Source organism: Mercenaria mercenaria, chromosome 10, assembly GCF_021730395.1.
Source record: "Mercenaria mercenaria strain notata chromosome 10, MADL_Memer_1, whole genome shotgun sequence".
In the NCBI taxonomy this organism is placed as follows: domain Eukaryota; kingdom Metazoa; phylum Mollusca; class Bivalvia; order Venerida; family Veneridae; genus Mercenaria; species Mercenaria mercenaria.
Window position 1 is genome coordinate 43,740,061 of NC_069370.1, and position 243,793 is coordinate 43,983,853.

The 243,793-nt window shown below is 35.3% G+C and overlaps 4 protein-coding genes and 3 long non-coding RNA genes across 10 annotated transcripts; 5 read left to right on the forward strand and 2 right to left on the reverse strand.

Annotated features, from left to right (window-relative positions):
* Nucleotides 1–108,155: 108,155 nt before the first annotated feature.
* Nucleotides 108,156–179,004, forward strand: LOC123560779 (DNA topoisomerase 2-binding protein 1-A-like). Its single transcript, XM_053516894.1, has 42 exons — nucleotides 108,156–108,306; nucleotides 112,254–112,335; nucleotides 113,481–113,623; nucleotides 113,955–114,000; nucleotides 114,805–114,891; nucleotides 115,388–115,495; nucleotides 116,285–116,358; nucleotides 117,456–117,583; nucleotides 117,897–117,962; nucleotides 119,705–119,878; nucleotides 121,974–122,018; nucleotides 123,013–123,164; nucleotides 128,939–129,012; nucleotides 129,562–129,651; nucleotides 131,433–131,555; nucleotides 132,036–132,166; nucleotides 132,779–132,859; nucleotides 133,115–133,213; nucleotides 133,555–133,664; nucleotides 134,007–134,119; nucleotides 135,188–135,247; nucleotides 135,854–135,982; nucleotides 136,397–137,109; nucleotides 137,800–137,859; nucleotides 138,230–138,310; nucleotides 138,615–138,674; nucleotides 141,513–141,640; nucleotides 142,535–142,630; nucleotides 143,576–143,647; nucleotides 146,057–146,197; nucleotides 146,927–147,073; nucleotides 147,882–147,965; nucleotides 148,674–148,742; nucleotides 149,942–150,139; nucleotides 165,711–165,884; nucleotides 169,249–169,324; nucleotides 169,858–169,988; nucleotides 172,642–172,735; nucleotides 173,851–173,957; nucleotides 175,256–175,378; nucleotides 175,683–176,005; nucleotides 176,592–179,004. Exons 2-42 carry the CDS (start codon nucleotides 112,258–112,260, stop codon nucleotides 176,674–176,676), a joined length of 5,073 nt encoding a protein of 1,690 aa, XP_053372869.1. The 5' UTR covers nucleotides 108,156–108,306; nucleotides 112,254–112,257; the 3' UTR covers nucleotides 176,677–179,004.
* Nucleotides 179,005–184,278: 5,274 nt separating this feature from the next.
* LOC123560362 (uncharacterized) lies at nucleotides 184,279–191,616 on the reverse strand. The gene is made up of 4 exons (XR_006688204.2): nucleotides 191,462–191,616; nucleotides 190,832–190,962; nucleotides 188,111–188,208; nucleotides 184,279–187,617 (listed from the first exon to the last, which is right to left on the reverse strand). It is a non-coding gene; the product is annotated as an uncharacterized LOC123560362 (long non-coding RNA).
* Nucleotides 191,617–194,256: 2,640 nt separating this feature from the next.
* LOC123560363 (sushi, von Willebrand factor type A, EGF and pentraxin domain-containing protein 1-like) lies at nucleotides 194,257–202,502 on the forward strand. Its single transcript, XM_045352561.2, has 2 exons — nucleotides 194,257–195,438; nucleotides 200,721–202,502. The coding sequence occupies exons 1-2, from the start codon at nucleotides 194,293–194,295 to the stop codon at nucleotides 201,045–201,047; spliced, it is 1,473 nt and encodes a 490-aa protein (XP_045208496.2). The 5' UTR covers nucleotides 194,257–194,292; the 3' UTR covers nucleotides 201,048–202,502.
* Nucleotides 202,503–207,035: 4,533 nt separating this feature from the next.
* Nucleotides 207,036–219,337, forward strand: LOC123560780 (sushi, von Willebrand factor type A, EGF and pentraxin domain-containing protein 1-like). The gene is made up of 3 exons (XM_045352939.2): nucleotides 207,036–208,106; nucleotides 209,773–210,085; nucleotides 219,090–219,337. Exons 1-3 carry the CDS (start codon nucleotides 207,036–207,038, stop codon nucleotides 219,335–219,337), a joined length of 1,632 nt encoding a protein of 543 aa, XP_045208874.2.
* Nucleotides 219,338–225,790: 6,453 nt separating this feature from the next.
* Nucleotides 225,791–226,696, forward strand: LOC128546404 (sushi, von Willebrand factor type A, EGF and pentraxin domain-containing protein 1-like). The gene has a single exon (XM_053516895.1). It carries the CDS (start codon nucleotides 225,791–225,793, stop codon nucleotides 226,694–226,696), a length of 906 nt encoding a protein of 301 aa, XP_053372870.1.
* A 3,784-nt stretch (nucleotides 226,697–230,480) lies between these two features.
* On the reverse strand, nucleotides 230,481–243,483 carry LOC128559898 (uncharacterized). 4 transcript variants are annotated; one of them, XR_008372725.1, is made up of 5 exons: nucleotides 243,410–243,483; nucleotides 235,149–235,212; nucleotides 234,512–234,812; nucleotides 233,786–233,922; nucleotides 230,481–233,069 (listed from the first exon to the last, which is right to left on the reverse strand). It is a non-coding gene; the product is annotated as an uncharacterized LOC128559898 (long non-coding RNA). The 4 variants fall into 4 exon arrangements; XR_008372728.1 differs by lacking the exon at nucleotides 243,410–243,483 and adding an exon at nucleotides 235,686–235,936; XR_008372726.1 differs by lacking the exon at nucleotides 243,410–243,483 and adding an exon at nucleotides 235,637–235,936.
* Nucleotides 237,034–239,053, forward strand: LOC123542862 (uncharacterized). The gene is made up of 3 exons (XR_006684848.2): nucleotides 237,034–237,174; nucleotides 237,402–237,507; nucleotides 238,043–239,053. It is a non-coding gene; the product is annotated as an uncharacterized LOC123542862 (long non-coding RNA).
* Nucleotides 243,484–243,793: the final 310 nt, after the last annotated feature.

Genomic DNA, 243,793 nt, shown 5'->3' on the forward strand with positions numbered 1-243,793 from the left:
TTCTACAAGAAGATTTTCAAAATTTTCCCTATATAAGTCTATATAAACCATGTGACCACCGGGGCGGGGCCACATTTGACCCTAGGGGGATATTTTGAACAATTTTGGTAGAGGACCACTAGATGATGCTACACACCAGATATCAAAGCCCTAGGCCCTGTGGTTTTGGACAAGAAGATTTTTAAAGTTTTTCCTTTCGGTTGCCATAGCAACCACAGTTCTGCATGGAATTCAATTCTTTGAACAATTTTGAAAGGGGGCCACCCAAGGATCATTCCTGTGAAGTTTGGTGTAATTCTGCCCAGTGAAGATTTTTTTAGAAATTGTTGACGGACGACGCACTACGCACGACTGACATCAAGCTGTCACAATAGCTCACCTTGTCACTTCGTGACAGGTGAGCTAAAAAGCCATTTAAAGGTTTTCTATTTTTAGGTGTGGTAGCCCCTTAAAACTGCCAGGCTCAAACATTTGAACAAGCTTGATAGAAGACAAGGAGGCTACTGAGCAAGTTTGGTGCATTTCAGTCCAGTAGTTTCAGATGAGAATGTCATCCGAAGTATGAGCAGACTAAAGGATGCTTGATGGTGAGCAATCACTATAGCTCACCCTCAGCACTGTGTATTCAGGAGTGCTAATAAAACTGCAGTTACAAAATATGTAAGATGCTCACATCAGGCTGTTGTTGTTGTTCCTCAGTATCACTGTATACAACCAACAGTTCCATCATTAATTAGTTCTTTGCATCACATTTCTTTATCGCAAGATCCTTCTCCTGTTACTTTACATTCTGAAATATATATTGTAGCATTTACAATTAATTATCTAAAACATAATTCTTCATATAATCAAAAATCCATAGTTAACAGGGCTTCAGAAATTTGCCAGTTTCTTCGTTTTAGACCAATTTTTAACTTTTAAGACAATTTTATAAAATGAACAAGAGTGCCAGGCTGTAACAAAATATGCTCGTCATTGAACTTGGCCTAATTCAAGAGTTATAACCCAAGAGTGTCTGCGGCGATTTGGCTGGTTATCGAACCTGGCCAAGATATTATGGCCACAAACATTGCCAGCAAGTCTGGTGATGATCGAATGAAAACTGTTCGACTTAGAGAGCAAACAAGGCTAAATTCGCAGGTTTTTAGTAATTCAAGGGCCATAATCCAGTGTGCCTAGAGTGATTTGGCTGGTTATCAAATCTGGCCGAGATATTATGCCCACAAACATTGTCAGCAAGTTTGGTGAAGATCGGATGGAAACTATTTGACTTAGAGAGCAACAGGTGTTCACATAATACATCCCACTCTTTCAGAAACGGGGCGTATAGAAAGTGGGGAAAAAGCAGTCTATGAAAACAAGAGCTGTCGGAGGACAGCAACGCTCGACTATTCAACAGCCTTATCCATTGAATGGTAACAATAGTCGAAAAAGTGGGGAAAATTTAGTAACAAGAGGGCCATAATGGCCCTATATAGCTCACCTGTTATCATTGCACTTAAGGACAAGAAGCTATTTATAGTAACATAAAAGGGAAGTAATTAAAAAAAATTATTGTAAGTGAACAAAAGAAGGATCTGCCAAATAAAAACAAGAGCATTGCAATGCAACGCAAATGCAGAGCAATATACACACAAAACAAAGCCATATGACCTTTGACCCCCAAGTGTGACCTTGACCTTGAAGTGAGACATTCGAAACATGCGCTCTGCACGTCGTTTTGATGAGGTGAACATTTGTGTCAGGTTTCTTGGAAATCCTTCAAGGGGTTCAAGAGTTACAGAGCAGAAGGAAAATTGCTAACCAACAGACAGACAGACAGACGGACACCGAGGCTGTAACATAATATGTCCCTTTTGGCATATAAATAGGAATCAAGAACTTATGGTGATAAAAATTGTGTGCAAGTTTGGTTAAAATCAAATCATAAACTAGAAAATGCTTTTGTAAAAAAGCGCATGTCTCCCCCAATGCAAAGTCCTATAGGCAAGAAGTCAATAGGGGTCAGGAGCAAAAGTCAAAGAGACACTGATGGTTGGCTGCAATAGGGATTATCTACTTGGCATGTCCAGTCATCCCGCTAAATTTCAACACTCTTGGCCTAGCGGTTCTCAAGTCACTGTTCAGGCTCCTGTGACCTTGACCTTTGATCAAGTGACCTCAAAATAAATAGGGGTCATCTACTCTGCATGTCCAATCATCCTATTAAGTTTCAACATTGTAGGTCAAGTGGTTCTCAAGTTATTTCCAAAAAATGACTTTACATGAACAGGCCACTGTGACCTTGACCTTTAATAGACTGACCCCAAAATCAATAGGGGTCATCTACTCTGCATGTTCAATCATCCTATGAAGTTTCAACATTCTGGGTCAAGTGGTTCTCAAGTTACTGATCGGAACTGGTTATCAATGTTCAGGCCTCTGTGACCTTGACCTTAAACGGAGTGACCCGAAAAACAATAGTGGTCATTTACTCTGCATGAACAATCATCCTATGAAGTTTCAACATTCTGGGTCGAGAGGTTCTCAAGTTATTTATTGGAAATGGTTTTCCATGTTCAGGCCCCTGTGGCCCTGACCTTTAACAGAGTGACCCTAAAATCGTTAGGGGTCATCTACTCTGCATGACCAATCATCCTATGAAGTTTCATCATTCTGGGTCAAGTGGGTCTCAAGTTACTGACCGGAAATGTTTTTCAATGTTCAGGCCCCTGTGACCTTGACCTTTCACAGAGTGACCCCAAAATCGTTAGGGGTCATCTACTCTGCATGACCAATCATCCTATTAAGTTTCAACATTCTGGGTCAAGTGGTTCTCAAGTTACTGACCGGAAATGTTTTTCAATGTTCAGGCCCCTGTGACCTTGACCTTTAATGGAGTGACCCCAAAATCGATATGGGTCATCTACTTTGCATGTACAATCATCCTATGAAGTTTCAACATTCTGGGTCAAGTGGTTCTCTAGTTATTGATCGGAAATGGTTTTCCATGTTCAGGCCCCTGTGACCTTGACCTTTGACGGAGTAACCCCAAAATCAATAGGGGTCATCTACTCTGCATGACCAATCATCGTATGAAGTTTCAACATTCTGGGTCAAGTGGTTCTCTAGTTATTGATCGGAAATGGTTTTCAATGTTCAGGCCACTGTGACCTTGACCTTTGATGGAGTGACCCCAAAATCAATAGGGGTCATCTACTCTTCATGGCCAATCATCCTATGAAGTTTCAACATTCTGGGTCAAGTGGTTATCTAGCTATTGATCGGAAATGGTTTTCAATGTTCAGACCCCTGTGACCTTGACCTTTGACGGAGTGACCCCAAAATCAATAGGGGTCATCTACTCTTCATGGCCAATCATCCTATGAAGTTTCAACATTCTGGGTCAAGTGGTTATCTAGTTATTGATCGGAAATGGTTTTCAATGTTCAGACCCCTGTGACCTTGACCTTTGACGGAGTGACCCCAAAATCAATAGGGGTCATCTACTCTTCATGGCCAATCATCCTATGAAGTTTCAACATTCTGGGTCAAGTGGTTATCTAGTTATTGATCGGAAATGGTTTCAATGTTCAGGCCCCTGTGACCTTGACCTTTGACGGAGTGACCCCAAAAACAATAGGGGTCGTCTACTCCAGCAGCCCTACAACCCTATGAAGTTTGAAGGTTCTAGGTCAAATGGTTCTCCAGTTATTGCTCGGAAATGAAGTGCGACGTACGGACGGACGGACAGGGCAAAAACAGTATTTCTCCTGGGGGAGACATAATAAAGCTGCAATTGTGCAGACAAGGTCAAAATAGCTATTTCTGGCCATTTCAGGGGCCATAACTCTGGGATCAATAATGGAATCTGGCCAGTTCCAGAAAGGAATCGAGATCTTATGGTGATACAAGTTGTTTGCAAGTTTGGTAAAAATCAAATCATAAATAAAGCTGCTATTGTGCAGACAAGGTTAAAATAGCTAATTTTGGCCCTTTCAGGGGCCATAACTCTAGAACCAATAATGGAATCTGGCCAGTTCAAGAAAGGAACCGAGATCTTATGATGATACAAGTTGTGTGCAAGTTTGGTTAAAGGGTCAAAATTTGTGTGCGTGCGTGCATGCGTCAACAATTTCTTGTCTGCACGATAGTGGTTTCATTTATGATTTTACTTTAACCAAACTTGCACACAACTTGTATCATCATAAGATCTCAGTTCCTTTCTTGTACTGGCCAGATTCCGTTAATGGTTCCAGAGTTATGGCCCCTGAAAGGGCCAAAATTAGTTATTTTGACCTTGTCTGCACAATAGCAGCTTTATTATCCCCCGACGAAAGTCGGAGGGATATAGTTTTGGCGTTGTCCGTCCGTCCGTCCGTCCGGAGCCATATCTAGGAAATTGTTGGGAATATTTATTTAAAACTTCATATACATGTTCACCACAATGAGTTCTTGCGGCCCGTCAAGTTTCAGTCAGATTGCCCAAGTAACACCAGAGTTATGGCCCTTAGAAGTTTCTAGTGTTAACTATATAGGGTACTATAAATATGGCAATTTCTGCATCATAACTTTTGATATATTTGACCTAGAACTATGAAACTTAAACAGAATTTAGATCACCATAATGTGGTTGTGTACACACAATTTCATTTGGATTTATTTGTAAATTAAGAGTTATTGCCCTTTAATTGTATAAAAATCCACATATTTGTACATAACAAACTTACCATTTTGTAGAATTTCATTAAACTTTCATTCTTTTCCATGAACATTTATTGTAAACATGTGAAGTTGTGTACCCACACCTGGTCGCCCCCTTACCTTGATCACACACCTCCCCCCCCCTATCCCCCGACACCCCCCCCCCCTCCCCCAAAAAAAAAAGAAAAAAAAAAAAATCATTCCTTATTTTAGATTTTTTTCAAACAAACTTCATATACATGTTCACCACTATGAGGTTATGGGGCCCATCAAGTTTCAGACAAATTGCCCAAGTAACACCAGGGTTATGGCCCTTAGAAGTTTCTAGTGTTAACTATATAGGGTACTAAAGATCTATAGATATGCCAATTTCTGCATCATAATTTTGATATATTTGACCTAGAACTATGAAACTTTAACAGAATTTAGAGCACTATAATGTGGTTGTGCTAAGACAATTTTGTACGGATTTCTTTTTGTAACTACAGAGTTATTGCCCTTTAATTGTCTAAAAATCCACATATTTGTACATAACAAACTTACCATTTGGCAGAATTTCATTAAATTTCTTTCATTCTTTTCTGTGAACATTTATTATAAACATGTGAAGTTGCGCACCCACACCTGGTCACCCACTTGCCTTGGTCACACCCCCTCCCCCTCTCAACCCCACTCCCCCCCCCCCCTCCCAAATTTTTTTTTTTTTTTTCATTTATTTTAGATTTTTTTCAAACCTTCCAAGTTGTACTATTCCCCCACCTCACTTCTCCACCCAGTCATGTCCACCACTGATCATGCATCCTCTGCCACCCCCCCCTCCCCAACTCCAACTTCACCCGTTTTACCTTTTTTTTTTTTTTTTTTTCATTTTTAATTTTCAATCAATATTTATAATCAGCATGTGAAATTTTGTTTCCTCTCCCGTTCCCCTGCACCCCCACCCCCTAAAAAAATAAATATATACAATATATCTATATATAGATATATATATTTCCATCCTTTTTTTTTTTTTTTTTTTAAATGTTCAAACCTTCAACATGTTAAGTTGTGACTGCACAAACCTTGCCCTCAGCCATGTTCAAGATATCTTATCTGTGTTCTCTTAAGGACATCTGATCTTTTAAGTTCAAATGTACATGTAAAACAGCAACACCTGGTGCCAAACCACTCAAAGACAATATTTCATTCCTGTTAAACTTCAAGCTCACATTTCAATTAACTGCATTTAATTTTAAAAGCTTAGCTTATTACAGTAAGCATATCCCATTCAAAATAAATTCTTTAGTCCGTATCAAAGTATCATACATTTATTGTGTACTCTTTAATTAAACATTTGTTTTCTGTTAAATTGATTTTGACTAATGAAATTATTTGCTTCTTATTAACATCCTTAACTTTTTGCCGGATATATCTTTTTGCCATTCCTCACCACAAACCCTTTCGGCGGGGGATACCAATTCATTGAATTTGCTTGTTTATTATTTGATTTTTACCAAACTTGCACACAACTTAAGATCTCGGTTCCTTTCTTGAACTGGCCAGATTCAGGGCTTCAGAAATTTGCCGGTTTGTCGGTTTTGGACTGATTTTTGACTTTTCAGACCGATTCGTGAAGTGAAAAAACGAAAAAAATCGGTCCCATAAAAATAGAGAAAAGTATAAATTTCGGTCTGAAATCTCAATACACAATCACCTGCCAAGCAGGAAATTGTTGGTCACACCCTCAGATAATCAATAAACGTGTCAAACGGTCTGATTGTCACCTTGATAATCGGTCCGTAATTAGCACGTGACGGAATCAGTACTCGCACGGCACATCCTTTACCACAATGTTTGCAGACAGCCAACTGCAATGTATTAAACATTTTTGACTTGTTTCCAAATGTTTCTGACTGGATCCAAATAATTTCGACGGGGATACACTTCTCTTATTTAGAATCCGACGGATGGTTTATTTCAAACGGCTATGTTTGATCACGGATAAAAAACAAATGGTCACTGAATTTAATGAGGCATCACACGGGAAACCGATAAAAATAATTTTTATAATTACTTGATTTGTAAAAATTACATGATTCATTTGTTGGGGCTCCAGTTGAAACAAGTGCAGAAAATCGTCTTTGCAACCCGACTGTACAAATAAAAAGAAAAAGAATGGACTGGCAAACAGGAATGATAAAGAAAACCGGAGTGGCGCAGTTTATCAAATCGGTCTTTTAAAAAACGTTTCAAATTGAAATTTTGTTTACATCAGAAGAGAACATATAACTTAATAAAATGTAGTTGCTTACTGAAGTACAACGCCAGTAAAATGAAATATCCATGGCCAACCCGCGTGACCTTTTGCATGCGGGAAATTCAATCTCAGCTTTCACATAACGTACACATTCGGTCAGTGGCAGAGTATTTTTAAATTACTGAGGCTGTTTAGCAGAGAATATGTGTCGTGTAATTCACTTTGACGCATTATATTTTGTAAAATTCCGTCAAAGAATGAGGAAACATCACAAAGTATATGCGGTGTATACGGTACCGAAGTCACGTCCTTGGCTTTTAGACTAGTTACGTACACGGTGTCAATGCCTCGGCAATTTTATCCTTGCAAGTATTTTCTCGGAAAACATTGAAATTTAAACAAAGAAACGATCATATATAACACTGAATGTCTTCATTGTATAGTAACTCACGGTGACCGGTAACTCAGTTTTAATGCATGACATGCTTATTTCTTTACTCTATCACGTTTTACAAAATATGGTATATTGGTAATGCGGTGGGTGGGGTAGCGCCGATGTCAGGATTTCGTTTCGGACCGATTGAGTTATCAAAATTTCCGGAGCCCTGGCCAGATTCCATTATGGGTTCCAGAGTTATGGCCCCTAAAATGGCCAGAATTAGCTATTTTGACCATGTCTGCACAATAGCAGCTTCAATTATGATTTGATTTTAACCAAACTTGCACACAACTTGTATCACCATTAGATCTTGATTCCTTTTGTTGAACTGGCCAGATCCCATTATAGGTTCCAGAGTGATGGCCCCTGAAATGGCCAGAATTAGCTATTTTGACTTAGTCTGCACAATAGCAGCTTCATTTATGATTTTACTTTAAGGGACAATAACTCTAGAACCCATGATGGGATCTGGCCAGTTTTCGAAAGGAACTGAGATATCATGCCAATACAAGTTTTGTACAAGTTTGATCAAAATTGCTTGCAAAATGTGGTCTCTATCGTGTTCACAAGAAATTGTGGATGGATGGACGAACCGACGAAGGGCGATCACAAAAGCTCACCCTGTCACTATGTGACAGGTGAGCTGAAAATGCAAAACAGGATTATGGAACCTGCATAGTGCTTATCAGCTCATGACAGTGGACAAGTGTGTGAAGTTTCAATCCGTTCCCATTAGTGGGTACTGAGATAACAGCTAACATATAAGAATTTAACCAAAAACTGCTAGGTCGAAAAAGGGGCATAATTTTGAAAGAAACAAAACAAAGTAGAGTTATGGAACCTGCTTTGTGCATGTCGGATCATGACAGTGAACAAGTGTGTGAAGCTTCAATCCATTCTCATTAGTTTTGTTTGTTTTGGGTTTAACGCCGTTTTTTAACAGTATTTCAGTCATGTAACGGCAGGCAGTTAACCTAACCAGTGTTCCTGGATTCTGTACCAGTACAAACCTGTTCTCCACAAGTAACTGCCAACTTCCCCACATGAATCAGAGGTGGAGGACTAATGATTTCAGACACAATGTCGTTTATCAAATAGTCACGGAGAACATACGCCCCGCCCAAGGATCGAACTCACGACCCTGCGATCCGTAGACCAACGCTCTTACCTACTGAGCTAAGCGGGTGGGCCCATTCCCATTAGTGGTTACTGAGATACCAGGTTACATACAAAACCTTAACCAAAAATTTCTTATTCGAAAAAGGGGCATAATTTTGTAAAAAAGCAAAATAGAGTTATGGAACCTGTGCAATGTAAGTCAGTTTATCACAGTACATAAGTGTGCGAAGTTTCAATCCATTCCCACAAGTGGTTACTAAGATACCAGCTTACATACAAAACCTTAACCAAAAATTTCTAAGTTGAAAAAGGGGCATAATTTTGTAAAACAAGAGGACCATGATGGTCCTGAATCGCTCACCTGTCCCCACATGACCCAGTTTTGAACTGAGTATGACGTTGTTTTTTTCTATTATTTAACACAGTGACCTAGTTAGTTTTTGAGCTCATGTGACCCAGTTTTTAACCTGACTTAGATATCATCAAGATAAAAATTCTGACCAATTTTCATGAAGATCCATTCAAAAATATGGCCTCTAGAGAGGTCAAAAGGTTTTTTATTATTTGACCTACTGACCTAGTTATTGAAGACACGTGACCCAGTTTCGAACTAGGCCTAGATATCATCAAGGTAAACATTCTGACCAATTTTCATGAAGATCCATTCAAAAATATGGCCTCTAGAGAGGTCACAAGGTTTTTCTATTTTTAGACCTACTGACCTAGTTTTTGACCGCAGTTAACCCAGTTTCAAACTTGACCTTGATATTATCAAGATGAACATTCAGACCAACTTTCATACAGATCCCATGAAAAATATGGCCTCTAGAGAGGTCACAAGGTTCTTTTATAATTTGATCTACTGACCTAGTTATTGATGGCACATGACCCAGTTTCGAACTTGACATAGATATCATCCAGGTCAACATTCTGACTAATTTTCATGAAGATCCATTCAAAAGTATGGCCTCTAGAGAGGTCACAAGGTTTTTCTATTTTTAGACCTACTGGCCTAGTTTTTGACCACAGTTGACCCAGTTTCAAACTTGATTTAGATATCATCAAGATGAACATTCAAACCAACTTTCATACAGATCCCATGAAAAATATGGCCTTTAGAGAGGTCACAAGTTTTTTTATTATTTGACTTACTGACCTAGTTATTTAAGGCACGTGACCCAGTTTTAAACTTGACCTAGATATCAACAAGGTGAACATTCTGACCAATTTTCATGAAGATCCATTCACAAGTATGGCTTCTAGAGAGGTCACAAGGTTTTTCTATTTTTAGACCTACTGACCTAGTTTTTGACCGCAGTTGACCCAGTTTCAAACTTGACTTAGATATCATCAAGATAAACATTCAGACCAATATTCATACAGATCCCATGAAAAATATGGCCTCTAGAAAGGTCACAAGGTTTTTTTTATTATTTGACCTACTGACCTAGTTTTTGATGGCACATGACCCAGTTTCAAACTTGACCTAGATATCATCAAGGTGAACATTCTGACCAACTTTCATGAAGATCCATTGAAAAGTATGGCCTCTAGAGAGGTCACAAGGTTTTTCTATTTTTAGACCTACTGACCTAGTTTTGGACCGCAGTTGACCCAGTTTCAAACTTGACCTAGATATCATCAAGATGAACATTCTGACCAATTTTCATAAAGATCCCATGAAAAATGTGACCTCTAGAGTGGTCACAAGCAAAAGTTTACGGACGGACGGACGACGGAGGCTGCACGATCACAAAAGCTCACCTTGTCACAAAGTGACATGTGAGCTAAAAAAAAATATATAGTTATGAAACCTGTGCAATGTAAGTCAATTTATCACAGTGAATAAGTGTGTGAAGTTTCAATCCATTCCAGCAAGTGGTTATTGAGATACCAGTTTACATACAAAACCTTAACCAAATAGTGATGCGGACGCAGATGCACAGGCGAATCCAATCATATAATAGTAGAGCTAAAAATGTAGAAAAACTATAAAATCAGAGCCCAAAAGGAGCCATAATTCTTGCAAAAAGCAGGATGGAGTTATGTTTCTTGCTGTACAGAGTCAGCTTTTGATGGTTAACAAGTGTTGCAAGTTTTAAAGCAATAACTTTGATAGTTTAGGAGAAAAGTCGACCTAAACACAAAACTTTACCAAGAAATCTGATTTACTAAGTCCAAAAGGGGCCATAATCCTTGCAAAAAGCAATGTAGAGTTACAGTACTTGCTGTGGAGTCAGCTTTTAACGGCAAATAACTGCTCTAAGTTTTAAAGCAATATCTTTGACTGATCAGGAGAAAAGTTGACCTAAATGCAAAACTTAACCAAATTTAAACAAAGTAGCAATCAAATATAACACTGGAAGGTTTTTGTCATTCTTTGATTACTCAAGCTGACCTATATATCATTTTAATGCAAACACACTTATTTCTTTACTGTTTGGAAAAATATGTGGGACGAGTAGACCTTACTGAAGTGTAGCAGGATGTGATTTTGTTTTTGACCAATTGAATTTTCGAAATTTCAAAAATCCTGAATACAATTATGTTGCACTTTTACCTAGGACAAATTTGCACAAAATATACATAAAAAAATCTAACAAAAATTAAATAATGTCAAAAATCTGATTTTACAGTATTCTTCAAAACCTTTAAACTGCACAACAGCAATTTCTGCTTCTGCTTCACTTGATAAATCCCCTTACCTTATCATCAAGAAAGAATTAATACTTCTGGTTGTTCAAAACAACAGCAAGAATCTTCTCTGACTTGCCTTCTGCATTCCTCCAGCCAGCCATCCCCTTGTGAAGCAAAACTCTATTGTTAGCAAGGTTATTTGATTTCTGTGGCAAGTTCAATACTTCAGTTAATCTTTTTATAACAACAATGGCATCACAGAAAAATATTTCAAAAACAAGAATGATGTCAAAGTTGTATGACGAAAGAACTCTCAAACATTGGCAAGTGATGAAGATGCAAGCAAGTAAGTAGAATACCTAGACTATTTTTTAATGGTCGAATTCAAATGGGGCATAATTTATGAAAAATTGGTGCCATAGTATGAGACCTTATGTAATATAGCAGATGCGGAACAATTACTCTGAATCAAACTGATTCAGTAATAACCCAGACAGAGTGAAGTGCATCAAAACTTTAACCTGAAATTCTAAGTAAAAGGGGGATAATTCATGACATACTGGTGCAAGAGTTAATATCTTTGTGCCACATGATGTTGCTAATGTTGAGGAATAACTATTTTTAAGTTTGAAGTAAATGCAACCAGTAACAAGAGTGTCAAAATGTCACAATATACGCCCGTCACAGCAAATTTCTTTACTCTAGCACCTGTATTTGCAAATGGAATTTTAATTTTGTGGTTGTTTAGTAATCATTGTAAGTCTTTTGTTTTTCTAAGTCCACAAAAAAACTCTTACCAGGTAGAGATACCTTAAAATACACCTAAAATTTGAAAGTAACATCTATGTTGTAACACAGAAAAGTGGTCTTGTTTTTTCCCTACGGTCAATTATAAAAAAGTTACAATATAAGTTATTTATAGTAACAACTAAGGGAAGGTAATCTTTAAAAAAAAAAAAAAAAAAAAAAAAAAAAAATCCAAAAAAAAAATTGTAAGTCCACACAAAAATCTTTACCAGGTAGAGATTGGTCAAAATACACCTCATAATTGGATGTAGCATGCATGTTGTACTACAGAAAAGTGGTCTCGATTTTTCTCTACAACTAGTAATGAAAAAGTTACAATACAAGCTATTTATAGTAACAACAAAGGGAAGTAATTCTAAAAAGGGAACTGTGCATGACACTTCGTCTCATGATAGTGTATAATTGTGCCAAGTTACATCAAAATCCCTCCATGCATGAAGAAGAAATGCTTCGGACAAAGTCATTCTTGTATCTGACCTTTGGCCTCTGAGTGTGACCTTGACCTTAGACCTAGGGACCTGGTTCTTGCGCATGACACTCCGTCTCGTGGTGGTGAACATTTGTGCCAAGTTATATCAAAATCCCTCTATGCATGAAGAAGAAATTCTGCGGACAAGGTTTTCATTCTTGTATCATTTGACCTCTAAGTGTGACCTTGACCTTAGACCTAGGGACCTGGTTCTTGCGCATGACACTCCGCCTCGTGGTGGTGAACATTTGTGCCAAGTTATATCAAAATCCCTCCATGCATGAAGAAGATATGCTCCGGACCAAGTTTTCTTTCTTGTGTCCTTTGACCTCTAAGTGTGACCTTGACCTTAGACCTAGGGACCTGGTTCTTGCGCATGACACTCCGTCTCATGATGATGAACAACTGTGCCAACTTTCATCAAAATCCCTCCAGGCATGAAGAAGATATGCTCCGGACAAAGTCATTCTTGAATTTGACCTTTGACCTCTAAGTGTGACCTTGACCATAGATCTAGGGACCTGGTTCTTGCGCATGACACTCCGTCTCATGATGGTGAACAACTGTGCCAAGTTTCATCAAAATCCCTCCATGCATGTAGAAGATATGCTCCGGACAAAGTCTGTGGACGCCGCCCGCCCGCCAGGGGCGTTCCCATAATCTGTCCCGTTTTTCAAACGGGCGTATAATTACAGAGATTCAGAGAATGTACATCAAAACTTTAACCAGCAAGGTGCGGGCAAGGAAGGATGCAAATGCATGGAGTAGGATAGCTCTTCATATACTTTATACAGTCAAGCTAAAAGTGCCTTCCGACCCACCATACAATTAATTCTGACACTGCCCTAAGATAATCATATTTAGCAGATCAAACTATAATTCAGTTTTTAGCAATGATTATTCCATTTGAAAAATTCACTTCCCTTTCCAAGCTTATAATGTAAAATTACAAATTAATCATAAACCTACCTTTATCACTTTTAATGACAGCAATGAGGACTGGATACTTTGTGGGTCACTAAGTAGTAGCAAAATATCAGGAATCTCTCATTTACTACAAAGGGAATGGTGTGTTCTGATCTGAAAACAAAATATTTTTGAATAACAGTCATATATATTATTTAAACAAACAAGATGGTCCTATATTGCTCACCTGAGTGATACTTGTGTCAGTGGAAGTATATCATATGACATACATATAAACAAGTGAATGAAGTATTGCCATGCAATAGAAAGTCCCCTACGGGAAGGCTCCTAATTTTCTCTATTGTTATTTATAGTAACAACAAAGGGAAGGTAGTCCTTAAGAAAAATCTACATAATATTAGACCACACATTACTCGTTACCAGTTAGTCAAAATACACCTAAAAATTAGATATAACATGCATGTTGTACCACAGAAAAGTGGTCTTGATTTTTCCCTACAGCCAGTAATAAAAAAGTTACAATATAAGCTATTTATAGCAATAACAATGAGAAGTAATTCTAAGAACAAGGGCGCCTCAGGGTGGTGAATATTTGTGCCAAGATACATCAAAGTCCCTCCATGCATGAAGAAGAAATGTTCCGAACATGTCATTCTTGACTTTCAACCTTTGACCTCTAATTATGACCTTGACCTTAGACCTAGAGACCTGGTTCTTACATATGACACTCTATCTCATGGTGGTTAACATTTGTGCCAAGTAATATTAAAATCCCTTAAAGGATTGTTGAGTTACAGGCTGGACAGGAAAAAAAGCCCTTTTGGCCTTTGACTTCCAAGTGTGACCTTGACCTATCAGCTATGGGCCCAGGTTTTACGCATGACACGTCTCATCCAGGGAAATACTTGTGTCAACTGATATCTAAATTTTATTTTGCATGACAAAGTTATAGACTAGACAAAAAAAACTCCTATTGACATGTATTTTCCAAGTGTGACCTTGACCTTAAAGCTAGTGTTCTGGGTGTTGCACATGACAGGTCATCTCATCATGGGGAACATTTAAGCAAAGTAATATTGTAATCCCTTGATGGATGGCAGAGTTATGGACTGGACAGGAAAAAAAACAACCTGTTGACTTTTGACCTCCAATTGTGACCTTGACCTTTCAGCCATGGGGCCAAGTTATGTGCATGACACATTGTCTCATCATGGGAAATATTTGCACTAAGTAATATTAAAATCCCTTAATGAATGACAAGAGTTATGGACCTGACACAAAACAGACCCTGTTAATGCCATGCAAAAATCTGACTGCCAAGTGTGACAAGGGGTCTGAAAATTGTGCACAACACATTGTCTTAATACGAGGTATATTTGTGCCAGTAATATTCCAAGTAAAATCCCTACAAGGATGGCAAAGTTATGGACCGGACAGGAAAAAAGCCCTCTTGACTTTTGACCTCCAATTGTGACCTTGACCTTTGATCCATGGGTTCGGGTTAAAATGTTAAAATCCTTTCATGAATGACAGAGTTATTGACCAGACACAAAATTGCAGACGGATGGATAGAAAGACTGACAGAATGGCGGATGGAAAAGTGCATTCCCATAGTCCCTGAAACTGGTTTTCAACCAGTACAGGACTAACAAACAGACAGGTGGAGACATATATGTCCATTCAAATTAAAATAAAAGGAGATTACTTGTCAAACATCTACCCTGACTGTATGGGTCCACTTGATCACAAAAATAAAATTTGAAACCAATCATGCAAGTAGTTACCAAAATATGTTCATTTTAATTAAAGACAAAGGGAGGTAATTTTAAATAAATCAGTCCAGAGTTATCTGCCCTGATAATCTGAGACCACCTGACGACATTATTCTTGAACTTTCAAACCAATCACATACACATGATTAGAACTGGTGAAGAAAGAAAATTCAAAACAATGTGAAATATAGCAATTTTTATAAATCAAGAGCCTACTAAACTGATGTAGCTCTTGAAACTCCAAGATCTTTTAATCATACACATTCTGTGTAAATATTATTTGGATTGGTGAAGAAAAGAATCTGCTCGAGTTTAAAGAAGGGAAAATAGAGCAATTTCTGTAAAATCAAGGGCGAGTAACTCTAGTAATAATAGTCAGATTTCATTCATAATAAAACTCATCTGAGATCTTATGCTCATACACACTCTGTATAAATATGATTTGGATTGATGAAGGAATGAGTGTTGTAGTGTAAACAAGATAAAATATAGGGATTTTTGCAAAATCAAGGGCCCGTAACTCTGGTCCTACTTGACCGATATTGTTCAAAATTGAAGTCATCCAAGATCTTATGGCAATACATAAACTATGTAAATATGTTTTGGACTGGTGAAGAAATGAAGGTGCTAGAGTAAATCAAGGAAATATAACTCTGGTCCTACCAGCCCAATTTTGCTCAAAGTCGAATTCATCCAAGATCTCGAGGTCATGCACATTCTATGTAAATATGATTAGGATTGGTGAAGAAATTAAGATGCTAGAGTGTAAACAAAGTGAAATATAGCAAATTTTGTCACTCAACGGCACATTACTCTGGACATACTGATCCGATCAAGCCCATAAAATCAAACTCATCTGAGGTCTTGTGACCTAAAACATTGTTTGATTAAGATTACTTCAAAATTCTGGATATTAGAGTATAAATAAATTAAATGTGAACGGACGGACAATGGATGGACAACAGACATTCATGGATCCTAATAGCTCACCATTAGCCCCTGGCTCAGGTGAGCAAAAAATACTCTTAAAAAGAATTGCAAGACAGACTGACAAAACAAAGACTAATATATGCTTCACCTTTTCAGGGAAAATCACATATAATAATGTTGAAATCACAACATTTGTACAAACAAGAATATGACAAATGGAACAGTTATTTCAAACCTAAAATGTGAATCAATCAAGATATAACTGATATACCTATAAAAAGTCTTTCACATATATACACTGATATGTACTAACTAGAGCTGTATCTGAAGGCGATTAATACCACCAAACACAATTTAGATACTGGGATGATAAGTGCCGTGCATTTTATTTTGATGTGGTTAACAAATAAATAATGCACACGTGAAAAAATGCTGGACCTTCTTACAGTCAAGTTTGACTACAATGAAGTCCCTATATATGAAATCATCGAGTGTAATAAAAAGTCTTTGTTCCCATGAATGGACCTTCAAACACTTACTCAATATGATTATATATCCAGTCACCTGCAGTTGAGTCCCTGGAACAACTAAGGTACCCATGCAATCATCAGGGCCTTTCAGTCTTTGGCCTCCTCCCTTGTCTTCTTCCAGTATGGACTCCTGTGTGGCCCGATGCATTTCCTGATGTACAATAGCATCACTCGTAGTCTTCCACAATCTGCAACATATAAACTATAATTTCAGTTTCAACTCTTCTTAAATTTCTGTTGTATTTGTTTGTTTGCTTTGGGTTTAACGTCGTTTTTTTAACATTATTTCAGTCATGTAACGGCAGGCTGTTAACCTAACCAGTATTCCTGGATTCTGTACCAGTACAAACCTGTTCTCCGCAAGTAACTGCCAACTTCCCTACATCAATCAGAGGTGGAGGGCTAATGATTTCAGACACAATGCAGTTTATCAAATAGTCACGGAGAACATATGCCCCGCCCGATGATCGAACTCGCGACCCCGCGATCTGTAGACCAACGCTCTTACCTACTAAGCTAAGCAGGCGGGCTCAATAACTGTTGTAATCAAATACAAGAGCTGTCACAGGAGACAGTGTGCTCCACTATTTCGATGCTGGATAGTGAAACTGGACACATTTGTTGAAGCTGGAGCTGTCACTGGAGTGTTTAATGACTCCAACATGGATGAAATATTAGATAATAGCTCAAGTGTGTCAAAAGTATTAAGTAATAAGAGAGATAAGGATCAAGTATATCAAAACATTAAATATTTCGTATAATTCTTAACAATAAGGGGGCCTAATTCATGAAATATTGGTGCAACATTTTGAAATAACTTCAGATATAGTCAAAATGCATCAAAATTAACCTTTAATTCTAAGTAAAAGGGGGGATTATTCATGAAATAATGGCACAAGAGTTATGGCCCTTGTGTCATATGATGTGAGTGATGATGTTGAACAACTATTTTAAGTTTGAATCAAATCCATTTAGTAACAAGAGCTCATCAAACATGAAATGCCCCCCTTGATGCATTCAGTAATTGCACAAGGAACAGAAATGATTTGCTCACTGTAAACAAAAGTTCTACTGTTCTGGTTCAATGTGACATTGACCTTTGACCTATTGACCTCAAAATCAACAGGAGTCATCTCCTGGTCATGATCAACCTCCCTATCAAGTTTAGTGATCCTAGGCCCAAGCGTTCTCAATGTATCGTCTGGAAAGGGTTTAACTGTTCTGGGTCAATGTGACCTTGATCTTTAGCCTAAAGATCTCAAAATCTATAGGGGTCATCTACAGGTCATGACCAACCTCCATATCAAGTTTCTTGATCCTAGGCCCAAGCATTCTCAAGTTATTGTCTGGAAACAGTTTAAATGTTTCGGGTCACTGTAACCATGACCTTTGACCTACTGACCCTAAAATCAATAGGGGTCATCTGCTGGTCATGATGAACCTCACTATCATCTTTCATGACCCTTGGCCCAAGCGTTCTCAAGTTATCGTCCAGAAACTGTTTCAACTGTTCCTGACTGATCTGACCTTGAACTTTGACATACTGACCTCAAAATCAATAGGGGTCATCTGCAGGTCATGATCAATCTCCCTACCAATTTTCCTGATCAAGCATTCTTGAGTTATCGCCTGGAAACCGTTTTACTGTTCCTGGTCACTGTGACCTTGAACATTGACCTACTGACCTAAAAATCTATAGGGGTCATCTGCTGGTCATGACCAACCTCCCTATCAACTTTCACGATCCTAGGCCCAATCAATCTTGAGTTATCATCCGGAAACCGTTTAACTGTTCCAGGTCACTGTGACCTTGAACTTTGACATACTGACCTCAAAATCAATAGGGGTCATTTGCTGGTCATGACCAACCTCCCTATAAACTTTCATGATCCTAGGCCCAAGCGTTCTTGAGTTATCATCCGGAAACCTTTTAACTGTTCAGAGTCACTGTGACCTTGACCTTTGACATACAGATCTCAAAATCAATAGGGGTCATCTGCAGGTGATGACCAACCTTCCTATTAACTTTCATGATCCTAGGCCCAAGCGTTCTCGAGTTATAATCCGGAAATGGATTGGTCTACATACAGACCAACTGAACGACCGACGGACAGACAGACCGACTGAACGACCGACATCTGCAAAACAATATACCCCTCCTTTGAAGTGGGGCATAATAACTGAGATAAAGTGAAAATGCACCAAAACTTTAATCTGAAATTCTAAGTAAAAAGGGGGGATAACTCATAAAATACTGGTGCAAGAGTTATGGCCCTTGTGTCATATGATGTGAGTGATGATGTTGAACAACTATTTTAAGTCTGAATCAAATCCACTTTGTTATAATTGAGATAAAGTGAAAGTGCACCAAAACTTTAACCTTAAATTATAAGTAAAATGGGGTGATAATTCATGAAATATTGGTAACAGAGTTATGACCCTTGTGCCATATGATGTGGGTGATGATGTTTAACAACTATTTTAAGTACCCGGCAGTCAACCTGTACAGATCTTTGGCTCCTTAAGAAATGGCTTTTGGAGTTTGGCTGGAGGTTATCTTCAACCTACCAAGATCTATGACACGTATAATACTGTCTTAAAAAATGCCAAGGATTTTTAATACCACAAAACATACCACAGATTTTGAACAGCAGTCAAAATAACATGGTTATTATAGCCCAAGGAACAAAGCAAAAAAAAAAATGATCTCAATTACAATTCATAACACCAACTTAAAGTATTGAACTTACAGAAGAAGAGGGAAGGGGATATTGAACAAATATTAAGTTAATGAACGTAGATCTTATCCTATATACTGGGACCAACTCTTTTAGTATAGAAATGCATGCGAGTCTTGTATTGCAGATGAAATTTTGGTAGACATTCTAAGGGGGACAACTTTTTACGGAAAAGTTAACAAGACTTTAGTGTACTAAATTATTAAGTACAATATCAAACTATTATCAGTTAATGGATTAAGGGGGTGTACTTCTATGAATTTACAGCAGTATTCAACATATTCCAGCAAAACTGACCTGTTGAAGTGCCATTATTTTCAAACTCTTAAAATGCTAACAGACCCTAGCATACTCAATTTCTAAATATGGGTGTACCCCCTCCCCCTGTGGAATCTCAGCACATTTAGATTCAGGTGTTAAATTTACCTGTTCTGGCTTGTTTAATTTTTTACCAAATTCTAGCAGAAAAGATACAGGCGTGTAAGCTTTAGAACCTTCTGACAGCGGACTTGAGTTTTAAAACAGAATTTTACAAAGATAAAGACATTTACCCTTTTGATAAAATGTTTAAGGAACATCTGGTACTAACCATGTGTATAAAACATTACCTTGGGCATGCTACAGCCATTAGTTACCACATTTTATGAGTATACTTCTTCAATATACAGCAATTGGTACTGTTAGAACAGCATATGCAAAATTTCAAACTACAATATTGGCTATTATCCTCATAGCATTTCGGGCTTTATCTTCGAAATTTCTATGAACACTTGGGTCAGTATCCATCGACTACTATATATGCTTATATATTTGTCAAAATGGGTTATTTGATCTAAAATAAAAACTTTTGAACATGTTCATATCATTGTTTATATAATAACTGAAAAACACAAAATAATATTTCATTACTGAAAGTCCATTAAATGAGGTTGACAACGCTTTGAATCGACAAACTTATTCTCAAAAGCAAAATGTACACATTGTTTTGGGCTCTCCATACTGAACAATATGTCCCATATTCAAATTGTTTAGTGTAAATGGTACAGCTTCTAAACCATGTTGAATCAGTTATAATACTTTAAACAATCAGAATGAGTAATAAGAAAATATTGACCAAAACAATGTCCATACCAAGTATGACATTTACTCCTGTTTGTAGCATTTTGGAATTATCATATCATTTCGTATTATCCGGATAACAAGTGTGCTATATAGCAGTTAATATTTCTACAATGTTCTATTGAAATCCTTCCAACCATGTCTGAGATATGACTCTGGATGGACAGAAAATTGCATAAAATACTATGTATACAATTACAAAGATCTAAAAATCTTGTCTTACTCAAACTATCTGTTCCCAACTTACAGGATGGCATTTCCTTACAGCAGTGAAAATTTCCACCATTTTTTTTTTAAATGTCATAGATAATTATTTGTTTGTTATGTTGGATTTAACGTCGCACAGACACATGATAGGTCATATGGCGACTTTCCAGCTTTAATGGTGGAGGAAGACCCCAGGTGCCCCTCTGTGCATTATTTCATCACGAGCGGGCACCTGGGTAGAACCACTGACCTTCCGTAAGCCAGCTGGATGGCTTCCTCACATGAAGAATTCAACGCCCCAAGTGAGGCTCGAACCCACATCGATGAGGGGCAAGTGATTTGAAGTCAGCGACCTTAACCACTCGGCCACGGAGGCCCCCCATAGATAATTATGGTTTCACATGAACAGACTACACAAAAACTGTATCCCTCTGCCATAAGCAGGGCTTACATTCTGATACACCTCACAATGACTTGATAAGGTAAAACCATTCAACACAATGCCACAAAAACATATTTTTTCTATCGTCTGCTGTGTGGTCTTAAATAGCCTTATTAAAATAGTGCTTAAAACATTTTACTGAAAACACTAAACCGTAAAATGAAGTTCCAGCTGTGTTAGCATATAAACACAAATTGTCAGGCTACTCAGAGCATGTATTTCTATTTCCTCCTTTTTGAAATCATATAATTAAAGAATGCTTGGCATATATTTTCAAGTCATTAATGCAACAAATGACACAGTGTACTTAAGCCTTACAATTATGGCCTATGTATTTATGAACATTTTCAAATTTACTTTAATTTGAAAAACTAAAACTATATATTATCGTTTGCTACCAGAATGTTTATCCACTATAAGGAATTTATTTTTTTTATTATTAAAATATTTCTTTTGTTCAAAACAGGTCACTGAATATTGCTGAAATTGCAGATTATTTAGAAAACTGGGCATTTTTACCATATTTATGTCACATGTCTTTAGTAGTGAGCGCACTCAAGGACCACAAAAATATTTTGACTATAGGTCCAGGTTCTTTCACAGAATTTATGGTCATTTTTTTATTGCTGTTGACAGCTGTGCTCGTAGTGAAAATATCAGATTTGTTTAGAAATTCTGTTAAAAACTGAAGGTTTCCCATACCCATAATGTTAAATGTATTTTCAGTTACGTCAGATACTTTCTTCTATAATGAATATATTGTAAAACAATACTTCTTGATGAAAGAAAATGTATTCTTTACTCCAGTTAGAAACTTCTGGTTTTTAGGCCATGTTGGGGCAAAAGTGAACCTTCTCCTTTTGCATATCACTTACTAAACAATGCATTTGAAACAGTTTCAAATGATTTTAATGAAAAACTAGAGATGCTTTTGAGAAAAGCGCATGTCTCCGACAACTGCCTAATCACCTGAACACTTATGTATCTGAGTCAACCATGCATCAATACATGTATCACTGGCATCTATGTACGGAATGATTTTCGTTAATTCAAGGGCAATAATTCTGAAATGCCTTGGCCGATTTGGCTAGATATTCAACTTGGCAAAGGTCTTATTGGCAAACAAATTAAAAAACTGTTCACGTTTGGTATAGATCTGATGAGAACTGTTCAAGTTAGGGCGCAGACAAGAGTAACAAGAGGGCCATGATGGCCCTATATCGCTCACCTGTTATCATTGCACTTGAGGACAAGAAGGTCCTCAGAAAAAATAAGTCCAAAGGACAGGAACAACAAAGGAAAGAAATTTAACCAAAAAGAAAAAAAAATTCTTACAAGGTACAGATATGTCAAAATACACCTAAAAATTGGAGGTACCATCCATGTTGTACCGTAAAAAAAGTGGTCTCGGTTTTTCCCTAATTGTAAGTGAACAAAAGAAGGATCTGCCATATAATTCTGTTGACATAAATGAAATTTCAGATCAGTATCTTCATTAGTTACGGAGATATACCCATTTTAATTTGAAATAAAGGGAGGTAATTTGACATAAAATCAGTCCAAAGTTATCTACCCTGATTGGCTCAGTCCAACTAATGACAATAATGAAATTTCAAATATGTCCTATAAGTACTTGTTGATATAAATCCATTTTGACTACAATCAGGGGAGGTAATCAGATATTAAATAACTCTGGAACCTACGATTGGATCTGATTTGTCATGGAATCCAAGATTTATTGTTGTTGAAGATATTTTGGAAGTTTGTATCAAATAAGACCATAAATGAAGTCTCTATATGACTGCAAAAGCCAAAATAGCCAATTTTGGACATTTAAGGGGCCATAACTCTGGAACCCATGACAGAATCTGGCCAGTTCAAGAAAGGAACCAAGATCTTGTGGTGATACAAATGAAGTTGCTAATGTGCAGACAAGGTCAAAATAGCTAATTTTGGCCCTTTCAGTGGCCATAACTCTGGAACCCATTAAGGGATCTGGCCGGTTCAACAAAGGAACTGAGATCTTATGGAAACACAAGTTTTGGGCAAGTTTGATTAAATTCAAATTATAAATGAAGCTGATATTGTGCAGACAAGGTCAAAATAGCTAATTCTGGCCCTTTCAGGGGCCATAACTCTAGAACCCATAACGGAATCTTTCTTCTGGATCCTAATTTTTTACTCTCTGGTTTATCATAAAATTTTTTTTCACGGGATATGATAATAGAATCACACCACTAGAAAGCATGAAACACCAGGAGAAAAAGTATCACCCTAAAATATATGATGTGGTAACTGGTTATATAAACTATTATTAATAAGCATTTACAGCTGGTGACCTGAAAATTCATGAAATAGTTGTTCCAGAGTTCTGGACATATGATGAGGAAAGTGATGTTGAAGAACATTATTAAATTATACCAGATTTATATAGCGCCCTTTTCATGATCATCAAGTTCAAAGGCACTTTATATATGGCAAACGCAGCCAAACAGGGCACGAAATTCATCCTCTACTAGTACAGACACAGAGCGATCTGACCAGTGGGACAAAGTGAGATAAAGCCCCCAGAACAAACAGAGAGAAATCCATTTTAGATACATGCCTGTCCGGCTAATTTAGCCTAGCTCTTTGGGAATAGACAGTCTGGTTCTTTAACATGCCCGGTGTATAGCACCGATACACACTAAGCCGTCTTTCCTGGGAAGAACCAGTGCAGGCCTCTTAGTTAGGTGGGAGGCACTCTAGAGCATCTCAGAAATTTCCAATCCCTGGACCAGGATTTGAACCCCAGACCTCTGGATTGACAGTCAAGCGTGTTACCACTAGACCATCAGCCCAGAACATTTTTAAGCTTGAATCAAATCCACTGTTATGACTGATTGTATCTGACACCATAATAGCTTTAAGTGTATGTTACTCTGATATGGCTGTGAGTGTAATGACTGCAACTGTATCTGACACCAGAACAGTTGTAATTATATGTGATACCATAATGGCTGTGAGTGTATCCGACACAGTGATGGCTTTGTGTGACTATATCTGACATTATCCCAGGTGCCTCTCTGTGCATTACTTCATCACAAGTAGGAACCTGAGTAGAACCACCGACCTTTCGTATGCCAGCTGGATGGCTTCCTCACATGGAGAATTCAATGCTCGGAGTGAGGCTCAAACCAACATCGATGAGGGGCAAGTGATTTGAAGTCAGCAACCTTAACCACTCAGCTATGGAGGCCCCCACAAACAATTGTCACTGTAATCAACAACTTACTTAGGTCAGTGGTTTCCCGGTCAATAGTGGTAAATACTGCTACCCCAAACACTTCTGTTGGTCTGAAGTTGCCACCAGGAAATATATCCAGCAATGTCTTTATATATGCCACTTCCTGTAAAGGAGACAGAAGATAATAAATTATGGCAATAATTTGAATAAACAAACAAGAGGACCATGATGGTCCTGAATCGCTCACCTCTTCCCACATGACCCAGTTTTGAGTATGATGTCGTTTTTACTATTATTTGACATAGTGACCTAGTTCTTGAGCTCATGTGACCCAGTTTTGAACTTGACCTAGATATTATCAAGATAAAAATTCTGACCAATTTTCATGAAGATCCATTGAAAAATATGGTCTCTAGAGAGGTCACAAGGTTTTTCTATTATCTGACCTACTGACCTAGTTTTCAAAGGTATGTGACCCTGTTTTGAACTTTACCTAGATATCATCAAGGTGAACATTCTCACTAATTTTCATGAAGATCTCATGAAAAATATGGCCTCTAGAGAGGTCACAAGGTTTTTCTATTTTTATATCTACTGGCCTAGTTTTTGATTGCACGTGACCCAGTTTCGAAACTGACCTAGATATCATCAAGGTGAACACTCAGATCAATTTTCATGAAGATCCATTGAAAAATATGGCCTCTAGAGAGGTCAAAAGATTTTAATAATTTTATACCCACTGACCTAGTTTTTGAACACAGTTGACCCAGTTTCAAACTTGACCTAGATATCATCAAGATGAACATTCAGACCAACTTTCATACAGATCCCATGAAAAGTATGGCCTCTAGAGATGTCACAAGGTTTTTTTATTATTTGACCTACTGACCTACTTTTTTACTGCACGTGACCCAGTTTCAAATTTGACCTAGATATCATGAAGGTGAACATTCTGACCAATTTTTATGAAGATCCATTCACAAGTATGGCCTCTAGAGAGGTCACAAGGTTTTTCTATTTTTAGACCTACTGACCTAGATTTTGACCGCACATGACCCTGTTTCAAACTTGACCTAGATATCATCAAGATAAACATTCAGACCAATTTTCATACAGATCCCATGAAAAATATGGCCTTTAGAGAGGTCACAAGGTTTTTCTATTATTTGACCTATTGACCTAGTTTATGAAGGCACGTGACCCACTTTCAAACTTGACCTAGATATCATCAAGATGAACATTCAGACCAACTTTCATACAGGTCCCATGAAAAATATGGCGGTTTTGAGAAATTGTCATTTTTGTGAATTTTCAAACAAAAGGGTCATTGACTCTGAAGCACTCACCAGTGTAAAAGGTTCAAGTGTGCCCAAAACTGAACACTGTTGGTGAATGACCTCATAATGATGCTAAAAATCAAGTCTGATGAAGATCAATCAAATGGTTCATCAGAAGGAGTCATTTAAAGGCATTTGTAATTTTAGCTCTGGTAGTCCCTAAAAGGGGCCAATCATCTCCATTTGAACACATTAGGAGAAGACCTTATAATAGTGTTACAATCCATCCAGTTCATCAGAAGTTATTTAAAGGTATATGCAACTTAATCTCTAGTGACCCTAAAAGGGACCCAATATGTATAAATTTGGCAGAGGACTTTATAACAATGCTGCAGACAAAGTCTGATGAAGAATTGAAGATCCTTTGGGCTGTTCCTGAGAAGAAGTCTTTTAAAGGTTTTTTTTCTATTTTAGCTCTAGTGGCTTAATCTGAACAAACCTAGGAGAGGACATTATAATGATGTTACAGACCAAGTTTGATGAAAATCTATCAAGCAGTTTATAAGAATCAATATTTTGCTTCTTTTATGTAGTTATATTGAAATATTATGCGGAATGTAAGAAAATGGATTATGGTATTAAACCAATGTTATTTGGAATATTGTTGGGTGAAAGGTTACTTGTTACGGCCATTTTCAAATAAAAACTAGAGATGCTTTTGAGGAAAGCGCATGTCTCCCACAACTGCCCCTATGAAAAATGTTAGTTTCTCCAGATGGTTTAGACGAGTGGATCCAATTAGATGGTCTGGATGAGTGGATCCAATCAGTAATTCAAGGGCCATAAATCCAAAATGCCTTGACCGATTTGGCTAGTTATTGAACTTGGTCAAGGTCTCATGGTAAAACACATTTGTTCAAGTTTTGTGAAGATTGGATGAGAAATGTTCGACTTAGAGTGCGGACAAGAGTAAAAAGGCCAATTTTTCGATAATTCAAGGGCCGTAACTCCAAAATGCCTGGACCGATTTGGCTAGTTATCAAACTTGGCCGTGGTCTCATGGTCAAACACATTTTGTTTAAGTTTGGTGAAGATTGGATGAGAAATATACGAATTAGAGTGCGGACAAGAGTAAAAAGGCCGATTTTTGGTAATTCAAGGGCCATAACTCCAAGACGCCTGGACAGATTTGGCTAGTTATCGAACTTGGCCGAGGTCTTATGGTCAAACACATTTTGTTTAAGTTTGGTGAAAATCGGATGAGAAATGTTCGACTTAGAGTGCGGACAAGCTTTGTGACAGACAGACAGACACACAGACTGGAGTAAATCAATATGTCTCCCACACCACTGTGTGGCGGGAGACATAACTAGCAGTTTGATTTGTAATACCTATTTTTCAGTTTTCGTTGATAATTCATTACTTATATACTAAAACTAAGCTCTAAAATTGTTCAAATTTCAGTAGAAAACTGTGGTTTCTTGAATTGAATTGATATTACCATGGAAACGAAGCCCGTGACCTATAAATCTAAAGGTAAAATTCAAAAGCGTTGACACTGGTCTATTCAAGGAACACAGCTTTGGCTTTTTATTTTCATTTCAACAATATCCATGGGAATAATAGCAGCATCCTGAACGATTTTTCCATGAAAAATGCCAGACGAAGGGTACTGCTGTAAATATTTTAAGCTGTGAAATTTTTTTGAATAAATGCAAATAAGACGAAAATATAACTTACGTTAGAAATAATATGTTTTAAAGCTACATTAACAAGAAAGATAATTTTATTCAATATTTTTTATAAGAAATTAAGATAAAAGGCAAGATATAAGCTATTTTAAACATCTCTGTTGCCATGGTTACTTTAAACTTTAAGAAAAATAGGGTACCATGTAAAGTGCTTGGTATTTTGCTAATAATATTACACAAATATTCCATGTTGGTTATTAACATAATGGCGCTGAAGCCGTCGAATTTCCCGTTTTTATACATAGTTGTTTAAAATATGAGAGAAAATGTGTTACCATGGAAACACGAGCCCCGCGACATATACATTTTAAGCTTATATTAGAAAGCTTACGTGCATACTAGTAAACATATCAATAAGTCTTTAAGAGGTATTTCTAATTTTGGCATTAGCAGCCCTTGTTCACAGGGGCCAAGTGCCCCTATTCGCAAGGGCGTACCCAGGGCGATATGAATTATACAAAGGGGGTGGGTGTTGGAGACGGTGAGCATCCCACTGGTGGGAGAAAATTTTTGAAATACTGAGTTTATTTGGTGCAGTCTGCAGGGTTTTCCTTGACGCACATTTTTGTGCATTTTAGCACACTGATTTTAAAAATGACCCTAAAAATAATTCTGAACGCGTCATTGTTGATGCAACTCAACTACCGGCCGAAATTACTACGACACGAATTTTCTTACCCAATATTGTAAGTAAGTATCGATTCACGTGTAGGTACAAAGTAGTAAAGGTAGACTGCATTCTAGGTTTAATTATCGGCTCGATATCGACGTCTCTTTATATGGTAAACCATTCAACAAATTGGTGCATCAACAAAAGATTACGTTTTTCTTGTCATCTGCACGGAGGAAACCCCTGTTGAAAGGTCCTCGACCGAAAATGTAAACATTCATATATATCATATGTCATCACTTCGAAATGAAATGCTGGCCATGTATCAAAGATTCAAAACAATCCTTTCGTATGGGCTGCGAAAAATTTTGCAACACTACACTTAACCATGTTAAGTTAGGCAAAAATTCTTCACGAAACTTGTAGAGATAGTACCTAAGTTTTTCAAATCATAGGTTTGAAGTTAAAAAGCTTTGAAATGAAGACAAATGTCCATATATTTCTCAAAAACAGAAATATAGACAATATTTTAACCAGAAGTGCGGAGTTATGAGCATTTAATATTTTCATGATAACGAAAATTTTGTGATCAAGGACATGTAACTCTTCTTGAACATGGAGAGCATAAACATTAAAGGGACATAATATAGTCAATATTTTCTAATTGGGTGCATTTGATTTAACATTCAACTTTGATCTGGATTGCTAAATACTGATCCATGATACTGTATGCTAAAAATTTAGAACATCTGGAACAGTCTATTAACAGAAAAACTATGCTTTAGCAGAATCTAAATAGTTAAGCTCTAACTGGGACTCGAACCCAGGACCTCTCACACCTAAGGCAGACACTCTACCACTTCCCTATAACAGCAGTAGCTAATAGCTATGCAGTTTAATTGCTGGATTACATTGCGTGAACTGGAACAATAATCGGTGAACTCCGGATTATCGGCGTATTCGCTTTGTTACCTAACGGCATTTTTTCTGTAAAGAAAAAATATAATCTAATGCTGCCAACGTCATAATTGGTCAAATCTGCCCAAATTTCTCTGACGTGTTGTTCAGAGTATGAACTTACTAACTGGCAGTACCAGTGAAATATTACTTACACTGAATATTTTATATTTGCCCTTTTTGCAGCTGCCGAACGGCAAAGACGATAAGATTTGTCCAAATATAAATAATTATTTTACCAGTTTTGAGAGAATTTCAATTAATGGGAAATTACAGTTACAAACTAAATACCTTTCTGCAACACATGGAGTCATTAGCATTCACTGTCAATCAGTATTATGACTAAGATCGACTGTCATTCATTCATTTCAAAGTTTCATAGACAGAGTCCGTTGTTTACATTTTTTATCGTAACCGGTGCACTTGTAAAAATCACTTTAGTTTGAAAAATCAAAGTATGCGAAGAGCTATGGTACGGTGTCTAAAACTTGTTGAAAGATCCCTCCGTCACGCAGATGCACTCAAAAGGTTGCAATTACTGTCAGATTTCAAAAAAGTGTAAAAAAATTAATTTGTTGATGACTACTAGTATTTCTTTTTGTTCTTTAGTAATCTTTACAGTACATTGCAAGTTAATTTATGATAAACACACCGTTTTCTTTTGGATTTTTTATACAGATTTCAAAACCATTTTATTCAATTTTTTTAACTTAAAAAAATGACCCCTTGAAATTGAAAATGACCCCGAAAGTCAAACATGAAAGGGTCATAATGACCCCCTGTCAAAATTTCCGAAGGAAAACCCTGAGTCTGGCTGCTTTTTAGGGTGGTACTTTGACAAAATATTATACACACATGCATACAATGTGTAACAATATTAACATCCTTGATTTTAACAAATTTGGGGGAGGACCTTATAACGATACTACAGACCAAGTTTAATGAAGATCCATCAAGCGGTTCATGAGAAGAAGGTCTTTAAAGTTTTTTTTTTCATTTTTAACTCTGGAAGCCCCTGAAAGTGGCCAAGGTAAACCGTTTGAACAAAAATGAAAGAAGTCCATGCAAGAATGCTATTGACCAAGCTTGGTGTAATTTTGAATAGAAGTTTCAGAGGTTAAGATGAAGTAAAAATGTTGACACAGGAGGCAGGACAATGGACGACATATGCTAGCGTATCCACCTTTACTGACAGCTCACACTGAACAAAGTTCATGGGAGCTAAAACAAGAGCTGTCAGTGGACAGGGCACTCAACTATTCTCAGTGCTCGACAGTATAATATAAGCTATGAGTAAAACTTTAACATTACAATAAGCATATTCTAAGTTGAAAAGGGGCCATAATTCAGTCAAAATGCTTGACAGAGTTTCCTCCTCCTTTTTACAGACTGGGGTCATGATGGTAAACAAGTATGCAAAATATCAAAGCAATATCTCAGTGGACTCTGAAAATATTTGGGTTGGTACGCAAACTTTAACATTTGTGTGACTCTCACGCTTAGGATAGCTCCCCTATTCTTCGAATAGTCGAGCTAAAAAACCATTCTGACCATTTTCCAGGAAGATATTTTAAAAGAAGAAAATTTGGCCTTTTTTATTTTCTACTATTTGAGCCTGCGACCTTGACCTTGTTGTTTTTCAAATATCTAAGTGTCAAACTTGACCTACTTTTCTGACAGTTATAAGAACATCAGGTTAAAAACGTGGCCTCTGGAACCCTTCTTAGATTTCCCTTCGTGACCTACATTTTGACTCCTGACAGCCAAATATCAAACCAATCTAAGGTCAATTGTGACCATGTTTTTGCAAGATTCGACAATAAATTATATATGATTTTGATGGTCTATAAATCAAGTTGCTGACCAAGCACTATTGACTACAAACACAGGTGGATCACAACAGCTCGCCTGGACTAGAAATTAAAAGACACTGAATTTTATAAAACTTTCTGATATTGCTACGGATATGAAATATAAGTAAAGAAACTCAGTTTGTTCATAAATTGGGTATCTCTGTTAAGTTAAAGGCAATGACTTTGTGAGTCTTAAGTCTATTTCAGGAACACTATACTTACTTAATTGGGAGTACATGTAGTTAATTCATGCTGACTGTTAGACAAAACTGCACTATTACATGCTCACATTCATCAAAATTAAACCTGAAGTTATAAATAACAACAAAAACAGAAAGCAACCAAAATACTGATTAAGACATGAATAAGTTAACTTGCATAAAATATGACATGTTAAAGCAACATAAAAAAGCCACAGAATAAACAAGAGCACCGCCTTGCGGGTGCTGACGCTCATCTGATTTTTTTTGTGTAATGGAAATATTGTCCTACCCATGATTTTCTAAGTCTAAAAAGGGCCATCATTCTTGCAAAAAGCAGGATAGAGTTATGTTTCTTGATGTACAGTGTCCACTTATGATGGTGAAAAACTGTTGCAAGTTTTAAAGCAATAGCTTTGATAGTTTATGAGAAAAGTTGACTTAAACATAATACTCAACCAAGAAAATGATTTTCTAAGTCCAAAAGGGGCAATAATTATTGCAAAAATCAGGATGGAGTTACGCTGCTTGCTGTACAGGGTCAGCTTACGATGGTGAACAAGTGTTGCAAGTTTCAAAGCAACAGCTTTGATAGTTTAAGAGAAAAAGTTGACCTAAACATAAAACTTAACCAACAAAATCTGATATTTTCTAAGTCCAAAAGGGGCCATAAATCTTGCAAAAAGCAGGATGGAGTTATGTTTCTTGCTGTACAGGGTCAACTTATGATGGTGAACAAGTGTTGCAAGTTTTAAAGCAATAGCTTTGATAGCTTAGGATAAAAGCTGACCTAAACATAAAACTTAACCAAGAAAACTGATTTTCTAAGTCCAAAAGGGGCAATAAATCTTGCAAAAAGCAAGATGGAGTTATGTTTCTTGCTGTACAGGGTCAGCTTATGATGGTGAACAAGTATTCCAAGTTTCAAAGCAATAGCTTTGACAGTTTGGGAGAAAAGTTGACCTAAACATAAAACTTAACCAAGAAATCTGATATTTTCTAAGTACAAAAGGGGCCATAAATCTTGCAAAAAGCAAGATGGAGTTATGTTTCTTGCTATACAGGGTCAGCTTATGATGGTGAACAAGTATTCCAAGTTTCAAAGCAATAGCTTTGATAGTTTAGGAGAAAAGCTGACCTAAACATAAAACTTAACCAGGCAACGCCGACGCCGACGCCGACGCCGACGCCGACAACCGCTCAAGTGATGACAATAACTCATCATTTTTTTTCAAAAAATCAGATGAGCTAAAAATAATTTTTAGAAGCAGCTACCTGCAAACAATACAAAAGCATACATGAAGGCAATGCTTACACACATATAAAACAACAACAAAATAAACAGGCATAATTATTATGAACGAAGCACATATAAAAGAAAGCATTAGAGCATAAAGCAACCAAGTACACAGAAAACAAGCAAAACAGCATAAAGCAGCAAATCAGTAGCTAGAACAGGCAGTGCATGTGCAGCCCTCTCTGCTCCCGACATTGACCAAACTTTTGAACTGGTTAAATTGTTTTTTTCCCTGAAATGTTGTGGCAGAGACTTCCAACAAAAATTGGTCACCATGAAACGAACAGCTGCTGCCATAGCTAGAGGTTCTTACCCTTGGAATGTCTGCTGTGTCTGTGTACCTAAAATAGTAATAAATATATTTAATTTAAGTATGATGGGCCTTGTTTTAACGACGTTAAAAGCTTCCAAGGCAATAGATCTTAGTCTTCTGACCTGGTATTACCATCGGTAAGGAATTTGGGAGGTTTAAATCAACTGGTATTATCATGGGAAAGGAATGTGTGAGGTTTCATTCAGCTGGTATTATCATGGGAAAGAAATGTGTTTCAGTTAGTATTATCATGGGTAAAGAATTTGGGAGGTTTAAATCAGTTGGTATTATCACGTGAAAGGAATGTGCAGGGTTTCAATCAGCTGGTATTATTTATATGGGAAAGGAATGTGTGAGGTTTCATTCAGCTGGTATTATCTTGGGAAAGGAATGTGCAGGGTTTCATTCAGCTAGTATTATCTTGGGAAAGGAATGTGTGTGCTTTCATTCAGCTGGTATTATCATGGGAAAGGAATGTGTAAGGTTTCATTCAGCTGGTATTATCCTGAAAAAGGAATGTGCAGTGCTTCATTCAGCTGGTATTATCATGGGAAAGGAATGTGTGTGCTTTCATTCAGCTGGTATTATCATGGGAAAGGAATGTGTGTGCTTTCATTCAGCTAGTATTATCTTGGGAAAGGAATGTGTGTGCTTTCATTCAGCTGGTATTATCATGGGAAAGGAATGTGTAAGGTTTCATTCAGCTGGTATTATCCTGAAAAAGGAATGTGCAGTGCTTCATTCAGCTGGTATTATCATGGGAAAGGAATGTGTGTGCTTTCATTCAGCTGGTATTATCATGGGAAAGGAATGTGAGGCTTCATTCAGCTGGTATTATCCTGAAAAAGGAATGTGCAGTGCTTCATTCAGCTGGTATTATCATGGGAAAGGAATGTGTGTGCTTTCATTCAGCTGGTATTATCATGGGAAAGGAATGTGAGGTTTCATTCAGCTGGTATTATCCTGAAAAAGGAATGTGCAGTGCTTCATTCAGCTGGTATTATCATGGAAAAGGAATGTGTGTGCTTTCATTCAGCTGGTATTATCCTGGGAAAGGAATGTGCAGTGTTTCATTCAGCTGGTATTATCATGGGAAAGGAATGTGTGAGGTTTCATTCAGCTGGTATTATCATGGGAAAGGAATGTGTGAGGTTTCATTGAGGTTTCATTCAGCTGGTATTATTGTGGGAAAGGAATGTGTGAGGTTTCATTCAGCTGGTATTATCATGGGAAAGAAGAGTGCAGGGTTTCAATCAGTTGGTATTGTGGAGAAGAAAAGAGAGAAATTTCATTCTATTGGTATCATCACAGAGAAAGAGTGTGTGAGCTAAATATCTGACTTAGAAACCTTGCCACTTTGTGATACAGATTAAACCTTGCTACTTTGTGTTACAAACTTACTCATACGAAATACTTTGCCACTTTGTGTTACAGATTAAACCTTGCTATTGTGAGTTACAGTTAGTCACATGAAGACTAGATGCCCACGGGCAACATGTCGAGCCTGCCAGCTGTCAGAAGAACTGGGAGTTGCACATTTATGCCAAATAAAAAAAGAGATTGCAAAAAGTTACAATATAAGTTATTTAAAGTAACAACTAAGGGGCGTAAATCTTAAAAAAAATAAAAAAATTATAAGTCCACACATAAATCCTCACCAGCAGAGATAGGTCAAAATTCACCTCAAAACTGGATGCAACATGCATGTTGTACTACAGAAAAGTGGTCTTGATTTTCCCTACGACCAGTAATAAAAAAGTTACGGATATACACTATTTATAGTAACAACAAAGGGAAGTAATTCTAGGACCTTGCGCATGACACTCCATCTCATGATGATGAACAACTGTGCCAAGTTACATCAAAATCCATCTATGCATCAAAAAGAAACGCTCCAAAAATTTATTTGAAGAACTTGCCGCTTCATGTTATAAATCAAATCTTGCTACTGTGTGTTACAAAGTTACTCATTTAAATATCATACCAAAGACCTTGCCACTTTGTTTATGTTACACATTAAACCTTGTCATTGTGTGTTACAAAGTTCTTCATTTAAATATCATATCAAAGACCTTGCCACTTTGTTTATAAATGTTACACATTAAACCTTGTCATTGTGTGTTACAAAGTTATTCATTTAAATATCATATCAAGGACCGTTCCACTTTGTTTTATGTTACACATTAATCTTTGCCACTGTGTGTTACAATGTTACTGATACAAAAAATCTCACTGAAATACTTTGCCACTTCATGTTACACATTAAACCTACAAAGTTAATATATAAAAATCATGATTAAAGACCTTGCCACTTTGATTACCTTACATATTAAACCTTGCCATAGTGTGTTACAAAGTTTAACTCATATAAAAAATCTAATTGAAAAACCTTGCCACTTCATGTCAAAAATGAAACCTTGTCACTGTGTGTTACAAAGTTACCAATTTTAAGAAATAATCTGACCACTGTTTTACAAAATTACTAATATTACAGTCCTGTCATTGTGTTTAAAAACAGTTCATTTTAACTGATATTTCAAAAATGGCAAATAAATTCATACAGTGAAGTACAACTGATTGCTAATTACATATTCATTCACTCTGTTTTACAAAATAATTCATCTAACATTCATTCACTCTGCTTTACAATAATCATACTCATTTCACATCCATTCAGTGTTTTACAAAATTTATTTAAAGATACATTTGCTGTGTTTTACAAACAATTCATTAATGTACAGTTGTTGTACAAATTGCCATTTAAACAAAAATCAATGGCTGACCCCTTATTTTACTCTACCATATCATCCTTATTACTTGAAATTTTGTTCAAAAATACATGAGAGGCTATCCTTAAGAAATTGTTTGTTTGCTGTGCTCCTAGGCGGGTCAGTAAGTTATTCTTACTTGTGTTTTTTATTCAGTCAAAACTTTAGCATAATTATAATCATGAGCTAAACAGAATGATAAGGACTGAAATTTGAAATTTATACAAAACAAAATTCTGTCACTTTCATTATGTCCAAAACAATATTGAGGGTAGTGACAAAAGGATGGGTTAACTGGAGCACAGAAAAGAAAAAATTGTTTTAAGGATAGCCATGCCAAAACTGTCCTTAAAATATGGTGATGTGGCAATTCTGAAACCTGTAGCCATTTTGCTTATCTTACCACATCACTCTTTTAAATCTGCAAGTGGTAGATTAACTTCAGTTTTAACCATCAGCCAGTTCTAAGAACTGACCTACATTACCACAGTCCTAACAACAAATATATATGAAAAAAGTACAAAGATCTGAACCTATACCTTATGTGCAGAAGAATGTCATAACCAACACAGTACAGATTACAGGACTAAAAATTTTGGTTTCACATCTCATTTACATAAAAATAAAAACATGAGATATTAAATCAAAACTTTTATACCTACTGGAATCAAAGAGTTACAGCAAAACCAAGTATTCAGACCCTCTTACAGTCATGCAAGGGTAAGACAGTGGTTCCAATTCTTTTCATACATAGAGCGTTCCAGAACCACATGGGGCGGCTACACTAGAGACTGAAATATGATATGGTAGTTATCTTTAAACTGTCAAGTTTGACAGTCGTGCTGGAGAATTTCAAACACTAGGTTTTACATGATGAATTACTAATAATTCATTAATATTCAATTACTAGTGCTTTACAAGATATTTCATACAAGTCTTACAAGACAAATTCTGACCTATTGCTTTAGAAGTGAAAAAGAATTAACATAAATTTCATTCACATTACAAATCTTTTAGATATAAATTGACACAAAGTGCCATTTTAAAAAATGATTAATGACTGACACTTTATTTTATTCCACCATATCCACCTTATCTCTTGAAATTTAGTCCAAAAATACATACAGCCATCCTTCAAAAATCGTTAAACTCTCTGTGCTCCTATGCGTATCAGTAAGTAATTCTTACTTGTTTGTTTTTTAAACTTTCCAAACTAAAACTGGATGTATCAACTAAAGGGACTGAAATTTGTACAAGAAAATATATTTTGTCAGTTTCATTATCATGTCAAATGAAAAACTTGGATAGTGACAAATTGATGTGTTGGCTGGCGCACAGAATAAGAAAATTGTACAATGGATGACCTGGCCAAAACTGTCCTTAAAATGTGGTAACATGGTAGTTCTGAAACCTGTAGCCACTTTGCTTATCCTACCATGTCACTCTTTTAAATCTGCAAGAACTGGTAGTTTAACTTCCATTCAAACCATCAGCCAGTTCTAAATTAACTGACCTACACCACTACAGTCCTAACAACTTATATAATTTTATGAAAAAACTACAATGATTTGGACCTTTACCTTATATGCAAAAGAATATCATAACCACAAGTAAATTTGTTTTCCATTAAACTTCTGAGCTGAGGATTTTCTCCAAACTTGAATGGCTCAATTGGCTACACTGTAGACTGAAAATAGGATATGGTGGTATCTTTGAACAGTCAAGTTTGACAGTTGGGCTTAAACAGATATCTTGAAGCCCTCAATGGTACAGTCAATGTCAAACCCTCCACCAAGTTCCTCTTTCACAGCAGCATCCTCTTCTCTGCAGGTAGGAATTCACTCATCCAATCTCATTCACACATAAAAAAATGTAGGAAGAGCCAAACATATTATATCTTAATGTAGGAACTCTACCAATATGTTCAAATGTAATAAATAATGGCATCCCATAAATCTATATACAGGTACCAACCTGTAGACCACTGATAAACACCATTATTGGTACAAACCCAATAATCAGACAAAATGTTATATATCTTTAAGATTTTCAATTTGTTTTACAGTAAAAAAAAATTATTAATGACAAGGGTGTCATAGTCTCAAAATACACCAATAGAGAGAGCTTATTAGAAGAAAAGTTTTTGTTACAGAACTGCACATACCATTCAAATATCATGACAGTAGCTTGACATTTGACCTATTGACCTTGACCTAAAATAAGTGTCATGGGTGACCTGGATATAAGGTAGAAGCATTCATCAACCCACTAAAAGGCCATACACAAAAATTTCATTCCCATACGTGACCATGACCTTGGACCTAGAGCCCTGGTTCTTGCACATGACACTTTGTCTCATGATGGTGAACAATTGTGCCAAGACACATTAAAATCTCTCCTTGCATGAAGAAGAAATCCTCTGAACAAAGTTGTCATTAACTGAGGCATCTTCCTAACAAATCTACCATATCATGTTGAAATTTTGTCCAAAAATATATGAATGAGGCCGAAACTGCCCTTAAGATGTGGTGATATGGTAGCTTTTATAAAACCAGTAGCCAGGATTAAAACATTTGCCTTATTCTACCATATCCCTAACAAAAGAAGCAAATTTATATCCCCCACCAAATGGGTTGTTTTGTGAATGACAGGACTATACTTTGAAATATAAAACAATTCAATATTGTAGAAATCCTGACCAAATCTGTGTATGCACCACCACCTTATCAGTGATCCATATAGTATTAAATTTCATGAAGATCCAACAATGATGACTGTGTTACTCTCTTTTGTGCGAATTTCAAAACAATTAAAGGACAATAACTCTGCATTTACTTTACAAAAGATGTTTATGCACAACTACCCTATAGTGTATTAAATTTGATAAAGATCCACCAATGGATTACTTTGTTACGTGGGAATTAACTGACTGTACTACAAGTAAGGGGCAATCACTCTGAAGTTACTGAAGTCATCTTAATGTAAGTTGTGCATGTACCCTGCCATATCATAAACTACACTAATGTGTAAAATTTCATGAAAAATATCAATAGGTTACTCAGTCAAAATTAAATCCCTATCTTTTACCAAATTAAGGGGAAAATCTCTGCATTTCACTGGGTGAATAGGGATAATACTATTATTAGCTGATCAGTAACTATTTGAGGTTTTGTTGATTCTGGCTAAATTAAAAATACTAATTGAACTTCGGAGGCACACACACAAGGACAGCCGGATGAATGAACATATAGCCGGACAGACAACACCAAGTCTATATTCATCCACCTTCAATAGGGGATAATAAATGCAGCAAATGAATAGTTCAATTTCAATCTTAACCTGTAGCCAATTACCATATTTAAATAATTGGCTTTAATTACTAGTAACATAACCCTAGCAACAATATTGTTCTCCCCAGGTTCCTAAATTTAATGGAATAACCAACCTGGTAGCAATATATATTATTATATACCTAGAATTAAATTTTCTGATAGTAGTATGGTCTGAAGATTCATAAAGTCTTTGTTTATGATCTATCTGAACATATTATATCAAAATACAGTAATTTCTTGTTAAATCCCATTTTTGATCATTGTTTTTCTCAAATATTGGCCAAATGTTCACTGATTAACAAATTTATAACATAAACTTTTATTAAAATCACCATTTTTGAATGCAATCATATTATTGGAAAGCTGCCCAAGTAATCTGTTTTTAACATAAAATTTAAACTATTATGGAACTTCAGCAGTTATATTCCTATAAATATGTTGTCTTTGACAGACACAACACCTGTTTACTATAACCTCTCTGCCAGTAACACTGCTGACCAAAATTATTTATAAATGATCAAATATCTTCCAAGGTAATAGTCACCTAATGTAGCACACACCATCTGCATGATATTCTGGGGAGAACCACTGGCACCAGATCATAAAGAAAATGCCTCCGTACGTGTTATACCCTACCCCTAGGTATTCTATAAGAACCATGGTCATGAACGGGAAAGTGCACTAACCCGTTTCAATCGTACATTTCTCAACTTAAACGCGCAGTTCGGTGCATAGGTACCTAGTATATTGAACAAGCGATAATTTATCTTCCATCGTGCACCAGTCACATTGTCTCAATATTCCATATTTCTGAGATTATCAACATATTTTTTGCTTTCGTCAACGTTACAGAAAAAACTTGCTTGAACTTCCCTAATGAACATCCGGTCTAGAGGTCACGGCAGTGCGCACATGTTTGGCGAAACGTAAACAAACAAAAACAGATTTTTAAAAAATCACAATTTTACACTAAAACTCGAAATGATGAATGAAATTCATCTTGTATATGATCTTTAATTTGAAATCGTACTTTGGTCTGCATCTGTTCTGTATATTTTATTCATTTTGCACATTTTGCTGCATTTTCACATTTTAGCGAACACGTGTAGTAAAATGACGATTGACATACATTTTCACAACAGCCAATCAGATTGGTTTTGTAATCTAGAACGGAACTTCACCAGGGAAGTTCAAGCAAGTTTTTTGTGTAATGTTGAAATTACTATAAACTACGCGTTGTTTTTCTTAGATAAGATGTATTGAAAAAATGTGACCGGTACACAATGGAAGATAAATTACCACTTGTTTGATATCCATAGTACACATTTACCGCACTGCGTGTTTTAGGTATGAAATGCGCGATTGAAACGGGTTAGTATATTTTCCCGTTCACGACCATGGCTCTTATAGAATACCTAGGGGTAGGGTATAACACGTACGGAGGAATTTTCTTTCTGATCTGGTGCCAGTGGGGAGAACCCTGATATTTTGTCAAAAATCAATGACTGAAAACCATCTAATCTTCTAAATGATGTAACCAATTGCAACCCTCAATTTTTTTATGTTAGCGTTTAAGTAAACGGCCTGGCTACAGTAGTTGATCACATTAAATGATATGGTAGTACTTAAAGACATCTTGTTTTGAGGGTTGACTGTTTAAAAACACTATCACACAGTACACTTTCACACACTAACAGTGGCAGAAAAATCCTATCTTACCCTACCTTATCATCCCTATCCAAATTAAATTTAGTCCAAAAATACATGAGCCCCTTGGCCGAAACTGCCCTTAAAATGCGGTGATACGGTAGTTTTCTGAAACCTTCAGCCAGTACTTCTTTGCCTTATCCTACCATATCCCTAACAGACGAGATATTTTCTAAATGCAAGAAATAACAACCAACTTTTAACCTGGGATCAGTTGTCAGATACATTAACTGACCAACTGCAGATTTTGTTTAAATCGGATTTTGCTTAAACCGCCTGGCTGCAAGAGTTGACCAAATAAATGATAAGGTAGTACCTGTACTTTGTTATTCAGAGGCAAAACCTTACTGGCAGACACCTTTCTTAAAACAAATGTATTATATACTTGGTGCCCACACTTCTACAGATGAGTTTGGGAAAAACTCTTATCATCCCTAGCTGTGTAGTAAATATGGAATTTTAGTTTCTGTCAAGTATTTCCTTTAAACATTATGGTGATTAAGGTGTATTAGCATTGACTGACACTTCCTTATAATGCATCAGTGGCTGACTCATTCCTTAAAGTGTGATAACAGTGGCTTATACCTTCTTTAAAATGATATTGCAGCGGCTTACTGTTACACCATCATTAAAGTATGACTGCAGTGGCACCTTCCTTAAAATGTGACTGCAGTGGCTTACACCTTCCTTAAAATGCTATTGCAGTTGCACCATCCTTAAAATGCTATTGCAGTGGCACCTTCCTTAAAATGTGACTGCAGTGGCACATTCCTTAAAATACTTCCTCATATTGATTACTGCTGTACAATTTGGGGAGCTTGCAGTCAAAGTTTGCTTGATAAAATACTTAAATTTCAAAAACGTGCTGCACGTATTATCCTGGATCAACCATTCGATGCACCATCAGAAGAACTTTTCAAGGAGCTCAACTGGATGAAATTCCATGACTGAATTGACTACAAAAAAGCAATCTTGATGTATAAATCTTTAAATGGGTTGAGCCCTGATTATCTAAAAGTAAAGTTTACATACTCTCAAAATAAGTCATTACTACCCTTTAACAATAAACTCTTAAATATTCGAAAACCTAACCTGGAATTCTTCAGGAAATCCTTATCTTATTCAGGACCCAAAATCTGGAATGAAATTCCCCTTCAAATTCGAACTGCAGAATCAATAACTTCCTTTAAGAAACTCTACCTGTCCTGGAAGTTTGCTGGTGGATGTTGAATTCCTTATAAATTCTATGTTTGTGTTTACTTAAAATAATTGCATGTTTTTTTTTGTTTTTGTTTTTTTTTGTTTGTAACGTTTTGTTTTTTGTCATTCATGTAGTAGAATATTTTATGATATGCACTTGTAAATACAATGTATTATAATATTGTTAAATGTCAGGAGGCCCACATGGAAGATTGGGCACACCCAAATGTGTAGCCTCTCAAAATGAAGTCGTTATTATTATTATTATAAAATGCTATTGCAGTGGCACCTTCCTTAAAATGCTATTGCAGTGGCTTACTTTTACACCATCATTAAAGTGTGATTGCAGTAGCAACTTCCTTACAATACTATTGCATGGACTTACATCTTCCTTAAAATGCTATTACAGTGGCTTACATATTCCTTAAAATGCTATTGCAGGGGATTAAACCTTTCTTAATATGCTACAGCAGGGGCTTATACCTTCCATACAATTCTATTGCAGTGGCTTACACATTCCTTAAAATGCTATTTCTGTGGTTTATACCATCCTTAAAATTCTATTGCAGTGGCTTACACATTCCTTAAAATACTATTTCTGTGGCTTATACCTTTCTTAAAATGCTATTGCAGGGGCTTACACATTCCTTAAAATGCTATTTCTGTGGCTTATACCTTTCTTAAAATGCTATTGCAGTGGCTTACACCTTTCTTAAAATGCTATTACAGGGGCTTACACATTCCTTAAAATGCTACTGCAGTGGCTTACACATTCCTTAAAATGCTACTGCTGTGGCTTATACCTTTCTTAAAATGCTATTACAGAGGCTTATACCTTTCTTAAAATGCTATTACAGTGGCTTAAACCTTTCTTAAAACGCTATTGCAGGGGCTTACATCTTCCTTAAAATGCTACTGCAGTGGCTTACACATTCCTTAAAATGCTATTGCAGGGGCTTTAAAACCTTCCTTACAATGCTATTGCAGGGGCTTACACCTTTCCTTAAAATGTTATTTTTGTGGCTTATACCGTTCTTAAAATGCTATTGCAGCGGCTTAGACCTTTCCTTAAAATGTTATTGCTGCGGTTTATAACTTTCTTAAAATGCTATTGCAGGGGCTTACACCTTTTCTTAAAATGTTACTGCTGTGGCTTATACCTTTCTTAAAATGCTATTGCAGTGGCTTAGACCTTTCCTTAAAATGTTATTGCTTTGGCTTACATCTTCCATAAAATGCTATTGCAGGGGCTTACACCTTTCCTTAAAATGTTATTGCAGTGGCTTACATCTTCGTTAAAATGCTATTTCAGAGGCTTACACCTTCCTTAAAATGCTATTGTATGGACTTCCATCTTCCTTAAAATGCTATTTCAGGGGCTTACACCTTCCCTCAAATGCTAATGCAGGGGCTTACACCTTCCTTAAAATGTTATTGCAGGGGCTTACACCTTTCCTTAAAATGCTATTGCAGGGGCTTACACCTTTCCTTAAAATGCTATTGCAGGGGCTTACACCTTTCCTTAAAATGCTATTTCAGAGGCTTACACCTTTCTTAAAATGCTATTGTAAGGACTTACATCTTCCTTAAAATGCTATTTCATGGGCTTACACCTTCCCTCAAATGCTAATGCAGGGGCTTACACCTTCCTTAAAATGCTATTGCAGGGGCTTACACCTATCTTAAAATGCTATTGCAGGGACTTATACCTTTCCTTCAAATGTTATTGCAGTGGCTTACACCTTTCCTTAAAATGTTATTGCAGTGGCTTACACCAGTACTATCAAGTTTCGTGTATCTATATCAAATACTTTTTGAGATATGTGCAAGATAACTTCTGTGCCTTTATATGCACATTTTTACTAAGTCATGGGCAATAACTGGCCTGATTGGATGATTATATCTCAAACAAAACCCTAGATGCACAATTTCAAATGCTGAATAATGTTCCTGTAATGTTTCCTAATATCGGGTCAAATACTTCTTGAGATTCAGGAGACACAAGCTTAGGCCCTTAATATGCATAATTTTTACTTATTCAAGGGCCATAACTATGTTACAGCTCAGTGACTGTCTGATCCAAAATAAAATTGTTGGTGCACAATTTCCAATGCTATAACAATCCTTAGCGGTTGCACTATTTGATGACATGTTCAAATGTTTTTTGTGATATCAACAACACAAAGTTGGATGGACAGACAAGTGCAATTTTGAGTGCCCCAAAAAAATTTTGTGACACAAAAAGTGCAGAAGAAAGAAGATCACTCTTTTTCCAATTACTGAGCAGAAACTGTTTACAGATAGATCAAGTTGTTCTTAATCTTTGAACTTAATGACTTCCAAATGTGTCTGTGTTCAGTATTTTAGCATCTTTTCAACAATTTAGCAGTCATGTAAATGATGGTGTTGACATGTAGCAATGAGCACAAACCTCAATTTTACTATGATATCTAACAAGAATATCAAATTATACTGCCACTGGGTCCAGCCAGTACGCTATTTATTTATTTTGTAATGGGTTTAATGTCACACCGACACAACTATAGGTCATATGGCGACATACCAGCTTTGACGGCGGAGGAAGACCCCAGGTGCCCCCCGTGCATTATTTCACGAGCAGGCACCTGGGTAGAAGCATTGACCTTCCGTAAGCCAGCTGGATGACATCCTCACATAAAGAATTCGAAGACCCATGTGAGACTCGATCCCAATCGATGAGGGGCAAGTGATTTGAAGTCAGGGACCTTAACCACTTGGCCATGGAGGCCCCTCCAATAAGCTAAAAGGACCATATACATGTATTAAGTCTTAAGGTACTGGTATGATGCGGCCAGGGAGTGAACCCACAACCTCCCACACTCAAAGTGAGCACTATAAAACTAGGCTACAAGACAGTCAAAACAATAGTGACTGAGGGGACATATATAAAATACATGCATGTACAAATTTTGAGGACGTTTGCTATGATGTATAATGGGCTGGTCATTGCTGTGTGCATGGGTGGAGGCTGGTGGGGTGGACAGGGGTACAGGCTGACTGTTGTGTTGCAGGATGTTGGATGCATGAGTGGAGAAGAGGTTAGATGAGCCTAGACAAGAGGGTGCTCATATATTGAAGAGATATATATAGAGATTTTTTGCCAGCTAGCAAAGTGAGGGTAAACGAGTTTTTAAATGCGCATTCACGACCATTCTCTTGTTTCTACCTAAGGCTTAAGTACAAAGTTGGATCATTTATATAATGATTTTAAGTGTGTAGATGCTTATGTAATAAAAAAAGTTTATGTCAAGCCCACAACAACAAGTGCATTAAACTTGACATTGATCTTTATGGAAAACAATTCTTTGGCTCATGGCTGATTACAGAACTTGGCCAAGGACTAATGGCAGAGGACTTAAATGGTCAAACACATTTTGTTCAAGTTTGGGGAAGATCGTATGAGAAATGTTCGACTCGACTGCGGACAAGATTTGTGACATACAGACACACACACAGACAGGTGTAAATCAATGTCTCCCACACATAAAAAACTTAAACACTCCACACCTGGCATGCTGCAGACTTGGGAAGCTTTCTGGAACTGAACCCTCTTTTGTACCTAGTAATAATCAAACTTACAGATCCGGATCTACTCAAAATTATATCATCATCAGATCATACAAACCTGGCGGGAAAACCTAATAAAAAACATAGTCTATACAAACATAGTAACATTACACTCATAAATGCCGGTTATACATGCCAAGCCGAAAATTCGATATGTAGACTCTAGAGCATTAAAAATGAAACTCGAAGTTTCAACAGTAATTGTCACCTGCCTTCTCCATTACACATAAGCAATGATCACGTGTTCACACATTTACTGTTACTGTTACACATCCACCCTTGGTAACTGCTGTACACAAGAATCGCTAAACATTGAGTTTGGTTCGTTAAAATCCATGTAAAATTTTTACTCTCAACACTAAGTCTTATTTACATCAGGCTGTCAATAGAACCAACTCTGGTCAGTGGCATGCATGCAATATATTTAAGCCACGCCTACTGGTATATGGTTGGTTATAGAGATATTACACTGAAAATAATGTGAAAGCTGTTATTCAAAGCTCTTACTTCTGGACTCCTATGATAAAAAATGCTCGAGGTTCCACATTTTTCAAAACCGCATTTCTAGAAAAGGCTAACAGCATTTTCCATTGTTTTTAAAATACGTAAAAAGGTACGTATTTCAGCCTGGACCAAGAATCATATGCATTGTTCGCTTGTCTTGTTGCAATGGTGTTGTACATGTCATTCTGATAGACCACATTATAATTTGTCACATGCAAACCGTAGGCCCTAACATTTTCACGTAGCAGGTCCCCAGGAGTGAATAGCCACAAACACCTCCGTGCAAAAAGGTACACATAACGGTACCAGTAGGCTATGTTCACTGACGTTTTGGAGGGTCGGAATGGGGTTTCGTCATACTTTTGCACCCCTTTTGCACAGCGAGACAACGCTGGCATATTATCTAAAAAAAAGCTCGTGCCTGTGTTCTTTTTTACACGAAACATGGATTTTGACGTTCAGCGACATGAAAGGCCCTTTCACCTGAGGTGTTGTAAATGAAGCTATTTTGGAGAAATAAGATATTTTTATTCAACTTTTACATTGTTTTAATATATAAGAATAATTTAAACGACAAAATCTCTCTGTATTGCAGATAGATCTACTTTACAAGAAACGAAGAACCGCAAATAACTCAGCCTCTAGATTGATAACCCCACTTACTCCCAATTATAAAAAAAAACCCCACCTGATCATTGAATATTAACATTCACTATATAGTTATTTATATAGTTAGTGATAAGAGAAAAATAAAGAAAACTGAAAGAAAATCCATAGGCCTAAAACAGCTAAGCAAAATAGAAGCAGACTATTCATGAGAAGTAGCCTAATGAAAAATGCAACCATTCCTCGCGCCCCTTTCCTGTCACTTTCCGCATACTATAACAGAATCTGCTGATGCGAGGTTTAATACAATTAATACATTTATAAGAATATACTTTGGAAGCTTAGAACGTAACTTCCGAAGGATCCAAAATAATAACAGAAAATCCAAACTTAAACAGGGAGTCTTTCGCGCCATTTAAAGATTTGTTGTTGCCATAGTGACTAAGATTTATAAAGTTCAGTTTCATCTAACCGAAACTGTGTACGTGACATTTAAATCTAAATAGAACACAAGATACTATGTGTTCTCGTCTGCATCGTATATCAAAGCAGATGTTTGGAATGTCATGAATACAAAACAGAACATATACTTTATTGGCTTGTACATGATACATTCATATAAATACAAAAATATAAATACAATGTAGTCTCGTGATTACATATACAACAGACAGGTTAATGACACGGAAAATTCTTAAGCTGTTAATTAAAACTCTGGAAGCCACAGTTGAAATGCTTGAACGCCTAGATGATAATGTCGTTAGAAGAAACGATGTAGCTGAAAAAAGGGTGTTTTTTTAATCTTATGCAACATGTTTCTGGAGAAATGCTCACACTTGTTATAGATGAGTCAGCACAGATCAAAGCATAAATACCGACACAATTATAGGTCATAAGGCGACTTTCCAGCTTTGATGGTGGATGAAGACCCCTGGTGCCCCTCCGTGCATTATTTCATCACGGACGGGCGCATTGGTTCCGTAAGCCAGCTGGATGGCTTCCTCACATGGAGAATTCAACATCCCAAGTGAGACTCAAACCCACATCTGTGAGTGGAAAGTTACTCGCGATCAAAGTCCGTGACCTTAACCCCTCGGCCACAGAGCCCCCATGTTTTTCCTTTGTGAAGGACTTTTGATGATCTGTACAGGAATATACATTACTTGACACTTAAATTAAAAATTTGTACACGTCTTTTAATTATTGAAAGCACAATGCCAAAATTAAACATACTTCAAGAACTCATGAAAATCGAAGTTTCACTGTTTGAACTTCCTGTAAAATCAAATTTCATTATTTGGAAACTATAATATACAACGAACCATGCATATACCTAAGAACCTTACACCAAATTAGTGAGTTACCGTATTTTTGTAAAAATTAAATATCTATGTCACTATTTCCTCATAAATGGTCTTCAATGTATTTAGAAAAGATCACTGTGGTAACAAAAAAAAATGACTGCATTATTAGATTTGATTGTAATTTTATTATGTGATTGACAAGAATATGCATGTAGGCCTAGTTCTTTTTAAAGGTATTCCAAACAAGTTTTATAATATTCCCTATGGCACTCGTTCACTCCGTGTTGTGCATGCACAATAGAAGGATTAGTGGCTATTGCGTTCAACACACCTGATCTACATGTGTAGAGAAAATCACCTTTAAAATCATCCACATACTATTATCTGCTACGTGAGTTACAGTATGATCCGTGTCTACACTCAATATAAATACAAATCCAAATTACCCTATCCCTCTCTCTCTCTCTCTCTCTCTCTCTCTCTCTCTCCGTCTGTTCAGTCATTATCGCCCGATGGTGAAGTGGTAACACGCTTGACTGTCAATTCAGAGATCCGGTATTCGAAAGGTCCGAGGTTCGAATCCCGGTACAAAAACTGGAAATTTCTGAGATGCTCTTGAGTGTCTTCCACCCAACTAAGAGGCCAATACTGGTTCTTCCAGGAAGGACGAAATTGCGTGTATCGGTGCTTCACACCGGGCACGTTATAGAACCAACCGGACAGGCCTGTATCTAAAAGGATTTGTCTCTCTCTTTCGGTTCTGTGGGCCTTGTCTGATTCTGTCCCTGTGGCCAGATCGCTCTGTGTTTGTACTGGTAGAAGATGAATTCGGCATCCTGTATGGCTTTCTTTGCGCTATATAAAGCGCCTTTGAACGTGTTTATCATGAAAAGGAAGCTATATAAATCTGGTATAACAAAACATATATTATATGTAACTCGTCTGTTTCTTTCGTTACACCTGTCTTTTTTATCATTATACAGGTATATCTTTTGATCGACCGTATCCCGTCAGTGTTCCTGGATTCTATACCAGTGTTAACCTGTTCTCCACAAGTAACTGTCAACTTTTCTACATGAGTAAGACGTAGAAGACGAACTGTTTCAGAAATAATTGTCTTTCATCAAGTCATCATAGTGTACAAACGCCTCACCTATAAATCGAGCTCACGACCCGGCTTATAAATTGGACCGCGGGACCGTCAGTTCTATTATGTTGATAAAAGACTTTATGTCTGGAACCATACGTCTTCCACGCATGTGCCTTCATTATAACCAGTTTGTTCAATAATTCATATCCTGTTCGTTTATTAATCATAATCGTTTGTTCCATCATATATCTGCCGCATGAATTCCATCATTTCACCCATATGTATATGAGAGCATTATTTTGACGGGCAGAAAAGTTCTGTTTGTTGTAGCTCTTCGCGACTGCAATAATTAAGTTTATGCCAAGACCCGCAATCGAAAAATGGTCAGCATAAACTGGGTGAAGTCCGTACATATAAGAATTTAAAATCCAGTTGTAAGCTATGTTGCGCTTCTTAATACCAGTTGAGAATTTTTGTTCCATTTTTCTTTAAGGAGGGCCAAGGACTAACTTAGGGAAGTTTGATTTTTAGCCATGGAATTCCATATCGGCCAATGTAGTAATACTCTTTCAAAACTAGTCATAACAAAATTCTGAGTTGTGGTGCAGAAAAATGAACAGTGTTCAAGAAAATAAATTGTATTCCATATGGCATATATGTATCACTGTATCGGTCGAATTGTTATCGTAGTGTAGCAGGTAACGGCCAGTGAAAGTGTAGTCTATAGCTAACCAAAGTGCGAATCACGTGACATATGTTGGGAGTGAACTCGTGTTCATTCAGTAGGCAGTCAGTAAAGCACGAGGAAGGACGCAAAGCGAAGCATCGAAGAAGGACACAAAGCGGGGAAGAAAGGTAAATATATTAAAAAAGGAATGTTTAATTACAGTTTCGCTTCTTCTTCTTCCAATAATATGCTGGGCGCTCTCTAAAGCATCATCGCATATGTGACTGTAGACATTTGAAGCTTACTGTCGCTGAGTGGCTGCTTTTTTATTTCTGACTTGCACTAAGTTGCAGTAGTGGTGGATGACTGCCATCAGGTTTCTGCGGAGAAAGCCTAGGGTGTTGTTGGCCTTTCTTGTCTTGTCTTCTGTGTGGGCAATATCTCGTTAGACTTCTATTTGATATGCAGGTTATTTTATTTTTTTTTAGCTCATCTGATTTTTTGAAAAAAAATGATGAGTTATTGTCATCACTTGAGCGGTTGTCGGCGTCTGCGTCGGCGTTGCCTGGTTAAGTTCTATGTTTAGGTCAGCTTTTCTCCTAAACTATCAAAGCTATTGCTTTGAAACTTGGAATACTTGTTCACCATCATAAGCTGACCCTGTATAGCAAGAAACATAATTCCATCTTGCTTTTTGCAAGATTTATAGCCCCTTTTGTACTTAGAAAATATCAGATTTCTTGGTTAAGTTTTATGTTTAGGTCAACTTTTCTCCTAAACTATCAAAGCTATTGCTTTGAAACTTGGAATACTTGTTCACCATCATAAGCAGACCCTGTACATCAAGAAACATAACTCCATCTTGCTTTTTGCAAGAGTTATTGCCCCTTTTGGACTTAGAAAATCAGTTTTCTTGGTTAAGTTTTATGTTTAGGTCAGCTTTTATCCTAAACTATCAAAGCTATTGCTTTAAAACTTGCAACACTTGTTCACCATCATAAGCTGACCCGTTACAGCAAGAAACATAACTCCATCCTGCTTTTTGCAAGATTTATGGCCCCTTTTGGACTTAGAAAATATCAGATTTCTTGGTTAAGTTTTATGTTTAGGTCAACTTTTTCTCTTAAACTATCAAAGCTATTGCTTTGAAACTTGCAACACTTGTTCACCATCATAAGCTGACCCTGTACAGCAAGCAACATAACTCCATCCTGCTTTTTGCAATAATTATTGCCCCTTTTGGACTTAGAAAATCATTTTCTTGGTTGAGTATTATGTTTAAGTCAACTTTTCTCATAAACTATCAAAGCTATTGCTTTAAAACTACAACAGTTTTTCACCATCATAAGTGTACACCGTACATCAAGAAACATAACTCTATCCTGCTTTTTGCAAGAATGATGGCCCTTTTTAGACTTAGAAAATCATGGGTAGGACAATATTTCTATTATACAAAAAAAATCAGATGAGCGTCAGCACCCGCAAGGTGGTGCTCTTGTTTAAATATGCATCTCTCTAGAGTGATATGGCGGGAAGAATTTTTTTCTGATGATGTGTTAGGCTTGAACCAGTTACATGAGCAGGTCTAGGAAAGTGGAATATTTACAGATTATCAGATTTTTCGATCAATGAATTTACAGATCAAATGTTTGAAAACTGCAAAAATCATACTTTGACTCAAAATCGCAGCTTGAAATTAATTGATTTACTTATGGTACATATATATAAAAGTCAATTGTAACTTTAAGCCATTTCGGTTGACTGATTTTTTTTAAAATGCCAAAAACTGTCAATAAAAATGGCTGAAACTCACAAATGACACTATAAATAGACCAATTAATTTCAAGCTGCAGATTTGGGAATAAATGTAATTTCATCAGTTTTCATACACACAATCTGTAAATTTACAGATAGAAAAATCTGTAAATTTATAATTTACAGATAATCTGTAAATATACCACTTTCCTAGACCTGATGAGGTGGGGGTTGATGGTGGCGAAAGTGGTTTTGGGAGAGAATATTTTAGCAAAGTGTTTCATCAAATTTTTTATAAGCTTTATAAACTTTATTTGTGCTGGAGTGACGCAAGGCAGTTCTCAAAGTGTGATGAAATAATTTTAAAGTGTTTTATGGCAAACTTTTAGCTTTACTTTTATCAAAAAGAGTTGGCGTGACCGCGTTGAAATAGCGGCGGCGTCTTGAATTTTTCTTATAAAATAAATTTTAATTAGTCACACATTTGTTCTCCTTGGATAATATTATCCTTGTTGAACCTTGGCCCTTCTACCATTTTGTCTCAGTATTACTGTAATTCAGCAGTGGTTTAGTATACGAAATTAGTTCCTTTGTTTTCTTCTGTTTTACAGTATTTACAGCTTTTGACCTGCTAGGGTCAATTGATATACTCGTGATTATGTAGATAGCCTATTATCATGATTATTTTGAGTTTTTGATTTATATAAATCTCAAATTTTGAGAAATACAGGTCTGAAATTTGTAACTGACTGTCAGCTCATTTGGAGCACTTTTTTTGTGTTTTTCTGTGGCCAAGGACAATATTGTCCTCCAGCTTGCAGATACCAGTCCATTTTCCTAATCTCAAATTTTGAGAAATACAGGTCTGAAATTTGTAACTGACTGTCAGCTCATTTGAAGCACTTTTTTGTGTTTTTCTGTGGCCAAGGACAATATTGTCCTCCAGCTTGCAGATACTAGTCCATTTTCCTAATCTCAAATTTTGAGAAATACTTTTGAGAAATACAGGTCTGAAATTTGTAACTGACTGTCGCTCATTTGAAGCACTTTTTTGTGTTTTTCTGTGGCCAAGGACAATATTGTCCTCCAGCTTGCAGATACTAGTCCATTTTCCTTATTCCACTTATCTTCCGTGCGTTTGGTACTTCTGAGCCGAATTAGCTTTGCCTAATATTATGCTAGCATATGTGTGCATTGTGTGTAACTCATCAGTTAGCAGGTGGTAAAACATTTGTCTAGTGTCTCAGCACCTCTATGTAAATGAAAAGGGGTCCTCGGTGTACTTGTGAATTTAGTTCCTTCTTATTTCCATAAAATCAGTATTCTGTAAATGTTTCAGTACTTTGTTACACCCTGATATGCCTAGTGCAATTGCATAGTGTTTGTTCTTGTTATAGTGTACTACTGAATTTAATAATTTACTTTCACAATTTTTGTAGTTTGAAAATATATACATATAGCAAAGAAAAATGAAAAGATAAGGGAAAAAAACAGGAGAGAAAAGGGAAAGAAGGAAGAAAAAAAATGACATGCATGAGCAATCGTTCTTATATTTGCCAGAGAGCACAAGCTCTAGGCTCGTAATTGGAAGAATATGGTCAGATTTTGGGGATCAAAGGGAATACAGCATGTCCAAACTGTAACATTGACATGCATGGAGCAGCCTTCATATTATTTCGCATAAATACTTACTGAAAGTCAAGGTCACATTTAGGAGTCAAAAGTAACGAAAGATATTGTCAGGGGCATAACTTTTACAGGTATAGAGCATTTTTAGCTTGTCAATGACTTTGCAAAGAAGAAGTAGAGCTATTGCACTCGCCCAGGTGTTGGCATGGGCATCGCCGTTGGTTAAAGTTTTTGATAAAGTCAAATATCTCTGTTACTATCAAAGATACTGACTTGAAACTTTAATTAGTTATTTACTATCGAAGTCTACACCAGGAGAAACAATCCCCATAACACTGATTTGAATTTTGACAGAGTTATGCCCCTTTTAACTTAGAATTTTCGGTTAAAGTTTTTGATTAAGTCAATATCTCCGATACTATAGAAGTTATTGACTTGAAACTTGAAAGAGTTATTTTCTATCAAAGTCTACACCAAGAGAAACAATACCCATAACTCTGATTTGAATTTTGACAGAGTTATATATGCCCCTTTTAACGTAGAATTTTCGGTTAAAGATTTTGATAAGGTCAAATATCTGTGGTAATATCAAAGCTGTTTACTTGAAACTTGGAATAGTTACCTACTATCAAAGTGTGCACCAGGAGAAACATTCGCCATAACTCTTATATAAATTTTGACAGGGTTATGCCCCTTTTGAACTTAAAATTTTCGGTTAAAAGTTTTTGATAAAGTCAAGTCTCTGTTACTATCAAAGCTATTGACTTGAAACTTGAAATAGTTAAAGGTCCATTACTAAGGGAAAGTGAGTTGGCAATTTTTTTCATAGCCAGTGCATAGACTTCTGCAAGACACTAAATAATGAAGATTGGCAGGTCAAAATTTACAGAAGGTCTTTGGAACTCAAAGAAATGTATGTGTATTATGTTGAAATTTCAATGAATCGACAGAATGACCCCCCAGGTCTTTTTAACTTTCTTCATACTTCATAGAAAAATAATTGTACATATACTGCGATTTATTTCGAATTTCTACATACCAACTTTCATTTTCCAATAAAATGAAATAGTTTCTGTGCTTTTTAAAAGAAATTAAAATGTTCACTTTCCTTAGTATTGGACCTTTAACTGCTATCAAAGTCTTCACCAGTGGAAACAATGCCCACAACTCTGATTTGAATTTTGATGGAGTTATGTCCCTTTTTGACTTAATTTATTTTTAGCTCGACTATTCGAAGAATAAGTAGAGCTATCCTACTCACGTCGACGTCGGTGTCGGCGTCGGCGTCACACCTTGGTAAAGTTTTTCGTACCAGTCCACATTTTGACAAAGTCTTTTGAGATAAAGCTTTGAAACTTTCAACACTTGTTTACCATCATCATGGCCAGTTATAGGCAAGAGCACATAACTCCATCAAGGATTTTGGCTGAATTATGGCCCCTTTTGACTTAGAAATCATGGTTAAGTTTTCCGTATCAGTTCATATTTTGACAAAGTCTTTTAAGATAAAGCTTTGAAACTTTCAACACTTGTTTACCATCACCATGGCCAGTTATAGGCAAGAGTACATAACTCCATCAGGGATTTTGGCTGAATTATGGCCCCATTCGACATTGAAATCTTGGTTAAGTTTTTCGTACCAGTTCATATTTATACAAAGTCTTTTGAGATAAAGCTTTGAAACTTTCAACACTTGTTTACCATCACCTTGTCCAGTTATAGGCAAGAGCACATAACTCCATCAAGGATTTTGGCTGAGTTATGGCCCTTTTTGACTTAGAAATCTGTGTTAATATTTTGTACCAGTTCATATTTTGACAAAGTCTTTTGAGATAAAGCTTTGAAACTTTCAACACCTGTTTACCATCACCATGTCCAGTTATAGGCAAGAGTACATAACTCCATCAAGGATTTTGGCAAAATTATGGCCCCTTTTGATTTAGAAATCTTGGTTAAGTTTTTCGTACCAGTTCATATTTTTTGTAAAGTGTTTGACATATGGCTTTGAAACTTTTATCACTTGTTTAGTGTAATAGTCTCTATCTGTAGGAAAGAGAACATATTAACTCTGTCATCTTATTTTGGCTGAATTATGGCCCTTTTTGGACTTTGAAATTGGTCCTGTTTTCATACAAGTCCATGTTTTGTCAAAACTATTTGACATATGGCTTTTAAACTTTGAACACTTGCTTATCATTATGATTTACATCTGTAGGCAAGAGTACATAACTATTTTGACTGAATTATTGCCCTTTTTGGACTTTGAAATTGGCTCATATATTGCCATTTAGTGCAAGATTTATCGAAATCAAAGTAATACAGGAACATTGTTTGTCTAATCTATTTATTTCTTTTGTCTGAATATCTGTGGAAATATTTTGACCCCATTCTTCAATAAATTCTTCGAATAGTCGAGCGCGCTGTCATCAGACAGCTCTTGTTTGTTAAAGCTATTGACTTGAAACTTAGTATAGTTAATAAATAGTTATTAACTATCAACAGTGTACACTTGAAGAAACTAGACCCATGATTTTGTATGCTTTTCTAGAGATGGTAGATCTATGTAAAAAAGTCGAATGTCTTTACAATTTTTTTTTTCAGTCTAAAATGATAGCTAAGTTTAAACAATCTAAATGCACCAATTTCCTAGATATATTTGTTTTTCTTTACAAACATGACAGCCCCTGTATTTGTACAATAGTACTAAATAGGTAATCAAGCAGCAGTTTCAGGCTGGTTGGATATAGCGGAAGGAGAATCCTTAATTTATAGCTCAGCTATAGGGAGAATAAGGAGAGCTGTCCTACTCACCATGGTGTCAGTGTCGGCGTTGGCATTTTTCCACATCCCGGGGTGACCTTGGTTAAAGTTTCTTTTACAATTTCTCTTTTTTCACCTTATCTCTCCAATTACTTGATGGATTTGCTTTAAATTTAAAATAGTTATTTCTCACCAACACCCACGTCATCTGGCATAAGGGCCATAACACACCAATATTTCATGATTTATCCCCCTTTTCTATTAGCTCGACTATTCGAAGAATAGGGGAGCTATCCTACTCGCCCCGGTGTGAGTGTGAGCGTGAGCGTCACACAAATGTATAAGTTTGCGTACCACCCCAAATATTTTCAAAGTCCATTGAGATATTGCTTTCATATTTTGCATACTTGTTTACCATCATGACCCCAGTCTGTAAAAAGGAGGAGGCAACTCTATCAAGCATTTTGACTGAATTATGACCCCTTTTCGACTTAGAATAAATGTTAAAGTTTGCGTACCACCACAAATATTTTTAAAGTTTATTGAGATATTGCTTTTATATTTTGCATACTTGTTTACCATCATGACCCCAGTCTGTAAAAGGGAGGAGGCAAATTTATCAAGCATTTTGACTGATTATGGCCCCTTTTCGACTTAGAATAAATGTAAAGTACCACCCGAAATCTGTTCAAAGTCCATTTTGAGATATTGCTTTCATATTTTGCATACTTGTTTACCATCATGACCCCTGTCTGTAAAAAGGAGGAGGCAACTCTATCAAGTATTTTGACTGAATTATGGCCCCTTTTCGACTAAGAAAGTATGCTTATTTAAAGTTAAAGTTTTACTCATTGCTTATATTATACTATCAAGCACTGAGAATTATAAGTCGAGCGCGCTGTCCACTGACAGCTCTTGTTTAGAATTTCAGGTTAAAGTTTTGGTGCACTTTCACTTTCAACCACATCATATGACACAAGGTGCAAAACTCTGGCACCAATTTTTCATGAATTATGCTCCTTTTTTAAATGAAATTTTGGATTAAAAGTTTTGCTGCACTCTCACTCTATCTCAGTTATGACTAAATAGATTTGATTCAGACTTGAAATATTTCTTCCACATCATCACCCAACTCATATGACTCAAGGTTCATAACTTTTTGACCTGTCACATACAGTGTAAGCTTTTGTGATTGCCCGTCGTCCATCTGTCTATTCACAATTTCTTGTGAAAACTATAGAGACCACATTTTGCAAGCAATTTTGATCAAACTTGTACAAAACATGTATTGGCATGATATCTCAATTCCTTTTGAAAACTGGCTAGATCCCATCATGGGTTCTAGAGCTATTGCCCCTTAAAGGACCAGAATTTGCGTGCATGCATGCGTCAACAATTTCTTGTCTGCACATTAGTGGTTTCATTTATGATTTTAATTTAACCAAACTTGCACACAACTTGTATCACCAGAAAGGTTCCAGAGTTATGGCCCCTGAAAGGGCCAGAATTAGCTATTTTGACCCTGTCTTCACAAAAGCAGCTTCATTTATTATTTTACTAGTCCCCTACTGGTCGGGGATTATAGGAATGTGCTTTTCGGTCATTCTGTCATTCCGTCCGTCCGCAATTTCGTGTCCGGTCCATAACTCTTTTATCCATGAAGGGATTTTAATATTACTTGGCACAAATGTTCCCTGTGATAAGACAACATGTCATGTGCAAAACCGGGACCCCTAGCTTAAAGGTCAAGGTCACAATTGGAGGTCAAATGTCAACATGGCTTTTTTGTCTGTCAGGTCCATAACTCTTCCCATCCATGAAGGGAGTTTAATATCACTTGGCACAGTTGTACCTCATAATAAGACGATGTGTCATGCAGAACTTTCAGACCCCTAGCTCAAAGTTCAAGGTCTCCCTTAGCAGTCAAATGTTAACATGGCATAAACGGGGTCCGTTTCCTGTTGGGTCCATAACTCTTAATATCCATGAAGGGATTTTAATATTACTTGGCACAAATGTACCCCTTGATGAGACAATTTGTCATGCGTAAAACCCGCACCCCTAGCTTAAAGGTCAGGGTCACAATTGGAGGTCAAATATCAACAGGGCTGTTTTTCCTGTCCAGTCCATAACTCTCCCATCCATGAAGGGAATTTTATATCAATTGGCACAATTGTACCTCATAATAAGATGATATGTCATGCACAACTTTCAGGCCTTTAGCTCAAAGGTCAAGGTCACGCTTTGAGATCAAAGGTCAAACCATTTTTCCTGTTCGGTCTATAACTTTGTTATGCAAAACAGGATTTATATATCAGTTGGCACAAACATTCCCCTGGATGAGACAACGTGTTGTGCGCAAAGCCCTGGCCCTAGGTCTAAGGTCAAGGTCATAGTTAGAGGTCAAAGGTAAAATTCAAGAATGACTTTTTCTGGGGCATTTCTCCTTTATGCATGGAGGGATTTAAATGTAACTTGGCACAAATGTTCACCACCGTGAGACGAATTGTTATGTGCCAGAACCAGGTCCCTAGGTCTAAAGTCAAGGTCATACTTATAGGTCAAAGGTCAAATTCAAGAATGACTTTTTCTGGAGCATTTCTTCTTCATGCATGGAGGGATTTTTTTTATGTAACTTGGCACAAATGTTCACCATCATGTGGCACACTTGTGGTACAACATGCATGGTACATCCAATTTTTAGGTGTATAGTGATCTATCTCTACCTTGTCTGCACAAAGCTGCTTCATTTGTGATTTGGTTTTGACCAAACTTGCACACAACTTGTGTCACCATAAGATCTTGATTCTTTCTTGCACGCCCAAAGGGACGTAGTATGTTATCGCCTCTTTGTCCGTCTGTCTGGTCTATCTGTTGGTTAGCAATTTAGCTTCCACTCTGTAACTCTTGAACCCCTTGAAGGATTTCAAAGAAACCAGACAAAAATGTTCACCTCATTGAAACAACATGCAGAGTGCATGTTTTGGATAGCTCACTAAAATTTTTTTCTTAGGTCAAGGTCACACTTAGTTGTTAAAGGTCATATGACATTGTTTTGTGTGTATATTGCTCTGCATTGCAGTGCTCTTGTTTTATTTTTAACGACTTCCCTTTTATGTCACTATAAATAGCTTATTTAGCAGCTTTTATTATTATTGGTGGTAGGGAAAGCCGAGCCCCTTTTTCTATGGTACAACATGGATGGTACCTCCAATTTTTAGGTATATTTTGACATTATTGTACCATGTAAGATTTTTTTCTTTTTGGTTAAATTTTTCCCTTTGTTGTTCCTGTCCTTTGGACTTAGATATTTTTTCGGAGGACTTAGATTTATTAGCTCGACTATACGAAGTATAAGGAGAGCTATCCTACTCGCCCCAGCGTCGGCGTCGGCGTCTTTCCGCGTCCCAACCTTGGTTAAAGTTTTGGTGCACTTTCTCTTTTTTCAACTTTTCTCTGTAATTACTGGATGGATTTGATTCAAACTTGAAATACTTATTCCTCATCATCATCCACATCATCTGACATAAAGGCCGTAACTCTGGCACCAATATTTCATGAATTATCCCCCCTTTTCACTTAGATTTTCAGGTTAAAGTTTTGATGCACTTTCACTCTATCTCTGTTATTACTGAATGGATTTGATTCAAACTTAAAATAGTTGTTCAACATCATCACCCACATCATATGACACAAGGTGCATAACTCTGGCACCATTTTTTCATGAATTATTCCCCCTTTTTACTTAGAATTTCAGGTTAAAGTTTTGGTGCACTTTCACTCTACCTCTGTTATTACTGAATGGATTTGATTCAAACTTAAAATAGTTGTTCAGCATCATCACCCACATCATATGACACAAGATGCATAACTCTGGCACAATTTTTCATGAATTATTCCCCTTTATACTTACAATTTCAGGTTAAAGTTTTATGCACTTTCACTCTATCTCTGTTATTACTGAATGGATCTGATTCAAACTTAAACAATTGTTCAACATCATTACCCTTATCATATGACACAAGGTGCATAACTCTGGGACCAATTTTTCATGAATTACTTCCCTTTTTACTTAGAATTTTAGGTTAAAGTTTTGGTGCACTTTCACTCTGTCTCTGTTATTACTGAATGGATGTGATTCAAATTTAAAATAGTTGTTCAACATCATCACCCACACCATATGACGCAAGGTGCATAACTCTGGCACCAGTTTTTCATTAATTATTCCCCCTTTTTCACTTAGAATTTTAGGTTGAAGTTTTGATGCACTTTCACGCTGTCCCTGTTATTACTGAATGGATTTGATTCAAACTTAAAACAGTTGTTCAACATCATCACCCACACTATATGACACAAGCTGCATAACTCTGGCAATGTTTAATGAATTATGCCCCTTTTTGCTTAGGATATACTTATACAGTGTTTTGATACATTTTATCTTTACCTCTCTTATTACTTTAAGTTGATATTTTTGACATAGACTCAGGCTATTGTGCAATATCTTCATCCACAATTGGAGTCATTAAACACTCCAGTGACATCTCTAGTTTCCTCAGATGTGCCCAGTTTCACTATCCAGCATCGTAATAGTCGAGCGCGCTGTCTCCTGTCTTGTTTTTAATTTCTTCCCTTTGTTATGAAATTTTTATCTGGATCATGTGGGGTCAGAAACTAGGTCTTCAGGTCAAATCAAAGAGCAAGGAGGGAGCACATTTTTTATTTTATCTTCATAAATTTTGGTCAGTGTTTGTTATCATGAAGTTTTGGACAAGATCTTATCTAAGTCACATGGGGTAAAAAATAGGTCAATAGGTCAAATCAAAGAAAATGCTTGTTTACACTCAAGAGGCCACGTTTTTTTGTCCAATCTTACTGAAAATTGGTCATAATATTTGTCTCCGTGTAATCACTAGGTAAAAGATGTTTATACTGTTATGACACCAGGAACAATCCCCATTACTTTGATTTGAATTTTGACAGATTTATGTCTCTTTTAACTTGGAATTTTTTTTTTACTGGCAAAGCTCTAATTCAGAGTCAAGCACTGAGAAAAAGTCGAGCGCGCTGTCTTACGGATAGCTCTTGTTGACTTTTGTATTCATTCAATTGACAAGGCTGTTGAATATTGGAGCATTGCTGCCTGCCAACAGCTCTTGTTAATGAATTATGTCCCCTTTTACTTCGAATTAAGGTTAATTTTGATGCATTTTCACTATATTATAGTTATTACTAAATGGATTTGATTAAAACTTGAAGTAGTTGTTCCACAACATCACCCACACCATACGGCACAAGGTGCGTAATTCTTGAACCAATATTTTATGAATTAATGACTGTTACAGCTCTCAGAAGATTGCTAATTTTGTATAGAAAAAAATTTTGAAAATTTTTTTTATTTACTGTAAAACCTTTTTTTCTACATTTAAACCATTATGCAAAATGTGATGCTTGTTGAGAGTGCTGTTCTTTTTCAGCGGGATTTTGGGTTTAAAAGGACCAAAAAACAAAACACAAAGAAGGAAGGAAGGTAAAAAAAATTTTTAAAAAGAATGTTTAATTGAGTTTTGCTTTTTTAACTTGTATTTGTTGTTCGGGATTGTTTTTTTCTAATTTTCTTAAAGAGTGATTTGGCAATAAGAAATTTTTTTTTCTGAAAAAGCACAGTGGCTGTTGTGTTATGCTTAAACCATTTTCAAAAATCCATGGTTTTTTGCTGGGTTTTTATGTCTATTTTAAATTTTCATGTGGGTGATAGCTTTGACATGCATGAGCAGTATTTTTTTAATTTGACAGATTTATTTCCCTTTTTGGAGCACAAGAAAGCAGTTTCCACATTAAAAGGTTAGGGTTACATTTAAAGGGGTTATCGGGGAAAATTAAACGGGCCTTTTTCCCAACGCAACATTGAAAATGAGGATCAGTCTTCATATTTTTTCTTGAAGGTCAAGGTCACATTTGGGGGTTAAAATTTCCCATGTAGGGCCCTTGCCAGGCTATAACTGTTTGCCAGATTTGAAACGGTTTTTTGGGGTTAAATTAGGTTTCTTTCTCAAAGGAAAAGGGTTTTTTTTTAAAATGAGGTAAAAGGTCATTTTGGGATCTTCTCTGAGCTGAAAACTTTGACATCCCAAAGGAGCGGGTTTTTTTTTTAAATTTGTGTAATTTTTTTGCCCTCAAAAAAATAAATATTGTCCCCTTTTTGGCTTGAAAATTCTATTTTCCCATCCTAATACCATACATATTAAAAAAAATTGAAATTTTTTCCCAATAAGAGTTCTTTAAAATAAAAGGGGAAAGAAGATAATTTTGTAAAAAATTAATTCAAAAGTTTTGGTTCTTGAATTTTGTTTTCCCTTTCATTGCCATCTGTCAATATATTCTTAAAATTTAAAGTTCTGTTTATTTACTTTAAAAAAAGGGCCAATAAACAAAAAGGGGAGATGAAACTGTACATACCCAAAAATTTTCGTTTTTGTTTAAAGGGGTTCTTTGTACTATGGCCCAAACTTTCCCATTTGTCACAAAAAAAAAGGGTTTTAAAATCATTGTTTTGTATGGTTTTACTGTTTTAATTTTTTAAATTTTGGGAAAATTAGTAGTTTTTAAGGCTATATTTTTTTGAAGTTTGTCAATAAATTAAATACATGAAAGGGTTTTGGTTTGCTATTAATATTGAACTTTTTTGGATGGGGTTTAACCAAAAAAAGGGCCATAATTCAAATATTTTTACATAGCACATGAAATAGCTGATTATATGCTCAAGTTTTTGGGGTTTTAAATAATTTTTAAATTTGTTTTGGGTCAGGTTTTTTCAAAAACTATAAAAGGGGTTTTTGGAAAGCAAATTGAAAAATTTTAATTTGGGCCAGAAAAATAAAACCAGAAACCCCCAAATTAAATTAAGGGGGGAAAAATTACCCGTGTTTTTAAAACCAGTTACTCTAAAATATTCCTTGTCTTAAATTTGCAATGATCTGAACCATGTACTCTGAAATATTAATTGGGGAAAAAAACTTTTTGAATGTTGTGAACAAAAAATTTTAATATTTTTTAAGAGTTTTTTTTAAATTTGCACAAGATCGGAACAGTACCTCCAAAATTTAATTTGGGGAAAAACCACTCAGGTCTAAACATTACTCTCTCAGTAATAAATTTAATTTTAAAATTAGTTTTGGGAACCATTATCCAAAAAAATTTAAATTTTGGGGGAAAACCATGGCGGTTTTAAAACCACTTTTCCCTGTCAGTCAACTTGGTTTACAATAGTTGAACAGTAATAAAATTTAAATTTGGGGAAAAACCTTTCAGGCATAAAAATGTCCAATTCCTCCCCAAAAACTAAAGGGAGGGTTTAAAAATATATTTGAACCAAAACCCCCTAAAATTTAAAATTGGGGAAAACCCATGCCCGGGTCTCACCACTATTCTCTTATTAGGAATTTGGGTTTTACAAAAAAGATTTAAACCTTATTTTTTAAAACTTTAAATTTGGGGGGAAACCCAAAGTCGGGCCTTAAACCCAATGCCCTCTAAATTGTCAAGTTGGTTTACACTAATTTCCCTAATTTAAAATTGGGAAAAGTTTTCGGGGGCTTGGGGGCCAAACCCAATATCACTTTTGAAATCATTTATTTTGCTTGGTGGGGCCTGAAAGGTTAATTTCCTTTGAAAAAACATTGTCTTAACTGGGAACTTTTTTTTGGGGGTTCCCCAAAATCTAAAAAGCCTTTGTCATAATTTGAAAAGAATTGAGGGGCTCTCTGAAACCCAAGTTTTCCTTTTTTTGGGCTTTTAAACTTTCTGTTTTTAAATCTAAAAAAATTTAATTTTTGCAATTTGGTTACACTTTATAGCACATTTAAGCCAAAAATTTAAAATTTGTTTTTTTTTCCGGGTTTAAGCTTAAAAAAAAATAATTTTTTGAAAAAATTCCCAAAAAATTAGTAAAAAGGGGGCAGGTTTTTTGGAAAAATGTAATCTGCTTTTAACTTATCTTTTATGGTTTAAAAAATTTTTCTAAGTTAAAATTATACAAAAAATTTTTAAACTGGGATTTTATGTTTTTCCCTTTCCCCTTTGAAATCCTTCCCCTTCCCACTGTTCTCCTGCTTTGTTAAAAGCATCCCACATGCACCTAAAATTAGTTTCCCCTTTCCCTCATAAAGTTCCAAGTCAAATTAGTAAAAAGAACCATCAAATTTAAATTTTTCATGTTCTATAAAATTTCGCACGGGTTAGTAATCAAAAAAAACATCAAGTGAAATTTAAAAATGAAATTTCAGCATAAATTTTTATGTTATGGAAAAACAGTCAGTCTGAGGTCAGTACTTTAAAAGTCGGGTCCCCTTTTAACTTTTAAAAAGGACTGTAATACTTATTTTGTGTCTCAGCTATTTTTAAAAATTTGAAAAACTTTTTCAGGGGAAATTCCCAATGAAACTTTTCCCAAAAAGTTGACATAATGAAAGCTATTTTGGAGAGTCAATTCTGTCCCTCAAAGATTAGGCCAGAAAATTTGGCATTTTTCCCCTCCAGGTTGTTCATTCAGAAAAAATTTTTTTAAGTTTTCAAGGGATAAAAGGAATCTTTATGACTGGCCCCAATTTTGAAAATTCCAGGTTTTCCCAATTTTTGGGCTGACAAGCGGTAAAATCGGGGTTGTAGTTAAAATTGTATTTTTTTCCAAAAACTTAGTTTGGGCCTAGCTTGGGATTGAAATTAGGCATTTGGGGGGTCACGGGAATACATTTTTTCTGCCAGGTTGGTAATTAAATTTTTGGTTAAACAGTGGGGCTGGGTTTTTTTAATTTGCATCAAAGGGGGTTTTTTCAGGTCAAAAAATTTAGTTGTCCCCAAAATGGTGTTAAAAAAGGTTTAAAAATTAATGGATTGGGAAAATGAAATTTGAAACTTGATAAAACCCTTTTTGAGGGGGAAAAGGTTTAAAAATGGGGGGTTTATAAGTTTATACATTTGTTTTAAAAGGTTTCTCGGGGTCGGGTCACTGGTACAAAGGAAAAAAAAACCCATTTCCTGGTCAATAATTACCCAAGAAAAAAACCTGGCAAAGAGGAAAGGTTACAGGTCTATGCAAAAAACCAAAGGTCAGAATAAATTTACTTTTGGCTACAAGTTACAAGAAATTTTTAAAAAGGGACTGGATTCTTCTTTAATAACATAAAAGGGGGCCTGGGTGGTTTCGGGAAATTAAAATATTTTTTGCAAATTTCTTACTTTTACAAAATTACATTTTCCATCGTGGGGGGGAAGCATTTTCGTTTTGGGTTTAATTGAAATTTTAGTGACAAAAACATTCATTTCGGGGGCTTCGATTTTTTCCCAACTGCTTTTATAGCGGGTTAGGGGGAAAATTGTAAAAAAACCCAGGGTGTTTGTTAGAAAATGTATTTTTTGTTTTTCAATATTAGATGTTTTGAAAAAGAATAAATAACTTATAACCAAAGTACTACCAGTCTTTCAAAACACGGGAAAAAAAATTTGGGACAAGGGAAATGGTGGGAAGGGCCCTGCGGGGTTCATGTAACTGCTTTTAAAAGGGACCCCAAATTTTTTCCCTTTTCAAAAAGTGAACGTTTAAGGAAATTTTTTTCAGCTGTGACCACTTTTTAAAAAAATTTCAATTTCTCCTAAATTTGGGAATCAAACTTTCTTTGGTGTTAAATCTTTTTTCAAAAAATTGCGCGGGTTTAAAAAATAGCTTTGTTTTGGGAAATTTTTAGGGTCAAAAATTTTGATGTAAAGCTTAGCTTTTTGGGAAAAGACGGGGGAAATGGGTTAAAAAAAAGGGGCTACTGTCAGCCCCTAAAAAATTGAACAACTTTTTTTCAGGGTTTTAGAGAGGGGTCTGTTTACCATTGGCCTGCCCCCCCTATTTCCCAAAAAACAAATATTAAAGATAGTTTAAAACAAGTTTAAAAATTTTTTTTGTCCAATCTCCCTTTAAATTTGTTTTTATTAGATTTTTCGGAAGAAATTATTTTAAAATTTTGGGAAATGTAACATTTTTTACGAAAAGGGGGAGGGAAAAGGGGGAAAAAGGGGCAAAATTTTTTTTAAAAGCTTCCCTTTTAAGAAACTTTTTTTGAAGGGTTTTAATTTATTTCACAAAATTTTGCATGTTTTCTTAAAATTTTTGGGTTCTGAAAATTTTTCTTTAAAAATTACTTTTTGAAAAATTTTTAATAGAAAAAAAAATTTAAATTGAACAATTACATCTTTTTTCTGATTTTTTTTTTAAATAAAAATTCCCAAACCCATAAATTATAGAAATTGAAAGCATAAATTTGAAAAGGAAAGATTCCTGGTGGGCAAAAAAACTAAAAGGTTTTTTTGATAGGCTTTTCTGTCTTTGCGTGTAAGTGTTTGTTTGAAAAAATTTTTGAAAAAAATTTAAAAACTTAACATCTTTTGGAAAAAATGAAAAAAGCCCGGGGCAAAATTTTAGTGAAAATCCAGCATGACATAAGCAAAGAAAGGTTTTAGGGCTTCACTTCCCCCCATTTTTAAACTTAGTCTGCTAAATTCGGGGTTTTTCATTTAATGGGTTTTTAAATTTTTACTATGAAAAAAAAACAAAAGTTTTTAATAATTTGTTTCTTGTAAACTTAAGCAAAAAAAAAAAGGGGTGACAGGATTTGGGTTTTTCATAAACTTTTGTCATAAAGGTTGGGGGGAAAGTTTTTTTAAATCCCATCAATTCAAGGGCAAGGTCCCCTACATGTGGTTAAAGGGAGATCAAAGGCCCCAAAAGGCACCATTTTATTGAAATGTTTTTTTTTTTAACCCATTTTTAAAAATTTTCAAAAAGTTGGCACATGGTTTAAAAAAGTTTAAAAAAACTTGCCCAAAACCCCATTTTTTTTCAGTCAAGTTGGTCCAGTTCAAGGTATATAGTGAGATCAAAGGTCAAATTTTGGGGGGTTTTCATGTGTATTTGATATCTTTATATAAACTTTTTGCAAAATTGTTTGCGTTCCCGCACCATCAAGGGTTTTAAAAATTTTTTGGGGGCAAGTTTACACTTTGAAAGGTTCAAGGTTAAAAGGGCATAAGGCAGTAATTTTTAGGTTTTGTTTGTAGTTTTATGGAAATATTTTCAAAAATTGGGGGACATGAAATTTCATAAGTTACAGAAATTTTCTCTTCAATTTAATGAAAAAACTTAGTGTATATGGTGAAAAATCACAAAAAAAAAGGATTTAATTTACCTTAAAAAATTATAGGTTTTCTTGATAAAGATAATATTAAAGATTTGAAAATAACCATTTTAGTGCGATTTGAAATACTTTAAACATAAAAAAAAAATACATGAGAGGTCAATTTTGTAAACAAACTGTACAGCTTAAGTCTTTAAAAAAGAATATCTTTAAAAAATTTGGAAAAAAATGTATTAAAAAAATTCGTGGAAACTTCTAGCATACTTGGTATGTATTTAATAATTTTGAGAGGAAATGAAAAAATGGGTATACCCCTCCCTGGCCCCTTAGCATAAGCTTAACACTGGGTTCTGTTTAAATAGTTTTTCATAAATTTTGTTGAATTTGAGTGAAAGGGCTATTGATCACATGAATTATTGTTGGGACTATTTTGAAAAAAGCCGCATTTAAAGGGCTGAAAGAAAGATCAATTTTTTTTATTCAAATATTTTTGTTTTCTAATTTAATGCAGCTTTGTTTTTTGCTGTGCTTTTATCTGCATTTTTGCTAAAAAATTTCCCCTTAACCCTTTTTTTCCCCTTTATATTTCCCTATGTATCCAACTAATAGCTAGCTATTTCCCCTGGGTTCCCCCATGTGCACTAGGGTTATTTTCATCCTGCTTTAAATACATATCCACCTTTCTCAGCCAGCTATCCCATGGTGCTGCCCCAAGATGCTATAGGGTATATTTCTTCAAGCTAAAAAATAATAACTCTAGCCCTTTCCCCCTGGGGTCATCCATGATGCAAAATGGTATATAATTTTTTCCTTGTAACTACCATTAAAGGGCCCCTTTTTAGTCCTTTCTAGCTCTCACATGTGCTCCGGTTTTTTATATTTCATCCCCCAAGCTAGCTGAAGCTGCTACCGGGGAAAAGTGCTGCATACTGCCAGCCAACCCATGTTTCTTTAGGGAGGGATTTACCTTCCTTTTTTTTCTTTTAAAACCTATCCCATATATTCCCAAAAGCTCATCTATCCTATAGGGGCTTATTGGTAAATAAAATTTCGTTTTTTGGGCATACATTAAAAACTAACCCAACTCTCCTGTGTGCTACCGGCTGTATTTTTCATCCATCAGGTAGCCAAAGCTGCCCAACTTGCATGGGGTTTTATACAGCAGGCGCTTTCCCTTTTTTTTTACAGGCTGTATAACTTCCGTTTCTACCTGTCTTTTTATTTTTTAGAAAAATTCGATTGCATAAAATTTTTTAACTTGAAGAGATAAGTTAATTTATTATGGAAATATGGGACCTATCAATTAATATTAAAGTAACACTTTTCAAATTTTAAACCTACCACAGAAAGTAATTCAAAAAAAATTAAGCTTGAAAATTTTTCCATGTTTTAAAGGATCCCTTTTTTTGTTAAAAGAAAAAAAAGCAAAAATTTAAGCTTTTTAAAAACTGACATAATGGTTTTTTTCTAAAACTTTTTTATGGAGCTTTTTTTTCAGTTACTTTTAAAAATGAAACTTTACAAATGGTTTTAAAAAAAAAGGTTTTTAAAAAAAAGATGATAGCATCAAATCCCCTAACCGGGAAAAAATTTTAGCCAAAATTTCCTCCCCCCCCCCCCCCCACCCCCCCCCCCCCCCCCCTTTTTGGAATAAGTAAAAACCCGGTTAAAAAGGGTTTGGGATTCATCTCTGTAGGTATTTTAAAAACTTGGGTAATATTCCCGATTCAAATAGTAGAAAAAATTTTGTCCTTTGGGACATCTCCCGTTCTTTTATCTCGTTTCATGCTGGATATTTCCCAGGGCATTTCTGATAATTTTTTTAGTCAGGGGCCAGTTTTTTAGTTTTAAATTTCCCTTTTAATAAATCAAAATTTTCCAAAAATTTTAAAACTAATTTTGGGAAAAGGGGATTATAAAAAAAAAAAATTAATTTGAAGGGGATTTATTCTTTACACTCTTTGGATCTCTGGCATTGTTTGACAATTCACTTAAGTGAAAATTTGGTTGTTTTCTTTTATTTTTCCTAATCTCATGGTGATTTTTTAAAGCAAGCAAGGATGAACTTCCCGTTCTTCAGTTTGGTTAAAGGGGGCAAATTTTATTTTAAAAAGGGTTTTATTAAAAACTGATAGGTTCCAAAGGGTTTCAAAGGGCAAAAAAATTTAAAATAGAAAGTTTTCCCGTTTCCAAAGGGTTTAAAATTGGGAATTTTTTTTTTCCTTTATGAATCAAATTTACTGAAATGAATTATGTTTTTTAAATTTATTGCCCAAAGTTTTTGGGAATTTAAATTTTTTTAAAATTAAAAATTGGGAAAAAACTAAAGTTTATATAATAAGGGAATTTAATAGCAAAAAGGGGAATGGATGAAAGGATGCAAAAAGGGGGGGTCTTTAAATTTTTTTCAAAATTAAAAACCCAAGGGGGAACATTTTGTAAAGCCAATCAAAAATTTTTCCTAAAGATATTTTTTAATTAGATTAAAATTAAAAAATTTTGTTTTAAATTTAGTAAATAACAAAAAATTTTTTCAAAAAACTCACCAAGGTTACATTTTACCTATCCTTTTAAAATTTTTTTGATAAGGGTTTTTGGCAAGGGTCATTTTTTTTAAAACCAAATTTTGGCCTTTAACAAAATTTTTTTGAACCTAATACAGAGTACAAATTGTTGCAAGACAAAAAATTGGCAAATTGATCCAAAAAAACCCCCTTTGTCCCTTGGCTCTTGAGTAATGTCTTTATAAATGTTAAAAACTATTGTTTTTCCCGTCCTATTAATTTTGGGAACCAAAACAAATTTTTTATTTTTTAAAAAACAATTTCAGAGTTTCAAAGTATTACTTGACCAGCTAAAACAAGGCCAATCATTTAAAAATCCATGTTAACACCAATTTCTACAAAAATTTCAGAAAGCCTGTCGAAAAGAAGTAATTACAAGCTTGGTTTTTTAGGGAAAAAAAAAAAAACTTTAAAAATTTGGAAATTTGGGAAAAAAATCCCATGTAAACGCAATTGTAGGATATTTTTTACCCGTCAAAAAATCAAAAAAGGGAAAAAAGGTTTTTTTTTGAATTTCATTAAATTTTTGTTCAACTTTGGGCTTTTTGTGTTTAAAGCACCAGGTATTATGGGAAAGTTTGGGAAAGGTTTTAGTTGGAAATAAACCCTTTGAGGTCAAAAAACTAAAATCACAAAAAAAAACTGGTTACACCTAGTTTAAAAAACCTTTTTTAAAAGTGAACATTGGGCAGGCAACTAGCCTAAATTTTGACCCACTTTGGTTTTGTAAATTTAATCAGGGTTTTAAAGCAATTTTGGTTTTTAAGTTTTTAGTTGGGAAAAATTTTTAATTGATGTTTTCATTTGTTTTGGTTTTTATAGGGTAATTTTTTTTACTTTCAAGATTGGGAGGAGTGAGCTTTTTTTTTTTCTTTTATTTTTTGCCAAACTTCCAGACTGCTGAGGAGATGCTGCTTCAAAAGATTGGCAGAGTTGCATTTTGTTACAGCTGCCAAGGCCTGACAGATCCCTTTACTATTGATCAAGACATACTATCGACTGCCATCGAGGATAATCTGGTGTCTATATATCCGTAAGATGCAGACGTGTGGTAGTAACTTGTCTACAATTCTGAGCCAGCAGTGTTTAGATGAAGGTTATTCCTGTGTTTTGAGAGATGGGAATCAGGGATTGTGAGGATTTTCATTTCTTTCAGGTACACAGCCTGCCAATGACAACTGACTGTATGTCCCGTCCATACATACAGTCGGCAGGATTTTTTTTCAGCGTCAAGACCTGCCTAGGACAACCTTTATGAGGTGGGCAGGATTTCATCTTTTCCAGGTCCAAGGACTGCCTAAGACTGCAGAAGATACAGAAGCAGCAGAATATTTCTTTCAGGTTTCAAGGCCTTGCAGGTCCCTTAACTGTTGATCAAGACTGCTATCGTGACTATCGAGGACCCGGTGCCTACATGTCCGCAAGATATAAGCGTGTGGGGGTGACTGATCTGCAATCCTTGCCGGCGGGTTGCTAGATGATAGTTGTTCCTTTGTTGAGTGAGACGGAAATCGGGGATTGCAAGGATTTCTTATTCATTTCAGGTCCATACCCTGCCTATGTCTTCTAATGCATGTTTTACTTGGACGGAACATACATTGGGCAGGTTTTGTATTTTTTTCAGGTTCAAGGCCTGCCAGGACCGGGCAGGATTTTCTCTCTTTCAGATTCTATGAATGTTTGCCTTTCTCTACCAGGACAGGCCAGTCTGTCGGAATTGTTTTCATGTAGCTCACTTCTGCAATATTGAATTCTTTCCTTATTTAAGCAAACTTAACATAAAATAATTTTGCTTTTTTTTTTCCTGTTTCGGCTTATTTAATTTCAGGCTTGAGAGTAGAAACTTTCATTATTTCCATGCATGGAAACTGAAATGATGATGGTCCTTGTGTAGATATCTAGACACTTTGTTCCCAAGGTGATGTGAAATGGTGCGAAGTGCTGTGTATGTCTTCTGCCTTCACTCTACTAAACCACTACTGCATGGATCTTCAGTATCTTCAATTAGTACTGGTAAGTATATCTTCTTTAAATTTACTGTATTCAACAATTTTCTAAAATGGATTCGTCCATCATTCAGTTTAGGCAATACCATTTATTAGTCCCCAAAACCAGTTGGGGACTACAGGAATGCGCTTTTCCGTCCGTCATCCCGTCCATCCGCAATTTCGTGTCCAGTCCATAACTCTGTTATCCATGAAGGGATTTTAATATTACTTGCCACAAATGTTCCTCATGATGAGACAACCTGTATGCCCAAATGCCGGACCCTTAGCTTAAAGGTCAAGGTCACAATTGGAGGTCAAAGGTCAACAGGACTTTTTTCTTGTCCAGTCCATAACTCTGCCATCCATGAAGGGATTTCAATATTATTTGGCACCACTATACCTCATAATAACAATATCTGTCATGTGTTTACAAATTGAATAGAAATATCCGTCCGGAGGGCACTTGCGCATTGGACGGTAATGAGGCTTGACGAATTACCTCCCATGTGCAGGTGGCCGAGGGACGGATATTTCCATCCAATTCGTAAACACATGACTGATATTTTTTCTTGCATATCGTCTATATGTTAGCATTTTATTCTGGCAGATTATTTTTCTTGCACACCGTATTTTACAAATAACAGGTAGAAATATTTTCTTTGTAGCACTCTTTCTTATAGTAGAGTGTGGGAAATTAACGTCCGTAAAGCAGAAGTGACGTCATGTTGTTTTGCGTTACGCACAACAACAACGTTCCACTTAAGTTTTATCGTTTGTAGCGTAATGTTATGTTCTTGGTAAACTAATGTATTTTGAATCAAGAAATATATATAAGGAATGGACAGAAACTTCAAGGTTTACTGCTTTTTTCGTATTTTTACATAAGATATTATCAGTGCATGAACCATAGTTGTATTAACAGCACGAGAGTCATCTGGTATGTGGGGTGCCAGATGGGTTTTGCTGGCATGGGTAAAATCACTGGAAATGCCAGTCCGGTGTGCAAGAATAAGATGATGTGTCATGCACAACTTTCAGACCCCTAGCTCAAAGGTCAAGGTCACACTTGGCAGTCAGATGTTAACATGGCATGAATAGGGTCCGTTTCGTGTCTGGTCCATAACTCTGTCATTCATTAAGGGATTTTAATATCACTTGGCACAAATGTTTCCCATGATGAGACAATGTGTCATGCGGAAATCCCCAGACCCCTGGAGGTCAAGGTCACAATTGGAGGTCAAAGGTCAGCAGGGCTTTTTTCCTGTCCTGTGTATAACTTTGTCATGTCAAACAGGATTTGAATATTACTTAGCATAAATGTTCACCACTATGAGACGGGATGTCTTGCGCCAGAACCTGATCCCTAGGTCGAAGGTCAAGGTCACACATAGAGGCCAAAGTTCAGTTACAAGAATGACTTTGTCTGGAATATTCATTCTTTTTCATGGAGGGATTTTGATGTAACTAGGCAAAAATGTTTCATAACTGAGACGGATTTTTTGTGCGCAAGATTCAGGTCAAAGGGTCTTATGGTTTAAGGTCACACTTAGAGGTCAATGCCAATTTTAAGAATGTTTTGTTCAGAGCATTTTTCTTCATGCATGGAGGATTTTGATGTAACTTGGCACAATTGTACACCATCATCACCTTTGGGAAAAATCGAGACCACTTTTCTGTAGTGTACAACATGTATGTTACATCCAATTTTGAGGTGTATTTTGACCTATCTCTACCTCAGGTAAGGATTTTTATGTGGACTTTTTTTTTTTAAGATTAACTTTTTAGTTGTTATATAAATAATTTAAATTTTTGTAATTTTTTTTTAATTGACCATGGGGGGAAAAAACCAAAGATCACTTTTCTGTGGTACAATTTAAATGTTTTTCAGTTTAAGGATTTTTTAAAGGTATTTTCTGCCTGGTAATTTTTTTTTGGGGGATCGGGGAAAAAAAAAAGGGAATTACGTATTTTTTACAAAACCACAAAATTTTAAAATTTCCATTTAAAAATAGGGTGCTTGTGTAAAAAAATTTTTTCCCTATGACAGGCGTAATTGTGACATTCTGGCACTCTTTGTTTTTTTTTTTTTTTTTTTTTTTTTTACAAAAAAAAGATTTTAAAAGATCCCTTTTTGAAATGGGCCCAAACTTTTGGGGTTTTTTTATACAAAAAAATTTTAAACCCAAAGGTTTTTTTTTAAAACCCAATTTGAAATAATAGTAAAATATTTTTTTTTACAAAATTGACAGTTATCGTTAATTATGTCATACTGCAGTAGAAAAAAATTTAAGGGTTTCATTTGGGGGATTTTGTTTTGGGAATGGGAAAATTACTTATTCATTTGTTTACCCAAAGGGGATGTTAACTGAAAATTTACGGGACTGAATAGTTGAACATTTGCAGACCTTGATCACCCTGCAAGGATTTTTTGGGCTGATTTGGGGTCTGCACTATTGCAAAGGCACTATCCTTGCTGCCGCAGGCAAAAGGTTTTAAGGTTAATATGTGTTTTTTGTTGGGTTTGACTTTGAAATTAGATAATTTTATTTAAAATTAAATTCTTTTATTTTTTTCTGGGGTTTTTAAATGATTTTTTTTGGGGGTTTAATTTTTATCTTGTAGGAAAACTGTGAAAACACTGAGGAAATATTCTACAATTTCAAAAGGGTTACGATTAAATTGTGTTTTCCCACATATTTAAATTTCTTTTCCATTTTTTGATAAAGTCGTTTATCTTGTTACTATCAAGCTATTGACTTGAAACGGGAGGAAATTTTACAATCTTCACCGGGGTTACGATTAAAATTGTGTTTCCCCACATAGAATTGCTGTAAGTGTAATGCCGCTGTATGTTTTTCTAAAAAAGGGGACTGGGGTCAAGGGGAACTTGCTTTTGGCAGGAAAGGGGTTTTTTTTTTTGAATATTGATTTTTGGCTTGTTTTTTTAGCTGATTTTTTTGGAAGAAAATGTAAAAATATTGCACTCGCCCCGGCTTCGGCTTTGGTTAAAGTTTTTGATAAAGCCCGGGTATCTCTTTTACTATCAAAGCGATTGACTTCAAACTTAAAATATGTATTTACTATAAAAATTCTACCCCGGGAGAAATAACCCCCAAATAACTTGTTTGAATTTTGACTCCCAATAATCCCCCTTTTTTTTAATAGTTGTAAAATTTTTAAGCAGCCTTTAGGAATTTTTGGCCAACTTCCAGAAAAATCTTAAGAAAAAAGTATAGTTTTTTGGAAAAATTTTAAACAAAGTCCTGCCTTATTATCACATAGAAATTTTAGTGAAAGTTTTATAGGGGACTTTGAAGCAGGTTTGTAACTTTCAGCTTTTTATTGTTTTAAAAGACATGTTTTTTTTAAAATTAAAAGGGGAAAGGAGTCAGTAAAAGAATAGGTTTGTTTTTTTTTGGTTTATGGAAATTTAACCCCGATAGGATTCTCTGTAAAATGAAAGGATTTTCGAGTTATGCCCTTGTTTTCAAAAAAGGGGTTTCAGAAATTGTATTTTCACTTAATAAAATTTTTGTATATTTTTTTTTGAAAATTGGGTTTATTTTCTGAAAAAATGTAGGCCCAAGATTGATAAAAAAGCCAGTTTAGGAATTTTACTTCAGAGTTAGCCCAGATCTTAAGGGGTTACTGCATTTATCAGCAGTGTTGATGAATTAATACAAAGAAGGTTTGTTTTAAAAAGCCCAAATTTAAGTGCTTTTGTAGTGTTTGGCATTTGTTACTAAATTTTCTTTTTATGATCGGGTTAGGTTTTGAGAATATTATCATGGGAATTCCATTTGGAAAACTCCAGAAAGGTCGATATTTTCTTTTTACCAAGTATTTTGAATCAAGCTTGCTTTGCTTAATCAAAAAAATTTTTTTTTTGAGCTTTTTTTTAAATAAATGCTTTAAAAAATTTTTTGGAGTCATTTATTTTTAAACCTTTGACAAGGAACATTCGCTGAGAAGGTGGCTTTGCTTTCCCCCCTTTGCATGTACACCTCCCTTTTTGCACTGCACTTTGGGGGGCATTTTTTGTGTTTTTCCGTAGAAATTTCAAGTTGAAGTGTTGGAGAAATATGTTGCCAAAATTTTTGGGGGGAAGATTTGTTTGGTTTCTTTTAATTTTTTAAATTAAGAAAACAAGCGAGTTTTAGTATGGGGGTGTTTTAAATTTCCATTATCTGCTATCGGGAAAGGTTTTATGTGTCACTGGGCTTAACCAGTAGCCCTTGGGGAAGCGTGCAAACTTACCCCTTTTGGGGTTCACTGGGTTTCTTCATCCACCATTCTTTTTCATTTAAGTTCTTTCATGAAAAGAAATTTTTACTTTTCTTATTTAATGTTGAACAGACAAAATGGAAAATTTCCAAAAAATTATATATTTAATGCTCAAAATCCCATTAAAATTTTTGGGGTTACTGGTTATTTGAAATTTATAATGACGAAAAAGGGAAAAGGGAGAAAATTAAACCGACCCCTCTTTCATTGAAAAATCCCCAAAATCAGTGAAAAGTAAATGTATGACTGCATTAAAAAAGTAAAGTTTAAAAAATTTCCTAGCCATTGTGTTAAAAATTTGGGAAAATAGGGAAATTTATAAAATTGTCTAAAAAGGGTTTTTTTTCCCTTATTTTTTTGGCAATTTTTAAAATGGCTCTGTTTTAAAGATGTTTAAATTTCATTATTAGGCATTTTTTTTTTGAATCATTTAAAAAAATTTAAACTTGACCCAAAAGTTTTAACTGGCTGCTTTTTTTTTCAAATATTTAAATGATTAAAGGTATGGGCTATTCTTTATTTTTTAAAAGGTTTTTATGCTGATTAAAGGCAGAAAAAGGGTTTTGTGGGAAAATATTTTTTTAAATTAAGCATCCCTTTATTTTTAGGAACTTTGTCATTAGGTACTAGCTGTTTTTTTAGTCAACTATTATAGAATGGGTAAAGCTATTGAAACTCGCCCATGGTGGGGCCGGCCCCGGCTCCGCGGCCCGCGCCGGCCCCGTTTTTGGTTAAGGTTTTGTAGGAAACCCTTGGTATCTCAGTAACCACTTGGGGGGAATGGTTTTGAAACTTCACAACTTTTCATTTGTGAAAAACTGATTTACATTCCCAACAGGTTCCATAAATTATTTTGCTTTTTTACAAAATTATCCCCCTTTTTGTTTTAAAATTTTTTTTGGGTTAAAGGGTTTTTTGTATGTAAGCTGGAAAATCGTAACCCTTGTGGGAATGGATTGAAACTTCCCCCTTTATTCACTGTGAAAAAATGTTTACATTGCAAAGGTTCAAAACTTTTTTTTGCTTTTTTTAAACCAAAATTATCCCCCTTTTTCGACTTAAAAATTTTTTGGGTTTAAAGGGTTTTGTTTGTAAGTGGTATCTCGTACTTACTAAGGGGAAATTGGATTGAACTTCACATACTTGTTCACTATCATGATTTTGACATGCACAAGCAAGCCCATAAACTCTACCTTTTTTTTTTAAAAAATTTTTGCCCCTTTTTGACTTAGCATTTTTTGGTTTTTAAATTTTTGTAGGGAATCTATATCTCGTTTACAATTGGAAGGATTGAAATTTTAAACCACTTTTTCCCATGTCATGATCTAACTTTGCACTGTGAAGGCCCCAATACTTACTTGGCTTTTTACAAAATTATGCCCCTTTGACTTGCAGTTTTTTTTTTAAGGGTTTTTATATGAAAAGTGGTTATTCAGTATCCAAAAATTTGGGAAAAAGGTTTTTAAAACTTCACACCCCTTGTTCACTGTCTTTGATATGACTTTCCCAGTACGGGTTCAATCCCTCTACTTTGCTTTTTCCCAAATTTTTCCCCCTTTTTAAAACTTTTGTATTTTCAGTTGACAAGGCTTTTTGAATAGTCGGCTTTGGGCTGTCCCCCGACAGCTCTTTTTTTGGTAAGTTTTAAACTTGATGGTCACCTTTTATTTAACAAACTTTTGTCTTTAAATACGGGGCAAATTTTTTTTATAATTTAATTTAACTTGTTGGTTACCTTTTATTTTTTACAAGCTTTGCCCTTAAAGGGTACTGGCTACATTTATAATTTTTAAACTTGTTTGGTTACCCTTTATTTTTTAAAAAATTTTTTAAAAAGGGTTTACTGGTTTTTCATTTTGTAAGTATTAACTTGATGGTCCCCTTTTTTTTGGAAACCCAACTTTGTCATTAATTTATGGCTCATTTTTAAGTTTTAATTGGGGGTTCCCCTTTTTTGTTAAAAAACTTTTTTCAAAAGGTACTGGTTAGTCATTTTGTAAGTTATCAACTTGATGGTCACCTTTTTTTGAAAAAAATTTTTGTCATTAATTTACTGGCTACTTTTCCCGTGTTTATAGGGACTAAAAAAAATTTTTAAAAAAGGACTTTTTAAACCCCGAAACACACACAAGGCTCCCTTTTTTATAAGAAAAAATTTAAAATTATTATTGCAGAAATGTTTGGTTTTACTGAACTGTATTATAGTATTTTGAGGTTGAGTTTTGTCAATTTCATGATGTAAATTTATTTTAAACCCAATGGATTTATTATTTTGGAAATTGTTTTTTCATTTCATTAGTTAATCTTTGGGCCCAAATTTTAAAAAAAAGGGAAATTTATTTTAAAAAAAAGTTACAACCACTGTAATGTTTTTAGCAAGTAAATTCATATTTTTGAAGTGTCATACTGTTAGGGGGAAAGTTGCCAGTTTTGCTTTTGGGAAGGTCAAAATTAGTCACTGTAAAAATTTTTAAACTATGGGTTGTTATATAAATATACCCAAAATTTTAAAGAGTGGTTGGGTTGAAAAAAGCATAAAATTGTTTATTAAATGCGGGCATTGTTTAATGTTTTAGATTAAATGCATTTAAATCACGTTTGTTTTAGGTTTTTTTGCCTCCCAATATGCTTTATCCCCCCAAATTTTACTTTTTAAGTTTATACCTTTCATTTACTTGGTAAATTTTTATAGTAGCCAGGACGGTTTAAAAAAAAAAAAAAAAAATTTAAAGCGGAGGCCAGGTAATTTTAACTGACTACAATTAAGATGAAAATTTTCAATTTTCTCCCTTTAAAAAAATAATTGATAGGAATTTGGTAGGAAAAGAAAAAAAGCAAAACTGGCTACAGGTTTTTAGAAAAAAACCATATCACTGCTTCTTAAGGGTTTTTTTTTTGGGAAAAAATTTCACGGGGTTAGGGATGAAAAGGGGTAGAAAAATGGTGTTTTCTGCCATTTTTTAGTAGGGAAAAAGGTACTTTTCGTTTAGCTTTTTAAGCCCAGCCCTAAAAAATAACAAGTTTTAATTAGTAATGGGTTACTCCCCATATCATCAATGTGTGCATTAGTTGTCCCAGGCCATTTACGGGTTTTATTTAAAAAATCCACACTTCAAAATTCTGGGGGGTTGCTGGTTAATAAATTTTTTTTTGCATTTTTTAGGACATTTTTTTTTTTTTTTTTTTTTTTTCCAACCCCAAATTTTTATTTGTATATTTTTTTAGGTTCTCCCTGAACATTCGTTTAAATCAAAACTCACTAATCTTTGGTTTTTTTTGGGAAATTTTTTAAATTTTTTTGGGGGTTTTATTGGGTTTAATTCAAAAGTAAAAGGTTTTTTATAATTTTATTTTCTGATCAGCAGAAAATTATATCAATGGGATTCTTTAAAAATTTGGTCCTAAATTAAGAATCATACATCAGAGAATTCAGGGGGGAAACCATGAATTTCGGTGTTTGGATTTTGGAAAGGGTTTGTTTAAAAGCCAAAAAAAAAACTGGTTTTTGGTTAAAATTTTTTCTAACTATTTTGCAAAATTTGTTAATTTTTTAATGATTAAATCCTGCAGTGTTGGGGGATATGGTTAGAATAAGGAAAAAGTTAAATTTTTGGGTTTTGGGGTTTTGGTATGAAAACTGCCTTTATAAAAACACATTGAAAGGGAAAGGAAAAAATTTTGGTTTTCTTTACCTTTTTTGGGGACAAAATTTCAGGGAATAGGGAAGATATGGTAGAATGTAGGAAGATAAACCAGCCATTCATTTCTTTCTGAAGCTGTATGAAATAAATATCGGCATTGCAAAAATAAATAATAAAACACATTTTTTTTCATAAATTTTTAACCCCCATCCCCAAAATGGCTTTACCTATACTTTTAAAATTAAAAGATGGGGGGCCCTTTTCTAAGATTGATAAAGGGCCCAATTTAAACCCTTAAAAAATTCTAAAAGGGTCGACGAGTATTTCAACGTATTTACTGGGTACAGAAATTAGGAAATTAAATAATGGCTGGTTTCGGGGTTTTCTCTTCTAAAATATTCTTTTGAGAAAAATAGGGGTTTCAAAAATTGCCATTTTTTCATTTTTAAAGGGTTTTTATTTTGATTATTATTTTTTTATTTGTTTGGAGTAATTCTCCCTTTTAAAGGGAAAATTCTGAACATTCTCTTTTGAATTAGGTTTTATAACTGATTCATTGATTTTAAATTTTTTAAAGGGAACTGTGGGGGGGAAATTTTGAAGTCTTTTTTACATAGAAAAAAGGTTTTTCTTAGGGGAAAAAAGTCAAAGTTCTTTCTACTTACATGTTTTTACGGTCCTCATGGCTTTTTGCTCAAAAGCGTTGGGGGTTTCTTTTGTCGGGGTTTGGTTTTAACCATGGTAGCTGCCCCGTACTTCTCCCAAAATAGTGCCCAAATTTCTTCTAGAGTGGAAATTAAAGCCAGTTGGCTGTGGCCAAAATGGGGCCTTTTTAAAATTTCAACCAAGTCAGCTCTCTCCAGCTGCGGAGGTTTGGTTATTCCAAAAGCCGGGAAAAACCTCCAAAACCCCTGCCCTTTATTGTCAAAAAAAGCCCTATATTTTGTCCAAATAGCTTTTGGGGACAACTTCGAAGGAGGAATTCTCCCAAGCCAGCGGTCCCATCCAGCTATTGCGGGAGGATTTTCCACCAAGCCCCCTAATGCCCTATACTTTTTCCAAATTAGCTTTTTGAGACAACTTCAAAAGGTGGAATTTTTACCAAGCCGCTGCCCCAAATCCAGCTTTTGCAGGGGAAATTTTCCCACCAAACTGCCTGATAATGTCCTAAAATTTTATGTCAAAATTAGTTGTCAAGCCCGTTTCAGAAGGGGTTTTCTCCCAAAAAGCCAGCTTGTCCTATCCATTCAGTTGTTGCAGGAAGAATTCCACCAACCCCACTTGCCCAACCTGTTTATTGGTGGGGAAAGTTTCTAACCCAGTTTCTTCTGGCCAGCTGCCCCAACGTTTTGTTTTGGAAAAAAATTCCCCACCAAGCCATCTAATGCCCTAACTTACGGCAAGTAGGTTGTCAAAAACAGCTTTTAAAGGCCCCAACCAACTTTTGAGGAGGAATTCCCCAAAACCCAAATTGTAAAAACCCACCTATTGTGGGAGAAGAGCAACCAGTACTGTAAAAACTTTTTGGAAAGGATTCTGAAATCCGTTGTCCGGGGACAGCTATTGAGGGGGAATTCCACCAAGTCAAAATTGCCTTTTACTGTTGCCATGAGGATGATAAACAGTGGTTTGATGGGGAAAAATATTTTGCTCAAATTGTGTTTTTAAATTTTATTTCTTTAGGAATATCAAAGGGGCAATTTAGCAAGGAATTTATTTTTGGTTTTTTAAGCTTGAATTGTTAAAAGGAAAATTTAAAAAAAATTACTGTTACTTTAAAAAAAGGTTTAAAAATTTCCCCCTTTTGAGTCAGTTTGTCAATACACTAAATTACTGTCCCGTGTTGAAACATAAATAGGAAAAACATTTTTCATCGCATTTCTGTTTAGTACATATTTGTTTGCATATTGATGGCATAAAAACTTCATTTACAACAAATGTTTTGGGGTAAATTTGTTTTTGTAAAGGGACCAAGTCATCATTTCATTGTAACAGAAAAAATTGGGTGGGTTTTTTTGTTTTTATAAGGCATCCAGCAACCCGTTGTAAATGTTTAAATTTTTTTAAAATCCTTGGACCTGTAACATTTCCATCATTTTAACAAGTGTATAAATTTTATCAAAAAATTAAAAATTACTTGTACTTTGGGCTTCAGTTTTAATATATACAATAAGCTTTTTTTCTGTTCAAAATTCCCTTTATTTGCTAGACACTCTGCTTCAAAGAATTTTCCCCCAATTCTGCCCGAATCTGTTTAGGGGAAAGGGTTTCATTTTTGGGAATGGGTTTTAGTTTTCCATTTTCAAAGGACAATTTTTTTTTACTTAAGTTTGTTTGATTTTCATTTTGAGTTGAAAGGGTAAGTGATATATGTTCGGGTTTTTGGGGCTTTCCCACAGACATTTTTTATTCATTATTTCTGGGTGTTTGGCTGAAAGATTGTGTTGCTTTAAACTTCTGATGTGAGGAGTAATTCTGTGAGGTTTACTTATCTCCCGGATGTATGCTGACTGTTTTCTGTGGACTGTTTTTTGGACTGTACTGCCGATGTACTGTTTTATAGGGCCCCTGTCAACTTGACAGTCCAAAGACGCTTTGAGTACCATATCTTTTATTATTGCTCAATACGTAACTGTAGCCAGTTCAGAGAAAATCCTAAACTAATAAGGTTAATTGAATGCGTTTAGTTCTTTTCAATTAAATTTTTGTGGGTTTTTTGGACAGTTTCAAATTTTTTAAATTATATAATTTTAAAATTGTGTATTTTTGGAAATAAATTTCAAGAATTTGGGATGGTAGGTACAAAAAAAGAAAATATTAGCTTAAGAAAGTTTTTGTTTTAAAACCCGAAATCTTTTGAAATAAAAATATTTATAAAGAAGTGAAAGTTTTTAAAAGAAAATAGTTACTAGAATAATGTTTTGCAATGTTAAGGGTTTTGTGAAATTTAATTTACTGTCAAAGAATTTTCATTGTATAATGCAGTGGAAAAAAAGTGCAGTGAATGAATTTTTTAAATGGGAAATTTTATTGTAAAATTGTGCGGTGAATATCAAAAACAAAATTTTTTAAGTAAATTGTATTTTTTAAAAAAAAAATGACCAGACAGTAGAACTAATGATTTTTGTAAAGCAGTGGGAGAGGTTTGGTTATTTTGTTAAAAAGACAGTGGGGTTGGATAATTTGGGAATTTTTTTTTTTTGTAAAGTGGTAAGAATATTTGAGTTTTTTTATTTTTTTAAAAAAACATTTGGGAAGGTTTAAGTTGATTTAATTTTTTTTTCACTCTGGCCCAAAATATTTTTTTAAATGGATTTAATTTTTTAATTGGTTTTCAAGTTTCAGTGGGGGAAAAAGCACAAACTCGGGGGTTTTGTTTGCATTTTTATCTTTCAATAAAAAAGCTACTCAAAGGTAAAAGGGGTTTAAACCCCTTTTTATTATTCAAGTAATTTATTGCAAAATATCTTGTATTCCTTTCAGTATAGAATGGTTTTACAGTAGCCCTTTTTTTTTTGCGTTTAAGTGAAAGTTTGGTTTCTCGTTGAGCTGTTTTTAAGTCATCACATAATCTTTCCCCCCTTTTTTTTTTTTTCAAAGTAAAATTTTTTTTTTGAGATACAGTTTTAAAACTTAGGAAAAATACATTTTGAAATAAATTACATGTTTGGGCCGTATCCCAAATTTAGGATTTATCTTTCAAAAAGTTAATTTTTCAAAATATTGGTTTAAAATAGCAAATTTGGGTGGGGGATTCAGTAAAAATATATTGGTTTTGTATCTGGTGAAGCTTGGGGTATCTTTTTATTTTTGCTAAGTTTTTTTTAATTGTCTCTTTTTCGTCTTTGTTCAGGTGAAGGTTAAAAAATGGAAATGAAAATATAGCCCGTGATGATGTTTGTGCCAGGGAGATTTAAGATAGTCTTTGGGTTTTCTAAACCCTTTGGGGATTTTTTATGCATTCAATTTTGTTATGGTCTTTTAGATTTAGCGGGAAATTTTTATTGTTAACTTGGGGGCTGTTTTTTGGCTATGGGCCAAAATTTTTTTTCTCCTTTTTTTTATCATGTCGGGGGCCGGAAAAGATCCCCCTTTTTTTTTGATCCCCACAGGGGATCGATGCCATTTAGGATCCCGGGGGGACAATTTTATCCCCGCGTGGGGCGTGTTGGGGTTTCTTTGTCTACAATTTGGGCCGGCGTTTTTTAGATGATGGTTTCTCCAGTGTTTTAGAGAGAGGGAATTGGAATTGTCAGGTTCTTTTCGCCTTCCTTTTCAAACATTTGTTTCTTTTTCCCCATTTTAAGGTTTTGTTCGTCTGTGATAATTCTTTGATCCTTTTGACTGCCAATTTAAGACTACTAACGGAACCCTTAAGGGTCCTGGTGGGCAAAAAAAATCCGCAAAAGTGGAGTCGGTTTTGGGGCAAAAAAGTCTTTCATTTTTGGGGCCGCGGTTTGCTAGACGGGGCTGTTGTTCTTTTGTTGGAGAGGGGAATTAAGGATTTTTAAGATTTGTCTCTGTTTCTAGGTCTTCATTTGCCCCGAGTCGCTGATATCAGTTTAAATTGTTTGCAAAATACACTGGCCCGAATTTTTTTTTCAAGGGACTTTCCAAAAGGTATTTTTCCTTACCACAGTAGGCAAAATATGACAGAATAGTTTTGTAAGCCATTTGAAATTTTTTCCAATACGTCTAATATTTTTTTTTAATTTTTTTTTTTTATTCAAAATTTAAATTTTTTTTAAGAAAATTTTTATTAAAATAAGCACTTTTAAGTTTATTGGACATGATAAGGCCTTGGTGTAGCCCGCTCACGCAGAACAAGTTCACATTTCACTTTATTTTGTATAAAAATACTATGGCTAGGGGTTTAAATTTTGTTATACTCTCCCCTTTTTAAAAATTTTAAATTTTTTTACCGACACGACATTAGGTCAAATTGTTTTGATCAAAGAAATGGTTTAAAATTGTGTAGTTAATTGTTTCGTTCAATTTAAATAAAAGAAATTTTCTTTTTAAGTAGCCAAATTTCACAGTAGAAATTTTTTTAAACTTTTGTTCCTTTTTTAAAAAAGCCAGGGGTCTCCATTTTCCCCAAATTTTGTGAAATCTGGTATTTTCTTTTATTTAAATATAAAACTTTTTGGGGTACCCCTGGGTAAATTATATTACTAGCTTCGAGTATTTTTAAACCATGTTTTTTTTCCCTTCTTTTTGGGAGCTTTTTTTTCTTTTTTAAAAAATAATTTCAGGATGGGGAGTGGTTGGATGGCAATGGCTGTAAGCATTTAAAATTTAAACCCGGCCTTTTGCGGGGGGGGGCATATATGAACGACCAAAACCCGATGGGATACCCCTTTAATTTTTAAAATGAGTATTTTTTTTTCAGAAAAATTTTGTAGACAGGGTTTTTGCTAAGTCAAAACGGGCTGAATTTCCCGGACATTTGGGTGTCACCCTTTTTTTCTGTTAAAAAATGTTAAAAATGAAACTGTTGTGTTTCTGTAAGAAAAATCACTGTTGTTTGGCACTTTTGATAGCTTTCCTTTGCATAGGGTTTTGATACGGTTTAGGCCAAAAATCCAGTGTTGCCCTTTCACTGTTGAAGGGATTTAAAACCCAAATAGAGAAACTTTTGGGAAAAGAAAATATTCCCCCAATGCCCTTTTCCTTTTTGATTCCAAAAACGGGTGGGCGGTTTGGGGGTGAATGGTTCTGGGTTCCCGTAATATATTGGGAGGTTGGTTTGGTTTTTATCAAGGACCGTCGAAGCAAATTTTTAGGGAGTGGGGGGGGGGGGGGGGGCACCCCACTATGAAAAATTTATTATTTTATACTTGAGGTTGGTGCAACCCAAAATTTTGGGTTTTAATAGGAAAAACTACTGTAAAAGTATTCCCTGGCATGTCTTAATTCTTTTAAATTAACCTTTTTGGGGCTACTGGTGGGTTTTTAAATTTGGGGACCCCGCAGACCAGTGAATCGCTATTCAGTTTAGTTTAAAATTTTAAATGAAAAATTTTTAAGGTTTTAAAATTTTTTGGGAACCCTTTTTTTTTCTGTCGTATCTTTGTTAAAATGCTTATATCTTACTGTAACCACATAAACAATGAAGTATGCAAACCCAAAATAGTGTAGGGGCTGAGCCCCAAAATACCCAAAAGGGCAAGGTCCAAAGGGGGTTATTTTTTCTTTTTGGGTTTTTTTTGAGGTTAAGTTTTTTTTTCAACTTTGTTTTTTTTTTTCATAACTTTGTTACTTTTGCTTATATTTACTCTTTGGGTTTTCTTTAAAAATTGTCCCGCATACAAGCATAGTATATGCAGGGGGTGGGCCCCCTTTAAAAAAAGGTTTAAAAGGTTTACAAAAAGTTTACTTGGAATTATTTTTTATGTTTTTAAATTTTTTTGAAAACTTTATTTAAAAGAATTTCTTTGCTACTTTAAAAGTTAAAGACTTGAAATTAAAAATTATTTATTTATAAACATCCTTGCATGTGTGGTTGGGATACCCCATTACTCTAATTGTATTTGTTTACAGAAATTGCCCCCCTTTTTTTCTTAAAAATTTTTTTTGCTTTTTGCTTTCTGGATATTACTTTAATGCAGTTTTAAGATAAAAGACCTGAAATTAAAAATGTATCTTTTTCACCTTCATTTTTTTTCATGTGAAATTTAAAAATCCCCCTAAATCTGATTTGTATTTTTTACCAAAGTTTTCCCCTTTTTTTACTTAAACTTTTTTTCAAACTTGTTTTTTTGGACATAAAACTTTTGGGACTGTATAAAATAAAGACTTGAAACAAAAATATATCTTTATCACTTTATCGCATGTTGTAACAAAACCTAATAACTCTAAATTTTTTTTTGATGGAATTTTTGCCCTTGGGTTTTATCTTCCCTTTTTTAGTAGTGGTCTCTTTTTTTCAGGGCTTTTTTTTCATTTTATTTTAAAAAACTCCGAAAAAGTGTAGTGCATGTATTTCGGGGCATATCTTGTTGCCATGCCCGCTTTTCAGTCAGCTCAATTTTTGTCACCACTTTTTAGTGTTGGCAGGTTTTTTCCCTTTTTTCCCTCAAATTTTTTCCGGCGGGGCCGTGGAAAATGCCCTGGGACAAAACTTGTTTATATTTGGCATTTAATGTTCCCCCCAATGGAGATGTGTGTTTTCCCCCAAAAAACCCCTGGGTTTCCCATCTAAAGGGTTTTTGTTACAGTTTGGGGGGTCAAAAGTCAAATTGGAGTTTGTTTTTGGGGCTCTTTTTCTTGATGGGGGGAATTTTTATGTAACTTGGCAAGAATGTTAACCCCTTATGAAATTTGGGGATTTATGTGCAAGAAACAGGGGGCCTAGGTCCAAGGTCAAGGTTACACTTGACAAACCAGGGGGCCGCCCTTTGCCCATGGTTGCATATTTGTAGAAATTTTTGGGGAGGGTAGATGTTTAAGCACAGTATCAAAAAGAAGTGTAGGGAAACTTGGGAAACATTGGGATGCTAACACAACCAGAAACCCCACAAAAGTAAAAACAGTTATTTTTCAAGTTAGGAGGGTTAAAAAAGGGAAAACCCCAGTTTTTCATTTGTAGGTTAGTCCTTATTAGAAATTTATGTTTCATAACATTTTTAGCTTGACTATTCTACTCACCTTTGGATCGGCGTCGGCGTCACACCGGTTAAGTTTTTGCATGCAAGTACTTTCAGTTTTCATTAAAGGCATATAGCTTTGAAAATTATTTATTCTTTTTTCTATCAATTTCCAACCCCCAATGGGTCAAGGGCCATAACTCTGAATGTTTTTTTTTTAGAAATATGCCTCTTTTTTTGGGCTTTTGAAAATTCTGGTTAAAGTTTTACATGCAAGTTACTATCTCCCAAAAATAATGCAGATATTTTAATTGAAACTTAAATGTTTTTTTGGCGGAGGTTTTTAAAACTAGTTGATAGCATCAAGTCCCTAAACCCCCAAAATTGCTTTTAGCCCAAAATTTTGCCCCTTTGGCTTGGAAATTCTGGTTAGTTTTCGTGCAAGTACATACAGGGGTAATTTCTTTAAGGCATATAGATTTCAAACTTATTTTTTTATTTTGTAGATCAAATTTCCAAAACCACTGGGTCAAATCCTAACTGTAACTGTATTTTTTGGAAAATTTTTTTCTCCCTTTTTGGGGGCTTAAAAAAATTCTGGTTTAAAATTTTTCATGCAAGTCACTATTCCAAAAAAATAATGCAGATATGGAATTTTAAATTTTAAAATGTTTTTTTCAGGATTATAAAACTAGTTGTTTGCATCAAGTCCCATAACTCTGATATGCATTTTTGGGAAATTATGCCCCCTTTTGGGAATTTTTTAAAAATCTTTGATATTTAAAAATTTTGGGTAATATTTTTTTGCTTCTTGACAATATTTTGAATAGTCAAGCTTTTGTGATTTTTCCCGTTAATATGAAAGTATTCAAAAAAATGGACTATTGCTTTTGATTTAAATGTAATATCTAAATTTACCAAAAAAATATGAAGCACAAAATGTAAAAAATTTTAACAAACTTAAATTAAGGCAAGTTTTTTTTAAAAAGTAAAATAGCTTTTGGAAATTTATTTATTTCCAATTTTTTCCTGATTTTTGCACAAAGAAATTTAAAGAAAGGGAAAGGGAACTTTAAAAAAATTTTTCCAAAACCTTTTTTTTTTTCTTTAGCCTTGGATAGATATATTTTTTTTAAATTTTAAAGTAAAAATTTGACAAAAAAAAACCCGGGAATACATAATTTTTCCCTATTCATGTGAGGGTTTTTTTTACTTTAAAATTTATGAACAGCTGAATTAATTTTCCTGGTTTCTAGGATAGGAAAAGAAAAATTTTTAAAAAAGGGAGTCTGAAAAAAAGCTAAATCCCCTCACCCGTTGTGGATAGTTAAAGGGTAAACTTTTTTACCCTTGGGCATTTTAGCAGAAAAAAAACGTTAAACCCGAACACAACCCCACACACACACAAAATAAATTTTGCAACCCTCGTTTGATGAGGTGATTATTTGGGCCCAAAAAATTTTATGAATAAACCTTTAGGGATTTTTGGAGATACAGAGAATCAAACCTTTGAGGTTTTGACCTTGAGCTTGAGTTGACATGGCTGACATGGTTTTGATGAAGGGGGATTTATTTGACCCGTTTGGGTGAAAATGCTTCAAATGGTTTAGGAGATCAGGGGGACACAAAAATGGGAAAGGGTCAAACCTTTGACCCTAAATTGTGGGGCCTTACCCTTTAGCCCGGGATGGCTGACCAAATTTGTTCTTACCCTTGTCTTGTTTAGGGTTTTCATTCGAAAATAAAGTTAAAAAAACCTTAAAAATTTCCTTTAAAGGGGTTTAGGAGGGTACAAAGCGGACAAAAAAATTGAAGGCTTAAACCTTTTTTCCTTTAGTTGTGACCCTTTACCCGGGGGTTTTGCACATCGTTTTTGGATAGGTGATCATTTGATCCAAGTTTCATATGAACCTTCCCAAAAAATGAATGGTTCGAAAAAAAAAAAATTTTAAAAAAAATGAAATTTTAAAATCAAAAGGGGCCAAGTTTAGCCAAAATCCCTTTATGGAGTTAAGTGCTTTGGCCCATAAAATGGCCCTGATGAGGGGAAAAAAATGTTGAAAGTTTCAAAGCTTTATCTCAAAAGTCACTCCTATGACAAATCTAGTTTTTGCTATAAAGCTAAAGGGTTTAATGTATGGAAATGCTGGTTTACATGTCTGTACCTCAAAAAATCGACACGTCTGCTCTGCTTAGTAGGGAAAGTGGAGATCTACGGGTCACGGGGAATGTCAGTTTGATCCTCGGGCGAGGCCCTTGTTCTGTGACAAGTTGATTAAAAACATAGTGTCTGAAATAATTTGTCCTCTACCTCTGATTCATGTTGGGAGGTTGGTAGTTACTTGTGGAGGTTAGGTTTGTACTGGTAAAGAATCCAGGAACACTGTTTAGGTTAAATTGCCCACAGCTACATAACGAAATAATGTTGAAAAACAGCATTAAACCCAAAACAAACAAATCCTCCCAACAATCTGCCACCTGCCCACTTCCAAACCTCCATTCACCCAGAAGCAAATAATTTCCTCCTTTATTACTTTAGGTCTAGAAACTGTTCTGGGATCCAATCATAGCAATCCCCTCTTCAGATCTATATCTTCCTAACCACTCGGAAGATTTTCACAAAACTAACATCAGTTTTTTACCTCATTAAATATAAGACAAGGTGCAGAGTGCATAACCCATTTCACATGTCAAAGGTCAAGGTCACAGTTTAAGGTAAAAGGTCAAGTAGCTTAAAACTCATGTCTGCTCCTTATCTTCTAAACTGTTGGCAAGATTTTCATAAAAGTAGAATCAGTTACTTGCCTCATCAAGATACCTTGCAGAGCACAGAGCACACAACCAAGGTTACTTGTTCCAAGGTCAAGGTCACATAGCTCAAAAGATCATATATCTTAAACTTGTGTCCAGTCAGTATTTTCAAACCACTAGAATAAACTTCATAAAGGTAGCATCAATTGTTGACATCATGCAAAGGCTTAGGCCATAATCCAGGTTACTAGGTGAAGATCTCATTTGAAGGTCAAAGGTCATGATTTCACTTTCTGTAGCTATGTCTGAGTGTTTAAAATTCCTTTAGTGATAGCTTCAGTTTGAAATCTACTTGTCAGTATAGAAACTTAACACTTGAAATGCTGTTTTTTTTTTTCAGATAAAGAAGTATTTTGGATGTACTGCTCATTCCAGTGATAGCTCTAAACATCCTATACATATGTATTATTCACTGTCGAGCGAAGAGCTGTTGTTTCTCGTACTGATTAATATTGTTGCATTATTTCAGTTGCATCTTAGCTAAGAAGTTAACTTGGATCTGCTTCACAGGGAGTCATTGATGATCAACTAAGTAGTAGGATACAGTTTTCTGATTAGATGAAATTGCTTTATCTTATCTGGCTGGAATTTAAAGAGCTGAGACTACCATCAGGAAAATCTATCATGTAATAAAACACTAACCCAGAACATTGCTACTGAGTCTACCACACAGTAATGCTGACTAGGCAATGGCTATTGAGTCTACCACACAGTAATGCTGACTATGAAATGGCTATTGAGTCTACCACACAGTAATGCTGACTAGGAAATGGCTATTGAGTCTACCACACAGTAATGCTGACTAGGAAATGGCTATTGAGTCTACCACACAGTAATGCTGACTAGGAAATGGCTATTGAGTCTACCACACAGTAACACGAACCCAGAGCATTGCTACTATGTCCTCTGTACAGTAACACAATTCAGAACATTGCTACTGAGTCTACCACACAAAGGACATAGCTATTATGAGTTTCCATGCAGTAACACTGACTTTGAGTAGTCCACACAGGAAAAACACACAGTAACATTGACTTAGGATGTTGCTACCAAGTATTCCACACTGTAATACTGACCCCAAAGTGTAGCTTTTCTATGGAAAATTCAGACAGATAACTGAAGTTACCTGTCAACAGGTGCAATAAAATTTTTATTATCTGTTTATGTTAACACTCCTGATACTGAAGGCTGGACTCTGCTGAACACTGGAAAAAAAGCGGAGATAAACATGCAACGTGCAACTCGCTGTGGCTGTGTGTGACATTAGTGCAAAAATATTTTAAATGTGACCATGATATATAGACATTAAAATTATTTTAAGTAACATTCAAGTAATGGTCAAAGTTGGTAGTGAAAACTCGCTGAATGTGACATCAAAGTTTAGATGACTGAGAAAGAAAAACCGTTACACCTACTTGTAAAAATCTATAAGATTAGCTATTTCAATAATGTTTACAAGTGACAGTCGGTACAGTAAAATTTGAATAATATGTGTTTTGATTGATAATGTCAAGTAATAAAGTGTAACTCATTGTTCCAGTGTATATATATCATTTCGTTGAAACAGTTATCTAAAGAAACAAACAGGACCAACTGTTTTGATCATTTTGGATTGGTTAGTAGTTGCATAATTTTACCACAAGAGACCAGAAAATCTCTGCAATCTCCCAGAGTCACATTCACATGTATACTGTACAATATGCTCCATCTACAGAATGTTTAAGCTTGAATAAGAAGAGTTATCATACTCGCCATGGAGTCGGCTTCACACTTTGATTAAGTTTTTCATACCACATTGATTCTACCTTAACTCGTTAAATTCGGAGGTAAAAACACAAATCTTCAAACGGTTTTTGAGCATTTTTATTTGATGGAACAATGTTTCAACAGTCAACATTCTCAAGTCACTAGTGGACCAAAACAAATCATAAATGAAGCTGCTATTGTGCAGACAAGGTCAAAATAGCTAATTTTGGCCCTTTCAGGGGCCATAACTCTGGAACCCATAATGGAATCTGGCCAGTTCAAGAAAGGAACCAAGACCTTATGGTAACATAAGTTTTGTGCAAGTTTGATTAAATTCAAATCATAAATGAAGCTGATATTGTGCAGACAAGGTCAAAATAGCTAATTCTGGCCCTGTCAGGGGCCATAACTCTGGAACCCATAATGGAATCTGGCCAGTTGAAGAAAGGAACCAAGATCTTGTGGTGATACAAGTTGTGTGCAAGTTTGGTTAAAATCGAATCATCAGTGAAGCTGCTATTGTGCAGACAAGGTCAAAAAAGCTAATTTTGGCCCTTTAAGGGGCCATAACTCTGGAACCCATTAAGGGATCTGGTTGGTTCAACAAAGGAACCGAGATTTTATGGTGACACAAGTTTTGTGCAAGTTTCATTAAATTCAAATCATAAATGAAGCTGCTATTGTGCAGACAAGGTCAAAATAGCTAATTCTGGCCCTTTCAGGGGCCATAACTCTGGAACCCATAATGGAATCTGGCAAGTTCAAGAAAGGAACCAAGATCTTATGGTGATACAAGTTGTGTGCAAGTTTGGTTAAATTCAAATCATAAATGAAGCTGCTATTGTGCAGACAAGGTCAAAATAGCTAATTCTGGCCCTTTAAGGGGCCTTAACTCTGGAACCCATTATGGAATCTGGCCAGTTCAAGAAAGGAACCAAGATCTTATGGTGGTACAAGTTGTGTGCAAGTTTGGTAAAAAGCAAATCATAAATAAAGCTGCTTTTGTGCAGACAAGGTCAAAATAGCTCATTTTGGCCCTTTAGGGGCCATAACTCTGGAACCCATAATAGGATCTGGCCAGTTCAAGAAAGGAACCGAGATCTTATGGTGATACAAGTTGTGTGCAAGTTTGGTTAAAATAAAATCATAAATGAAACCACTATCTTGCAGACACGAAATTGTTGATGCACAAAAATAGCAAATTCTGGCCCTTTAAGGGGTAATAACTCTAGAACCCATGATGGGATCTGGCCAGTTTTGAAAGGAACTAAGATACCATGCCAATACAAGTTTTGTACAAGTTTGATAAAAATTGCTTGCAAAATGTCTCTATCTTGTTCACAAGAAATTGTGGATGGACGGACGGACGGACGAAGGGTGATCACAAAAGCTCACCCTGTCACTATGTGACAGGTGAGCTAAAAAAAGGATTCCAACACATATTTGAAAATAATAACTTTTCTTTTTACACCTTTTTGTAACATTTTCAGTTAAAACAAATCTATACAGACATTTAAAACGAGAGTTACACTATGTGTCACAAATTAAATCTACTTAAAGACCCTGCCAGTGTGTCACAAATCAAATCCACTTAAAGACCCAGCCAGAGTGTTACAAATTAAATCCATGCCATCGAGTCCACTTAAAAACCTTGCCACTAAATCGGTGTTTTTAAAGTAATTCATTCAACAAAACAATTTAACCATGCTACTGTTTTGCAATATAACTGAGTTAAGAGTCCATCCACTGTGTTTCATAACATTCTTTTTACAAAGTACTTCATTTAACATTAATTTACTGTGTTTAAACCTTCATCCACTATGTTAATTTTTTATTTAAACATTCTAATGAAATATTTTTCATTTGAAGAGAGATTTTCATTTGAAGAGAATAATCAGTTAAAATTTATATCAGAATAAAACTTTTAGATATAAATCTCAAAATTCATGTTTCCATTATAGTAAAAATATTCAATAGCTGACCTTTAATCTACCATTTCATCCTTTTTTCTGGAAATCTAATCCAGAAATACATGCAAGTGTATCCTTTTTTTTCAGTAATTTTTCCTTCAATGTTTTTATTCTTCTTTCAGTAGTTATGATTGAAAGAAGTGGTAATATGATTTTTAACTTTGGCACAAAAACAAAATGTCATTAAATTTCCTGTTTCATACATAAACCATGTTCGAGAAGTCCGATAATTTTGATAGGCTGGTCAAAGCACAGAAAACATAAAGCTGTTTTAATTAAAGCATGGCCTGGCCAAAACTGCCAAAAGAATGTTTTCTGAAACCAGCTGTCAGTATTTCTTTCTTATCTTACCATATCCCTAACATATGATTATTTCATGTAAAAATGCAAGAAGTGGTAGTTTAAAATTTCAATCTTGACTTTAATGATTTTTTTTCTTCCATTTTTCCTGGTCCTAAAAGGAGTAATGGGTAACTATCTGAACGTACTTGAGATTGGGCCCAACCAAGAATGCTACAGAATAAATTGATAAATTTGGTGAAGATCCATCAATCATCAAAGGTATTTCAATTCTGTTTTTAAAGGTGGTATAATCAGATTTTGATCAACACAGTCATGTATGGATTTGTTTCAAAACTTTTAACAATTAATCATATACACTTATAATATGTGTTCAATGAGATCTTGTTTCATATTAGATTTTCTTTGGAAATATTTTTAAAATTTGATTTTTCTATCCTGGTTGCCCAACCAAAATAGCATTATTTTAGCATAAGTATAAATTGAATAAATATATTTTGCCTAGGGAATGATATCAATATAAGCACTTTTGTATTAGAATTGTCAAAGATCTGCATCAAAAAGTATGTATTTTGCCAAAATTCATTAGAAATCCAAGTTTATAAAATCATTATTACGTCCCTTTACCTATCCTGGCTGAGCAGCCAAGACAAATTGAAAAGTAGATGAATTCCTAAGCTACATGCTGTTTTAAAAATTGCATTTTGTTTCAGGTTGTTGAAATATCCCAATATTTATCAAATGCAAATATAAAACTAGAAGTTAGTGCAATCTACAGAAATAGCCCACTTTTTAAATAGTTTTATATTACAGGGAGGTTATTACAAAATTTTAATAAAAGTAATAAAATGTACATTTCCAGTAGTGATCTAACTCTATGTAATGGGTCTTTTTGCTCCTTAAATTAATCTCTAACTAACAGAATGTACGAAAACTGAAAAGTGTCATAATTAAAGTCCAAACTGAATTGACTACCTTTTTGTTCTGGCAGTCCCTAAAATGGGTTATGCGAGATAAATTGAAGTAAGACGATCCATCGAGAGAGAGACTATACAAGAATGCTACAGACCAAGTTTTCTGAAGATCCATCAAGTGTTTTGTTTAAGGCTTTAAATTAGCTGACCTATTTGAACAAATTAGAGAGGGCTCAAAAGCCTTCATATAAAAGATGCTTTGTTGAAGTCATCAGATTACTGTTTTATATACGTTGATCTACTGACTTCCAAAATAATAGGGGTAATCTCCTGACCTCTAAGGGGCCAGAGTGCACAACATAAATCTTGAAATAAATAGTTCAATCTTTTTAAATTTTTATTTATTTTTTTTTTTTGGTGGGGGGTTGGCACAAAATATCTTCATCAGCTAGAGGATACCAGCTCCCACACTCCCCCCTCCCTTCTGCAACAGGTAGGTATACCTTTTAACAGCCTGTGTACATCCATGAGTAAGATTAGGTCCTTTATAAACAGACAGCTTAGCTCAGCTTGATGCAGAAATGTTTACATGTACTGGTATATTAATTTTGCAGTGTGCTGTTCTTTGGACAGTCTGGTATAATAGTGTACGTCATAATTAACATATAGGGGCCTCTTTGGCCAAGTGGTAAAGGTCGCCGACATCAAATCACTTGCCCCTCAGCGATATAGTTCAAGCCTCAACAGGGTATTGAATTCTTTCATGTAAGGAAGCCATCCAGCTGGCTTACGGAAGGTTAGTGGTTCTACCTAGGTGCCCACTTCCTCCAACATCAAAAGCTGGAAAGTCACCATGTCCAATAATTGTGTCAGTATGACCTGAAACCCAACAAAGTTATTTATAATAACAACTAAGGGAAGTTCATCTTTAAAAAACAAAAAAAATGTAAATCCACATAAAAATCCTTATTAGGTAGAGATAGGTCAGATTACACCTCAAAATTGGAAGTAACATGCATGTTGTACTACAGAAAAGTTGTCTCGATTTTTCCCTACGACTAGTAATGAAAAAGTTACAATATAAGCTATTTATAGTAACAACAAAGGGAAGTAATTCTAAAAAAGGGACCTGCGCATAACATTCCGTCTCATGATGGTGTACAATTGTGCCAAGTTACATAAAAATCTCTTCATGCATGAAGAAATGCTCTGGACAAAGTCATTCTTGTATATGAACTTGGGCTTCCAAGTGTGACCTTGACCTTAGACCTAGGGACCTGATTCTTGCACATGACAAACCGTCTCGTGGTGCTGAACATTTGTGCCAATTTATATCGAAATCTCTCCGTGCATGAAAAAGCAATGCTCCGGACAAAGTCATTCTTGTATTTGACCTTTGACCTCTAAGTGTGACCTTGACCTTAGACCTAGTTTTCATTCTTGTATCTTTAGCCTCTAAGTGTGACCTTGACCTTAGAAGTGAAGAAGGTGTAATTCAGCGACGTCTGGCGGAACGCCAAACATTACGCTTCATTACGTTCTATAAAGCTGTTGGAAACAAAATGGCGTTGAGCGATGCAGGAGGGAGATACACCGGACGTTTTTTTTTTCATTCTCGGCTGGATAATCTTGGTGGTTGAAGGTGCCAAATAAAGACAAATAAAACAAGAAATATCTTTAAAAAAAAAGATGGTCGGCGAATTGTAATAAGGAAAGAAGTTTATGAAATTTTCATCTAACATTCATCTTTCATCTAACATTTTTCAAATTGCAAAACTAAACACCGCACTGTAACAATTTAAATGGTTCTCTTTTAATTTTTCACAAAGGTTTCGTAGGGTTGCAATTTTGTTTCGTTGATCCTTAGACGAATAATTACAGTAGTAGTTTGATTAAGATTCATCAAGCGGTTCATGAGAAGAGGTCATTAAAAAAAAAAAATATTTTTAGCTAAATTGGTCCCTAACCCCATTTGTAACAAAATAGCAGAACAGAACAGAACAGAACAGAACAGAGAATTTATTAGTCGAATGCATAATACAGCATATAGACATAAACAATGGTAAATACTAGCAATGCATGGTAACAAATAGTACAAGTATGAAATAACCTTTACAAATAAACACAATAATAGCAATATTTAACGAGAGTGTCTATTTCATTCACAATTCAGTAAGTCATTTCTCTTTTGAAAAGCTTTTAATAAGTATAGAGCAATGTTATGGAGTAAACGTTTATTGTCCGTTTTCATTAAATCCACGAATTTGAACATACTTGGCCTCTGTCTATAATAGCGAGGTATGTAGCTAATACGCAAGTCTTTAAAGGCATCACACTCCAACACAAAATGAAACTCGTCTTCAATGGTTAGTTTATCACACAGTTCACACAGTCTGTTATGCCTCTCTATGTTCCTATGCCTTCCATATTCAATGTTCAAACAGTGCGAAGACATTCTTATCTTTGACAGTATTTGTCTATGTTTAAAATTATTAATTTTCATGAGATACAGCGCAAGCTCAAATCCATTTTTAAGCTCTCTAAACAGTGTTAAACTAGGACTGCTGTCTATCTTTATTCTACATTCAGTGATGAAATTGTCAACACATCTTGTTTTAAATACATGCAGAAATACACTGACGTTAACAGATGCAGGAAATAACCATACATATGCAAAACCTAACTCATGTAACAACATTTTAACATTATACAACCAGTTCTTTTTACCATTTTCACAGTCAGTTAACAATGACTTATACACATTTTTTATAATACAATTTTCACTCATTACTATCTTCAACCAATATTTCACCGTACGAAACTTCCAGTTTACACATAATGGAAACCTGCCTGTTTCAACATATACAGCAGCATTACATGTTGACATTTTCACATTTAACATTCTCTTAAGAAACTTTCTATGTAGTCTTTCAAGTTTATCTCCATTAGTAAAACCCCATATCTCACATGAGTAACACAATATGGATGAAACATAGGAATCAAATAGATTCAGTCTAATATTAACAGGTATTTCCATACCTCTAGTTAACATCTGTAGAGAGTTCATAGCTTTCAAAGCCTTGCCAGCCAAAGTTTCGATACCGTGCTTGAATGAGCCATTACTTGAAACAACAAAGCCTAGATAATTGAATTGATCAACAATTTCAATATCTTCTCCTGCATACTTCCATTTTCCATTTACAGTTAATCGTCCTCTCTTTTATATAATAGCAGGAGACCTTACGATATTGTTACACACCAAGTTTGATGAAAATCCATTACATTTTAGTGCTTAATGCGTAGAAAGGCATATCTACTTTAAGCTATAGTGGTCCCTAATAGGGCCCAAGTTCCTGTATAAATAAATTTAGAAGAGGACCTTATAATGATGCTCCAGACCAAGTATGACAAAGATCCATCAAGTTGTTCATGAGACGCTATCTAAAGGCATTTCTAGCTCTAGCAGCCCCTAAAAGGGGTCAAATGTCCCATCGAACAAAGTTGGCTGCTGGCCTAATAAAGATGCTACAAATCAAGTTTGATGAGAATACAAGAGAAAAAATCAAAGGATTTTTTTATTTTTAGCTTTAGCGGCCCCAAAAATAGACCAATTGACCCCGCTTTCGTTCTGTTTCATAAGCAAAGTTTGACCGTAGTCATATCATGTAGATAAACTGTATGCAGCATACCTTCATTTCAATGTTACAGTAATGAGATTCAGTCATTATATAGCATACATAATAAAACAGATTTCAACTGAGTTCAATATTTGCATACCATACTAAAGAAAAATAATCATATATAATAAATCAGTTAAATAATTTATAACAAATATATCAAAGCAAACAAGTACTCATTTTAATATGCAATCAGAATAAGTCACAAAAGCAAGAAACCTTTTCATATACAGACGACAATTGTAACAAGGAAAATCACTTCTCTACATAGAAGACTCTTATCACACCCTTATTCGTGTGATACGCAGACCGTATTCAGCTCTTTCTTTAATTTCAATATGTTGGTATTTGAACAGGTTTTTATCATATTTATTAAACTTACTTATCATTTTGAGATATATTGATATTCTTGCTAAATATACTGAGCGAAAGTTAGCTTTAAAACTGTGAACAGCGTCGTTTAGGATAAACGCTTTGTCTACATTTCACTCAGCGTAGCACAATCAGCAGAGTGAAACAAATTGACAATGTGTGTTGCATAAATCTTTCATTTTGATAAATTATCTATAATGCGTTATCAAGTAGTTCATGTAGTTTGATTTGCAAACTGAAGTCAGGTGGCATGGTCACGAATTCGTTCTTATAACGGCATTCGCCGAAAAACATAAATCTTTAAAAAAAAGACTATACATTTTGAAATATACTACCAAACATTACGATAGCCGTGCAATATTCCCTTGAAGTCAAAACATGTGCAGAGAAACGAATGATTTTTTTTTTTTTGTATTTTATTTGACTGACATGGGTGGTCATTTTGTCTTACTTTCGTGTTTATCGCTTTTCCGTAATCGGGGATCGCCTGATTTTAATATTAATTCAAACGAATATCCGTTTTTAGACCACGATAATCCGTAAATAGCCAATCGCAAAGCAGACTTGTACCCGTCTATATTTCATATACAACAGTAGCGTTGTATATATATCGGAGGAAACTTGGGCTAAAAACGCGTGAATTTCGTGCCAATTTACCATCTAACAATACAGGCTAACGCCGGAGTTAAATGACCTTGCAATTCAAAATACGAATCAACACAATAGCAAGCGAGAAATACCGGACTACTTTTTCTTACTCAAAATGGAATGACAATTACCGCCAGGAATTTAGAGATAGTATCGCTCAAGATATTGATATATTAAATGAAATTTTAATGCAAATGGAGAGCAATGAATTGTCATTGAATGACACAGTGGAACAGTTTAGTGATTACTTAGTAACGCGGGCAGATAGATTTTTCAAAAAGACAGTGACTGTTTATGATAAATTTGCGTTTACTGATGCACGACATAACAGAAGCAAATTGTGGTATAACGACCAATGCAAAGAAAAGAAAAAATTGTATCAAAATGCATTACAAGAGTATATTTGTAATAGAACTGCAAAAAACAGATTGATACTAATACAGCGTAAAAAAGATTATAAATATTGTGTAAGAAAAACGAAACAAGTGTTTAATATTAAAAGATGTTCTGAAATGAATGAATATAGGAACAAAAAGCCTAAGGAATTCTGGAAAATGTTCAAAGGTAAAAGTAAGTCCGATAACAACGATGTATCACTTCAGCAATTTTACGAATATTTTAAAACATTATCGGCGGAATCAGTTTCGAATGACGACGGAGAGGGCTACAGCTGGTATTACATCCTCCCAAGAAAATTCCCAATCAGAAACATATTGCACTACTTTCGACGAGCTGGATCGTCCCGTAACCCAAGAAGAAATACGACTGGCCGCACGAAAAATAAATGGGAATTAAAGCACCTGGAATTGATGGATTATTGTCAGAATATTTCGTTGAAACATTAGATATAATTATCTATCATGTGAAAAGTTGTTTTTAAAAACATATTACAAACAGGTTCGTTCCCGGAACTATGGTGCAAAGGTATTATTATTCCAGTTCATAAGAAAGGGCCAACAGACGACCCCGGAAACTATAGGGGTATAAAAACTTTGTAGTTGTTTTGAAAATTTTTTTTGTCCGTTATAAATATAGACTTAAAAATGGTGGGCAAAAAGATTAATCTCCGATGCGCGTTTGGTTTTTAATCAATTATGGTAAAAACTGACGCGTTTTTTTGTGCTAAATGAGGTGATTAAACAACATCTGCAAAATAAAAAAGATTTTTTATTGCTTGTTTCTAGTTTAAAAAAAAGGCATATGTTCCATTGTCGTTCATCTTTTGGTTGAAATCATTAAAAAGGAATAGATGGAAAAGTTTTAAAAATCTGCTTTCGCTTTCGTGAGTTAAATCCTGTGTGGGCGCTAAACCTCTTTCAATTTTTTTGAATTGATGTGGTTTATTTCAAGGCAAAATATGCTCCCCGATCTGTTTTCATTTAAAAAATGATTTAGAGTTTGAATACAGTCGAATTAAAGGGCATATAAACCTTGCCCAGCTGTCTCTGATTGATTTGTTCGCCATGACGCCGTTATTTTTCCGACACTATCAAAGGATTAAAATCATCGATAAATAGCTTGAAGAAATTGCGAAAAAGGGGAAATTTTAAACTGTTAATGCCCAAAAAAAAAAAAGTTATGGTTTTTAGAAAGGGTGGACCGACAGCACGGATAAAAAAATGGGTTTACGGAGATGAAAGATCAAAGGGGTTTAAAATAGTTTTAATATTTATGTTTGATTTTTACGTCCGGAGGATCGTTTGAACAGCAAAAATGACATGGCGGGAAAGGGTTAAACAGTAGGGTACATTTTCGTTAGAGTAAATCTAGTCCCAAAAAATATTATTTTTTAATCTTTTGACTCATTTTGACTTCAATATTTCATACTCAAGCAAAAATTTGGGGGGTTGAAAAGTGCTGAGTGTATTAAACGGATTCATGGGAAATTATAAAAGGGCCCATAAAGCCAAATATGGCACGAAAAATAACGGTATTGGGAATCGGGTCGGTACCCCCTTAATTTTAGACCGTAAAATTAGAATACTTAAATTTTTCTTAAATCCATACGAAGGACAATTGTATCCTGAAAAGTTTGTGGGTAACATGTTATTATTAAAAAGAACAAGAAATCGTTAAATGGACTTGCAAATGGAAAATTTTTTGAAATCAGAGGTTTTGGTGAGTTTGGGATTCCCCACATTGTGAAAAGGGTTTAAATTTTTTTATGTTCTTAAACAGGGCTAAAAGACATGTTAATCGGAATGGCGAGATTTTATGAATGTATACCCATTCTTTATTTGTACAAAGAATCCAAGACTTTGAATTCCCCAATATTATTGATTAAATAATTTAAAATTTCGGCGGGAATAGAAAAATTTGTTAGGAGCACGTTTACTGATGGAAATCCAGATTGGCAACGAGCAGGCCAAGAGAACAAAGGAATGTGTCCTTGTGCCTCAATGCCCTTGAGCGAATTTCTTTTTTCATAAAATGAAATTTACAGCGATTAAGGAGGATTTATATTTTACTTATATATAGAAATCCGGTGTTATGAAAATTATTGAAAATTCTAACTCAAAAATAAAGTGTCCCTTTTTAAATTTTTGTGTTTACATTAAGGTTTTTAATTGAGACGTTTCAGTTTTTGAGGAATGTCAGTAACTTCACCTTTACCCGTTTATTTGTGGTTTTTGTTTTTTGCTTTTTGTGTTGTTGTGCTTTTGGGGTTTTTTTTATTTTTGTAGTTTATGTTTTGTTTTTAATTCCATGAAAAAAGTATGGGGTTTGTCTTGTATTACGCATGCCTGCACTTTTAATTGTTTCGTATATGTCGATAAGTGTTATATGTTAAGACTAAAAAATACTGTTTGTTCAAAAAAAAATATTCTCCCTTTTAAGGGAAAAAAATAAGATGACTTGGAGGGAAATTTTAGTTTAAAAAGCTAAATTTAAAATTGTAAAATGGGGCCCCCTGTTATTAGATACAATAAAAATGAAAAACAAAAAAATTTTTTTGTTGTAGAACCAGCTGGGTTTTAAAAGAATTTCGATTCATTTAAACGTTTTCCAACAGTTGTAATTTTTTTGTTCACTTGTTATAAAAAAAAAACATGTCAGCACGATCCTTACATTTGCAATCAACTGGATCCAGTTGTTCGAAACTTTAACAGGCGATTGAGTTAACGGTCGATTGACTTTATCAGTAGATTTCGACAGTTTAGAAAACTTAGAAAATCAAATGCACTTGTTAAGGATTATAAACACTAAACCATCTTTACAGTAAAATTAAAACATCATACTAGTGTTTCCCACCCACCAAGACTAGTATCATAAATAGAAATTTAATAGGCGGTTAGTTTAACAGCTTAATGCAGTGGTCGTGGGTTCGAGCATCATTGGGGTCACGACCATGACTTCTCATATGACCCCAGTACTAGTTTTCATAGGAAACGGACTCGAGAGTGGTTACAATAAGCTTAAACAGTTAAAGCTTTCATCACAATCGAGCTAAAACAAATTAGTATAAACTAAACTAAATTACAGTCCGTTAAAGTTTCGAACAACTTGGCCCAGTTGGAAAGTAAAACAACTACTTCATTCTTACAAGAAGAGCACGATATAGTAAAAGGTATTCCTAGGCCTACGAGCATCTACGCACTAACTATATCCTGATAAACAAAGTAAACAAATAAAAAAATAACTAACTAACTAAATAAATAAATAAATAAATAAATAAATAAATAACCTGGCTATCAACGAATCAACGTATCTGTCATCGTGTTTCGCCAACATGCAAACTCCTCACAAAGACTAATTGTTCAGCATGCAGTCCAATTTTGAGTATTTTTGAGAAATCCATATTTAACTGTTTAGCATTAATTTTGTGACTGCAAATGACTCAAAGTGTTAATGAACGTTAAATCTTAGTAAATCCGGTATTTGAGTAAAACTGAATTTATACAAATAACCTGCATTCTTTCATATGTCCTACTGACAATTAAGCGCTAACGGTACAAAGATGATATTACTCTTATAAAAACACGTTAATCCTAATTTCTATAGAACGCGTGGGAGAGTTTTCAATAATTGCAGTTTTTATGTCACGTGGTCTAAGTCGGATAGACAACTCGTGCCGTTGTCTACGGGATATATACAACTCGCTTTGCTCGTTGTATATATCCCGTAGACAACGGCACTCGTTGTCTATCCTATACAAAGACACACCACAAAATAACTGCATTCTTTTGTATTTCCGTGATGGTAATTATACACGATTTGCATGAAAAATATGAGATATACAAGATTTTAGTTTCAAATTGACAGTGACATATATTAGGCCAAGACAATGTGTTTAATGTCTAAAATTTTACTTAATTAATGTAGCAATATGTACATAAATCAGTGTATTTAGGTAAATTTCAATCACATTTTGTTTCTACAGTGTAAGATACATGTAGTTATTCATCTATATTCTTAAAACTATGCACCATAGCAGTTATCAAGCGTATTGTCATAAAAAAATGAAAAATTATGAAAATCTTTTGATGTTTGTGTTCTGTTTTGAATTGTATGTAGTAGTAATATACTGACAATTAAACTGTCATTGTTTGCGAACTCTCTAACGGTATTAACTTGCTCAACATTTGTTACTGACGACATCTGAACAAGTAACAAAAGCGGACACATCCATTTGTCCGATGTTCAAAAACGAAAACTTTAGTCTGACTGGTTGAATCTTTCTATACAACTGTCAGAGTTTGTTTAGATGCAGTAGTTCCAAAAGACAAATTATAGCAAAAACAAGTTTTTGGCGGTCGCTCAACCCCGAATATGTTACAACTTCACATGCTGCATATTATTCCTACATGGTTTCATGTCTCTATTATTTTTAAGATATATGCAATACAAATCTTGAAGCACTTAATGAGATACATGCGACACAAACTTTTATGTATATTTTCGACTACGTCATGGGCCATAACACTGGTCTGACTGTTTGAGATCAAATTAAAACATTATATACTCAAATGGAAATACTGATAACAATCCTGTGAGGTTTGATGACTCTGGGTCAATACTTTCTGAGATAATTATGACCGACACTAATTCGGACTGACGGACGGACGGATGGGCGGGCGAGGGGAACACTAATTACCCTGGGCACCAAAACATAACTTAGATGGGGGCGCATAAAAAGAAATATTTCATATTGCTACATTCTCTATGCAAAAGAAATCATTTACCGCCAGTTGCACCTTAAATTATACTAAATAACACATCTTCTTGAAATATGTCCCAATATTTCATGCGAAAAAAATATACGCGGGATGCAATGGCAATTCAGATTATTTCCGACTGAATATTTGTAGTTATCACATGTATAATCTAAGTAGGTAACTTGAAAATTACCACATATATTCACGTGATAAAGACAACTATGAAATATAATGATTTGGAAATACAAGAATGAAAGTATGTTTCAGAAAGTATTAGATTTTTTAAAACGGAATGGCTAAATATCTATTTGCAAACAGCATACGCCGTTCTAGTAATAAGACGTTTGCGTAACGTCAGAAAAAAGCGGGAAAATACACAAAGTCAAACGCCGCCCATAGCGCCATTTGAGACTTTATCATTTTTTGCGACTTCGTAGCTCGAAAACGAAGTGGTAGTCAAGTACTTTTTTTTCGTTATTTTGCTGAGAAATGCCTTTAAAGTAATTGTGTAAATTTTTAAAAAAATCTATGGACCAGTAAATGCATGCTCCCAATTTATACAAGAAACGTCACTTCCGTAGAGGTCAGATTTTGGAACAACACATGCTAAGATTTATGGCTACAACTTAATTAATCGGAAAGGGTCAGTCTCAAACTTAGCACTTAACAAACTCGCATGTAGTCAATGTCGCTGTGGGCTAACATTTATCTGGTAGAAATATATTTCATTGATTTATCAAATGATTTTCTTATGTTTTTTTATGTCAGAAAAATGCACGAGAGAATGGGGGTAGGGGAAAATTTATGACAATACTGCGAAAACGAAGTCGGTGACTCCCGATTTTTGTTTGCTCATTTTACAGTAAAATAAATTTATAAGGTAATATTAGTTTTTTTAAAAAAATCTATGGACCAGTTTTTGCACACTACTTAGTCATTCCGCACGAAAACAATAATTTCATAGAAAGATTTTGGCATGATTTTTGCATAAAATCGACCATCAACTTTATAGGGACCAATGTGCTACCATGAATAAACTCCTAATTCAGGCCCGAACCGACTACTTCTCTGATAAGGTGAAGTCGTGTGGCACTGACCACAAAAGTTTGGCCGAGATAACCAAAAATCTACTAGGAGACAGCCAATATGCTTCCCGTCCCTCTAACACATCATCAAAGGAACTTGCGCAGAAGTTTAGTGACTTTTTCATCGAGAAAATTGAGAACATTAGGAATGATATTATTTCGCATAGCCAAACTGATCGTGATTCAGTAGACTTGCATTGTTCAGAACACCAAGAAGTAGCAAACTGTCTCATTGATTTGACTCCTACAACGATAGAAGAGGTAGAACAAACTATAAAAAAAATCTTCAAACAAATCCTGCGAACTTGACCCTTTACCAACATGGCTTCTGAAGAAATGTCTCGATGAGCTCTTGCCGCTGATAACAAACATCATAAATACATCAATGGAATTAGGTTATGTACCAAGAGTTTAAAAGTGCTAGGATAAGACCCCTGCTTAAGAAACCAGGTCTTGAACCAAACATTTTCAAAAACTACAGGCCTGTATCTAACCTCCCTTTCATTTCAAAAATCTTAGAAAAGGTAGTAGATGCGCGTCTTGAGTGGCACTTGAGTGAAAATGAGCTACATGAGGGACTGCAGTCTTCTTACAGAAAGTTTCATTCAACCGAGTCGGCTTTGATAAAGGTACAGAATGACATCCTCACATCTCTCGATCAAAATTCTGTAACAGTCCTCGTGCTACTCGATCTTTCTGCGGCTTCCGACACGATTGATCACCAAACACTGTTACACCGGCTCGAACATCATTTTGGAGTCACAGACAAAGCACTTGCATGGATGTCATCATATCTTAGTGACCGCTATCAAACTGTATGCGTTGATGGTAAGTTGTCGACGCCTACGTTGATGAAATACAGTGTGCCCCAGGGATCAGTGCTTGGTCAAAAGAACTATATCATGTACACTAAACCCGCGGGTGCCATATGCAGACGTCATGGACTTCTTCATCATTTCTACGCTGATGACTCTCAATTATACCTATGAGCGATAGAGGCTGTGGCCAGAAGTGAAGCTTTGCGCCGCATTGAGAGCTGTCTGGCTGAAATTGTCTCGTGGATGAATTCCAACATGCTGAAGCTCAATGCTGATAAAACTGAGGTAATGCTATTGACATCAAAGCGTAACTCCAAGTACATTGATGACGTTTCTGTGAAGGTCGGTGATTCTGTGATAAAATCCACGAAACGTGTTAGGAATCTTGGAGCAGTATTTGACAGCGGTATGGATATGGAACAACAAGTCAACTCGGTGTGCCGAGCTGGATATGCACAACTTCGCAGAATAGGTCACATCAGACGGTATCTTACCATTGATGCCACAAAAACCCTTATAAACAGCCTGGTTACTTCACGGTTAGACTACTGTAATGCCTTGTTAAGTGGTATACCAAACAGCACACTTAACAAGATGCAACATGTCCAGAACACTGCAGCTCGCGTAATCACTAAGACGCTCCGTCGCAATCATATAACACCGGTTCTGAAGGAGCTTCACTGGTTGCCAGTGAAATACAGGGTGCAGTACAAGGTTCTGACCCACACCTTTAAGGCTTTACACAATCAGTCCCCTGCCTATATTAGGGGTATGCTAGAAGTGTATAAACCGGTCAGGACCCTAAGATCACAAGACACGCTGTCACTGGTTATGCCAAAATCTAAAACCATGATGTATGGCAATCGCAGCTTTTCGTGCACTGCTCCAAAGCTTTGGAACTCCCTTCCTGTCAAGATCAGGGAAGCTGACACGCTAGCTGCTTTCAAAAGCCTGCTCAAAACCCACTTTTTTGTACAATATTTTGTTAACTGACCGATACATTTATGTCTTTATCTTGTTTTAAATTATACTTGTTTTCACTCATGATTTTTGTTAATGTGGAATGCATTATCTTTGTATAGGTATTTGTTTGTATTTTTGCAATTTATTCTGTAAAGCACTTTTGAACGTGTACAAGTGCATGAAAAGAGTGCTATAATTATAAATGTGGTATAATAATAATAATAATAATAATAATAATGGGCCTAATAAAGTAAGCATTCCTTCAGCGAATAGTGGGAGTATATATTTGAAAATTACATCATCGTATAGGTTTCGACTGGCATATTATATAAAATGGGAAAAAAACTTTTCAAATAAAATGAACGCCCCGAGACTAAATAAATCGCCATGAAAACGGCAACGTCAGAATTATTTCCGACTAGGCTAAAAGGTGAAATTTTGACGTCATTTGCGTAAAAAGTGTGCATTTGACCGTTTCAATAAGTGTACATCGGGTGAAGATCAACCTTTGCTGTTATTTACGTTTGTTATCAAAGATGCAACTTGTTTTTGAAAATCCTGCTCATTACACCTTTTTCATCTTAAAGGGTTATTAAGTATCAGAGATATGCAGAAACGTAACTTAGGCCTATGTCTTGACATCCAGTTTTAGAGAACTGGCATCGATTCCGCATACTAGCAATGTGCTACGCTTAGGATCTGAATGTGAGCCGGTACCAATACGTTTTCCTACGTCTACTTAACAATTTATTCAAGCCAAAGAGCTATAAAAATAAATACTTCTTTGTTCAAGCAGATGATAACGATGGATCCTTGTAAAAGTTTTAGTCCAAAATTTAAGGAGCTAGAAGATTGTTTTCGCTGGTACAACAACAAAATTGCACTTACACGGACAGATGTGCCTATAAATCATTAGTAAATATAATTTAATGGAAAAAAAGCTACCTCGTTCTTTAATGAATTTTAGTGCTTCTTTACAGATTCCGTAACTGTACCGAAACGCACGAATTCAAACATAAGGACTGGCGCGGAAAAACTGTTTTCTGCTGTCAAAATCAGTACTTTTGTCTCTCTTTACCTATGAATCAAATTGATTAAAGGTGAACTACAACCATAAACCTCATTCAAATATAATGGTAAAGCTAAATCGACTTTGAGTTACAGTTAAAACACAGTTCGTTTATTTTCAAGTGAACAGAATTCGGATGGTACCTAAGGAATGCTAGACGTTTCGACCCCAAGACATTTCAACCCTAAAATTCAATTTCCTTGGACAATTCGACCCCAGAGACATTTCGACCCCTCAGAAATATTTGTATGTTCTGATTTTGTATTACTCCGACTTCGTTTATGACAATAATTATGACTTTAAAAATACGATTTTTTAATTACTTTTTACATCTACATCTTTCACCCAACCGTCGATTTCTGACTACCACTGGGTGGCAAATTATTGGGGGCTGTTAAAACTTTGTCTGACCAAGCCTTGAATCACCCTTAAAAAGATGAAAAGATCAATATAATTTTGTTTTCATAATTAATTTCCAAATGTGTAAATAAATCCTGTCATCATTAATAGTAATTACCATAATGCAATTAATGTTAGTACAGATTTTCAAATAAATCAAGTTCTTTTAATCTTTAATTGTTTTATTCAATTACTACCCTTTTCAAGCAGCGTTATTATGACGGCATTCTTTGATGTTTTCAGGCATATCATGGAATGAGGTCGACATGTCCAAAGAGTTGGGGTTGAAATGTCCTGGGGTTGAATTTTCTCTTGGGGTCGAAATGTTTTACTAGCGTACCGAACTATTAGATAAAATTGTTCTTCGGATTATTTAGCCCATATGTGGTTGTTATTTATTACATGACATCCTGTAAAGATGTCTTAAGGATTTTGGTGTTTAGCATACATTTGTCTGCTAAGTAAATTTAGCGATGTGTTGTCCGCCTATGGATCACGAGGTCCGGGGTTCAAGCCTCAGTAGGGTCCTGGGACAGTGGTATTTTCTCTCCCAGGGTTTACTTTAGTGCAGATATAAGATTCAGTGTTTTTCTTCACCAGTTCACCATATGTCGTGGGTATCCAAGTAGTAATAACCAGGAGTCTTTTATTCAGTTTGTTCAATCCATATTAGCCTGCAGGAACCACGGGCACTTGGTGTGTGGCCTGGACATCTCCGGCCCAAGCTCCTCCTGTGCTTTCCTGGTTCCAAAACTGCACACTGTTTAAAATCTTTTGTTTATATTGCATAGTTACACAGGATGAAATGATTTTTAACCAAATAGATTGCCAAATATAATTAATATTGGTGCTGAGACAACCTGGACCAGAAAATCAAGATTATATTTGCGACAACCAGGACCACATTTCAGAACTACAAGGACCTTGTTTCTGAAAGTTCTCTACCGCTATTTTTTATCAAATATTTGTTATTTTGATGTTTTAGAATTTCAAGCACAGCCAAAGATGAAGATTGATCATTTTCAGATAAATGTTATGGACAACCCATACCATATTATGGAAGACCCGGCCCATATTATGGACAACCCAGATGAAGTTTTGGTGTTGACCGTCTACAGAAGCATGGCTTGAAAGTCTATACTAATAAAACACACTTTACCTGTCTTAGTCTTACATATGCTGTGATGCAATTTTGCGCATACTTGACAAGCAGCTGCCTGCTGCTGAGAGCGTACTATTTTATCGCAACAGATAGAATTGTCTGCTATAATTTTCACAATACCTACAGACACAAATTACAAAGTACAAAATGCAAGCACAGTTTAATACATCCGCTTTAAAATAATACACTTAGTAATTAACTTCCAGTTAAAATTATAACACACAGGGCCTGCTCTGGGTCAGATTTTCTTTGAGCCAATTGGATGTCGCGGTTGTGGGGCGGGGCGCGGGGCTGTTTGCGGGATGAAAACTTTTTTGACTGAAGTGCAACATACATACATGTAGTTATAGCTAACACATTTACTTTGTTAAAAAAAACATCATAACTTTAAATTTGGTCTTTTAAACAAGAGACTTCCAACTTGAGCAATTGTAACTACATGTACAAAACTCTTAATAAACTATTAACAATACCTTTGCTTGTAGCACAAGAGCCTGAAATTCTATCTATAATGCTCCAAAATGGCTAAATATAAAAATGACCCCTCCTATATATATAAAAATATAGGAGGGGTCATTTTTATATTTAGCCATTTTGGAGCATTATAGATAGAATTTCAGGCTCCTGTGCTTGTAGCATGCTTGTAGCATGCTTGGTAACAGCATCTTTCTTCATGACTGGGCACCCAGAAGTGAATGTATTTGATTTACTGTGCTTCTTACAAAGGTTGCAGTACATGCATTTAGTTTCAGAATCAAACGTTAACCAAGCATTGCCAGATTTCCAACTATCCAAAAAAGATCTTTCTGTTTTTGATTTTTTAGCAGGGGGATAAATGCCAGAGTCAATTTTACGTTTTGATGCCATGTTTTTCAATTTCAAGCAGAAATGAAATAAGTAAGGAACATCAGTATATATAACTTCAATAATTTACTCGACAATGCTCACCAATAAATTACCGATTATCATTATGACAAATAAAGTCAATTACCGAAATTATTTAGAGACAACCACCAAAGGTTCCTTTGATTTTGTTTACCGACCCTGTACAAATCAAACTACTTGATAATCACTTGAAAGGCGCCGCCTGTGATCTTCATTACATTCGACCGCTGTTTGTTTAACGATTATCCGCAATCATAGTCAATTGACGAAGGTGTCATCCTTTTAATTGCCACACAGCTGACAAACTGCGACCATGACCCGCTTCTAAAAATACACAATCAAGTAGACTGTGCCCAACAATTATCTCTCGCTGGAGCGCCTTCGGCAATGTATTGGAAAATCAGTCACGCGATATTTCAAAGCGAGGTCGAAAACTACCAATTTGGTCTATTTTTAGTACGTAGGTTTTCCCCAAAAGTCAAAAGTCATACTTTTTGACGATTTTCGCCAATCGGAATTTTCTTGAGCCAATTTTCGTTTTCTTGAGCCAATGGCTCAATTGGCGAATGCCAGCGCGAGCCCTGACACACTGAACAATAGTCAGAGAAGTTGCAATGAATCTGGTTAATCTATAACTCTGCTAGTCATTCTAAAACATCAAAATAATATATATTTGTGTCTCCCACACCACTGATGTCTCCCTTATCTCTGTGTGGTGGGAGACATACTAATTTACTCCTGTCTGTCTATGTGTTCGTCCATCCGTCTGTCACAAATTTTGTCCGCACTCTTAAGTCGAACATTTCTCATCCGATCTTCACCAAACTTGAACAAAATATGTTTGCCAATAAGTCCTCGGCCAAGTTCGATAACTAGCTAAATCGGCACAGGCACTTCGGAATTATGGCCCTTGAGTTACCGAAAATCGCTCAGGTCTTGGGGGCATAAAGGATCCATATACTACTAATGTGAATAGTAGTATATGGGTCATTTATGTCCCAAGATTTAATCATGTCAGATGATTAGGCAGTTGAGGTCTTGGTGCATGGTTGACTCATATACTTCTATTCAGATGATTTGGCAGTTGTGGGAGACATGCCCTTTTGTTAAAAGCAGCTCTAGTTTGAAATCAGTTATCTAGAACTTTTCAGAAACATGGTATGGGTCTTCCTAAAAAGTGGTCCGGGTTGTCTCAGTTGTCTCTGATTCCACATATCAAGTCAGCAAGTTGCTATTGATATATCAATATCTGGGAACATCATTTAGGTGAAAATGATCATTTCTTAGAAGTGAATTTAAAAAAATTAAAAACTAACAAAATGGATAGTTAATTACATTAGAAAAGGTTAGAGCTTTGCAAGTGACTGATAAGAGAAAACAGCCATTCAGCAGTTTACTACACAAGATATTACTATATGTATTTAACAAATGTGTAAATATTCTAAGCTGTGTTGGCAGCAGGATGCCAGCCGCAGCTGCTGCAATTATAGATTAATTGAAATTTGTTTGTTTGTTCCTGTCAGTGAATGCAGATGTTAAAAAAAGTTTTGTTTCTTTGTTTATTTCAGTAATATGGGTGATTTTAAAGTGCGTTGTGTGAAGGTGTTTGGCCATCAGGATACACAGAAATTGATTGAAGAGGCTTTCCAGGTAATTTTATTTTTGAAGGGTGTAGAGATGTCACTGTCTGCAGTTTTTTGAGCTGGGTAACCTTACAATAAAAATGGAAGGCAAGCATTGCCATACCAATTTTCTCAGTATACCTTCACAAGGTTATTGCAGTTGTCCCTTTATATGAGATGTACTCTCAAAGCAATGGGCACGCTCTCATGACATGACAGTGGACATGAACACGTCTAGTGAAAGGGGTTAGTAAACACTTGGAGAAATGGCCTTGCATTCCAGAGCCGAAGGGGTTAAATTAGATTTTGGGAATGGTAATTTGCCTGGTAAAATAGAAAAAAAAATGTAATTTAAATAATTGATTAGGAAAACTGAAGGAAACAGAAGCTAATGCACTGTAATTACTTCCAAGCAGATATGACTGTGGGCAGCAGTTGTAGACTAGGTATTGATAGAGCTGATGTTTTGTAAATAAATTTGAAAGAATTTATTTTTTGAAGAAATCTCCACATTGGGGCACCAGAGGCAGACAGAATTTAGATCCCTGTGGGATTTTGTGGACAAATCATGTATAAACTGTTATTTGACTCAGTTGGCATGTCAGTTATTAACATACACAATTTCAGTAATACCAATAGATCTATGTATTTGCATTATCCATATCCTAACTAAATATTTGTATCCATGAACTAGTTCACAGCAAGTTTACAAATTGTAGAGTTCTTTTGTAACGTAAACAGGTAGATTTTATTGCATTAGTGTGCACTCAAGGTGCTTCCTGGTGCAAGAAATATTCGGTAGCTTTGGAATATGTTTTAATAAAGATTAAGCATAATATTTATAAACCGTATAATTGAAATAAAGAAACAGAAATCTTGATTTGGTGTGGTGTTTGAACTTCAAAATCAAATTGATGTCCGTGGTAGGCGTGGTTGATGCTTGCGACTCTCCTTAGCTTTCAACATTGCTGTTTTCATTCTAAAACATTCCAACTAGTGTGGCTATTCACATGAAACCCAACAAAGTATGCATGTAATCATTTGATAAACAAAAATAACAGAAAATGTTCCAAGTAATAAATAATAACTTGTAATCGTATTTAAAATGTACGGTAATGTGATTATTCCAGATTTAGAGTCTGAGTGAAATTGATTCTCATTTTCCTCTTTCAGTGTTTAAAAGATCAGAAATTGTCACCAGTTTGGTTCAGCGAAGATGAGTGTTTTACTGTTAAAGAGAAGAAGAAAACTGAAGTGTATATATTTGATGTGTTCGCTGGTGATGCTTTTGAACACATAAGTGGTCTCGGATCAAGGTACGCTCACTTCTAGTTAGAACTAAGTGTGTGTGTTGTAACATTGATGTAATTGAAATAGTTGTTCCAGATTGTCACCTGCATCATATGAAAGTATGAACCCTATGTTCAGAACTTACTCTCATTGTGTCTTGTCACATTTCCACCACCCTTTTACACCTCCATCTCCCCCATGCACACATGAAGATAAATCTGTACAATTTTTGTATTACATTCACAGTCTTCTTTCATTTTCACTTCTCTGTAGAAAAACAGTTTTCAAGTAGTTGAGATTGCTCTCCTTTCAACAGCTCTTGTTTAAGTTATCTTTAAGTTATCTTTTATATTTCAGAATTCTTGGACCAATGTGTGTTATTACCTCCCTTGCATGTAAAAAGGTAGGTTGTTAATATGCATCAAATTATTACAATGTTTTTCAGTGTATTATCAAAATATTACAGTGAAATAGATCTGGTATTTTTACAGCGAAAAATATCAAATATATTTTTCACTGGCAGGAAACTATAAAATAGGTAAATTTAGTCAAAACATGAAATAAAAAGAAATTTTGTTTTACATGTAAGATCAAAATATCTTTCACTCATGAACACCATATCTTACATTTTCACTGATGACTATGCAAGTCGTGAAAATTTTGCATCTGGTGACTCATAGAAGATGTTTTAATCATACACTGAAACAAATAAATATCCTCTATGTTTTGGTTTCTACTGAGTGGCTTCGAAATATTACGCATTAGCAAACTTGAAAGCAAGTCTCTCTTGGCTTAAAGTGTGTGAAAACTATATTTTGGGACCTCTGAGTGGTTAAGACTGCTGACATTTAGTTTGCCCCTCACTGTTTCATAATTAACCTTTACCCTGCTAAATTTCTATAATGAACTTGTCCATTTTCAATTAGGACAGTACCATTAACTGTTAAAAGGGGTGTTTACCAAAAAGATACTGATTGAATGGCGAACAGTGCAGACCATGATCAGACGGCACGGTTGTGCAGGCTGATCTTGGTCTGCACTGGTCACAAAGGCAGAATCACTTGCCGCCAGCAGGCTAAGGGTTAAACTGATGCAAGCAAGACAACATTGTAATTTTTAAAAGATAGATTTCCGTTTTCTTCAGTTTTGATTCTTTTAGAATTCAGGTATGCTATATTGTTAAATGTACATTATCTTATACTTACAGGACATACCCCGTAGAACAAAACCAATATACAATCTTGCCATGAAGGACATTACTGTATGTTGCACAAATATTGACAAAGAAATTAGGGTAAGCTGTGAACCACGTGTTTTTTGTGTGTTATTCTGTTTGGAAGGCATATATAGGGTGGTTAGTAAGTTCTTGGAGTTGGAACATTTCAGACACTATTTTTGTTTGAAGACTGTTGCAGTATTAGGGAAACTATGACAACATGTAACAAGTTTTGAACTGTAACAAATTGTTATGAACAATATGCATGTAAAGAAACGAGAAATAGAACTAATTATCAAGCCTGGTGGGTTAACAGCATTTCCTTGTGGTAAAGACGGGCTTTTTTTTGGTAAACTTTAGAACTAACTTAAAAGGATGTACCACCAGTCCTATAGTCCAGAGCTTGCTAGCTTTCCCATGATGAGCCATTACATATCCGAAGTTGTCGATTATTTCTGATACAAGTTGTAACTTGTAAGTAATCAGTCAGGTTAACATACTCATTTACCTCAGCTAAAATCTGAAGTATTGTCAAAACAACCCATTTAAAACTTAATGTCAATTCGGTTTTCAGGATGGACTCCATGGAAAGGTTGAGTTTATGGGTGGAAATGTTACAAGGGACCTTACTGACGAGGTGACACACCTTGTTGCTGGCACAGTTGGCAGTCCAAAATACCATGTGAGTTAAATGATGAATTGAGACAATCTGTGGAATTTCTTGAGATGTAACCACAGTTATGCATGCCAGTTGCATTACTTTATTTAAATTTGTTACTCTTAAACTTGACCTACTTTAGACATTGGTTGTCCCAGTATTATTTTTCTATTTGTTTTCAAGCATGCAATGAGCCTGGATGTTCAGTAAAACAGATTTTCTTTATAAATAATTGAGGTATTGCTTGAAAGTTTCTATTTTGAACACTGTGGCTGTTAAAATGTATAAAATAAAATTTGGATGTGACAAGGGTTTATTATTGTCAGACAGTGAAATCTAAATGCAAATGATTCATTATACCTCAAGACAGTTGTGAGGAAAACAAACAGGAATGATTACATCAGTATCAGTAGTTATGCCTGATGATCTGATACTGGGACCATGCTGCAACATTTTCTTGTTGAGAGTATATATACATAAATTATTTTCATTTAAAGATTTTTGGCAGAACTTTTATTAATGAAATAACTTATTAAATTAAAAGTTGCTGTGCAATTGATGGTTGTATTTTGTCAAGGTTCAGGCCAAGTGTTGACTTTCAGGCTTTAGTCAAATTAGTGGTAGAAAAAGACACCTGAAGCCATTTCAAGTATGGGGGCAGGTGGGTAGAACCATCAACCTTCAGTTAGCCAGCTGGATGGCAACCTTGCAGGAGGACCCTTGTAGGGCTCGAACCTACAGCTTGCACAGATAAAGATATTATTTATTGAGTATAAAAATTGTGTAAAATATAAAATATACCTTGTCTTACAGGTTGCTGGCTCACACAACAAACAAATTATGCTACCTAAATGGGTAGATGAGGTCTGGAAAAAGTCAAAACTTGAGTAAGTATAAATATTATATATGTGTATTATGCCCATGTAAAATGCATATTCTTGATTATTAGTCCATTTTTGTTTTCTGTAAAATAAAACAAAGTAGCATGTTTTGTTATTGAGATTTTGGTACGAATAAAATTAAATAAAAAATAGATTTTGGTATTATATTTGTAATACCTTTATATTATGTTAAATTAAACTTTGTCAAAAATACTTAAAACTGTTCCATAAATTTGCTGCAGATTACATAAACAGGTAGGAAATCATTGGTTCTGAAAGAGAGTTATTTAATTTGTTTATTCTTAATATGTTATATTAAAAGAAAAATATGCGTAACAGGAAAGAAATTTTTTCTTGTTGAAACGACAGAAATTTGCAGATTATGAATATAATCTACTGCAGATGTCAGTGTCAAGATTCAAATTTAGCTAGATTTCTACTTGTATGTCTTTGCAAGAAAATTATTTTTTTACTTTTTAAATGAAAAAGAAATAACATTTTCGACTCTCATTGGGTAATTTGCAATGTCTAGGGAATCAAAAATCCTAGTTAAATAGTCTAGCAGTTTGTACTTGTAGGATCATAAATAGTTACTAATTATAGAATACAAAAAGAATAGCATTTGCAATAATTATAGAATTACAAAAAGAATAGCATTTGCAGTTAATGTGATAATTATTGCTGCGAATAGTTGTCTGTTATTATTTGACTTGGGTGCAAGGCATGTATCAAATGTAAACATCTGTTAGAAAAGGACAGAATAAACTGACCATGACTTGTCAGAAGGTGGAGATGCTGATCATTTAGCCCAGACTTTTCACTTGCAGAAACTGCAAGTTCATGAAAACATGACTTACAGTTTGAAACTTTGTTCTGCATTTCGCAAGGATACAAGCTTAAATTCAAACTCTGATTGTATTTGTTTCTACTGTGTAATAAGAAGGCCTTAGGGTCTGTTAAAACAAGTAATGTGTGATTGTCAGTTAGCTCACTAGAGAGAGCTGAAGTGTAGCGATACAATACTTGGTGTGTGAACTAACTGAACTTGTTACATAACTGGAATATGGTTGAAAGTTGGTTCAAATGCATACCCTTAATTACAGAGCTGTACATGGCAGTGACGAGCAATTCCAAGACTATAAATGCCCAATATTCAAGGGTCAAGTGATCACAGTATCAGGTTTGAGCTCTTCAGAGAGAACTGAAGCCAAGAAGCTCATAGAAAAAGAAGGTGGGTGGACAGTCAATATTTAGATCTCCAAATACAGAAACGTTCAGTTTTCATTACTTTTAAATATAGAAATGTTCAAAATTTGCAGAACTTCAAAATAAACAAAAATATTCAGTTTGCAGTATTTCTAAATACAGATGTGTTGACTGCAGTCTACCAGATACAGAAATGTTGAACTTTCAATATCACTGAATACAGAAATGTTCACTGACATTAGGGTACAATTTATTTGTAAGTTTTACAGTTAATTACTTGTTACATGTCAATTTTTAAAACAGGCTATTTATAACAATTTAATCTCTTTGTTTTACAGGAGGAGTGTACTCTGGAGAAATGAAGGCGAAGGAATGCACACATCTCATCACAAATGATCCAAAAGGTGAGAGTGAAATTACTTCATTGTAAAATGAGCCGTGCCATGAGAAAACCAACATAGTGGGTTTGCGACCAGCATGGATCCAGACAAGCCTGCGCATCCACGCAGTCTGGTCAGGATCCATGCTGTTCGCTTTCAAAGCCTATTGCAGTTATAGACACCGTTAGCGAACAGCATGGATCCTGACCAGACTGCGCGGATGCGCAGGCTGGTCTGGATCCATGCTGGTCGCAAACCCACTGTTGGTTTTCTCATGACGTGGCTCAAATATATTTTGAATATTACGTCCCACTTTACTTTGTAAGGTTACATTTGCTCCTATTCACAGACAGTTTGAAGAAATCTTGGAAGTTTAGCAGTGAAACTAATATTTGTGCGGGACACATTTTCTTGGAATTATCTGTTAAGTCATTCCATTAAATTAAATCCTAACAATGAAGTAAATTTTCCAACCATTTTATGTTCCAAAATTGAAATCCATTAACTCATATCCCTGTAAACTAGCCATTTTGGCCATGAGAAATTTAGATGAGTCAGCGTTGTAGATAATTTTTTGACCATGTGGGTAAATACCCCCACTTTTCAGAGCATGGGAGTAAATAGTCTAATGTGTTTGACTAGGTGGGTAAATTATACCCCCAGTTTTCACAGCACGAAGGTAAAAAGTCAAATTACCCATTGACTGTGCCCCCTCATTATCAAAATATAGGTTGTGCCCCCTCAATCCCAAAATGCTTCCTATGCACATGAATTGGTCCAGTTTTGTTAATTTATAAACAAGTAGCAACAGAGAATGTATTTTATTGTCTTGAAATAACTCTTCAGCCAGAATATTTCGGGCTTCATTTTAAATATATTACAGGTTTGTATACCATAAAATAACGTACCTGTCAATAGCAGACATCTGGATATTTTGGGCACCTCCCAAAGCCCAAACATTCCCAGTGTTAAATTTTGTGCAAGGGCTGCACTTAAGACGAACATCATCATTTCTTTCCACAACCTCAAGTCAGGGAAAACTTGTCTTCCAGCTATCGAGCATAGTCTGATTCACTGAAACATGTGCTTTATTTCTTTTAAAAATGCCAGTCATCAATTCATTAATAATAAGCACCACTATTGCTCTACTCGAAACACGTTCTGGTCCAAAGAAAGTGTCGAGTTTCAGTTGTTTTGAACAAGCCATAATTTATTATGCATACGACATCACACATGATCGCTTGACCTTCTTCATAAAACCAATAGACCAAATTGTGCGGTGCATCCAGATAACATAGATTAATCCTAGGCTGGCGTACAAGTTTTAGAAATGGGATGGCTAATGAAGGCCGCATTTATCAATAACCGATCAGTTCATTTAACGGAAGTTCGAATCAGCTTTCATCACGCAAAGAAATTTTGGTGTTGGCGTACCATAAGTTCTCGAGTTTGCGTAAAATGTACGCAAGAAAATCAGTGTATCCCGTTATTTTTTAAGGGTAAAATACACATTTACGCACGCTATCTACAACGCTGGACGAGTTTTCAGTATTTGATTCTTTCCTTAGACAGACAAGTTCTTGTTGTTGAACAAGAACGTAAACATCTGACCCTAGTAAGATTATTACTCACAGTGTAAAGTGTGATTTGTCAGGCACATTTTTCACTGTTGTCTTTGCCAAACACAGATGATCAGAACATAGTATAAACTATTGTTCATACTGATACGACTTTTGAATCTGAATCATAAATACTTGGTATTTTAGGCCAGAAGTATAATTTTGCATTGAAATGGGAGATTCATGTGGTACGTTCAGAGTGGTTGTATGAGTCGATAGAGAAGGGGTACTGTCAGGATGAGAAGAATTACCCTGTGGACAATTCAGACAATGATAGACGACATATGAAAACTTCAACTCCAGAAAGGCGAAGTGTATTAGGTACATTTGTAATTTCCCATAGAATATACATTTGAGCCGCTCCATGAGAAAACCAACATAGTGCATTTGCAACCAACATGGATCCAGACCAGCCTGCGCATCCACACTATGTTGGTTTTTTCATGGTGCGACTCATTTATCTTAGTAAATGCAAGATTCTTTTTGTCCCTCTTTGCATTAAGTCAGGCATAGGTAGAACAGCTGACATGTAAGTCTGTTTGACAACTTCCTCACTTGAAAAAAATACAGCTCTAGCTAGACTGGAACCAGTTATTTCGCGCTCAGGTGAGTACCTTGGTAGAACCATCGACCTACCACAAGTCAGCTGGATGGCTTCCTCGCATGAAAAAATTCTACACCTCAAGTGAGGTTTTGAATCAACAGCAGTGAAGAACCAGCAGCCTAAACTGCTTTACACAGTGTTTTTTCTAATATTTTTTAGTTAAGGAATTGTATTAGATGAAAATTAAAATCTGTGAAGCTGTATATAGGATATTTGGGCTGTTCCATGAGAAAAACTGTATTAGTGACATGATAAAGATATTGTATAATATTAAGTAATTTAAAATACTTGAAAATCATTGTTATTCTTATGTTCATGCTGAAACTAGAAACAATTATATTGTAATACAGTTATGTATGGGAAACAAATTCTAATATATTTTACAAATAAATGTTATTTGTGTTGTCTTGGCAATGGAAATCCCAAAGCACCATGTATCATGAAAATATAGGGGCATGTAGATAAAAGGCCCGTGATGAAACCAAAAATATATAGTTAAGTTATTTTTCAGTAAAATTATTTTAAACTGTTACTAAATATTCAAACTTATGGTGTTTAGTAAGTGATATGCAAAGTGTGTTGCATTAATGACTTGAAAAATACACACTCTGCTCTGCAACATTATACTGCTTTCATGGCGTTCTTAACGTCGCGTCTAAAAATGCCCTTACTTTAAATCATCATAATTCTTGAAATAGAGAAGATAATTACTTCAAATTCTAAGATTTGAAAGGTAAAAGAATGTTTTTTATGAATATTTTGTTATCTCTTATTTTGATTTTTATGCCCCCAAAAGGTAGGCATATTAAAATTGCACTGTCCGTCTGTCCATGCGTGCATCCTGCGTCCGTGTAAATTCTTGTGCGGGCTGTAACTCTGCCATCCATGAAGGGATTTTGAAATAACTAGGCAATGTTCACCATAATGAGACGACGTGTCATGCACAAGATTCAGACCCCTAGCTCCAAGGTTAAGGTCACACTTAGAGGTCAAAGGTTAACAGGGTCTGTTTTGTGTCTGGTCTATAACTCTGCCATCCATGAAGGGATTTTGAAATAACTTGGCATAAATGTTTACCATAATGAGACAATATGTCATGCGCAAGACCTAGACCCCAAGGTCAAGGTCACACTTAGAGGTTAAAGGTTAACATGGTCTGTTTCTTCTCCAGTCCATAACTCTGCCATCGATGATGGGATTTTAAAATTACTTGACATAATCCCTATAATGAGATGACGTCATGCGCAAGACCCAGACCCCTAGCTCCAAGGTCAAGGTCAAGGTGGCTTACGGAAGGTTGGTGGTTCTACCCAGGTGCCCACTTGTGATGAAATAATGCATGGAGGGGCACCTGGGGTCTTCCTCCACCATTAAAGCTGGAAAGTCGCCATATGACCTATCATGTGTCGGTGCGACGTTAAATCCTTCCAAGGTCAAGGTCACTCTTAGAAGTCAAAGGTTAAACATGGTCTGTTTCTTGTCTGGTCCATAACTCTGCCATTTATCAAGGGATTAAGAAGGTGTGTCGCACTTATGACCCAGGTCTCTCAGGTCAGTGTCAAGGTCACAAAATGATACATACCTAAACTATTCTGGCATGTTTTGCACAGACAACTGTAGCATTCCTGGGCACGCTTCGGGGGCATTTGTCACTGATAGTGACAGCTCTTGTTTGAGGGAAAGTTTTGTCAAAAATGGTTGTGTGGGGTGGGGGGGTGTGGGTAAGGTAGGAAACATACATTTTTGAGAGTGCAGTTGAGCTGAATTTTAGTCCCCATCCAAAGAAGCATCAGATTTCTAACACAATTTCAGGGATGTCAGTGTTAAAGTATTCAAATTTCCGCTTAATGGTAGTAGGTAAGAAATATGTTACAAAATGGTTCATATTCATTCAAAGTTTCTATGTTTTGACAGCATTAAATTTTGTGTTCTTATTTGTTCCTTGGGATTTGGTTTTAAAATTCAAGTTTTGTTAGCTCGACTATTTGAAGAATAGTCTATCTATTCTACTTACCCTGGCATCGGCATCACACCTTGTTGAAGTTTTGTATGCAAGTACATAATTATGGCTATCATTTAAAGGCATATAGCTTTGAAACTTATTTTTTGTGCCCTCTAAGGTGGGCATATTAAAATCGCACTGTCCATTTGTGTGTGTGTGTGTGTGTGTGTGCGTGCGTGCGTGCGTGTAAATTCTTGTTCAGGCTGTAACTCTGCCATCCATTAAGGGATTTTGAAATAACTTGGCAGAAATGTTCACCATAATGAGATGATGTGCCATGTGCAAGACCCAGACCCCTAGCTCTAAGGTCAAGGTCACACTTACAGGTGGTCTCTTTCTTGTCTGGTCTATAACTCACTTAGAAGTCAAAGGTTAACATTGTCTGGTCCATAACTCTGCCATTTATAAAGTGATTTAAAAATTACTTGGCACAAATGTTCCCCATAATGAGTTAATTTATCATGTGCAAGACTCAGACCCCTAGCTCCAGGGTCAAGGTCACATTTGGACATTTTTATTATGCCCCCGACTGTCCGTCGGTGTGTGTGTGTCCATGTAAATTTTGTCCGGGCCGTAACTTTAACATTCATAGGGGGATTTGAAAATAATTTGACACAAATGTTAACCATATAACCATATTGAGGTGTGTCTCGCTTATGTCCCGGGTCTCTCAGATCAAGATCAAGATCACAAATTGGTTCATACCTAAACTATTTTGGCATATTTTGCACAGACAACTGTAGCATTCTTGGGCACACTTCGGGGGAATTTGTCATTAATAGTGACAGCTCTTGTTTGTCACTTAATACAGGTTTTCTCATGGAATGGCCCATTTATTAAACATTTCAGCAAGCGATATGACAGATATTAACAACATCTCGATGATTTCTATGGCACAAGTGAATGAAACGGCTTGCACAACATTTACCCGACTAGAGGATCCTACATTAAATCTAGACGTAACAAGGGCCCCAGAGGACTTGTTCCTAGATGGCTGCAAGGTACAATTTTCATTTGTTGAAGTAAATATGTAACTTCAAGAAAATTCAGATTATATACCCTGCTGAAACATTTTCATCCGATTGGCAGTTGGTGCTGCACACATGGGATAAAACCAGTTATAAGAAAATACTGATCCTATCTTATTATCTTTCTCTCTTTTCTTTATAGCATCTATGATATGTAATATAACTATTAGAAGCTTATGTTTTGGTCAATATATAGTTGTGTTGGCCCACCTGAAAGTAATATCCACAAAGGACTTATAATTGTATTTAATATAATTGAGCCGTGCCATGGGAAAACCAACATAGTGGGTTTGCGACCAGCATGGATCCAGACCAGCCTGCGCATCCGCGCAGTCTGGTCAGGCTCCATGCTGTTCGCTTTTAAAGCTTATTGGAATTGGAGAAACTGTTAGCGAACAGCATGGATCCTGACCAGACTGCGCGGATGCGCAGGCTGGTCTGGATCCATGCTGGTCGCAAACCCACTATGTTGGTTTTCTCATGGCGCGGCTCATATGCAAAATATGCTCTCTTTTATTTATGAACATTTGTTAAATGTGTAGGCTTGTCAGGTGATAGTTAAATATGGAAAGCACAGTACTGCACTAAATATAAACTTTTTGTTTTGAGACAAACCTTAAAATGCAGACAGGCTGTTGAGCAATATGTAGATTTATCTGAAGAACTAACAGTCAGATGCTGCAGTTTTGAAGTAATTTTCAGACTCATATTTATGGCTCTTTAACCTAATGTTTAATGAGGATGTACAGTTGTGGCCCTTGAATGGTTAGAATCTGTGACTTAGACTACAACTTAATAAACATGTCAGATGAATGCAAAGCCAGAGGGGAGCAGGGGTCTTTTGAGGAGAGCAGTAGTCTAGTGGTAAAGGTGTTGACTGCTCAACCAGGAGATTGTGGGTTCAAACCCCACTGCAGTCATGACCATGCCTTCTCATATGACACTAATGCTGGTTTATCCAGGAAGCAGAAATGAGAGAGATTCAATATGCTTTAAACTATTTTTCTCAATTGAGCTTTAATTAAGGATGTAGGAGCGAATTTTTTCTAATGTAAAGAGTTTTTTCATACTCTGTGAGCTTGAAGAACATTTGTTTCCAAGACAAACAAGAGAAAAAAAAAACAGGTCACTGAACTCATTTTGATTTTATAGGGCATTTTCTTCACCCACTGCTTAAGCATTTCTGAAATTTTGTAAAATTAGAAAAATGGTGGTACTTTATAAAACATATAATATCCCACTTAGTGTTATAGGGATTCCGGGTGTTATAGGTTAATATGAATACAAGGTGATGCCAGTATTATATAAGCATAAATGTCACTAACAATTCTCTTTCATTTTCACATATTGACATAATTACCCCACCCACTTTATTATCAGTGGAAAAAAACGTATTTAGATCTACAAAAAAAAATTCTGACGTTAAGATTTTTAAAATATTTTGCAGCTTTAATGACCCACAAAAATGGTTCAAAATGGAAAGAAAAAAAGTTGGGGTCACCATGCATCTAAGAGATTTATTAAGAAAAAACTGTTAAAAATTGGTGAATTTTGATATTTTTTGTTCTTTTTGTTAGCTCATCTGATTTTTTGAAAAAAAATGATGAGTTATTGTCATCACTTGAGCGGTTGTCGGCGTCGGCGTCGGCGTCTGCGTCGGCGTTGCCTGGTTAAGTTTTATGTTTAGGTCAGCTTTTCTCCTAAACTATCAAAGCTATTGCTTTGAAACTTGGAATACTTGTCCACCATCATAAGCTGACCCTGTATAGCAAGAAACATAACTCCATCTTGCTTTTTGCAAGATTTATGGCCCCTTTTGTACTTAGAAAATATCAGATTTCTTGGTTAAGTTTTATGTTTAGGTCAACTTTTCTCCTAAACTATCAAAGCTATTGCTTTGAAACTTGGAATACTTGTTCACCATCATAAGCAGACCCTGTACATCAAGAAACATAACTCCATCTTGCTTTTTGCAAGAATTATTGCCCCTTTTGGACTTAGAAAATCAGTTTTCTTGGTTAAGTTTTATGTTTAGGTCAGCTTTTATCCTAAACTATCAAAGCTATTCCTTTAAATCTTGCAACACTTGTTCAACATCATAAGCTGACCCTGTACAGCAAGAAACATAACTCCATCCTGCTTTTTGCAAGATTTATGGCCCCTTTTGGACTTAGAAAATATCAGATTTCTTGGTTAAGTTTTATGTTTAGGTCAACTTTTTCTCTTAAAATATCGAAGCTATTGCTTTAAAACTTGCAACTCTTGTTCACCATCATAAGCTGACCCTGTACAGCAAGCAACATAACTCCATCCTGCTTTTTGCAATAATTATTGCCCTTTTTGGACTTAGAAAAATCATTTTCTTGGTTGAATATTATGTTTAAGTCAACTTTTCTCATAAACTATCAAAGCTATTGCTTTAAAACTTGCAACAGTTTTTCACCATCATAAGTGGACACTGTACATCAAGAAACATAACTCTATCCTGCTTTTTGCAAGAGTGATGGCCCTTTTTAGACTTAGAAAATCATGGGTAGGACAATATTTTTTGGCATTACCTACCCCTACCCCATTGAAAATCTTACGTCAATTTAAGGCAAATTCCAGCCAAAAATAAGGGTGAAAAATTTTTTTTCGCAAAAAGTAGAATCTATTTGCTTAAATTGTACATTATTAGCTATATTTTAATTATCTATCATTAATTTTTGGCAAAACTTTTATTACAAAGCACTTTTCGGAGAAACATTTTTATACGCCCGTTTGAAAAACGGGACGTATTATGGGAACGCCCCTGGCGGGCGGATGGGCGGTTGGGCGGGCGGGCGGGCGGGCGGGCGGGCGGGCGGCGTCCAAAGACCTTGTCCGGAGCATATCTTCTACATGCATGGAGGGATTTTGATGAAACTTGGCACAGTTGTTCACCATCATGAGACGGAGTGTCATGCGCAAGAACCAGGTCCCTAGGTCTAAGGTCAAGGTCACACTTAGAGGTCAAAGGTCAAATTCAAGAATGACTTTGTCCGGAGCATATCTTCTTCATGTATGGAGGGATTTTGATGAAAGTTGGCACAATTGTTCATCATCATGAGACGGAGTGTCATGCGCAAAAACCAGGTCCCTAGGTCTAAGGTCAAGGTCACACTTAGAGGTCAAAGGATACAAGAATGAAAAATTCAAGAATGACTTTGTCCGGAGCATATCTTCTTCATGCATGGAATGATTTTGATGTAGCTTGGCACAGTTGTTCACCATAATGAGAGGGAGTGTCATGCGCAAGAACCAGGTTCCTAGGTCTAAGGTCAAGGTCACACTTAGAGGTCAAAGGATACAAGAATGAAAACTTTGTCCGGAGCATATCTTCTTCATGCATGAAAGGACTTTGATGTAGCTTGGCAAAATTGTTCACCATCATGAGACGGAGTGTCATGCGCAAGAACCAGGTCCCTAGGGGTAAGGTCAAGGTCACACTTAGAGGTCAAAGGATACAAGAATGAAAACTTTGTCCGGAGCATTTCTTCTTCATGCATTGAGGGATTTTGATACAACTTGGCACAAATGTTCACAAGCATGAGACGGAGTGTCATGCGCAAGAACCAGGTCCCTTGGTCTAAGGTCAAGGTCACACTTAAAGGTCAAAGGTCAGATACAAGAATGACTTTGTCCAGAGCATTTCTTCTTCATGCATGGAGGGATTTTGATGTAACTTGGCACAATTGTACACCATCATGAGACGGAGTGTCATGCACTGGTCCCTTCTTTTGAATTACTTCCCTTTGCTGTTACTATAAATAGCTTATATTGTAACTTTTTCATTACAAGTCGTAGGGAAAAATCGAGACCACTTTTCTGTAGTACAACATGCATGTTACATCCAATTCTGAGGTGTATTTTGAGCTATCTCTACCTGGTAAGGATTTTTGTGTGGACTTGTAATTTTTTTTTTTTCGATTTTTTTTTTTTTTTTTTTTTTTTTTCTCTTTAAAGATTAACTTCCCTTAGTTGTTACTATAAATAACTTACATTGTAACTTTTTATACGCCCGTTTGAAAAACGGGACGTATTATGGGAACGCCCCTGGCGGGCGGATGGGCGGATGGGCGGTTGGGCGGGCGGGCGGGCGGCGTCCACAGACCTTGTCCGGAGCATATCTTCTACATGCATGGAGGGATTTTGATGAAACTTGGCACAGTTGTTCACCATCATGAGACGGAGTGTCATGCGCAAGAACCAGGTCCCTAGGTCTAAGGTCAAGGTCACACTTAGAGGTCAAAGGTCAAATTCAAGAATGACTTTGTCCGGAGCATATCTTCTTCATGTATGGAGGGATTTTGATGAAAGTTGGCACAATTGTTCATCATCATGAGACGGAGTGTCATGCGCAAAAACCAGGTCCCTAGGTCTAAGGTCAAGGTCACACTTAGAGGTCAAAGGATACAAGAATGAAAAATTCAAGAATGACTTTGTCCGGAGCATATCTTCTTCATGCATGGAATGATTTTGATGTAGCTTGGCACAGTTGTTCACCATAATGAGAGGGAGTGTCGTGCGCAAGAACCAGGTTCCTAGGTCTAAGGTCAAGGTCACACTTAGAGGTCAAAGGATACAGAATGAAAACTTTGTCCGGAGCATATCTTCTTCATGCATGAAAGGACTTTGATGTAGCTTGGCAAAATTGTTCACCATCATGAGACGGAGTGTCATGCGCAAGAACCAGGTCCCTAGGGGTAAGGTCAAGGTCACACTTAGAGGTCAAAGGATACAAGAATGAAAACTTTGTCCGGAGCATTTCTTCTTCATGCATTGAGGGATTTTGATACAACTTGGCACAAATGTTCACAAGCATGAGACGGAGTGTCATGCGCAGAACCAGGTCCCTTGGTCTAAGGTCAAGGTCACACTTAAAGGTCAAAGGTCAGATACAAGAATGACTTTGTCTGGAGCATTTCTTCTTCATGCATGTAGGGATTTTGATGTAACTTGGCACAATTGTACACCATCATGAGACGGAGTGTCATGCACTGGTCCCTTCTTTTGAATTACTTCCCTTTGCTGTTACTATAAATAGCTTATATTGTAACTTTTTCATTACAAGTCGTAGGGAAAAATCGAGACCACTTTTCTGTAGTACAACATGCATGTTACATCCAATTCTGAGGTGTATTTTGAGCTATCTCTACCTGGTAAGGATTTTTGTGTGGACTTGTAATTTTTTTTTTTTGATTTTTTTTTTTTTTTTTTTTTTTTTTTTTTTTTCTCTTTAAAGATTAACTTCCCTTAGTTGTTACTATAAATAACTTACGTTGTAACTTTTTTATAATTGACTGTAGGGAAAAACCAAGACCACTTTTCTGTGGTACAACATTGATATTACTTTCAAATTTTGGGTGTATTTTAAGGTATCTCTACCTGGTAAGGATTTTTTTTGTGGACTTAGAAAAATAAAAGAATTACAATAATTTCTAAAAAAAACAACATTGTAAACAACTAGAAAATTAAAATTCCATTTGCAAATACAGGTGCTATTGTAAACAAATTTGCTGTGACGGGCGTATATTGTGACATTCTGCACCCTTGTTCAAAATGGCGGATATCCTGAAAAAAACGCTCGTACATCCTTAAGTAGTATAAAGTAATGCAAAGCCAACCTTTAAACATGATTTGGTTTTAGAATGTGATGTATATAAATTGCTATCTGGAAACCTGATATTGCTGAATTCATGCAGCTTGTGGATGATATTCTATTACAGATTTACTTGAGTGGTTTTAGAGGAGCTACCCTAGAAAAACTTCGGAAAATCATCAACAGTGGAGGTGGAACTAGGTAAAGAATTTGGATGATAAATTTTTTGTAGAACTCATTGGATCCTTAGTGGCTGTGTACTTAAAAGTTGCTGATATTGAATCGCTTGCCCCTCTTTTTCTGTGGTTTCAAGCCCTTGCCATTTTCTAGTTATTTCGTGTTTGGTAGCTATGGAGTTTACCAAGTTGGATAATTCTTGCCTGCTTGGATTTGTCAACAGTCTCAAATAAAAGTTTGTACTTTTGTGAAAGTATGTTCAAATAGCCAAGCCTGTTTTCTTATTGACAGCTCTTGTTCAGTTTAATAGTTACGAAATGTATACGGCTATAGGTGTGGAGGAAGCCGTTAGTTTTAGGTATTTTTTCTTGAAATTTTTAAAAAAAAGTTTCTTAAACTGTGATGAGGGAAAATTGATTTAGTCAGGGAAAAGGCAGGGAAATTTGTTGAAGATGGGGAGTGGCAACCTTGAATAGCTGAGAGGTATTTTATGATAGATTCTATTGATAAAAGAACCAGGAAAACAGGAATAATTGAGAGAATATTATGTCTTAAATTGTTGTTTCATTTCAGGTTTAATCAGATAACAGATAATTTAACTCATGTAGTGATTGGGGAGAGGATAAGTAATGATATCGACATGGTGAAATCCTTAACTAACAGGTAAGACATAAAACTTCAGTGTTTTCATTAAGGAGGTAGGTTACCTTGTTACAAGGGTAAATTCAGATTAGCTGAACCGCAGCATTTTTTTGTATTTCGTGTAATATGAAGTTTTAACTGCTACAATCTCAATTTTGTTTGTCTCTGTCCTTTCAAGTTCAATTTTTATCCAGGTTTGAAGAACATGACCCTCCAAAGGTATTTCATATTGAAAGAAGAAGGAAAATACAGATATTTAACACTTTTCAGTGTATTTTAGTTTCATTGATATCCATAGAAGTCTGCATAATTGATAATTTTACTAATATGCACGTTAGCTTTCTAATATAAGCTTAAGATGTATATGTCGCGGGGCTCGTGTTTCCATGGTAACGCATTTTCTCTATTTTTAAACAACTATGTATAAAAATAGGGGTTTTTGACGGCTACAGTGCCATTCTGTTAATGACCAACATGGAATATTTGGGTAATAATATTAGCAAAATACCAATCACTTTACATGGTACCCTATTTTTCTTAAAGTTTAAAGTAACCATGGCAACAGAGAAGTTTAAAATGGCTTATATCTTGCTTTTTGTCGTAATTTCTTACAAAAAGTATTGAATAAGATCATTTTCCTAGTTGATGTAGCTTTAAAACATATTATTTCTAACGTAAGTTATATTTTCGTGTTATTTGCATTTATTCAAACAGATTTCACTGCTTAGAATACTTACAGCCGTACCCCTCGCCTGGAATTTTTCATGGAAAAATCGTTCAGCATCCTGCTATTATTCTCATGGATATTGTTGAAATGAAAATAAAAAGTCGAAGCTGTGTTTCTTAAACAGAGCAGTGTCAACGCTTTTAAATTTTACATTTAGATACATAGGTCATGGGCTTCGTTTCCATGGTAACATCAATTCAATTCAAGAAACCACAATTTTCTACTGACATTTGAACAATTTTAGATCTTAGTTTTAGTACATAAGTAATAAATTATCAACGGAACTGGAAAAACAGGTATTACAAATGAAACTGCTAGATTTTTTATTTGAAAATGTCCGTAACAAGTAACCTTTCACCCATCTATATTCCAAATAACATTGCTTATCATCATCTATTTTCTTACATTCCCCATAAAATTTCAATATAACTACATAAAAGAAGCAAAATTTCGATTATTATTCAGAGCAAAAGTCTCATAATAAATATTTCAGCAAATAATGGTTATTTAAAAATAGTTAAAATAAAGAAAATGCACAGAATTACGTACTTTCAAGATAAAAGCTATTAACTTTGCGCGGTAACTGACACGTAATGTCATGAAGTCAATGACGTCATTTTAAGGCAACATTGTTTTGAAGCGTTTCTGCGGCAATTTATTTATTATTTCTGCATTATTAAACCATAAAGCATCAGATCGAAGACAGGTTCATGATTTGTTTTCAGAAGAATGAGTATACAAACACATTTAGTTTGTCGTAAACGTCGTCGTAAATCGGCACGTTAGCTTCCGGTTGGACATGCGCACATACAAATATGAAGGTAACCTACCTCCTTAAGATAGGTATGGTACAAAGGTCTTCACATAGCTGAACATGACAGTCCACCATTGAAAATCACCATACAAGATAAAATTAACATTTTAAAAATTTGTGCATTTTGGGTATACACAATCATCAGATATAATTGGAAATTAAAGACTAAATTTTTTTACCTTTTTAGGGTATAACTTCTATAGACAAATTAAATAGGCAAGTTGAAAATACACTATATAATATGTATAAGCTATATTTTAGACCACATACAGTGACATCCCAGTGGTTGGTAGAGTGTTTCAAACAAGAGAAATTGTTGGATGAGACACCATACTATAGTCCTGAAATTGCTCAGCCCACACCAAAAACACCAGAAATAAAAGGGTAAGCTCTAAACAAGTGATTTTGATACTGAAAAGGAATTATGATTTTCAGAGACAAAAAAGTGTCTATTAGCATTGTAGGCTAGACAGCTAACTGAATATTTTTCTTCACATTGCTGTATTACTGAGTCATGTTTAAGATAAAAAGCAAATTATTACATGCTTCCATGTGAAAATCGCTTGTGCTATTGGCTAGTCTTAAGCTCATTACAGGTTTTTTGGGCTGAAGTCCGACATTGAGGAGAAAAAAATATGTTTGAAATTAATTCTTATGTTGTGATTAAAACACTTGCTGAATGGCTTGCCGGACAGTAGGTAAAACTATTAGCCTTTGGACCTCGGGCAAGTAGTTTTTACTTGACTGGCAGACCATTTGATAAATGTATGCAATTGAATGTTGTAGACATAATTCCCTCATTGTTGATAAACGATGTTAGAAAGTTACATCCATTGAAACACAGTATATTTATTGTCTTGTCAGTGTACGCAAGAAGTCACGTGTACCACAGGAAGAAATGAAACAAAACACATCCAAGGGAGATAACAAAGAGGAGGAGGATATGCATGATATAATGAGCCAGTATCTGGACAACCAGCAGCCCGATCCTCCAGGTAATATATCATACAGTATCATGTAAAACGGGTGAGGAAAATCAAAAACAAGCATACAATTGCAGCATGTTTTGATTTGTACAAAAGTCTTCTTTCAAAATTTACTTGTAAAAAAACGTAAGTTTGAACTGCTGTGAAGTCCAAAAACTAGGAAAAGTGTTGATGGTATATGAGTAAATTTTGATAAACTGAAGGGAAAAAAACAAAGAATAAACGATTGGATGGTTGTTTGATACAGGTTTATTTCCGTTGTTCCTGAATAAGGTTGAAGTACAAATTTGTTTTCTAGAAGTAAATGGGAACTTCCTCAGACTCTGCCAAAGCATTATGGAGAACATTTGCCCCACCAAAGTTCTTGCTGCAACACCAGACTCCAGCACCTCTGTTCACCCCAGCTCTCCCCAAACCCTCACCCTAGTGTTCTCACCCAAATACTTCACCCAGGCACCTCACCCCAGTGTACCTTAAAGTACTTCAACAGTGAATTAACATGCTTCAGTCACTGAAGTAACCAGACAGGCTAGTGGCTGAATGTACAGCTCATTTTCAGATATGATGTAGAGAACAATGTTTTAAAAAGGTTTAGTTGAATTGGTTTTTGTTCTTTTATAGATGTAACTAGGTCCAATGAAACAACTATAGCTCCACAGGAAAGAGACGATGATCTGACACAGGACCCAAACAGCACTGCAGGTATAGTGTATAGTTAAAAAAATTATACCAAGGTGCATAATGTAATTCTTTCAGTCTCTAAAATTTTGACCTAGTACAAAATTTTTTGAAACATTCTTAAAAAATAACTGAAAGCAAGCGGTTAATAGACTTTTTAGCGTGATATTTGCTCTTAGGAATTGCCAGCAACAGAACTGTTTTATGTAAAATATTGCTCCCCTTTAAGACATGATGGTTTTTATCATGGCATTTCTTACATTTTATTGTTTATTTCAGTAAGTGAAGGTGGAATATTTTTGGGGAAAAGCTTTGTGTTTTATGGTTTCAATGAAGATAGCATTCCAGTACTGTCCTCTTTCATCAAAGAAAATGGAGGTAAGTATCACCATAGTTCCATCTCTGATAATAAGTATACGCGGCTTCTTGAGATAACTGTATTAGTAACATAAGATTTTTGTGGAAACATAAATTGTTTTTCCCATCCCATTTAATCCATTTGTGTAAACTGAGGCTAGTTCTAGCTCAGTTGTCAAGAAATGGAAAAGTCACTTTCCGTAGTTAAAGTCCGACAAGGCTTTTGATTTTGCATGTGTAGATGATTTACAGAAATTAGGGGGAAAGCATACATTCTATGGCTGGAATAATTACGCCCTATATGGGAAATGAAGACCTAGATAGCTTTCTTTATTAATGGTTATCATTTGTATGTTTTGTAGGGACTGTGTTGCAGAGTAATGCACGTAGAATACCTGACTATGCCATTGTGCCAATCGATGGTTTCCCAGTAGATAGAACGGTTAAAGATATTGTAACTAATGCCTGGCTGGTAAGAGAAATTAATATGAAATTAGTCTTTGCTGATCTTGCAGGATAACTTACGAAAATAGCCACATAAATATGAATATTTGGGTGTCAGTATCATAATTATCCTGGTGTTGTAAATTTGCAACTCTCAACAGACGTGGAATATACTGATGAAACCCATTTATGTGTCTTGAGTTTTTCAATTTTAATTTGCTGTACAATTTTTAAAGCTACAATTATTCAATAAATCTGCCTCATTTTGCTTGAATAAAGATTGTGTTTGGATATGATATTGTAGGCCATTCACAATTAAGTGTATGTTAACATAAAATTGTGGTTTATTAAGAAGAAACTTAAATTTCAGCAAATGTGTATAGAGCAGAATGTTCTACTGGATGTACACAAAAACCCATTATTTGCGCCTATTGAGCTCAATGTGGAAACCCTACCTCTCAAAGACTGTGTTTTATCTGTCAGGTAAGAATATGTTAATTGAGCCGCGCCATGAGAAAACCAGCATAGTGTGTTTGCGACCAGCATGGATCCAGACCAGCCTGCGCATCAGCGCAGTCTTGTCAGGATCCATGCTGTTCGCTTTCAAAGCCTATTGCAATTATAGAAACTGTTAGCGAACAGCATGGATCCTGATCTGCGCAGTCTGGTCTGGATCCATGCTGGTCGCAAACCCACTATGTTGGTTTTCTCATGGCACGGCTCAATTTATTATTCCAATAATCTGTTTTGCTACATTCATTATATAGTCTCAGTTTTGTATAAGGCCAGTCCAAATAATAGGTATTTTCTACTTTCAAAGATACTACATTATTCTCCCATTTAAAAATACACAGCGCATGTTTGCATTGTTTTGAGAAACACCTGCTAACATGAGCTATATTAAGTAAATTTGTATATCATTTCATGGTGGTCGTCTTGATTCTTACATCATATTGGTACTCTTAAATTTAAAATAAAAGAAACACGGGAAAATTGTTTATATACAAAGCAACAGAATCTTGTAAACTATTGTTGTCTGTCAATTCATTTGTGAAGGGCTCAAGTAATATAAGATTGAATGCATATCTATTCATCAGCACTATATTTGTTTAGGTCATATTAAATTTTTTTTTTCAACATTGAATGGTTGTCTTTGCAAGATTTTTATATTTAGCTAGGGCTACAGTGATCAGTTCTGTGAGTTAAAATTTTGATCAAGAGAGAACTTAATAAAATTGCTTTTATTTGAAAACATATAATGTAAAAAGTTCAAGAATTTTAAAAGAGCACATAGGTAGTGAGTCTGTGTCAGATTTTTGTAGCTTACACTGTCGAACAGGTCCATTTAATCTTTAGCATGCTAAATTTATAAAATGGACTGGTCTTGGTCTGCACTGGTTGCAAAGGCAGAATCACTTGCTGCCAGCAGGCTAATCTTGGTCTGCACTGGTCGCAAAGGCAGAATCACTTGCCGCCAGCAGGCTAAAGGTTAACACTGAGTTCATTCACTTTAAAGTAACATAACATGCCACATGTTTTCATACCTTTCAGTGGTTATCTGGGAACAGAGAGAGATTGTCTAGTCAGTATAGCGGATGTGCTTGGTGCGAAGTAAGTTTTATCATTGTAAATGTTTTCAGCATGATAGTACTAGGACAGCTTGGGAGGTATTTGATTTCCAAAGGTGCCTTGATTTGTTTCTGAAATAAAAAAAAAATTTTCAGAATACCTCTGCTAATGACATCTTTAGATAAAATGCCCCACTACAAAACACTGAATCTGTTTCTTAACAAATTTACCTCTAGAAAAAAGGTCTGTAAAGGACTTGCTCCAGAAAGTTGAGTAATCAAAATCTGAGTTTTGTGAGTGTTAATGTTTACTTAATGAACAAAAGTGCAAAATCGGAAAAACAAACAAATACTCTGATTCAGCTGCAACTGTGCATATATAGGAGAAATTGAAAACACCATGACCATTATCCAGTCTACACTGTAATTATTATAATATACAAATCCAAGAGCAGATCTTTACAATATGTCAATACTCATAAAAGTATATTTTAAAGAGTCACATTATCTGTGATTATTGTATTAAAGGCTATTAATAGTATCTTATACAGAGATACATTCTGATTTGTTAAGCATCATTTGTTTTGAAGTTTTAAATTTTTGTGACAAATTGACAAATTGAAAGTCAGCCTTTGTCATTACATTTCAGGACACAAGATTACTTTGTTCGTCAAGCCAAGAATGATTTATTACCAAGCACTCACCTAGTCGTTAATGCTCCAGAGGGGTCCAAATATCAAGCTGCCAAAAAATGGGGTATACCAGCTGTTTCAAAACTGTAAGTTACATACAACAGGTGTAGAATATGAAGAAAGTGTAATAAGTAAAGAGATAAATGTGTTATGTATCAGAACATGTGTCCTGGACTCACATATATATTATCTATCTTCTTCTGTTTAAGGTCAAGGTCAGGAGAGATCAGAAGATCTCAAATATTGCAATTTTTTTTAGCCATTCCCTTTGTTATGCTTACTCCGATTTTATTTGAACTTGGATAAAAATATTCATGATATCATTGTTGAGATCAATATTCATCCTCATTTTCACGGTCAAGGTTGAGAAGTGTCAACAGTTCATGGATGGTTGGGCCATTAGTGTTGTACCAACATTTTGATTTAACTGACACTTGGCGAAAGTGTTAATCATAACATTGTGTTGTGCTATTCATAGTAGCAGTACGTCTTTATTTCAGATGGATTCTTGCATGTGCAAAGTCGGGAAGAAAAGAAAAAGAAGAAATATTTCTAATAGATAACTTAGCAGATGATAATGTAAATATCAGTTCTTTGACAGTGAAACCATCTACTGATAAAAATATAAACCAGTCTTTGCAAAAAGACAACCAGTCTAGAAAATCATTAAAAGAGAACCAGTCTGAGTCTTCCAAGTCCAGAAGAAGTGGAAATCTGAATGAAAATGGTGCTAATATTAATGATAATGATAAAAAGATTGCTCAAACTAAATTTGATGAAGCAGAAAATGATCTGAATAGCCAAACCAAAAGACAAAATGCAGGAATTGAAACCAGTCAAAGAGACTTCTCCACTATGGGAGATACAGAAGCTATTCTAGCAGGATTAAATACTCAAGGAGAACTGGACACAGTCTGTGATAAAAGCAAAACCTTAAATATACAACCTGATGTAACTGTCAGTACTGAAAATAATGTTTCAGACAGAGGTGAAAACATTACTATACATACAGAAAAAAATGTGTTAACTACTGAAAGAGAGGTTTTAGAAATTGAAAAGGAAGATAATATTATTGATGAACATGAAGATCAAGATGCTGCTTCCGATCATGATGATGATGATGATGATGATGATGAAGTTGTATTTGTAAATAAAAACCTTGAAAGTGCTAAAAATGAAACAAAGAAAGCAGAAACCCCACCTCTAACAAGATGTAAGTATTGTTTTGGTGTAAATAATCAGCTATATTTTTTGTTTATTATCAGGTTATGCTTATTTTACCAGGTCCTCTTCCATTTTCCATGATCATGATTTTTTGTTTGCTTTGCCATTTGCCTGAATTTCGGAACATTGATAAGTAGAAATGTATTATTTTTCAAATGAAGGTCTTTTTATGTTAGTGTAGTAATGCAAGAAATAGGACCATTTGGTTATCATTTCTGTGAGCCTTTATATACAATACATGTGTATACTTGGTACCAGGGCCTCCATGGCCAGGTGGTTAAGGTTGATGACTTCAAATCACTTGCACCTCACTGATGTGGGTTTGAGCCTCACTTGGGTGTTGAATTCTGCATGTGAGATAGCCATCAAGCTGGCTTATGGAAGGTTGGTGGTTCTACTTAGGTGCCCACTCAAGATGAAATTATGCCTGGAGGCTCTCCTTGTGTCTTCCTCCACCATCAAAGCTGGAAAGTCACCATTTTATGATCTATAATTGTGTTGGTGTGACGTTAAATCCAACAAAAAAAACAAAAACAAATTGTTGGTACCATTTGTTTTCTTTATATTTTGCGGCATAGATATCACTTACTTTGATATGTATCATAGTTATAATAGGTCGTGTTTACAATTGAATTAACAGATTATAAACTCTAAATGTATAATATTATGTACATTCCAGTTAAGAGGAAGCTAGAGAAAAATCCAGCTAGAATAGGAACACCAGCATTAACCAAAGAAAGTAGGTCCTTTCCTGATCCTTTGTAGGGATTCTTCCATTCTGAACATTATTGTAAATAGATCAGAAAGAGCTTTTCTTTTATATACATTTTGTTTATAGATGTGTATAGATATTTTAATTTCATTTCTGAAAAATTGGCAGTAAGTGGGAATGGGTTGGGTTGGTACTGTTTTTGCCTAAAACTGTATTCTTTGCTATATTACAGTCTGTGAATTTAACTTTTCTTGCAAACTGCATAACTATTTATCAAAATTGGGTAATCTGCATTGGAGGTTCTAAATCTGCAGTTTTGCAATTGATTAAAGTTATGAATCTGAACTGAATAACACAAATTGCCCATTACAAGTGAAAATTGTTTTGACTTTTTCAGGTGCACGTGATAAGTTGTTGGGTGGGGTGAAGTTGAATACAGAATATAATGTTTCCATGGATACACCACCTTTAACAAGATGTAAGAATTGGGATTTTACTAGCATTTGCATTTTGAATAACTTCTTAATATTTCTGAGTAGTAATGGTTATCAGCAAGAGAAAACGATAAGCATTGTTATGTTTGAGTCAGTTTCCATATTTTGTTAGCATAAAATTGTCTGTTACTGCTTAAGGTATTAGTCTAGCTCTGAAAAAATGTCTGCCGAGAGACACCTAGGGTTTTCCTACACTATTTTAAGTGGAAGGTTGCCATGCCCAATAAATTTTGTCAATTTGTTATACAGTTCCAACAAAAAAAAATTGTATTTTGCTTTATATTACAGTCATGAGGAAGTTGGAAAAGGAGCCAGCAAAACTAGGAACTCCGTCACTGGCAGAGATGAGTAAGTTTAGTTGATGGGGATCTACAAGGGTTAGGCTGGTCAATTTTACATATCTGACCATTCATGAAAGCCTGAGTGACCATCCATTCTTAAAATACTGCTTTGGAATTTCAAAGTCAATCTTTGGTTTGTTTCGATTATCAGCAAGGGCAAAAACAATCGGATAGACACATTAGGTCTTATTAATGAGAATGTCCATTTTTTCAAATCTAGATTCTTTACCTGGTTAATAATTTCATGAATGTTGAAATGTGGAATTGTTTCTGTTGTGTATTTTTGAAGGTTTTAAAAAAATTCAGTAAGATCATATTAACTAAGATAATATTTCTCTGGTACACAGAGTGCAACATCTCTAGAGCTATCACTAGTGGAGAAGGTAAAATGCATTATGACTATGAAAAAAGGGGTCATGAGTGAGCACCTGATCCTCCAAGAATCACTAGTATTAGTATAAGAGACATGTATGGGTGCTTTACACCTGGCACGCTTAAGAATCATGGAAGCTTCTGTAATTGGAGCATTTTCTTTATCTTGCATTATCCGCCCACTAGAAGTTACTAACAGTTTTTAGCTCACCTGTCACAAAGTGACAAGGTGAGCTTTTGTGATCGTGCTGCGTCTGTCGTCCGTGCGTGTGCGTCCGTAAACTTTTGCTTGTGACCACTCTAGAGGTCACATTTTTAATGGGATCTTTATGAAAGTTGGTCAGAATGTTCACCTTGATGATATCTAGGTCAAGTTCGAAACTGGGTCACGTGCCTTCAAAAACTAGGTCAGTAGGTCAAATAATAGAAAATCCTTGTGACCTCTCTGGAGGTCATATTTTTCATTGGATCTCATGAAAATTGGTCAGAATGTTCATCTTGATGATATCTAGGTCAAGCTCGAAACTGGGTCACGTCCGGTCCAAAACTAGGTCAGTAGGTCAAATAATAGAAAAACCTTGTGACCTCTGTAGAGGCCGTATTTTTCATTGGATCTGCATGAAAATTGGTGAGAATGTATATCTTGATGATATCTAGGTCAAGTTCGAAATTGGGTCACGTGCCATCAAAAACTAGGTCAGTAGGTCTAAAAATAGCCAAACCTTGTGACCTCTTTAGAGGCCATATTTTTCACAAGATCTTCATGAAAATTGATCAGAATGTTCATCTTGATGATATCTAGGTCAAGTTTGAAACTGGGTCAACTGCGGTCAAAAACTAGGTCAGTAGGTCAAATAATAGAAAATCCTTGTGACCTCTCTAGAGGTAATATTTTTCATGGGATCTGCATGAAGAGTGATAAGAATGTTCATCTTGATGATATTTAGGTCAAGTTCGAAACTGGGTCATGTCCGATCCAAAACTAGGTCAGTAGGTCAAATAATAGAAAAACCTTGTGACCTCTGTAGAGGCCATATTTTTCATGGGATCTGCATGAAGATTGGTCAGAATGTTCATCTTGATGATATCTAGGTCAAGTTTGAAATTGGGTCAACTGCGGTCCAAAACTAGGTCAGTAGGTCTTCAACTGCGGTCCAAAACTAGGTCAGTAGGTCTAAAAATAGAAAATTCTTGTGACCTCCCTTGGGGCCATATTTTTCATGGGATCTTCATGAAAATTGGTCAGAATGTTCACCTTGATGATATCTAAGTCAAGTTTGAAACTGGGTCACGTGCGGTCGAAAACTAGTTCATTAGGTCAAATAATAGAAAAACCTTGTGACCTCTCTGGAGGTCATATTTTTCATGGGATCTATATAAAATTGGTCAGAATGTTCATCTTGATGATATGTACGTCAAGTTCGAAACTGGGTTATGTGCGGTCAAAAACTAGGTCAGTAAGTCATATAATAGAAAAACCTTGTGACCTCTGTAGAGGCCATATTTTTCATGCGATCTGTATGAAAATTGGTCAGAATGTTCATCTTGATAATATCTAGGTCAAGTTTGAAACTGGGTCACATGCGGTCAAAAACTAGGTCAGTAGGTCAAATAATAGAAAAACATTGTGACCACTCTAGAGGCCATAGTTTTCATGGGATCTGTATGAAAGTTGGTCTGAATGTTCATCTTGATGATATCTAGGTCAAGTTTGAAACTGGGTCAACTGCAGTCAAAAACAAGGTCTCAACATAGAAAGACCTTTTGACCTCTCTAGAGGCCATATTTTTCAATGGATCTTCATGAAAATTGGTGAGAATGTTCACCTTTATGATATCTAGGTCAAGTTCAAAACTGGGTCACATGCAGTCAGAACTAGGTCAGTACATCTAAAAATAGAAAAACCTTGTGAACTCTCTGGAGGCCATATTTTTCATGAGATCTTCATGAAAATTGGTGAGAATGTTCACCTTGATGATATCTAGGTCAAGTACAAAACTGGGTCACATGCCTTCAAAAACTAGGTTATTATGTCAAATAATAGAAAAACCTTGTGACCTCTCTAGAGGCCATATTTTTCAATGGATCTTCATGAAAATTGGTCAGAATTTTTATCTTGATGATATCTAGGTCAAGTTCAGAAGTAGGTCACATGAGCTCAAAAACTAGGTCACTATGTCAAATAATAGAAAAAACGACGTCATACTCAGTTCATGTGGGGGCAGGGGAGCGATTCAGGACCATCATGGTCCTCTTGTTTGGAGGAGTCGCCCAAATGGGTTACTGTTGGCACTATACATATTAAAGCTTAAACATGTTGGCTGCGAATTTTAATTTTTTTTATCTGTTGAGAATGGAAGTATTTGCCTTTGTAGCGAGATATTACCTCTATAGAGTGGGGTTATCAGAGGTTAGACATGAATTTACTTTGGTAAAAAGTACATTAAAGTATTAGTGTTGCTGTATTTTCTAGATGCTAGGGAAAAACTGATGGGAAAAGGTTATCAGAGTGTTCGGACAATCGAGAGAAAGAAGAAACAGGACGAGCAGAGCCAGAGCCAGAAAGAAAACATGGAAACACCCGTACAGAGCAGAGTTAAGGTAATTTTTCTGTAAGGTTTTGTGAACTTATGCTGCCTGTTTGAATGTAAAAAATTACTTTGAATCACTCTTGAGTCTGCTTCTTGGAAAAACAGTTGCTTTTGTCATATGTGGTGTATTTATGACCCAGTGGGGCTTCAACAAATGACCTTAGTCTAGAGCGGCCAACAGCTTAACCTGTAGACCACCTACCTCTTTTAAAGGGGCACACCTACAGACTGATCTTTTTATCACAAATATTGAAACAATTTTGAGTATGATACAAAGCATGATTAGATTTTTTCTAGGTAAGTGTCAGCTAGTGTGAAATAATTCAGTTTTATGAGCATGAAATTTTGTGGTTTTGGCCAGAACGAGGGGTCTCTGTGGCTGAGTGGTCGCTGGTTTTGAATCACTGGCTCTTCCCAATGAGGGGCCGAACCTCACGGGGGAGTAGGGGTTGAATTCTTCACGTGAGGAAGCCATTCAGCTGGCTTATGGAAGATTGGTGCCCGCCTGTGATGAAGTAATGCAAGGAGGGGCATCTAGGCTAGGGTCTTTCTCCACCATCAAAGATGGAAAGTGCCATAAGACCTATGATTGTGTTGGTGCAACATTAAACTCAACAATAAAAAATTAGCCAAAGTGGCTATTTTGCTTGGATATTAATTTGGGAATTTTGACCTTTAAACATAATATGTAAGGAAATGACACTATATCCTTGGAACTAAAATATGTTGATTGACCAGACCACGAATTCATGAAAATCAATGATTTTGCAGTATGCTGCTTAGTATTGACTAAATGATAAAACTGTAGAAGTGGTTTTCCACTTAAGATATGTCACATGTCAGAGAAAAAGTTATACTAATGTTTGAATTATTTTACTGAATTTCTTTTGATTTATATAAACAGGAACTACAGAGCAAGGCGGGAGTTTCAGTAGACAAAGATACACCAAGTAAATTTCTGAACCCAAATGTGAGATACTTACCAAAATTTGACACAGAGGTAAGTAGCAATTTTACATATATTTGAGGGATTTGTGATAGCTTCTTTATGTATTACTGTACAAGTTTTTCAATGTTTGATTGCTGAAGGTGTTGAACAGTATCCATAATTATAGTTATAGGGCATCAGTGCTGAGTGGTTATGATTGCTCACTTTGAATCAAGGGGTGCATCCATGGCCAAGAGGTTAAGGTCACTGGCTTTGACTTACCTGCCCCTCTGTGGGGCCACCGTAGCCGAGTGGTTATGGTTGATGACTTTTAAATCACTTGCCATTCACTGATGTGGATTTCAGCTTCACTAGGGGCGTTGAATTCTTCATGTGAGGAATCCATTCAGCAGGCTTACGGAAGGTTGGCGGTCCTACCCAGGTCATCGCCAGTGATGAAATAATGCACTGAGGAGCACCTCTGGTATTCTCCACCATCAAAGCAGGAAAGTTGCCATATGACCTATAGTTGTGTCAGTGTGAGGTTAAACCCAGCCAAAATCACTTGCCCCTCATTGATGTGGGTTCGAGCCTCACTCGGGGCGTTGAATTCTTCATGTGAGGAAGCAATCCAGCTGGCTTACGGAAGGTCGGTGGTTCTACCCAGTGCCCGCTCATGATGAAATAATGCACGGAGGGGCACCTGGGGTCTTCCTCCACCATTAAAGCTGGAAAGTCGCCATATGACCTATCGTGTCGGTGCGACGTTAAATCCAAAAAAAATAAAAAAATAAACCCAACCAAAAAAATACATTTTAATCACTTGCCCTAGCAGAAGCCTTACATGTGGGAAGCCATTTAGCTGGCTTATAGAAGTTGAGAGGAAAAGAAAAGAGATTCACTTGTTCCATTATTAGTGTAGAGGCCTTTATTTCCTGATATTGTTGTACCATATTATCATATGACTGTAAAAATAATTAGTGTTTTAGCAAGTGAATTGAAGTATTAAAATTTCAGGAATTACTGAAGTCTTTTGAAACCCCAGAAGCAGAGAGAGCTGCCAGAGGCAGGAAAAGAAAGGATAGCCTTGTATGTACTTTCTAGTTCGACTATTCGAAGAATAGAGGAGCTATCCTACTCACCCCGGCCTCGGCGTGAGCGTGAGCCTCACACAAATGTTAAAGTTTGCGTACCACCCTAAATATTTAAAGTCCATTGAGATATTGCTTTGATATTTTGCGTACTTGTTTACCATCATGACCCCAGTCTGTAGAAAGGAGGAGGCAACTCTATCAAGCATTTTGACTGAATTATGGCCCCTTTTCGACTTAGAATATGCTTATTGTAATGTTAAAGTTTGCGTACCACCCCAAATATTTTCAAAGTCCACTAAGATATTGCTTTGATATTTTGCATACTTGGTTACCATCATGACCCCAGTCTGTAAAAAGGAGGAGGCAACTCTATCGAGCATTTTGACTGAATTATGGCCCCTTTTCGACTTGGAATATGCTTATTGTAATGTTAAAGTTTGCGTACCACCCCAAATATTTTCAAAGTGCATTGAGATATTGCTTTGATATTTTGCATACTTGTTTACCATCATGACCCCAGTCTGTAAAAAGAAGGAGGCAACTCTATCAAGCATTTTGACTGAATTATGGCCCTTTTCGACTTAGAATATGCTTATTGTAATGTTAAAGTTAGCGTACCACCCCAAATATTTTCAAAGTCCATTGAGATATTGCTTTGATATTTTGCGTGCTTGTTTACCATCATGACCCCAGTCTGTAAAAAGGAGGAGGCAGCTCTATCAAGCATTTTGACTGAATTATGGCCCCTTTTCGACTTAGAATATGCTTATTGTAATGTTAAAGTTTTACTCATAGCTTATACACTCGAAACCCGTTATAACGCTACTCGATATACCGCGGTATTCGTTATAACGCGGTAGGTTCTTGGCTCCGGAATTTTTTTGGGTTAAAAAAAAAAAAAAAAAAATTTTTTTTTTTTTTTACCCCAGAAAATTCCGAGTCCGCGGATGTTTTTGATCATAACCAGCGTTAAAACTACATGTACCTGTACATTGTACTTTAACACCTTTGCCATGACAACTGTGTCAAAAATCAATAATTGTTTGCTGGCTTACTTGTTTGCGTATCGGCTTTGTTAAAAGTTTGAATACATGAAGACATGTGACAATTAGGCAATCAGTACCGTGTCAAAAATAGATTGTTTGCATAACAAGCGTGTAAAATTGGTCAGTCAACTATCAAACCGATTAAGTTTGCACCAATTAAGCGGATGACATGAACACTTGAGTGAATAAAAAATCGAACAACATGCCCAGTTTTGTAATAAAATGCAGCCGTTCACCATTCTCAGTTCATTGGAATTTGCGAAGATTCGACGCTTTGAAAGCCATATTGAGAATGTTCTCCCTTTTTAATATCGTATATATACGACGGCGATTTAACAATTTTCTATCTTATTTATCGATTTTCTTCATGTATTCAAAATTAAATTTTTTAAGACTGTCCGTGGTTTATTCTCTTTTAGTTACATAAACCCCAAGTGCAATTGCATTGCGTATGTAATTCTCATGACCGCGCAGTCCTCACACAGCGTTATACATGTTTACTTCCGGGATAAACAATACTAACTTTCTTTTAGAATCACGACAAAATGAGAAGATGACACAGCGTTATAATTCTTTTAATGTATTTTTCAGTAGCATTTAAGGTAAATAAATGTCCCGTTTATACGATTCTTATTTCTTATTAACATAAAACAGCGTCCAAAATACATTACCGGTGGGTGGGGTATTGCATTTACCGCTGATACGATTAACCCGCGTTATAAATTTAACCCCGCTAGGTCGGCGGGTCTCGAACCTTGGACCCCGATGATAGCGTTATAACGGGGTCCCAGTGTATTATACTATCAAGCACTGAGAATAGTCGAGTGCGCTGTCCACTGACAGCTCTTGTTTATCTCCGTGTTATAGAGCAGGACTTCTTTAAACTCTTCCACATTTAACTTACATCAGTAGTACCATGTGCCAGAAATACTGGTGTCAGTAAAAAGTGTTTGGTTTTGACCGAGACAACTATTGTTACAGTATTGGAATATAAATTTGTAGATTTCAGCATTTGCATACTTTAGTTTGTTGGATTTTTATTTTGTGGATACACACAATCATGAATTCTAGGAAAATTAGTCCTCCAAGAGCATTATTGGATTTATATACCGTAAAAGCATATATTTTTACTGGGTCAAAATTTTGCATATGTTCGTGAGGTTTAATATTTGCGAAATTGTAAAAATGATGTCCGACTTGAATTTGAATTATACTAATGGTATTTACGTAAGGATAAATTTTCGCGAGATATAGGGCCTCACGAAAATAGCGAAAATAAAGCCCTTGCGAAAATTTCTGCTTTTACAGTATATGTATATATCTTTCTTTACTGATTTCACCATCAATAAATTGCGTAGGATGATGACGAGCTACATGAGCTTGCTGTGAGTAAAGCTACAAAAAAACTTGCAGATTTGAGGGAAGCTCGACTTCAGGGAAACTTTCCAGCATCACAGGCTGCTACTGATGACCCCAGTGAGATGCACGAGTTAAATGAGGTAAGTGAGGATTTCTTTGATATTAACTCAATTAATTTCATATATGAGCCACGCCATGAGAAAACCAGCATAGTGGCTTTGTGACCTGCATGGATCCAGACCAGCCTGCACATCTGTGCAGTCTGGTCAGGATCCATGCTGTTCTCTAACAGTTTCTCCAATTTCAATAGGCTTTAAAAGCGAACAACATGGATCCTGACCAGACTGTGCGGATGCACAGGCTGGTCTGGATCCATGCTGGTTGCAAACCCACTATGTTGGTTTCCTCATGGCAGGGCTCATATATTTATGCAGTTTTGGCAGACATATTAATCTGGGAAGACAGTTTTTAGGTGAAGTGCTGATAGAAATAGTTTAGTAGGCACAAGCTTTATTTTCATGCTCTGATTTTATTTTCAGCAGAAAACATACTTGTACTGGTGAGTTTTAGAGTTCCGTTGTTAAAATGTGTGCTGGTACAATATAAAAGGTAGCTTTTACCTTTAGGCAGAGCATGCTCTTTGTTGAAAGCAAAAAATTAGAGTTGGGAAGAAAGAAAAGATTGAAGTATATGCTACAGAAAACAAGTATTAAAATGGAGGGAATTAAAACACGCTTGTGTTTTAAGTAAATCAATGGAAACCAGGAATAAAAAATGAGTTGGTACTAAAACAAGAAACAACATCATTTTTACTACAGTAAACAAGACAGTAACTACAGTGTTTCAATTTGACAGTTTCAAAATTTCAGGAACCTTCCACAGTACTTCGTGGAGTTGTCATAATTGTTGGAAAGAGATTGACAAAGGACCAGGCAGAACTGCATGATCTTGTTGAGTTATTGGGCGGCGACTATCGGTGGAACTATGATAAATCCTGCACGCATTTCATTTTTCAGGTACTTTTTCCTTTCGAAGATAGTCAGCTTTGATATCGCATTTAATAGAAAAATTCTAAGAAAGCAATCAAGGGTTTGTGTTTTCCATCCCTCCTTCAGGCATAAGATGCTAGGTTAGCAGGTACTGTGATATGTAATTTTTTTTCATTTTTATATCACTCTCGAATATCTTTCCTATGAAAAACAAAAGCTACAAGTCTTCTAAAAAGGTGTATAATCTTTCAAGTGAGATGATTTTTGAAGATGATATGTTGATGATGATGAAGATGATAATGGTGGTGGTGATTGTTATGATGATGATGATGATATGTTGATGATGAGATATGGTCAGGCACCAAGCTTGGACAATGGTTGAATAGAAGTTTCAACTTTCCACTGAGTTGTAAATTGAGGGTGTAACAGAAAACTGTCTTAACCCTTACCCTGCTAAATTTCTATAATGAACTTGTACATCTTTCAATTTGGACAGTACCATTAACTGTTAAAAGGGGTGCTTATCAAAAAGATAGTGACTGAATGGCAAACAGTGCAGACCATGATCAGACTGCATGGATGTGCATGCTGATCTTGGTCTGCACTGGTCGCAAAGGCTGAATGACTTGTCGCCAGCAGGCTAAGGGTTAATTAATCTTTAAATAGTTGTAACAGTTTTCTGTTCAGCCTTCAGAATGCTTCAAATTCTATTTTTAGCAAATTAAACATTCTCTAATTTTATAAGCTATACTAAATTCTAATATATTTATTAAGTGTATTTATAACAAATTGATTTTCTTAATGATGGTGAAAACCAGTTTATCTGTACTTTCAGGGACGTCAAAATGATACAGTTAAAGAATTTAAACATGCAAAGACAATCGGTATGAAGATTGTATCTCCACATTGGCTCTATATGGTGTGTAGTTTAATAAGCATACTACGTTACTCAGAGGGGGAAGTTATGTAGGAAGACCCCAGGTGCCCCTCTGTGCATTATTATTGAATTTAGTATTCTGAAATTAAATTCATGACAGCATGGTTAGGGCCATCCATGGTCTAATGATTAAAGTAACCGACTTTGAATCACTTGCTTTTCACTGATGTGGGTTCTAGCTTCCCTCGGGACATGAAGTCTGCATGTGAGGAAGCCATCCTGCTGGCTTACAGAAGGTCGGTGGTTCTATCCAGGTGCCCACCATGATGAAATAATGCACAGAGGGGCACCTGGGTTCTTCCTACACCATCAAAAGCTGGAAAGTCACCATATGACCTATACTTGTGTCGGTCAGACATTAAGCCCTACCAGAAAAGAAACATCTTAGTGAAATTAAAACTGGAGAAAATATTGATATTTGATGGTTACAAAAAATATATATACAGCCATTTACAAATTTATCAGATAACTGGAAGGCACAATTTTAAGCACTGTGAAGTCCTTTTTTCCCAGAAAATTGTAACAATACCAGACTTTAATATTGTTACTGATCAAAGTATTTGAGAAAGAAGTTGTGAACAATTATGGGAATAAAGTATTTTAAATATCTTAATATGCAATTTTGCTTCTGTGAACAATGTCAGATTTTCTGGATACCTTTTGAAAATAAAAGTTTTATATCAATTTCAGTGTAGAGAACAGAATGCAAAAGTTGATGAGAGTCTGTTTCCACACACATTCAATCCTAACTTATCTCTGGTGAGTCAGTTTTTGTCTTTTTCCTTTGGAAAACTTAGTGCTGTCCTTTTCCCCCTTTTAGAATAAATTTTGGTAAAATTGAAAGAAAAAAAAGTTCTTAACAATATGCATCTGTTATAAATGTAACTGCTTGTTTAGGCTAGAATCAACTGCCACTCACAGCTTTTACAAGTTCAGTCTAGCTGGAGTTGAATTGTTGTGAATGAAGAAGCCACTGAACTGTTGAAACCTGCCCGCTTAGCTCAGTAGGGAGAGTGCAATTCTATGGGTCGGGGGGAAGTGAGTTTCATCCCTGGGCAGGGTGTATGTTCTCTTTGGTGATTTGATAAAAGACATGGTGTCTGAAATCATTCATCCTCCACCTCTGATTCTTGTGGGGAAGTTGGCAGTTACTAGCAGAAAATAGGTTTGTACTGGTACAGAATCCCGGAACACTGGTTAGGTTAACTGCCTGCTGTTAAATAACTGAAATAAATACTATTGAAAAATGGCATTATACCCAAAACAAAGGAACAAAACAAGCAAAAAGTTAATGGTTTTATCCAGATGCAAGCGATTGTCAGAAGTATATCAGTTTTCTTCCTCGAGTAAAGATTGAAAATCACTATCCTAGTATGATTATCAAGTGACCATTGCTGTAATGAAATTGTTGCATACTGTGAAATCATTAATATTCGTTGGGGACTAATTTTCGTGAATTTCGTGGTTTAGTGAATCCACAAAATTTAATCCCAACAAATAAGTAAAATTTCTGTTCATTTTATGTTCAAAAGTTGAATTCCACGAATTCATATCCCCACGAAATTGCCGTTTTGACCAAAACCATGAAATTTTATGCCCACTAAATTAAATGACTTCACAGTATGTACCCGTTTCAGAAATGTTTGAAGACTCCTATTTCTCTAAATTAAATACTGATTTTTCTGAATATCTGACTTCCATAGCCAAGTGGTTAAGGTTGCTGACTTTGATTGCTTGCCCCTCAACACAGTAGGTTGGAAGCCCTACTTGGAATTTTTAGGTGTGAGGAAGCCATTAATCTAGGATGAAGAAGGTTTGTGGTTCTATGCAGGTGCTCCCTTGTGTCTAAAATACACCATCAGAAGCTGGAAGTGACCATATGACCTATAATTTTGTTAATGTGTTGTTTGAACCTAACAAAAAAACAAGTCATGATTATCTCGTGAATATTTGTTTAGTCTGTCGTATCAACACGAAGAACACCTTTGAGAACACCACGCAGCACTCGACGGTTAGCACGCCCCGGTAGTAAAGCAGAAAACCCACCTCCACCAGCTATGCAGCCTATAGTTATACCAGGTGAAGATGAAGATGTTGGTAACAAAGGGTCTAAGGAGGACCAGCTGATACACCAAAGCAAGTCCCAGAAAAAGATTTAAAAAGCCCCCAGAAAAGCTCCTCAGATGAAGAAAAAAAGGTATAAAAGTTTTAATTTTGATTTTTATGTTTTTTGTTGTGGTTTGTGATGGCCCATTTGTCGGGTTAATTCTGTTGTTAATACATTATATTTATATATAGTGCAAAAATGTATCATACAATATGCTTTTACACCAAGGTACTTAGTTCTAAACACCACCATCAAGTCAAAATAATTATAAAACTTAGTAAAAAGATATGGTTTCAGTTGTTTAGCTCATCTGATTTTTTGAAAAAAAAATGATGAGTTATTGTCATCACTTGATCGGTGTCTGCGTCGGCGTTGCCAGGTTAAGTTTTATGTTTAGGTCAGCTTTTCTCCTGAACTATCAAAGCTATTGCTTTGAAACTTGGAACACTTGTTCACCATCAAAAGCTGACCCTGTACAGCAAGAAACATAACTCCATCCTGCTTTTTGCAAGATTAATGGCCCCTTTTAGACTTAGAAAATATCAAATTTCTTGGATAAGTTTTATGTTTAGGTCAACTTTTCTCCCAAACTATCAAAGCTATTGCTTTGAAACTTGCAACACTTGTTCACCATCATAAGCTGACCCTGTACATCAAGAAACATAACTCCATCTTGCTTTTTGCAAGAATTATTGCACCTTTTGGACTTAGAAAATCAGTTTTCTTGGTTAAGTTTTATGTTTAGGTCAGCTTTTCTCCTAAACTCTCAAAGCTATTGCTTTAAAACTTGCAACACTTGTTCACCATCATAAGATGACCCTGTACAGCAAGAAACATAACTCCATCCTGCTTTTTGCAAGATTTATGGCCCCTTTTGGAGTTAGAAAATATCAGATTTCTTGGTTAAGTTTTATGTTTAGGTCAACTTTTTCTCTTAAACTATCAAAGCTATTGCTTTTAAACTTGCAACACTTGTTCACCATCATAAGCTGACCCTGTACAGCAAGAAACATAACTCCATCCTGCTTTTTGCAATAATTATTGCCCCTTTTAGACTTAGAAAATCAGTTTTCTTGGTTGAGTATTATGTTTAAGTCAGCTTTTCTCCTAAACTATCAAAGCTATTGCTTTAAAACTTGCAACAGTTTTTCACCATCATAAGCGGATTTTGTACATCAAGAAGCATAACTCTGTCCTGCTTTTTGCAAGAATGATGGCCCTTTTTAGACTTAGAAAATCATGGGTAGGACAATATTTCTATTATACAAAAAAAATCAGATGAGCGTCAGCACCCGCAAGGCGGTGCTCTTGTTTTTTTTTCGTTGCAAAGGCAGACTCACTTTCTGCCACCAGGCTAAAGGTTAAACATAATCCTAGCCCTTATTGGTAACCAGTTAAAAGTTGCCAGTTAGGTACTGACTTGGGGAACTATTTCTAGAGCACTTGGTTGCCCAGCTGAGTCAGAAACTTAAAGGCTCGTAATGCCTTCGTTTGAAATGTGTCCGCCACAATTTATGTTACGAACATGAGAAATATCTGTTTGTCGTTAAATCCTGTTTTGGATAATTGTTTTCTCAAATATTTGCCAAAGGTTTAAATTAATTTTCATAGTAGAAAATCTTACAAACCCATTTTTGGATTCCCCTCCCTTTTATGCTCTAACTGAAAGTTCATGTGGATTTTAAAAAGACTGCCCAGGGGAAAACCAACAAAGTGGCTTTGCGACAGCATGGATCCAGACCACCTGCCATCCGCGCAGTCTGGTCGGATCCTGCGTTCCCTTTCAAACCCTTTATTGATTTAGAGAAACTGTTGCAAAAACCATGGACCCTTTGCCACTGCTTCATTTTTTTTGAATAAAAGTAAAAGCCAATGGATCCAACTTTAATTATTTTCTAGATTTTTCAATTTTTGAAAAATGAAAAAACTCATGATTGCTTTTTTTTGTTTCTTTTAAATTTCACTAGCTATTAAAACCATCATCAAAAGGTTTTTGGAAAATTAGAAATATTCTGTCTTTTTTTATTGTAAAGAAATTGGAAAAATTTGCATGTTATTTTTTAAAAGTTTACTCAAAATTTGATTTTTCATCCCCCATTTAAGCATCCCCCAACTTTGAAATATTTTCTAATTTGAAAATTGAGGTTACAGGGGTAGAGCTGGTGGTTCACTAGAGATGAAAATTTTTTCCAAACAGTTAGAAGATGTCTTCAAATAATAAAAATCTTTGTCTTTTGTTTAAACCTCCCTTTGCCCAAAAATTCTATCATATTAATTGTTTATTTTTCTTGAAAAATTTTGGATTTATTTTTTAGGTTTTTTATCTTTAGTATTGACATTATTTTGAAAGAAAAACATTTTATAATTCATGGATTACAATAAAATTTTTTTAAAAAATATCAATTTTTATAGAAACATGTAAAATTAAAATGATTCCAAACAATTTTTAAAAAATATCATTTTTATAAAAAAAAAGAATTGTAAAAAAAAAAAGGGATGATCAATTTATCAGTTACGTTTTTTTTAAAGTTTTTTTTTGTAAAATAAAAGAAAATCATGAAAAAGTTGTATTTTCAATGTTTTTTAAACAAGAAAGAATTCTGAAATTTTTAGGAAAAATTTGGGAATTTAAAGTTTGAAAAATCTTGGGCGGGTACATAGACAAATTCTGGGTAAGCAGTTAGGTAGTAATTTTTGCCGTTAAAATTCGTTTTGCAAAATAATTTTGATATCCGTTGGATAAATAAAGATAAAAAGTAACCATTAGCATGTGGGCTTAGCGCAAACGGTTGTACCTGATATAAAATAAAAAGGAGTTACAACCGTTTTGCGCTAAGCCCGCGATGTGTAAGACCTTCTATAACATCTGCAGATTTTGAGGGATTTTGCAGATGTTTTAACACAAAACTAACATGGTTAAACTTAATGCCATTTTAGCTTAGAACATGTAAAATAATAATTAAATGAATATATTTTGTCTATGAATGACATAATTATTCCAATGGAATACACAGGATGTCATAAAATTTTACATTACATGGCCATAATACTCTACATTTTGCAATGGTAAAAGGTGTTGTTGACACCTGAAGCACGTACATGAAAGCTAGAACTCTGATCAACTGTAAAAACACCTTTGAAACAACAAAACCATTGTAATAAATAGGGAAAATATGGTTTAAGATTTCAGGATGATTGTCACAGTTGGTCCAAAATATTTTTTGGAAGTAAATTTTAGCTTACTATTTGAAAATAAGTAACTTTTTTACTCGCATCGGTTTTTGCAAAACCCCTATTTTAAGTTTTCTACCACCCACATTTTACAAAACCTTTGAATAAGCTTTGAATTTTCAATTTTGGTACCATCACCGTTCCATTTTAGGAAAGCGTACACTGGCCCCTTTTATAACCTTCATCGGATCCAGTTCGAGACCCCGATCAGCGGGGTTAAATTTTAACGGGTTTGGGGCGACAGTCAAATGCTCCCCCCACCCCCCGGGAATGATTAACTTTTTTGAACGCTTTTTTTTACATAAGGAATTCTTTTTTTAAAAAAGGGGGGATTTTTTATTTATTTTTAAAATCTACGAGAAATCATTAAAAAATTATAACGGTAGCTCATCATTTCCGTGATTCTAAAAAAGTTGGAATTGTGTACCCCGAAAAAACGCGTGTGGGGAGTGGGGGTGGGAAAAATTACATATGCAATGCAATTGAAATAGGGTTTATGTAACTAAAAGAAAAAAAACGCGGAAAAAGTCTTAAAAAAAATATTTTTATATCTAAAAAAAATCGATAAAAAATAGAAAATTTTAAATCACCGTCTTTAAAATTACAATTTAAAACGAGAACAATCCAATATGGCTTTCAGTGCGTTGAATCTTTTTTAAAATTCCATAACGAATGTATGATACAAAAACGCTGCATTTTATTACAAAACTTGCCTTTTGTTTGATTTTTTTTTTCACTCAAAGTTCAAGTCACCCTTAATTGGCAAACTTAACTTTTTGATTTTTACTGAACCAATTTCACGTTGTTATCAAAAAAACAATTTGACACGTACGATTGCCCAATTGTCACATTTCAACAAAACGCAAACAAGAAAGCTACAGCCCAGTTTTTGATTTTTGTCAATTGCGGGAAAAGGGGGTTTAATTACACGGGTACATGTATTTTTTAAATGCGGTTATAAATAAAATTAAATAACACCCCCGGACTGGATTCGTTTTTTGCCCCCAAAGGGAGGCATATAGTTTTTGGAACCGTTGTCGTCTGCTCTGTCAGCTTCCGCAATTTTCGTGCCCGGGTGTATTTTTGTCATCGTGGAGGGTTTTTCAAAACTTGGCATAATTTACCCCGTAAGACGACATGTGGGGAGAAGACCCGTCCGTGCTAAAAGGTCAATGTCACACTTGCGAAAAGGTCATTTCCTGATAGTTGGGCGTGCCCGGTCCATTCTTTTCACCATGGAGGTTTTTTAAAATAATTTGGCATGAATGTGTACCACAGTAAATACATTCGCACGCAAGCCCCGGGGCCCATGCCAAGGTCATCACCGACTTAAAAGGGTCTTTTTCTGATATTTGGGGGCTTTTCGGTCCTATCTTTGTCATTCATCAGGGTTTTTTTAAAAAATTTGGGCATAATTGCCCAAAGAAACGACGTGTTTTCCGCAAACCCCGGCTGTAGCTAAAAGGTAAAAGGTCACACTTAACGTTAAAGGTCATATTTCAGATAGTGCATTGAGGGGGTTCCGGTCCATACTTTGCATTCATGATGGATTTAAAATAACTACCTAAATGTGTGGCCCAGAAAGACCACGTTCGCGCACAAGACCCGGTCCGTGGGCAAAGGTCCTAAACTCAAACATCGGCCAAAACTTCTTCAAAGTGCCCGGGGCATGTGTCATCCTAGGGAGACGCTCTTGTTAGTTTCCCCGGGAGACTATTTTTTTGCCCTGCCGCTGTCCCCGCCCCGTACCCCAACTTCATTCCGAGCAAAAACTGGGAAACCCATTGCCTAGAACCTTAAAATTTCATAGGTTTAGGCTCGGAGTAGACGCCCCTTTTTTTTTTGGGTCACTCCGCAAAGGTCAAGGCCCCCGGGGCCTGAACTTGAAAACCTTTCCCCACAATAACAAAAACCATTTGACCCAAAACTTGAAACTTCACAGGATGATTGGTCTAAAGAAATGACCCCTATTGTTTTTGGGGGTCACCCCCTCAAAGGTCAAGGTCACAGGCCTAACAGGGAAAAAACCTTTTCCCCGTAAATAGCCAAAACCACTTGACCCAGAATTTTGAAACTTCAAGGATGTTTGGTCATAAAGAGTAATAAAACCCCTTTTTGATTTGGGGTCACTCCAAAAAAGGCAAGGCACGGGGGCCTGAACGGGAAAACCTTTTTCCGATCAAAAACAAGAACCCTTGACCCAGAATGTTAAAATTTCATAGATGATTTACGCAAATAATGCCCCCTATCGTTTTGGGGGGTCACTCCTTTAAAAGGAAAGGGGCACGGGGCCTGACCTTGAAAACCTTTCCCGGGCAGAAAATTTTGAGAACCCTTGACCCAAACGTTGAAATTTGAAGATTTTTGGGCATGCGGTAGATACCCCTAACGATTTTAGGGTCACTCGTGAAAGGTAAAGGTCACGGGGGCCGAACATTGAAAAACCATTCGGTCATAACTGAGCCCCTTTGACCCAAAATGAAAACTCATAATGTTGGGTCATGCGAGTAATGCCCCCGGGGTTTTTTGGGGGGTCACTCTTTTTAAAGGGTCAGTCCGGGGCCGAACATTGAAAACCATTCCTATCAAAACTTGAAACCATTTGACCCAAATGTTAAACTTCATAGGATGATTGAAAGCAAGAAGACCCCGTTGATTTGGGGTATCATTAAAGTCAAGGTCACAGGCCGTTCTTAATCTTTTTGGAATAATTTTGAAACCCACTTGACCTACAATGGAAACTTAATGGAAATTTGGGACTCGAGTGATGACCCCCTATTTATTTTGAGGTCACTTGATCAAAGGTCAATCCAGAACCCTAAACTGACGAAACCACTGGGGCCAAAAGGTTGAAATTTACGGTGACTGGACTCCAATAGATAATCCCTATTGCACCAAACCACATTTTCCTTTTTGACTTTCGCCCTGACCCCTTTTGACTTCTTGCCTTGGGATTTTTGCATTGGGGGAACTATTTTTTTTACAAAAGCATTTTCAGTTTGTTGTTTATTTTAACCCCCCCCAAAATAGGGGAGCCAAGTGCTACCGCTTATATCGAGACTTATAACGGGTTTCGAGGGACAAAACCCTTTAAAGGGTTTTTGGGCTAAATTATGGCCCTTTTAATTAAAAATTTATTTAAAATTTTTTCTACCATTCAATTTTGTTTTAAACAGTTGACATATGGCTTTAAACTTCTATCACTTGTTTATTATAACTTCTCTATCAGGCAAATACATAACTCTGTAAACTATTTTGTCTGGGCTGTAACCTGCCATCCATAAGGGGATTTTGAAAACCGCGAACTGTTCCAAAAATGGGTATTTGGTGCACACGCCCCAGCCCCCTGCCCCAATTAAAGGTCACATTTAAGATCAAAGGTTAAAAGGGTTCTTTTCGTTTTTCGGTTCCAAAACCCCTCCCATCCATGAAGGGTTTTTTAAAATAACTTGGCTAAATTTTTACCATAAGAACAAAGGGTTCATGCGCAATACCCAAAACCCCTTTTCCAAAGGGGTTAAGGTCACACTTAGAAGTAAAAGGTTTAAACAGGGTCTGTTTCATGCTGGTTCAACTCGGGCCATCATCGGGGGATTTTAAATTTTATTTGGCATAAAGGGGCCCCAAATGAATGACGTGTCTGCCAAGACCCAAACCCCCTAGATCAAAGGTAAAGGTTACATTTGAGGTTAAAAGGGAAACTGGTCTTTTTCTTGTCAGTCCGTAACTCTAATTTTAAAATTCTTGGCATAAATCTCGCGGGCATTTGTCATTATGTGACAGCTTTTGGGAAAATTTAAAATTGGTTCATTTTCTTAAAATCCCCGTTTGTAAAAAACTTTTTTGACATGGGGTTTTGAAACTTTGAACACTTGCTTAAATCATGATTTCCACTGTAGCAGAGTACATAATCTGTCACGATTTTAGCGAATTATGCCCCTTTTTGGACGGGGAAATTTGTTTCGGTTTTCTACAAGTCAATGTTTGCCCCCAAAACATTTGCAGGGGTTTGAAACTTTGAACCTTTTTTTTACGTCATGATCTCCACTGTAGGCAAAAGTACGTAACTATTTACCTTATTATGTCCCCTTTTTAATTTAAGTTTGGAAAAATTTTTTCCAAACCCGTCCAATTTTGCCTAACCTGTTTGTCATACGGCTTTAACTTTTAAAACCCTTAATTTCCATCATTCACATTGTAGGCAAGAAACATAACTAGGAAGTTTCTCATTTTGGCCCCTTTTTTTGAATGAAAATTTTGTTAATTTTGGGATACCATTCCATATTTTTCAAACGGTTTTAAATATGCTATAAAATTTTAACATTTTACTTACGGCTGGGCACACATTGCCATAAGGCAGACATTTTTTTCTTACTATTTTTCTTTTTGTCTGAAAAAACTCGGGAATATTTCAACCCCCAAATCCATCAATTTTTCGAATAGTCAGCGCCTGCAAAAAAACACTATTTAAAGTTTCTGTTTAAAAACAGGTAAGGGGCTTTATTACAGATGCAAAAAAGTGCTCATAAAATAAAAATTTAGTGAAAAAACCCTTTGGATTAATTTTGTTTTTTCTTTCTATTTGAACAGGGGGAAAGAAAGAAGAAAAAGCAAGAACCAAATGTAAATATTTTTATGCGGAAGCCAAAATTTTGATTATGTTTTATTTATATTCAATGGGCCCATTTTAAACCAAAATTGAAATTCTGCATTTTAATTCCACATTTAAAAATTGGGGTTGTTTTTTGCAGCAGATTTGTTAACCTTAAGATTCATTAGGAAAAAATTAAATTTTAAAACTTCACACACAAAACATGGGAAAAAAAAGTTTTCTGTTAAATTTAACGCACTTTTTTATTTTACAAAAAAATCTTCATTTTACTTTCATGGTGTAAAATTTTGAAAAAAAAGGGCTGTGGAAAGGGCCACCCTTTTTGGACAGCCGGCCTTAAAAAAAAAACCATTTTTAAAGAAGTTTTTATATTTGTTTCATGCATTTTTTATGATGTAAAAGTGATAAATTTTACATAACCAGCTTTTTAAAGTCGACTTTAGCCTCCCCGGGTCACTTGATTTTACATAGAAAAACTTCAAAAATTTTTTAAAATAAACCCAAAAGGCCTAGGGCTTAATATTTGAAGAAGCATTTCCATAACTTTTACAAAAATTTTTTTCAAATCATGACCCTGGGTCAAAAGACCCCGCCCCCCCTGGGGTACTTGATTTATAATAAAAAAACTTCAAAATTTTCTAAAAAAAAACCATAAGGCCTAAGAAATTTTACATGTAGCTTGCCTATGGACCCCTACAAAATTTGTTCAAAAATTTTACCCCCCCCCCCCCCCCCCCCCTGTCCCCCAGGTCAAATTGACCCACCCCAGGGGTTACTTGATTGTAAATAGGGGAAAACTTTTAATTTTTCGAAAATAACCCGAAGGGCCAGATTAATATTAAAAAACATTGCCTAGTAGCTTCACAAACTTTGTTTTAAATCAGACCCCCGGGGGAAAATTTGGGCCCCCCCCAGGGGTTATTTTTATTGTACAAAAGGAAAAACTTCCCAAAAATTCTAAAAAACATCATTTTTACATTTTAAACAATAGATATATTACTCAGGGGACGTCCCCGGGGCATCATGACCCCTTGTTTAATTTAAAGGGTCAAATATTGCCAATACATTAAATTGCACATTTTTCATTCTTTCTATATACAAAAAATTTTTTACTAATAAATTGGAACTATCAAAAGGAGACCCCCTTCTGAAGTTTTTTCCAGCATCTAAGGCATATTTAAAAAAAATATATTTTTTTATACTTTTTAAACAGTTTTATTTGATGTTTAGTTTCATATCAAACCAACTCTTTCTTGGGTTTAACTGACAAACTGCAAAACTGTATGGGGCCAGGTTTAGGGCAGAAATTTGTTATTACGTTTTTTTGGGGGGTTTGGGGGATGTTTGAATCATTCACCTAATTTATCCCCTTAAATCAAAACCCCTTTTTACCTGCACATCTAACCCAAAGGGTGGGATAAAACCTTAACTCACTTTACATAATTTTAAATTTTGGCACCCAAAACTCTGAGAAACAAAATTTTTGACATCTCATTTTTTGCAAATTTTTTGAATAAAAGGGTGTTTTATTTTTAAAAATATGTGGAACCAAAATTTGAGTCCTGTTTGGCGCCATATAAACCCATACTGGTTTTGGGGGGCCTAAAACCCAAAAAAAGTAAATAAAGTAAGGGTTGACCCATCTTTGCGGGAAAAAAGATTTTCCCCCAATTACAAACCTGGGCCAATCGGAACAAATGAAAAAGGCTTTGACTAAATTTTTAAAAAATTTAAAAAGAGGCTTTTCCCAAACCCAACTTTTGGGGAAAAATTTACCCAGTTTTGAAAATTTTTGGGTACATTGAAAATTTTTGCAAAAAGTAATCAGGGTTTTAAAAAATTATTATAAAATCTCTAAAAATAAAAAAGATTGCAAAATTGGGTTAAATGACCTTGAAATGTGTAAGTTTTTTTCGCTTGTATCAAACTCGCTCTAAGTTACGTCAAATACTGATGTTTAAGTTAGGCTGTGTATTTTCCCACTTTTGGTTTGGTTTTAATGCAGTTTCTGGGGGTGATTCTGTATTATTAAACGTCGCTAGAATTGGGGGGAAATTTTTCCCCAACAATAAATTCTTCAAACTGTGGAATTGAAGGGCAATCACTAAAAAAAAAAATATGCATTTAAAAAACATAGGGCACGGTATTGAAAAAGGGGTTATCTGCCTTTTTAAACATCATTTTCCCCAAAGAGCAGTTTCAAGGCAATAACCCTTTCAAAACGGTTTTATATGATTTTTTTTTCATATTTTTTTTCCTTAGATGATTGTCCTTCAATATCCAAAATTTTAAGAAAATTTATTTTTGGGGAAAATTTTTACCCATCTCATGTACAAGGAATTCTAATACCCTTTTAAGTCATATTTTCCCCTCTTTGTTCAAAATTTATTTTTTTTTGTGTCGCGGGGTTTATAAGGATTCAAAAATAAACCATTGGGGAAAATGATTTAAAAGTAGTAAGTGGGATTAAAAGCTCGCAGTAAAATTTAAGTATTTTGAAAAACCAAATTTCAGCAAATTCGCCCCTAAGATAAATGCTTATCAAAAAGAAAAAATAAAGAAATTTGGGACCTTTTTTATGTATTCGTCTTGTCACTGTTAAATCTCTTTCCCTTGCATTTTTAAAATTTTACTTCGTTCTATTCTTTCATGGAGGAATCCATTCACACCCCCAAAATTTTTAGTAAAATTTTTCATGAACATCAGTTTTACTTATAAACCCTCAAAATGTATTTCCTAAAAGTAAAACTTGCGCATACACCACCAGTCGGGGTCTAAAAATGCATGAAACTTTTTTAAATTTGTACCAATTTTAACTTGAAGATAAGATCACATGAAAGTGGCATTTTTTGTTTTACCAGGGGTTTTTCTTTATACAGGTTTTATTGTTTCTATGATTTCTTTTAACAGGCACGGTCAGGTGGGAAAACCCCGAAGAAAAGTCCCCAAACTCCAGTTCAAAAGAAAAACACAAAGGAATCTGTTTTTTTAATAGGGCAAACTCACAAGTTTAAAGCGGGTTCATAACAAAAGTTACTTCCCAATTTAAAAAAGTTTACTTTCTAGCAACCAGCGACAGGTTTTATAACCTGCATAATACTGCATGTGCCCCTGGACATAGTTTTTGTCACAGTAAATCTAAAAAATCTGTGCAAAACTATATACTTACAACAGTCAACATCTCTACAGTACCTGCTTTTAACGAAAAACTGGAGGGGGCACTTGGGATTTTCCTCCCTAGTTACAGCTGAAAAAATGGCTGTAACAACCCCCCTTAATTAAAAATGAAATTCAGTAAATTTTTTTCAAGGACTTTTTAGTAGAAGGGGCAGTTTTGTAGCTCAGACATTGAATCTTAGAGAAATCTCGATATTGAATGATCTTATGTAATCAGCTAAGTTATTTTAAAAACTGATTTTTCCTGAACACATCATTCTTCGTGTAATTCCTTCACTAACTAATCAGTTTTTGTTTATTCAATGTTTTAGAATATTATTTGATTCAATATAGCATCCAAAAAAAAAATTTGGGAGTTTTGTGTTCCTCTTTCCTTTAAAAACAGGGCAAACGATGGAGGAGCCGATTTTAAAAGACAACAAAGGATGATTTTTTTGCTTATAATGTCACTTTTTTAATAAAAAACAAAAATTTTGGGTTTTTCGGAAAAAAAACAACCCACTATATTTTTCAGCCTTAGTCAATTTGCAACAAATACAAGTTTTTGTACCAAATTTTAGGGAAAAACTTTGAGGATTTCTTTGTTGTACTTTTTTTTTACAGAAAAATCAGAAAACTCAAGCATAAAGTCTAAGAAGCAGGCTTTGGGGAATTTTTTTGTTTCCCAAATTTTAGATTTGCAGTTGATTTTTCATCTCATAAATAGAAAAATCTGCAAACAACATAATTCTCCTAAACATTTGTTTGTCTTGAAATAATTTCTCAGAAATTTTCATTGGGTGCAATTTACCAAAAAATTCAAAAATTATAGTTTTCAAAACATGGGCCCCAAAAGCTGAAAAAAAGGAAAAATTTTATAAAAAATAGTCCTCGAACACAGTCCGTTCTGAAAAATTTTTTCCTTTTTTCTTCTTTTTTTTCTTATTTAACTTATCTGTAAAATTTTTCCCAAAAAGTCCATAAACTCAGTCAACTTTGATCGTTTCCCGTATATAAACCAAATACAAAAACTCGCCCATAAATATGAAAAACAAAACAAATCACAGAAAACAAAATAGAGAACTACTGGGGATTGATTAAAATTAAAGTGAGACAAAATAAAATTGGGGATTTCTAAAGTAATTAAAAGAAATGTGACCATTGTTGGGTTTCTTTTTATGTGCCTGTTTTTGGGGCTCGTGTTTTTAGCAATCCATCTGGGTTCCAAAAGTCTGTGGGTTTACAAAGTGCTCATTTTGCCTCAAACAATGCCAAGGGGGTTCGGGTTTTCCCCTAAATCAAAGCTGGAAATTCATCGTACGACTTAAACCATTTCATTTTGGTGTGACTTAAAAATTAACACAGTTAGTTACAACTAGCATGTGTATTTTAGATCTGTAAGCGTTTTATCAAATTTTTTAGTCAACAAAGTTTGATTAATTGGGTTTTTTTTGGCTGCAGAACAAAGGAAAAAGATTCTGGGGAGGGTTCTCCCTTTCCGCCGGGCCATTCACTGGGATGACCCAAGCAGGGAAACCCCTTGATTCATTTGCAAACGCTGCGGGTTGAAATTTCACATAATTAAGTTGGCACATTTTTCAGCAATTTTTATTTCTATTTCTTCAAAGGGATCATTTTTTAAAGGGGGGGAAAATTTTTTAGAAATTTTCATACGGGAAATACGCAGAACATTTTTGGTTAAAAAAAATATTGGTAATGATGTTACGTTTTTATAAAAAATTTTTTTGTTTTGATGATAACTCCTAAACCTTTAAATTTTAGTAGTACTTTTTATGACCCCTTTTTAGCAATTTTATATTTTTGCCGCATTTGCACCAAAAAGCTTTAAAAAACATAGCTTTTTCATTAAGGGAAACATCTAGCTGGGTTTCGGAATTCGAAATTCTACCAGATTTGGACTCTCCGAAAAAATGCTGAACGGGCACCGAGCTGGGAAAAATTTTCCATGTCCTAAATTTTTTGATGTGTTTAACCCAACAAAAAAAAAATAAAAAACATTTATATACAATACGTTTTCGAAAGGCTCAGTTTAGTGCAAACCAAAATTTAATTATGAGAATTGGGGGAGCATTGCCTAACACTCCGCACTTAAAAAAGCACGGAAAATAAATCATTTTTTATAAAGGCTTCATTTAGACCATAAGAACATTTTTAGACGTTTTTTCAAAAACGGCCTTTATACCAACATTTTTTGTTGGGAAGGAAGCATTCATAGCTAAGACCTATTTGCCCAAAAAGAACCCTTTTCACTTTCAAAAATTTTACAAAATTTCGGTAAAGGGGATATTCACAGTATTTATTAATTAATTGAATATTTATTTCCCTACACAAAAATGAATATACATAAAAAAAGCTTAACGTAACTTATTTTACAAAAAAAATTTTTTTTTTTGAAAAGTTTCCCCAATTGATACCAGTTCAAACCCTTGAAAGTGATTTTCTCGGGAAATATCAAAAGGTCTTTTTTAATGTGGCAGTATAGAAGTTTCAGTTTGAGGTCAAATATTTTTACCTTTTTGGAAGGGGCCTCCGTGCGAGTGGTTAAGGGGCGCGACTTCAAACCCTTGCCCCCATCGATGTGGGTTCGAGCTTTATCGGGCTTTTAATTCTTTAGGAGGAAACCACCAGCTGGGTTGCGAAAGGGCCGGGGGTTCTACCCAGGGACCCGCCTGAGAAATAAAACACGGGGGGCCCTGGGTCTTTCCCCACCCCAAAGCTGGGAAAATCACCATATGACCTTTAAATTTGTCGGTGCGACTTAAACCCAACCAAAAAAAAAAAAAATTTTTTTGCTAAATTTTCTTACCACAAATACTTTAAATTTTAAAACAAGATTAAATTTTTTTTACACGTAAAGATACATGCAGATCCCACATCACAGATCACAAGGTCCAACCCACTTCCCTGTATCAGTGTGGCAACTGAGTGTATTAATATTTGCTTCAACACTGAGCATTGATTTATAAGAAAAGTGAAATGGTCAAAGCTATTCATCATGCACACTTCAAAACGCTTAAATTGCCTAAAACTTTTGTGGTTTACATGTTCAAGGTTAAGTTTTAATAGTGAACAGGAAATACTTGAAAATCAAAGTACTTTTTGTAAACCAAAAGAAGGTAAAAAATAACACGCATCAATGAGGAAGTGAGAATGACCTGCAGTTCATGTTCAGTAGTATCAAATCTATAAATGTTTAATTTCTTGTACCGAGAAGTCCTGGCAAGTTCTAAGAAGTTTGTGACTTGTTATGTCACAGCCATTGATAATGGGATGAGGATGTCAAAGATTTTATATCATTATCCTTACCAGGTCTATAATTAGAGTATGCATGGATTGATATTCAAATAACTTAGCAAAACTGTTTACCATTTTGATAAAAGGTCCTTAACATATACGCAGGATCTATCTCAGTAAAATTACTTATAAGAAAACACTTCTTTGAAATGTTTTCGAATTCTGGTCGAATTGGGAAGTTTGTTTAAAGTTTTGCAGGCAAGTTATTCTATTTAAAACAAACCCAGATGAACAAATGGTGAATCAAACAGTAGTTCTCAGCTAAATCAGAAAAAGGTTGGGTAATTTATCAATTAGCAGGCCTGGATCCAGGGCGGGCCGAGGGGGCCCGTGTCCTCCAGTTGGTTGAGAAGTGACCTTTACTCATCAAAATTGCACCCAACTATTTTGGCAAAGGAATAGTATTTTCTCAAAATGTTTACCCAAAAACGCACCAGAGGCCTCCATTTCATACCTATATTTCAAAATTTTCTGACCCCTAGAATGAGAGGAGTATCCCTCATAGTACCTCAACATGTAGACCAAAAAAATGCACCAGAGGCCACCATTTCATACCTATATTTCACAATTTTCCAGGTGGAGAGCCCCCTGACCCCTTCTAAAATAACTGGGATACCCCCTCCAATACCTCAAAATTTTGACCAAAAAATGCACTAGATCCCAGTATTTTATACCTGTATTTCAAAATTTTCTATGGGGAGAGCCCCCTGAACCTCCCTCAACATTTAGACCAAAAAATGCACCAGCGGACACCATTTCATACCTTTTAATCAAAAACTTTCAGGGATGAGACCCCATTCATCAAAAAAACAAAACAGGCTGAGGTCCCTCTCCTGTACCTACCCGCTCTCGGCGCTCTGCCGGTGATGCTTTTGTTCTAAACTGGTGCCCCCAAATCAAAATTTTTCTGAATCTGGACCTGATTAGTGTCACGAAAGGTAAGAAAAAAGCCCTACTATCCCTACTTTTTGTTGACAAAATCCCTGTTTTCCCTATGGAATTCAATTTTTTTTTTTTTTTAAAAAAATGCTCCTACTTTTAGCCCTACTTTTTTCTGGTTGACTGCTTGACAGCCTGAATCTTAAAGAAGGGTTGGGGGTTAGATCCCAGCAGAATTAGGGTTAGAAATGTATAACCTGTTCAACAAATGGCCCCATTTTGATGCTATCAAATGTGAAATGTTGGCCCTCACGTTGCGCATTTTCATCATCACATAATTTGCATTTTTATTTTGTGCAGCACATGATTAACTAAGTCATTATAAGCCTTTAAATTTCATGAACTGTAATGAATGGTATAGTTATGAACTGAAGTATGTTTTAGGTTAGAACAGGCAAAGCTAGCCCATAAACTAGAACGTGCAAACAGTCCAACCCAGGAAGTTGGCGGCATGTACGACCTTAACGCTGAAGATGCTCAGTATTCTGAATCAGAAGGAGAGATGGAAGTACCCATACCACCATTTGGAGAACAACAGCAGGCAAGTTTATAGTGGTTCCAAGCATTTCTACCAACATTTTCCTGTTTTTAGCTCAACTAAATGAAATAAATGGAATGCTATCCTACCCACCAAGGCATCGATGTCCAAGCCCACGCCTTTGTTAAAGTTTTGATGCACGTTCTTATTACTTTTGGTTTAACTTGATGGATTTGCTTGAAAGTAAAATAGTTATTTCTCATCATCAGTCCCATTATATGATATAGGGGTCATAACTTTCACACCAATATTTCAATAATTATTCCCCATTTTACTTAAAATTTCTGGTAGGAGTTTTGATGCACTTGAACCGTATCTCTGTTTTTGCTAGATGGATTTAATTCAGACCTGAAACAGTTCTTCCACATCATCATCCTCATCATTATGACACAAGGCCGATAACTCTGGGACAAATATTTCAGGATTTTTTTCACCTTTTTAGCTCTTGTTTCTTAGAATTATGTCTCCCACTACACAGTGGTGAAGGAGACATATTGATTTACTCCTGTCTATGTGTCTGTCACAAATCTTGTCCGAACTCTTTAAGTCGAACATTTCTCATCCGGTCTTCACCAGACTTGAACAAAATGCCAATAAGTCCTTAGCCAATATCGATAACTAGCCAAATCGGCCCAAGCACGTTTGAATTATGGCCCTAGAATTACTGATCGGAACCACTCACCCAAACCACCCAAACCATTTTGAATCACTATAGGAACCACTCACCTAAACCACTTTGAATCTTTAAATGATTAGGCAGTTGTGGGAGGAATGTGCTTTTCTCAAAAGCAGCTCTAGTTTCATTTTGATTTTAAATTTATGCTTATTCATCATATCTCTGTTTTACTACCAGTAAATGACTGTGATTCAAAATCATAAAATGGATGTTCCAAATCATCACCCATAGCATTTGACACAAGGTCCATAATATTTTGTGAATTGTGTCACCTTTTTACTTAGAATTTTAGGCACTTTCACTGTATCTCTGTTATTACTTAATACACTTAACTCAGGACTTAAATTATTGTCCGATATCATCATCCACATTGGAGTCATTAAACACTGTTATGATAGCTCCAGCTTCCTCAGATATGCCCTATTTTACTACCAAGCATCAAAATTGTCGAGCACGCTGTCTCCTGTGACAGCTCTTATTCTATTTACAAATACTGTCTAAATGCCATGTTATAGCAGTAAACAAGTGGCAACATTTTGCCTTTTCTGGTTTCATATTTGTCAAGGTTTAAAGTGGGAAACTTTAAAAACCAATTTGTTTGCTGTTTCTTTGTGGAATATACATCGATGGCATGGAAACATTGCAGCATAACTGCCTCGGTAGCCTAGTGGTAGAGCGTCCTTTTCAAATGCGGGAGGTCGTGTGTTCAATCCCCGGCCGCGTCATACCAAAGACGTAAAAAATGGTACCAGTAGCTTCTTCGCTTTGCGCTCAGCATTAAGAGGATAGTGCTAGGACTGGTCAGCCTGGTGTCAGTATAATGTGACTGGGTGGGGTATCATGCCACGTGTCTACAGCGTGATATTCCAGTGAGGCAGCACTATAAAGGTGGGCATTGTGCTCACTGCTACAAGTAGACACCGTCGTTTATATGACTGAAAAACACACACACACACATTGCAGGAATCTTCACTCTGCAGTTAATGATGGCTGAACAAAATTTCAACAGTGTGAATATGCTAAGAAAAAGTTATGATTTACTGAGTTTGTACTGTCCTTGAGTCTAAGTTTCAGGCTACATTGCTGCATAGGGCCCTGTTTGATCACATATTCTTCATATTAGTACATTGCTGGCTTTTATAGAAAGCCATAAAGCTATGTACTCGTATCAGCTCCATAAACGGCTAAAGATTTTTGTAAAGCTTATGTGTACAGCATAATATGGTGTACAGTTTCATAATATGTCATCACATGGAAATTCCCAATTTTCTTTAAGGGTCTTCAGCCTTCACAACATTAATTTTAAACAGAAAATATTTCTTTCAAGCCAGACCAAATTTTCAGTAAGTTAATGTCTTAATAATTAACAATTATATCTGTCTTCCCACACATATTCTGTTCCCGGTATGTAAAATAAAGTATGAGTAACCTCCCTTTACCTACACTCACAAGTTAAACTTGATTTTACCTGGAAAGAAATGACTAATGCCTTATCAGTAGTCCTTGAACTGTATTTAAAACCACTTAAAATGCATTTCAAGTCATTACAATGGCCAGATTTAAAGTCAGTTATGTAAGTGTGTAAGATTGAATTTTATTTTTTTGTTTATAATTTTTAGAGTCAGGCAATATAAATGGATATGAAAATGTTTAAAACACCATGGTCTTTATAAAGTCAGTAATTTAGTACAGAAAGTTTAGATTAAAGCTCACCTGAGTCAAAAAGGACAGACGGTTATGGTATTACGCAGCATACATAAAAATCATTAAATGAATTGTTTTCCATGCAAATTTTCCTGTCTAAAAGGTCAAGCGTGTTACTACTGAATGTAATTGGGTTTTTTTCTGCTTTTGAACAAGATTATAACTTGATTTAAACATTAAATACACATTTCTTGCAAGTAAAAATGAAATAGAAAAATAAAAGGTGAGCAATACACATCCTCTAGGCCTCTAGTTATTATATAGCCGAGGGTCACTGATCTCAAATTAGCAGGTAGAGGAAGTGGTTTTGTCACCTCGACCTAAAACAGTTTGAATTTATATGGTTGTTGAACTGCAAATTGATTACCAGATTCAAACACGTGTTAAATTGATTTATTCTAATAATACATAGCAGGTGAAAAAAAAGCTTATAGGTGTGCAAGTGATTCAGGTCGCTGAACTTTGAATCACTGACCTTTCTTCACTGGGGGTTTTGAAATCTTGTTTGAGTTGTAGAATTATATGTCATGGTAGAAAGCTATCCTGGTTGTTTACAGAATGTCAGAGGCTCCACCCTGGCCTGCCTGTCCCTGATTATGCCAGGAGTGCCTGTGGTCTTCCTCCACCTAGAAAAGCTGGAAAAGTGTCTGTATGACATACATTGTGTCAGTGTCAGTTTATATCTGACAAATTACACTTAAGTCCATGTCGGTTTGAAAGTCAGTACTGATGTTGTATGAGCTTGAGGAGCCTTGGTACCCCAGATTGTTCAAAGTTTTAACTCTTGGTTTGGTGGCCAGAACTTTATGCAGTTGACAACCACATTGCTTGCTTCAAGATTTGAATGAGATGGAATTTTTTATGTGTGTGGTGGGGGGGGGGGGGGGGGGGGGGGGGGGTGTTGTATAGGTATTTATGATTTTATTTGGTTTTTTTTTTCAAATATCTAGTGATATATATAGTGTCATGTATTATTTTAATCCAAAGGTTCAAGAGAAGACCACACCAAAACCCAGTGGTAGCAGTAACAATAAAACACCAACTCCAGAGGGACCATCTATAAGTAGGTTGTTTTTGTAGTTTTCAGGGTTGTTTTTATTGCAGGCTAGGCTTTTTTTGTACAGATCTTATAAGTTGAAGCAGATATTGGACTCCTCACTTTCTTTGATCAGATTCTAGTCTGTGAGGAAGCCATTCAGCTGGCTTGCATAAAGGTCGTTGGTTTACCCTGATGCCTGTCCATGCCTGAAATAATGCTCAAAGGAGCACCTGGGGTCTTCCTCCATTTTGAAAAAATGGAAAATTACTATATGATGTACATTTGTGTCAGTGTTAGGTAAATCCAATAAAAGAAATTCTCGCGGGCCTGGTAACCTCATTAGGTAGAGCGCTATTGTAAGACTATGAGTTAAGAGGTTGCAAGTTTGATTTCCTAGCGAGACAACTGTTGTCTTTGAAAGTTTGACAAAAGACCATATGTCTGAAATAAACTAACTCACATATAATTATGTTTGCTGTTCATCTGAAATCCTTCTGAAAAAAGTAATCACAACTACATTAAAAAAAATGAACAGAATTTTCCTTGTTGATTTTCAGCATTTCCAACCTCAAATAAATCAGGCAAGGTGACCCCACCAAAACCTGTTGAGGTGGAACATGAACAGCAACAGCCAGAGGCTGTACAGAAATCACCACCTGTGTTCATAATGTCAGGAATGTCTGTGCCAGTAAGTTAATATAGATATATTTCTGTTAAAAAATAAAATGTTAAAACAGTTCTTGTTCTAATTTTTTTAAGCTGCCAATAAACTGATTATGCATATCAAACTTCAGATTTCAAGGATACAAGCAGATTTATTTTAGATTCATGTCTAATATACCATATATTTCCTTATTACTGGTCATGCCCTCTTGGTTGGTGGATGTGTACATTTTGCAGAAGTGGGGTATTTATTGAGTCCCTAAAAGATGCATGTTTTATTGCGTTTTTAGCTCACCTGTCACAAAGTGACAAGGTGAGCTATTGTGACCACTTGATGTCCGTCGTGCATAGTGCATCAACAATTTCTTAAAAAAATGTTCTTGAAAACCACTGGGCAGAATTACACCAAACTTCACAGGAATGATCCTTGGGTGGCCCCCTTTCAAAATTATTCAAAGAATTGAATTCCATGCAGAACTCTGGTTGCCATGGCAACCGAAAGGAAAAACTTTAAAAATCTTCTTGTCCAAAACCACAGGGCCAAGGGCTTTGATATTTGGTGTGTAGCATCATCTAGTGGTCCTCTATCAAAGTTGTTCAAGTTATCCCCCTAGGATCAAAATATATGGCCCCAACCCGGGGGTCACATGGTTTATATAGACTTATATAGGGAAAACTTTGAAAATCTTCTTGTACAAAACCACATGGCCTAGGGCTTTGATATTTGGTATGTAGCATCATCTAGTGGTCTTCTACCAAGATTATTCAAATTATCCCCCTAGGGTCAAATATGGCCCCGCCCCGGGGGTCCCAAGTTTTACATAGACTTATATAGGAAAAAAAGTTTAAAAATCTTCTTGTCTGAAACCACAACACTCAATCTGACTGAAGTACTTGATCTTCTAAACGAAGATCTGAGAACGACCCATTCACATACGTCTTCTGTATATTTTGGATTTCCAGTATTGCTATTTTTATTTTAACCAATGAGACGCCTTGTTAGAATGTCAAAGAGTAAGAAAAATGTGCAGTTTTTCTAGGGCTCGAACCCGGGACCCCTCGATTACTAAGCAAGTGGCCTACCAACTGAGCTAACCGGCTATCTGACACATTCCGACATAAGAATTGTAAATATCAAAGTCAAGACTACAGGTAGATTTGCTAAATTTTGTAAGTTAAGCTCTGATTGGCTAGCGAAAGGGTCGTCAGAACGAGGCTATGAATAGGTCGTTCTCAGATCCTATGCGTAGCATAATAGGAGATGTACTTTAGTCAGATTGCCACAACACTTAGACCTTTGATATTTGGTTTGTAGCATTGTCTTATGGTCCTCAACCAAAAGTGTTCAAATTGTACCCCTTGGGTGAAAAGAGGCCCTGCCCTGGGGGTCCCAAGTTTTATATAGACTTATATAGGAAAAAGCTTTAAAAATCTTCTTGTCTGAAACCATACGACCTAGGCTTTTGTATTTGGTATGATGCATTGTCTAGTAGTCCTCTACCAAAATTGTTCAAAATATGCCCCTAAAAGAGGCCCCGCCCTGGGGTCACTTAGTTATTATGTGAGTTATATAGGAAAAAAAACCTTAAAAAATCATCTGATCCTATTTCCAAGACTGTTGAATTATAATTACCTGATGACCCCAAGTAATATGATGTCACTTGACTGTGACCTTGACCTACTGACCTTCTTTCTTGTTTTTTAAGATACAGCCATGAAATTTTGATGACATACACAGTTTTGCACACAAATCGTAAAACTGAATTTCATTGACCATGAATGTGACCTACTGACTTTCTTAATATTTTATTATCAGTTTGACATTTGAAATATGTAGCTCATATTACTCAGGTGAGCGATCCAGGGTCATCATGACCCTCTTGTTTTTTTAAGGGGGGTGGTAAATTTTTTTCCGGAATTAAATGTAACAGTTATAGCACTATCATAGTGCTGTTATTCATTTATAACATTAATTAACTTAATTTTTATACACCCGTCTCTGAAAGAGCGGGGGTATTATGTGAACACACGTAAAGGGCGGGCGGCGGGTGTACGATAAGCATCCAAAAGCATGTCCGCTCTCTAAGTTAAACAGTTTTCATCCAGACTTTACCAAACTTGGTGACAATGTTTGTGGGCATAATATCTTAGCCAAGTTCGATAACCAGCAAAATCTCTCCTTCACTCTTGAGATATGGCCCTTGAATTACTCAAAATCTGTAAATTTAGCCTTGTCCGCCCTCTGTAAGTCAAATAGTATTCATCAGGTCTTCACCAAACTTGGTGACATTGTTTGTGGGCATAATATCTCAGTCAAGTTCAATAACCAGCAAGATCACCTCAGGCACTCTTAGATTATGGCCTGTGAATTATTTGAAAAATTGTGTATTTAGCATTGTCTGCTCGCTAAGTCAAACAGTTTTCATCCGATCTCCACCAAACTTGCTGATAATGTTTGTGGGCAAAATACCTTGGCCCAAGTTTGATAACCAGCCAAATCGCCCCAGGCACTATTGGATTATGGCCCTTGAATCAGGCCAAATTCGATGACGAGCGTATTTTGTGACAGTCTACCACTCTTGTTTTCTTCTAAGTTTTACATGGTAGAAAATATTGATGAAGGCGGGCTTAAATCAGGGTATAGTCACATGTATAATAATTGTATGACTCTGTTGTAGGAGCGTGATGATTACGGAGCCCTAGTGGAGCAGCTGGGCGGCACAGTACTAGATACCCAGATGTATGATGATAAATGTACACATCTTGTTATCAGTAAGTAGCTGTTTTCTTTTTCTAACGTGATCTGAGTTAAACATTTACCTTGTGCCGTACAATATTTTAGTCAAATATGTCAGTTGGGGTCATAATGTATTTCAGTTATACATGTCAGTCAGGGTTATAATGTGTTTCAGTCATATATGTCAGTCTGGGCCTCTGTATTTCAGTCACATATGTCAGTCGGGGTCACTATGACTGGAATACTAAGGTAATTGACATGGAATCTCTTGTCTCTCACTGTTATGGTTAAGAGAATCTGTGAGGGATGCAGAGTTCTTTAAGCTGAGGAAGTTAAGTGATTATGTCCTGCTCTGCGTCTGTTCCTGTATTAATGTCTGGAAGAGCACCTCTTATGCTGTTAAAGATGGAAAAAAGAACATGAGCCAAATTTTATGTTAATCCGACTTAGTGGTGCCATTTTTTCTGTCAGATTTGTCGTAAATCATTCAAGGCAATGAAAAGAAGTTACAGATTCAGCAGTAAGTAATTGACATTAACATTAAAATGGCTGCCTCATTTGTAAAGCCATTTTCATGTAGTATCAGCTTGTGGTAAGGCATTTCTTTTGAATCAAAGCACAGTTAAAACAAAAATAGACAACAAAAAAAAAATAGAAAATTAAACCCATTGCATTTAGTGATGACTTGTCCTTAATTATTAAGAGTTGGAGAACAAAAGAATTCAGGAAAATTCTCTGATAAATCTAAAAGTGTCTCATTACTGGTAAATGTATATGATTTTGAAGTGTGAAATTAGGTTATAAACTTGTACACATAAATTTGATAAAAGACTTCAGTGTTTGAATTTTGACACATTAAATACTTAGTGTTAAATAATTTATATTCTTTGGGGACTAATTTTCATGGATTTCAAGGTTGAATCAATCTATGACATTCAATTCCAAAGGACCAGTTAAAATCCCTATTCATTTTATGTTCAAAGGTTGAGAACCAGAAATTTATATCCCCACAAGATACCAGTTTTAGACAAAACCACAAAATTTTATGACCACGGAATCAAAACAATTTCAGAGTATTGAAGTATATGATAAAAATTCTTCATGTACCTGTGCAAGTATGAAATCTCAACCTCTTATAATTTCTTTGCAGATAAAGTGACAAGGAATGAGAAATTCCTGGCTAGTTTAGCCTCAGGGAAGTGGGTGCTGCATAAATCCTACTTTGAAGCCTGTAGGCAGGAACAAAGATTTGTAGAGGTCTGTTTTAGATAATTTTGATTAAATGGGTTTCTTACTTTCAGAGATATTGTTATGTAGAACTGGTATAAAATTCTCAATTACCACAGTTTGATTTAAAGAATGTTTCTATTAATTTTAAAAGTCGCTGGCCATAAACTGTTGAGGTGAACAAAGTGAGTCAGTTTTGAATTGTGTCTACACTGCGTTAAACATGAATTCTAATAAATACAGACACCTCTAGCTGAGTGGTTAAGGTCGCTGGCATCAAATCACCTGCCCCTCGCTGATTAGGGTTCAAAACCTAGCTTTTGTTGTAGAATTCTTCTTGTGAGGAAGCCATTCAGCTGGGCTATGGAAGGTCAGAGGTTCTACCTAGGTACTTGCTTGTGTTGAAATAATAGTGAGGTGTACCTGAAGTCTTCTTTCACTATCAAAAGCTGGAAAAATTGTCATATGATCAAAATTATTTTGGTGTGACTTAACCAAACAAAAAACCCAGCTCAAATGCCACCATATGACGATAACTGTGTTAATATGAACTTAAAACCATTTTTACAAGGTATGGTCTTCACTTGATCGTCGGCGTTGGTTTAAGTTTTTGTTTAGGTCCACCTTTTCTCAAAAACTGTGAGAGCTACAGCTTTGAAACTTCACACACTTGTTTATCACCATTTGGGGACTATGTAGGCCAAGAACCATAACTCTGATATGTATTTTATAAAAATTATGGCCCTTCTTGTACTTAGAAAATTTGAGTTTCTTTGTTAAAATTTGTGTTTAGGACCACCTTTTCTCAAAAACTATAAGAGCTACAGCTTTGAAACTTTGCACACTTGTTTACCATCATTAGGGGGATTGGGGGGGGGGGGGGGGGGGGGGGGGGGGGGGGAGCGAACTGTGTTGGCCAAGAACCATAACTCTGATATGCATTTTGTCAAAATTATGGCCCTTTTTGTACTTTGAAATTCTGAACTGTAACTCTTTCCTTACATACTGTCCAGCACTTATAGACGAGCAATGGCACATGTAGGCGGTGCTCTTGTTAAAATGATGCTTTTGACAGCTCATTAGAATTTGAATGTCTGTATGGTTTTGCATATTGAACTGAAATCAAATATATTCTAATAATTCAGAATAACATGACAGTTCATAGGAAATAACATGATGGTTCAAAAAGAAATAACATGACAGTTCAAAGAGAAATAACATGACAGTTCATAGGGAAATAACATGACATTTCATAGAAAAATAACATGACAGTTCAAAGAGAAATAACATGACGTGTCATCTCCCTCTATAAACTGTTTATCTTACAGGAGGATTTCTATGAATGGGGTAGTGAGGGCACATTGAGTCTTGTAAAGAATATGGAATCTAATGTGAGATTGTTAGCAGCTGCTGCACGAGACTGGAGGATGAAAATTCAGGAAGAAAAACTGGTACCCAACAGTATTATTGCTTTCAAACTATATACAAAATGTATATCAGTCGTGATGTAATTTGTGATGTTTAGAATATTCCAGTTAATTGTAAAAGACTTTAAGAAGTAAGATTTTTTTTTTAAACAAAATTTGGCTGACTGTTAAAGGTCAAGAAAAGTGCTTAAGGTTGCTGACAGCATACAAGCTTTTCTACAAAGTTTATTTGTCAGATGTTTTTTCTATGAAGTTTTAATTTTGTCATTCTTAATCTATTTATGAAAGTGAAAAAGTTTTATTCGGATATTTTTTAACTTTTTTTTAGAAATCTCCTACAAGTTATGGTGCATTCTGTTCATGGCGTGTGTTGTTAAACTGTGATAAATCAAGAGAAAGTAACTACAGAAGACTTCTTGTAGCAGGGGGAGCAACTGTGATGAATATGAAACCTCCGTATTCTGGAAGGATTGATGCTACACATGCTCTCTTAGAGTTACATAAAGTTCCGTTACAACAAGAAGACATTGAGAAGCTGATCTCTAGTGACTGTTTGTGCTTGAAACCAGAATATATCAGTGGATTCCTTTGTAATCCAAACGTTGATGTTACCGATTACACGCCACCGGAAATATCAGCGCTGCAGACAGTGTAAGTATAGTGCTGTACTACTGGAAAGCATCTGTTATACAGGTCTTTCAAGATGAAAGGTTTGAGAATGTTCATCCTTGTTGATTTCCATCCAGTTGCCCTGGGAAATTGTTAAGAATGACTTATCATTACTCATGGAAGAAGAAAAAAATGTGGATTTTTCTGTTGGGCTGATGGACAGAGTCTAATACCAACAAAAATGTGAAATTTAACAATAACTAGCCCTTTTTGAGAGAAACCACACAATTTTGATCGGGGTTTGACTCTGTAACAAGCCATACTGTTAGTCAAGTGAACCTCCCAGCAGAATGTATGAAAACTGTGAAATGTATAAATTTGTTTCTCCTATGTGATTAACTGTTGATATATAGTTTCTTGACTTGGTCAAAAAGTAATTATGTTTAACATTTTTTAAAACAGATAAAAAAAATCAGTTTCTTTTTTCTTACTTGTTGTTTGCAGAATATTTTGATTTGGACAGTTTAGTTTTATTTGAACACCCCTTTGAATAATAATTGGTAGTGCCCAAATTGAATGATGGACCAGTTCATTTTAGAAATTTAGGGTAAATGTTAATTTTTTACAGAATGGTTGAAGAAAGTGAGAACACTGGAAAGAAGAGGAAGGCATCAAGCAGTAACATTTCACTGAAAAGGAGTAAAAGGAAATAGTACAACACAGACAGGCATTGTGGGACATCAAAACTGAGATAGATGGAGAAAAAAGGGAGATAACCAGGGAGTACTGCTAATGATCGTCTTCTACCTGTAATAGTTGTAATGGTGACCAGTTGTGACAGATTCTTTACATTGGTTACAGCTTAACTTACAGTAAAATTTGAAAATAGGCAATAAATCTTTTGTTCTTATGTGGCCTAAATCGGTTGTTAGACCTTTGGTATTGGCAAGATATAATATTAAGATAAAAAGGTGACATGTTTAAAGGACTTCAATAAGGAATTTACAAAACAGTTGCATTTGTTAGAAATTGAAACAAATTATGCAATAATATTAAAAAATACTTGTAATAATAATAATAATTCTTTCCCAAACTGTGAAAAAAAGATGTCTTCCAAAATTGATATAAAATGATAATCAATATAAATATAAAAAAAATCCAAGAAAGTAGAGTTTCTGATAAGAAGGTGTTTGTATACACACTGACTTAATATTTTTATACCTTGGAGTTCATGTAGTGTTTGATTGATCCATTCATCAATCTTTCTTTTGTAACTCCAAATGAAACTTTGTATACATAATCAGTGTGAAGTGGAGGTGCTCATTTTTGTGAACTTTTTGACTTTTCAGGGGAGATGCATTTCATTGCTTTTGACTTTATATTTTATTCTATCCAGCATTATCAGGGAGCAATGTATGTATCATACTATATTAACATCATTCTAAAAATGTTCTAAGTTCATTGTACCACACTCTTTCAGACATCTTCAGACTAAAATGGAAAGGAAAGAAACATTAATAAGTTGGATCCTATGTTGCATACTGCCAATCCTATATTTCTATTTTTTTATTAGAGATTTTTTCTATATATTTAAGGACCTTAAGCTGATATATTTCCTATAATTACAAATCAGCAAATCTTGTCAGTATTTCCTTACTGTCTCATGATAAGAGAGGAAAGTTCTGTGACTCAAAATTGTTGCCCATGCTGCGCTTGTTTATGTTTAACCTTTAGCCTGCTGGTGGCAAGTGGTTCTGCCTTTGTCACCAGTGCAGACCAAGATCTGGTCTTCCATGGTCTGCCCTGTTGGCTATCCAGTCAATAAATTTTCGGTGAACACCCCTTTGAATAATGAATGGTATTTCCCAGATTGAATGATGGACCTGTCCATTTAAGAAATTTAGCAGGATAACGGTTAAGATTGTATTACTTTACCTCTGGATAATAGCAAACTTTTGAACCTTTGACAACTCTTGTTCATAACAATTCCTTTTTCTCCCTGTATCTTTTGAAGACAATTTTTGACAACCTTGCTTGTGTCTTATTTAGTTGAAGTTTTTTTTAGGTTATTTTGATGTAAAATTAAGTTTTATTGAATGTCTATAAGTGGCTTCAGGCAATTTAAGATACATGTTACACTATGACCACTTAAATATTGCCATGGTGTTTTTTTTTCACAGGGAAATAACACTTCAAAGTGTTAAAAAGTTTTATATCACCTCAAGCAAATTTTTGTGATAGTTGTGGATTTTAACTTTGAATAAGGTGATATGTATCTATATAATATTCTTTTTAAAAAATTATACTTTGGTCACACTTTATAAGTAGAGGGAAGTATTTAATAACAGAAATCTAATTATAGATACAGTTATATATGAGCATGAAAACTTATGACAGTATTCCTTTTGCATGAAAACTGGGATTTCGTTCAGCTCTTTTGAGATTAAGGTACATAGGTGATCTACTGTGATCCTGCCATGACTTCTGTTCCTTTTCATTAGATTAAAATATAGTGACCCCTGTGTTTAGTATGGTCAGTTGTCTCTACCATATTGTATAAAGTTACATGATAAGCTTTAAGAAATATCTTCTTTCAAGAAAGTTTATGAGTTTTCCTTAAATAATTTTCTATTCAGCACTAAAGCTTATAATTGTCTACCACGTTTGTTCAGTAGAATTTTGAGCAGTCACAGAGGCCCAAATTTAAACAATATAAAAGCATGTGTTGCAGTAAAAATATTTTACTTCCAGCATAAACTTAGGGTTGTGAGTGCCCCCTATGGTGAGTGCTTCTGACCTTTTGTGCTTTTTGTTAAGGGATGCAAACTTATTTGGTTTTCTTTGGTTCCTATTTTTAAAGTGCAAATTAAAGTGAAGTCTGTAGACAGTTCAGTTATTATAATAAACTTGTTTTTGCTCTTTTTGTGCCTTATTAAGCAATTGTTTTTTCCTGGAACTGTTTTATTGCTATGTTAATTGTAAAAATTATGTATGATATTTTAATGTTATGTACAAAAATAAAATCATATTCAAGTGCTAAATATTTTTGTCTTTTATACTACATAGTTGGTTCTTATTTATGGAATAAAATTTGTTTGTCAGTCTGTTCATCTCCCCTTCTCAAAAAAAGGGGGGTGGGAAATGTATTTAGTACAATATCTCATACAGATTGTATATGATAATTATGTCTCCCCCCAACCCCACCCCAATAGTGGCGGGACACATATTGTTTTTGCCCTGTCCGTCAGTTAGTCTGTCCATCCATGACACTTCATTTCCAATCAATAACTGGAGACCATTTGACCTAGAACCTTCAAACTTCACAGGTTGGTAGGTGTTATGGAGTAGACGACTCCTTTTGTTTTTAGGGTCACTTCATCAAAGGTCAAGGTCACAGGGGCCAGAACATGGTAAACCATTTCCGATCAGTAACTTGAGAATCACTTTACCCAGAATGTTGAAACTTGTAGGATGATTGGACAAATCGTGTAGATGACCCCTATTGATTTTGGGGTCACTCCATTGAAGGTCAGGGTCACAGGGGCCAGCATCCGTCACACTTCATTTTTTATCAATAACTTGAGAACCATTTGACCATGAACTTTGAAACTTCATAGGGTGATAGGGCTTACGGAGTAAATGAACTCTATTTTTGGGGTGGGGATTATTCCATCAAAGGTCAAAGGGGCCAGAACATTGAAAACCTTTTCCGATCATAATAACTTAAGAACCGTTTGACCCAGAATGTTGAAACTTCATAGGATGGTTGGACATGAAGAGCAGATGATCCCTACTGATTTTGGGGTCACTCCATCGAAGGTCAAAGTCACAGGGCCTGAACATGGAAAACCCATTTCTGATCGATAACTTGAGAACCACTTGACCCAGAATGTTCAACCTTCATAGGATGATTGGACACACAGAGTAGATAACCCCTATTGAATTTTGGATCACTCCATCAAAGGTCAAGGTCACAGGAGCCTGAACATGGAAAACCCTTTCCGATCAGTTACTCTAGAGCTACATGACCCAGAATGTTGAATCTTTATAGGATGACTAGACATGGCAAAGTAGATGACCCCTATAGATTTTGGGGTCACTTGATTAAAGGTCAAGGTCACAGGAGCCATAACAAGGAAAATCATTTCCAATCAATAACTTGACAACATTTGACCAAGAACCTTCAAACTTCAAAGGAAGCTAGGACTTACAGAGTAGATGACCTGTATTGATTTTGGGATCACTCCATCAAAAGTCACAGGGGCCTGAACATGGAAAACCGTTTCTGATCAATTACTTGAGAACCACTTGACCCAGAAAGTTGAAGTTTTGTAGGATGATCGGACATACAGAGTTGATCCCTATTGATTTTGGGGGTCACTCCATCAAAGGTAAAGGTCATGGGGGCCAGAACATGGAAAACTGTTCAATCTATAACTTGGGGACCACTTGACCCAGAATATTGAAACTTTATACGATGATTGGACATGCTGAGTAGATGATCCCTATCGCCTTTCAGTCACTACGCCAACCATCAGTGTCTCTTTGATTTTCACTCCTGTTCCTGACTGATTCCTTGCCTATTACTACTATGCTTTTGGGGAGACATGCGCTTTTCTACAAAAGCATCTTCTAGTTGTTTCACGTTCGTTACAACTGTGAAAATGTTGATGTTCATGTACATTTCAAATATCTTCTCAAACTAATGTGAAAGCAGAATCAACCGTCATAAATGGATACATTTTAAATCCCTGGTAGAACTGTCAAGTTACAGACACTAATTAAATCAAAATGTGTTGGAAAAAAAGTCTGAGCGTTGCAATTCGAACAATTGGTATAGCAGTTGCACACTTGTCAGTGTATACGTCCTAATTTGGTTAAGATTTTTTAGCTCGCCTATTCAAAGAATAGGTAGAGCTATTGGACTTGCCAATGCGTCTACGTCGGCGTCTCGATTTGTTTAAGTTTTTATATTTAAGCTGGTATCTCAGTAACCACTTGTGGGAATGGATTGAAACTTCACACACTTATTCACTGTAATAAACTGCCTTACATTGCACAAGTTCCATAACGCTATTTATAAGAAAAAAAATTTACATGCTGGAGGCCACATTTTCAACCTATTGTTGGACTGTTTTTAGCTCACAGGTGAGCTTTTGTGACCGCCCTTCGTCCATCTCCCGTCCGTCCACAATTTCTTATGAACACGATAAAGACCACATTTTGCAATCGATTTTTATCAAACTTGCATACAACTTGTATTGGCATAATATCTCGGTTCCTTTCGAAAACTGGCCAGATCCCATCATGGGTTCCAGAGTTATGGCCCCTTTAAGGGCCAAAATTTGCTATTTTTGGCTTGGGAACACGATAGAGACCACATTTTGCAATCCACTTTAATCAAACTTGCACACAACTTGTATTGGCATAATATCTTGGTTCCTTTCAAAAACTGGCCAGATCCCATCATGGATTCTAGAGTTATAGCCCCTTAAAGGGCCAAAATGTGATATTTTTGGATTGTGAACATGATAGACACCACATTTTGCAATCAACTTTAATCAAACTTGCACACAACTTATATTGGCATAATATCTCGGTTGCTTTCGAAAACTGGCCAGATCCCGTCATGGGTTTCACAGTTATGGCCCCTTAAAGGCCCAAAATTTGCTATTTCGGCTTTTGCAGCCATATGGAGACTTCATTTATGGTTTGATTTGATAAAACTTGCAAAATATCTTCAACAACAATAAATCTTGGATTCCATGATAAATCTGTCAGATCCAATCATAGGTTCCGGCGTTACGGCCCCTGATTGACCCCTGAAAGAGCCAAAATTTGTTTATTTTTACCTTCTGAAGACGATAGAAGTTACATTTTATATTTGATTTTAACCACACTTACACACAACTTAAGTCAAAATAAGATCTTGGTTTCTTTTGGAAACCAGCTAGATTCCATCATGGGTTCTAGAGTTACTGCCCCTGAATCTTAAGGAAAAGCTTGTTAACCAACTAGAGGCCATATTTATGACCCTATCTTCATGAAACTTGGTCAGAATGTTTATTTTGATGATTTCTAGGCCAAGGTCAAAATTGGGTCATATGGGGTCAAAATCTAGGTCACCCGGTTAAATCAAAGGAAAAACTTGATAACACTCTTGAGGCCACAATTATGACCCTATCTTCATGAAACTTGGTCAGAATGTTTATCTTGATGATTCCTAGGCCAAGTTTGAAACTGGGTCAATTGGGGTCAAAAACTAGGTCACCCGGTCAAATCAAAGGAAAAGCTTGTTAACACTCTTGTTCATTTGATGTACATAAAACTTGGTCAGAATGTTTGTCAGCATGAAATACCGCATGAATTTTTGTCTGGGTCATATGGGGTCAAAAACTAGGTCACCAGGTCAAATAAAAAAATAAGCTTGTTTACACCCTATGGAGCATATTTTTTATTCAATCTTCATAAAACTTGGTCAGACTGTTTGTTATTATGAAGTCTTGGACGATTTTAAATCTGGGTCAGGTGGGGTCAAAAACTAGGTCACTAGGTCAAATTAAAGGAAAAGCTTGTATACACTTTAGAGGCCACTTTTTTGCCCTAATCTTCCCGAAACTTTGTCAGAATGTTTGTTTTCATGAAATTTTGGACAAGTTCGAATCTGGATCATGTGGGGTAAAAAAACTAGGTCAAATCAAAGAAAATGCTTGTTTACACTCATTTTTTGGCCCAGTCTTAATGAAAATTGGTCAGAATATTTGTCTCCATGAAATCACTAGGTAAAACATGTTTACACTGTTATGGTGTGTTACTCAGGTGAGTGACCTAGGGTCACCTTGGTCCTCTTGTTTTAAATATAAATTCTAGGTCATATTAGAAACTTGTTCATCTATACTTGTAAACTAGGCCCAAACGTGAAATCATAGAAAAACTTTGTTAATATTTTAAAGGCCATATTTTCTTACTGGTCTCTATGAGTCATGGTCAGAATGTTTCTAAGAATGTCCGTAAGAAATCTGGGTCATCAGGGTTTAAAACTAGGCAATTTAAATTGTGGAACATCTTAAATTTGAATTTGGTTCAACTGTTTTTGGCCCTGAAGTCTCAGTCTTAATTTGAAACTGGACGTCTGGGTTCACAAAGTAGATCACCTAGTCAAATCCTAAAACAAACTTGTTCACACTGTAAAGAGCAAGCTGTCTACCTGATCTGTATGAAACACAGAATGTTTGTCTTTGAAATTAAGATTAATATAAACTTGAAACTATGTCTCGAGGTTAAACAAGAACTGTTTTTAAAAGGCGTATGCCCCCCACCCCACCTACTAATCCCCGAAACAATAGGGGTCATCAACTTCATAAGCCCAGTCATGCTACCATGTTTGAAGATACTGGGTCAAGTGGTTGTCAAATTATCGAGTGGAAACGGTTGTCAAGGTTCAGGCCCCTTTGACCTTGACGTTTGACTTACTGACCCCAAAAACAATAGGGATCTTCTACTTCATTCAGACCAGTCATGATATCAAGTTTGAAGGATCTTGCTCAAGTGATTCTCAATTTACCACGCAGAAATAGTTTTCAATGTTCAGGTCCCCGTGACCTTGACCTTTGATCTATTGACTCCAAAAACAAAAGGGGTCATTTACTTCATAAACCCAATCATTCTATTAAGTTTAAAGGTTCTTGGTCGAGTGGTTCTCAAGTTAATGAGGGGAAGCCGTTTTCAATGTTAAGGTCCCTTTGACCTTGAACTTTGACCTATTGTCTCCAAAAGCAATACGGGTCATCTACTCTATAAGCCACATCATGGTTCTCAAGTTATTTGACGGAAACCGTTTTCAAGGTTCAGGTCACTGTGACCTTAACCTTTGACTTACTAACCCCAAAAATAATAGGGGTCATCCATGCTATCAAACTTGCAGGTTCTGTGTTAAGTTGTTCTCAAGATACTGAGCAGAAACTGTTTTCAAGGTTCAGGCCCCTGTGACGAACTTTTACTTACTGACCCCAAAAACAATAGGGATCAGTAACTTCATAAACCCAATCATAAAAATCAGGTTACTAGGTCAAGTTATAGAAAAGCCTAGTTAACACTTCAAAGGCTGCTATATCCACTTGATCTCATCTCAAAATCAGGATATGGGTAAAAAAGTTATGGCCTGGACACAAACAGATAGATAGGCTTCCGCCAAAAGGCGTGGCTTGAAAAATAGACAAGAGAATGTTTTCAAGGTCGAAATGAACTGTAACATCGCCAGTCCAATCGTATAATCGCCTCGTAAAATTATTGAAAGTAAGAAATAAATGGGTTTACATAGTTTATTCAAGTACACTCAACAACCATATACATTTATGCCCATAGAAGCATATACATCTGAAAGCATTAAAAGCAGGCAAACGAAACAGCAGACAAGCACGCAGTACAAAACATGCATATTTTACTGTTCAGTACAAGGCAGGCACAGGCATAACAATTCAACAGCAGGCAAGCACAGGCATAACAAACAATCTAACAGCATGAAAGTAAAGGCATAACAATTCAACAGCAGGCAAACAAAAGCATAACAATTTCACAACAGGCAAGCACATAAACCGAAGGGCGACTTAACAGCAGATAAATGCGACCTGTAACACAAAAAAAAAAAACTATAGGGAATTAATATAGAAATAACACTATTCGAAAACATTCAGAATTCGCTTAAATATTTATAACAAAACCCACACATGACAAATCAATCATTCTCTACGTTAGGCTAATCAATAATCACAGATCGTACACGCATGAAAAATCAAGACACTTGATTGTTAAAGACCGTAAACATCAGAAGCTTGTCTCAGTAGTAATTTTCGCTTAATATTTCAGTAGTAAATTTTGCTTAATAGGTCTTTACAACATTATACGATTTCTACATTTTTCCGTTTCTTTGAAATTGTTTGAGTAGATGTAGAGCCCGTATAGCTAATTTCACATCTTACTCTGTCCTTGTCAATGATGCACATATTGCAAGAAAACTGCATAAAGATTTCAACAGTATGAATATGCTATAGTAAAAATTAAACCAAATTGAAATATTTGCCGTTCTTAACCCTTATCATGATGCACACGATTGATTCTGCCTTTGCGACCAGTGTAAATCATGATCAGCCTGTAGTCCGTGCAGTGTGATCAAGATCTGCACTGTTCGCCATTCAGTTAGTATCTTTTTGGGATTCACCCCTTTAAACATTTAATGGTACTTTGCAGATTGAAAGATGGACAAGTTCGTTATAGAAATTTAGCAGGGTAAGGGTTAAGTACTAGTATAAGTTTCTGACTTTAAACGTTGATGAATATCAGAACCAACTCAATAGAAATATAGTTCACCGTATTTGTTTTAAATTTATTGCATTTCCAAATTTTTAATGATGCATAACTGTCAAAATATATACAAAAAGGGCACTTTAAATGTGCCATCTAAATATTTATATCGTGTATTAAAGTTCAGCTTTACTTTATTACAATTGTTCACAGAATAGTTTTATTACTGAAAAAATAATAAAATAGAACTGGATATATTCTTAGGTAATAAATACGAATTACTTTGATTTTTCAAAATTTAAAAAAAAATGTCCATTTATATTTTTAATAAAAAAATAAAAAGAATAAAAAAGGTCATTACAACTATTTTTCGTGCAAATTTTGAATTCCTAAAACATGTACACAGCTGTCTCAGAGATATGTCAAAATATTGATAGGTTAAAAATATCCGCTAAATCATTTTATCTTTAGGTATTTTTTTTTCAACTGTAGAAAACACTCGTCATATACATTTAACTTTATTAATATATGAAGTAGTTCTCTATATAGAGCTATATTCATAATTGAATTTCGTACAGTAACAGGCTTGTAAAAAAACTTCAGCTGTTAGCGTTGGAACACATTTATACTGTGTTCAGTTCAGCTCTTAGCGTTGGTACACATTTATACTGTGTTCAGTTCAGTTCTTAGCGTTGGTACACATTTATACTGTGTTCAGTTCTGCTCTTAGCGTTGGTACACATTTATAAGTGTTCAGTTATGTATGCATACTATCTATAACCTAAAACATATAGCACTGTGAACACACATAAACTTGTTAATTTTATGTATACGTAACTGTTCGTATTTTCAAGTATGAATTTTGGACCAGGTAGTCCTTTATTTATTACATTTTATTTAAGAAAATATGTGTTAGAAAATATACATTAGTATTATTTAAGCAGTGTCAAAACTGTCGTCATCTTTATGATGAAATTACTTTAAAAGGACATGCCGCGAATTTTATTCAAAACGGTTTTCAAAATTCAGATATTTGTTTCATTTGTTAGCAACGAAAATGTGTTTCATGGAGTTCTAGTTCAAGAGAACATGTTTGCAGTCAGTAAACTAATTATGTAAAAAAATCTAAAATAGATAGAAACAATAATAGCACGAGATATCATTTACCTCTACATGTGAACAATAGTGGTATATGATTTTTAAAATTTAAAAGAATTTGTTCTATTTCATGAAAAAAAAATGTTTGTAATTTACTTCTGATGAGTCGTCCATTTTGATATCTTCTCTCTATTGAGCACCGTTTTACAAATATCTCAGCGTTATCTATGTCAACAAGTATGTTAAAATGGTTAACTAATGGCTTTTTCAAGAAGCACCTTTCTTTAAAGACTATCTAAGTTTAGTCCAATCAAATAATAGATTAAAACAAAACTAACATTCATTGCTGATTCTTACGTAACTTGTTGGCACAGTAACAGTAACACTTCTGCCATGCAGTTGTCTAGAGTAACGGAACGAGATACTAGGATTACGGAAGTCCCGTATTTTAAGACTTTTAGAATTACGGATGCCATTTAAAACATTTAAAAACATGTTTGAGTAAAACTCCCAGTAGACACTGTAAGTAAACTTTGTCAGAAAAAAATGGATATTTACTCGAAACAGTTCTTGCAAAACTTTGTTAAAATGTACGCATTAGCTGGACAACTGGATATTTACAGGGAAACTTGAGTCCTTTGAACAATTAAAATTAACATTTACAGTAAAGTATTTTTCCATAATATTTTTTAGCAACAATATCTATTACCAGATAATTATAACATGTAAATCTTTAGAAACGTTTAAACACAACTGGTTTCAAAATTATTTTAAGACATGTGTTTTTAAAAGGTTAGGGGTGTCATTTAAGTTATTCAAAGACAATGCAACACTCCCTATAGACACCGAAAACACACTGAAACAGCAGAAAAGTATTTGTAGAATAACTGGGTCTTTATTTGAAAAAATGTACATCAGCTGTTCAGTTTACGATGTGTTTCAAACTACATTTAAATAAATATACATGTAGTTCTGATGAATAAAGTGCAGTGTATTAATACTACTGGCGGGCATACACACAGCCATCTTTTCATTTCCCAGACATAACACATATTACCGAGGAAACATTCATTCTTGTTGTCGATGATGAGAAAAGTTTTGTTAATTTGTCATGTAAATCGTGGTAGATGTTGTGAATCTGTCATGTAAATCATGGTAGATCTTGTAAAATTGTCATGTAAATCATGACAGACCTTGCTGATGACTGATATGATAATTCCAATGATGGCTCCCTTCGCTGCTGATTCATAGTTTACCTAGAAACAAATAAAATGGCATAACATCTATGCGCACATGCATTGGGATTTCCCGACCAGAAAATATGTACATTTCAAGTTCTAAAATTGGCCATATTTGACTATTCCATTTAGCTTCCTGTGTACATATTGTAAAGAATTTGAAATCTACAAGCAGTGTTTGAAAAAATGGTCCCATCTAGTCTTACACTTGTATATGGCATTTAATTAAGACAGTGCTGTCCCAATTTTGTTACACCATTATGAACTGGTCCTAAGGAAGCGTATAGCGACACATTTAAAATTGTAGCTGTACAAAATTCACGTGCTCAGCTGAAAACATTAAATAACGTGGGGAAAATAAAGTATTATACTAATTGAATTGCTATAGATATACCCGAAAAAAACACAACGTGGACTAACATAATTGCAAGTTGAAAAGACATTAACAAAAGCACTGAAGTAGAAATACACTGATTTAGGAACTATAGTGAAGACACTGTGATGTATTTACCGTTTATTTAGTTGTTACGTTCACAAGGGTGATGGTATCCTGAGTGTTAGTTCCAAACAACAGAAGTATGATGAACAGGAATCCGATCAACATGAGAACTGAAATAGTAAGTACAGATTTAACTACATGTATATAATATAGTGGGGACTTGGTCTTTAAAAAGTAGGTACGCCTTACCTGTATCACCTACACTTACGTATATGAATTGCTGAAAAAACGTTGATTAATCTATATGGGAGTTGTAAGGTTGTTATTTAGATAGAACTTAACATTCTGCCAGTATGGGACTGTTAAATATCCGTGTCCAACTGTTACTCTTGCAAAAAAAGCCTTAATCAATAGCTACATTTCTCATATAATAGTATATTATGCAAGTTTTAATCACACTAGAAACACCATATAGCTATTTCTGGTTGTTTTTTTTTGCGATGCATGGAAGTCCGGTCTAATTGCTAAATGCTAAATGTCATATAGTTTTCTGAAAATGCTGTTTGCTAAATGCTTAGTTTCAGATACTGACTGTCAAACGGTAATTGTCAAATGATAAATGCTAAGTGCTTATGCTGAATATATCAGTGGATGAATGCATCATTTAAATAGTCACATAACTTGGTATCTGCAACTGAATTCGGTCTTTTTCATGTCCAGTAAACATGTAACTGCTTCAAATCAGATTAGTATGACATATTTTTTTACAAAATCCATACTTTAGGACACAGAGTTAATTTCTTCATGAAGTTAAAGAATTCGGAGATCAGCATTTATTAGTTGACAATAAACACCAGCTATTTAACAGCATTTGGCATTTAGCATTGCTTATATGGCATATAGCATTTGGTATGTAACATTTAGCATGAAGTCTTTGGCATTTAGCATTAAGTAATTTGCATTTAGAATTTGGTATTTGTAATTTATCATTTGGAAATTAGCATGGCGCTCCGGCCTTCCACGGTGTTCCTTAAAAACATTATGCTACATACAATTTCCTAAAATGTTTTTTTTTAAAGTACAAAGTCAAGCTGCATTAGTTGCTACGCAGACGTTCATAACTGTACATGACCAAATATTAGCTCAAGTGGAGGCCATAACTGGCAATGTATACTTAAAACCATGGACTCCAGAAATAGCTGTGCATAACTTAATGTTTTCTCTATGCATGCAGCGACTACAAATAAAATTTTGTGTTCTGTTATATTGTATTTAATTTTAATGCTCAGTAATTTGATTGAACTTTCCTACATTTTGCGGTGAACCACTTGATACATGTACTTCACTCTATCCAATCCGGCAAATAATTTACATAAGAACCATACCAAACATAAGTATGTTTATACATTAAAGGTGTATTACACCCAATTTCATATTTGAAAATGTGAACAATAACTACAGATACTAAGCGTATGTAAACATGAAATTAAGTAAATTGTGTATTCATTGACTGTGCAATTATGTTTAACATATAACTTCCTCATTTAATTGTACAGTCACACACAGTATAAATGTATACTACCGCTAAAAACTGGAACTTTTTTAACAGTTGGCAGTAAAGTATGAAAGTAGTTCTGCATAAAAATTAAATGCATCTCAAGTAAATATCTAAAGATAAAATATTTAACTGAAAGATGAGCAGTGTATGTCTTTAAAGGCAAAGAAAATCTCCTATATAAGTGCCCCCCCCCCCCCCCCCAAATACCAGACTTTTTAATCCCCAATATACAAGATCCTGTCTGGTCCAGTCTGATAAGGGTCCATAAAACCCCTGTAGACTTGACATGTAGCCTAATTATTGTCAGAGAATCATAAATTTTATTGCCTACAGGTAAATTGGTTATTTCCTGTGTTTTGCATTTTATTAATTGAAATGCTGTTGTTTTTTTAGTCTTTTTTCAGCATGTACACAAAATTATTTTAATTGATAAGATACTAATTTTGATTGCTCAGTCATGTTGAGTAATGACCTGGCCAATTAAATTATAACTCTTGTAGCAAAGCATTTCTCACTATAAAATAATTATTCAAAACTTAATAAGAGAAATTACAAGTTTGTTTATTCAATGATTATGATCTTTTTATCAAAAGTAACAAAATAAAAACGAAAAAAAGAAGAAGATAATTGCTGGATTTTATTAGAAATAAAAGAAGCGTTCAGTTGCATTTTTAATAGATAAAGAAGGTATATAGACAGAAGGATGTTATATATTAAAAATGCTTAATTCTTCTTGTGTTGTCTAAATAATGTTAACTTTCTTTTATGTATAATAAAATCCAGCAATAAAGATATATCATTGTTCAAAATACACAATAATTTATTACTTCTAAAAGCTATGTGCCTGAATGCATTTTTTATATTTTTGATAATAATAAACAGCAATAATGAGATGTAATTGTTAAAAAACTTACTTTATTAAAAATATGATAAAACACTGTTCTATCTTATCACTTTGTTTATTTAGCCCTAATTCAATCAAGCTTTCTAAACTCGTTATAAAGGTGAGAACTGATTTGCTATAAAGGTGAGAAATATCACCTGCAATTTATTTACTGCACAGTAGCTATACAGTAGCTTATTATGATAAACAGAAGCAAGTCTACCAATGGTCCCGACCTGTGTATTGGCCCTTATCGCCAATACCCAGACCTTATCATCTCCATAGGCCACATACCAGGCATACCAGAATCAGTGTCTGCAATTACAAAAAAATATATATAAATGGCACATACATCCGCCATTTCCGAATCCCCCGCTTCCACTGGATGAAGGGTAATACGACGAGTATCCATAATCACCAAGTGCGAGTCCAACAACGCATACAAGGGCGATAATCAATGCCACGGAGATCTTCATTTTTTACCTATTGAAGACAAAAAGATCTGCTTTTATAGATAGAAAATAACTAAAATTACTTCGTAATCTGTCATTTTCGGTAACAACAACTTTCTTGGTGATGAAATTCATTATCTCTTCAACTGCGCTTACTTAAAGATGTTAGAAAAAATGTTTAGATAACTATTACATTAAACTTCCTGATGTTATAAAATTTTGAAAACTTATGAATTGTGAAAATATAGAGAATTTACTTAACGCAAATGAACAGTAATACATACAAGAAGATAATTTTGTGTATAAATCATGTGCACTTAACACCGTATTCGTATATTATTCTTACAGTAAGAAAAATGAATTTATATAAGCTTTCTGCGAAATCTTGTTTTCAATTCCTTTGTAAAAATTGTCTATTATATTGATTAATCAATACTGTTTAAACTTTATCAACAGGAGAAAACCCCGCGAATCAGGAGAAACAAAATAATAAAAGTATGAAAAGAAAAAAAAACGAAGAAAAGACTTACCTTTTCGGATATATTTCTCTCACCAAATTGATCCACCCGGCTTCAGACATTTATAGCACAAGACAACCCGGAAGTTAAGCAGTGTCCAGACAAGTGCTAGAGGCGACATAACATATAGTGTGTGAGTCCGGCTTGTGTAACCGGTATCAAACGTCTACTGAAGTTAATTAAAGGAAAATACTCGTGGCGAAAATAACAATTTCATTAAAATAGAATGTATATCCTTTTTAATCTTATTTCACGGCTATAAAGTATTATATATTATGACCATTATGTTACCAAAAGTGTTATTGAAACATTTTATTATTTTATTTTATTTGTCATTTTATATTGTGCTGTTCCTTATACGGTGTAGTACACATAAATTAAAATTTAGCAGGTAAATGTGTTCCTATTTTAAATGCCAAAATTTGTTTAAAAGTCATGCATTTAAGATAACAAAACATGTTAAAGCTTTAATTGATTCTTTTTTAATTATATATAAATTTGAATATTGTTTTAGAGGAATATTTGCAAAAGCAATATATAAATATGTTATAAATTTCACATTCTTTTTAACAAAATGATGGCCGGGGATTTTGATTTCTTAATTTATAGACAGACAATTATTTTTGCTTCTGTGTCAGATGGAAATCAAAGTAAGCCTATTTTCATTTCTTAGATAATAACTCCAGCAATACCTTTCAGTGTATAAAGTTTTCTATAGAACAACTAATATGCATTTAAAACATTGCGGATGCAAATATTTTCCCATCTTGATTCAGCTGCATAATGATATCATTTTGACTGTCGACGACTGAAATTTAACACTTACCCTGCTAAATTTCTATAATGAACTTGTCCAATTTCAATTTGGACAGTGCCATTAACAGTCTAAAGGGGTGCTTACAAAAAAAAAAAAAAAAAAAAAAAAAAAAATACTGACTGAATGGCGATCAGTGTAGATCATGATCAGACTGCACGGATGTGCAGGCTGATCATGATCTACACTGGTCGCAAAGGCAGAATCAGTCGTGACATGCATGATAAGGGTTAAGATTTTCTCTCAAAGAAATGAATGCACGATTACCAGAAACGTTTTAATTGTTTGACATAATAGTTAACAGAGTATCTAATGCAACCGTCGTTATTTAAACATATTTAAATTTCAGCAAAATCGATTCTTGCAGTTATAATTCCAATCAATTTACGACCGGAAAGAAAAAGTGTTAAATATTACATGATATTATAAATGAAAGTCAAAGTTTTATTCCCCAAGTATTGACTTTATCCCAGCAGACCTACGTTGAACTATAGACCGGTTAATAATACGAACTATTGACTGACGATTTATATAAAGAGTCGTGTTATAATCTGTATGTTCAGAAAAGAATATAGTTTACGTACATGATTAAAAACAATAATAGAACGTAACCTTTGAATTCGCAACTAAAGTCTATGTATGTCGTTCAGTTACTCTTTGGACAAATGTACTGTTTCAGCTTCAGATTCTTTTTTTTTTTTCATCACATCAATATTTTATGAAACAAAACTGAAACAATGGTTTGCGGTAAACGTTGTTCTTTCAACAATACACGTTGTTATTGCTTTAGTATATTTAATTTAATTTACAACTTTTGCTTTTATAAAATTGCTAATAATTGATACTAGCTAAAAGCGAAATGTCAACTCTAAACCATAATAGTTTATTTAAGGTTTTAGGAGCCACAAAGTTTTAATTCGTGATTTTTGGTATTATGCTTTAATACTACTGGTATTTGGTGGCATCTGGTGTTACAGTGGTTTAAATCGCTGGTATTGAATAGTTTGCCCTTCATCACTTTGACACAGGGGATCGGACCAAAGGGAAGGTCGTCACGATGTTTCTTCCTATGCGTCTCCCCCTATCTGAAATAATCTTCTGTTCAGCATCTCGAGACTTCCTCAAATGTTGAAAGGCTGAAAACATGCCGCGGCACACTTCAGACTGTCTGTATAGGCACGTTCATTCCACGAAACTACTTATATATGCGTCTGTTGTATTTAAAAAAAACTTACCATGCTGGACACGATTGATTCTGCCTTTGCGACCAGTGTAAATCGTGATCAGCCCGCACACAGTGCATTCTGATCAAGATCTGCACTGTTCGCCATTCAGTCAGTATCATTTTGGTAAGCAACCCCTAAAATACTAAATGGTACTATCTAAATTGAATGATGGACAAGTTCATTATAGAAATTTGGCAGGGTAAGGGTTAATCATTGTGAGTGTAATGAACTCTGTAACCGTTTGGAAAAGCAGGCATAGACCATCTTCTAAATTGCCGGAGCAAAGACTGAAGGATATGTTTATACATGACTGGAACGGTGGTTTGCAAACTGTCTGAAAATAGAAGAAGTTTTGCTTGAAAGCATTTCACTACATTTCCTCCCAGTGGTGCTATTGCTTTTTACGGATAAAAGGGTTTAAGTGTATACGTTCCACACCGCTGTCCGTCGGGTAGGTTACTTGTTACAAGCATGGCTTGTCCCGTATAGGACACCATTGTCCGTATAGGCCGTCCTTGTCTTTCCGTTGCTCATGATCCACAGTTCTTCCCCAGTATGTAATTGGTCGACGAGGGTGTGGCATTAACAAAAATATTCCATGCACTTTTCATGCCTAATCAAATGGAGTTCTACATTCGAAGGCAAAACCATGCAGTTTAGTTCCAGTACTTAGGTGTGCGGCAACCTTAAATATTTGCTATTACATGTTGTTATAAAACAATTGTAAACTGACTTGTTTCATATAGCTCTAATCACTGGAACGTATTAGAGACGTTGTTAGCCAATGGATACGATTCCGTAAAATGAATCTGAAGTTTATTTTGCCCAGCATTTTGACTTTGTATATAGGACTATGTTTAAATTATCAGATGTCTCAAACGTTGTACGACTTCGCACCGTGTTCATTAACTCTCAGTTTTGAGTATTATGTCGGCATTACTGTAAAGGACTGTATTTTAAATTGCCGACGACGGAAAATATGCGCGGCAATTAACTACAACCGTTACAATAAGTTTTGCGCTCTTAGAAATAGCACTGATATTGAGCTACTCGGTTCCGAACCAGAGTGGTGCTATGATATTGTCATAAACAACAGCACTGCTGTTCTAGATGTTCCTTGTAAAGACAATCAATGTAATGAAACTAGCATTTGCTTGGACTCTGCCAGATTCCCTTTCTTCACATGTAGGCTCGGATACTGCAGACCGGAATCGAAAGTTGCAAATGCTTCGTTTAGAATCAAAGTGCTGACTCATGTTGGCGGCAGAAATGAGCTTATTTGTGACAAAGGATTTACGCCATCAGGAAAGCAGTCTTTGACTTGTCTCCAAGATGGCAACTGGTCAATAACGGATCTAGAATGTTTAAAGAATTGTCCGTCTATTCCACTGAAATCAACGGCAACGGTCGCGTCCTGGTCAACGTACAGATTTGTAGTCAATACAACTGCCACCTACACGTGTAATGAAGGATTCTACAATATTACAGACAGGATAATTGTCTGTAACAAATTTGGAGTCTGGTCAGAGTTCGATTGTTTGCCATACTGCCGCCAAGCTGACATTGTCTCGATTAGAAATGGCAGTCCAAAACAAGGAGTTAATTATACAATACATTTGCATGCCGAATATGTGTGCCATACGGGGCATTATATGTCGCCAGGATCGAGATTCGTCAGTTGTAACAACAGAGGCACATGGTCAGAACCGGAAGTATCATGCCTTCCATTTTGTAAGCAAATAAATATTCCGCCTGTGACCAATGGACACCCGCTTTATGGAACATTGTATAATTATACCATGACAGCACGATATGAGTGTGAGCCCGGATTCTACTTGTCAGATGGTTCACCGGAAGTAACGTGCTCTACGGATGGTACATGGTCTACACCGGAAGTAGAATGTTACCCGTACTGTCAACAACCTGCTATAGCACATGGCTCTCCACAGGTAAAGCTCTCTTTACATTCGGTTTTAATTCAAATTCAACAAATTTTCTAATTGGTTGTCTCAAAGTGGGGGGTCCCAGTTAGGTGTCTGCGCAAAATGTTTCTTGATATTATTTATACTTTGTGGTAATATACCTACATCTATTAAGTTTCATTAACAAGTGTTACTGTTATCAGTTTTGACTTACTTTTATAGATTTTCACATTTAAAGTGGGTGGGGTAATCTGGCATGTGACCGTTCAGGAACACAATTTCTGTTTTTTTTTAAAAAAATGGTTCGAAGTTTTTACCTGAAACTTTCATGATAAATAATTAAGCAATGGACATTCACACAATATGTTGCATTTTAAATTGTACTGAATACTTTTTTCATCACGGTGCCACAAAGTGGTCTAATCAAATTTACTGATTTCCAATGGACGAACTTTACCAAAAAGCTAAAACATTTTTCATTAGTTGAGATATTAAGGTGTTATTTTCAGCAGATATTGTAAACTAAATAAACATAAAAATGACAGTATATCAGTAAATTCTGCTTAATATTGGAAGAGTGGTACACTCTCAAACTGGGTAAAAGTGGGTGGGGTAAATAAATATTCGAAGCAACACTACAAAAATTGTGCAGTTGTTACGAAATGGCTTCAGATTGTCTATTACTATCTTAATTGTGTCCCCCATAAGTGGTGGGGGCATATAGATTTGCTCTTGTCCGTGCGTCCATCTGTCCGTCCGTCCGTGCGTCCGTCCGAAGTTCGTGACGCGCCTAGCTCAAAAAGTATTTGATATAAATTGATGAAACCTTGCAAGAGTCTTTATCATGATATGAACTTGCGCACCTTCTATTTTTCGTCTGGGTCCGCGCCCTATTTCTAGAGTTATGGCCCCTGAAATAGTCAAAAATGCACATTTTCACCTTGTGACACGCCTAGCTCAAAAGTATTTGATATAAATTGATGAAATCTTGCAAGATTCTTTATAATGATATGTACTTGCACACCTCCTATTTTTCGTCTGGTTCCGCCCTCTATTTCTAGAGTTATGGCCCCTGAAATAGTAAAAAATGCACATTTTCACATTGTGACACGCCTAGCTCAAAAAGCACTTGATATAGATTCATGAAACCTTGCATTAGTCTTAATCATGATATGAACTTGCGCATCTCCTATTTTTAATCTTGGTCCGCGCCCTTTTACTAGAGTTATGGCCCCTGAAATAGTCAAAATTGCACATTTTCACCTTGTGACACGCCTAGCTCAAAAAGTATTTGATATAAATTGATGAGTGTTTATCATGATATGAACTTGCGCACCTACTATTTTTGATCTGGGTCTGCCACTATTTCCAGAGTTATGGCCCCTGAAATAGTAAAAAATGCACATTTTTACCTAATTATGTGCCTTACTCAGAAGTATTCTCGGTGGCCTACTCAGAAATATTTAAATGTAAATTCATGAAACCTTGCTTGAGTCTTTATCATTATGTGACCTTTGCACACATGGCATCCTTCTTGAGAATTTTAGCATTCATTACAGAGTTATGGCCCTTGAAATAGCCAAAATAGTGGATTTTTTGTTTGTGATGCTCATAGCTCGAAAAGTATATGGTATAGAATAAAGAATCCTTTTCATATTTTTTGAGGCTATACCCCATTAAGACTGCAGACATTTGAATTATTTCCCCTTATTTGTGACAAATGTACCAGTCGGGGATGGGGGGTGGGGCACACCCTCTGTCCTACAGACACATGCTAGTTTTACTAAATACAGACTTGGTTGATAAATTTTAACAAATGTTTTCTCTTTAATAAGACTTTATACATGTGTGCCATGGAAAAATCAATGCAGAAAATTTAATGTTAATTTAAACAATAGCTTTCCTCAAATATACTGCCTCAGGCAAAACCTTTTGTTAAATACTTTGAGCTTTCAGGGTTAATTTGGTTTGTCTACATGTCATGTTCAAGGTCCATGCTTTTTCCATGACACACATGTATAAAGTGGGATTTTTTTGTTAAAATTTATCAATCAATGCTGTATTTAATAAAATTAAGATAGTAATAGACAATCTGAGGCCATTTTTTAACAACTGCACAATTTGTGTAGTGTTGCTTCGAATATTTATTTACCCCACCCACTTTTTTCCAGTTTGAGAGTGTACCACTCTTCCAATTTTAATCAGAGTGTACTGATATACTGTCATTTTAATGTTTATTTAGTTTACAATATCTGCTGAAAATAACACCTTAATATCTCAACTAATGAAAAATGTTTTAGCTTTTTGGTAAAGTTCGTCCATTGGAAATCAGTAAATTTGATTAGACCACTTTGTGGCTCTGTGATGAAAAAAGTATTCAGTACAATTTAAAATGCAACATGTTGTGTGAATGTCCATTGCTTAATTATTTATCATGAAAGTTTCAGGTAAAAACTTCGAACCATTTTTTAAAAAATAACAGAAATTGTGTTCCTGGCCGGTCACATGTCAGATTACCCCACCCACTTTAAATGTGAATATCTATAAAAGTAAGTCAAAACTGATAACAGTAACACTTGTTAATGAAACTTAATAGATGTAGGTATATTACCAAAAAATATAAACAAAATCAAAAAACATTTTGCGCAGACACCTAACTGGGACACCCCCTTTAGAATATACTTTGTTAGGTGTTCCAGATATCATAGATTTTTTATATACAGACAGCGATAACATCTCTGCAAAACATTTTATTATATTAAACATTATGAAAGTTATAAACTTTAGAAAGCGACAGACTTAAAATAAAAATAATATAAAGTGAGTTTTTCAGTAATGCATTTATCTTCCATCTGAAATGTCATCTAAATATATTAAACATTAAAGACAAAAATAATTACTACTTGATAATGTACTTTCACTTTCCGAAGAATATTCCTATATTCTTCAAGCCGATAATCTATAGTTTTTAGGAATAAGAAGGGCATGCACACATTTTACTAAATAACAAAAAATACTGAAAATAAGAATCCCTAGGCGCAAAAAAGTTTTCCCATTTTCAACATTTGATCAGTGACATTTTAAAATAGATATCATCTTTAATTTTGATTGACTCATGCCATGATTTATAATAGAACAAAACAGAAGGAACAAAAAGACGAAATAATGCTAGTATGAATCATGGCATGAGTCAGTATATATTCATTGAGAGAAAGAAAACGCTAAGTCCTACGATTAATATATAAAACAATAGATGCAAGCGTTTTCGTTCTCTCAATGAATATATCTTCTGAATGACATATATATTTCATTTTTGTAAAATAAGAATTTGGTGAACCCAAATACGGTGAATCAAACCTGTGTGGTGATACAACGCCGAGATAATTTGTTATGACATTTTCATTAATGACTTTTACAAATCAATATTTGTATATTCATTTCAAAATTATCATACATTAATCAATTTGTAAAATTTAAGCTAATCAAATGAAAGTTACAAAGAAAAAATAAAATCAGAGGCACCATTAGAAAACCAACAGCGCAGTCTGGTCAGGATCCATTCTGTTCGCTAACGGTTTTTCGAATTGTAATAGGCTTTGAAAGCGAACAACATGGATCCTGACCAGACTGCGCGGATGCGCAGGCTGGTCTGGATCCATGCTGGTCGCAAACGCACTATGTTGGTTTTCTCAAGGTGCGGCTGAATCTTACCTTTAACTGAAAACATTTATTTTAGATGCAGTTTGTATGACAGGGAGGTTATTTGAACATTTAGCATTTATAAATTATCCTGTAAAACGTTCAAGTAATGTTACAGTAAATATTATGGGTTTTTTTCTAATTGGATAACTGATTTTCTTTATATTAAAAATGGAAACCTGCATTATTTTTATCTACCAGTCATGTGATTTTACAGACTGTGTGCAGTTTTAGTGTAATTAGCGATAACTCTTACAACAGTCTGCAATTTATCGATGAGGCCGCGATCATATTGAATAGGACAAGTATATGCGCGCTGGGGAACATATTTCATGATGGACCTGTGAATTCTTTACTTGTGGGTGAAACAGGTCTCATAAGCGTAAATACGACTAGCTTCTACTGATTATAAAACATACCGTACGATTTGTTGTGAATTAACTGTTGTTGTACTTTTAGTAGTTCAACCGCCTCCCTTGTTTAAGAGCAACATTTAAAAAACACGTTTTTTCATCCTCAAGTAATAAGTAAGTAGACTCGCCCAGTTTAATCAATCTAGACGCATAATCTAACTCTATACATAGAGCGCTTACTTCACCCGATTTACATTCGGAACATTTTCTCGCGTTTCGGGCTTTATCGTATGTTTAACATGGGATTTTTGAACCGTCCAAAAATGTTGGAAATGTTTGTCTCATTGTTTATTTTTTTTTAATAAAAATGTTACTGCTTTCATTGTCTACCACTTTTTTTCCACCCTTGCCTGAAAAAACAGTAATGAGTTTGTACACTGTTCAGACAATTGTGCTCTGTTGAAATTTAACCAAACACAAGTTTACCTGCATAAACAGAAAGCATGATATGTCACCATGCGCGGATCCAGGGGTGGGGTGGGGGACCAGGGGTCCGGACCCCCTCTGGAAAATCTTTAAAAAAGGAAAGAAGACAAGAAGGAAAGAAAATGTTTTTTGAAAAAGTCAACATTAGGACTGCATGTGAAGTATATGCGGCTGCTGCTACATACGACCCCGACATAATTCATATTATTTATCTAAAAGAAACTAAGAATTTTACCTTCAAGAAAGCTTGATTTTATCATTTTCCCAAATTTAACAGGTTAGTCCATAAAACTGTCCCAGAATGCAAAAAATAAAGTGCTAAATTTCAAAATTTCCAGGGTGGGGGAGGGGGGGGGGGCAGGGGATCGGACCCCCTCTGAGAAAATTGGCTGTGTCCGTGCATGGTCACTATACCTGTCCAGTACTGGACATTATGGTAAACGCTTCTTTCCTGCACAAATGACAATTTCGCAACTTCTGTCCGGTTTGTACAAATTTCTGGCCGCGATAAACCATTTGACTTGTTTGAAACTTGAAAGTGATCAGTTAGGCATTAAAGAACTGGCGTGTACATATAAATTGAGGCAATGACAATAGACAACTAATTGGTTATATAACGGCTTTCATTCAAAGTCGTTTTCGAATTTTCCCGTATTTCAGTACGTAATGTATTGGCTATCCTACTTGTACAATTATCGTACACTTACTAATCACTGTCATAGGTGGCCATTTCAATCCTGTATTTGTCAATCACTTCATATTTCATTTCAGGACCTAGCACCCGAACCCATAAAGAAAGACGTAACTGTCGTGTACAGCTGTGACAGTGGATACTACACTTATCCGTCTGTTACCGAGCCTACTGCAGTTTGTCAACATACCGGCTTGTGGACATATTCTGCGGCATGCTACAAATATTGCGGAAACGCACCGGACTATACATGGGAAAAGGTTAAAAGCTATTCTTCTACACCTCCCTTTACTGTAGGAACAGTTGCTTTTTACAAATGCGTCATACCTTTGGTCTCGGTTTTCACTGGAGGTAGCACTAAGACATGTGAATGGTACGGAGGATGGAGCGGAAAGGTCCACTGTTAAATGGTGTAAATATAATGGTGGCGTCCTCATGGGACAGTCTTGATTAAAATGAATTACACTAGTTCAAAAGAAATGGTTGGTTTCCTTGACATCTGTAAAAGATATTTACCGTATATGTCAGGGGAGTAAGCGATATCATACGTCGAACGGCCCCGTTGAAGTTATTCAACCCCATAACATATACTCGTTAGTTTGCGGAAAGATATTGCGCTCCTACAGTCGCGCAGTGTTTCCGCTGCAGACCTTGTGCATATTTCTCGGTGCAGCATGTCATTTGACAAATGTATTGCAGCTACATGTATTTATTCTGTTGTAAATATCTTTAAAAGTGACTTCCATCTATTTTTATCATCAGCTGATCTTACGTGTTACAGTAATATTTCTTTATGCATTGCAAACATTTAGTCTGTCGCATTTACTGGTACTGATGATAAAGTCGAACAGATGATAAAGTCGACCACCTTCAAATTATTCAACTGCAATTGTTTTTTTTATAAAACTGAACATGCCGTCTAATAGGAACCACTTACAACACCAACTGGTGTAAACAAAAACAAAATTGGTAAATATTCTGTATAAATAAATGATTTACATTTGTCTGTTTAAAAAATATTTATCCAAAAATACTGGGGAAGAGGATGTTTTTTGCGCATGCTCACTGTCAACACATGAAGGCCTGACATTTGTTCACTTTTCATTACTTGAGCGGGAATGACTGTTGCAACATTTTTGGGAAAGTTTCAATATAATACTATGGACAATTTTTGAAAGACAAAGTGGTCGAATTTATCATCAGTCAACATTCGTACAGTCCCCATTTTACATACCCCTTTCAGGGCCTCACTTCTTGTGAGTTTGCTAACTAAATATAAATTTAAATTATGTCAATTATTCAGTAAGAGCTAAGCTTTATTTTGATACTAACCATTGATAACAACTTGCAGAAATAAAAAAGTTACAGGTAAAAAACCTTATTTTCTGTTCGAGTTTATCATCAGTACCAGTACTGCATAAAGTGACCCTTTTTTCCGTAAGCTGAATATAAGTAATTTTATTGCTTTATCAAGCAGTCGGCTAGAGCTATACATAGAGCTCCAAATTCGGTTAACCCAGTTTGGCCTCAGTCAAACGACAGCATGTCAATACGTGCAATCAGCTGTTTAGATGGAACAGAAGCCATGACTAGCTGTCAACTTGCTGCTGTATTGCAACCATGTGCTTTAAATGTCTTGTTCTTTAGTCGATTTGTCACTTTGGCTACAAGATAACTAATTGGAATTTTCTCAGCTGTCAAATGAACATTGTATTACTGTATTAAATATAGACATAGTTCTTCTTTTAACGACAATAATGTTGTTATTGGCATGACGAACCGGCCTTCTATTTATATTTCATAAGATTGTTGCATCTAAACAGGCTTCTATTCCGTATTTCTACATAAAATTGTTGTGTTGTTTTTATTGGTGCGGGTGGGTGGGGGAAGGGGAGGGGGATTATACTGAATGATTTTTACAGAATGTATGTAGGTATATAATAATGTTTCCCATTTTGCAACCCAAATTCGTATTTCGTTTTCAACTGTTGTTTATAATTATTTTAGAAGATTGATTCTACAGAATATTATATTCTAAAATGTATTACTTTGCTCCATTGAAAATGTTTACTGCTGTAAATTGTGTAATTGCGCTTCATATAAATATTCATTTTATTTTCAAAATTAAAGTAACGTCTGTTCTGTGTCATATAGCTTTACCCCACCACTGTTATAGGAGTTTTTGTCCTGGACAATCGCCCCCGCCCCCACGCTCAACTTCTCACTAACATATATTGTGTATACACAAATATGTGAAAAATCATTATATTGTTCAAGAGGGACTTGGGGACGACAGTCCAAAGTAAAAGGAACAACTGCAAAAGTGGATGCGGTCACGCTATATGGCACAGGAGAGATTGCAGTGGAAACCTAACAATAAGAATAAATTTTAATATTTTGAAAAACTGACCCCTGACCTTTTCAGCGGTACACACATACACGGTATAATTACCCTCTTAATTGCATAGGTAAATCATCGATACCAAATAAATGTATTTACCGATAAATCGGAACAAGGAGTGAATGAGCTTTTAACATTTTCTGTTCAAGTACTCAGCCAAAACTTGCTTTCAGACGAACGCTATTTTATACTTGAATAAGATAATTATTTTGGAACTTATTTCACAACAATCTCATCTATCAGAGGTTTGTAATATTCCAAAGAATTATGGCAGATATCTGTTATTTAAGAATGTATCACGAGGGCGGTGCCTTAGTGATATTATGCCTGATACGCTTTAGAGAACGACAGGCTATGTTCTGATTGAGGAAAACTATCGCTGTCTAAGACATTATTTCTGATTTCTGGTGAGATTGGTTACGGGATACGTTTCAGCTAAGAGATATCCAAGTAATAATTATAAAGTATAAAGTTTATAAAAAGGTATGAGCCAAATAGTATGTTTATCTCAAAATTGGTGCGACAAAACAGTGAAGCGCCATATTGTTTGGACAAAACAAAAACGGTAGATATGATTTGGTTTAGATATGTATGATATTATAATATCTCACATATATTTCCAAAAAGCTATGCGATTTTACTAGACTAGAGATAGTAAATTAGAGTAACACTACTGAGTTCACGGCTCTATTCTATTGGCCAACAACGAAGAGTCTTTTAATCTTTAGTATAGATATATTAAATTTTCATTAACCGAGTTTCAGTTTCAGATAAAAGATAACTTTTACGTTTGACATCAAATCAATTCTCTTAACAATAATACTGAAAACGAATGTTTTAGGTCCTTTAACAGTTCGCTCAACTGTTACTAAATAATGTTTTGTTTTTTAAATGTTAATAATTGATACTTGTACAAAATGATAAAAGAGAAATGTCAACCCTAGACCACAGTAATTTATTATCTATTCTTTTTTAATCTATATGAGTTAAGGTTTCAGGACGTTACAGTAAAAACACCGGCCTTAATGATCGCCGGTATTCAGCGGCTACCGTGTCTTGCTGATGTTGAATCTTTTGGCCATCATCACTTGGCCAGTAGTACCAGTGATAGGGCTCGGATAAACATTGACTTGCCATGTATTTTCTTTGATGAAACTTCTGGCCTTGATAACACACTGAATAAATTCATTCAGTACAGAAAGCAAAACTGTAAATATGAATCGCAAGTGGTTCTCAACAGGAATATGAAATACATTATTGTTTATGGGAGGAGGTGTCTCATGGAATATGGTAAAGGTTTCTCGTACGGTGTGACGTTGTTTGATTTGGGAAACCTTTTCCCCTATGAAAATGTCTATATAACATATTTCATGTGATAGAGACGCATGAAAATCAGTAAACCGAGCAAGTAAATGAGGTCATTTTTAATGATTAGATTTATATTTTGGTGTAAAAACCAAGGTAAACCAAGGTAAAACGGTTAGTAGCCTCATATTCAACAATATTACAAGAACAAACACCATCACAGCACGGTTGATTTTTAAAAACAACTGAATACATCAACACATAATAATATGTCATTGAAAAGAACACTATATATTTATATTTTCATAGCAGTTTGTCGTGCATTGTAGTTTTTTGTTAGCCGAACAACTTCTAATGTACATATCACCCACCAATCAACGTTTCACTATAATCACGACATCTGAAAAAGAACAATCAATAGATTCAGGATTGATCTGAATGTAAAACTCTCATAGCACAACTAAAATAAAACGGTCAGTGGTCTCAACGTAAGGCAAAAAGAAAAAAGACAAACGCATCATATCACGGTCGTTTTTTAAAACAACTCAATATACTAAAACATTATCTTTCACAGTTGTACCTACTTTTGTCGCTAAAATTTTCACAATGACACTCGTGTAATATCCTCTATATTTTGAATATTGTTAGCAGACATATACAGCTTCTATCTAGATACAGTAAAATGTTGAATATTGCATCAGATTGCTGTGAACATGTCTACTAGCTGAAATATTATTCTTATAGAGGATATTACATGAGTGTCTTTTCATATTAAATATATTAAACGATTTGAATGAAAGAATAAAATGCGAGGCTCTGCCGAGCATTTTAGCAATTTTATTTAACGAGTTTAATAAATTCAATGTGGAAGGTCACAAACGTAATATTCTTTTTATCACATGTTAGCCTTTCCTGTCTAAACACCAAAAATTCTACTTTCTTTTACTATATAAACAAGCCAATTTGACCAATGTCACCTATACCATTATTATTATTATTATAACAGATTTATATAGCGCCCTTTTTCATGATCAATTTCACGTTCAAAGGCGCTTTACATAGTTCAAATGCAGCCACACAGGGCGCATAATTCATCCTCTACTAGTACAGACACAGAGCGATCTGACCAGAGGGACAGAGTGAGACAAAGCCACCACGACAGAGAAATCAGAAATCAGATACAGGCTTGTCCGGCTAACTTAGCCTAGCTCGTTGCGAATAGACAGCCTGGTTCTTTAACGTGCCCAGTGCAAGCATTGCCTGGGTTCATGACCAGTACACCTCTAGTTCGGTGGGAAACACTGAAAAGCGTTTCTGAAAATTCACGAGTAGCTGCCGGGGATCGAACCCCCGACCTTAGGATTGGAAGGCCAGTGTGCAAACCACTGAGCTATCCGTCCACCACAGGTTAGAGACCACCAGTTGTTTTCCCATAGACTTACATTGTAACATTATCGCGTGTACGTCCTTCCATACATCGAAACATACATCGAAACATGTATATCTAATTACAACTTTTTCAAGAACTATCTTAGTTTTACCAAACTATCGGACGAAAAACATATGAATAGTGATACTTTATTTAAGTAATTTTCGTGTGAATGAGATGACCCCCTGTTTACATCATTGACATGGCGAGAGAAATTCGTTTAATAAAACTTTTTTTTCAATACACATAAAATGTAGCAAATTTTGTCAAAATGTATAATGAAATACTGTAAATGCAGTGACAAAATATCAATTTTCAAAAAATAATCACTTCCTGGCTTTGTTTACATGACTCACCAATCAGAACGCACAGACGTTACCTTATCCCCAGGTATACACTTACCTCATTCCCAGTAAGTTCCCTGTACTTTTTTGAACTGGTGGTCTCTGACTTATAACGACGTCGGCGTCAAAGCTTTATTACACTAGTGTAGTATCATTTTTATGTAATGGCTTTATTACACTCCCGCGACGTCAAACATGTAATAAATCTGCTTAAATACTATATTTAAGTAAAGCTATTTTTAGTGAAACAACATTTGTGGTTATTTTAACATTTTTGACAGACATAGTTTTGAAAGCATAAATTAGGCATTTCATTTCAGTAACTCTATTTTATGAATACAAGAGCGACAATAAGCATTTCGTGAAACAATATATTTTGATAAATAAAAATATTACCCCAGAAATATCATTAATTTGCATATCATTAAAATATGCGGTGTCTTTGATGCCCTGCATCATTTTTTTACAAGACTGGAAAAGTGGTTTGGAAAATGTGCTATATTTCCTTTTAGAATTGTTAGCACGAAGTGTAAGTATACGTTTAACTACCTGCTGCCTTTCGGGTTCGATCACTTCTTAACATGACTTTTCTGTTGAAGACGTTTTTGTTCTTCTATTGCTTATCCAGCGTTATTCTCCAGTGTGTTACCTTTACAAAGCAACTACATGCATTTTTCATGAAATTTTGTTTACCAAAGTATTTGGGTGTGCCTCTACCTTAAAATGTTTGACATTATCTATAATTTGTATCAGCGTTGTTGACGGGTTCATTGCAGAAGACTATTTACTGAAACGTGTTAGAGACGTTGATATTAAGTCAATGGATACACTTTTCAGTAAAATGTATTTTAAGTTTATTTTACCCAGCATTTTGACATTATGTATAAGACAATGTTTAACTGACCAGGGCGCAAAGATGATGTACGATTTATCGCCGTGTTCTTTAACTCATAGTTTTGATCATTATGTCGGCATCACAGTAGAGGACTGTATTTTGGCTTGCAGACGACGGAAAATATGCGCGGCAGTTAACTACAACCGTTACAATAAGCTTTGCGCTCTCAGAAAAAGCAGCGAAATCGAGCTACTGGGTTCCGAACCAGAATGGTGCTATGATATTGTCATAAGCAATGAAACTGCTGTTCTAGATGGTCCTTGTAAAGACAATCCATGTAATGAAACTAGCATTTGCCTGAATTCTACCAAATTCCCTTTCTTCAAATGTAGGCTGGAATACTGTTTACCGGAACAAGAAGTTGCAAATGCTGCATTTCGAAACAAAGTGCTGAGTCTTGTTGGTGACAGAAATGAGCTTGTTTGTGACAAAGGATTTACTCCATTCGGAAAGCAATCTTTGACTTGTCTCAAAGGCGGTAACTGGTCAACCACAGATCTACAATGTCTCAAGACATGCACATCTATTCCATTGAAATCAACGGCAGTCGTGTCCTCTTGGTCAACATACAGATTTGTAGTCAATACAACCGCCTCCTTCACATGTAAAGAAGGATTCTACAACCTTACAGATACGGTGATCGTCTGTGACAAATTTGGAACCTGGTCAGAGTTTGAATGCGTGCCATTTTGCCGCCAAGCTGATATTGTCCCGATAAAAAATGGCAGTCCAAAACCAGGAGATAACTATACAATATATACACAGGGCGAGTATGTATGTAACGTAGATTTCTATCTGTCGTCGGGCTCGAAATTCGTAAGCTGTGACGTCAAAGGCACGTGGTCAGAACCGGAAGTAACATGCTTTCAATTTTGCAAGCAAATAAATATTCCGACTGTGTCCAATGGACACCCGCTTCATGGAACACTTTATAATCATACTACGACAGCACGATACGAATGTGACCCCGGATTCTACTTGTCAGATGGTTCACCGGAAGTTGCATGCAATACGGATGGTACATGGTCTACACCGAAAATAGAATGTTACCCGTTCTGTCAACAACCTGTTATAGCAAATGGCTTTCTACAGGTATAGCTCTTTTTACTTTCAACGGTTATTCAAACGACTGTCATTAGCTTTTTTACGGATGTATATTTATTGTTTTGGTTGTTGTTTATAATAACTTTAAATGCCATACAGAATTTGACACAGGTAGTTAATTCAAAATCAAATTAACGATATGCAGATTAAAATGAATACATGCACTTACGTTTATATAACCGTATTTTTCAATGTTGAAGTAAAACTAACAGATGCTTTGGTTTATTTCTAATCTGTAGTGTAATATTAAAACTCGCCGTTTTTCATACCATGCTGGAACGTCATGACTTTGTTTATTTATTTTGTTCAGATACTTGTCATTGGGCAATGCTAACTTGTCATTGCACAGTCCTAAGTTGTCATTCGACAACGCTAATTTGTCATCGGGCAGTGTTTACTTGTCATCGGGCAGTGTTTACTTGTCATTCGGCATTCGGCAGTGCTAATTTGTCATTCGACAGTGCTGACTTGTATAATTCGGCAGTGCTAACTTGTCATTCGGCTGTGCTAACTTGTCATTCGGCAGTGCTGACTGCCTATTCGGCAGTGTTATCTTGCCATTTGACAGTGCTGACTTAAAATTCGACAACGCTAACTTACTATTCGCCAGTGCTAACTTGTCATTCTGCAGTGCTGACTTGTCATTCGACAACGCTAACTTGCCATTCGGCAGTGCTAACTTGTCATTCGGCAGTGCTAACTTGTCATCCGCCAGTGGTTACATGTCATTCGGCAGGGCTAATTTGTCATTCGGCATTGCTAACTTGTCATTCGGCAATGCTAACTTGTCATTCGACAATTCTAACTTGTCATTCTGCCTGTGCTAACTTATCTTTGTTCAGTGCTAACTTGTCATTCGTCAGTGGTTACTTGTCATTCGGCAGTGCTTATTTGACATCGGCAAAGATTAATTGTCATTCGACAATACTAACTTGTCATTAGTCAGTGCTTACTTGTCATTCGGCAATGCTAACTTGTCATTCTGCAGTGCTAACTTGTCATTCGTCAGTGGATACTTGTCATTCGGCAGTGCTAAATTGTCATTTGTCAGTGGTTACTTGTCATTCGGCATTCGGAATTGGTTACTTGTCATTCAACACTTGTTACTTGTCATTATGCAGTGCTAACATGTCATTCGGTAGTTTTTCTTGTCATTCGGCAGTGCTAACTTGTCATTCGGCATTGGTTACTTGTCATTCGACAGTACTAAGCTAACTTGTCATTCAGCAGTGATTAATTGCCATTCGGCAGTGCTAACTTGTCATTCAGCAGTGGTTACTTGTCATTCGGAAATGCTAAATTGCCATTTGTCAGTAGTTACCTGTTATTAGATAGTAGTTTTTTTTTTCATTCCCATGTTAACTTTTCATTCGGCAGTAAAACAAACAGACAAAAACATTGTAGTCAGGAAATAGTTCTCGTTAAAATATATTTGTAAGCATCAGGCAGTGGCATTTCTTTCTTTTTTCTACAAAATGGCAAATTAAGTTTTGATAAGTTATCACGGTCAAATGACATCGAACCAATGAAGATGTAACAATGTAAAGTGGTGACATATAAAAATAAACACTCAAAGTCGTGTTTGGGAATCCATACACATATGTGTTTATCTTGACATTTAATACGATCGATTTTAATTCACATTTCATTGCAGAATCCAGCATCTGAGCCTATAAAGAAGGACGTGTCGGTGGTGTACAGCTGTAACTATGGCTACAACGCTTATCCGCACGTTACTAATCCTACTGCAGTTTGCCAGAAAACCGGCTCGTGGACATACTCTGCGGCATGTAATAAAAATTGTGGTGACGCACCAAACTATACATGGGAAAAGATTATCGGCTATTCCTCTGGACCTCCGTACACTACAGGGACACTTGTTTACTATAAATGTGTTGAAGTAGGCTTACATTTTAGTGCAGGTGGAGGGGACAAAAAGACATGTAACTCGAATGGGGAATGGAGTGGTGAGGTCCACTGCTGTTTTGCCTGTTTTGACTATATAGACGGCGAATGCAGATGGAATTGTTAGGATGAATTCCACACTGTCAAAGAAAGTGTTGTGTTTTTTTGTCAAAGCTTTTGAATTTTGTCTGAAAGTAATGAAATAAGTGAGAGCAGGCGATAACAGGACGCACAACAACAAGAGTCATTGCGGCATAGTATACTTTCTATAGTATACCCTGAGACGCATTAGAAATTCTGCGCGGACGCCCTGGACTTCCAACAGAAAATCCCCCGAAGCGTTTTACAGGGCATAAGCACATTTTCATTATCAGCAATGACGTTATTTATGCTTGTAAGTACTTCCGCGTTAAATAGCTTATTTTAGTTTACTCGCAGTAACATTGGACACGTCAGTTATCTGATTATACGGTTCTTCGAACACGTTTTAGTTCACAAATAATGATAAAAATTGTTTCGAGATGTTTATAAAATCAACATGAGATATGGGTGTGTTTTAATCGTACTCGGCGTACACGTGGCTTATACTGCGGATACGTGTGACATTGGTGACAACTGCACGCATGCATTACATATATCTCCCTTTTTGTCGATACTTGTTGACTGAATTGAATGATTTACGAAAACTGTCTGACGGACGTGACATCATGGTTCATCAAAAATGGACGTCAGTGGTCGTGTTTGAAGGTTTGTAGAGAAAAAAGTTGGAGACATATCAAAAATGTAAAATACGCATTGTATGAGGAATATGCTGAATTTTATATTAAACAAAATTTCGAAACCAAACCCAATAACTTCAAAATAGGCGCATTCCACCTTAATGAAGGAAAATAAGCTGATTTAACAATTTAACCCTTATCTATTTCATACCTTACCAACAATGTGTCTAAGTTTCATTTCATTTTATTAAATGGTCACTAAAAAAAATATTTTGAACAACAACACCAATTTCAAACACAGCCATAATAACTGCACATCATATGTCCGCATTTATTATCCTCGGATAAATCTGTAAATTACAGCATGGCACTGGCTCAAGATAACTCCCATTGGCAAACCCGATGAACCACAATGTGTGAAGAATCGAATGCATCGTTAAAACAGTAGAATGCTCTTCTAACTTACAGAAATAAGAATTATGACACCTACTACACCCGCTTATCCTACAAAATTTCGAACGTGACGTCACTGGCTCACAGAAAGTTGTCTGATGGTTATCAAAGTGAATGACGGCGGTACATGGTAATTCTCTTGTGACTGGTTGAAATGGATGTTGTTTTTAATAAAAACTGATGTTATTCGATAATCTTTAAATTTTCATGCATATATATTAATTTTTATATAATATCCGAAGTGCCTAGGTGGATGATTATAAAAGTTGAGTAGTAAATGCATTTCAATAATTAGCCGCACGGTCAGTTGTTTCAGGGTCATTAAAACTGTTCAACAGCGAGTAGAGAGGACTGGCCTAATGATTTTGAATATTGTGGTCAATACGTAATTACGTATATACAATAGCCTGTTGGGTGTTTCTAAGGTCTAGAATACCTATCCAAGACTATCCACTTTCACCCAGGCATGAACATAATTTTTGTTTAAGTTTGTTTTTCATACTAATACTGCATTTGTATTAAGATTCAGTTACTCATACCCAAAGTCCATATTTCTGTTCGCGTGCTCTTACACAGTAAATAAAAGTGTTTAGATATTTCATTGAAAGATATGAAGAATGTTTTTTATATTTCGGCTAATAAAACTGAGTTATCTAAATGAAACAACTAGAATACAATGTATCTCTAAATGCAGTTCCATATCACCACATAAACATCACCAACAGAAACTCTATTCAAACACTCAGAATTTGTTCATATATACCGAGTCAATTCGAATAAAACAAGAGCTGTCCGTAAGACAGCGCGCTCGACTTTTCTCAGTGCATGACTCTGAATTAGAGCTTGCCAGTAAAAAAAGTTAAAAAGGGACATAACTCTGTCAAAACTATAATCAGAGTTATGGGAATTGTGTCTCCTGGTGTAGACTTTGATAGTAAATAACTATTTAGAGTTTCAAGTCAAAAGCTTAATAGTAACAGAAATATTTGACTTTTAACAAAAAATTCTTAGTTTAAAAGGGGCATAATTCTGTCAAAATTCAAATCAGAGTTATGGGGATTGTGTCTCCTGGTGTAGACTGTGATGGTAAATAAGTATTTTAAGTTTTAAGTCAAAAGCTTTGATAGTAACAGAGATATTTGACTTTATCGAAATCTTAAACCAAAAATACTAAGTTAAAAAGGGGCATAATTCTGTCAAAATTATAATCAGAGTTATGGGAATTGTGTCTCCTGGTGTAGACTGTGATTGTAAACAATATTTTGAGTTTCAAATAAAAAGCTTTAATAGTAACTGAGATATTTGACTTTATCAATTTTTTTTTGAAAATTCTAAGTTAAAAAGGGGCATAATTCTGTCAAAATTCAAATCAGAGTTATGGGGATTATTTCTCCTGGTGTAGACTTTGATGGTAAATAAGTATTTTAAGTTTCAAGTCAACAGCTTTGATAGTAACAGAAATATTTGACTTTATCAAAAACTTTAACCAAAATTTCTAAGTTAAAAAGGGGCATAATTCTGTCAAAATTCAAAATAGAGTTATGGGGATTGTTTCTCCTGGTGTAGACTTTGATAGTAAATAACTATTTTAAGTTTCAAGTCAATAGCTTTGATAGTAACAGAGATATTTGACTTTATCAAAAACTTTAACCAACGGCGACGCCGGGGCGAGTGCAATAGCTCTACTTTTTCCTAAAAATGGATCAAAAGTTTCACATCGACGAACTCCAGCCTGGCTACTCAAAATTGATAACACATCATTGCTTGTAGTACAAGATTTTGATTCGATGTGCATATAATGTATAATTCTGATGCATTCGTCATCAACATTATGCTTAAAGGTAAATTTCACAGAATTAAACTTCTCTATAATGAACAAATGTGCAGTAAAGCTTTTACAAGCTTTGCACCAAAAAGAACCCTACTAGTATACTAGATAGCAATTTTTGTTAAGTCACATTTTTTGTGTTGCTAGGCAACAAAAGCAATAGAATGAGCCTCGATGAGCATCTTACATTAATAGTTCATGGATGAAATAAGTCTTGAAAAGATGCATTTAATATTTCTCTAACAATTTTAAAACCTTACTTTGACAAACGTACACTGTAGTTTTGACCAGAAATGGTTATAGTTAAAACATTGCAAATGGTGAAATAGGGCGATACATGCATGCCGAATTTCGAATTTTGATAAGCGCACATGTGCGCCAGTTGTACAAAATAAAGTTCTGAGATGATTAGTACTGATTTTGTTGAGAACCATGCAATGCGTATTTTTACGAACAACTCAAAGATGGCACTCAGAAAAATAGCCAGTGCACATTCACTTTCAAGTTAGTATAAAAGTATCGGTGTAATACTAATTTCATTAGTCTTCAGATAATCTCAAAGATTCAGTCATTCTTTATGATAGATTTCAGATGAATGATTATGTCTGCATATTTACTCCTCGTACAAGTTAATTTTCTGTCAAACAATTTCCTTTCCCCAATGGGCGAATAGCTATGTTAAGCCCACTGACTTTATATATCCGATTCTGTTTGATTGAATGAATTCCTTCCATGCTCAAAGGCTTGAAGAACGCTAAAATGCTTTTATTGCGTGGCTTTGTGTCTTTGTCTATTATGCTGGAAAATCGACAAAGAGGTCTTGGTCACATAACTCAAAGAACAAAGAAGAATCAATGTGTATATTTGATTTACGGGCGTCCCTTGACAGACACGTTATTTAGATAACAACACGCATTCGTCACTGTTTCAATTATATATATCTATATTCTTTTGAATAGATCGTGTTTAGCTATATACTTTTATTAATAATTGATTTAGTATTATAGAAATGTTAATTGTAAAGAACAATGATGTTATCGTTTTAGTTCAATCAATATTAAGTCGACAGGTCATTGCTTTAAAAAGTCGACCGACTTTGTATTTCGCAAAGTACAATCTAATTTATATAAGTTTATATTATCCAGGTAATTAATAATACATGTAGGTAGATACAAATTCGAAACTGTAGATCGCGATAAGCCTCCTATCTAGATCAAGAATTACTGGCGGAATCAAACCAAGTACAAAAATAACTGTAATTTGCAAACTCTTCGTAACGTTTCAAAATGTCTGAAACCCGATGAAGAAAACGTTTTGATCACTTATTGACATATGAATTTTAGCCTTTTAGTATTTTGTTGCTTAAGAAATACGGCAATACAGTGCTTTACAATACATGCAAATAAATCACCCAACAGATAAACACATTTATCACATGTTTGACGTCGCGGGAGTGTAATGAAGCCATTAAATAAAAATGATAATACACTAGTGTAATAAAGCTTTGACGTCGACGTCATTTATAGTATCGGAGACGTTGGTCAAATTGTCTTGATTATATAGTAAAAGAAAGTAGATTTTTCGGCAGAGCCTCGCATTTTATTATTTTATTCAACGAGTTTAATAAATTCAATATGAAAAGACACTCATGTAATATCCTCTATATATTATAAAAAAATCGTCTTTTATTTCACAATCAAATATGAACAGGCAGAAAAAAATCCGTATTGAACATTTTAAATTCCGTATTGTACCTTGCCGTATTGTATGCTGCCGTACTTCTTTCATTTATATGCATGACCCGACACAGTTCTATAAATAGCGCACAAAAAACTTCACTTAGTTCCATTATATTATCGATGAATATTGAAGATTTCGTTCAATAACAAAATAACAAACAAAAAGGTGGACGTATATAATAAAATGGTCATTATAACAGTAGCTAGATCTGGGATTTTGTATTCGGCTTTCTTGGATTTTGCAAGGTCGGATCTCACGAGGCGCGCAAGCGCCTCGTGAGATCCGATCTGCTAAAAATCCAAGAAAGCCGAATACTGCATCCCAGATCGAGCTACTGTTATAATAACCCTATTGTATTAATAAAGTAGACATCAAAAGCAAACGGACTGGGCCACAAGTTATATCAACATTAGCGGACGGCCTTTCCCTATAGTCAGACGTAAAGAACAAGACCTAGAAGAAATTCTGTACTGGTTGGGAAACATTTTCCGGACACATTTTCATATTTCGGCTCCATTATTCCTTAAAAAAATATTTGACATAAATGAAACTCACACTGCACAAACTTCAGCTCCTTCCGCATCTGATGTTGTAATCAGCACCGCGTTGTGACGTAAAATATGGGTTCCATGGGGCCTCAAATGGGGTCACTAAAATGAGTTATTTTTCCCGTCAGGTAAACCAGTTTCCGGACAAATATTTTGACAGTGTTTTGTTGTTAATTTGATATCAAAATAAGTAATTAAACTATTTCTACACATCTCTTTATCATCCATCTCTTCAAAATTGCGCACGAAACGTAACTCGACTTTCAATAGCAGCTACGATAGCAAACCGAGGTTGACTATAAAAAAATCGATTTTCGTCTTATACAAATTCTTGATAATTCCAACAGATATAGAATAAAATTAGTGCAAAAATCCTCAGCCCTGACTCTTACGTAACTTTTAGCGTTAAATTAAAAATAGAACATGTTATCAGCAGACAATCATTATGTAGTTTGATTATTTCTTCCCCGCTTGATACCTCGGCATTTGTGAACTACTGCGCATGCGCAATGCTATCTTCATGCCCCGTTAAGACAGAAAGTTGTTTTGTAAACGCAGGTGAGTTATCATCAAAAACCAAAACATTATACAGCCTTATAAAATAGTGGTTTGCTGTAGACATGAAGAACAAACATTTAAATGATCTAGATGAAACAATTGCATGAATTACAACGAAATAAAGCGAATATTACATGTGTCCGGAAACTAGTCCTGTCCGGAAAATGGGTCCCAACCAGTATTGTCGTCAGGTTATTTATACGTCATGATTGCAGAAAATGTAAAAAAAAAAGAAAATTCTAAAAATAAAAAATAAAAAAAATATTGGCATGAATCTAAAGAGGCCATGGATACATAGCATTGTAAAGTATTCATTCATACTGAATGATAATGAAAAGAATTAACATATGACGTATGAATCATGTACATGTTTTAGGATAGGCAGAAGCTTACACGTATGCCGTCTACGTAAAACTAGTATATTATCGAATGAGAACCATTATTTTAATACAAACATTTCAGCTTATCTAGGATGAATAAAAAATTTCTCTTATCATTACAATACATTATTCTATTTTTGTATTCTATATTCTTATAAACAACAGTGAACAGCACTTAGCTATGTCTGTACATAGATAGACAAACAATTGAAATTATACAATAACATTACTTTATTAGCTCAGTTTTAACACTCCTCATCCTCGAATAACAAAGTTTTCACAGTAGTTTTCTTTGTTCCTCCTTAGACAAACAGACCCTTCGTTGCACAACATCCATATATTCCCCAAATGGTTTGTTGGTGAGACTTTAACATTATCTTTGCAAGCTTTCTTCAAGCCTGCTCTATTACACACTCGAAAATACAACCGATGACACAATACGATGGTGCTGGTTTTTGCAGTCTAAACAGGTCAAGATATGTGGCTTCCACATGTTATCGTCAAAGGTAATTTATGCTTTTGAAGCTATTCATGAAAAATGACAAACAAGAAAAATGCATTGTAAAATTCAATTTCAGAAACAATTTAAGCAATTATTTTTTATTTCATGGATTTATTTCAATTTTCGTCAAATACCCTAATTTCCTCCTTCCTAGAACAAGAAATAGGGAACTTCTTGCTTACATGGAAGGTTGCTTACATGGAAGGATAATTTGCGTTGCCCATAATGATTGCACTGGGAGTACGTAGATTTGGAAGTATCTTCTAACACCTTCGTGAAGTTTTGCTGAAGAAAATACACCAGCTGAGTTCCTTTGCTAAATCCACGGCGGAATCCGGCATTCATGACAAGAAGACGTTGATGTCTTCATAGCATAAAATGACAGGTCGCTGTTTGTCAATGGAATGTTTCTCTATGAGAACCTTTCAGTTATTTGTTGTTCTCATCCAAATAAAGCCAAGTAGCCGCAGCGTCATTTTTACCAACCACTTATCGTTTCGGTAACAGGATAGTAAAAAGATTTTCCGATGACTTGAGCTGACGGCTATGAGTAAACCTTTTGAATCTTGCTTCTGATGATTGACTCGTCAAATTAAATATACTCGTATAGGTTTGCTGGTTACACATTTCGAGCGTTGCCGCGATCTAAGTGCTCCTGTTTCCCTTTATTCTTTCCACACTGTAAAATATGTTCGTCCACTTGCAACTGACGACAGTTGCTTGAACTGTCCATAGAATGAACGAACGCTTGTCCAGTCCAAGATATTTCTGAAAATACTTGGAAACGCTGGTAACTATAGTCTGTCTTTAAGATCAAAAATGTTTTAAGACCTTTTGTCGATATTTTTACAAAGGTTAAGTAGCATGTGCATAAAAGATGAAAGGTAAGAGTAGACTTCCCGGAAGCACAGAGCACCCTAAACACAGCCATAGAGCCATACATCGAAAAGTAGGCGATGAATGCAAAGAATGTTAAATACTAGTACATTTCTTTCAATAAAAGAGCCGCAAAAGCGTGGCAATTTTCCCCCTGTTGAGTTTGCAGATAAATAAAAAAAAAATTGACCAAATATACGACTCAAACTCACAACCCCGAGATTGTAAGCTGACAATTTTGTGGAATGGGTCTAATTAGAAAAGGTATGTTTGTAATATATCTAAAACAGCATTTCCAATAGTTCTTTCGCTATTCAGGTTCGGACAATGAAAAAATTATTTATGTTATTTTCTAATTTGCTTCGCTTAAGTGAAAATAAATTATTTATCACATAATATTTAAGAGTAATTAGACTTTCAGTCTTGAACAGGAAAAAAGACAAGAAAACCAAAATAGCCTTCGCATTGTTTCAATATCGAGCATGACAAAGAAGGAGAGATTAATGAACTATTATACTTTAATAGCAATGGTATTACAATCATGGTCGTTATTCAGACTCATTCATTAAGCTAATCAATGAACTAAGCAAATATATATAGAATATTTGTTTGTTTGCAGTGTGATACCGAAATATATCTTTACCGATAAGGGAGACAATTGAATATTTTCACGAAGGCGGATCCTGAGTGAAAATATCAGAATTGTCTCCCTTATTGGTAAAGATATATTTCGATATCTCACTGAAAACAAACAAATTTTCCTTTTATTTTATGCTAATTGGTGAAGATCAACAAATGTTCTGCTTATTACCTGCTTACATGTTCAAATAAGACCAATACTTCATGGTGAAAATCGGATTTATCTAGGCTATCGTGTTACATATGATGCATCAGCTAAATTACCATGGACACTTAGGCACATTGATATCGAATACCGGTATTGGTGATTAGGTCCGGAAATCAACACGACGCCATTTTGTTTTTAAAAACAAAAACTGCATTTAAAATGTTTTGTTTAAAAATGCGCAATTCGCGGCTAACGGACAGTGGCAAATGTCAGAAGTCAAGTAAGCATATTTTAAAACTTTTCGGGTCAATGCCGTCATTTCGCGGAATAAGTGGAAGCTTGCTTTGTTTATCACAAACACACCATGAACGTCAGATTAAAAAACAACAACACGAAAAAAGGTAAACAACTGGGGAATATACGAAAGCCATTGGTAAATCAAGCTACAGAATTAAATATCATCATAGATTCAATAGAAAAAGCTAGGATATTACGATCTAGGAGCTGCATAGCTTTTAACAAAAGTCTCATTCCCATCTAAAAGCTCTCAAAGCGTCCATTCAGAAAAAAATTCGCAACTCGTATTGGACATACTTAGAATCGGTCATCTTTGAAGGGGACTCTGAACCAGGCAGGAACAAAAAGTTTATAGTTTTATAAAGCATAATAAATCAGAAAGTTGTGGTGTATCACCACTAAAGTGTGAGGGTATCGCACATACTGATCCTGCAAAAAAGGCCAACATCTTAAATAAGCAATTTGAATCGGTCTTCTTACGTCCCCAACCCATAAGCCTCAAACAGATCTGTAGAAGTTTAGTGAATCCTCCAAGTGCTTCCATGCCTCCAGTCAGCATAACAGTTGAGGGTATAGACAAACTCCTTAGTGGTCTCAGCCCAAACAAAGCTTCAAGCCCAGATTAGATATCACCTCGTGTCCGCAAAGAACTTCACACTGAGGTAGCCCCAATACTGTGCGAAATCTTTACCCTATCACTTCGCACAGGCATTGTCCCCCTAGATTGGAAAAGGGCAACTATTGCCCCTGTCTGTAAGAAAAATCCAATACGCTAAACCTAGCAATTACCGACCAATATCTCTGACCTGCATTTCATCAAAGCTTATGGAGGACATTATAGTCTCAAACCTGATGACTTTCTTTGATAGAAATGAGGTATTTACCCCCTTCCAACATGGATTCAGGTGAAAACACAGCTGCGAGACCCAGCTGATTAGCTTCACGCAAGAGGTTTTTGACAATTTAGAGAAAGGGCAGAAGACAGACGTGATAGTCATGGACTTCTCAAAAGCTTTTGATAAATTGACCATCATAAGCTCATATACAAACTAAAAAAATCGGAAATTGCGACATGGATTAGGTCATTCCTACAGTACCGCTCTCAAGGAGTAGCGGTCGATGGTCACCTTTCAGAGGAGCTCCCTGTTTTATCAGGGGTTCCACAGGGCTCTGTACACGGGCCCTGTTTATTCCTGACTTACACAAATGATCTCCCCGATACTATAAAGGTAAAGCCCGCCTATTTGCCGACGACACAATTGTCTACCTTACCACTGACTCACAGATAGACGCAGAACAACTACAAAATGATCTCTCTTCTCTGGAATCTTGGGAAAAAGACTGGGCCATGGAATTTAATCCAGATAAATGTGAGGTGCTGAGGTTCACCCGAAAGAAAAATCCAGTTATCCACCCTTACATCCCCCACGGTACAGAACTAAAAACAGCCGACTCAGCTAAATATCTTCGTGTAACAATCGCAAAAGACCTACACTGGACCCAACATATAAACAATATAACAGTAAAGGCAAATAACTCATTAAGATTCATAAAAAGAAATGTCAAAACGAACAATAAACAGGTCAAGCAAGCAGCTTATAACACCTATGTAAGACCCCCAGTTAGAATATTGCTCAGTTGTCTGGCACCCCTGGCGAAAACACCTTACCAGTAAAATTGAGAGTGTCCAGAGATCTGCTGTTAGATATGTCTGTAACAACAATTACTTTTCTGATAGCGTAACTAAAATGATTCAAGAACTCCAGTGGAAATCTCTAGAACATCGTAGAATTCAAAACTCTCATATCTTTTTAAATAAAATTCAGTATAATCTTGTCTTTGTTGACCACAACCACCTGATACCAACAAGAAACCTAAACTCACGCACCCAGTATCACTCAAATTCTTTCTTCCCCAGAACCATCAGATACTGGAATGCTCTTCCCATATATATTCAGTCAAGCCCCAGCCTAACTGTCTTCTCTGACAGGCTGGCGGCGGTCACATACTAGAGCTCAGTATCCCCTTGTTTATATCCTTCTTTTAGCACACATTATACTGTTCTGTATCTTTTAAACCTAACTGTTTTAACTTCGCACAATTGTAAACTAACAGACTGCTTTTCCAGACTCGCGCCTCCCAATCATAATCGTGAACGATTGCTTGGGAGTAACATGTAGATGTAGATAGCATAACAAATAGGGATGGAAGTTGCTGGGAAAGTACTTCGACGGAAATGCTGGAATATTAGTAAAGGTGGAGTTGATGTCTTGTGATAATTAACTAAGACAAAAACCAACTAAATGTGCTGTCGCCAGTTAAATCTACCATACATAGTGAACCGATGAAAAGTGTAGGAGCACATACATCTATAGCCACATGAATGGCAATGCCAAGCAACCAAGGCAGCATTGCTAGAGCATTACTATTATTTCTTTTGCAAACTTTATTATAGCTAGCCTGTTCTATATAGGATTGTCTAGCTGTACATGACTCGTGTATGGCTTGAATATAACGATAATCATAGGGTACTAGTAATTCTAAAGGAAACAAAGGGGGTTAATTAACGAATATATTTCAATGGAGATCATTTTATCTGAAAAAAAAAGATGTTCGGCTCTGTGAGTGATAAAGAGAAATATCTCACTGATATTTTTCTTATTTCACCAGTTAGCATAAAATAAATCAGTAATTATAGTTCAGTATATATAGCTCTAACAGTGGCCACAAAACATAGATTTTGTAAGCCACTAAATTCCTAAATTTCTAGAAACAGATAACATATTGTCAATACTGTCGTTTACATAGCCGTCTTTGGCAACGACCGTGTCGTTTAAATAATCTGTCCGAGATTCCAAAATTAGCGGCTGCCGTACAGCCACTACTCCTACGACTCTACAAGTATCTTTCTAACAAAATGACTGGACAGGTGCTTAACCAGGACCTTGCGATGGACAACTTTTCCCCAGTCTTATTGGTCTCAATGAAAATGGACAATCTTCATGAAAAGTTAGATAAGATCTCTTCATCTTTGACAATTCGGAAAGTCTTTAAAAAAGGGAACAGCATAAGCAATTACACACATAAACATTTTTTAAATTCATGACACTTGAATTCTGTCCTAGGTAACGAGAAACTAATTGATTTAAAATATCTAGTGTTATTAGCTCTTTCTTAGGAACGGAATGACCCAGAATCCGGTGCGCTGCATTCCTAACTGATTAAACTATGAAACTTCCACACGGACTACAATAATCGAATCCGGCTACCTTGTGCGCTCATTTCACGCCGTATAATGTTTCATCTACAGTAGATGTCGATTTATTGCTTTAAATCAATGAGACTAAATACAAACTAAATTCGATCTCTTTAGCTGGCAACGGAACTAAGTTGTGCCGACTCGCCCATTTGCTCCAAACTTTAAATGCTCTCTTGTACGGTTTTTCAGTATTATAGGCCTTGGATCTAAGTATAACATCTGGAAGCTTCGCAGCCATGGAAGACAACTCCGGATCCCGAAGGCATTCCGAAATCAGTTTTTTAGCGATGATAGTTCTTAAGTGTACAAAAATAGATTTATAAATAATAATGTATGGCAAATGCCTCACAACGGTGGAACTCTTGATTCCGCGAAATTCTCGATTTCGCTATAAAGTCCTCGGCTATACGTCTTGACCGTCGGTTAACTTCAGATTTCAATAAAAATAAATCTATAAATAATCATGTATGACAAATGCCTCACAACGGTGGAATTCTTGATTCCGCGAAATAAAGTCCTCGGTTATACGTCTTGACCATCGGTTAACTTCAGATTCCAATAAAAATAAATCTATAAATAATCATGTATGACAAATACACAGCAACAGTGGAGTCCTTGATTCCGCGAAATTAAGCCCTCGGCTATACGTCTTAACCCTCGGGCAAAATTAGTTCAGCAATTCCAATTTTAATCAAATCTCAACCGTTTTCACAATAACACACTGCAGCGTATTACTATTATATCTTTTATTTTATATAAAAAAAACCCAGATCAATTACGTAACCTTTACAAAATGAGATAAAAATGAAAAGTATGCTTGCTGCAATAAAAAATAGGTGCCACGAAAACAGTTTTTTATTCAAAACCAACAACTAAAATCTTGCTTGAGAGCTTGTTAGAGTTAGAGCCAAATGCTGCACAAAAATATCTGGGTTTGACTTAAAGGCAAGAATATCGGAAATTTTGTCCTTCAGAACCGCGTCACAACCAAAGATCATGGACCAAAAAAAGGCGCAGACGGCCAGTATAGTGCAACCAAACCAAAGTGTCATTAGCGTTACATGCTATTAAATGATTAATTAATGTTTCTTGGAATTAAAACCACCGGCGGAACAAGCCAGTTGCTTCCGGCCCAGTTTCAAGGAGAACGCGTCCACACCCTCTGTGCCTGGAACCCATACGGAAGAATTGAACCTATTAATCACATAGTTGTAATGATTCGCAAATCTGTCTAAAATTAGTCACTTTTTGCTTGATCACAGACACAGAGAGAGGATTTACCAAAAACGGCTGCTAAGTTACTTCTAACACGCAGCCAGACTTAACTAATTCGGCAGTTGCTTCCGTTACAAAGTCGGAATGATCGAAAGCTGATTTATTGTTTTTCATAAAATAAGAAATTGAAACCTCATAACAGGTATGACATAACCATCCTTTACTACGTGAAGAATAAAATCAGGATCCTCTCACAGGCAATCGGCGTGTGACTTTGACCCCTTATGCCATTGACTTGTCTATTGGCCCGAGAAATATACGGGTTAGGTCACATCGTGTACGAGATGATTTTGTCAAAGAATAGCGTCTCGCTGCATCAAAATGATGCAGCCTTCAGACCAAAGTGCATGTTTACCGTTAAGATTTATGCTTTATGCGTTGATTAAGACCAGATTTTCAAAAATCGACCGAAAATTGTGTACGCAGTGAGATCGTTACTGAGGTCATTCCATTTTTTCCTTAATGTTTGGCCGTAAAGTACCATACCTTTATTTTTTTTATATATAGCATTTTTTTTTTTTTGGAAATGTGTTTTTCTGTTATTATGTTGGGGATCTGGGTTGTAGAGAACAGGGTGGGGGGGGGGGGAATCCATCATTCATAAGGGGTCAAAGTCACACGCCAATTGCCTGTGGATCCTCTAAGACATTACTCCAGTAATCAGCATGTAAACGAACCGGGTCTATTATCAGAATAACCACCTAAAGATGCATCATTTTGAAATTCAAAATATCTTGAATGCAAAAATAGTACATCAGCTTCAATATCATTGGCTTAAAAATTACGAGCATTACTAGAAGCATAAAAATACTCGCTGTCTGCTATCAGTTTGTTTCGGCTGACTGCTGCTTGACGGTTGTACCTCGGGTGTCGTCCTTGATGCCTGCTGGGTACTGGTAGAAGATAATACCCGGGAACGTTCTTCCGACGGGAACGGGTTGATATATCTGCCCTGGGAAGGATGAAAATTGCTGAAACCTAGGGCACTCTGCCCTTGCGTCGAATTTTGCGATCATCCTCACTATCGCTTGCCAGTTCGTCGGGTTCGTATTCCGCTACGGTTCCCCAGCCAGCGGGATATTTGTCCGCTAGCCTAACGAGTTTGTTTCTCTTACGTAGTTTCTTTGCTGTGGACTCAAGCCGCTGGAGCGAACCCAACTGTTCGCCTGACTTCACCAAATCCTGCACACACTCAATGTCCTCTAAATTTTCAGAATTTAAATCAAACTCCCTCGATATTTAAAGTCCAAAGATAAACGTTTATTCGCACCTTCTTTAAATCTAAGAATGTTGTTTTTTGACCAGCTAGACATTTCGTCTTTAATTTGCTCTTTAAAAGTTTTTAGCTCCTCTTTCAAAAACGATTTAAATTCAGTCAGATCTTTAGGATTTTCAACACGTTTTCTCTAACGATTCCATATAGATACATGTATAACGCAATAAGGTCTTTACAGCATAATGCGAAGCCCTCGTGTGACGAATCTACACGCCTTTCAATTATATGAATATTTGACAGTTAATGCGCACGAAAATATCGTGCGAAACGTCTGATACACTTCAATAAATCGGACAACCATAACTCATAACCTAAATAAATACATGAAACATACAGTATTCATGTGTGCCAGGACAATAATTTGGTTTTGTTGACGATCAATTACCATTAGTATCATAATAATCAAAAAGCGTTATCCACGTGAAAGTGACCTTAACCTATTTATATACAATACTTAACATAATGATGGTAAATTAATTTAAAAATATCATGGTCCAAGGAAAGTGTGATGTAATCATTTTAGTTTTAACGCTTCAAAGACCCTTGCTTTCCGTAAAAAGCGTATCAAATGGTTCAGAATAAGAAGAGATAGTTTTGTATATGATCACATGTTCAAGTGTCCCAAGTTTCATCTTGCAACTACTATTGGGGTAAAATCAAATTACACTGTATTTCATTTACACATGCACTGTGGTATAGATGAAATATAATAATTTGATTTTACATGTAATGTTATATTTCCACAAATAATGTTATTAATATACTATAGAGTTTTTTATAAGTTAAGGTAAGGTACTTGTCACTGGTATGCCCCTTTTCATTACTGTGACGTTAGCAGATATCGTTTGTCAATAAAAAAAATCACTATAGCCTCTACGATAAGCCTTTCACTATTTATAATTCATGTGTTTTATTTAAGCGTATCAGAATACAACGTATTTAGAGGAACACACATCAGACTAAGATGTTCTTGGATACAGTTTAAAGTGAAAAATGATGATTTTAGTGAGCATTTTCACTTTTTTCATAGGAATATGTTTTACGTTTAACAATGGCGATCAAACGTTGTACGGCTTATCGCCGTGTTCATTAATTCACAGTTTTCAGCATTACGTCGGCATCACTGTAGAAGACTGTATTCTAAATTGCCGACGACAGAAAATATGCGCGGCAGTTAACTACAACCGTTATAATCAATTTTGCGCTCTTAGAAATAGCGCCGAAATCGAGCTACTGGGTTCCGAACCCGAGTGGTGCTACGATATTATAATGAATAACGAAACTATCGTGTTAGATGGTCCCTGCAAAGACAGTCCTTGTGGTGAAGTAAGTGTTTGCTCAAGCTCTACCGAATTCCCTTTCTTCAAATGTGTGCGTGCATATTGTAGACCGGAAACAGACGTTGCAAATGCTTCCTTTAGAAACAAAGTGCTGAGTCATGTTGGTGGCAGAAATGAGCTCGTTTGTGACGAAGGATATAGTCCACTAGGGAAGCAATCTTTGACTTGCCTTCAAGATGGCAACTGGTCAATTAAAAACCTAGAATGTTTAAAGAATTGTCCGTCTGTTCCGCTGAAATCAACGGCTACTGTCGCGTCCTGGTCAACGTACAGATTTGTAGTCAACACAACTGCAACCTACACGTGCAATGAAGGATTCTACAATATTACAGACAGGGTGATTGTCTGCGACGAACTGGGCACCTGGTCAGAGTTTGAGTGCGTGCCACACTGTCGACAAGCTGATCTTGTCCCTATTTCTAACGGCAGTCCAAAACCGGGGGATAATTATACAATATACACACAGGCCGAGTATGTTTGTAACACGGGGTATTACCTGTCGCCAGGATCAAGATTCGTAAACTGCGACGTGAAAGGCACGTGGTCAGAGCCGGAGGTCAAATGCTTTCCATTTTGCAAGCAAATAAATATTCCGCCCTTGAGTAACGGAAACCCACTACCAGGCACATTGTATAATTATAGTATGACAGCGGAATATGTCTGTGACTCTGGTTTCTACTTGTCAGATGGTTCGCCGGAAGTCATATGTGATACGAGTGGCATTTGGTCTACTCCGGAAGTACAATGCTATCCGTACTGTCAACAACCTGTTGTAGCAAATGGAATTATACAGGTATGCTATTTTCAGGTTTTAAATAACACAAAGAAATATTGATTCTATAATTTGAAACTTTTAACAATAGTTCTTGAATAAATTTAATACACAAGTTAACATTTAGCAATAAATAAAAAGAACTACTTGTTTCCGTCATTTTATACGGTGGTATCTTTAGGACATGCATTTATTTCTTAAAGTAAATTATCTCGAGCGCATGACATCTTATCTCGTGCACACGACATCTTATCTCGTGCGCTTGACATCTAATCTCGAGCGCTCGACATCTTTTCTCGAGCGCACGGCATCTTGTCTCGAGCGTTCGACATTTTATCTTGTACGCACGACATCTTATCTCGAGCGCACAACATCTTATCTCGTGCGCACGACATCTTATTTCGAGCGCTCAATATCTTATCTCGATCGCTCGACATCTTATCTCGTGCGCACGAGATCTTATCTCGAGCGCACGACATCTTATCTCAAGCGCTCGAGATTTTTTCTCGATCGCTCGACATCTTTTCTCGCGCGCACGACACCCATGGTGAGGGTGTTTACAGAAACACACTTTTGTAGAGAAGTGGGTGAAGTTGTTTTTGATAGGTTCAGTCCTGCATTATAGTACCACGAATAATATAGCTCTATATACAATTTATTACACCTGTAGTGCTGAATGAATGATACACTGTCTAAGAAATGTTTCCGATAGTTACCTAACAAAATGTAACCGGTGTCATTAATCTGTCCTTCTGAATTGTATAACATAGGTTTTTAAATGGTCATATGTTTATCAGGTAAGCATAAGTGCATGTCAAGGATGTCTATATACCTACCGAGTACTACCAAATGAGTTCATATGAGCCGTACCCTGAAAAAAACAATATAATGCATTTGCAACCAGTATGGGTCCAGACCAGCCGGCGCATCCGCGTAGGTCAGGATCCATGCTGTTCGCTAACGGTTTCTCTAATTGCATTAGGCTTGGAAAGTGAACAACATGGATGCACAGGCTGTTCTGGATCCATACTGGTCGCAAATGTTCTATGTTGGTTTTCTCCCTGGTGCGGCTCATATCATTTCGATTCGTTAAATATATTGCCTCAAGAACTTAAATAGAAGATCTTCAAACTGATCCGTCTGCTCTTTGTTACAAAAAAATCAAAGCACTGAGAGGACTGATGTGGGCAGCGGTTGACAGCTTCTAGTAATGGGCATGAAGAGTTAGCTTAAGTTTGGTGATTCTAGTTGAACTACTTTTGATTAATAAGCATTTTCAACCTTTCTTTTACCATATAAAGGGGTAAAACTCTGCTTTTATTCTGTCAAAGGGGATAAAATAATATATGAGCAAAGCTCATGTGCTTATTGAAAATTTTGTGAGGTTTGGTTAATTTTACTCAATATCTTTTTTTTTAATTATAAGCATTTTTAACAAATCAATGGGAAACACCCTGCTTTTACTGGTACAAGGGGGATAACATAATGTCAGCAAAGGTCACGGACTATTTGATAATTGTGTGATGTTTGGAGATTCTAGTTATAACAAGAGCTTGTAGGACACTTGCATGAAGTAACTGACAAGGAACAGAAAATATTTGGTCACTGCTCACTGAACATTCAACGTATTGACCTTAAATCAATAATTATGGGTCATTTACTAGTCTTAAATGACCTCTGTATCAAATGTGATCTTAGACAAAAACATAATCTAGTTTCCTGGCAAAAAAGTTCTATTGTCAATGTGATATTGATCTTTGACCTACTGAACTCAAAATCAATAGGGTTCATTTGCTGGTCATGACAAATCTCCTGATCTCATGATCCTAGGCCAAGGCGTTCTCCAGTTATCATACGGAAACAGATTTGTCTACAGACCGACCAACATCCATCATAAAACATTAATATTTACAATATACCCCTCCTCCTTCGAAGAAGGGCAATTAATTTTCAAATGAGAAGATGCCAATGTCCCACTTGTCCCCCAATGCATTGTCGTAATAGGCAAGAAGAAGTCAAGTGAGGATAGGAGCGAAAGACAAAGATACACTAATGGCTGGCTGCAATAGAGATCATCTACTTGGCATTTCCAATCACCCTATGAAGTTACAAAATATTGTGTCAAGTGATACTCAAGTTATTGATCCAGAAAGAGTTTTTCCATTTTTATGCCTCTGTGACCTTTCCCTTAAGTCAAGTGACCCCAGATATATTAAGGGTTATCGACTTTGTAATTCCTATCATCGTGATTGAAGGTTCTGGGACAAATGATTCTAAAATTATTGGTTGGAAACTGTTTTCAAAGTTCTGGTTTACTGTGATATTAACTTTTATCAAGTGATTCAAAATTCAATAGGGTTCATCTACTCTACATGTCCAATCATTCTCTGAACATTCTCAACATTCTGGGTCAAATGGTTTTCAAGTTATTGATCAGAAACGGGTTTCCATGTTCAGGCCCCTGTGATATTGACTGGTGATTTTTTCTATTTTTTTTTTTTCAAATGAGATCCCATCTTGGTAAAAGCAGGCTATGAATATATTATACATTAATTACTACATAGATAAAAGACATTTCAGAATAGTTCTTAAACTAAAAGCAACCACTAAAGAATATTTACAATGACTTTAAATATTTCATTCAATTCTAAAACAAACAAAAGAACTAATACTGTCTCCCATATCAGCACACATCATGATCTTCAGGTTGCGTTCGGTCATTTTTCAGCTGTAGATTAATACAATATCCCTCATAATCGTGACAACATGTATGTTTTATTGTTGCTATATTTTCTGGCCCTTTGGGATCATGGAATCCATTCAAGATATGTGTAATAGAGTTCCGGTGCTAGGGGGCGTAAGAGGTGTTGCACAATTCATTACCTCTCATGAACAGACTCAGTCAATACGAGTCTGCTATTATTCTTCTTGGTTGCATTCTATATTTCCAAAGGATCTTTTTACGAGTTTTATTGTTAAAAATGCAAGATTGAAAATTGAAATTTTTCTAACTTAGTTTGAATTGCCTCAAATGATTTCATTGCAGTCTTCCGAATCCCGCTGTTTTATAATTATCCGAGAAGAAATCGTACGCCAGTACGTTAATATTTGGGGAAGAAAACACCGCAAAACTGCCGGCGATTAAAAGGCGAACTTGTTAAAATAATGTTTCTTTCGAATTAATTATACCCTTTAATGATATGTCAATCACAAACATCAGCTGAAATGTAATATTAAGTCAAATTGAAGTACATACGTTCGTATTTTCGGGAAACGGGTACGAATTTTTCGCCCACTCCATTACGGCTGCAATTATTTTACAAAGTCGTGCAAATAAAAGTTATTTATGTAAATATTATGAAAGGACCGTATCTTTCTCTATGAAAAATAGATAAGATAACTCATCTTCCGTTGATTTCATGCAATATATTTTTCCATAAACCCATTTCTATGCTACAAAGTTCGACGGATAAACGGGTGCAATTTTATCCGAAATAGAACGCACACCGTGCTAATTAGATGTTTTCTGAACATGTAGAGATAGAACAATATTTTTTCAACTGCAGAATTAAAGATTAGAAAATATAGAAATATGTTTGGAAGTCCTTCAGTATACTTAAAACAGCAAAATATATTTACAATCTATCATAATTGAACTAATATTTTATTGCGAATTATCTTCTAACAAAACATTCCTGTGATTAAGAAAGAACTGCAACTCTAGCTTGCTTTACAGTTTTTTGCAAAGGGAAGTAACCTTAACATAATTTGAACCCAAATGACCTCTTGGTCTTGCTATAGTCCATTTTTGTGTTTGAATATAGAAATGGAATAGTTAAAAGCAATTTTTGACAGCTTAAAACATTTTAATGCTTTTGATATTTTATGTGCAATAAAGTTTACAAACAAATAATGTTGCTATATACAGAATACAGTATAAAAAACCTTATGTTATATAAAGGGTTCAGCATAAATATTCTGTCATACACAGAATTCAGTAAAAATATTCAATATCAGTGTAAATCTTAAAATAAACGATGATTAAAACAATAAAAGCTTGATTTAACCAAATATGGCAGGTCAGGGCACATGATGTATGTTGTGGAATAGTAAAATACATACATACTTTATAATGTTACTGAGAAGATACACAGGGGACAAATTGCAGCCAAAAATATTTATACTATAAATCAGTAGTAATTAAAATTCTTTCAACTACACAATATTCACTAGCGGCCATTAACATATGGATGTAAAATTAACAGCTTAAGAAGTAGTATTAGTAACTTTTTAACTTGAAACTCGACAACTTTGGCAAAAAAGCAAAGAATGAATTATAAATTTTCCAGGGTTTCTTACATAATTCTAAATCGTCAAGTATTGCCTAACCATTGTGTACACATTGCTCAGAACATAGAACTGCCAGTACATATTACTGTAATGCTAAGGTAATTTATGAATGTTAAAAAAGGATGCACAGCTTTGGCTTTGTGAATGTTTAACAATCCTTTACATGTGAAGTCAAAAGCTGCTTTAATATCAATTGTAACTCCCTTTCAAGGAAAAAGTAAAGTAAAATAATATTCTATTTAAAAAATAAAATGAGCCGCGCCATGAGAAAACCAACATAGTGGCTTTGGGACCACATGGATCCAGACCAGCCTGCGCATCTGCTCAGTCAGGTCAGGATCCATGCTGTTTGCTTTCAAAACCTACTGCAATTAGAGAAACTGTTAGCGAACAGCATGGATCCTGACCAGACTGTGTGGATGCGCAGGCTGGTCTGGATCTATGTTGGTCGTAAAGCCACCATGTTGGTTTTCTCATGGCGCGGCTCAAAATATATCTGACACTTAACAACTAAAATGGTGCAAAGTGGACATTTTGGGGTGTATAGACATTCATCAAGGTTCTGCTAAATTGATTTATCAAACAAAAAATCATACTAATTGGATCTTCATAGCTGAAAATATTAAGATCTTGTAAAACATTAGGACATAAGAAAAGCAATAGGGTTATGAAATTGAAGTGATCAACATTTAAATTTAGAATTGTTTTCATATTTATTTGTGAAGGGGGTTCCATCACAAGATTTGACACATTGGTAAGAATAAAATGTAGTTTATGAAAAAAAGTATTTTCCTTTAAATGTGCAGAGTTTGACTTACATAAATAATTAAAGCTGTTACAATAATGCTTGGTTTGAAAAATAAAACACAGTTGAAAACTACCCTTCATATAAAATGTCACACTTTCTAGGATGCACAGGGGACAAAATTAACTATATAATTTGATATAAAACTGCTTGAGCCATTCACCTGAAATTGCACACATTCATTGACTACATTGATTTGAATATAATTTGCCCCAAAACACTTTCTAAAACTGAACTTATTTAAAGTATGGTGAGAGAGGAGAAAAAGCTTCGTTATTTTGAAAAGCAATCATATGCATTATTACATGGTAAGAAAAGCAATGCTGTATATGTACTTGTACAATAATGAGCCAAAAAAGGAGGCAGTAAAAACAACGGATTTAACCCTTATCATGCTGGACACGATTGATTCTGCCTTTGTGAACAGTGTAGATCATGATCAGCCTGCACATCCGTATAGCCTGATCAAGATCTTCACTGTTTGCATTCAGTCAGTATGTTTTGGTAACCATCCCTTTCATTTAATGATACTGTCCATATTGAAAGATGGACAAGTTAATTATAGAAATTTAGCCCGTTAATGGTTAATAATAATTTCTACCATGCTTGTCAGCTATTCAAACCTATGGCAAAAATCTTACATACCAATGATTGACAATAATAGATAACAAGATATTGTATCTTCATATGAATAAAAATGCGGGATTAATTGTCTACAGTGTCTATATTGCATTCATACTCATCATAAGTGATTATATAATAATATAACAGTGAAAATTGAAGTTAAAATTTTCCAGATTTTGCTATTATGTAAAATAAAAAAATGTTTTCTTTCTTATTTGGTTATCTACTGGTATTCTAAAATGTGTATCTACTTGAAGTATATGCAATATAAACTAAATGCCCACAGGAAACATGTCGAGCCCACCAGCGGTCAAAAGGACTGGGAGTTCAACACAACACTGTCTAGCTGAGGCAAACATTTAAGCCCGTTTATGCGTTACAAAGTTACAGCCCGGACAATCTCTAAAATGACCTTTGACACCCAAGTGACACAAGAGAAATATAGCTATTCAAATACATTTTCTTTTTACATCAAATCATCATTGTTAACAATATCCTCTGGAAGACTGAAGTACATGTACTTTGCCGAGTTTTAGTATCTGTTGCTTGTGACTCTGTGGACGGACCGTCTGGTGAGGTAACCAGAGTCAATGATTGGGACTAGATTAAATCATGCTGTGGAAGATATAGTTGACAGGAAGGTAGTAAGGAATAAATCTGAAATTGAATATATTTAACATTTACTAAATAAATAAGCACCAAATATATACAAAAATAATTAACAAAAATTGATTTTCTATTAATGAACCGCACCACGATAAAACGAACATAATGCGTTAGCGACCAGCATGGATCCAGACCAGCCTGCACAGTCTGGTCAGGATCCATGCTGTTCAACAGTTTCTCTAATTGCAATAGGCTTTGAAAGCAAACAGCATGGATCCTGACCAGACTTTTGTCAATTTTTGTTAATTTTGTCAATATACAACAGTTGTAGACTTAAAAACCAACTATACTGAAACGACACTGTAAATTGTTTTAATTGCTATCCTTTCTTTAGTATACAAAATTGATTTGTTTCAGATCTTTATCATTCTCTTGAGTCAGCCTTATATTTAAATTGCACTTAATTCTATTGCTATCTTTTAAATTTACCTTTACATGATAATCTGTCTTATCAGTTTATAATATCAGACAGAAAAGTTTAACACTGTTGTTTCAGGTTCAGGTTACTGCTTATTCCTGTGCCATGTCTTTAAATAATTAATTATCAAGTAAGTACTATGACTGAGTCAAATTACATCGGTGACTTGTACAGAACTCTGAGTACTTTTTATAAGATTTAAGTGTTGTTGAAGTCAGGGTGAGTATAAAGCTTTTCTTTGTATAGTCAAACTATAATGAAATGTAATAATATAATACATGCTTCATACCTTTAGTACTTTAAACCATCACACCACAATATCAGCTCTGCAAGCCACAATATAAGTAGTCCACATGACAATCTCAGCTGTCCACACCACAATATCAGCTGTCCACACCAAAATCTAAGCTGTCAAACGTTCTTTACCTGAAATAAAGTTTTATCTACATACCTAAAACCTAACACCCTTCTTATCTAAAACAATCTATCCTATAATTTATTCAGATTGAAAAAAAAATGTCCCTGTATAAGTTAGCACATGTGGACTTAAAAACCAACTGTACTGAAACTGACATTGTGTACATATTTAATGAAATTATAAGTTATCCTTTCTTAACATAATTAGTATGGAATATTCATTTGTTTTAGATCTTTGGCATTTTATTTGGTTAGCCATATATTTCATTTTCAGTTAATAATTCTACTCTTGAAATGTACAGTACTAAATTTTGAAATTTACCTTTAAAAGATAGTTTTGTCATATGAGAGACATCAGACAGGAATGTTTAACACTGTTGTTTCTGGAGTAAGTTAAAGCTAATTCCTGTGTTATGTTTTTAAATATTCAATTTTCAAATAATCATTACAACTGAGTCAATTGACATCGGTAACTTTCACAGAGCTCAGAGTACTTTGCAGAAGATTTAAGTGTTGCTAAATTCAGGGTAAGTATAAAAGCTCTCCTTTGTATAGTCAAACTATAATGAAATGTAATAATATAATACATGCTTTATACCTTTGCTACTTTAAACCATCACACCACAATATCACATGTGCACACCACAATATGTTGTCAACACCACAATATCATTATTCCACACCACAATTTTAGCTGTCCACAGCACAATCTCAGCTGTCCAAGTCACAATCTCAGCTGTCCAAATCACAATATCAGATGTCAACACCACAATCTCAGCTGTCCACACCAATCTCAGCTGTCCACACCACAATCTCAGCTGTCCAAGTCACAATCTCAGCTGTCCAAAACACAATCTTAGCTGTCCACACCACAATCACAGCTGTCCAATGAACTTTACCTGAAATATAGTTTTATCTTCATATCTAAAACTTAAGACCCTTATTACCTAAAACTACCTATCCACCGTTTTAATTTTTTTAACGTCCATATTTAAGTTAGTAAAATGGCAGTTTAAAAGGAGGTCAAACGCAAATAGACATTGATATCACATGTATTTTTTATTCTCTTATGTTAACTGTTGAGTATAACAGTAACAATCAGTTTAAAAATAAAAATAAAATCTTGTTTTACAAAGGAGGCAGTCATTTATAAATTCTCTAAAATAGTTTGAATTTACATATCCTTTCAAATGTATAAATCATTTGCCTTAAATATTGAAATGTTATTTTCTTACGTATTTATCCAATAGAGCATTATTTATCCAATCATTCAATGTGCCAACAGTGAACACACAGCTTCTGAAATATACAAAGTAATTAATAAAATTAAAACGTAATTTATCATATGAAACACTCCATTGTGTATCTATCTGATGTACCTCCTTTCGGAGACTCTAGTCGTTAGACTCATGTGCCCCCCTACCGGTTGTGTATCCAGCCCTTAGTTCCGGGATGTACCGGGGCGTCTCCTTGGTATCTCAAAAAAAATCGTTCAATCTTTACTATGTTGCCAAATGCAGCTCTATTTTTATCCTAATGACACATACATTATTTTAATGTATAACTTATAACAAAATAAAATCAGGAAAACTGCCCAGCATGTCTCATTTTTTTAAACATAAGAAAAAACATAATACTACAGTAGCCAAATATTACATCCGAAATAAATTTTATCCGAAAGTATAGGTACTCAAGGAAAAACTGCAATACCCTTTTCTAGTACCATAAAACAATTTTCAGTTAAAACATTATGTTAAAATCATCCAACAAACAGATCATAATATGCTCCAGTTTGTATCATCAAACAAAATCAAAATGATTCTTTTATTCTATTTTCTATATGTCTTGAAACAAACTATAACGAGTTGTTGTTGTTGTCGTCTGTCAAACTAACATTTTGATTATTTTGCAAACCAAAAACAAACCATAAATAATTGACCATTCCCACTTACCAACTGCCATTTATAGTATATTTAGCTTCCATGCGCCACTGGTTCACCAATGAAACCCACATAAATATGCACAGTTTGAAGATTCGTGTAAACACAAGTTATGAACAGGTCCCAGAAAAGTCACAAATTAGCTATATAGCTAAATCTAGCTATATATAGCTAGAATTAGCTATAAAAGCAATAACAATGATGCACATTTTAACGATCTCACAAAGAAACAGGTTGTTACCCCACCCATTTGGTATACGAGCCAAAACACGATCACATAAAACATGTATCTGTGCAATCACCTTCTCGATGCATGTTGCAGATTATTGCGATAATTCATTTGAAAATACCTTTAACTTCTTAATCACCATATACATGAGCATATAATTGGTATAATGCAATGGCAACACATCAAGGAAACAATTACATCTTCTACACTACTGTTCCGCCATGTTTGTTATGGGGTTTTGAGTCGCTTGAGACATGTATAAATCAAAAATAACTATTACATCAGCAGATTCAGCATCTGATGTACAGACCTGCCCAAAAGTTTTATGCAGAAATTGTGTTAATTTATTTTCTCCGTCACTTATTTTCATATGTTCACAATCATATATGATAACCGAATAAAGTTTAAATTAGTAATCGTTTTCTTCTTTACACTACATATTTATTTTGTTTTAACAAAATAATTCTATAACATACTAACTTCGTAAGATTTTGGATGGTAAAGATTTTTTGGAGTCCATTATAAAGTTTTCATAAGGTCGGCGATTTACTCGATTTTTTCGTGCCAGTTAATGCAACGTGAAAATTTTACAATACCATATATATTTCGTGCAAATAGAGACGGTCAATAAACAGTGTCTACAGTTTTTAACATTCAATATGGGGGTAAGTGTATAGGCTATTTTTCTACACTTTATTTCTCTACTCACTGGAAGTCTTTGCAATTGTTAATATTTATAATAGGTCTTGCATTGCAAATATTCATGTTTTATTACTTCCATCTTCTTCGTCATCGTCATCATCATCACCTGCATAAATAGAGAAAAATACCAGGTAATAGTTTAATATTGGGTCAATGTTGGGCATGTATGTTTTGATTAAACTATTTATATAATGTTAAAAATAATGAAGTAGTATTTAAACTAAATTGTCTTTTGCATTGTAGCGTGTAAAAAATCCAGGAAAAAATGTTAAAAAACAACCATCAAGAGCTCAAAAGCACAGGAGCGGTAAAACCGACTGCACATACACAGAAGACAGTCTTTCAAGGGCCCAGAAACTTTACAGACGAGGGCAAAGTATCAAGAATAAAGTAAGCATACTGTTGTCGTTTCTGTCAGTAGCATTTTCCATTGCAATTGCAACATCTTGATAAAACCTGATCATCTCATCCTTTTTAGAAACTGAAATTAATATTTTGAAATGTGTTAAAACATAAACTTTATTTTTATGGTTTGAAATTTCTTAAAATTTATACATTATAATTATATAAAATATAATAGCCTGCTTATGTAAACAAAACAAAAAATCTATTTACAGCTAGAAGAGTTACACAACATCACGGGAACTCATATTTTTTATGAGTATTTGACAGAGAGTGGGACACATGAAGTGTGGAAAAGTAAAGGCTGTCCTCTAAGACCTGGTAAGCAAGTAAATTTATAATATGATATATTTCAAATTTATGTCATATTAAATAAAATGTGGAAAGTAGATCCTTCTGAAGTACCGAAAACAAGGCAAACAGTGAAAATTGCATACTCGGTTTGATGAGCATGTTCATGAGCAGTAATAGAAAATACAACACTGTCAACACCCCTAGCACCGGCTTAAGCAGTATTCAATCTTCAAATGTAAATGACTTGAAATCAATGATGATAAATGCAAATCTACTTAAAATAAAACTTTATTAATCATATTAAAATCAAATTTCTTGCTCAAGTTCAGGGTGGATACAAGTTTAAAGTTATAAAATATAGATCTATTATAGACTTTTGGACCAGATGATTATATACACCTGAAACTGATTAAGCGAAAACATTTATTATACGGCACTTTCCTCCAGTAGCAACATATACGTAATATTTTACTTTACTTTTTTGAAGTCATTATAACTTTTGTTTGAAACGTAGACGTTTCAACATTTTAATGGATGCTGAGTAGTGTTTTTTTAATTTTAGATGAACAAGCTAGAACTGAATACATTGCAAAAAACCCTACTGAAGGTGAAGCAGGACCATCAGGTAGTAATGTACAACCGTTAGAAAGTCATCCACAGTCAGACGAGGAGGTTTTATTTCCAGCCCCTGTCTTAGAAAACCCTGACACAGAATCAGAGAAAGAAAACAATTCGTCAGATGTAGAAGAAAATGAAGAAAACTGTAAAGTTTGTGGAAAGCCTGACACTAAAAAAAAATTTATTTGGATAGGTTGTTCTGCAAGGAAATGCAATTACTGGGTGCATTCGTCTTGTACTGGCTTTGTTCATAAAAATCAAAGGGCATTTGATGAGTTAAAATATTTTTGTCCGAAACATCGTTAAAATAATAAAGTTATGATGAATTATTGAAATAAATATGTATACCTTTCACCTCTTTATTCCATTTTTCAAAATACTTGTCAGATTCATTTTCTCTATCATATTCACGTAAATCCCTTAGTAATGCTAAAATCATATCCGAAAGTTGTGCTTTGGTTTTCTTGGTTATGTCATGGAATATGGAGCGGTTTTCGGGTATTACGAAAAGTGGTTCCAGTTGTATTCCTTTGCCTGGTTTACTTCCCTGTTCTATAGCAGTGAAATATTGGTCCCTATTCCTTTGGCATTTAGTTTCAAAACATCTTAGTTCTTTATCCAATTCCTTTCCACTGATAGATTTATGTGGTCTGTTTGATAAAATGACGGGTTAAATTCAAAACAAAAAAGGGAAAACATACGGTGTATATCATTTAAAGTATAGTTAATTTTATGAAATAAAATATAAATATAACAAATGTGGAAACTATATATTGTACTTTTAATAAAAAATATGAATGGTTTTTTAAATATTGATAATTCATTATATAATCACTGTATACCTTTTGTCATTAATATCTTGTAGATATTTACTATTTCTCAAAATTTCCCTCCAGCCCGACACTTCCTTTTCAGTGTTTCTTCTATATATATTGTGATGAATATTGTCCTCCAATTGTAGTTCTGACTCTAGGTTTTGTCTTATCTGATAATAATTGTAAAAATTTTAATTGCTATTGAAACCTTTTTATACTTTTGATTAAGTTATATGATTTTTAATTAATTTAAATTGCTTTTTACTTTTTCTAAATATTGATAAATTTGTATAAACATTTCAAATACATATACCATAATAAATTTAAGACTGACATTATCATAATATACATGTTTATTTCTAGGCGTATGTAATATTTAAATTCAATTTACTTAAAAGTAAATTAAAACATATTGCAAAATTATATGATGAACATTCCCAGATATCTTGCCTATATTGGGCCATGTAATATACATACAGATAATTTATATAGCATGGTATACTTAAGAATATTACACATTAACGTTTAAATATTTGTTGAGATTACATATTTATAATTATTTTAATTACCTTTTCAAGCTTATCTAAGTTTTTACAAACTTTTAGCCAATCTTGTTCAGATGGAAATCCTTTCGGTAACCACTTTTTTGTTTTTTTGTTTATACCTTCCAAAATAAAATCTCCTCCTTCGCCTTTACTTTCATTTCCAGAAATAGTAAATGATTCTGTGCAGTTGCCAGAAGTATTCAATTGATGAGGGCAGAGGACTCTCCTTTTTAAGTCTCGATATTCAATTTCTTGATACATGGTTTGATTTAATCCGTAAAATAATTCAGATAATTTGCATCGTCCTGCTAAAATGTATCTAACATTATGTCGGCGAATGCCAGCTCTGTACACTTCTAAAGCAACTAAGTAGGTAAACACTATGTCAAATATAAATCTGAAATTCGGGTTTTTGCATGCAGAAACATATTTGTAAAATGTTTTAAGAGAAGGAGTACCTTTTACGTTGTTACAATGAGAAAAAAAATCGTTTAAAATTTCTTCCATGCATCCTTTCATGAATATCTGTATTATCATCCATGCTTTGTGATGGTCTGTGCATTTTTCACAGCATGTAAGGGCCCTGATACTTCGGTAGCCTAGCATTTTTGCAATATCTTCTAGGCAAACATTCCACAATAATTTGAACAGTCCCTTAACAATATTTATTTCATAATGACCATGGCCTGGTATTAACATTATGTTTTGAAGTTCTTTATCATTTTCAATAAGTCTGGAACCTAAAACAAAGGGAAGACCATCACATCCCATTACAGTCCATTTCTTGGCCTCTCCAACTCCAGTTTGTTGAAGGATATGCTATAATATTAATAAAATGTGTGAAAATATATTTTTATTACACATTTAATAATTTCAAAACTGTTTATATTGTACCGCTATTTATATTGATTCATCATTTTTTATCCTATATTTATATAGTACAGGTTTCTTTGTGAATAAACCTTGTTAAGATGCCATAGTTATAAATGATACTTGTAACTAAATGATATTTATAAATGATACTTCAAAATAAATGTATTTGCATTTAAAATTTTAACTATGATACTTGATTATCTTTTAAAAGTTAAAAAATGTGTTACTTTAATAATGACAAATATACATAAAATGTGGTAATGAAATGTTAAAAATATATTTTTTTTATTATTTAACAAAATACTTACATGCATAACTTTTTTAACTGAATCATACGAACAAGGATTATAAAAACAAGGTTCTCCAGTAGTGAGTTTTGGGCTACCATCATGTCCGCTTGGTACGAAGCTGTATGGGTCTTTGCTTTCGTTTTCAATATTTCTTTGGTTATTTTTTTCAATAATATCATTTATAGTTTTACTAATATAATCATTTCTTATTTGGATGAAGTCGTCATTGCTTTTTGAAATGAATTTATTTATCAACTGCAACACATTACTTTTGTTAGAAACACCATACAACCACCTTGCTGGTGACATTGATTCATCTTTTTGTAAATTTGAGCCAACGCTTGGTTCTATGTGCACTGTTGTTGTGACAACACTTGCCTTGCATTTGTAATTGAAATTGACACGCCAGTTCCTTGCAATGACTTGGTTGTTGTCGAAGTATGTTATAATGTCATTTTCTTTATTTACTTGAACAGTTGATGTACATTGTTCTGTAATGAAACAGAACAAACATATATATAATTTTTTTTTCAATATCTTTCATTGATTTATTTAAAATATTTAATACTTTGTCAGTAAAAGTCCTTAATAATGGTATAAATCATGCCAGATTAAAAATACAATACAATACAAGTATACACCAACATAGGTCCAATACTCTTCTGCTATCAGGTAACGTATTACTTTTTGCTTTCATAAGTAAAAAGAATTTCTAATTCAAGTAAATATATTTACCTCTTAACCAATTTTTTAGGCAAGTGTAACTTCCTGCAGGCGAGTGGCTGTTATTTATGTTTGTAGTAAGTCGGCTGCCAGAAATGTAGTAGGAAACCAGGTTCATTTTAAAAGCCATCGGGCAGACCAAAGGCTGGTACCTAGCCTTGTATATACAATCTATTGCTTGTGCTAATGACGCTCTCTTGCTATTTTCAGTTTTATTTATTTGTTCTGTAGATGGGGTAACTTCTGCTACAGTTACACCAGTAGCTCCACTCAAAAATGATAATAAAATAGGATGTCTCTCCGAAATCCAGGAAGTAATAGAAAAATAATCAGTACTCTCTTTATACTGTTGGGATATTTTTTGAGCATCACACAATATATCACCATGAATAGATGTGCCAATAGCATGTGACAATTTGATAATTTCACTTTGAGGTAGTAGACCATTTTTCAATAATTCAATGGTTTTGTCAGCAATTGTTCCATGATCTAACTTTAATTTCTTAGCATCTGGTTCATCGACAAGTTCAGACAAGCAATAATTTGCACATTCTGTGCATATGGCAGAAGTATAAATTGTTATTAGACCCTTTTTGATCAGTGTACTTTGCACAATTTTCGGGTATTTCTTATGTGTAAACTTAAACACCTGCGGATCATTGTCTTTGCAAATTATATGATGCTTATTACACCCACATGAAGCCATATTTGTATTCTGCAAACAATAAAATACAACATAAATATACACCAATGCGGGTCCAATACTGTCCTACTATCAGGGAAAAATTAATTTCAATTTATATTGCTTATATAAGACAGCTTTAATATTATTTTGATATTTGATAAAATGAACAAATAGAGAATTATAGTCCTCTCAAATTAGAAAAGCGCAAATACTATGGGAATTCTATTTTAAATACATGGGTGGGGTGGGGGGCTTACCAAACACCAGCATTTAAAATCATCTGTCACCACTGAATGCTTGAAAACGTCTGCATAAGAAATAACTGCACAAGCAAGAAAATGAAGAAATCCGTGCAAAATCGTTAGGTAATCATTATTTAATTACCAAGTATATCATTTTCTTATTTGTTTCTTGTACAAGATATTTTGAAAACGTGTGTAGGCCGGTCATTTATATATAATACAGCTTTTCATCATGTCCTACATACATAATTTTATATTTGTTTATGACTTTGTAACAAGAATTAATCATCATATTTGTTTGTAAGAACAAGAAACGAATAGAATGGTATGTGGTTATTATTTATTCATAACATTATTCACCAGAACCTAGCACAATAATTTGTCCTGCCTTATCCACTGTCTATGTTATAATACAAGCTATATGTATTATCAAGTTTGAAACTACTATAATTTAATAGGAAATATCATGTCTATTATTATTATTATTATTCATTTCCCGATGAAACTGTTATTTATACGACAGTTTCAATATTTTGCAACAGTCTATACACAAAGATGCTGAAGTTGCAAATTAATTATATTTTCTTTGCTAGAAGCGGCCAGTTTCCGGTTGACTTTCCAAGCGTGTAAGAGATTGTTCAATTTGGAACACAGTTCCGCATTTAAAGAAGTGTGCATTTTTCTAAATGCAACAGTTTCACTCCTTTGTACATGGTAATTAAGAAGTTTAAGGTATTTTCAAATGAATTATCGCAATAATCTGCAACATGCATCGAGAAGGTGATTGCACAGATACATGTTTTATGTGATCGTGTTTTGGCTCGTATACCAAATGGGTGGGGTAACAACCTGTTTCTTTGTGAGATCGTTAAAATGTGCATCATTGTTATTGCTTTTATAGCTAATTCTAGCTATATATAGCTAGATTTAGCTATATAGCTAATTTGTGACTTTTCTGGGACCTGATGAATAGAGAATGACAGAACAGAACTACCCACCTTTAAAATCAATGATTTCAAATGGTTTCACTAAAAAATCCGGGTTAAATTCAATCTTTGATATCGTAAGTTTGGACTGAACATGTGTTTATACGTTGACAAATAGTACTTAACAGAATATTTTGAGAAATAAAACTTACCTTTCTGACTGCGAGTGCCGGAACACATCGATTTTGTTAACCGGTGCATACGTAAACAGTTTAGTGCGCGACACATACCGATTATGCGGAAGCGCCTATTTCCTATCGCTAGAACATGTGACAAAACAAGCTCTTTGGTGTTGTTATAATAATAAAATTTCGATTAACTTTTCTAGCAGGAACTGAGTTTTAATTTAAAATGTTTACGAAAGATGCAACTTGGTTTAAGTACCGATTATAGATCTACGTGGATGGTGCTGAAGTACTGTACTATTTTTGTAGGTCATTTATTGTTTATTTTGGTCACGTGATGAAGAGTTGTTTTGTTCATGTGATCAAAGCAAGCATGCTCATTATCATACGAGTTTTTTTGTTATAAGATAT

Coding starts and splice junctions, on each gene's coding strand:
- LOC123560779 (XM_053516894.1), top strand. CDS start 112,258: ATGGGTGATTTTAAAGTGCGTTGTGTGAAGGTGTTTGGCCATCAGGAT. Junction 122,019..123,012: donor TTTCCGCTTAATGGTAGTAG/GTAAGAAATATG, acceptor TAAACATTTCAG/CAAGCGATATGACAGATATT. Junction 169,989..172,641: donor TGTCAGGAATGTCTGTGCCA/GTAAGTTAATAT, acceptor ACTCTGTTGTAG/GAGCGTGATGATTACGGAGC.
- LOC123560363 (XM_045352561.2), top strand. CDS start 194,293: ATGAATCTGAAGTTTATTTTGCCCAGCATTTTGACTTTGTATATAGGA. Junction 195,439..200,720: donor TAGCACATGGCTCTCCACAG/GTAAAGCTCTCT, acceptor ATTTCATTTCAG/GACCTAGCACCCGAACCCAT.
- LOC123560780 (XM_045352939.2), top strand. CDS start 207,036: ATGATGTACGATTTATCGCCGTGTTCTTTAACTCATAGTTTTGATCAT. Junction 208,107..209,772: donor TAGCAAATGGCTTTCTACAG/GTATAGCTCTTT, acceptor ATTTCATTGCAG/AATCCAGCATCTGAGCCTAT. Junction 210,086..219,089: donor CTCGAATGGGGAATGGAGTG/GTGAGGTCCACT, acceptor ATAATAAATCAG/AAAGTTGTGGTGTATCACCA.
- LOC128546404 (XM_053516895.1), top strand. CDS start 225,791: ATGAATAACGAAACTATCGTGTTAGATGGTCCCTGCAAAGACAGTCCT.